This window comes from Cygnus atratus, chromosome 1 (genome assembly GCF_013377495.2).
Source record: "Cygnus atratus isolate AKBS03 ecotype Queensland, Australia chromosome 1, CAtr_DNAZoo_HiC_assembly, whole genome shotgun sequence".
Classification (NCBI taxonomy): Eukaryota; Metazoa; Chordata; class Aves; order Anseriformes; family Anatidae; genus Cygnus; species Cygnus atratus.
In genome coordinates, this window is record NC_066362.1 from 192,307,541 (window position 1) to 192,595,898 (window position 288,358).

Sequence of the window (288,358 nt, forward strand, 5' to 3'; positions counted from 1 at the left end):
GCTGAGACCGAGTTGACCAATGGCACTTTAGATCTTGTAAGAGCAGTCCCAGCACTTAAGCTAATGGAGAATTTTTGTTATCTCTCTCTTAAATTACTGTGTTGAAGAGCAGTGGGAAAATGACTATTAATCATCTGTCAGCAGCAGCAGGAGGAATAATTTTTTTTGGTTTTCCTTTTTTTTTTTTTTTTCCTCCTTAGGTATTTAACAATAGGAGGACAAAAACACCAGTTTGGAAACTTCACCTGGACAGATTGCTCATCTTTTTCCTTTTATTTTTTTTTCTTATACAAATGTCTTGGGTGCTTATTGGTCTCAGAAAAGAGAATTTGCTTTGGAGATGCACTAGTGGTAAATGTGCCTGTGTGCAACGTGGGTTAGGAGAGAGCAATGTCGATGTTGGAGTAAGGAGAGTGCATGTTGAAGACGGGTCCTACCAGCAGGAAGATAGCAATGAATTTTGCCTCCAAGGGGAGGCGGGAGGTGACCAGTTGGGTGGCTTGAGGACAACAGGGATGAATTATCTGGAAGACCGCTGGCAATAAAAAGCCTAGCCAGAGGACTAAATCTCCTCCAAAGAAAAGAAGGGCAAAAAGAGGTAATTTGGATCCCAGAGGAGTCCAGAAAGGAAGGCTGATATTAGCATGGTAATTCTTAGTAAATATTAAAGAGGTATGGGGAGAAAAAAAAAAAGATCTGAGGAAAGTGGCCAATTATGTCCTACAACAATTACATCTCTGACTTGCACTTTGGAGGGCAGGCACCCCTACAGCCCCATGCAAATCCCTGGCTTCACTCCATCTCCCATGGCATAGCATAATCTCCCTCTTCACTCAGGAGAATCACTGAGTTCCTTGTGATTTGTTACCTCTCTGGTCTACCTGAGCTAGTGATATTTTTCAGTATATTTTCCAATATGGAGCCATCAGAAACATTCATAAATGACATATTTCTTTTGTGCCTTATTTTCATCAAACTTTGATCAAACCTGTACAGAGAAGATTGAGGTAGAGTTGCACTGAGTACAATCACATGTTCTATCCATACCACAGGATTAGTAAGAACAGAGATTTCTGCAGTCATAATTCACTGAGTTCATGAGAAGAAAATACGACCAAAGAGTTCAAATATGGTATTTTTGGCTGCTTAGGACATCAAGCTGAGATATTTCTTGAAAATGGCCCTTTTGTGCAGAAGTCATCATTTTCTACAGGCAAGGTAGCAACTCCTTTTAGTAGCAGACCTCACTGTTATTTAACATGGACGTTCCCTTGGGGGTCTGCAGAAGTGTAAGTATCTGTGTAGGATGTTTCTGAGTGGGATGGAACACATCTTGTGTTTCCTGAGCAGCAGCACTGTGATGCAGTCAAAAAAATACTGCTCTAAGGAAAGCTTAGACTATACAGTACTATCTGTGCCCAAATCCTGCCTGTCTGCTGGGTTTCCAACCTACCCTTAAAAATGTTGCCTAATGGAGATTCACCCTAGACAGCCTATTCCAGTCTTTAACTACAGGTAGACATTTCTTACCTTGCATCAATGTAGACCTGCTCTCAACTGGGGCCTGTTGAAATGCCTTCTCCAAGGCAGCAGTGGGGTGTAACCACCTTCCCACCTGCCCTAGGTATGGTGAGCAGCTCTTGGTGCTGACACCCATTGCCAGGTGCCTAGACATAACTCCCTGACCAACTGCAGCTTTGTGATATGTAAGGCTTTTAAAACGACACTTAAAAGAGTCCTATTCTATCCCTCTGAATAAATTAGTCCATGTGAGCCGCTCAGTTGTCATGAGCTCTGTCACATCACTCCAACACGTATGACTAAAGAAGAAAGGCAAAAATTTATACACATTAAAACATATTTTATGCCTAATGTAGACATGAGCTCATGGTGATTTCCAGCTTATGAGTAGCTGCTCATGTTAGGCCAAGGTGCCCTAGCACTATTTTTAACTGGGGTGCTTTGCTTTTTCTGCCCTTGCACGGGAATGATGTGCAGGTTTAATGACAGACCCCCCTCACTCCCATGGGCTGAGCTCACCTTGTTGTAAACATGACTGATGCAAGGCTTGTTGGTGACTGCAAGGCTTTACCTTGTTCCCTTTCTCAGCCACTCATTGTCTTTAAACTTGATCCTTACATGAAACCATTCACTTTCTATAAGTTACCAATAAATCAATTTATAGTCATATATAAATCACCTTTTACAATATTTTTAAGTGAAATATGATTAATTAAGTTTGGGTTCTTTTCTTTCCAAGTAGTTTAAATACTTATGAATTGAAATTTAAATAATTATAGCCTTCTCAGATTGTTTTTTAGAAAGATCTATCAAGTACAAAGTTGAATTTTCAATGCTTCATTTAGCATACTGCAAAGAAGGAAAAGAAAGATATTAAAATATTTGGTACTAGAGCTTTAGAATTAAAAAGAGAGACATAGAATTCTGATTACTAATTAAGTTCACATTTAACACAAATAAAGCACCTAGGGTTGTAGGAAATTTTGACAAGAAAAGGCCTACAGAGATTCATATATTTTGTGCTATAATTATACTGATATTTTAATATTATTAAAGCTATTAACTTGTGAATACTCATGAAAAACCATACTAAGTTGATATGGGTCATATATATATATATGTTTGTGTGTGTAAAAATGTGAAGAATTGTAAAAATATTGAACCAGATTCTGATTGTACACGATCCCATATCCTCCAACCACTTAATGGTAGCTACTACAGCATGAATTTTACCCTGTGTGTGTGAGCAATTCAACAGAGGTCAACTTGGGGAGAACCTCACTCATGGCTACTTACCCTTCAGCTCCCAGGACTTCCACTAAAATCACCTGCTACAAGCAGGCATGCCAATTATTGATTACAAGCCTGGAGGCTGATATGGGTGTTGAACACTGTAATACTGTAGGGACATTGGTTTGACTTACAGATCTCCACCCACCAACTGTGAGCACAGTGTCTCCTGAGAGATTCTTCACCGTTGCTCTTGGCTTCAGGAAATGTACAAGAGAGAACGAAGCTGACAGAGCAAAGTCTGGTGTTGCTTACCATTCCTTGCTTGAAAATGTGTGCAACCATGGACAAGTGAAGCTTGGGGACTGCAGAAACAGCCTAGTCATTGTGGTGGTTTTACCGTGCTAGGCAGCTGAACACCACAACTGCTCTCTCACTCCCCCTCCTTAGATGAGGAGGGGAAGAAATAAAGGAAAGAACAACTCATGGGTTGAGATAAGGATGATTTAATTAAAGGAAAAAAGAAATAATTATTAAGGAAAGATTACTATTAATTAAACAATTTAACTAAACAATTTAACTAAACAATTAACAATTTAACTAAAGGGAAAAAAAAAAAGGAAAGGGGAAAAGGGAGGGGGAAAGGGAAAACTAAACAAAACAAGGAAAGGCTATGTGGAAGTGCAGAGGAAAGAAATTACTCTCTACTTCCCACAAATGAGTGATGCTTGACCACATGCTTGAAGCAGGGCCTCAACGCATGTAGCCAGTGTTCGGGAGGAGGACAGACGTTTTCACAATGAGAGCCTACCCCTCCCCTCTTCTTCCTTTTTCCAACTTTTATTGCTGAGTGTGACATCATATGGTATGGAATATCCCTTTGGTTGGTTTAGGTCAGCTGCCCTGGTGATGTTTCCTTTCTCACGTGTTTTTGCCCACCCCCTAGGAGGGTTAGAGAGAGTCCTGATGCTGTGCCAGCACTGCTCAGCAGCAGACACAACACTGGTGTGATACCTCTCCTGTTTTAGCTACAAGTGCAGAGCACAGCACTGTATGGGCTGCTGCAGGGAAAGTTAACATCCCAGCCAGACCCAGTACAGTCATAACCAAGCTGGCTCCAGCAGTGCTGTGCCAAGATTACCCTGATTCAGCAGAGGTGAGAATTGATCCCACTGTGTCTAACATGTTGCTATTCAACAGTCTTCATCATTCTTGCCACTGCTGGTTTTTGTCAGTGCAGAATTTTATATATTTATTTATTTTGTTGAAGAGGACAAAATTGATTCTCAGGCAAGGCAAGCCCCCATTTTTCAGAATGGACCAACAATGATTTTTAATACATACACTTGGATTTTCCTAGAAAGGCTTTATTTCTATTCTTGTTTGGATTGCGGTATTAAAGTTCTCACTGAGACTATCATCATGCATTTACAAAGGTGCAATGACATGAATGAAGGATGAGGAACACTTTAACTGCATTAGTTGGATAGTGCTGATCAATTACTTGAACTGCAGTTAAAGGCTAACTGGCATCTGGAGATTAATTTGGAAATGGTCTATGCATTCTATTTTCAGACACATCGATGCATTTAAAGAGTGAATAAACACAAACCAATCAAGAAAGAAAGCAGAGGATTGGGGAAGACAACTCTACAATATTATAATATTAGCATTACACTTTCAATATGAGGCTCCCATAGGGTATATGCAAACCTAGTGGGATTTAATTGAAGAGTTTGTGCATTCAAGTCAAACCAGGTCTCATTTACCCAGCTACAGAAGATGTTCCACAGTATGAGGCTTCATTTACCAAAATTGCAGGAGAGACTCCCTGTCTGCAAACCTGCTCTATCAGCTTCTGATGAAGAAGCTGGCCAAGCTCTACTGGGTATTGGCCTTTCTGCACATCAGGAGAGCAGGGAAGGCCTGTAGTGAGGAGCTGATCAGAGTTAAAGAAAGACACTACTCAATAGCTGCTGTTGCTTTAAAAAATCATAGTTTCTTGGTATCTGGGACTCTAGGTAATTTGCAAAATAAGTGAGAATATGCTAATGAATAGTAATATTCCAGTTCTTTCAACAGTGGGAGTTGTCTGTTACAGCCTGCACTTACTTTTATCCCTGTTTTCAAACAAAAGGGAGAAAGTTAAGAAAGATCTAAGCAAGCAATGGGAGAAGCAGGGCCTACAGCAGAACATGTGCTTGGTCTGCTTTTCACTGTTGGCCCAGAAATAGCAGATCAGATTATATCAGATTATTGTCTTTTTATAGATTACAGGAAAAGAGAATCACAGCATCAGAGAAAGGCTGAGGTTGGCAGGGCCCTCTGGAGGCACCTGGTGCCACCCCCGCTCAAGCAGGGACACCCAGAGCAGGCTGCCCAGGACCACGTCCAGGGAGCTTTTAGAGATCCCCAAGGAGGAGACCCCACAGCTTCTCTGGGCAGCCTGTGCCGGGGCTTCGTCACCCGCCCAGCACAGAAGTGCTGCCTGGTGCTCAGAAGGAGCCTCCTGGGTGCTCGGCTGTGCCCATTGCCTCCTGTCTTGGCACTGGGCACCGCTGAGCAGAGCCTGGCTCCGTCCTCTCTGCAACCTCCCTTCAGGGATTTATACACATTAAGATCCTCCCTGAGCGTCCTCTTCTCCAGGCTGACCAGAAATTTTATAAAATCTCAGCTCCTGCTTGCCTATGGCTTCCTGTAAGTCTTCTATCAACCACACTGAGGCCCTTCCCTGCTTGACTCTGGTGGGATGAGGATGTGCCTAGAAGACACTGGCTGGGTAAGCTGCAGCTTCAGTGATGTGGGAGCCACATGTATGTTTGCCTGAGCTGTGTTTGCCAGCAAAATGAATTGGGTTGGCTTTTAGGAGGGCACTGTGGACATACATGGGTCCTGGTGAGTATGGAGGGCGCAATCTAGGCCATAGCTGCAAGGTTGCAGACACAAAATGGTTTTGTTTCCAGATAAAAGCATATAAATACATCTTAACCAGCACTATGTACAACTGGATCACTGAATTGACCTAGAGTGATTTATGGTGTGATTCACTTCAGTAAACAAAGGTAATTGACGTAACTGAAGGTATCAGAGACAGCCACGTGAAGTTGACAGCTTCATCATTATATCCTTGTAGCAGTGGGTTGTGAAGTGGCGACTTTTTCTCTAGACAAAAAAGTCTTGTCTGGTTCTTGGGACAGCCTATATCCCCAGCTCTGTCCCTACTTCTGATATAGTTATGGGCATGGGACATGTCAGCCTGCCCAAGAATTCCTTTCTTCCTTTCTTCCTTTACCCCTCCTATCATTTAGCTCTATCACAGAGCAGGAGATCCAGGGGCTCCAAATTTGGGGTATGTGGAGCCCCCAAAAGACATATTTCTGGTCATTTTCACATGAACTATGAGCTCCTGCATAATGTGCAAAGGTTACTCTACCCTTGCTGGCTTTGTGCATGTCACTTATAAGTCTCCATGTACCCCCCTGCTCATGGCCACTCCTGGCCCTTTTACAAGAACCACAAGTAACTTTATGACCATAAGGGACATCATCTAAGCCTACTGATCAGATATAATACATGAAAAGTATCCGTGCAGCTTGACCAGAAGATAGACTAATGCCTTATGGGGGTGATCACAGTAGATAGCATTTTGGCATAGACCATATATCACAGTCATCCACATCTTAAAAACAAGAAACAGTGCAAGCAGAAGAATGAAGGACGACTGACTTTGCACAGTTCTGTGGTGGCTAGTAATGTATGAGACCTCAGTGCTCCCATCACCTTAGGGCAACCAAAAAATTCTCCCTCTTCTAACAAACTTCCTTTTTCGTCAAGCCTTTGTGTGCATTACACTTCATATTTGTTTAAAATTGGCCAATGGGTTCAGAAGTCACTGAGGAGACCTAGGGAGGTTCACACAGACAGTGTAATAGCATATGCCACACCTTCCTTAAAAAACAGGCTAATAAAAATGAGATTACTGTAACATGCAAAGCTCTTAGATGGGATTTCAGAGTTAAAACTCTAGTTTAAGACTTTTTCTTCCTTGTGGCTTCCTTGTTCTTGCAGTAGTAGTAGACAGAAAATAAGGTGTAAGTCTTCTTATATCATATGTGGCTAGCATTGGTAGCTATCTCCACTATGAAATTCTCAGGGTCTGCCTTCTAGTCCAACTTTGTGAACCTTCTCAAACTTACAGTTCCTGTCAGCCTGTATGGTCAGGTAAACATGTAGTGTGCCACCACTGTGGTCCATAGAATCATACAATCATAGAGTATCCCGAGTTGGAAGGGACCCATAAGGATCATCAAGTCCAACTCCTGGCACCGCACAGGTCTGCCCAAAAGTTTAGACCATGTGACTAAGTGCACAGTCCAATCGCTTCTTAAATTCAGACAGGCTTGGTGCAGTGACTGCTTCACTGGGGAGCCTGTTCCAGTGTGCGACCGCCCTCTCGGTGAACAACCTCTTCCTGATGTCCAGCCTAAACTTCCCCTGCCTCAGCTTCACACCGTTCCCACGGGTCCTGCCACTGGTGATAACAGAGAACAGGTCACCTGCCTCTCCACTCCCCCTCGCGAGGAAGTTGTAGACCACACAGATTTCTAGGTTGGAAGAGACCTCAAGATCATCGAGTCCAACCTCCGACCTAACACTAAGTACTCCACTAAACTACGATGAGGTCCCCCCTCAGCCTCCTCTTCTCCAGGCTGAACAGGCCCAGTAACCTCAGCTGCTCCTCATACGTCTTCCCCTCTAGGCCCTTCACCATCTTTGTCGCCCTCCTCTGGACACTCTCCAACAGTTTAATGTCCTTTTTGTACTGTGGTGCCCAGAACTGCACACAGTACTCGAGGTGAGGCCGCACCAGCGCAGAGTAGAGCGGGACAATCACTTCCCTCGACCGACTAGCAATACCGTGCTTGATGCACCCCAGGATACGGTTGGCCCTCCTGGCTGCCAGGGCACACTGCTGGCTCATATTCAACTTGCTGTCAACCACAACCCTCAGATCCCTCTCTGAGGGGCTGCTCTCCAGCGTCTCATCGCCCAGTCTGTACGTATAGCCAGGGTTGCCCCGTCCCAGGTGCAGGACCCGGCACTTGCTTTTGTTAAACTTCATGTGGTTGGTGATCGCCCAGCTCTCCAATCTGTCCAGATCTCTCTGCAAGGCCTTTCCACCCTCATCTGAGTCCACAACTCCTCCAAGTTTAGTGTCGTTGGCAAATTTGCTCAGAACACCTTCTAGTCCTACATCCAAATCATTTATAAAAACATTGAAGAGGACTGGCCCTAAAATGGAGCCTTGAGGGACCCCATTAGTGACCATCCGCCAGCCAGATGTGGCCCCATTTACCACAACCCTTTGAGCCCTGCCCGTCAGCCAATTGCTCACCCATTATATGATGTTTTTGTTTAGCTGTCTGCTGGACATTTTGTCCAGTAGGATCCTATGGGAAACCGTGTCAAAAGCTTTGCTGAAGTCCAAAAAGATCACATCAGCTGGTTTCCCTTGATCGACTAGATGGGTGATCTTATCATAAAAGGAAATCAAATTTGTTAGGCAGGACCTACCCCTCATGAACCCATGTTGGCTGGGACCAATGACTGCATTGTCCCCCAGGTGCGCTTCAATAACTTCAAGGATCATCCTCTCCATAATTTTACCAGGCACTGACTTGAGACTGACAGGCCTGTAATTGCTAGGGCCTTCTTTCTTACCCTTTTTGAAAATTGGCACAACATTTGCCAGCTTCCAGTCCAATGGGACCTCACCAGATTCCCAAGATCTTTGAAAAATAATCGAGAGAGGTCCCGTGATGACGTCTGCCAGCTCTTTAAGCACCCTGGGATGAATCCCATCCGGACCCATGGACTTGTATGGATCCAGGTGGAGCAGCAAATCCCGCACACATTCAGGGTCGGTTGGGAGTTTGTCATTCCCACTGTCATGGTCCTCCAGCTCAGGGTACCCTGGGTCCCGAAGCCCATCATCAGCATTGAAGACAGAGGCGAAGAAGGCATTAAATGTCTCTGCTTTGCCTATGTCATTGTCTGTGAGGAGACCCTCCCCATCTAGTAGCGGACCTATGTTTTCTTTGGTGCTCCTATGCTTTTTGGTTCTCCACACTTTCTTTGATCCCCTCTCAAAGCCCCAACCTCCTGCCCCAAGACTTTGTAAGAAGTTGCAGGGTGAATTAGAAGAAAAACATTTTTCCCAGTGATACCAGAGCCTGTCAGCCTCGGTTTCGAGACATCATTTGAGGCTTCTCCTCCATCAGAGGAATTATGTTCCCCATACTCTTATCCATGTTTTGCTGATGTGTCAGCACAAAAGTCTAATAAGCAACAGATGCTTAGGCACTCAAAACACTCTCAGACAAGAGAAAGGTGCCATTCTGGAGACCATTTATAGTGTTTTTACCCTTCTGGGCAGCTGAACTCCACCACAACTGCTGTCTCACTCCTCAAAGGAAAAAGGGGGAAAATATGATGGAAAGGGCTCAAGGGTTGAGATAAGGACAGGGAGATCACTCAACAGTTATTGTAACAGGCAAAACAGACTCAGCATAGGGAGAGTAATGTAATTTATTGCCTAGAAAAGTGAGAATTTGAAAACAAACTAAAAACATCTTTCTCCCACCTACCCTCTTCTATCTTCTCCCCTTGAGAGCCACAGCATGGAGATCTGCTCCATGTGGGACCCATGGGCTGCAGGGGGACAGCCTGCTCCACCAGGGGCCTCTCCACGGGCCACAGGGGAACTTGTGCTGCGTGCCTGGAGCACCTCCTGCCCTCCTGCTGCACTCACCTTGGGGGCTGCAGGGCTGCTTCTCTCTCAGCTCTCACCCCTCTCTCCCAGTTGCTGTAGCACAGCAGATTTCCCCTTCCTTCAATCTACTTTTCAAGAGGCCCAACCAGCATCACTCATGGCTCATCTCTGGCCAGCGGCAGGTCCCTTTTGGAGCCGTCCGGAGCTGGCTCTGGTCTAACACAGGGCAGCTGCTGGGCTCTGCTCACAGAAGTGGGACAGAAAATTAGCACAGAGGAGTTTGTGGAGATCTGGATGTGAACAGGAACTGCACAGGAGGAGGAAAAATGATCAGTTGGAAGTGAAAACCATGCTGGAGAGACCATTTAATTGATTTTTGTCCAGGGAAGAAGAATTCCCCCAGCACAGAGAGAAACTGGAACAAATGTAATGGGAGCAGCTCGTGCCACAGTGGCTAACAGGACTGACCCCTGCCTTCAGCAAGCAAATGCCTGCTGGCTGCCCTTGATTTGTTCTTATGCTCTGTCAAATGGTATTTTACATATTTAGAGCAAGACAGTGAATTGTTAAAAGTTACCCTAGGGGTTTGTCACACTGGACTATGCACCACAAGGGGCAGAGCTCTGCTTTCACCTGACATCCTCTTTCTCAAAAGCATGACATCAGCCTAACACATGGTTGTGAGTGGCAGGATGATGGCAATGCCTCCCTCATTGTTAATGCATTTGCTTTTCTTAACTCATTGCCAGTATAGTTTGCTGACTGCTGCTGGTAGCTGGTTGGCTTTATTTTTATTAATTCCATGTCAAAACCAGGTAGGAGTGAAAAGTGCTTTGCAGAAAACAGCCAAGCACAAAGGTGAGAAAATAGCATCTCTTGCCAGTTGCAGGGAGTTTTGCTGTGATTCATTGTGCTGCTGCTGGACTTGCAGCTCTCTGCTGATTTTTTAGCTGCTGCAGGCAAAAGCCAGATCAATCTGTTTTAGGTGTTTGTTTCATTGTTGGTATTCTGCACTCTGTCAGTCACAAAGGCAGAGGACACTCACCCAGAGACAAACAGATGATGGTAATTCATGGCATGCCAGACAGGGGTGTATGATTTGACAGTGAGCAAAACTGCTAACTAGAAAGGCTATCAAACAGCAAAATATCTACATTTGCCATATGATTACTTTCTTTTAAATCTCTGCCAGACAAAAAGATCCACGAGCATGACATCATTTGCATTTTGGAGCATTCCTCTGCCCAACAAGGTACCATTTTTTTATGTGAGCCTTTCTTGGAGGCTGGTACATGTCTTATCTGCCTGATTGAGACTTGGGTGAAAACCCAGCAAGATTTTGGCACATGTGAACAATACCTCCTGATAACATGCTTTCTTTCAGGAAATCTCATCTGACTAAGGAAAATTAAATCTCTGCTTTTGTTGCAAGAATTTATGAAGGCTAAACATACCCTTTAGCTTTGAAACACCAAACTTTGGCAAAAAAAAAATTTAATCCTACTGTGTAGAACTTAATCTTTCTTCCTTCTGATGTAGATATAATGGATTCAGTTTGCTTTTCACACTTTTGTATAAGAGCAAGTCCACTATTACAGAGAGATTGTTTCCAGGTGACACTTGAGGAACTATGCCCAAGGGGATGGAGTCAAAGGGCTGTCATCATCTGAATCCTGCAGACACCGATCCTGTTGCTATGCCCAGACACTAAAGACCGGTACGGACCAGTTCTCGAGTTCTTTCACCATTATGGCTGCATGGCCATGACTTTCTGCACCCTCACTGGATCTTACTCCAGCAGGTCTCCAGCCCAGGGAGATGACAGGAGCATGTGGTGACCGGCACAGTTATGGAAGCCTGTCTGTCCCTAGCATGAGTTTGAGTTGTAGCTGGAATTTCCATCAAGAAATACTTTCAGATCTGGTAATATGGATACAGTGCCAATTGTCATGGTTGTCTGTGAAGTTACTTGCACTGTGTCCTATGGTGCTGGATGACAGCCTGACCAATGCCTGACTGCCTTTCTCATGGCAGAAGTCCCTTTTGTGTGATGGTCATTATAATCTGTTACGTTGATAAGGTTTGAGGCTTAGGCCTGTTGTTTTTTAATTAGCCACGATACTCACAGCTCCATGTGAAACTCTGAGGTTGCTCTTGGAGTCCACAGCTGGCTTTCCACACTACATGTACCGCAGTGGGATTCTGCCCATGTGCAATTCCTGGTGACTACCTGTCCTCCTGTGCACCTCCCAGGGCTGCTGTGAGGGACAGCGGCATGGGATGTGGCGGTTTCAGGTTCCCCAAGGGCTCCTTTTCTCCACAGGAAGCAACTTGAACTGTGTCCTTCCAGAGCACACAAAAACAGGAGAACGGAGCAGAAAAGTTTCACCTGGTGGCTCGGAGTGACACCCCACCATTCCAAACCAACCTGTGTCAACCTCAGGCTGTTGAGGCTGAATGGGGATGAAGCAGAGGAGATGAATTTTGCTCCAGCGATACTGCTTCCCACCAGTTTTTGTTTAATTGTTAGAATTAGGGAACAGTAGAGCTGCTGCAGTTTGAACATCTGCAAGTTCAGTAAGCATAAGCCATGGCACAGTGCAGAAGCCCTCTGGCAGCTTTCCTTTCCATACTTGTCATCAGTGTCTGTATGCAAGTGTTGATGTCAAAATGTAACATCTACAAATGGTCAAAATATTGTTCAATATTTGGCATTCTTCCAAAATGTCCTTGTTTTCACTTACATAGAAATTTTAAAAATGATTGTGTCTCAGACCTTATCCTCTCTCAATATTGACCACAATAATACTGTGTGTTCGTACTGCTTCTATTAAACTCATTACAGGTTATGCAGGCTTGGGTAGTTATATCTACATTGATCTATAATGCCTCCTGAGGCATTATTGTAATTTTTTTCTTCAGTTTCTATTTTAGTATCTGACTGCAGTAAATTTAACTTTCTATTACCTAAGAAACATACATAATACAATATGTTAGGTGCAGAGAATCAAAATCTAGTCTGTGAGCTGGAATAAGAATCCACAGAGGAGCTGTCACTATCTTCATGGGGGATGCATACAAAGATGAAGAGAGGAATCTCATCTTTGCATAGTGGTTGGGAAAGGATCACCTCACTTAATTACAGCTATCTATGGTATAAACATTTACAATGAAACAAGTAACCCTAGGTTCCTTTCAGAGTTGATCAAGAGAAGTAGGTATTTTCAAGAAATGATTCACTTGACCTATTTGTAGCCATCTATTTTGGGATGAAATAATTCCCCCCTTCCTGCAGAAGTGCCTATTTCTGTGCATTGGCTATAAAGAGCAGTGAAGGTGAAAGGCAAATGCCTACATTCCAAGCTTTTGCTTTTGGCCAAATGAATCAGTGGAGGTTTAGCTTCTACCGTTACTTATTTTTGACTTGTACCCTCACACTATAGTATTCGGGGTTTTGGGGCAATATACTCATGCCAAGGACTGCTCTGTTGCTGCCCATCTCATCACTGTTCTCTGTGTCTTCATTTTCTGTTTCTCTTTTCCCTGTCTTTCTTTGTCTCTTTTCTCTGCATCTATTTTCAGTCCTTTCTTATTTTATTTCCTGAAAATGTTTTCAATGAAATAATTAATATAAGCCATTCAAATATTAAGATTTTGAATTTATTTGAATTGTAACAATGTCATATACCTTTTGCTGTGCCCTCAGCAAGTCTCTGACTTCCAAGTGGATAGAAAAATATTGAGGATTTGACACATGCTTGGTAACTGGTCACGTTTATTTTCTTTTTACATAATGGGCTCTCAAAGAAGACTGATCTTCCACATTGCTGCATGCTGCATGGTCATTCTTGCTTCCTAACCTCCTATAATGAATAATAGAATTTTGCAACAGAAACCTTTATGTTTCTGTGCATTTCTTTTTAGAAGAGAGTTCTTGGAAAGTTTTTGCTGCTGTACATATCAATCACTTTCTTCTCCCAGAAGGTGAGGCCTGAAAAGGAGGTCTCCTTGGCTGTTGGGATGAGTAATGCTACCACCATGGGATGCCATACAGTGTGTCTCACACCAGTGGGCAGCCCTCGTGGGAGAGGCATGTGATGTAAGGTTTGTGGAGTTCATTTGACAGCTGCACAGGTGCAGAAAAGCTGCTGAGCAGGGATGGGCAGAAGTCCTGGTGTTCTCCCTACCTCTCCTAGAGCTGAAGTGATAGCCCCCCAGTTTACTCCACTGCACCAAGCCTGGCAGTGTGAACCAGGCTGCAGGGCAGCTGGGAACTGCAGTGCCTGTGAGGGTGCTGGGTGGGTGGCTGGAAGGTGCTGGGTGCTGGGACAGGCAGGGGACAGGCATGGCCATGGCAGGGCAGGCTTGCACCCCACGAGCCCCATTAAAGCATGAGCAGCCCTGCTGAGACCTAGCTCTAACACAGAATCAGAGAATCATAGAATATCCTAAGCTGGAAGGAACCTACAAGGATCATCGAGTCCAACTCAACGTGTATCTTCAGCCCTGGACTGTGATGTTGAGGTGAGCAGTGATGCTCCCTGATACCTTGGGAGCTCTTCTCCCCACCATCTCTACTCTCTCCTTCAGGTTTGAAGGTAAATATTGCTGCTTCTGACATTTTTCCTGCAAGTATAATGGCTTGTTGGTCTTCTCATTCTCACCAAGATTATGCAAACTCTCCACGGGTCTCCCCAGCAGTAAGATATTTATAACCTCACCTTTTAAAATTCTCTTGCTCTCATGTTTATGATTCTGCTGTTCCCAGTAGAGCTTGATTTTCCTTCTGTTAGTCATATTTGTTTTCTTACCTGGAACAAAAAGCACTCAAAACCAATAAATCCCCTTCCTCTGAAATAATAAAACTCTATTATTAGTGTTGTCTTCAATATAGAGTCTTATGTATGCATTATGCACATTGGTCTCTCAACAGTGAAATAAACCAAAAGATTTCAGTAGAAGAAGTGAAGAACACAAATCTTGTGGTCCTCTCTTAGTCAAATTCCCGTTTTAAGTCAAAGAAAGCTAAGGAAGAGTGTAAGACTTATAATGTTGATTGAAGTTTCCTTTGCCAGAATTTGCTAGCAAAGTGAAGTTTTATACTGTTAAATTTCTTAATGTGGAATTGCATACAGCTACTCAGCTGTATGTAATGATGGGCAGTTTGCAAGAAGCAAAAATTTCCTTGGAGTGACTTCTCATTTCATGTAAAACCAGAATCTTTCTGGATCTTTCAGTAATATCCAAAGAAGACATGAAAAGTGAGCTTGAAGTGGGCAAGTTTTAACTGGCAGGACTTTCTGCTCTGGTAAGTCATATATCTATATTTGAATCCTTTACCTGTCCATTTCTAATTTGCCTCTTGTGACATTAAATCTGTCTCTGTGCCGGTCTCTACCACCTACATTTCTGTTTCACCAAGGCTGAAACTTCTCTAAGCAGTCTCCTCACAAGACCTTTCACACTATTTAAAACCCAATTACCCTGAAAATTCTTCTCCTCCCAGATATGTCTCAAGTGTTCAGATTATGATGAAACTGCTTTGCTCCATAATAACAGGAACACTTGCCTTACCAACAGGAGAATAAAAAGCACTTTGCTGCTGTTTTATATGCCTGTATCCTTATATGAATCAAGATTTTAATGTTTTTAATATTTAATGACCTGTATGTTTACTTTTTTTTTGGTAAGTAAGGGTGAACAGAGCAGGGAAGGAAAGGATGCGAAGAAGAAGGAAAAATTTTGGCATTTGAAATGTTTAAGAATAACTGGCAGCAGCAGACAGGGGCTACCACAGACAGTAGCACAGTGCTTCCATGAATTATTTCCCAGCTTTAAAAAGTTGTTTATTTAGGAACTTTTTGGTTATGCTAATGTTAGCTCAACTTTATTTATTTCTGAAGTTTCTTTATTTTCATACAAATGGCAATGGCAGTGTTTCTTATTTCAGAGTTACGGTTATCTTTCTTCGTAGAGGCTTGTATGATTAACTCTAACCCAGCCAGAACCACAACATCTATTCATGTCTCTATATTTTCATTTAATGTGATTTCACATTTTCTCTTCCATTTTCAAATCTTATCCACATTAAGCCATTTCAATTCATTTGGGGCAAGTAAAAAGTAATTTCTGCTACATAATGAACTGCATAGTTTAATACCACAATGCCACAAACATTTTCCTACTTTTCATCCCCAAGTTCAGGGTGCTTCTCAACATCCAGGGAAATGCTCACCGTTTGAGGTAGTGTGGATGTTTTCAGTGTTAACCTGTTTCCTTCTGCTGCAATGAATTTTAATTGTGTTGTGTTCGTATTCAACTAACACAGAAATTGCTTTTTTAACATTTTTGACACCTTATTCATGTTGAATCATATAAAGTGTTAAACTATTGTCAATAGATGGAAAATTTGACACTATCTGAAGAAAAACCTCATGCACGAAGACAAAACAGTGTAGTGAATTTGAGATGTTGCAGCAGGCATACATTTCAGTTCATGGTAAAAACGGCATGATATTTTACAGGTGCTTCGTATTGTGCACAGATTGGTACTAAAAATAGTTCAAGCCAACTATATTAGTACTTTCTTTCATTTTTTTCTTTTGAATCAAATTCTCACTGCTTTGCAAAAGATATTTTTCACTTTTGTGGTTTGACTTTAGCCAAAATAATTGTGAAAAACTGATTTTACGGCAAACTTTAATAGACAGGTGACCAGAACTGTCTTGTTCACTCAGTTTGCAAACCAGGCACTTGGGTGCACCACCACAGTGAAAGGTTAGAGCTACTTTGTCTTTTTAAGAGAAGTATTCCATAAATCTAGCTTACCCATTGGCTTTAACAGCAAAATGTTAAAGATATTCTCTTAAGCCTCAGTTCCATTGTTTCAGGCCCTTAACGGCACTTTGCAGTAAAAATACTTTGCTCATCTGTTCTATTAATTTAAAGAGAACATTTTTTTTAAAATATTATTCCTTTAGCAGTAAGTGTTGTTTGCAGTTAGACTTTATTTTTGCATTACTACAAGCAGTTAAATTCCTATTATAGCTATATTCACCTTGCCTGTGGATTTATTTATTTTTTTCCCATAAAAATGTTGAGTCTGACTCACCCAAGGACTGATTCAGAGAAGTCCTAAGGTCCTCCGGCAAGGTGCTGAGTGCCTCAGACCATATTGGTAGCGATGAAAACTGCTTGCTGCCTATTGGATTGGGCCCACAATGCTTTTAAATCCACCATGAAATCTCAGATGTTTGCTCAAGCTTATTCACATTACAGACATTTGCTTTGTAATTGCTTGCAAATCGCATTGAGAAGTTTGTAATGAAGCATGCTACGAAAGTGAAATAGTGATGTTATGGCAAACACATTGCAGCTCCCCCAGATGTGTGATTCCCTCATAGTAACCTACCTTTGTCAGATCTTTTTGCACAAAATAACTTGAGAATCAAATAAGAGTATTTTGTAGAGAAAAGATTTGTGCTTTTTTTCCCCATATTTTTCTTTTCTTTTGGTCTCCCCCCACCGCCTCCACCGCTCCGAACATTTTAGTCAGTTCAAACCAAATTTTGAAGCTAAAATTATATATATCATGAAAAAGCTTGGGTTGGAAGGGACCTTAAAGAACATCCAGTTCCAACCCCCCTGCCATGGGCAGGGATCCCACCCACTAGACCAGTTTGCCCAGGGCCTTGTCCAATCTGTTCTTGAACACCTCCAGGGATGGGGCATCCACAGGTTCTCTGGGCAACTTGTTCCAGGGCCTCACTACCCTCTGAGTAGGTAGTGTAGGTAAGTTCTTCCTAACCTCTAATCTAAATCTCCCCTCTTTTTGTTTGAAGCCATTCCCCCTTGTCCTGTCATTGTCTGCCCGAGAAAAAAGCTGTTCTCCACCATTTTTATAAGCCCCTTTTAAGTATTCAAAAGCTGCAACAAGATCACCCCTGAGCCTTCTCTTCTCCAGGCTGAACAGCCCCAACTCTCTCAGCCTTTCTTCACAGGAGAGGTGCTCCAGCTCTCTGATCATCTTCATGGCCCTCCTCTGGACGCGCTCTAACAGCCCCACATCCCTCTTGTGCTGGGGGCCCCAGAACTGTATGCAGGACTCCAGGTGAGGCCTCATGAGGGCAGAGCAGAGGGGGACAATCACTTCCCTCCACCTGCTGGCCACTCACCTGTTAATGCAGCCCAGAATGCAATTGGCCTTCTGGGCTGCAAGTGTGCACTGCTTACATATATATATATGTATATATATATTTGGTTCCACTTGTGTTAACATTGAAGATATATTATTTAAACCCTCTCAGTGTATAGCTTTCCCATTAGTATTCATGCTACTCTCTGCAGAGAAATATTCCTCAGGGACATGATGATATGTTTTGCAAAGAACACAAGAAACCTTGAAATATGAAATTGTGGTGCCCTGATGCTAAGTAACATCAGCCAGAGTGACAGTGTTCTGAGTAACACAAGTATTCATATTTGAAGGTTGCATTCCACAACTAGAAGAAAGTGACAGGAACCAAATGACAGGAAAAGCATTTACCTTAGTATTTACCTGTAGCCATGTTATAAGGAGTCAAGTGACAGAGAAGAATGAGGAAGAAGTTCAACTAAATTTTCAAGAACTAAAAATGCAAGAAAACAGAAGAAATAGACAGATGGATTCCTGGACAGATGCTACAACTTCAGTCACCAGATTTTGCAGCTACTGTAAAAATTTCTCTAGAATATTAGGATTCTTTCTCTACAAGTAGCCATGACATTAACAGGTTAGACAGATGAACATCTGGGAAGTTCCTGAACACCACTAAGTGCTTAAAACCATGATGCAGTGCTAGGTTAGCTTGGCAGTTACAACCTTAGTTGTAAGAATTTCAACCTTAGTTAAATAGGCTGGGACAGTTCTACCAGCATTGTAAGGAGCAATGTTCATTTGGAAACCTGCTTGCAGAAATTACTTTTCCATTCATTTGCCATCTCTGGGTGAAACAGAATAAATTTTATTTCAATAGACTTTATCTGGAAGCTCAACAAGATTTTTTTTTAATTTGGACAACATTTTGGCTACCTTTTTCAGGGAATAATACCACATTGATAGATACTGCATATATTTTTTATTTGTCATGTACTGTTCAAATTGTTTCTTATTATCTAAATCTATAGGTATGAGCACGTTCTCCCTCTCTCTCTCCTGTTGCTGAAGCTATATATAAATAAACCTCTTTATTCCTTTTTGTGCTTCATGGGAGCAAGTCATTGTATACCATTTATTAATCACTTTATCCATTATAGGATACAAAGAAGCTTCCAAGAGATATTGTTCCCACTTGTTATACATTACGAGGTCTCACTTTTAAACAAGTCTGGGTAAAATATTCTGAGATTTCCTGTCATTAGGATAAGAAAGAAAAAGATAATCTAATCAGACAAGATGCCAGTGTGTGTTAATCTTAGACCAGTTGGTTAGAGAACATTAATGACAAGGATACACATTTTGTCATTTTTAAATTTGAAAACATCTAGTAGAAAGTATCAAATTGTTAATAGTGAAATGATGAAGTGTAAAAACAAACAAAAAGGTAACATTTGTGGAAATGACTAGCTTGCTCAGATGACACTACGGAAGATGCAGTACAACACTGTACTATATACACTGGTTTGACCTCCTTTGGAAGGCTTTGTCGGACTCCCAGCCAGGTCCTGGATGAGCTAGTCAAGAAAACCCTCCTCATACAAGCTCTCCTACTGGCTCATCCTCTCCCAGATACTGTGCAGCACTGCTTGCCCTGGCAAACTACTCCAACGTCATTCCCCCTGTAATCAGCTCTGGTGAGGCCGCACCTCAAGTCCTGTGTTCAGTTTTGGGCCCCTCGCTACAAAAAGGACATGGAGGTGCTCGAGTGAGTCCAGAGAAGGGCGACGAAGCTGGTGAGGGGTCTGGAGAACAAGTCTTACGAGGAGCGGCTGAGGGAGCTGGGATTGTTCAGCCTGGAGAAGAGGAGGCTCAGGGGCGACCTTATTGCACTCCACAGGTACCTTAAAGGAGGCTGTAGAGAGGTGGGGGTTGGTCTATTCTCCCACGTGCCTGGTGACAGGACGAGGGGGAATGGGCTAAAGTTGCGCCAGGGGAGGTTTAGGTTGGATATTAGGAAGAACTTCTTTACTGAAAGGGTTGTTAGGCATTGGAATGGGCTGCCCAGGGAAGTGGTTGAGTCACCATCCCTGGAGGTCTTTAAGAGACGTTTAGATGTTGAACTTAGTGATATGGTTTAGTGGAGGACTTGTTAGTGTTAGGTCAGAGGTTGGACTAGGTGATCTTGGAGGTCTCTTCCAACCTAGATGATTCTGTGATTCTGTGATTCTGTGATCAGCTAAGGTTCAAGCCCAGTAAAACCTGTTCAGTACTTTGTGACTGCCCTAATTTTCCCAGGACCTATGTGCTGACTCCTTGTCTCTACTTCCAGGGCTGGCTGATGCTTTTGTGTCCTATCCTCAGCCCAGTGAACACCACAGTGCTACCTGGAAGGTATTATGTGCTGTGTGAAAGACCACCAAAGGGAATTTCTACAAATAAGTTAGAGCCCTGGGACATGAGGGGCAACCTGTCTCATGGGCATCAACTCTGCCTTCCCACAAGAGATGAGCCAGCCCAAACAGACATTTCAGAAAACGTGGACATCTTGGACATTCAGCCTCTGCCTACGACACAAGAAATTCTCAAAATCCTTGTGGACTTGGATTCTTGTGGTCTGTGAAGAGTGCAGGGAGCTGCTCCAGAAGTCTAGAAAAAATGTCTGAACTCCCAGTACAATACAGCTTTAATCTCACATGGAGCTACTATTATATTTTCATTGGTCTAGTCTGATTGATGACATCAATATCCTCAATAAAAACTGTTTGTAGCAGGCAATCTATCTGGAATAAATGTGGTTGCAAGGGTGAAAACAAGTGACTTCTGTAGGAAGCTGTTCTATAAATAGTGGCTTGACTAAGCTACAGAGTGCTGGGCTGAGGTGGCTGTAGACCATGTAGTAGCCCATTACCATCTTCTTGTTTTGCAGCTTTAAACAAATATTGGTGAGGTTCATAGGTAACTCTGAGACAGAAACCACTGTTACCTGCTGTTCTCAGGGTAAAAAACTCAAAATACACAAGAGCTGCTAATCAAGGAAAGGTTCAATTTACCTCACCCCGTGTTGAATTCAGTAAATCTAGCTCTCTCTGCAAGTCAAATGGAAATAAGAGGTTGTGAGTGCCACGCTATATTTTTTCTTTTACAATTTATAAATTTTTAAGTCTGAATATTTAGTCATCTCTGTGTTCCTTCTAGACAATTAGTTGAAGCTGTATGCCCTCAGAAATTCTCCCTGAGATTTGCAGTCTCAGTTTGATTTAATCATTTGAGTCAAAGCACTGTTATTTGTGCACTCTTTTTTCTTTTTTTTTCATTTGCCCCCCCCGCTCACTCAGCTGTTTTCTCTGCCATTTTTAATGAAATAAGAGAGCAAATGAAATTGATTCTGAGTAACTTTGTCTTGAAGTTAGATTAGGCAACAAAATTTTCCCAATTCTGCTCTTGATCTACTATGTAGTTTGAGAGTCATGGAATCACTCACCTGTACTTTCTTTTCTCATTCATGAGATTTTAGAGAGTGCTAAGACTAGGGTGTTTTATGACCATTAAGGTCCAGATTCTGCTGCCTTCATTATGTAGGATCTCATCCCACAGTACAAGATTAATTATATACTCCTTCAGTAAGACACTGCAACATGATGGACTCAAATATACCTGATTACTAGAACACCAGCTTTCATCAATGTGAATCCACTCTGTCTTGCAGATGAACTTTATTTCTGAGTAGCTGAAACATAAAATTGATCTGTTCTTTAAGCCAATCGTAATTCAAGAGATCATTAATGACAAACGGCAGAATGCCCCAGCCGTCCTTCCAGGCAATACTCCAGATGGAAGTCATTGGATAGAGAACAGAAAGATTTGGCAGAATGTGAAAAAAGAATAAATTTGCTACACATCACTCATTTTGCCTGACTGTAATAAAGTAATTGTAATAGAATGTTGTCACAGGATAATGGTCTCCTGCTGCTTTAGAAATGCTTTGCAAAACAGATGTTTACTTTCTCAGTGGGAGACATTGATCCCGGGACAAAAATCTTTTCTATTAAAGGAAAATTAAGTACTTATATGTTCAGCAGTATTATAAAAAGATTATTATAAAAAGACATATAATATGCTAGATGAAATGATATGACATATTTAAGTGATGTATGTGATATATGCAACTAATCCCTAGGTGGGCTTCATTGAAATAGTTTCTTCCACCAGCTCTGCAACTAGCATGTCCTTAAAAAATTCAGGTAGGACAATGAAACATGCTATGATGAAGTTGCTTTTATCATTTTAGTTGTCCAAGGCTTTTTGAACAGCAGAAAAACAGCATTTGAAAATAAAAATGAAATCAAAACTCCAGCATGTGATGCTGGAGAGAAACTTCTGGTGAGAAATGTTGACTTAATAACAAATAGGTAAAAATCACAAATAAATAATGACAAAGAAACATGTTGGAAGTTAAAGATGATGTGTTTTATGTCAGGTCTGAACACAGTCTTGTGAGTTTTGCTTACTAGAACCAAGACAAAAATTTGAAAATAGATAAAAATTTAGAAAAGATTTGTGCGTTAAAAAAATATCTTAGAAGCTATCATATGGTAGAGATTTTACAAGAATTAAAAATATTCATATTTTTCTCTGAGCTGTCTGCAAGACATGTGGGACACATAAATTGCATTCTGTTGTGATATGATAGAAAAGTTTTATAGGCACTACTTCGGTGAACCTTATCCATTTTACAGACACATCTGCTATTCATCCAATAATATGCCAACTGCAAATTTAGGCTGGTAAGACATGTATAAAAGAAGAACATTTGTTCTCTTACGTGCTGTAGCTCTCTATGTGCTGTCAAAGGCATTTGACTATCTGACGAAGCAGCCCTCTGTGGTATTTAGCTTTTGCCAAGGTTGTATCTTGATCAGAAGGAATAAAACGAGAAAAACTATCTAGGGTCTCAGTGACTTGTTGGCCTCACCAGGCTGACCTCCAGGACCTGGATCCATCATCTTGGATCTTCTGCTGTCCATTCCTCTTTAGCTCAAGACATCTCGTGATGGTGTTTGGTACTTTTCCAGCTGGTGTCTCTAACAGATCTCGTATTTTAAAATCAGGAATCCCAAACAGAGTTGCAGTAGGCAGATTGCTGACATATCTGACTGCAGCAGCTAGGTCTTCCAGGAGTGCTAGAGGCTAAGGCTGAGCAAAATAGACAATGAACAGCGACACTGAGTCCAGGCTTAACCAAAGTGCTGCTTCAGCTGGAGCAATCGAAGCCTTGGAGCCCTAATTGCATCTTTTACTCTGAATGGTCAACTCCAGTGTCTAGATGCTGAAGGGAAATGTCTTTTATATTCTTGAAATGAATTGCTTTGGTACATGAGTGCATTCATTTATAATAATCCTGACCTCAGGAACATTCACTGAAGCAAAACATTTCCCTTCCCATTTCAGGGTCGCCACATTACAGACACCAAAGGAATATGGCCATGAGCGGCATGAAGAAAGTCATTTTTAATGCTGCAAGGGCAACTCAGAGTGCTGTCAAACACCAATGATAAGTTGCACTGGGAAGTGCTACATTAAACTTTGCTCCAAGAAAAAGTGGAAACGGAAGGCTTAAAAAATGTCAGTTTCGTCTTCTTGCAAGCGTATTTCCCCAGGGCTGAATAAAATGCAAATATGCCCACGAGCAAGTTGCTTACCCTAGTCCTACAGTTGAAGTACTGCACATGGAACCAGTTGACACTTTGGTATTTTAGCAGTTTAGGCTTATAAATATGCATTTGCATTTTCAACACCAAACCATGTGGCTCTTGCCCAGTTTTCCCTGTCACTGCAGCCGCCAGGAAACCAGTGGAAGCTTGCTTTGCTGAGGACTGTATGATATGGTCTACCAGAAGGAAATATGTTTCATGGAATTTGAAGCATGAGAGGGAAGTTATCACCTCAACACAGAGCATCCCGTGCTTGTTTGAGTGGTTAGCACCAAAAAGACACCTCCCAGCCTCTAAAAAATGCTGAATCCTAAATGGCCAAATTCTCTCCATGGCAGGAGCTTGGATGGAGGGCTGGCAGGGCTAGTGCATCCAGGCCTCATAGAATCTGGCAGAGAGAGCATTTCTTTAGAGGGAAGATGGAAAAGACAGAAAAACTTGTCTTCTATGGGCTAAGGTACCGATGAATATTGTTACTCACTAGAGAGGAGGAAAGACAGAAGAGGACAACAGATCAGAAGGTTCATGTGGGGATTAACTTTCAAGTGGAGACATCTCTGATTCCTGTCCTAATGCTGCCCAGGGGATCACCAGGACTGCAAAAGAGAGCCTGTCTGCATCCCAAGTGTAATATTTATAAGAGACCAGAAGGCAGCACGGACCACCCTGGCTTTATTATACATGCTTTCAAGCTGCAGGCTTCAAGCTGCAGAGATTTAAAAACTGTGCCATGGCAAAAGGAGACCCATTGTTTCTCTCACTCCATATATATTCCTACAGAAAGAAGAAAGTTGAAATAGAAACTGGGTGAGCCAAGAGAACCAGGGATGATGACACTGAAACACCCCAGAGAGGGCTGCCTTGTCCTAGTTAAAAGCAGCTTGCTCAGCCACAGCCCTGCATCCCTTCTGGATGCAGACACAGGGTTTGTGCTGCCTCGGGCCATGCTCAAGGCTGCTCCATGCCTGTGGAGATCTTCCCAGTCTCTCAGTGGGTTTTTGTTTAGGCTATGCTCAGACATTTAACAGGATGAGGTGGTAAAATGTATGCCCTAATGTAATGGAAAGGTAGAATAAAAACCATCCTAGAAAGATTGCCTTTTAAAACAAGATTTGTTTAACTGAAGAGAAATCAGTGATGGTCTGGATGGCAGGATGAACCACTGAGATCACATTTCCTTGCAGCCTTTTGCCAAGAACTACAGTCATGGGACAATCACGGCTGCTACAAAACTCTCCAGGTTCCTTCAACCTGCCTGCTTGGGTAGGGAAGGAGACCCCTTGTATTGTCTTTAAGGGTATCATCCTACATCCAAGCTCCCCTGCTTAGTTTCCTCCACCCCTCTCATTTTCCCTCTCGTAGCACAGAGCTGCGGAAGGAACACAGTCCCTTCTTTTTCGGACACGACCCCAGCGTTAGCAGGGATAGGCGGCAGGAACTTTTGCCACTGAAACCTGACGAGCGCGCTGCAGCCTCCCCTCTTTCCCAAGCCGTGATTTTCCCACGAAAAGCCGCTCGGAAAAGTTGTCGGGCGCGGAGGGCCGGCATCCCTCGCCCTCGGAGGCGCCGCCAGCCGGGGCTCGGGGAGCTTTGCAGGGAGCTGTCCAGCACCGCCGGGCCGGCAGGCGGCGGGGCCGGGCTTGGGGTCGGGGCCGGGTTTGGGGTCGGGTTTGGGGTCGGGTTTGGGGTCGGGATGCCCGCAGCAGGAGGGTCCCGGGTGTCCGCCAGCCCCTGCGGGGGGACATCGGCAGCGAGAGGCGGGGAGGGGGGAGGCGGGCGGAGGAGGAGGAGGAGATGGAGGAGGAGGAGGAGGAGGAGGAGGAAAGGGCTCCAAACAACACGTGATCCCTGCGGAGCAGCGAGGGAGCCGGGGGAGGGGAGAGCGAGGGAGGGCGGCGAGGCAGAGGAGGGCAGCGGCCGCCGCTTTAAAGCCTCCCGGCGCCGCACCCGCGCTGCCCCCGGCCGAGCGCGGAGCTGGGAGCGGGGCTGAGCCGGCCCCGGCCCCGACCCCGGCCCCGGAGCCCCCCCAACCGGGGCCACCCCGCGGCCATGCGAGGCGGCCGCCCCCGGCGCCCCGCGGCTCGGCGCTGCTGCCCGCCGCGGCTGCCCGCCGCGCTGCGCTGAGCCCCGGCGCCCCGCGGCACCATGTCCCGCCGCAAGATCTCCTCCGAGTCCTTCAGCTCACTGGGCTCCGACTGCCCGGAGACCAGCCCCGAGGAGGAGGGCGAGTGTCCCCTGTCCCGCCTCTGCTGGAACGGCAGCCGCAGCCCCCCCGGCCCCTCCGATCCGTCCCTGGCAGCCGCATCCATCTCCATCACCGCCGCCGGCTCCGCCGCCTCCGCGGCCAGTGCCGGTGCTCGCCGCGCTCCTCGCCGCCGCCGGGTCAACCTGGACTCGCTGGGCGAGAGCATCCGCCGCCTGACCGCCCCCGCGGTGAGTGCTCCGCGACCCCCCGGCCCTGCCACGCAACCCCCCGGTGGCTGCGGGGCTCCGCTCGGCTTGTCCCGGGCTGCCGGAGCATCCGCTGCCCACGGTCGGGCCCGCGCTGGGCTGTGGGACCGTTGGAGGATAAAGGTTTTTTTGGGGGGAGAGGGGAATGAGGCACGTCCTGGCAGCCTCTTGATGCATTGAGGAGGGTCGCGAGAACCTCTTGTCGCGACATGGTGCGAGCGACAATTCGGGGTGAAAAGTTGCGTGCGTTTACACAGTGCGTGGCACGCTCGTTCTTCCTGCACCATACAGGAGACGTGAACTTAGTGCGTTTACAGGGCTTTTCCACACCGAGCGAGGTAAAAAGAAAGTTTTGACGTGCCGGTCAGAAATATTTCAGCAACAGATTGCCCTGCGCCTCACGGATGCACAGGCATTCCTGAGGTATCGGTTTCTTGTAAGTGTGCTTTGAAATCCATGACTCGTGGTTATCTCGATAGGTACACCTGTAACCGAGAGTCAGTGAAGCATTGTGCAAGCTAAAATAAAGAGTGAATTTGAGTTGAACCCGTCAAGTACGTCGGCATTGCTTTGGGAGACTGAAAGCAATGGCTCAGGAAGTCATGGTAGTTTCATGGAGAACAAACAGAAGGTTGTTCTCCAGCCCTACCATCACGGTTGTGCTACACTCCTATCTGTACCTCTGTGACCATCGCTACATTTCCCTAATAAAGTTTCAGCTGCAACTGAATGCTTGCTGCTTTCTGAGATAACATGTTAAGCCATAAAACGTTAATTGCAACAAGTAGCTTAATCTGTTAGACATCTGCATCTGCTAAATTTTGTGGCATTGAAATATCTTTTGGCATGTTCTTATTCAGCTTCAGAAATTACTTACAAGTCGAATCACCATCTGCTATCGGTTTGCTTTGGTTATAATGTACACTTTTCTGTTCAGCCTTGCTTGAACCAGCTAGATCAGGGTAGACAAGCAGGGTAGACAAGGGGAGAAGTTAGCAGTGCATTACATAGCTAATAGTTGTCCGGTTTCAGTAAAGACTTTTCTTTCCCATTGATTTTTTTTCTCCCTCTACTGGGAATCTGGGCTTGTAGTGCTGAAATTAATAGACGGTATCTCAGGTGGCTTGTCTTGTTTTAGTACAAAAAAAAATGAAGCTATTTAATTTGATAATAATACAACGGTATAATTAGAGCATGTGTTACCCAAAATATTTGAAGTATTCTGAAGTAGCTCAGTGCAGTATTTTTAGATAACCTTAGTATTTGTATTTTCCCAGCTTTGACTGTTACCTCCTGTAGGGAAATGCTATAAAAGACAACTACAGCTTTACAGCTTTGATGCATTATTGAATTTGTCTGAAAAATAAACACATTCTGTGACTTGCGAGATGGGAACAACTTCGATAGGTCTTACAGTCCTCTTTCCTTTGTGCTCTCAGAGAAATTTCTTTTAAGAACGCAAAAATTTCTTCCAACCTCGCCTTGATGTCCCAATCAACAGTTTCCATTGGCTTCCCTGAGAGATAATTATAACAGCCCATATTGCTGAAATCTGCATATTTTATTTTATTTTAATGTGTGATTCATGTGATACACATTGTTCAAAACCTTCTTTTTTGTCTTGGCATTGTAACTACTGCTTCATTCCCATCTTCCACATTTTGGCATAAATTAATGTGATTCAAGTCAGAAAAGTCATGTTGGCACAGTGATGGTGTAAGAAAAGAATTGGTCCCCCATCTTTTTGTTCTTGACCCTGAGAAATCACTTTTCAGGTGCTTTGCTATTTTGGTGCATTTTTTTCCTTGTTGAGAATCTTTTCTGTGCTGCTGAATATCTGCCTTCTTGCAACAAGTCAAATTACCATCTGTCTAACACTTCAAATCTGATTATTTTGTCGCATCTGCTAATATAAATCAGGAATAACTTCAATTAGAAGTTAAAAAAAATACTTTTCCTATAAAATTAGTGTCAAATGAGAGTCACTCATTATTTTTAAAATTAAAAGGCAAGTCTGAAGGGTGCAGTCACATATGTTCCTTCTGAACGAACAGCTTTAATTCTTTTCTATAGGTGTAGATATGTTTTTATTCCATAATTCTACAAAAATAGATTTCTGTTAAGTATATAAGCATGTACTGATGCACATATGAGTGTGTGTGTATATATGCTATATATATTGCCTGCAATGGCTTGATGTGTTCACTTCCAGCATTAATGCTGCAGTAATCTGTCCCCATCCCAGTGCTGAGCACTTTCAAAGTTGAAGGATGCTACAGGTTCCTGATGTTTGTACTTAGCCTTAATTTTGTGTATTCCTTTGCTGATGGCTGGGACTGAGGTACTGACTAAAATTACCATTTGTGTGTTTTCACCGATAGAAAATTCCCTGTGTGTTTAATACTGCAGAGGTGACGTTGTTTCAGTCTCGGTAGCAGGGGCTACTGAGAGCTGCTTGGGGATGCTCAGAGCCTTGATCTGGACAGGAGGAGCATCCAGGGGGTGAAGGAGTTGTACTGTAAGGGATGTCCATGGGACAGTGTGGCAAGAGGGCTGTGCAAGAGCGCTAGGTCTTATGAGGAGCGGTAGTGCAAAAGAGTGTATGAAAATATTATCTTCTGTGCAATGCATTCATGAGCATGAGTACAAACACACTGTCAGTGGAAAGGCAGATTCTGTAGAGTAAAATGCCGTAACGAAGTATTTGAGATATTTTATACCCAAATACAGTGAAAAGAAGTTACTACATTCTGTATCACTTGCAATCTTGCTCTCAAATTTAGGTGAGCGTGACTGCACAACTATTACTTCTGGTGGAACAATGGGAAAAAAATTAAAAAGTGAAACCTTAGGTTTGCAGGTTTTAATCCAGCCTCTTCTGCTTGCTCCTGGAGGACAGCTTCTAGCACTTTCCAGCACATGTGATTTTCCAACTTTTCTCTTAAATGCATTTTTAGAGATTTCCCTGCCGTGGTTATTCTAGAGGATGTAGGGGCCTGACCCTCAATCACCACAGGTTTGGTTTACATTCCCGTAGATTCTTAAAGGTTTTCTGACATGCCTGGATGGCTGAAGGATGGACGCTGTTCATTTGGAACTTGCTTACCCCAAACCCTCTCTTTTTTAATAGCCAGAAATAGGAGGATAGTAAGGTTCACCTCCCACCAAAGCAGCTGCATAATTTGGAGAAGCGTATTTGGTGGTGAGGAGGATGAGCAGAGCTCCATACGCATCCTACCGCGGGTGTTCACGAGTAGGGCGTGCAGGGGAAGGGCAGGCAGAGCAGTGTGGATGTGAGGAGGGAGGCAGCTTTTGTCCACAGCCTCACCAAGCAGGCAAGCTGTACACATACCAAACAGTGCTTGGAGCTGCTGCATGCATCCCACCTGAAGGCCAACTTCACTGGGCGAGCCGTGGCACTCAGCAGGAGGGCTGAGGCTCGCTGTGCAGCTGGGAGCCGCAGCCCAAAGACTCAGGACAAGCAGCCGTGTCTAGCATGGGCTGTGCTCGGCACCTGGCTGGGAAGGTGATGTTTTGTGGGACCAAATGTGGCCGCTCAGCATGAGAAACCCCAAGTCCGGGTATTACACACACTCTGCTCTTGTGACTCCTTTATCTCACGAGATCATGGCCAATGCATATTGCTCAACGTCTGGCTCTGCCCTCTAACAGCTTTTCATCCCTGTGATGTTCCCACAAAGCGGACCCTGTAATTGTGTAGGCAGCTCCTACCCACCCTAACGGCAGTCAAGCACCTAAATCATGTTCCTGGCTGGGCAGACATCCCTGCTGTCCTCTGTCCTCTGAACCACCACCACCGAAGGATCTTAGCTTTTATACCCTGTCAGAGAAATATGAGGCTAGATCCAGCAGCCGTCAAGACAAGTAGGTGCCCTTCTTACGGGGCTACGTTCGCATTTTTGGAGATAAATAATAAAATGCTAGGAACTCGGTAGGTACACTGATTTATGCCTTTGTTTTTAAGAAATCGTCTGCCATAAATAAATGTACATCACAAGAGAATTTAATGATATAGTTTTCTTTTAATTCCAGCTTTATTGTTGTGTTCCATTTTAAAGGATGAATTTTACACCCACAGTGACATAAATTTTGATTAATTATAACTAGAGATGATGATACTTTCTCCTGTTTATTCTCACCCTCAGTTTTTCTGCCTTTAAGGGCTCCACTATATGGGAATGGTATCCTGGCACCAGTGGACGCAGTTTTATTCTTTATAAATGCCATTTATTATCTTACTAAATTCTAGTTCCTTGCAGCAATTTTCACATTTGCTCCAGTTCTATCTTGACTTGTATCCAATACCAGGCTGAAAATAGAATCAAATTCAGAAAAAAAAAACACAATTTGTCACTGAGTTGAAAAGTCAAATACTCTGCTCCCATCTGAGGGGCATGGACTACCCTGAAGGAGTGGAGAGTGATTGGGCATGCATTCAGAGGAGACTGTGTACCCCGAAGCGCTGTGCTGATCTTTCTGGAAAGAGAGTTACAGCATGACACAGCATTAGACAGACTTACATTTCTGGTTGATTTTATTTTCTGAATGGCCTAGGTAACATCTCTCTTGAACTGTAAACATTATTAAGTGGAAATCACTTCTGGTATACTTTTCTGTTCATGCAGAATTATTCCTGATATCCTTTAAAGGCTCAGTTGAAGACACATTAAATTAAGAACATTTTTTTTCCTGTTTAAATTAGGAAGCTGCTACTGGCTTCTGCCAAATAGATTGAATTTAAGAATTGTCTTTTTGCTTTTTCCTGATAATGGGAGAAAAAAAGAACATAAAGACTATCATTTAGGTTCGTGTGCATGCTATTAATTCTGTCACTGCTGAAACTTCAAATTGTTTAATTGCAAATGAAACCTTCAGTGAGTGGAGGTGCGGTTTTGGTGGAGAAGTGCAAATGTAGCAGCTCAAATCAAGCCCGGTTTCATCATAAGCCTCTACCACTTAAGGAATAACTACTCTTGTTAGTATCAATAACAAGTTGTTGCCACTAGTACAAGACGTAGTGTTGATTTTTACATGAAAGTTTGTAAAAAGATTGCACACGTCTTCTGAGCTCATCATGATTCACATTAAGTCATCAGGTATACCCAAGCTTTACTGTTGTAAGAATAACTTCTGCCTAACTTTGTGAATGAAGTAGGATAATGCTAATGATATCCATATCAGCAGTGTGACTGGCTTATTCACTTAATAGCCCATGTTGGATGAGCTTTACGTGAGTAACATCCTTCTCAGGAAGATGGGTGTGAAGGAAAAAAAGCCTTGAAAATGGTGGCGAAAGACACATCCAATGAGAAACTCCTAGTTTCTAATTTCAACAAGCAAATAGGATTAAGTTTTCAAAATAAAATAAAGTCAGACTTTTGCCCAGTAGCTTTGAACTTACCAGAGGGAAAAAACATTCATACATGAGGTCACATGTGCAGCCTGTAGCCAGTCAATTTGCTATTTCATAGCGTGGAACAGAGCCGGGGAACATTCTGGGAAATGTTATTAATATTAGAATCATGATGGGTTTTGTTTGTTTGTCTTGTTTGGTGGCTAAACATCTCATGCATCTCATCTCAGCCTTAGCAAATAACATATTTTTTTAAAAATTAATTTAGCTGTACCCAGAGGACTGCAGCCTTGTATTGACCTTGGTGAAATTTTGTTTAGGGTGAACTTGAATATTTCACATCTAGTACTTAGCCTGTCCATAGTGATAGCTGCTTTCTTAATGTTTGTATAGTCCCAGGCTGAAATCTTGACTTTGCAGAGCATGGAAAAAAACGCTTCTCTGAAAACATTCATACTTTGCAGGCATCTCTCCTGCCTGAAGCAGATACCATATCAATATATGCCCCTAAATTGCAGCGTACAGCCATAGCTACATCAAAACAAGGGTGAATATCCGTCATCCACAACTACTTGAGCAGAGAGGTACCGCTTCACAGCAGCTCAGTGTAGTCCTGGTGAAACTTGGAAAGCCAACACAGAGACAAGCCCTCCTTTCCTCTTGTGCTAATGTTAAGGGCTGTTATATTATGCTATGAGGAAAAGAAATAGTTCTCATATCCAAGTTCTTTCTAGACGTGTCTGCTTGCAAACTTTTAAAAAAATAAAAAAATAAAAATGTGGTTCTTCCATACAGCTCAAAGCACCTTTGCAGCTGAGCATATGAAATTAGGCCCGGTTATGCTGAGGACAGTCGGTTTGTGCAGCAGAAGAAATTCCTTTAGAAGCACTGACATGTAAAGCCTTCCATTTCCTACCTGTCTCCTAGCATAGCACCAATGATTTTATGTAGTAGATGTGAGTTGCTTTAAAAATCAAACAGGTGGCATTGGAGGTAGATTATCTATTATGCTCTCACCTAGTGAATGTATTCTTTCTGCAACACAGAACAGATCTTCTATTCATCCCAGACATGGCTGAACTTCAAAAGATGAACAAAGTGATCCCAGACGGTATTATAATGGATAGCACCCTGAGATATTTATCCTTCACTGTCGAGGAGTTAGACTAGATGAACTAATGGGCAATTTCCATCCATAATGTCTGTGGTGCTTCTAGTTGAAAGGCAGCTGGGGATGCAGGAGTTATAATTTCTAATTATTAGTTATTTCTGTTTTATTTCTTTGGAGTGTTTGCATTGTTATTGCAATGAAATAGTATGAGGTAAAATTATTGGTCTCAGTGTTTATTTATTAAATTAATGTGTTTTCTCTGATGTGAACAAGTATTTCACTGTGAGACTACCCCGGTTTGTACAAACTGAGGAGCAGAATGGTCTCAGGTTTCGATACCAAGTGACCCTGAGCTCCAATGCTGTACCTTTACCTCGCCCCATCTGGATCACTGTGTGCTGCTGTAGTCATGCTGGTCTACAAGCAATTGGTATTTTTATATAAATCACAAAATTCTGGAGTCAGAAAGCTGGTTTTCATGAAGAAAAAATAAACTTCTAGCTTGCATAGTTACAGAGAAGAAAAGCGAGTGCATCCTAATGGTTCAGAAGCTAGAGAGCAAAAATAATATATTTTTCCTGATTATTTAAAGCACTATTAAACCCCCAAAGATGATTCTTTTAAAATTTTCAAATGGTTCCTTATGTTGGGTCTCAGCTTCTCCATTTCTGATTTTTGTCTGGACCCTTTCATTCCATTCTGCAGCTATTGGGAAGATGATGGGGAGGGATCCTGCCTGTACAGGATCTGTGAGGACCTGCTAGGGAGCCTGCCTCCATTCTGCATCATCAGTAAAAATTGTCAGATACCAAAGGAACTTTCCTTTCATTTTTCAGTTCTGTTTTTCCCTAGTAGCAGCAATTTCAATACTTATCTCTGCATGCCTGGCATTTGGGAAATGTTGATAAATGTTTGTCTTTAACTGGAGCCTTGATTCTTTGTTTACTGCCTCTTTAACGTCAATATTTGGGTGACCAGAAGAACAGTGAAAGAACAGCTTTCCACTGCTTTCATGATCCTGGGGTAAATATTAAAAAAAAAAAAACACAACCAACCAAACATACAAACAAACAAAAAACCCTACAGATATAAAACTGGCTATTTTTCCATTTATTTCCTTCCAGATGGGCCAGGTGCATACCAAATCATATGTGCTTAGAGCTCTGTAATCACCTATGCACAGAAACTTCACTAGAGCTGGTTTTGAAATATGAGAAGTGTTTTTCATTAATGAGAGATGCCCAGCAGTGAAGCTGACAATTAAAATCTTACACATCTGCTGAGTTAGTGATTGAACATTACAAATTTGAAACACTTAAAGCTTTCAGCATCCAAGTGCTGATTTGGCTGAGGTCTGTGGTAGCTTGTCTCTCCTGTATGTGATGCCTCTAGAAAGGACATTGCAACTCCCCAGGGCAGAGGAGTCTAGAGGAGCCCCCTGACTTTACAGACTTCCTTGAAGAAATTCTGATAGAAGTGAAGTGGTTTCTAGCTGAGACTATTACACTCTTCAGTGCAACTTTCATGTTTAAAATTTGTAGAAAATTTGTAGCACTCAAGTTCTTAAGAGCATGACTGTTAAACCACTTCTGAGGTTCAGCTAGGAGCCACTTAGTTTTTATCAAGGAAAATCTTTGAGGCCATGTTAGGATTAAGGAGAAACTGTGTGTTTGGCTGTTCTCTCAGCTCAGACCTCCCCATTCCATACAGTTCCTTTCTTATCTGGTGCTACCTGGTCATCATAAGATGCAAAAAGAATGGGATGGAGAATACGAAACTGCATTTATGTAAATTTAAACTGAGTCATCTGGAATACTCTGTGCAGTACTGTCACCGCATGGTGGGGTTTGTCTGTCCTCACATAAGCATTTAAAAGATGTGTCAGTCTACAGCAATCACTCAACATCCTACGTAGACAAAAGAAACAGGTATTTCCAAAGACTAAGTCTTGTATTAGATACCAACAGTAAAGTGAAATGAGTCACTTTGGGTACCTACAGTTGGACAGCACTTTGGGTACCTAGAGTTGGCCATTTATTTCCAAAGGCGTTGCAATCAAGTGAGAGACATTTCAGAGGCAACAGGCTATGGTTAGGGAATAGGCCAAAGTCTCTGTCCTCAGAGAAGAGATTGGAAAGCTTAAATTTGATTGCCTTGGGAAAGACATTTATAGCAAGGGATGCAATTAAAGTGGAAGCCTTTTCTCCTTTGTCTCCAAAACGTGAGGCAATGAAGTTGAAAGAAGGGAAAATTAATCAAAAAAAAAAAGTTTTTTTTTTTTCAGACAATGTCCATTTAAACTAGAATTCTTTTTCAAAGGAAGTTGCCTGAGTAAGAAAAATCAAATTGAATACTTCAAGATCATTTAGACAAATATCTTCATAAACATTTTCAAGATCATTTAGACAAATATCTTCATAAACATTTTCTTCAGCTAGTCTTAAAAACACCTCTGAAGCTATACCCCTAGTTTCAGGTCTTGGACCAGTTTCGCACTACTGTAGAACAGGGTGAGGTCAAGCGAGAAGGGCAGGTTTTCCTCCAAAGGCATCCTGCAAGGCGGGCACTGCGAACAGAGGGGACTGGTGGAGTCACAGTGGCTGTTGCAGTGTCGTGGCCAGAATCCCTGCCTGCTGCTGTGCAACAGCATCCTGCTCTGGTTTAATTGCCGAGTTGCCAGACAGAAGAGCTGTAGGAGGTGGTGAGGGGGCTTTGTAGAGGTCCTGCAGAGCCAAGAGCCTGAGCCCCATGTTGCAAGGAAAGAGAAACAACTAGAGACAATCCTTGAGGGTCAGGAGTGGAAACTCCTGAGATGGGGGAGGCTGGAGGCTTATTACTTCTGGCCATGCATCTGGGCACCCTTTTCCACCTGTGGTTCAGCAGTTATGGAGCAAATGCAGTGCCCTGGGAAGAGGTGGGAGAGATGACCTACCTTGCCATGAGGCATCAGAGCCAATTGAGCCTCAACTGCTAGAGGCTCCAACAAAAAGGAGAGTAGCAGTTATCAGAAACTGTCTCCCGAGGAGACAGAGGCATTCATCTGCCAGCCTGCCCTGCTGCCTCAGGAGGTCTGCTGCTTGCCAGGAGCTCAGACATGATGTTGCAAACAGGCTGCCAAGACTTGTCTGGCCTTCGACTATGAACCCTGCTGCTCGTCCATGTGGGCACCAACTATGCAGCCAGGGGAGACCTTGAGAATATCAGAAGTGACTACATGGTTTTGAGGGCAAGGACAAAGGGCCTGGGGGTCCAGTTGGGGTCTCTTTAATCCTGCTGATGAGGGGGAAAGGCTCAGGTTGGAGTGGACACATTTAGTGAGGCAGCCCCTGTGGCTGGTGTTGCTGGCAGGGCTTTGATCTCTGTGGATGTAGGGCACTCACTCTCTGAGGAGTAAAGACTACTGAGCAAGAAGGGATTTATCTGACAAAGTGGGGTGAGGATGTCTTTGACAACAGGCTTCCTGATCTTGATGAGGGCTTCAAACTATGTTTGTTTGCAAAGGGTCTACATTGTCTGAAGAGAAGGTGGTGGTGGTAGGGTAGGTAGGGTGGGTAGGGTGGAAGGTAGGGTGGTAGGTGGTAGGCAGTGAAAAATATCTGGGGGACAACATGGTGGAAGAGGTTCTTGTGCTTACTTTGTGAAAGCAAGATGACCAGGGGCCCATTTTAAGGAACAAATAGGTGACACTGAGCTTGGACCTCATGCATTAGCACACACATCTTGTGTGGGATGGCTTTCAGGACAGGAGTGCTGCAGGGAATGGACACAGGATGTTCATGATGGACAGGCTGGGAAGGTGAGGAGCATGAGCAGCGCTCTGTGCAAAGGAGTGACCAAAATGTGCAGACAGTTGTCTTTTGATGGGGCAAGTTGGCCCAGAGCTTGTGGTCAGGAGCAGAGGATGGTTTAGCAGAGGTGGTGTGTTGGTACATGTCTGCTACACATTGGCTGATCAAGAAGTGAAAGTAGAGAAAAACTTCAGACAGCTGAGACAGCTGGAGGGAGCCTCAAAATTGCAGGCCTTAATACTCACAGGGGAATTCAGCCAATCCAATATCAACTGGAAGGGCAATAGAGATGCAGGAGATCTTTGGAGCTGATGGGGCGGGGGGGCGGGGGGGCGGGGGGGGAAATACTCTGCTGGAGCTATTGCTCAAAAGCAATGAAGAATGGTTGAAGATATAATGGTTGATGGGAGCCTTGGCTACAGTGATTATGAGATGCTGGAGTTCAAAACACAGAGAGAAGTGGGAAAGATGAGTAAGTGGAATCACAGCCTCATACTTCAGGAGAGCAGATTTTGGCTTGTTCATAGATCTTGGCAGGATCCAACAGGCAACTAGCATGGAGGGTAGAGGGACACAGGAAGTTGTTTGATCTTTGGGGACCCTTTTACACCCTCCTCAAAGCTCCAGAATGGTTGATTATGGTATGCAGAATGTCAAAAAAGCATGGAAGAAGGCCAGCATGTGTCAAGAGGTACCTCAGGACAGAGCTCAAATGCAAAAAAAAGATGTCTACAGAAGTTGGAAGCAGGGGTGTGCTGTCCTGGAAGAGTACAGAGGCGTTGCCTGAGCATGCGGGGATGGAGATAGGAAAGCCTCCCAGTCATGGCAATCAGGGGAGGTACCTGATGACTGGAAAAAAGCTAACATCACACAAGGCACTAAGAAAGATGAGGATCCAGGGAACTATGGACAAATCAGCCTAACTCTAGTCCGTGGGACAGTGAAGGAGCAAATCATTTTGCAAACCTTTTATGAGAAAAAAAAAAGAAAAGAAAAGAAAAGAAAAAAGGACAAGGTGGTGACTGGGAACAGCCAGACCAAATTTTACCCCTTTACACCCTTTAATACCCTTTGTATGCTTTTATGCCCTTTTACAAGGATGAATTGTACCTGACCAACCTGATTGACTTCTGTAATGAGATGACTGGCTCAATGGATGAAGGGATGTTGTTCACCTTGCCTTTAGAAAGGTCTTTGGCATGGTCTCCTATAGTGTCCTTAGAGCCAAACTGGTGAGATATGGACTGCATAAGTGGATGATAAGGTGGGTGGAAAATTGACTAGACCTTTGGGCTCAAAAGGTGGCAATCAGTAGCAAAAAGTCAAATTATCAACCAACTACCTCTGCGTTTTCTTCAGGGATTGATAAGGGGGCCAGCAAAGGACTACCAGGATGGTTAGACTATGGAGCTGGTGACATCTGAGGAGTGGCTGGGGAAGCTGCATCTGTTCAGCTTTTAAGAAGAAACAGTTTTGAGCTGTATTGCAGTCTACAGTTACTTGATCATGGGAAGTAGGGAAGATAGAACTGGACTTTTCTCAGGGGTGCACAGTGCAAGAATGAGAGGCAGGAAAGTTGGAAAATGGAAGTTCCAAATCAATATTAAAAAAAAAAATATGAGGGTGATCAAACACTGGCACAGGTTTGGATCTCCATTGTTGGAGGCACTCAAAACTCATCTGGAGAAGGATCTGAGCAACCAGTTCTAACAGGTATGACTCTGAGCAGGACATTGAACTATGAAACTTTCAAAGGTTCCTTCAAATGTATATAAACCTGTGATTCTGTGATTTTTTTTACAGTTTCCTTTGACACATTAGGGTTAGCCATGGCTTGCTATCTGGATTCAGAGTTAATTCAGGGAAGTCCTATAGCCTCTGCTATGCAAAAGATCAGTCAGATTATTTTCAGTGGTTCCTTCTGCCGTATATTTTATCATTCCAGATGGAGCTTGGACATGATCTGGTATGGCAATTTTTGGATTAATTTACATGTAACAATAGCAGTACTGTCATGTCTAAATTTGGATTGCCCTTAGAAACCTGAACTGATGTAACTGTTTCACAATGCAGACAAAAGAGCAGTAAATCATTATAATCAAAATAAATCATTAAAATTTACTGTTTTAGGTGATAAATGCTATTTTACATTTATATATATATATATATTTAATTTTAAGTGGTCTTGAAGTTTTAAAACCGCTTCAGTAAACAACGGCCACTGGGTACCTGCATGGCATAGACTTACATTGCAGCAGAGGAAGTGCATTATTATAAACTGTCTTTTATCTTCCCTAACAGCAGAAGCTATGCTTCTTTGAGAGATGATGTGTATTATGCTACTAGAAGAAGGTTTAGTTATTTTGTCTTCATCAAGTCTTGCTGTTGGATGCTGAAAAGAGATGGAAATGTTTTCCTACCCACTCTCTCTCTCATAGGCAATGCAGAGTCAGTAGCGGAAGAAGTAGAACACCAAACTGCTTGTGTAGGCAGCTGTAGGCAGGTGTCATTTTTCTTCTCTCCCTTTTATTTAGTCATGGCAAGATGGTCATAGTGACAAAATTACAGCTATAGCAAAGGTACATTCACCACTGATTACAATAAACTGAGAAGGTGAGCACAGTGGCTTTCTAACCATGCACAGTGACATGCCATTCTTGTCAGAAATGGAGAAAGACTTTGTGACTCAGGTTGGTTTTCATATTAACTATGGGCACAATGCACAGAGCTCTGTTTATGACCAGTGTTTTAATCTGAAATCCTACTTTTTGCTTTAATATTTTACTAATATTTGTACTTACTTTTTAATTATTTTCTAATATTTGGAAGGATATGCCAGTAAAAAGGTGTATGAGTGTATGGGATTGTATAAAGTTCTCTGACAATACTTAGGCAGATGATTTAGCTTACAGAGGAGAGTTAGTAGTACGTGAGCTATTCTTATTTCATTCAGCACTGTGGGAGAAGGGAGGTGATTGATGAAATAAGCTCAGGACTTGGAGGTTGCTTATATGGTCAAATCTTGAGGTATTCAAACGGGTTTTTCCATGGGTAAGAAGTGCAACATCTGTGCATCAAGAATGAGAAGGGGAAAGACAATCCCCAGAGGACTGCTTAAGTGTCATGAAGCTGCGAAAGTTCTTGAGAACAGAAAAGTGCTATTTTTCTTCCTCTCCACTATGGAACCAAGCATTGCTGCCTTCCATACGCTCGCTGTAAAAGTACTTTGGGGGATCCAGAAATGAGATCTAATTCAACAATCAAAATTTTCCAGTGTTCTATGTTTCATGTCAGAGGAGGTCCTGGTGGAGTACTTAAGTTCTGTGTGTAGGAGTGGGGCTGAGGGAAATGCAGTATGGAAATAGGAGATGGCAGCTGTCTAGACCTCTTTATTTAAAGCCATTTTACTTTGCCTGGTTGGTAGAGTGGGAATTTTCTATATGTGAAGAATGGATTTTTGTGCCTACTGAGCACAGGAAAGCTTTTGAGTTTCTGAGAGAACATGCCGTGAAATACGTTTGTAGCCCATCAGGCCTAAGGACCTCAACACCTCCCATACAACCAAGGAGGGATGAATTTTTGGTATGTGGTGGTTTCATTCATATGACACTTCCACTGTGTTTTGCAAAAGAACACATAACTTTTAATGCCCTTTAGCACAGGAAACCTAGCTCCTGCAGAGATGTGAAGTAATTATCTGATAAAGTATTATCAAAAAATAATAATAATAAAAAACAAATACTTAAATCCAAGTTGGGTACCTTTGTCTGATCTCTGTCACCAGGACAGAATGTACAGGTGAAAAACTTCAGATTTGGTACAAGCCAGCCATTCTGAAAGAAGGATGTTTTGTCATAATGTCTTGAAGCTGCAACAGGGGTGGTTCAGGCTAGATATCAGGAAAGGGTTCTTCACTGAGAGGGTGGTCGGGCACTGGGATAGGCTCCCCAGGGCAGTGGTCATGGCACCGAGCCTGCTGGAGTTCAAGAAGCGTTTGGACAATGCTCTCAGACACACGGTCTGATTTTTTGGGTGGTTCTTTGGGGACCCAGGAGTTGGACTTGATGATCCTTGTGCGTCCCTTCCAACTCTGGATAGTCTATGATTCCATGATTCTGTAAGTGACTTGGAACATTCCAAAGAGAATAACTTGGATTTTACATTTGCTTGATTTACCTGAAGATCGCTCATGTATTTATTCAAAAAAATAGGAACAGCAGCACTGGCAGTAGCAGCAGTATTAGTAGCAGTAGCAGTAGTAGTTGTAAGGAAAACAGACGCATATATGAACATATGTATTTTGGTGAATACTGTAGTGGTATTAATAATGAAAATAAACACAGATATGCACATACATTGCTTGGTGAACACCTGTTAAAATGGAACAGCATATAAATGCTTGAAGCATGTCATGATTTTCTTTTGATGAACTTGAGCTTCCTGATGATTTAAAAGATAACTTGGGAGTTACAACTTGTCAGGAAAGCAAGCCAAAATAAAATATGTCTTTATAATCTTCTTTAATGCAAAATGCTCTAGTGAGCATACAAAGTTTAAAAACCCAAATGGCTTTTCCTGGATATACTTTCAGCACAAAATAATAGCATTTTCTTGCAGACTATTTAAAATTAATTATTTTAAAGTAATGAGATAATTGGTAGGTGATAGTTTGGGAAAGCTATTAGTGAAGTGGCTTCTTTGTTATGCACAAATAGTCTTGTTAGCAGTATAAATTATATGTCTTATTGTAAAGTTCATTCTTATTTAAATGGTGAAGTAAGATACAAGGAATGAGTAATATTTCCTATCCATTGCCATTGGCACCTGACAGGTAGATAATCTGAGGAGTAAAACTGGGGCAAAATATTGTATTGGAAGATTTGTTAATTAAACTGTGCTATACTTCCATAATCTTACTTTTTCTTTTTTTTTTTTTTTTTTTTATTCTTCCATAGCCTCAGACTATTCGGCAAACTCTTCAAAGGACACTGCAGTATTTTGAGCATCAAGTTATTGGGTAAGTGTTAATGTGAGGTAGTGAAAGATGCACGGAGTGTTTTCCTTTATGCTTTCAAAGCTACGGCCTTGACTGACAAGCTTTTTAATTTTTCTCACAAATTCTGAGGGAAGCTCTGGAGTAGCAGTACACATTAGAGATGTTAGTGATAAACTGCTGTTCAGTCCTGCTTTCATTCAATCCCATCACAGCATGACTGCTCCTCTAACAGTGACATTTCCTATATAAGGAGAATTAAGGAATCTTTTTGTAAAAGTATAGGATCTACTCCAATTTGCTTTTTGTAGAACCACATGAGATTTCTGGAAAATGTATTTATGCTATGACCTGAGGCCCCAGTCTTGCAAAGCCCTACATCATTTCTTGTTATATACATGCGTAAGATTGCATACCATACTTGCAGATTTTTTGCAGAAGCAGGGCAGAAAACCACCTCCTAAGAGTTCAATAAGAAAATTAAGAGATGACTGAGGAGTAAAAGGAAAGTGATAGCAATTATCATCATGAAAACCCGAGCCATTCTCCGAGTGATTGAAATAATCTCCTCTCAAGCTTTTTCTTACCTGCACAAGTATTTTATTGTCAAAGACAGCCCACGTTTCTAACAGAGTCAGAATACAATGGCTGCATGTCTATAGCCCTTAAATGGTGGTGCCATGTGACAAATGAAGAATGCTGTCCTCTGAATTTAATTACACAGATGTAAGGGAATTTTTTTTTCAGGCAGCTCTCAGGGTCTTTTCAGAATTTATGACATTGTTTGAAGCTCAGTGCACTGGAGGAAATTGTCCTTGCATGTTTCTCAATGTTTGGTTAAAATTCAAAGGGTGCCCTAGCTTGGTAGATGACATTTGCAATGTTAGCGCATTTGGCTGGCACCTGAAGGCAGTGAGGGAGCCAATCTTGGCAGATAATTATGATGTCCACCACAGGACAGGCAAAGGGAGAAGCCTTTTGGCTGCCACTTTGATCCTAAAAAAATTGCTTGAAGTCTCATGTTAGGAGACTTCAGTGGGTGAAACAGTGCCTTGCAAAAAGCATATGTGCAAAAACAATGCAGCTTCTAATTTATGGCCACATGTGGTTTACATATCCTTATTTTAATGGACGAAGTTTAATAATGGGACACTCCGGAAACCTGTAATTCCCGTAACTTATGGCACGCTTTGACTCAAGTTTTTGAATGCCAATGTAAATTTAAGTACAACTCAGTCAGTGAAAGTCAAAATTGTCTCTTGATGTCGTATATTTGTCCTGTCTGGAGATCCATACTGCATATACATACTGTGGTGGGCTGACTTTCGTCAGCTGCAGGCCTCACCCTGCTTCTCTCTAACTCTCTCTCCTCAACAGGGCAGTGGGGGGAAATAAGATGAAAAAAGCTTCTGGGTTAAGATAAAGACAGCAAAATTCTTTCCCAGTTACCGTCATGGGCCAAACAGACTCATCTTGGGGCAAATTAATTTAATTTATTGCGAGTGGAAATAGAGTAGGATGGTGAGAAACAAAGCCAAAACTAAATCACCTTTCCCCCAGCCCCTCCTTCACAGGCTCAACTTCACTCCTTCATCCCCAGCTCCTTTTCCTCCTCCCTCCATGTGGTGAAGGGGAATGGGGGTTGCTGTCAGGCCCCAATAGCACCTCTCAGCTGCTCCTTTTTCCACACACTTTTGCTCTGCTCCACCATGAGCTGCCCATGGCTGCAGTTTGTTCAGGGCATACCCATCTGTGCCAGCATGGGGTCCTCCCCTGGCTGCAGGGTGTGCAGCTACACACTGGTGCTGGTGCCTGGAGCACCTCCTTCCTCTCTTTCTTCACTGCCCATGCTGTTCATGCAGTTGTTTCTCACACTTTTTTGCCTCATCCCTCACACCTCCATGTGTTTTTTTGCCCTTTATTAAACACGTATTCTCAGAGGCACCACCAGCATTGCTGCTGCACCCAGCCGTGCCCTGCGGCAGGGCCACTGAGGCTGGCTGGAACTGGGTGGAGCGGCTGGAGCCAGCTGGGGCTGGCTGGAGCCAGCTGGAATCACCTGGAACCATCTGAGACTGAGATCAGGGTGGTGAAGCCCTGGAACAAGTTGCCCAGAGAAGCTGTGGATGCCCCATCCCTGGAAGTGTTCAAGGCCAGGCTGGATGGGGCTTTGAGCAACCTGGGCTAGTGGGAGGTATCCCAGCCAATGGCAGGGGGTTTGGAATGAGATGATCTTTAAGGCTCCTTCCAACCCAAGCCATTCTATGATTCTATGAAATGTTCATTAAATCTCCTGTCCCAGTCAAGAGCAGAGGTGTGGTATGGCCGTGGTACCATTCCAGGAAGCCTGTGGTATTTATTGGCTGTGGAGGCCTGGCCACCTGGCTTGGTTGTGGCTTTGGGCTCTGGCTTTGAGCTCAGGCAGTGGGTCAGGATGTGGTGTCCCTCTGAAGCAGGATAAAGTGTTTTTTTTTTCCTGCAACATGGCTTGGTGTCACCAGGGGCCACTGAGTGGTGAGTAGTCACTGCAGTGTGAACCAGCAACCTTTAACCTTGCTCCACATGGAAAACCAGTTTGTTGTTGGAGTAACCAGATGTGCAGTCTGAATCCTTTCTAGCCTTTTCCATGGGTGCTGGCAAAACAGGCACTTGTTTTTTTCAGAAGTTAGTCAGATGAGGAGTCCAGTCCTTAAAACTGCTATTCATGATTTATGAAGTATAAACAAAGTATGAAAGCATAACAAAACTGTTAATAAAATACTCATTAAAAATCTTTGTGCATTGAGCAAAATCAATTATACATTTTTCCAAGTGCATTATCACTCTGTTGTAACACTTTCTTCACTTGTGTTTCCTCCTCCATCCTCGTTATCACCTGCATAAAGCTTTGTATTAAACATAGTCTGAGCTTCCGTTCTGTTTCTGTTGAATTAAGGAAAACCAATGCGGCAAGGCTAAATCAAATAGAATAATTTAGATGTCAGCTGCTTCCTTGTCAGTCTGAGCACAACTCTGTACCTTTCAGCAATTGTGGGATTTTTTTATTTTTTCTTTTACAAGCTATAACACAAACTTCATCTCTTCAGAAGATAATCCACAGAGAAAGCTAGGTTTTATACTTGCAGTGCTAACATAATGTGGCATGGAAGATTTCTTCTTATTAGATACTCTCCATTGCCTCATAAACATCCTACTTGGAGCTTACTGTAAAACTCTGTTACAGCATCCAAATGGGAATGAAGTATGACAGATATGCCTGATACCCTTCCCTCATGCCTGAATCCTTTGGTACTTTTTTTTTTTTAATTCATTTATTCTCATTGCAGATAATGTTCCAGATTCTAGTATAATGTTACTAGTACGCAGGTTACTAATGTGTCATCTGTGTGGGAATATGTATGAAGGGGGTGATGGAGAGAGAAAGCGGGAAGAGACAAGGGAGGCTAGAGGCATTATTTACTACCATTTCTGAAAGGTATTTGTCTATCTTGCGTTTGTATAAGGAGATGCCATAACTTCTTTATTTTTTACTGTAGTTACAGGGATGCAGAGAAGAATTTTCACAATATATCAAACAGATGCTCCTATACAGACTGCTCTGGCAATGAAGAAGCTGAAGATGTCTCAGGAATTCTCCAGTGTACAGCTAATGTACTTGGTATGTATTTTTTCAAGGGAATTTGTTACCTTCAGCTGAAAGGTATACTGACCATCTTATTACCAGCAATGAACCAAGGCATTTTAGTTCTAACAAAGGAAATTTAGGATGTAGGCAGCTACATATCATTGCACTGATATCATGTGTCTCCTTTTTAACACATATTTTCTACCTTTGAGACAACACAGACTGATTTTTCAGTGGAGGTGCATTCAGTGAAGATGCATCAACTCGGGTTGATGTCAGTGATTGGGGAGGTTTCACAGGGTTTGAGCTGAAGTGAATTTGCATCTGTCCAGGCCTGGGTCTTGGAATTATTTCAAAAAGTGTTTTAAGATCCAGTGATTTAAGAACAACAGATGCTCTTAGGGTCTATGGACCTGATGTGTAGAGGTCCTGAGAAACACAGAGCAGGATGACATGAAACATTTTGGAAACTGACATTCACACTGAAGAATGCTTGCTGCAAGAAACTTTTAGAAATGTTGCATGTCAAGATGGTGTCATCCATCACTGAAATGCAACTGTCTTACTAGGGTGCACCAACAATACACAGCAAACTCCTGAAAATTACCTGGGGAGCCTTAGCTTCTCTCTGTAGTGTCACAGGAAGCCACCTGTTTTGTGCTGATAGCTCCAGTCAGGTGTCAAGGCTTCATTTAGCAGTGCTGGTGAGTTGTATACAGGAGCTAATGAAACAAGTACTTGTGCTTTCAAATTGTGGTGTCAAAACTAAATGGCTGGCTATTTGCATTCACACTTATTATATACCCAAATAACTCTTCTTCCCTAGTTGTTACTAAGTTTTACTGGTTTTCAGTCAGACCTGTGTTGCTGATACAAATCTACCAAGAAAGACAAAAAAAAAATAAAAAAAATGCAGAGCTCAACACTGAGAACTTAAATTTTGATTGGGGTTGTTTTAACTGTTTTAGTTCTATGAAACTGATCATCTTCCTTGTTTTAGAGTAAACTTTACAGCTCAAGCTTTAACCATTAGGCATTTATCTATATTTTACAGGGATCTGTAAGGAGGAAAAGTAGTAACTGCTTTTAAAGTTAATTGTTTGAAAGCAGAAATTCCTGATTTATTTGTGATAGTCATTTGCAAAGTAGAAAAGCCAATGTTACACAGCGCTACTTCCAGGACTGCAGCAATCGACAATAAAATTTTCATTATGTTTTAAGACATGAAGTGGTCTTATATATGAATTATATACAATCATGCCATCTACTACCAAGAAAGTAATACCAATCTTGGTCATGTTGTTGGTTGATGTGAGTTTATCAGCATTATGTGTGTTTGGGCTCAGTCCGGAGGTCAAGTAACTCACCCATTTGCAACACAGTGGCTGAGCTGTTGTAGCTGTCTGTGCCCACTGCTGTCTAGTGTCATTTGTCATCCACTGCTTTCATGGGAGTCTGAAATGGAGAGTTGTTGATGATCCTTCTCTGCAAACAAAGCCCTGGGGGTCCTGATGGGCAGCAAGTGAGTCCTGATAGTAAGTCCAGCAGTGAGTCCTGGCAACAATGATGGCCAATGGCAGCCTAGGCTGTGTGAACAGGGGCAGAGATACAGATTGAGATGAGTGCTTGCCCCCCTCTACTCAGAACATGTTAGACCACATCTGCATTACAAAATCTGGGAGCCCATAAACATGGGTAAGTTAATAAACTGAGGGAGTTCAGTTGAGGCCCTTGAGATGGTGAAGCATGGAGCACCTACCTTGTGAGGCTGGGGGAGCTGGGCTTGTTCAGCCTGGAGCAGAGATGGTGTTTGAAACCTCTGTAGCCTACAAGGTTGTAGGGGAAACAGCCAGGGTCTTCACAGTGGTGCAGAGTGAGAGACAATGGCCTAGATTAAAACTGGAGATGGACAGACTGACTCTTCTTCCCCATGAAGACCGTCAGGGAGTGGCACAGGTTGCCCAGAGAGGTTGTGCAGCCTCTGCCCTTGGAGATTTTTAACCACAACTGGGTGAAGCCCTGAGCAACCTGGTCTGAATGACCTGGTAACTTCTGGGATCTCTCCCAGCTTGAAAACTTTTCTGATTCTGGCCCAACACACAGGTAATAGGAAGCAGCTGCTGATACCATGATGACATTTTTGCTAGCTGAGTACTGAGCTTTTTTTCTGAACTTTTATATAGCACTCAGAACACTTGGGACAGTACTTATAATGTCTAAACTCTATTTGCTTTTTCATTGGAGGCCTCAGTAAGCTGCTGAAATTAGGGTGGAAGGTGCAAAAGATGACATTTTGGTTCATTGTAGGTTTCCTCTGACCTGGTAATATACAGGATAAACCTGCAGAATTTTTATGGTATTGTGCAACTGGAGAGTCTTTCTTCAGTGATGCACAGGACTGAAGTCTGAGCTTGTATGATAATTAAAGATGTGATATACCTTCATTGTCAGGTGAATACTCTAGGTCATATTCTGCCCACAGAAAGTCTGGACCACCATGTACTACTGACAGAAAAAGTCCTTCTGGATTTTGTATTTGTATATGATTTGCATGTCTATCTTTTCTATCTCAAACTGTTAATCAGACTTGGTACACTCTGTGAAACACCTAATATATTCTAGTTTAGAGATGACTCTGCTTTCCTGTTGGTCAAAGTGCTTTTTCCTTTGTCAAGTGCCTTATCCTGCAAGATGCTAAGGACTGTCAGGGAGGTTCTGAGTGCCTTTTGCTGCTGATCAAAGCCATGGGAAGAGGCTGTGCTTGGCACTTTCCACTTTTGGGTCACTGAGAGAATTAAGAACACATTAAATTGTAAATATATCCAGTATTAGTTGCAGAATATTTTGTTTGCATTTTTTAATAACTCAAAGCTAACTCAGAAACAAGCGCTGTGAGTGATAAGGCAGGACTAATACAAAATAATGACTTTTCGTAACACCATTTATATATTAATGCTATTGATAAAACCTGACAAATTAGATATTCAGTACTCACAGCACCATGAAGCACAACAGTGTTCTAAAAATAGTTATGAATATGTTTTTGTCTTTAGAATGCTTTTAAATCAATATGTTAGTTGTGGTCCCTTAGCATCACTGAGTGATGTTCAGCCTGGTTTTTCAGTGGTTTTCTCACAGTCTATGCATGTCAGGGACAGAACAGGCTGTTTGAATAACAGTGTAGGAGTAGCAACTAGGCATTACTGTCTTGGGGAATTATTAAAATTGATTTTGTTGAAAATAAGTTCATAGAGATTTACTCTTGGAAAACCTCACATTTTAAAGACCAAATTTGAGTTCAAATTAAAAAAAAAAAACACCAAAAAAAAACCCTCTGTGAGCAAAGCACTAACATAATTTAAAAGCAATACTTTCCTTCTCCCTTATATGGGACAAGAACATAAGGAAATGAGCAGTAAAACCAGCTTCCTCATTTTAATTGTTAGCTCCTATCACAACAGTAAATAGTTAATGGAGGCTGCATAATTAATTCTCACGTGCACAGTTATTCTTCTGGTTGAATAAGGATTAGTAAGAGATTTTTCTGTGTAAGAAGAACATAACCACGTAGATGTGAAATTAGAGCAACTGGCATTCCTGAGACTGGAGACAAGAATGAATCTGACTGTGACAGCAGCTAGTGAATCTGTTGAACCAAATCTGGCTTTCGATTTATTTATATGAGTGGTAACAGGGATTTGCTGTCTAGGGCAGCAAGGAAGTGTTTTCTTAAAGGTGCTTGGCAGCAACCTCATGATCTCTTGCCTTAGATAATTTCAACATGAATCACCTCTCCTGACCCTCTAACTGCCTCTAAAATAGTCATTTAGCATTCCTTATTCATCAGAAGACAGTGAAGGCTGAAGTCATTAGTAAGCCTGGAAGACTGTGAGCAGATGCTTCGCACCATGGTCCTGGTGCTTACACTGCTCTCAGCACAGTACTGACTGCATGCTGTACACTCAGTGTGACGTGTGTGGTTTATAATGCATGAATACTGGAATTTTTCTCCTGTCAAGTCGTCACTAAAGTGTGACACTATCTTCCTGCAGTGGATGAGCCTGATTCTTGTCTCCTTGTTAAGTTATTCCTGCTACAAGTCCATAGACATCAATAGAAGTCTTTCTGCTTTAATCCACTGTAATTAAGGGAGCCAAGTCCATCATGCTCAAAAACCGTAAACCATGTTTGATATCAGATCAATGACACAGCTTTCCTTTGTGGTGACAGCTTCCGTGGCTGGAATATTTAATTCTGTATCCTTTTCAAAATAGTCCGGACAGCTTTATGACAAGCTCTGCTTTAATTAATTGGTGCATGTGTAGTTTTTTCAGTGTCCTCCATAAGCATATCATCCAAAGGAAAAACAAATATCAATATATTGGAAGCTGGGCAAAAAGAGAAGAGAAATCCTAGTCTTTAAAGGGGGCCATTATAAAGTTTCTAGTTTGAAATAGTATATTTCAAAGAATAAATGCTGGTATGTTTTATCCTGTTGACTCAGATAATGCCTTTAGGAGGCTAGCTGTACGCTGTTCTGAGCAGATTTGTGCTGTTAGTCTGAACTTACTTCAGAAATAATGATAAGAAAAAGATTCCTATGATGAAGTATATTATCTGAATGACTACTGCATTTCTATATTAAGTGACTATAAATTTACACTGAGGTACGTTAGAGAGAAAGAGTGTATCCAAAGAGATTTCTTGTTTGACCTTAGGCAAGTTTTTATTCTTTCTGTGCCTCAATTTCCCATCTGTATAGTGGAGATAACAATTTCTTTTTAATCCTTTAAACCATATGTCAGTGCTGGTTAGATTTTAACATTCTCAAAGCAAAGATGTTTTCATACCATTTGTACATTCAGCATTTTGAGCAATGATGGCCAAATCTTGTTGGGACTGTTTTTATCCCCATAATTTAAAATAATTTTATTTCAAGTGAGAGTGCAGCATGCATTTGGACTTATTGCAGCTAGTCAGAGAACAGCAGAGGACTTTCATGGAGCTGCAGATTGAAACTTTGGACACAGGAAAATAAGGATGAAAATGTTCTTAGTAGTTAGTCTGTACAATTCCTACTTAAGAATTTATGTAGGGAATTTTTGTTGTGATAGAAATCCTTCCTGACCTGTCTTCTGCTTATCTGTTCGACAGATATTCTAAGCAGGTATGTGTTACAGAGCTTTGTGAAGCAAGAGAAAAATGCCCATTTTTTTCATTTTTCATCCCCATTATGTAGTTCTGGTATATCACAATATTATTGAACATCCCAATTGCACAAACTAGATACAACAGCCTTCACCTCATATCCCTGAAGCACTCTTTGCAAACACTGCACGCAATTAATGCAGTCTTTGTGGACATGAACTACACTCTTATTTCAAGCCTTCACAAAGCGAAGGGGAGTTTCATGGAGGGACTTACCTGTTTTCCTTTAAATACCACCAGTATTTCCTTTGGAGCCTCTTTGCAGGAACTGAATAATCTGTCATAACTTTTGATATTAAAGCTAATAGAAAGTAACCTAAATGCATAAATATCTATAAAAATTTGCCATCTTGTGCAAAGTTTACAAAGTGGAAGTAGACGTTCATACCCAGTCCTTAATGACACAGAAGAAATGTTGTCTTTAAAGTCTATTTGCGTATTAGAGTACAGTATCTACATTGTATGTACTGCAGCACTGTGCTATATATACTGCATAATTAACACTTTTGCAACACCTTGGGCACACAGCCTGAAGTTAAAAATGCACTAGTATCAGATAGTTGCTTCAACAAGGAGGCCTGGAGAAATAATTGCACCTATCCACCTTTTAATTGGTTAAGATACAGAAAAACATTGTCTTCCTTTTCTTTTATTCAATATATTAATTTATGCAAAACAATTCTTTTTCATCTATTATAAAAATTTAGCTTCTAAACTCTTAGAACAATAACCTAATTTTACTTAAAAAATGCACAGCGTAAATCAATGACAGCTATGTCAGCTCCACGCATAGACTTAAATGTATAGCAAAATTTTTTCGTGTTAGACATTTTTAACTTATAGGTTAATTATAGTGCTCTCCCTCTTGGTTTTGCTCCTGAGAGTGGTGTGAAGACCTGACTCCTCTGTCATTTCTAAGTGAATATCTTTTTGGGCATCTTCCATTTGGAGTATGACATGCCATGGAGGCAAGGATTCACAGATGTCCCAGTGATGTATGTGAAATCCTACCCCAGAGCCCTGTCCCATCAGGTAGATAAATCATTCAGCCCCAAGACACTGATGAAGAGGTGGAATCTGTTGTTGGTGCAGGGGTTTAGAGAGCTCTTTCTCTGGGTGAAATTTGCATGTCACCACCAAAGAAGATAGGTGCTGTAGGCAGCTTTATAATGAGTGAATCACTTCATCCCTAAATACATCTGGCAGCTCTGTTCCTTAGTGCAAAGGACATAATTCTATAAAAGTCTTTTGTTCTTCTGTTCAATTTGTCAAAATTGAAGATCTTTGTATCTGAAACTAAGAAAGTTTCAGCTTTTACCCATATTTTCTTGTTACAAAGAAATAAATTCTAGATATTCCTGGTAACTATTTAATAATAAAGGTTTGTCATTGCTGAGAAATGATACATTTGAGGAGAAAAGAAATACATTGAAAAGGAGATGCCAGGGCAGATCTCAGCCTACAGTGAGATTAGACCAGATGATGTAACTGGAAACGATAATAGAATCATAGAATCACAGAATGGTTTGGGTTGGAAGAGACCTTAAAAATCATCTCACTCCAACCCCCCTGCCATTGGCAGGGACACCCCCCACCAAACCAGGTTGCTCAAAGCCCCTTCCAATGTGGCCTTGAACACTTCCAGGAATGGGACATCCACAACCTCTCTGGGCAACCTGTGCCAGTGCCTCACCACCCTCACAGTGAAGAATTTCTTTCTTTCTAATCTAAATCTCCCCCTTTTCAGTTTTAAACCATTCCTGTCTTTAGTCTGCCCAAGCAAAGAATTGCTCTCCATCTTTTTTATAATCCCCCTTTAAGTAATGAAAGTCCGCAACGAGGTCTCCCCTGAGCCTTCTCTTCTCCAGGCTGAACAGCCCCAGCTCTCTCAGCCTTTCTTCACAGGAGAGGTGCTCCAGCCCTCTGATCATCTTCATGGCCCTCCTCTAGACTCGCTCTAACAGCCCCACATCCTTCTTGTGCTGGGGGCCCCAGACCTGGATGCAGCACTCCAGGTGGGGCCTCACAAGGGCGGAGCAGAGGGGGACAATCCCCTCTCTCCACCTGCTGGCCACTCCTCTGTTAATGCAGCCCAGGATGGTGTTGGCCTTCTGGGCTGCAAGTGCATACTGCTGGCTCATGTAGAGCCTTTCGTCCACCAGAACCCCCAAGTCCTTCTCTGCGGGGCTGCTCTCAGTTAGTTCTTCTCCTAGTCTGTGCTCCTTTCTGGGATTGCAAGATGGAGAAGAGTTTGGCACAGTGACTGCTCAGCAGGTGCCTGAAAACTGTAAATGCTTATATATTTAAGGTACATAAATTAGTATCAGTTTCCTTTTGCTTTCAACTAAGAAGTGCAGATAGTCATTAGAATGCAACTAATTTAGGATACACAGCCTTATTTATAATTAAAGTGGTTGGTTTACAAATGGTGTAAAAGGAAACGTTACATGGCCCAGAGGACTGGCAACACTAATGGATTCTAATAATACTTGGAACTCCATCCTTTGGGGGGGTCTAAGCTATACACACAGGGCTCCTATTATTTAGCAGATGTCACACTACACTGTCAGCGGAAAAGTAGTCTAAACAAAAATCACATAATTTATGTGATTTTAAAACTGAGATGAATACAGCTAAATTAGGAAAGAACAAATATTTATATCAAATGGCCTTAGACTTCCCACTCTCAAACCAGAACTATTTATTGTTACAAAGCAGATGAACTAGCAGTAGATAGTGAGCAGTTTCAAGATATGATGTACATTAATATCTTGTAGAAGTCTATTTATAAAGTAGAGGACATTTTGGGCATGACTCATTGACTAACTGTAGGAGTTTGCTGTTATTTTAGCTGCTGTGGGGTATCTGGTGTGGCCTCTGTCAAGCCCTCAAAAATGTGCAGGTCTTATTTAAGTCCTATATCCTGGCAGAAGTAACTATCTATCAGTCCTTTTGTAGATGTCTTGGATGCCTTATGAAGTCTCAAGTAGCACTGGATTTATATATTTAATCAGCTGAATTGATCCCTTTATATATGTGAATAACTATGAAAAACAATTTTGCATTTCACAGGAAATGTTTTTAGATTTCATGGCAATTTTATTCTTTCCAAGAAATGAAGTTCTGCTCCCTGTGTAGATTCAATTACATATATATTTAATGCAAAAGCAAATTTAAAACTCATTTTTTTATTGCTATTTGATCTCTAGAGTTAACATGAAACAAAATGGTTCTACCTTACTTTTAGGAATCATCAACATACTGACTACAATTTTCTTTAGATATACTGTGTGCAAATCGAAGTAGTGAAGTTTCCAGTTCGAGATGGGGGGTATCAAATGATGATTGTCTTGCTTCAGACAGCTTGCTTTTGCCTGCAGAATTAGCTGCTACTGAAAGTGCTGGATGGTGGAAAAAAACCCACAAAACAACATTGCCTGTTCTTTTTAGCTCAGCTGAGCTTCTTGTGTCAGTAGTTTGGAGCAGAATCTTTTACACATAGCCTGAGTACAGGTGATTAGAATGTCACCGAGAGGTGGTAATTATAATGATATTTCTAAGCATAATTTATTAGAGAAGAACCTGACTTTAACAAAGAAAGAAAATGCCTCATTAAAAATTGGATTAAGCAAGTATTATAAGTGTGAAGAATATTTTTTCACAATAATTCTCATTTTTATTTTATGAAATGTAAGGTGTGGGCTCTGTATGGTGTTGTAAGAGAAGTGTAGTACAAATTTTACAATTGTGTCAAAGGCATACGTAAAGGCATAAGATGATGTTATTGTGTTTATATAAAAGCACTAAAACGGTAGTATGAAAAATACTGTCTGGCTTCCTAGAATGATATAAATTCATCATGATAATCAAGTAAGATCAAAGCCCTTTCTACAGTAATTACATACTGGTACTAGGCTCACTTACAAGCCAAATGATCCATCTAATGTACCTTCAGCATTAGCCTGTACACATCAAAGCCTTTTTTATTGAGAAAATAAATGCTGCTTTTCCTACTGTCTTTAAATTATGCCTTGGAATCCCAAACTGCCACCTGGCTTTCTGTCCAAAAGACTGTTTAAAGAAAAGATTATATTCATGCCAAAAATCTGCTAATCCAAAAACATTAAAGTTTTTTTTTTTTCTATAATTAAAGGTGGCAGATTCTGCTTTTGTCCACAGTATGAGTTCTGGACTTGCACTTTGAATTGTTCTATCCCCTTAATATTTGACATTTACATATTCTTAATGGGTATCCCAGGAAAAGGGTATTACTCTATGCCAAAGCTTTCAGATGCTGTCCACTTCACAACCATTGTCTTCATGATTTACCTTAAGGAATAGTTGGATGTCTTGTAATTGCTTCTGTGTGGACTGCAATGGAATTGATTACTTTGACATTTTTATCACATCATTCATCTTCTATTTGTTTCTGAAGAGACTATGATTTGTGATTTCCTTTATGGGAACAGATTTCTATCTAATTTCTCCAGACAGTAATGTACAAATTGCTTAGATATACTACATTAGTTCCTTGGCATTAGTTCCTTGTTGTGACTTCACAGTTTACAGGAACTACTGAAAAAAAAATGAAGAAGGACCTTTTACTAGCATGGTACTCTGGGATGAAGTCACCTATTTTTGCTCCAGTTCAGTGGAATACTTAATTTCTGCTTTGATCCTATGCTTAAAGACTTTGGTCATTTTTGATCTGGCTCACAACTATAAGATCTTTTCTCTAAGTGTCATAGAGCCATAGAATCATAGAATGGTTTGGATTGGAAGGGACCTTAAAGATCATCTAATAAACCATCTTTGAGACACATTTTCAAAGGATAACAACAGACTTTTAGAACTTTTATCATGGGTCTAAAAATAGTTTGTAATAGGGGACCATAGCTGTGCCTTCATTCTAAAGTTGCTTTGCCTTTTAATTTCCTTCTAAAAAGTGTATATTTAATTTCTCTCCACTACGGGCTAGAGTAAAAAATGGCATTTTAAGAGAAAGCAACAAAAAAGAAACTGCTATGGAAAAAAAAAAGTATTAAAGTTCAGAATATGATTTGTCCTCTTGTAGAAGTGGTTTAAGTGGTAGGAACACAGTAGATCACTTTCAAAGAGGAAAGTAAATTAGACTGAAGAATTCTTAGAATTTCATTGAGTATACCAGTAGAAGGCTGGTAAATAGCAGAAGCTCAACATAAGACCAAATGGCTTCAGCTGGGAAACAGAAGAGAGTAATGGGATGAATTTTGGTTTATTTTGTATCACTACTATTAAGTGTCTTGGTGAAAATAAAAGAGACTTTTATTTTATTTTATTTTATTTTATTTTGTTTTATTTATTTTAATTTAATTTAATTTTTATTTTATTTTATTTTATTTTATTTTATTTTATTTTATTTTATTTTATTATTTTTTTGCTTACTTAATGATTGCAGGCTTGCACCCATTAGGAAGCCCTATCTGTGTCGATGGGGGCCACCCACAAGGCAATATAGAAGTGCAGTGGCCTCTGTAATTGGAAGTGCTGGGCACACACACAAATCTCAAACAAATATATTTTTTTCTGGGTAGCTGAATATATATATATTTAATTAGAATGCCAGAGTGAAAAAGAAAGAATGAAAATACTATCTTTTCAGAAAGGGATAGTAAATCATACTGAAAAATACTTTCCATTTTGATGAATGGAAAGTTGACTCACATTTACAGGGCCATCTTCAATGTGAATTACCCACCTGCAAACTTTAAATGAAAACAAAATGAAGATGCACAGAAAGAATATCATGTGAGAAGGGTAAAAAGATTAGACTGTTTATGCAGATGGATAACTTGAAGGTTATAAAGAAGATTATTTTGAAAATTTTATTTGTCTTTTCTTAAAATAAAAGAAAAAAAATCAGAAAATACTGAATATGTTGGAAATGGAAATCATACTGAATGTGTGATTCATTTTTTAATGATTTAATTTTTAAAGATCACAATTAGCTTACGGAAGTCTCCAAACATAGTAAAGCATGCACTGTAGAGACAATGAATTCTGTGGATTTTTCTTAAAAAGCGGGATCTTCTATAACAGATAAAATTATCTCTTGACCTAGTAGCTCCCTCCTTTTCACTAAGACAAATATTTACTGTAACAGGAAGGGAGAAGCTTCCTCAAAAACATGTTTGTTCATGATCTTTCAGCAGGTTTCACTTTTTTTTTTTTTTTTTTTTTTCTGTAGCGTCTGATACCAGGCACTGCTGGACAATATTTTTGAGCAGCTGCACAGCAGCCTGGTGTACTCTGACGTTTTCTCTCTTCGTAATGATGATCATTTCTATCGTTTCTTGTAGCTAAGCCTATCCAGTCAGTACAGAGAAAGGGGTGAGGGGGAAAATACACAGAAGACACTCAAAAGATTGGGATCATTTTTATTGTACCAAATAAAAAGTTATGATGAAAGATATCTAGAGTTAATGTTTTGTGTAAGGTATGTCTGTGCTTCTATTCATCATTTTTTCCAATAGAAGAGTCAGGATTGCTTCACTGAAAATACAGATAAAGTATTTAGTGCAACTTCATACAAGCACAACACTGAAACCAAGAGCAAACAGAAAAAAATAGTTTGTGTTTTCTTGTATAATAGGAATTTAAATAAAGGTTTTGATTTTAAAAAAAATCATCATCCTTCAGGCAAAAATTTACCTCCAATTGGAGAGGCTTAGGGAGAAACTTCCCCAATTGGTAGGTTATACTTGCTTGTTTTAGAAGGTGGTTTGACTTTGTTTAATCTTCTCAGTGTTTCATAGTGTCTATTATTAGAGATAAAATTCCTGGCTAAGACAGACCAGCAGTTTCGTCTGGCTTGGGCATATCCATTTTTCTATTCTGAGCTAATCTAATTTTCTGCTGGTACTGTGTGTAACTGAATTCAGAGCTAAAATGTTTTTAAAAGTAGTGGCACGTCCTCGAGCCAGGTCATTGACATAGGATAATTCATGTTGCTTGGAGTCAGTATGTTACGTCCAGATTGAACAGCCAGTCCTCCAGGGCAGACAACAAGACCAGTCTAAGACAATCAACAAAATCTTAGGCTAAATACTAAGATACAACTCCATTCAATGATAGTAAGACAAGGTTTACATGCGTAGCAGTGAACTGCAGGGTATCAAGTGATCAGTTCTGCATACCCTATTTTCAGTCAGTGGTGCCAGGGCAAGTTACGATTTTATTGTAATGTTATACTTGAAAGACAGCTCCACCTACACTATTGATCTGGCATGTTACATAGGTATGTTCCCATACTTTTGGGGCCTCAGCAGTCTTAAAGCCTTGGGTGCCCCTGCTAAAGTCTTGTGACTGTTCACGTTTACACACATACTTCTAAAGCTATTCAGTTCACTCTACAGAACAGTAAGATTTAACAGCATGTATATGTGTTTGTGTATATGTATGAACATAACTTTTTTATTCCTTGTTATTAATATTCAGTGATGACAATGTTATTGGTATGGGTTAGAATTTAATTCCTTTTGGGTTATAGTGAGCATTTTTAAGGAAGATGTTACACTACTGTTATGCAGACGTAGTGATAATGAATCAGAAGTTGGCACGCTGTCCTCTGAGTCAGGATATTAGGGGGGCATTGTGTACCAGAGGTACTTTCTTTTGGCTTAGCTGCAGATTTGACCATCTGTGGTCATAAAAGATCCTGGGAATATTATTGTAATAACTTAGTTTAGTGACCAAATTTGATTATGAGTAATGGCATTCAGATGATCTTTCCCAAATTATTGCTATTACTTCTTTTATAAAATATGCTTTGTCATGCTGTCATGTTGTCCTATTTATATATGTAATTTTATGAATTTTAGTCTGCTATCAATCATGTTGAAGGTCCAAACAAAACTGTAATTGCAGATTGTTTGCAAAGCCATGGAATGCTCAAATCCCTCGCAAATATTGTTATAACTATGCCTATGCGTATAGGCAGTTCAGACACTGCCTTGAGATGATCAAAGGTTATTGTCTGCAAACAACAGATGAATGACTTCTTCTGTCCCCCTGTTATACCTCTTGGGCATGAAAGTCACTCATTACACTGTTCTTCCAAATTGCAAAGTCTACAAGCAATCTAAAAAGTGATAAGTTTGGTGATCCACTGGGATCTTATTGATGTTATAAAGCATGCTGAATACATATTAAAATAAAGGTCCTACTGTGCCCTTTGGAGATAAATAATTACTCTTCATTTCTGTTAGAATTCAGGATTGATTTTAAGGTGTTTGACTTGTTCACTACATTGAAAATTAGATTTCAATACACTGGAGGAACTGTATTATTTATCTCTTGTTGAATATTTGTAATTCACATGCAGTTGATTCATATTTCTTTTTCTTCTATCACAGCTTAGTACAACACAAACATACCTGATGAATTTTGTAACTCTGTTATTTGATATAGGGATTGTATCAGATGAGACTTAACATAGCATATCCTTTCTAAAATAAGACTGAGGAAAATGTTTAATAACCATCTCGAAATTATTTTTTTTTCTAGTTTATCTTTAAAAATGTAGATAACAAACTGGAGTAGCATTTGATACACATTTAGATCCAGAGACTTCAATTACAGATATTTCCCCCCTCCTTGTGCAACACCAGCCTTATCACCACTGTAAATCAAACCCTTTTGAATTTCTCTGATGGAGACTTGAAGTGACATTTAGAGCTATCACAGGTCTGTCCCATCTAATAGCAATTTAGAAAGCTCCAAGGGGCAGGGATTTTTCGGAAGGTTGGTGAATGTAGATGCCTAAAATAGAAAGGCTTTGCTCTCATTTTTAGGCAACAAAAAAGAAGTAATTATTCTTTTGTATCTTCTGCCAGCGCCCAGTACCTATAATGAGAAAAGTATTCTGTCTGCAGAAAACAACAACAAAACCAACAAAAAACAGCTACTAAAGTGTGAATGAATTGTACAGCTTTACGGTACTTATTGAAAGCCAAAGGCCTGACTTTGCACTTTTGATTGAAAACCAAAGGCCTGAGTTCCAGCAGCTTCTTTTTCAAGCTGGTAAGAGCTAGATGTCTTTCAGAGGCAGTGATGAAAGAGGCTGTAAAAGCAGAAGCCTCATCCATATCTAAGTCAGCCATGGCAGCTATTCACCCTTGGCTGGGTACATTCAGACAATACACTGCTTGTGACATGCAAAAATTAGGGAAATTATACTACATTCTGGTTTTCATCAGGGAAGAGGAGACAGGTAAAAGTATAAACCTCACATATAGCTGGCTGGGACAGGGAGCTGAAACCACAAGGAATTAAAATGGCAAGAAAATACGGCTGCTAGAATGAAGCAGTGTGTTTCAGGCACCCAAGGGTTATTCTTAGCCACTGCAGAAAACAGAGTAGGCAAATATCCAGTGGAAAAGCCATTTTCAATGACTTGGAAAAATACTGGGCAAAATGACAGCAAAGGGAAGATGTGACATGGTAGCAATATTATGCTGTTGACGTGAGTATCTCATTTTCCTATAGGTTTGAAGTTTGAGGAAATGCAAGAAAAATTTGGGGAGGAATTCTTCAATGTCTGCTTTGATGAGAATGAGAGAGTTCTTCGAGCAGTAGGTGGGACCCTTCAAGACTTCTTCAATGGCTTTGATGCTTTGCTGGAGCACATTAGAACTTCATTTGGAAGACAGGCCACCCTGGAATCCCCTTCTTTCCTATGCAAAGAGCTCCCTGATGGCAATCTCATGCTTCATTACTTTCACCCACATCAAATTGTGGGGTTTGCAATGATGGGAATGATAAAGGCAGCAGCAAAAAAGATTTACCGCTTGGAAGTGGAAGTAGAACAGGTCACTAATGACAAGCTATGTTCAGAGGGGACAAACCCAGGTAATTGCAGCTGTTTGACTTTCCTTATCAAAGAACGTGAAAATGCAAATATCACAAAAGCACTTCCACCAGGAACTTCCCAGTCCCCCTTAGACCTGAGGATTAGTATCAGCACCTTCTGCAGAGCATTCCCCTTTCACCTGATGTTTGATCCAAACATGCTTGTTCTTCAGCTTGGAGAAGGTCTAAGGAAGCAGCTCAGATGTGACACTCATAAAACCCTGAAATTCCAGGACTGCTTCGACATAGTTTCTCCTAAGATCAGTGCCACATTTGAACGAGTCCTCCTCAGATTATCTACTCCCTTCGTCATTCGGACCAAACTTGAGGATTCTGGCTCTGAAAGTAAAGACAAGGTAAGAACATTAATTTGGAAGGGCATGTGTATATGTGTGTGAAGGGAGAGGTTATTTGTTCAGAGAGAAGCAGCTCAAGTACTGTGTACTCTGGAAAGCTCACTTATGCTTTCCAAACAGGGCTAAGTGGTATTCCCCAGCAGAGTGAATATTTTCCTAAATTATTTATAAGCTTTGCCTATGAAGTTGTATCAAATCATGACATTGCCATTCAGAAAACTCTGTTTTGTGGACTTACATAGTACAGTTTAAATCAAAAGGGTGAGGAATTTTACAAAATGCCCATATCTAATCCACTCCAGCTATATTATGATAACAATAATAGTTATTAAGCCATTTGCTGGGGAATAGCTTTCACTATGTTTTCTGAAAGACTCTAGCTGCAGGGTTCACACTGCTACTTTATTACATCCTGCTTCCCTGTTTGGAAATGCTGCTTTCCTTTCTGTTTCTTCTTATCTCTCACCCTGCTCTCAAGGGAACCAGAGCTGTAAATGGTACCAAGTATCACTTATGCCACTTTTAATGCTTTCCAGTCATTTAAATAAGTATTTGTCCTCCTACTCTGCCTCTTCCCTCAATGCTTTAAAAGAGAGTTACCTAACTAGTGGGCCTTGTGTTGATTTCAATGCATCCCAGGTGAGTTAGATGAGGTCTTCTAGATCTGACCTCCACAAAGACTTGAATGGCATTTGCCTTATTGTGTATCCTTGAATTATGGGAAAACTTTTTGGTGCAAAGCCAGATTCCAGCTTTACCACCAATGCACTTTTACTTTGTTCTTACATTGAAAGCCGATGCTTGGGTGCCCTGGAAATATTGCTGTCCACGTGAAAAAATTATTGATTTTCAAGGTTTTAAAGACTAAGTGCCCAAGAACAGTCAATTTTAATCACACTGGACACTGAGACACCTAAGTTCTGCCTACGGGTGGCTCATAGGCAATTCAGAAGAAGTGGATATGGCTAGAGAGGTTCCACCTTTGTTTTGTGGCCTACATTGGGACAGAGCCAGAATGGCTCCTGTGGTAACTGCATGTTCACTTCTGGTCTCTCTTCAAAATAGAGCACTTCGATCAGCAGTATTTTTTCCATCTTCTCTTTGGCACTGCTCTTTGGCACCAATAAACAAGTTTCTGCTGCATTTTTCCCTGGAAACATGTTCCCCCAAGCGAAGCAAACTAGTGCTTCTCATTTTGTATGAACTGATGTGATTCAACCTGCTTAAAACCGAGGAGTTTATTTTTTATTATCACCCTAACTTGTAATTACAAAAAGGAAACATTGTTTGAAAAGTGCAAAGGTGTTGGTTCTGAGCTACCTTTTGGCATGGTAACGTCTTTTGAAAGAAGCTTGTGCCATGCTCCTTCCTCCCCTGAGCCATCCCTCTCAGGTGTCTTCTCCTGCCCGTCCCAGCTCTTTGTCAACCTTCTGGTCTCCCATAGTCTGCTGTAGATCACTTTGAAGAGGAAGGAGAAGGTTTCTGGCAGGATGCATGTCTGTGCTAACTCATAGCTTTCCTAATTGCGAGTAAACAAACAGTTTTATACACCTGTGGCTTGCTCCCAGGAGAGGTGGCAGGGAGTGGAGCTCGCTGGAGGTGGGTTTTAGCAGCAGGCTTAGGAAGCAACTCAGATTTCAAAAGCTTCTGTACCATTGAGCTGTGCTGACTTGAGTTCATCCTTGCATTATTTGCATGTTTTGTACCATGTGTATTTACAGGCGAGTCATGCATTGAATCAGCAGTGCCACTCAGGAGAGTGACCCTCTCTATCTTAAAGTCATGTGTAGAGACAATTAAAAGGCAATATCAGTAAAGGAAATCCTTTGTCTGCCAGTAGTTATGAGAAAAATTGTGTATTGAATAGTAAGGTGTAAATAAAAATGTTGATAGCAAGGTGTAGAGGACCTGGGGTAAATGTTGGGCTGCAGGCATGGGAATTAATTTGAGAACATCAGTTTAGAGATATTTTCTTCTGAGTCACTCATTTTATAAGTACTTTCCAAAAGTTTCTGGGAGTAGTTATGCAATTAAACAAAGCTCAGTATGTGATGCATTTTGCTAGATACCTTTTTTTTTCTTTTCATTTTTTTCCCCAAAATGAGAGGTTGCACAGATTCAGAATGGTCATAATTGCCTTGCTTTCATAGATTTTGAGCGGAATGACATGGCAATACCTCGTGCTCAAGTCCTTAATTTTCTCTTGGATAAAAAAAATAAAATAGACTGAGCTTTGGAAACTTCATCCTGTGCTGTTTTCCCAGAGCTCAGGGCACTCAAGAAGCTCATTTTAGAACTTTTCAATACTTGTTTGGAAGCTGAGTGTTGGACCAGTAGGCCAGTGCTGTAAGCCAGGTCACCATAAAAATCGGCAGTAACTGGTTTAGGTATTTCCCTATTTTTCTGTCACACATTTATTCAGTTCTTACTGGAGTTGCATCCCACTTACAGCTATTTATCTTTTTTAGAAAGTTCTGACTCTCCTCTGACCTCAACAAATCTCAGACTTGGTTACTTTAAATACCAGTTGAAGGGATGCAGCCCAGATGACTGCTCCAGTTTTTAAGCTGCTCAGATACGTCAGTAGTTCCTCAAGAAGAAAAAAAAAATATTTCAAAAGACTTTGTGATGAACACAAGACCTTTCAGCCTCTCTTCAAAGCACTTTTATCTTCACTTCAGTACATAATTTAGATTTTTTTTTTCAGGTTTGTAGGGAGAAAAACAGAATAACAAAATAGTTTTCATTTAGTTCTGACTCCAGCTCTGCGTTCAGATGAAAGTAAGTCACAGATCGTGATCTTTCCTTAACTCAGCACCTGGAAGACAAATTAAAAAAACCACACCTGTCCTGACTTTCAGGGTGCTTAGTGCTTGTCTCATGTATACAAAGTGTACTTTGATTCACTGTTATTACACAGAATCGCAGAATGGTTAGGTTGGAAGGGAGGTCATGTGTTACAACCCCCAAGGTTTGAACTCCTGAAATAAATGGCTTGGATTGCTAAACCTCTGAGCTATGGCTTGTGAGCTTTTGGGGTGATGGGTTGTGCTTGCTGCTGAGTTGCAAATGCACCTTTGCAGAAGCACAGCCTAAGTTAGTCATTGCAACAAAGAAAGCAACAACAAGAAGGAAGGCTAGGATTTCATCTGATTCCTAGAGGGTTTTGTAAGCAGTGATTTATAAATCATGAATAAAGAGGACAAAGTAAAGATGGCAAATGTTTTCAGGCTTAAAACAGTGACTCCTGCATCTCTTTGTTGTATTCAAAATTTACCCATACATCTTGTTATCAACATTAGTTCACTAAAAAAATATATTTTTTTAGAAACACATTTTATTAAATTTCTGACCAATCAGTACTATTTTCTTTGCTGTCTTCTAGCAGCTGGTTCTGGAGAAAATGCAAACTTCTTCCAGCTTAAAAAAAAAAACTTAAAAAAAAACTTGCAGAATTATGCATGAGAGTTGGGTTTAGCTCCTCAGGGTATTTGATTAATTGTATTGTTTCACTTGTGTAGATGCAATGTTACTCATGGCAAAAAAGTGTTTCTAGTCTTTTAAAGCATCCAACAGCGTTTGTCTGACTTTCCACAACATGTTATATTTGGTAAGTGCTCCATTAAGAGACTTTTTTTTTTTCTGTTGTAAATTTACTGATGTTTTGTTTCATTGTTCACTGTATTCTAATATTATGAGATAAGAATTTTTAACGCAGTGTCTAAACTCTACTCAGGATTTCACAGAGATATTAAAATGCATCAATATCTCAGCAAAGTTTTATTAATTTTATGTGTCACCAGCTGTTCCTTGGAGCTCTGAGCATTTAAAAGATCCCATTGTTGAAGGGACCAAACAGAAAAATGAACTATCCACCTGAAACACTGTGGACACTGTAGCTTTAATCCCAGTTTTCAACACAGTCCATACTTCTGGGTGATAATTCTAATATTTTGATGTTTCTTGGCTGATAATTCAGCCTCCATTATACAATGGACACATTTAAAGGACATGTGAATAGTGAAAATGTTTATTCTGTAAAATAGTAAGCAATTGTATAAATGTATTAGGTCAGCAGTCTCACTGACTTTACCTGAATTTATTGTAAGTTTGCAAGTAAACACCCTTGTAAGTATGTGGAGAGTAACAGAATAAGAACTGAATCATACCAATTAATCCAGAATAAGACAGAATGTGATGGTTTACTTCCTTCTTCCCTTCTTCTCTCCTTTTATTTTGTTGTCTGCAGTGCTCAGGTTACTCACACTGATGCTTTGTTTTTCTTCTAGATCTTATTTTGCTCAAAATTTGCTGTATGAGCACTTGTGACTGTCTTTAGATCGGATTTCCTGGTATACATACAGCTCTTTAGATGTATAAGAACTTATGTGATTGGCCTCTGAGGTTTCCATTTTTCTCATGAAACAAAATTCTTATTGTTGTTTGGTATTTCTGATATGGTACTTCTCAGGTGCCGAAGGGAGTATTAGGGCCCTGTTGCTCTACTTGCACTAACATTCTGTTATTTTTCACATTTCACACTAATTTTTACTCACTATCTTTTTGTTTTAAACTGGAGAGCTTCACTTGCATGCAGTCACATTTTCCATGTTATTGTCCCTAAACAACAAGATCACAAATATTGCAGTTTCACCTCTCTAAGGAAACTCGTTCTACACCTCTCTTTCTGTGAGCTATCATTTATTGCAACAATTCAAAATACATTTTTGAATTTTTGCCACCTTCCTGCCTAGCCCTCCTTGGGGCCCTCCTGCCGAGCTGCTGGCTGGTACTCACACAAAGCACAGGGGGTGTCTGCACCCAGGTCTCAGACTAACAGCCCTTTTCTGTCTTTCATATAAGGATACCCATTGGCCTTTGATTTACTGTTAGGGCTGCATACTCTTTAATTCAGAGAACTTGTATAAGAATAAAGCTGGCTCATAAAGCTGTGTTACATAAAATGGCCAGAATTTTTCTGGCAGAATGTTTTCTATTTGAATATGCCATTTTACTAAAATGACAACTTCCCCAGGAATTCAGAAAAATGTTGTTCTGGAAAATAACATTTTTTTTTTTGGTGTGTGCATTAGAATATTTTGTTTAATTATTTTAGACTTAAAATAATTTTTATTAGGAAATGTATTTTTTCATTATAAATTATAACACAACAACGTTTAAAAAATGAAACATTGTTTTTGACAAAAACCATCCTCTGAAAATTATGTATCAGAAGAAGTTCCACATACAACATATTATTCAGATTTTCAAGAAACACCAACTCTGTAATGATAAAATGTCCAGCAAAATGGAAGCATCAGCTTTTTATAGCTCTACCCATCACGCAGGCTGTCCAAGCAAGCACCTCACCTGTTGTCAGTGGGGAGGAGATGGCAGTGGTAGATGAGCTAGACTGCACCAGCAGGAATCTGTCCCAGTGTACTGTTTTAAATAAATTCATAAATAGATAAAAATAAATCAGTCCAGAGCCAAGATTGTAAATATATATATATATCCCGAAAGTTAGATTCTAAAATGCATAGATAGACATGCAGTAAATGGCCAAAATTTTTAAAATGTTGATTAACAAAAAACTGTTAATTTTAAAATTTAGGCTGATTCAGTAGAGGTCAGCGGGAATTTCTCCCATTCATTTCCATTGTCCTGTTCAACTATGGAGTAGTTCTAGTCCTTCCACAGTATGAGCAATTACTGTCTTTAGGTCAAGTATTTCCTTTCAGTCACTCAGCTCTATATTTGCTACGTGTGATCAGATCAAAAGTCCATCCAGTCCAGCAACCTGACTCTCAGAGTGACTGTCGGATGATGCTTAATGAAAAAAAATAAGAAAAAGTTCAAGCATGCAGTGTTCTTTTCTTTAATACACCTTTCCAGCTTTTAGCTCTCCAGGGATGAAAGCACATCCTACTGCAGTGGCATCCAGACAGTGGTGCCTGATAGCTCTCGCAGGACTACTCCTCCATAATTTTCTTTAGCCCCGTTTGAACCAGGGGAAGTTTATAGTGTTGGCTCCCATGGCATCCTGTGGGAGTAAGGTTTGATTTACCAGAAACTGTATGAGGATGAGACCTCTCTGGCTGGTGGCACCAGCCACCTTCAGCCAGGTCAGTGGGGACACTGCGTGCTGGAAGTCTACTTGCCCATTGCTTCAGCACAGCACTTTCCTTTTGTGTTTGTTGACCATTAGAAAATGTCTGTAAAAAGTAATACTTTTAAAAATCAGGAAGTACTTTGTCCCCTTTTTTTGTATTAAGTGTCTATTCTTTATCTGCTACTGTTTATTTATATTCTGGACCAAGTGGATGAAATGAGCAGTCCTGACATTGGGAGACTAATTTAAACGCCACCCCTGCCCCCCCAATCTTGAACTGTTTTGCTTTTGCTCTATAACAGTGTTTTTCCTCCTCTCCTAATGAAATTCAAATGAAGTCGCCTGAAAGTCATTCTAGCATGAGGGACATCTGTCACTTATGATCTAGAAATTCTAATTTTTCACAGAGCTGATTTCTTCACAGCCAGTCAGCCTTTGACACTTAGCTCCCATTGCTTTGCAGGCTCCTGGAGCTCTCAGAATCAAATTGCATCTTCACTCTCTTCTGAGGCTAATATCCCACCCGTTTACTTGTCAAAATGTGTTTAGACTTTGATGGTTTCCAAGATGAATTGGATTGGCTGTCTTGACAGCTACTAGGGACCATGATGGGTTATGAGAAACAATAGATGACATGACTTTCTTATCTAACTAGTGGCTCTGCATTGGAGAACTTTAATAACACTGTGAAAGTGGCCCAGAGTTTTTAATATTTCTTCTTGAATACAGGCCAATGAAAATGTCATTTTAAAAATGTTTTCAGTGATAGGACTGAAGAAGTATAACTATCTAAAGATAAAATTCTCCCTTCTCCTTTCCATTAGCTGAAAACTAAAGAAGCTGGTTGGAAATTATTTCTTGGAGTCAAGAGGCTATTAAACCAATTTGACTCCATAGCGAACTCTTCTCTCTTATGATTTGCATTATTTTTCGTGATAAGGAAACTACTTTTACATGAAAATGACCATCTTTCTCTAATTGATAGAAAGCTTTTGAATGGGTTTCTAAATTACACAGTGTCATAACTGAAAAAAAAAAAATTTCATTAATTTTTACATTATATAATCAAAATACTCAGGCACAACTTCATTTGATTTTCAGGAATGCATTTTTTCTACCTGTTTCTTCTAGTGACTAAAATGAATTATTGGTGATTTACAATGTATTGTTATCCTTTCTCTCATTTTCTCATATGAGTTCTAGAGTGACTGTGTTTTTCACGGCATCACAGTCCTCTAATCTGGGTAGGTGTGATGTTAAAAAAAGCAATTTTCCTTGGCATAGTTGAATCAACGATGTTCAATCACTCCTTACGTTCCTCCATTCTGCCCTGCCTGTTGTAACTGGACAATGTGTGTTGTCAAGCAAAGGCTCCTTTTCCAAGTCTCTTTGCAAAGGCTGAAGTGGCCTTAAAAAGAAAGGGGAAAGCTTGATGTCACCTCAGATGAGGACAATGGGATTCCCTTCCTATCTGATCTTCAGTGTGGCTTAATAATTTTGGACCTGTTTTGCACCATTTGGCTTGGATCCTCAAATCTTATTTTACAAATAGTTGACTCAATGGTCATTTGAGTCCATTGAGTCGGACTTGATGATCCTTGTGGGTCCCTTCCAACTCAGATATTCTGTTATTCTAAATACTTAGTCTTCTGAGTTTGTGTTGTAGTAGACAGCACAAAGTGATTCTAAATACATTAATTTTCTCATGCTCACAGTTCATACATCTTGTCCTGGACTGAGCATGCTTTATTTCCAATAAGGCAAAGGTCTGAAGTGTGGGGACTCCCCACAGAACAGGAACTTCGTGGCTATTTTGCCAGGCCATGGACCCAAGCAGATTAGGTATCTGGCAGCAAATTACTTTGCATGTGATTTGCACCTCTTTTTGATTCCTTTTCCATTCTGGGAATGTAATTGAATGAGACATCATACATTTTGAGGTGGTAAGATTCAGACTGAAAGGAATGCTACCACGATGTAACACCTAGGTTAGTTTGCATGTTGCCCTACTAAGTACAATTAGCAGTTGTATAAAAGAGTAAGACAATAGTGATTTGCAAAAGTCAAGACTTACAAATGTGACCTGCAGAAGCCAGGTGCTGATTTGCTAATACTTAGATGCAGTGTTGCTCTTATCTTTGAGCAGCGATGGTAACTGTAGTGGATGCAGAGTGGAAGGTAGTGATGTGAATGAATTTAACTGGGTCAGGTGTGCTGCCTTTCAGTATTACCAAAAATGTGTGATATTTACCCTGCTCTGTTCTCCTCAGTCTTATAAGGGCAGTGGCTGATGGTCTCAGTAACAGAAGATCACCTGTTGCCAGGCAAGCACTCCCTGCCAGCAGTTCTAATCACCATTTTAGCACACCTTTCGCAATGATGAGATGACGTGTTGAGGAGCCAGGAGTACTCTCTCAGGAAGGGTAAGCCCTTTACACTGCTGAGGATGGAGTCATCATCCAAATGTGCAGCCCAGCCAGGCAGACCAGTGCTAGGATGCCTGTGGATTTGCTGCTGTGGGAAAGTCCATGCATCACATGTGGGTTTCTAGGATGTGGTAAGACAGAAAAGACAGAAGTTATCTCAGTAACCAATGTATTAGATGTAGGAGTTGTATAAACCACAAAAGTACTGCTTAGAGGGAATACAGGGTTGTGCTGAGGTTTTTCTGCCTGTGCTAGGCTGTCATAGGCAAAAAAAGAATAAAAATAATCCAGAATTCTGTCTTGAGGTTTACTTGATTTTTTGTAGTTTGTCTCAATCATGTGTTTGTGTTTTTTTTTTAGTCTGCTTTTTATAAGTATGCATATTCATCTTCTCTTCAGCCAGAAATATCTGATATGGTTTCTTCTAAAACGTGTATAACAAAAAAAAAATCAGTGTCATTTTGGTTAAAGAAAGTGAAATCAGTTAACCTATAAAATAATATGTATCTTGTTTCTGAAATCAAATTTTGGCTTTTATGAGTGAGGATTTAGAATGAGTATCTGAAAAGAAAATCAAATGTCCTTTTTCCACAGACCCAGGACAAGCATGTGAGATATTCCTAAGACATATTTTTCCCCCTATATTGTTTCAAAACAGAATGAACTTGTTCCTCTTTGTGAGTACAAGCAAATAATAAACATTTATTACTTTCACACCTTGGACAGAGGTAAGCATTTTAAAATTCAATTTCAGGTGAAGAAGCTTTTAAATGTTATGTTGAACACTTTGACCAATACAGTTCCTATCTCCCTTGTGAGAATAATTTATTTTATACTTGACACTGTTTCAAAGAGCTGGAATTGATCTGCTTGTTCACGCTGTACAGCAGCTTTTTGGTAAATATTCTCAGCTGTGGGATCACTAGCAGAACAGGGTCTATGCAGCTCTAACAAGAATATACATGTTATTTCATTTTCATTTTTTACATCACCTTTCTTATTCTTTGAAAATTTAAGGATTGAATCCTTTTTGCCTTAGTCATATGTCCAAAGACATTGTACTTATAATGGACTTTTGTAAGCATATACTTTGATCTTCATAAAAAAGGATTTTAACAAGTAATTGCTATGTCTTTCCCACAGTATTTTCTTATGAATATGCCAGTGGTTTTAGTAGATCGTTTTTGTGACTGGAGTTGGTAGGATCTGATCATGTCTCAGTATTTCAGTCTAGTACTTCCCTCAAATTTTGAGCTGGTAGCTTTAAAATGTCTGTTCTGATGAAAATATAGCTCTAGTGGATCCTCCTTAAGACTGCATAGGTATTGTTATCAAAGTGTTTAAAAAAGATGGGTTATGTTGACAGGTTACAGAGATAACTGCTCCTGAAAATTCATAAAATAAAAGCTTAAAGTATAAAAATGTTTGGCTTTTGCTGTGTTTGAGAGAATTTGGAGAATGATCCTAAATTTGCAAGGAGTCTATTAATAAATCTGTTCCTTAAGCAGGTATTTTACTGGGCGAAGAATTCAAGTGGCGATAACTTCAGAGACCTATAATAGTGTCTGTTGAAGGGCCAATATGTCAGTCGCTTTTTGAGTGTGACCATCCAGACAATTCCTTACCCACAAAGTGGGTCCATCTGTCAAATCCATGTCTCTGCAATTTAGAGACAAGGATATCATGGGGGGCATTGACAAACGCTTTGCACAAGTCCAGGTAGTCAATGTCAGTTGCTCTTCCCCTATCTACCAATGCTGTAACCCACTGCAGAAGGCCACCAGATCTGTCAGGTATGATCTGCCCTTAGTGAAGCCATGTTGGCTGTCACCAGTCACCTCCTTGTTTTCCATGCGTCTTAACAGAGTTTCCAGAAGGATCTGCTCCATGATCTTGCTGGGCACAGGGGTGAGGGTGACTGGCCTGTAGTTTCCCAAGTCTTCCTTTTTTCCCTTTTTAAAAATGGGAGTTATATTTCTTCTCTTCCAGTCAGTAGGAACTTCACCAGACTGCCACGACTTCTCAGATATGATGGACAGTGGTTTTGTGACTTCCTCTGTCAGTTCCCTCAGGACCACGGATGTATCTCTTCGGGTCCCATGGGCCTGTGCACCTTCAGGTTCCTTAGCTGTCTCAAACCTGATCTTCGCCTACATCATTCTTCAAGTCCCTGCCTTTGCCTTCTGGGGCCCAGGCCATGTGGCTGGAGCTCTTGCTGGTGAAGACTGAGACAAAAAAGTCATTGAGGACCTCAGCCTTCTCCACATCACAGGTGACTAGGTCTCTTGTTTCCTTCCAGAGAGGGCCCACAATTTTTCTAGTCTTCCTTTCATCACCAGTGTACCTATAGAAGCCTTTTTTGTTGCCTTTGATGTCCCTGGCCAAATTTAATTCTAGAAGGGCTTTGGCTTTCCCAGCCTGATTCCTGCATGCTCATTGTCTCTGTATCCCTCCCAGGCTGTCTGTCCTTGCTTCCACTCTCTGTAGGCCTCCTTTTCTGTTTGAGTTTGCCCAGGAGCTCCTTGTTCATCCATGCAAGCCTTCTCTATATATTTACTTATGTATAAAAGAGCTTATGCTTTTTTTTTCTTTTTTTTTTTTTTTTTCCAAAACCCTCAGTGCTTTCTGCTTTGTTGCCTAAAAGCTTCCAGCAGAGGGAATGTTTGAATGGATTACGCCTGGGGATAATTCTCGGCTGCGCTTGCTGTGGCTCTGAGTCATTTGCAGTGCAGGCTTTTGGATGACTCCCTGTTGAAAGTACTTTCTGCCTTCATGGACATTTCACCTGGAAAAAGTCAGGCAAAAGGAGTGGAGAGATCCCCTATTCCCTGAGTTTTATTATGCCAATTAAAGGAGAGCTACCAAAAAAAAAGAATGGGAGAGTCTGTGCTTATTTCAGCTCCACTGAAACCTAAGGGGAAAAATACTAGTGCCTGGCAAATATTAAAGGAGATACTTGGTATTGAAAGAACTTTTTTTTCAATGAATTGCATTTGTTTTTTCATTCTAAAGTAAAAAGGTGCTGTAAAATACTGACTATGGCAATGATGTGAGTGCTGTACAGTATTGTTCAATTTTCACTTGGAAGAAGCATAAAGCATATCATTAAAAGGGCATCAAATTTTCTCGTTCATCTCAATAGACTGCAGATTCAGTCTGTTTCCTCTTTGCTCATGAAGGCTTCAGATTCAGTTATTGGATAACTTCTGTTCCGTGTCTTGAACATTGAGTTTCTGGCATTTGTTCCTGGGAATATGGGGATAAAATAGTCGAGAATATTTTCTGTCAGCCAAAAATGCAGAACCATCTGAGAGGTTTCGTAGCTGTGTTCAGCAGCATCAGAGGGTCCTGAAAGGCTTTCAGAGCCATTTTGGGTGATGGGGAACTCCTCAGAGAATTCTGGGGACATGGGAATAACACTGACAAATCCATAAACAGTATTTAAAAATAGCTGACTTATTTGCTCTGATTGTTTTTTCCCATGGTGTCATATAATCATATATGGGCTCACTGACGGTGGTCAACACACAGGGGTATCATATCGGACTAGCAGGACTGGCAGGATCATCCTGTCAGCCTGCCAGTTGTGCTGTCCGGAAATTCAAATTTGTTTTTAGTAGAATATTCTGTGGAACTACTGTAACGACCACAACAAAATAAACCCTACAAATCATTTAGTGCGTGTTGGTGTAGTGAGGTTTGCCTAAGAGTAAAAAGCAAAGAGAAGTGCCAGCAGATGTGGTCAGGATCTCCTGACTCCTAACTGTTAAAATAAATCAAGTTAAAATTCTGATCTAAGTATATTATACTGATACTGTTAGACCAAAATCTGATAGCTTTGTGTGGGATAAGTAAATTTTTACTTCCTGATTTGTCTTACTGGTTTTCATAAGCCTGGTTTCAATACGATTCCTTTGGGAGAAATATTATTTTGAGTAAGGAGACCAAAATACAGTCTTTAATTTGATGTTAAATTGCAGAAAATAAATTTGGTGACTGATCCTACAAATGTATTGAGCATGGAACTCTTTTGGTAACAGAAGCTGTCCATATGGTGTGTTCAGGGAATTAGATTTTTATTTCTAAATAGGAGGCTTTAACTTTGTTAATATTGTATTATTTTTTGTTTGTTTGTTTGTTTTTGTTTTTTAGTTTAAAAGAGGTTATTGTAAATAATTTAAAAATTAAAAAACTTCTTTTTCTCTACAAAATTCATTTACCACTTAACAAACTGTGACTTAAACAAACCTATAAGCTTTCTTTTTGCGTGTGTTAATTTGATTGACATTTTAAGATTCATTTCTATAGTCACTGCGGAAGTAGAGTTTGTAGTGTTCATTTTGGGAAATGTCCACAAAATACCAATGAATTGACAATAAGAAATGACTAACACATTGTTTTCTACCTATGACAAAGTACAGCTCTTCAAAATTATGAGGTAAATGATTTTTCATCAAATGTTTATTTCTGGATGTGTTTTCAGCTTCAAATTGCTATTTGTAGGGCAGCCAAATCCTAGTCTCCTTTCACTGGCAGGATTTACAGTGAAATCATCAAATGCTGTTCTGAGTAACCACTGGGTCAGAATAAAAATTTTGTGTGGAGTCAATGAGAATTTGACCAAGAAATGACTAAGAAAATGAGACAGATCCAAGATATTTTAATCAAAGTAGTTATTTTTTGTTTGCTTGTTAATATTATCTTAATGCAAATATTAATATCTCATTTTACAAAATAATTTTTAAAGTGCTTGTTTACCTTTGAAAATATACACAGAATTAACCTGCAATCTGTCAAGGGAAGCAGACATTGAGCGAGGAGCCTGAGTTCATGAAATGACAATATCTTGCAGAACGTTTGATCTGTTGCCACAGATAAAAATGTCCTTTACAAAATCTTCAGTGACCAAAGCTCTTGATATTAAATCTTCATTCAAAGAAGGTATTGATATGGGGATAGTCTTGCTGGGTGAAACTTTAATGCCCTTTCCTCTTGTGTATTGAACTTTGTGTTGTAAGTATTGTCCAGAAAGGGCATAAGTAACTCCAAAATACCCTGCAGGGTGTTTTCTGGAAAATGTGGATGAGCTCGACCTCTAGCCTGATCCGGCCTGGCCAGCGGTGAACAAGGAGCCAAGTCACTGCTGCTAGTGCTACTCGATGCCCAAGCCTTGCTGGTGCCAAGGGCTATTTGTGGCTGAGCAGTGCTGCAGCTTTCCCCTGCAGTGGGACAACAAGCCTGTGCAGTGTCAGCAGGAAAGCAACCTCCCAAGGGTCCCTGGGGCATGTAAATTATCCAAAATTCTCCCACAGCATGATCTGCTGGTTTAGAGTTAATGCCATTACAAAAGTTTTGCTGCCTCCACACTGATTACAGAGAAAGGGATGTTGTAGATCTGGATGAACTCTTTTTTCTCATCAGACAGCTCTGTTTCAGAGCTCAGCCTTCTTTGGTATCTCAGCTGAGTGAGGACCACTGCTGCCTGCCTAAATCTTGCAGCAGCATTGTTGCTTTCTCCAATTATTACACAAATGCTTCTGTTCAGCTCTGCCAGTCCCGGCCTTGTTGCAGCTGAGCATTGCTGAAGGAAATCAGTCATCTTCTGTATGAGCAAATAGCTAACTCTACTTCCCTTTAAAAGACAGAGCCGTGATGGAGAATAACTATATGTTGTAGAGTACTCTTATAAATGACTGTATTAATTAGTAAATGATCTGGCTATATGTAAAACAAACGGCACATCTGTCTTGTGCCCTGATGGGACCATGCGCCCTCCTTCTCACCCCTTCTTGTGCTCTCCTCACCTGCACGACCACCTCTGCAGACCAGGATACTGACTTTATTCTTCTTTTGCCATCTGCTCTCCAAATCTAGTCCACCACAACCCCATTTCTAGGTCCGCAGGTGGACCGTGGAGGTCAGACCACATAATCACTGACTGTGTGTTGGCTAGAGAGCTGGGCACTGACAGGAAATGTTCAGAGGCTCTGTGAAGCAATTGTTCGTAGTCTTAATTGTGAGATGCTCCTCGGCATGATTTTGGCTACTGCCAATTAATAATCTCCCAAACTTTTCCTGGGTGAGGGTCAAGAGTTAGCGTGGGCAGGGGACATTTCCCAGGAGGACTCTGCATGTGACCAGTCTGTTTGGAAAGGTGAAGGAGTTCAGTCGTGTGGATCCATGAGTTCCTGCAGAAACACCTGGAAAGACTGGGACCAGCAGCCCACACTCAGCTCCTGCAGATGCAAGAGGCAACCTGCTGTTCTGCAGGCAGGTTTGTGCAGGCAGGGATGTCTTTTCCATATACCTGCCTCTCTGCAGGTGTGCTGCTCTGTGCCCCTGCACTGCACCCACTGAAGGCAGCTGACACAATCTGTTACCGTCTATCCTAGATATCACTTTTAGCTACTGCACTGTCATTGCTTGATGCTCACACTCAGGAGTGTCAGCTCTTCAGTCATGTTAGTGTGGTATCGGAAAATGACTGTTCTGTGGAAGCGAGTCATCTGAATTAATGAACACACCGCTGTAAATTTGTACCTCCTTGTGAAATCTTCACAGTAACAGATACCGAGGAGGCTTCTTTAAGCATGGGCACTTTCCTGCTTTGGGTCCTTTTCTGAAAGGTGACTGCAGTGTGATACTTTTCCTGGCTGGGCAATATTCAGACAAGTGTCAGAAATAGCTACCTGCCACATTAGAGACAGCCTCCTGCTTCCCTCTGTTAATTGCTTTCTATGGTGTATTACTACAGCAAACGTTGGTGGTTGCTGTTGAAACAGAGCTTTTGCACGTGACTGGGGAAGCAGAAGGATTACACGCAGAGGAAAAGCAGATTTCATTTTTTAAGAAGCTGAAATGTTATTAACATTTTTAGGGTGTCTTCATGTGTTTGTGTATTGCAGATGCTGAACTGAAAATTGTACAGATGATCAGTATTCAATAATTTGCTGTAGAGTTAAAAAAAAAAAAAAGTTAGTTTATGATCCCTGCATATATTAAAAAGTATATGAGATTTACTTCTTTAAAAGAAGTGCTGTACGATTCATAAAAAAAAAAATGCCTTGGGAGTTCAAAGCTTAACACATCTTTTCCCATGTACTTCTACAAGCGTTTGTATTTGTAGGGAGTAATCCACCTAAAGGCTTCCTGGTGCTTTCCCATTCGAGTGAGAGAAAATGAACAGAAATAAGTCATTCTGCTGAGCAGTGGGTTATAAAGGACTTCCAGTAAACCTATCTTCCCTTTAGCAGAAGTAAGAATGAGAAATGAGTTTAATTTTTATGTTTATTTGCTTTAAAGAAATGTATCAATAAAGATATTTGCCAATCTTCTACTGTGGATCTGTGAGGAGAGCCTAATAAGATAACTCTCTGCTCTTGTTCATGAAAATGATCTAGATTTAAAATAACCTCTCCCAGAGGAATGGACGGAGGAGGATTGTTTTAAACTGGGATCAGAAACAGCCTGAAAAGTTTATCTGAGTGCCCTAGTTACTGGGACCTATTTACTGTGAATAGGTTTGCTACAGAAATATTTTTTTAAAACAACGGGATTTGGGTAGAGCTAAAATGCTGTAGGAAACAAATGAGCTCTGACATAGACAAACAAGAGGCTCAGATAGCCAAACAGAATCTGGTACTTGACATGGCACTTGAAGAAAAAATTGATGCAAGCTATCATCAATTGTAATCGATGCAAGTGATCTTTGTAGGTAGCAAAGTCCTGTCTCCACTAATTGAGCAGGATTTGTGCAAATGACTTCAAAGGAAGCAGCATTGTTTCTAAGGTATTCAGTAAGATGATTACAGACAAAAATGCATTGCTTCAAGTAGCCTGCTGCTGGAACGAAAGAAACACTGATCTATAATGCAGAAAGTCAAACTGTAATTCAGAAAGTCTGAGTTTCTGTTACCTTGCATTTTGTTTCAGAGATAAAGGACAGTTATTTAGTAGCCTTTCTTATCTGCTCTGCACGGAAGTCTGAAAAGAAAAGGTGGAGAAACATAAATATATTTTTGCTCACACAGTGTAATGCTGTTGATGCCCTGTCAATGTACTTATCTTTAAGAGTACCAGAGCGCTTGATTTTCTTTATAATTTATCATTGAAGGGTTTGCATTTTCTACTTTCAAAATGTCTGCTAAGTAAATAGGAACACATCACCAAAGTCATACAGCACACATTGTGATTATACCACCATTTATATTTGGAAATTCAGATTTTTTAAACTTTTTTTCTTTTTCTGATTGAAGAATTTATAAATCATATTAATATAATATTTGAAAATTGTAGTTTGGTTGATGTAAAATATGGCATATGGCCATGTTTACTTTTAGAAAAAAACATAATATCTGCAATCAGTGTTTATACTATACCCTTTAGGTAATCGTAACATGTGTACACCACAACACCATGCACCTTCTGCAGATATTCTGATAATGCATGAACAAACTGTACACTGGACTCTGAGACCACAAACATAATTATTAAACATGCTTATATTAAGAAATGCACTGATGGAGATGTTGTGAGTTCACATTGCAGGGATGTGTAGTGTAGCTGTGTCCTGTTTAGACATTTGCAAACAATTATTTTTGAAGTGTTTCCCTGTCAGTGTTAAATGAAAAAATTCCTGTGCTATCTTGCTAAATAGAATTCTATTTATTTCCTATATATTTAGAACATCAAAAGCCATTTGAGATGTACTTCATTGTAAGTATTCTTTAGATAAAATAGAATATTACATATCAGTAATTTAGATTTTTGTTCAGGATGGTAGGCCTTGAAGGAAGCACTCTTGAAATCTAGAATTGCACTTGAAGTTTCATCATTAGCTGGCATACAAGGCTGGTTTGTACTGATATTGGTATTCACTGGCAAATTTCCCTAATGCTTTTACAAGGTGGGTTTAATTAGAAACATAAAATGTTTTCTTCTCTGTTATTTTTTAAAATATGAATCTCTTGACTCGTATATGCCATTTAGCATACAATTTTCTTGTAGAATGAAGTTCTTGATAGAATTAGGTGTATGTCACTAACTGGCTGTTTATATTAGACACTGCACCACACTAAATAGAGTGGAGCTTTTGTAAGTTTATTTTCAAATCTAAATCATGATATAAACAAATATTACTTATGTGAAAAACAAAAACAAAAACAAAAAGCCAAAAAAACCTATCCTGAGCCTTTTTATATCAATCCTGACATCTTTTGAGCAAGGACTGGTGAGAGAAGAGCTCTAGCCCTTTGGGGCAGCCCATGGTCTGTAAGGCATCAGGTGTGAGGATTTGTTGAGACTTCAACAACACTTCAGTCCTCATGGCTGCAGGCACCTGCTAGTGCATCACAAATTAGAAAGCTGAGCCTTGTGAAAGAGAAATTTTTTTTTTTTTTTTTACTTTCTTATGTCCATACTACAGGTCTGACATAAGTTGCCTTGTTGTGCTGTGTATCTTAGAAGTTTCACTGACCCCTTAGGTAAAAATTCATTGATGCAGTTTTGCTCATATAACTTAGGACTGGAGTGAAGTTATAACATTTAATATTTTATGTGTTTGGTCAGTTAGGATGTGGCAGTCCAAGTGCTATTTGTATATTAAAGGACTCTTTCACAAAGAAGATAAGCTATAGTAATAAATATGTTACTGGGATGATGTGTTTGGCCATTTCAGAAATCCAATAAGAACAAAATGTTTGCTTTGTTTTGGTATGACATTGTTGGCTAAATACAACATCACGTGATAAGCCATGCTATGTGTTGACATAAGGCCAAGCCAGCAGTCCTGATATCATTTTCACAGTCCAAACCATTTATAGTTTGTTCTCAGATCCAGTCAACAAAGACCTTGAACTGAATCAATTTGCTGGGACAATAGAAAACCCTCCCAATAAAAACTCTTTAACAATATCTATTAACACATTAAACATGGTAAGGTCTGTTTATATATATATATATATATATATATATATGTAAAAATAACCTTTAAGACTCAAAGGACAAACAACAATTGGAAAAAAAAAAAACAACAAAAAAAAACCAACCAAACCAAGCCCCCCCAAAACAACAACAAACAAACAAACGAACAAACAAACAACCCAGAGATGTTGTAAGGCACTGATAGACCTAAGAAGCACAAGTGTAAAGCAGTACCACATAAAGAAGCACTTCAGCCAAAGACAGACATGGCAGTGGCTGAATGCATTTTATAAAAGTGGCTGCTGTTCAGAGTCATTCTTTAGAATTTAATCTGTCAAAAGAAAAGACAATAGAAAACTAAATAAAAATGCATAATAAAATTGTATCTAAAGTTTTCAAAATCCAAAGCAGAAATAGTCTCTGTATATTGCATTTGCAGGTTTGTCTGCAAGGGCAAGCCTTTAAAAGCTGAAACACCATCTGAAATCATGATCAGCATAGCAATATCCTATTCTGTGTTCTTGCATGAATATTTGGTCTAGTGTGAGGAACTAATGATGTGGAGTGGCACAGACATATGTGCATCCTTTTTTTGTCCCCTTAACAATTTAGTTCTTAATCCTCTGTCTAGATTTATCCAGTCTAGATTTATCATTTATGTAGATAAACTAGTATCTTAACCCATGCTTATCTCATCTTGCATTTTTCTCACAATATCATTGATTTTGAAAGGGATGAAGAAAGTGAGGAAACATAACTTTTTTTGTTCATGGATTAAAGTAGCTCAGCTTTCAATTTGCACTGAAATGCGAAGGGCGTGGGCTAATCCCAGCTGTTTGCAGGCTTTATGGGCAGGGACCTGCTGAGACAGCCTCTAACAGCTCCTTCTTAGGGGGGTCTGTTTTGTTCTCACAGTGAGGTTGAGTCTTAGAAGTATGAAACAAAATTCTGCTTGTAGATATTACCAGGGTAAGTCTGAAGTGCTGGAACTGAAGGCACTCCTTTAATTCTTTGTTCAAGTCGAATTGATTTAATGAAATACAGAATATTTTTGAATCATAATTAATGACTGCATGGAGCATGATCCATTTCAGACAGAGTGCAAAGGAACAAATAAAATTTAGCATAAAATTATGAACTTCATATTCAACAGAGAAAAAAACATAATATGGATTTTTTATTGTTTGAGGCAGCATCATCTTTCTTCTCTGTGTTTATATAACACAACAAACACCAGTCTAAAGCACCACTGTTTCTTAGGCACACTGAAGAGTTAAAAAAAAAAAAAAAAAAAAAAAAAGAAAAGAAACTTAATGAATTAAACCACATATTTACTAGAATCAAGGAAGGTATCATCCATAGATTTTGTTCAGAATTTCCATCCTCATACCAAAATTTACCAATGCTAGCAGTGTAAGCTGGTTCTTGACTGCTGGTGTCAGCAAGTGACATTCTGGGGTGCTAAGTGAAACCGTTTTCATGGGGAATGCCCATCAGGATGGTGGTACTCTGCTGACATGCCTACTCATTTGGATTTCATTTTATCACATTTGTGACTGCATTTGAATCTGTCTTCAAAAGAGTATTTATGACTCTGTCATACCCCCGTTTCAGGAGCTATATGGCCTGGCCACATTTTTTTTAAAAAAAAAAATGTCTCACTTTTCCTGGCTTTGAATTTTAGGATACTACATTGCTCTTCGTAATGTCAGATGATGTAGAAGAGTTTTCCCTTTCTTCTTTCCAGGTGATAAAACACTCACCACCCTTTCCATGGAAATCTTTATGATTTAAATTGCATTTATGGTTTTAGTAAAGTCACTGCGTTTCCCCTTTTAAGAGATTTTTTTTTTCATAATTAGAAGTAATAATACTTCCTTTTAAAATCTGGAGTTTTGGTTTAAATTTTCTCTGTAGCAGATAGGAGACTGATGGGACACCTTGGAGACATTAGCTGCTTTTCAGATCAGCTCTGTCTAGTAAAATGGGTATTAGTCCCACTTGTACTTAACAAAGCCGTAATTTGGAGAGAGTAAATTAGTTGCTCGGAGCTATGAGGTGAGTAAGTAACATATCTAAGAGACTGTAGTATTATGTTCAGCTCATTTCTTTATCCTTTGGCTATATTCAGCTATTTTAGTACCTTTATTTAGTCTTCCTATTATACCAATCTGTAATTTACTCCTTCTCCAATGTTCCAGGTGTTTTAGTTTTCTATTTGATCCTCTATAAAAATTCTGTTTCTTCAGTACTTCTGACTTTGATGAAATGATTTTTTTTTCATTTTATGTTTACTGTTTTTCATTATAATTTCAGTAACAGTGCATATTTTTAGGAGCTCAAAGGGTCCAATTTCCTGTGACTGCAGACAGCTTTTTCATAAAATGATCAAGTGGCATTTTAAATCAGTTAGATTTTATTTTACCAGCCATTTTCCTATTTGCAAGACTTTTCCAATACTTTATGCCCCTGACAGTCGGAGATGTTTTTTAATTTCCTGTTTACGTGTATTTGTTGTTAGCTTGCATGCATTTATTGTTGTGCAGAGAGAGTTGAAGGTACTCCTAACCCACAGTAATCTAGATCCTGATGGCTAGGGAACTCTCTTAGGAGATATGAAATATGAATGGCCATGCTGTAGGCAAAGGAAGATTTCATTAATGTAAAACATTGTCAGATGATAAATGAGACCAATGGGGATGTTTTCTTTTTTTTGTTTTATGTTTAATTGTAGCTTATTCTTTACTGTTTTTATATCACAACTCATTAAGCCTCTGGAAAGCTCAAAGCTTTGAGAATGACATACACAGAAATTGAGTATCACTGTGTGAGTTTGCCATTCTAGATGGTTTGCTTTAAGCATGTGACTGATTGTGTTGTTTCTTTGGCTGCTACTGCAATGTTTTTCAAAAGCCACATTCCATACATAGATTTTTTTTTTTTTTTTTTTTACTAGGAATTAGCTTAAAAATTTTTACCCTGACGTTTAAGTTGGTGATATTCAGGGTAGCTCAAAAGCAAAGAAATTTGATTTGACGTGCTCTATATACAGGCTGAAAATCTCGGTTTGGATTTGAGGTGTAATTATCTACAAAATTTAAGGCTTGGAATAGACCCATTTTAGAAAACAAAGAATAATTAAAATGAGTCTTTGTGATTAAAACTAATTCCATATTTACAGTCTGAAGAACACATCTTTGATTTTGTATTGATTTTATAACAGTATGACTGCTCATTTCAGAGTAATTACTCTGTTTTGCATAAAATGTACATAATACAAAGATCAAGCCTTTAATGTAGGTCTTACTACTGTGTCAGAAAATATTGCTGACTGAAAGTCACATAACTTTTGTTTTGATGTTTCCAAGGAAACACAGCTTGCTTCCACTGCCAGTTGGTTTCACCATGTGTGGAAGATCTGTATTTTTCTCATTGTGTACTCCTCTGGATTGCTTTAAAATTTCCTTCTGTGATGACTGCATATTTCACTCTGCATCTGCAACGTCTTTGCATTGAATTGAACCACGCTTTCATTCTAATCTTGATTTGCCTGTGTATTGGGCACCCTGTGGTGCTGTCTTCCAGTCATAGTACATTGTAGCTGATTTCACATTTCAGGGCTTTTTATTTTATTTATTTATTTTCCCCACTAAATGCTTCCATCACTCAGGCTCTTTTGCTCCTACTTGCTTCTGCAAAATGGTTCCTATGGTGATACTGCTAATTATCTTTCTGCGTGCCTTGCATTGCCCTCTGTCATCTTTGCCTTCAGAAGATAAGGTGGTATCACAACATCCCATCCACAATTCTTTCGTAATAAGGCTAAACTAACTTTTTTTTGGTGTATATATATTTTTTTATGGAGCATTATTTGTGCATTTCATTTTTTATGTAAGAAAGGTCTTAATTAAATGGCAGTATGCATGAATTTTCAGTTCCTGTTCAGTTTCTGTTTCTCTGCCCATATTTCTTCACCTCTTTGGTTACTGCTCTCTGCCTGCAGCGCCTGACACTTCTGGCACAAGAGGCACACTCTACAAGCCATGCTCTTAACTCTAAAATGTTTTCGAGGCTTTATTACAATTTGAGTAAATGCTTCATGTTTGTGAATACTGTACTCATACACATTTATATTACTTTAGGGGCCATAGTAAAAAGGTACAAGAATCAGTTGCATGATGCCATAAATCAGCTTCATGAAAATATTTCCACAAGGCAGCTAGTATTGATTTGTAGGGCATACACTATGCTAACTTGACAGTTCACCTGAATACTGCTACTGTTTGGGAAATGTCAAGTAACTTGGACAACTTGCGCTGGGAATGATACCTTAGAATCACTGAAAGGTAAAACATGGCCTCCAGTGTAGGTTACGTTATGTCAGCTTGCTTTCTTCGTGGTAAATTTTTATGATAATCATTCTTACACCTGACTTGGCTCCAAATGTAATGCTTCCATTAGTTTGTAATGCATTTTAAAAGAGAGAATTCTTAATAAGAGAGAATTCTAATGCATTTAAAAGGGAGAATATTCCTCCAACAGCATAATAGCATGACAGTTTTATTTATCTATACATTTTCTTTTCATTCATTCTCTTCAAAGAATTCACTCATTCATTCTGTTTTTCAACTTTATTTAGCCATCTTTCGTACGTGATTTCTATTTAAGATGTATTGTGGTGCTGATAGCATTGCACATGTAAATCATTATTCCTACTGATGCTTGCATAAGAACTTTGGAATAGTTTAAGTGCAGCACAGTTAACTTTTCAGTGAAAGTTCTGTCTTTTTTGAGAGGGATTTCCTTTTTTTTTTTTTTTTTGGTATTTGTTGAAACTCTTAATATAGCAGGTAACTATATATAGTCATATGTATATAGTCATGTATAGTCATTTATATTATATATAAGACTGCTTCTGGAGTTTGAACTGGTAGTGGCTTTTGTCAATCAGTTGGAAAAAGTGGCTTTCTGTCTCACAACATAGTTGGTACTTTTGCAATCAATGTAAGGCTAATAATTTCTTTCATTTCTGTATTTCAGGACTGAGAATTTACTACAAAGGGGCATAGCGTCTATCTAACATAGGGAAAATCTTGAAAAGAACAATGTTTTTGTCAAATTTCTCAAATATTGTTATGATTTAGTGTTTTCAGACGGATCATTGCTGTAATTAACTCTATTAACCCAATTTCCTTGAAAATTAGAGTTAAAAGCTTGGAATTAATGTAGGTCCTTAATGTGCCTTTGCAAATACTCTTAAAAGTTCTTCATTTTTGCTATTCTTGCTAATACATCTTGCATATTTTTGCCTGTAAAGATTTTCAATAAATGACTTCAGTCTGGAATGCTTTTGCCTGTAAAGTGATAGAAATTTGAAAGCTAGAGCACTGCCTGGTTAACTACCAAATATATAAATAATATTTGCATATGTTAAGAACAGATGCTTGCTGCTGAGCATACCCAAGATAACTGGGGTCCCTAAATGAGTTAGAAATATGCCTTACAAATACCTGCCTTGGGAAAGAGAGATTTTATCTCCTCTGTATACTAATAAAAGAGATTGTCTTTATTTTGCCTCTTTTTTTTTTTTTTTTTTTTTTTTTTTTTTGTCCAGAAGGGTAGGTAGTGACAGCACAAAGTAAGCAATCTCCCAGCAATGCCTGTAGCATCCCAGAGCTGGAATTGCAGGTAAATATCTGTTCAACCCTTCACTACAGGAGCCACAGAGCATACATTTGCTAAAAGTTGCTACCAGCTGTCTGATAAACACATTCTTAAAGGGTCTTTGCTTTTGTTAATTTGGATGAGTTGACACAGAATGGCAAGACCACGTGCCCAATACAGATACTTATGCTCTTATGCACAGAAGTACTAGAAATTACCAGTGTAAGATTTTTGTTTGTTTGTTTGTTTGTTTTCTCTACTTCATTAGGATTGGTTTGCTTTAACGTTGGTCACTTTTTGTTTGTTTGTTTGTTTGTTTTTTTACTGCCCCAAACCATTTTGGTCCAAATTCTCTAATGCCGTGATGGCCTGAGGGAGACATTAGAAAAGGAAAATTTCAGCCTGAATTATTCAAATATGACAAAGTTTTCATGGAAATGGGAAACGTTTGTAATATTTAGTAGTAAAAGAGGCTTGTAATATTGCTTATGATGCAGACAGAACAGCTTCTAGACACTGACTTTTAACTTTCTCAAAATGTGAAGGGTAATGCAATTGAAATGAGATGACATTGGCTCATGACAGCAAACAGTTCTTTACAGGTATAATTAAGCAGATTATGGCCTTTGCCATCTGCTTAGGTTACATTTATGAGAAAAAACACTTTCCCCGTGGTGCAGGGAAACAGATAATTAGGTGTTGATAGCTCAGTTGCATGTTAACGTTTATACTTGGAATTCCTCACTTAAAAAAAAAAGTCACCAGCAAGATAGCATGTGCATCTATATGTAATATATTCACTGCAGTGCCTTAATTCTCTGAAGATATTCAATGATCTCCATACCTGAACCTGTGATGGCTTTGTCACTGCTTCTGACATTAGCTTAAAATGTCTGCCTGAGATGGGAAACCTGGCTTAGAAGGTGATACTGAGGAGAAAAACAGATGAAAATCTCCCTGAGGCCAAAGATGATGACTCCATCCATATTGCTCTCTTCCTGTGGCATTATTTGTAGGAAAGACCCAAAAACCAGAGGCTATGAAGTCTAATGCTAAGCAGTATTATGTGGTGCCTAGTGTCAGGTGGGATGCATGTTCTCTGGGCCTCTCTGAATTGTGTGCCTGTCACAGAAGTCTCTGCAGTTGCGAGGTCTGAATTCGTGACAGTCCTTTTCAGTCCAAGGTTCCCAGGATTTCTCACCTCCCAATGAGGGTAATGCCAATATTACTGTAAATCTGTCTTATGAATACCAAGAGGACACCTGGAAGTATCTGACTTGTTGGAGCATCCTTAGGAAAGATTACCGGGCATTTGTATTTTCATTTTGCATTACTCTTTTTTCAGGGGAAAATACCATTATGAAAAACAGCAACAAGTACACTTCTGAATCATTTGACTCTGCTATGTAAATGGTCAATTTCATCCAGGATCTTGTCTCTCTCAATGACAGACAGCATATAAGTGGAGACAGTTAAAAGGTGGAATGTACATTAACATATTCACTGGGGAATTTTTTTTTGATTTTCCATCTAGTGCAAAGTGTCAAGACTATCTAGTATGAATTAACTGGGGATGTTTTCATTATCCATATAAAGGACTAAATGTTTTCTCACTTACTAAAACCTTTGCCTGGATGATTCTTTATGAGAGTTGAACGAGGTTATTGTTCACTGTTAAATAAAAAGAATATCCCTCTTCTGATTTTAATTCTCTTTCTTCTAATGCTGAATATTGCCTTCCTCCTTCATTATGAGATAGGAGCATTAAACTTACAAGCTCAATACCTTTAATGTCTATATTACAGATCCCCTCCAGCTTTTCTGGCTGCTTTACTTTATAGTGGTTAACTATAAGTTTTGACACCTCAACATCATTGCGTTTTTTGTTGTTGTTGTTTGTTTGTTTTTTAGATTATTAAGAAACAAATTCCTTCCCTTACACTACTTGTGAACTATGACAGAATAGTACCCTATCCAGCAGTTACACATCCTTATTATGTTCTTATGAAAAACTGCCAAGGGCTTTCTAAATATTACATATGCTTTCTCCTTTTGCTGCATGTTTATTTCAAAAAGGTTATGTTTTCTTTGGGAAACATTGTCCAATTTACTTTGTTATACCTCTCAAGTTGTACAGTAGTTCTATTTTACTCACTTCATTATGAATGAACTGGTCTAGGACAGAAAAAAAGCTTCACTCACCTACAATTCTTATAGTCAAACACGAAGCTTTATAGCTGATTGAGCTGCTGCAAAAAGGAAAAAAAATAAATCAATTTCTTCTTGAAATCAGCTGAAAGTTGGTATCTTAACAGCTTACAGAACCCCTGACTGGGAACCTTCCCAGCCTGCTGACTGTTGCTATTTAATCATCCATTTTTTTCCAGTACCAACTCCTCTGACATCTCTCTCTCAGTCTGTGCTTCTTTCATCAGGATGTTCTTAGCACCCTTTGTGTGAAAGAAATTACTACAAAGACATCATCTTACTTCCCTGAAAATGTCCTTACTGTCTTTGGTGAAGAGTTTTATATGCTTTATACCACATGCTGGTGTGGTAGACCTACAAATTCATTGCTCCTTCCACAAATAGAAGTGTGAGAGAATGAAGAAACTCACCTGGGTGATTTGGAAAGCTGCCTACCATCTGGTGTGGGCATACCTGGCTGTGGGAGCTATGATGGCAAGAAACCTTAACATGTCTGAGCTCGCCTGGGTCTCCTGTAGGTCTGCAGCAGGTGGAGCTGACGTGCAGCATGTGTTCAAAAATCTAACTGCTTCAAAAATGGCACTTCATGCATTTAGGAAAATGAACTATATCATGTGATTGTCTCCAGCAGCAGGGAACTGGGCAAAATTAAGTGACAGATCCTTAATGACCTGTAAAGTAAACTAATGAAAAGGACTACAAAGTGCACACAAAATGCCACAAGCATTTTATATCCACTCCGCCTTAGTGAAATGCACTGTGAGAAGTAGACTGTCTGGTTTTAAGTCTGAGTCTTCATAAGGAAGCATAAAAGCATATGAGACATAATGAATTATAATTTCTGTTCTAGAAATCATTTTTTTGAAACTTATATAGATTACTATTACTGAAAAATAAACCTGTATGTGATGTGGAAAAAATATTCTGCCATGTCTCAACTTAATGCCTTGCCAAAGGGCTGAAATATTAAATACTGAATGCCACAGGTTTATAATGGGCTTCATTATAGTTCAGGAATTGCAGAGCTTTCTGGCTTTCAGGAGATAATACCAACTACTTTTATTATTTGCAACCACAGAACATGGTGTGACAAATTGATACTTGAAGGTAAGGACCAAAATCTATATGCTGTGTGGCAATGCAACAGCATTTTCAGAAGCTGCTAAGTTAAGAACAGAGATCAAACTGATGCATAATAGGAGTTTTACTCCTAAATATTTTTTTTGAAAATTCTACCTGTAGTTTGTGTTGTGAAACTAATAGAAAGCAGTGATCTCGGATGGTTTTCTGAAGCAGTTATGTATTAGTGATAGGTAAGCAGTACTAGCTAATGGCAGCTGACAATGTGATTATTTGACAGCCAGAAATGATGCAGGGCCTGATTCTCAGTGCTGCAGATCACTCATGGCCATTCAAACCTGGGCAAAGTGACATTCAGTCTGTCAGGAGTGTGCTGCATTCAGTTAGCATTTGAATGAGATGATTTTTTGAATTTTTAGCCAGGAAAGAATTGGGGTCATGACAATTACATAGCTGGTTTCCAAGTTTAGCTTTAGGTACATATGCTAGCAAGTTGGCCTAAATATAGGCTGGCATAACTCAGGAGGTGTAAGTAGCATGCCAAAAAGGGCATGTACAGTTTGGTATACATGAAATTACCTTCCAAGATTATTCATGAATTTTACTCTAAGTGGCTTTTACTCTGGTGGCTTTCTATGATGGAGTGACTGCATCAGTTGACAAAGGAAGACCGACCAGTGTCATCTATCTGGACTTCTGTAAGGCTTTTGACACAGTCCCACATGACAACCTGGTCTCCAAATTGGAGAGAGAGGGATTTGATGTGTGGGCCATTCAGTAGATAAGGAGTTGGCTTGAAGGTCACACCCAGAGAGTGGTGGTCAATGGCTCTATGTCCAAGTGGAGGCCGGTGACAAGTGATGTCCCTCAAGGGTCTGTCCTGGGACCAGTGCTGTTTAATATCTTTATCAGTGACATAGATGGTGGGATCGAGTGCACCCTCAGCAAGTTTGCAGATGATACCTAGCTGAGTGGTGCAGTTAATACAACACAAAGGGATGGCATCCAAAGGGACCTGAACAAGCTTGAGAAGTGGGCCCACGTGAACCTAACGAGGTTCAACAAGTCCAAATGCAAGGTGCTGCACCTGGGCCAGGGCAATCCCAGACATGAAGACAGACTAGGAGAAGAACTTATTGAGAGCAGCCCTGCAGAGAAGGACTTGGGGGTTCTGGTGAATGAAAGGCTCGACATAAGCCAGCAGTGTGTGCTTGCAGCCCAGAAGGCCAACTGTGTCCTGGGCTGCATCAACAGAGGGTGGCCAGCAGGTGGAGAGAGGTGATTGTCCCCCTCTGCTCTGCCCTCCTGAGGCCCCACCTGGAGTGCTGCGTCCAGGTCTGGGGCCCCCAGCACAAAAAGGATGTGGGGTTGTTAGAGAGGGTCCAGAGGAGGGCCACGAAGACTATCAAGGGGCTGGAGCACCTCTCATATGAAGAAAGGCTGAGAGAGCTGGGGTTGCTCAGCCTAAAGAAGAGAAGGCTCCAGGGAGACCTCACTGCAGCCTTTCAGTCCTTAAAGAGGGCTTACAAAAAAGATGGAGAGCAACTCTTTGCTCAATCAGATAATGACAGAACAAGGGGAGATGGTTTTAAACTAAAAGAGAGGAGATTTAGATTAGAGGTTATGAGGAAATTCTTTACTCAGAGAGTGGTGAGGCACTGGAACAGGTTGCCCAGAGAGGTTGTGGATGTCCCATTCCTGGAGGTGTTCAAGACCAGGTTGGATGAGGCCCTGAGCAACCTGCTCTAGTGGGTGGCATCCCTGCCAATGGGAGGGGTGTTGGAACTGGATGATCTTTACGGTCCCTTCTAACCCGAGCCATTATATGACATTCTACGATATAAGCATTGGATCAGTAACAGAACCAGTCATGAGAGATGACTATGTACACTAGCAATTGCTGCTGAGCACTAGAAACAGGCCTAGAGAGTGAAATGATTAGTGTTGTGGTCTCAACACCTACATTATTTGTATTTCTGTGGGTTTTACTGTGGACAGGCTTTAGCCCAGTCCCATGGACTGGTTGCCCCTTGGAGGCTGGAGTTTAGCAGCGTACCTTCTGGAGAGCACTCTGCTCTCCAAGGCTGTTCTTTCAGGGTTTGCTTCTGAAGTGCAGTCCTGATTGAAATTAAAACACTATTATAGACCCGTCTCATCTGATTCTAACATTTTACTTAAACAATTAAATGATGCATTCATTTTGCTATTACTTATTGAACTATGAACTTTTCATTCTTTTCTGTGCGGGGTTCCAATTTCAATGTGAAAGTTGCAGAAAGTTAGTTCAATCAAACACTGATCTTTCAAGAAAATCTGTGAATGCTTATTCCTGAATCCCGAAACACCTTGCTAGAGTGTCTGCAAACAGGAGAAGTCTTAAATTTCAGATATACCACTGCTCCTAGCAGTCTAGCTGTATGTTTAATATGCAGGCTTTTCAATTGTCTTCTCCAGACGTGCATCTTGCCAGCTCCTATACAGATAGATGGGCACCCAGGGCTTGATTCAGTTGTCTATGCTGTGTCATCTGGTATGACTGTGGTACTCTAAAGCACACCAGAAGTCCTCACAGGGCTGGCAGGAAGTGTGGGAGACCTGTGCTCTTTTGGAGCAGCAGTAGGAAGCCAAGAGTGATACCACAGAGCACCTCAAATGTTGTTAATACCAATGCGTCATCCAGTGAATTAAACCTTCTCATCAGGTTCTGAATGCCTACATTTTATGCTTTGTGGCACCATGACTATTAGATATGTAAGTCCTTGCTTATACATCACCCTGAAACTCATACAATTAGCAATGCTGAAAACAGTAGTGTATGACTGTGAAATACGACTGCGTGCTACTGCAACATAAAATAACACCTTATGGTGATGAAAGTCCATGCAATCAAATGAGTGGTTAGTAGGGATTTGTCATATTCACGACTGCCAAAGTGTCTTTTTTACTTATGCCTTTTTTTTGTGTATCCTCTGTTGGTAGCCATTAGCTGTTATTATTACTTTTTTGTTTGTTTTTTTTCTTAATAAAGGAAATTTCTTCTCCCTCAGTTTGATAACCCTTCAGTAACCTATACATTCATACAGTCTTATTTACAGTAGCATAGTTCTACTGTTGGATTCTGAGTCTTGCCTACCTCTTTTTTATTTTTTTTTATTTTTTTTCTGGTTAGCAGCAGTTTACTGTTTTAAGAAATGTATTTATTCTATTAAAAATGTTTTTTTAATATAATGTTATTAGTATTCTGTTAAAATTAGAGTACATTTGTTCCCTTGCTAGGACATTTGCTTCATCAATCAACTACTGAGATACTGAGTAATAGCTTTTTAGTGTTTGTAACAATCTAAAATAAAAGTATGAATATCATGAAGACTGAAGACTTCTGTGATGCTCTTTGGACATCCTTTAGTGATATAAGAAGTCTGTACAAAGATTTTTTGAACGTTTGATCTTTAAAATGTGTTTTCTAAGAGCAGAACATCCATTCATTTGCTTCAGTTTGGCTTTTCCTCAGTCTAGTATTGATTTTAGTGAAGTACTGCTACCCATCAGTAGATCTATTAGATTTAAGTACCTCCTTGAAGCTTGGCATATGCTTACATGTTTCTCTGAGAAGGGATGAATTGTCCTGAATACACCAAAACTTAAGGATTTGACCACTGATAATATTATTTCCTCTCCAAAAATATATTCATTACAGAAAGGCGGTGTGTTGACTCTTCCATCAACTGGACAGATCAGAACATGTTTAAATTATTTCCTACAGAAAAGATAATAGAATTTTTGTTATGACTAGCAAGTGATAGGCTCAAATCACTACTCAATCTTTGTTATTAATGACAGAATCAAACAGAACAGCATGTTTGGAAAGTGTCAGGCTAGCATATTTCATTTTCTATGAAGAGTAAATGGAGTGAGACACTTATTTGCGACATATTTCACTTCCACAGCAAATCCAAATAATGGTGACATTTAAAAAATATATTTTTGCAATAATACCATTACAAAATCATCTAGGATTGATATGAGTAGCAGAGGCTATAATAAATCCTTATTGTTATCTATGGGAATATCGGATTTGTTTTAGAGGAGATAAACTGCAATACATTTGTTAAATGTACCATAAAAGCACTGTTAACCAAGGTTTTTATTTTTCCTTTGTAGCAGCCTGGTTTGATGAATTTTCTTGATTAGCTCAGGAGAACTTTATATTAAAATTAGGTGAGTCTTGCAAGCAAAGCTAGTAACGTGCTCAGAGTCATTACAGATTGGTTAATATGGGGAATTAGCAGATCTATCAGCTAGGAAGATGTATCATTTGCTTATTTAATTTTATTTACCTCATACCCAAGATCATGGTAACTGGCTCATTAGTGAGCTTAGGAAGAATTTATCATTGCCAAAAATATGTACTTTGTTTTGTTGCTCGTCCCATGCTTGCTATACGTTTCCTCTGCTGTACGTGCACATGAGAGCAGAGCCACCACGCAGAGTCACTCCCTCACACCCTGAAGTGCCCACATGGGAGTGGGCTGCCTGCTCCACTAGGGGAATGGCAAAGTGGGTTCTGCCAGCCCTGACCTGCTCTGACAGGTTGGCAGAGGGATGACCTGGGAGAACTGCCTGGGCTCCCAGGGAGAGGAGGCAGAGAGGAGTCCAAAATGAGCCCTTTGTTGCAAGGCTGAGAAGCAATAGGAAATGCAGACTGCAAGGGCATCATTGGAAATGTCTCATCTTTCTGGAAGGGAGGGCATAAATCAGGGCAAGAAGAGAAAAGACAGAGACAATTTGGGACCTAGAAACCAGAATTCCCTTGGAAAGACAGATGTGAATTTAATCCCTATGGACCGATGACAGCTAGAACTCACATCTGTTCAGGCAAGCGTACAGCAAGAGTGCTGTGTAAAACACTGCATAACAACCACCCCTGCCATATATTTCAAATAGGGATGTCTGAGAGTGAGAAATCAGTGCTGTCCATGCCAGCAGGTGTACTCGAAGGGCACCTGTCCTGTGAGGCTCTGTAGGGTTGGAGGCTGGGCTTTACTGCTTTTCTGCTTCCCAGTGTGTCTTAGGTTGGCCACTATGGGTCCCGGCCGGAGCACCTCTGGGATGTGTACACAGGCACCTGCAATGTGTTTAGGACCAACAGGGAGATGTGCAGGGAGCTTATAGGCTCCTGCCTACTGTGTGACCCCCGACCTCCTAGCTTGCAGAGTAGGACTTGTGCTGAAGGGATGATGAAGTCCACTTTTAGGTATCTAAATCCTTTCTTTGAAGCTGGATCTTGATTCTGTCTGGCAAATCAGAATAATAATCAAAGAATCACAGATATAATGACTTTGTGTAGATCACTTCTCAAAAGCTGCACTCTTTGTGGAATGGAGAGAAAACGTATGCTGACAAAAACCAACTTGGTTCAGTTCTCTAAATCAGTGACAGCAGGACAACGAGGGATGTTATAATAAAATCAGTGTGTACTTTGTAATACAGTTCCCATCATGCAGCCCATACTATAAATGGCAGGCTACTGAATGACATTCTCCATGTTGTCATGCATTTTAACTCCCTAATTAGGCTATTCAATTTGAACTACAGAACCAGCAGTCTCTGGATTTTTAAACCCCTTGGCTAATGGAATAGATGGCTTCAGCACTGTCCTAGGAGACAAAAGACATGCTACAGGCTGTGCCAAATTAACTCCATTTCTTTAATTTAAGGGGCACACACTTGCTGCTGTATGAAACCTAGTATGAACTTGGACATGGTTGGCTAACAGTAATGATATAATTTCTCATTTTTGCTTTATTATGGCTGCTAAGTACAAATTTACCTTCAGAGTTCAGTCAAGAGGAAAAATATCGACAACATTAGCATCTGAGGGAAAGTATACTTATTCTTTTAGCAATTCTTTTTCTTCATTAGTTACGTTTTGAAGAGACTTAGTTTAAAGAAAATTAATTGTTCCTCTTCTATGGCTGCAGAGATTATATTTTATAATTTTTCTTTGAAGATTTATAATCTTTTAATGGCTGTTTTTTTCCAGACAATGTGACAATAATTGCTAGATTAAAAAAAGAACAGTTTGATCAAGCTTGAATGCTGGTTTAATCCTATTTCCATTGAAGTCAGAGAGACATCTTCAATAAGAAAAGAGCTAGAGTTGGAATTTGCTCTATGATTGTTTTCTCCTGCCAAATCCTCTTTCACTCACCCAAAACAAAGACGAATTCCACATTCAATCACAGTGCTGTAAATCTGGCATAACTGCATTGACTGAGTGGGTTTATATTTTTTATAGATCTGTATAAATGAGAGAAGTATTTGTCCTAGTTCGATTAATGCTTCTTGTTAGGGAGGCAATGTACTATATAATTGGCTCTATCAATAAGACTTTCCCAGTATTAACTTCTTTTTTAGTCTATGTATGGAAACAGATGGAATATATCATATTCTCTAACACACATGAAAGGTACAGTATCCCAGAAAAAAATGTTTTGCTTTGGCTGGAGCTTTTCATCTTTCATCCTGAAATTAAACAATAGTAACAAAGTGCTAATGGATATTGCTATCCATTGCTCATTTTCTGTTGCTTAACTGTCCTAGGTGTTGTGACCGCTGACAGAATCGTAACTGTTTGAAGGGTTGAATGCTAAAATAAGAAGCATACACAAGGTATTGTCTATTTTTTATAGCGCCCACAAGGTGCTATAGATAGAAGGCCTAGAAACACAGCATTTGCATGTTAGACAACTCACAGTTGTCTAATAAAATGGAAAATGAAAAATAAGATGATAACAGATCAAAGAACAGCAAAATCAGTAAAAAATTCCATGCTCATAGTTACATTGAAGGTGGGATTTTTGCTTGAAAAAAAAGGTATAGTTTAGATAACAAATGTTCTGTTCTATAGTCCAAAAAAAAAAAAACAGAATAGGAGAGGGTCTTTTCTGGACAGAGGAGAGTGTCAATATAAAATCTTCAAAAGAACCTTTATATTGTTTAACTTTGTGGAAAATCAGTTTTGAGTGGGTGCTGTGATAATCTGGGAGCTCACAGGCAATCTTATTTACTACATTCTAGAGCCAAGAACTTACTTGGCATGGATTTTTCATATGACCCTTGACGTATTTATTTTTACTGCAGTATCTCCAAACAAGAAGGGATCATGCTTAGACCATGCTTAGAAATCTAGAATATATTTCAACAATAAAAAAGGGACAAGGATAATTTTGTTCCGGTAAGTTCTGATATGCTAAATAACTAAGGGTGACACTGATTTTTCTTCTTCACTCCTCTTTCATGTTTAGGCAGATTTCTCTATACTTTATATTTTATCTCTTTTGTTCTTTTTCACATATATGCATGTGTTCCAAGAATTTGTGCAACATTAATTAAGTTTGTATGTCCTTCCTGATGTTATCTGTGAGGGAAGAGCCATTACTGCTTATTATTTAGATATTATAACACTTTCAGGAAGTTTAAACTATTCATCTTTACAAAAGGAATACAAAATTTAATTCTGATTTGAGCATACCATTTCAAACCACCTTGGTTCTCATTAGGGTTTTGATAATCTAATGTTAGATTCATTACCATCTAAAATTATTGCAATCTGCTGCCTTTTGTTTTGATTCAAAGTCCATAATTGTGCCACATGATGTCAGTAATTACTGAGGCTGCTTTGGGAAGATATGCAAAGATATGGGAAGAAAAGATGATCAAGACAAGTTTAGATTTGTTACATGGCTGTACAAGTGCGTGAGAAACTACATTTTATTAGTATATCTGTTTACACTTGATATTGCGTAGGTTCCAGAAAAGGAGGAATTATGCTGGAAGATTAGGAAAACAAATTAAATATATTCTTGAATCATCCAAGATAGAAAGGAAAGGACTCCTAGACACATAAGCTGAAGCTTCTATTGTGTTGAATCCTTCTTTATTCCACTTTCTTTTAAAGACAATATGTGCACTTCCCTGTATGGAACATGATCTTCTGTGGAAAACAGAATAAAACAAACACTCATACCTGCTGAAAATGAAAAAAAAATATGTTACTGACTCCAAAGCATGTTACAGATTATATAATTTAAAACACACAAAAATGTTTACTGTTCCTAAATAGAAATCCAATTTGTTAACTTTGTCTCTTCTTAAATGAATAAGGCAGTCTTTCTGCCCAAAGAGGAAAATAAAGAAAATAAAGTAAATTTCATTTCTACTCTTTGCTTTCATATTCCTTATCATGACCATGTCACTCTTGATATGAGATTCTGCAAAGAATATAAAGGTGAAATACAAATCCAGAATAATTTGCTAGAATAATGTAACATTACATCACAATGTGATCCATCATTAAAAATATATATATGGCATTTAGGCAGCCTGAGTCCTCTAATCAGACACAACATTGTGGGCAAAGTTGTGTATTTGTTACTTTTTGTAAGGTTAAATAAAACAGTGGATATGACGACCAAGCTATGCAGGTGTGATGGCGAGTGCTGAGCATGAAGTATTTGAAAGGCCTTAATTTTCATCCCATGAAATTTTATTTCTATTTAAAAGCTCTGGTATTGATGGCCAGAAACAGTCACTTTTGAGAATTTTGGTCATTTGCTGATTTTAGAGATTTTTTATTTTTTTTTTCCATTCCAGTACTTATGACCATCTTCCTTTCAGAGGCATGTGTTCTCTTGGAGTCAAATGAGACTTGTTCTTAGAGTAACTGGAAACAGTCTCTGGCTAGAGAAGCAATAGAGAAGATCTTGTTCCTTTTAGTTGCAGATCCACTAAAAGGACTTTCTATGCTCTGCAATTGGAAGTACAAAGAAGTAGGAGAATTCTGTAAAATGTCAGAATTCTGAAGAACATTCATACTTCTCAGAGCACTTAAAATTAAGGATTAAAGAAAATCAAGCTGAAACTTGGTAAGAAATGTTTTTCCTTTTGTCTTTTGCTTGAAGAAAGGAAAAAGCTTCAAGTCTGATGGCAGTTCACAGTCAATTTGTGGAAGGGGCTATAAATCAAGTGCTGCTTTATTACACCACTGTACATTTGGAATAAGTTGGATTTCTGCAGTGGGCAGTATTTTAAATTCATACTGCTGAAAATGAGGTCATGACTTTTCCTGAAATCACTAGCCTAAGAGGAAAGATAGAATTTAATAATATGAAGGAAAAAAAAAAAGGAAAAAAAAAACATTTAAATCAAATGTCAAGAGATTACAATAAATAAACTAGGATTACTAGTCTTCTTTAGTCCTGGTTTAAGCACTGCCAGTTATTGTCAATGATATGAAAAAAAAAAAGGAAAAAAAGAATCAAGGCAGGCTCTGGAGAGAAGTATGAAAACTGAATAGTGTTAGAAAAGCAAGTTCCCTTTCCAGATTAAAGAGTTTTTTTGCCAAACAATACAGAGAGCAGATTGTTGTTGATTACCAGTATGTGAGAAAAGATATTTGGAAATTGGCCTCGGATCACATGGAGAAGTCAGTAACCGAAGACATGAAACTAGGTTTTCTGAAGGCATTAGGAAACCCTGAAATGCTATGAGCCAGAGTAAAAACTCTTCACTTCCACTGTTGAACAAAGACTAACAACAGTAATCTCACTGAAGAGTTCACCATCTGCTTTTATAATAAAGGGGAAGCAATTAGTGGCTAAATCAGAACCAGATTACAGAAAATCAGAAAAAATTACTGCTTTGAAGCAAAGTTGAGAACCTCTCACTGCAAAGTTTAGCATGGGGAAAAGACCTGGGTGTTGCTGTGCCAGAGCTCCCCCTGTAACTTTGTTGTTAGCATCCCATGGCTGATTATTTTGTTTTCTACCTATGTCACTTTGAATTCCTGATCTCTTCCTCCCAATCTCAAGCAGCAGCTTTTAAGACTTCTTCAGGATAGCCCTCAGAAGAAAACAAACAAACAAAAAAAATCCAACAAACTCACAGAAACAAGCACTTTCCCTCAGCAACAAAATACATCAGCAGCCGTAGGGACTTAGTCTGGACTATCTGGTATTGATTGGTCAATAGCAGATAGAGGGCACAGGAGTAGGAGGACCACAGGCTAATCTAATACGGCAAATTTCGTACAGTAATTGCTGTGTTATCACAGTATCAGCACAAAAGAACCTTATCAGTCTCTTTTTAAAAAGAATACATAGTATTCTAAAGATGATGTATAAATAAGCACAGGAAAATCATTACTTTTGTGTTAGGATATTGGCCTGGCTTGTCAAAAAGCGTGTAAAGCTAATACAGCTTGCCAGAGACAGGCTGTTCCTGGCACTGACTGTTTAACCAGAATAACAGCATGGTGGCAGCAGCATGAGAAAGCGTCACATAATGTTTCTGGTTTGACTAAGAAAAGTATAGTCTGATAGGTGTAGGTGTGGAGGTGAACAGCGGCCAAGATGGAGCGGAGGAGGGGGAGGTCACTTTGGTGTTGCATTGTGTAGCTGAAGAAACCAAGTCAGGTCCTGTTAGCAGTATGGCAGTAAGGTTTGCTAAAGAATATCCAGTGAAAAGGAGTGTCCAGACTTAGATGAATTTTTGTAAGCATGCTGTGCTCTATCAGGAAAGAAAAATTTCTGTTCTTCCTGGCCCAGATACCACAAAACAAGATTTAATTAAAACATTTACAACCCAAACTTAATTTCAACCTGATAATATCAAACTATCGGTTATTTCAATTTTCTTAGCCTTTATTTATTAGGAAATATGCATTCAGGTAATACAACATTTCCACTTTTTTTTTTTTTTTCACTATAACTACTGAATAGGAAACTATTTCTATTAATCACAGCTCAGAGTATAGTGCCTCATGGACAGTGTGACTTTTTAACGACCCATCTTTATCAAAAATAATCCAAACTTCAAGTTCCTTAACCAGAGTGAGTTCTGCCATTTTGTATTTTTTTTCTTCAAAAGCTAATATTACAACTTTTTTTTTCAAAATTTTGAGACAAACAAAAATTACTGCATACAGTGTTTTCCTCTCAATAAGATTGAAAGTGTTTGTTTCAATAAGGATAAAGCTATTTGTTTTAATTTTTATCACTTTATTTATACTCATGATGGAATTAAAGAGCTTTGAATTTGAGTCCGTGTGGATACATATTTTATTTCAGCATTTGGTTTAATTAATGTATACCCATGAAATACTTTGCTTTCCTTGAATGTCCTGACAGAAAAAGATATAATGCCAGGATATTTATGACCACCTTCTGTCACTGTGAGCATTAAGGATACACCTACCAGCGTTATCTCAGGGATGGACTGTATTTGAAGGTGACTGAAGAGTTAGTTAAAGTCAGCATTGTTGGATCTGTGTAGCTGTAACAGCTTTGAATATGAAAATATCACCAAATGTGACAAAAAGTGAAGTTAAAAATATATTTCTCAGATATATTGCTGATTACAATTCTCACTCCAGAAGGATTAGTTTGCAGGTTGATTACTAATGAACTTCAATGTTAGGGTTATTTCTAGAAGATTTAGTCTATTGCAAACTAAAATATTTATAACAATCTTGTAGCTCTAAAACTTATCCTTTCTTCTGTGGTCTGGTTTTAGTACAAGATTAGGAACTTTACTTTGTCTAACAAGTATGTCTTGATAATAACAGGGTAAATGTTTAGGCACTGTGAGCCAGCTATGTTGTCCTTTCTTCTTGTGTGAAGCCCAGACAATTCTCCTGACTGTGGTGATTTACGCATGTGAAACTGAGATTCAGTGTTGCTCTGCAACAGAATTTAGCTTTCTGGTGATCTGAAGTTAGCAATACAGCTCTGGGAATATGAAAGCTCTTCTCTGGCAAGCTTTCACAGAACAGACTAATTTTTCTGTTGATTTCACTTGTTAGCTGCATGTATGAAATACAAGCATTAGGACGTTGTAAACCTTTGTGATAAGCAGAGATGGTGTATTTTATGCATGGTCATCAATGTTCAAATAGTATATAATCTTGTAGCACAGAGAAGAGCCTGTGGTAGACTTTTCTCTATTAAATTTGTCTGTTTAGCAATTTATGTCAATAGGTCAGGATTTTTTTACTGTGAGAACCTAGCTATAATTGAAGTACCTTGGTGACCTGTGGTCATTTAAAATATTTCAGATGTGTTTTGTGTGAAAAATAAGGGTATTTCAGGTTGATTGAGGGGCCATCAATCAAAGCAGAAGGGAGAAAAAGAGATTTTATTCTTTCGTCTTTTCACAAATCACTAATCCATCAGAATGAGTTTTGGTAAACAATAACTTATTTTTTTTCTCATTGAGCAAATGGTGTTATTTCCTTTGTGTGGGAAGAATTGGGGGAAAATGGCTAGTTACACTGTTTAGCTATCACAAATGTTATCAGAGAGTTGTTTATGCCAGACTATTTCAATTTATTATAATAAACTTGCACAATGTATTCATATTGCATATATCGGTCGATATAACCCAGAATCTTGTTTCCTCCAATAAAATGAATGAAATACAAAATACATGAATGTATTTTGATCATTTGAGAAAGGAGGGATTTTCCACTTATTTACAACTACCTGTCCTAGAATGTGCTGCCATCAGTAACAGCCTCCCCATTAGCTTCATCCAACTCAGATTAGGTCTTTTCATTGCTACGGATCAGGAGCACCTCTCCCAGAGAGCCAGGCATTTTTAAAGCTGTTGGAAACCTTCTTTAAACAAAAGGTAACATTCTATCTTGTGGGAGCATTTGTGTCTTAACAAAGAAATAGACTGTAGTTGGCCTGCTTTTCTGTTCCATTTCTTCTTACCTGAAACTGGGAAATTGTCTTCATTTCCTCTCTTCTCCTCAGTGAATGTGAACTGTCTAATTTACAAGACATGTTAATACAGGAACAGTTTCTCCTTTTTTAAAAAAAGTCAGATGATCTCTGAATAATCCCATTGATTTAAATCAAAAGACTGCTGCAGTGTGATTAAGAACTACTAAATTTTGCTGTCACTTATTTTGGTGATTATTCTTTCGATGGAATACTGTGCATGAATAGATTATTTGGGAGAATTAGCTTATTTTTAAATGACTTTATAAATAAACCATATGATCACACACAAGAAGCTGAGGTCCTATCTTTTGTATTCTCAGTGCATCAACCAGTTTTATTTTATTTAATAGAATCATCACCTTCAGAATGCAATAACATTTAATATTGCTTAAAGTGATGTACATACTCTTAATGCTTTAGTAAGAGATCATGCAAAATAATAAAATGACTAAAATTTAACATTCTGAAGGACATCATGTCTAACCAAATATTGTAAGTTACATTTGAAAACTAGGGAAAGATTTCTATTTTTTGTGTTTGTGTTATTTTGAGTACCATAAAATATAAATGGTCAATGCTCAGAAGAGACTATGGATTGGGATTTCCATCATAAATGTAGGAAAAATCTACATATTACAGTTTAGTACACCACTACAGTGTCAGTGCAAATTAATTGAAGACAAAACTGTGTATTACTAGGCCTTGTTGCTTGTTGAATCCAAGTAGATCATGACTTCTGCTCAAGGAGTTGAGTGTTTATGAACGTGTCTGTGTGTGTAAATGAAATAAGCCTACACTATGTAATTTTATGTGAGTCAGTGTCAGGCTGTGTAAAGCAAAACACAAATAAAGAATGAAAATGCAGTGCAACTAGTGAAAACACATGTGCCAGAAGTAGGTACCATAGAGAGTTACAAAACAGTCTTATGGTGAATCATCACCACAGAAGGCTGCAGACTTGCAGGTAAAAACTAAGGTAAATAAATTTCCAATAACAGTATCCGTTTTCTTTCAGACTCTTCTCATGGGGTCTTTTTCATGAGAGATTCTGGGACAAGATCCTTTGATTTTTCTTCCAAGAGCTATTAAAGGAGGAGCTGCAAAGAGCCCCTGCTCCTGTGACCAGGATTCAGTCCGGGTCTTTAATAACCTCAGCAAGGAGTGGGGAGAGGCCCTGGGGGAGCTTGCTGGTGACACTGCAAAGCACACGCTGCTGGGTTACAGCTAAGGATGTTGTTAGAAACCTCTTTTCTGCAACAACATCCCAGGACATAGTGCTGGTTTTAAACAGCATGATCAGGAGGATCATCAGCCCTCTCCATTTGCATCAACAACATTACATCTAGCCTGGGTATATCTGGAAAACTTTTGTCAGTCACTCTTCCTGAGTAGCCCATGCCATGTAACTATTTGTGATGTTGTAAACACAGCTTTCTATCTCCATCAGACAGCATGGAGGACTGTTTGTTGAGTTTGATTGTCTTTGTTGAGATGAGGTATGTAATGAGCCTGCTGAATGTGGAGCAGTAATAAAATCAGCGCCCTGCTCTCAGCAGTGGCAGAATGACTTCAGCTCCTAGAGGAATTCCCTTTTTTCATGCACTTAGACTTCAGAAGGATCTCCTTACAATGTTTTTTATTTATATTTTATTTTATTTTATTTTATTTATTTTATTTTATTTATTTTATTATTTATATACATCTATATAAATGTATTTACAACACGATACAGTGGGACCTGTTTAAAAACTTTCTAACCAATAGTATGGGGGACTTGGCAGTTATGAATGAGAAGGGAAGTGCTCCTGACTCTTCTGAAGGGAACAGAAATACAGTGAGTGAGTTTTTGAAAGGCACCTTGATCCTGTTCTTAAAACTGACTTTTGACATCAGGATTTTATGCTTAAAGGCTTTAATACTCAAAGAATCATAGAAGTAAAAATGCTGATTGGAGTGCTCAAAATTAGCTCCAAATTAGGTGCAGGTCAGGTTTTGCATACATTGCATGAAGTTGGTCCTGTCAGTTTGTACAGACAGCTTCAAAATAGCTTCACTTAGTCTTTCAGCCTGTGAATGGTAAGCTGGCCCCGATCCAGAATCCAGGTAGCTGTATTAGCATCATGCTGTGCTTGAGCAAATATTTTCTGCTTCTCAGCAGGGCTCTTCAGCTGGGGCAGAGCGCTGTGCTAAGGCAGTCCTGTGGCCGCTGGGGCTGGGCTGGCTGTGGTCTGCCCACTCACAGCAAGTACTGACCAAATGTGCAAACCTCCCCTGAGGTACCCCTGAGGTCATAGAAACTCGCTTTAACTGCTTTCTTCATCTTGCACTAGAATAGTAAGGCAACTGAGACTGTGTCTTGATTTTAAAATACCACCTTTCACATAATTAATTTAATTTCCTTTGTTACTATTTCAAGGAAAAATGAATTAATTGCATTGAACAAAATGGAAGCTAAGCAAATATTTTAACACATAGAGATGTGCATATTCACTACATCCTGGTTGTTCCTTCTTGCATTCCATATTCTATTTATAATTAAGTTAAAGGCATTTGCTTTTTATTTCTTGATGGGTTATAAAATAAGTGCATTGTGGAATTTTGGAACTATTAATGCATTCTTCCCAAATTCAGATCTTTTACATGGCCTAAAAGAGACTCCAAAGGAAGATTATGTTTTACTGGTTCAGGTCAAATATAGTAACTAAAGAAAATTGTGGATGAAAGGTCGGCTCATGGTACAATGCATTGTGTTGAACATGCTGAAAGAAATTTAATCATTTTAAGAAAAATACAGAAAATTTAATTTTAAAGGTCTGGTACAATTCCTACTAAAATCAGCTAGATGTGTTTACAGTGACCTCAATGAAAGCTGGAATGGCTCTTTCTAATTATATCTAACATCAGAATGATTGGACTGGGAAAAGCAGAAATTTCTTGTCATGGTGTTCTGAAAATTCATACTGCAACAAAAGATCAGAATTGATTCATCTCAGTATCAGATTTTAATGATAAAGTCTTTTATCAAAGCTGCAAAAGTACTTGATATATGGAGTAATAAAGAGAAAAACAAAGTAAAAATAACATTAGATAACTCCACCTCTAATCAGTTTCTTTGGTGTGGTGCTGGCAGGAATTTGGAGCAGATTTATATATTTAAGATGAAATAGAACAGGGAAGGAGTTGGAACATACAAATCCTAAAGGAGAAAAATGTCTGCAAGCTAGATATTGAATGGTCTAAAAGATCTTTTAATCACAGGATTTTAAAGATACCTAGGCTGGTGATGAAACTTCACATCTCCTAATAGTTGCTATATATACCTGTTCTGCACAGATCAAAGGGGAAAGCTACTTCTACCGCTCATTGTCTGCTGTTCTCATGAACACACGGATATTCTCATTTAACCATTTCCCTACATTTTGATAGAAAACAATTTCTACAAAGAAAAAAATTAACCTGGAAAGGGAAGATATTTAGCAAAGGATACCACAGAATGAGCAGGAGCACTTTCTGACAGCAGGTCAGCTTAGATAGCTGGGATGGGTCATGTTCAAATGAGAAGCTTTTGCTAGGAGCTGCAGACCACTAATGGAACGATTAGGTGAAGGACTGATTTGTGCACCCGTGTGGTGGTTTTACCCTGCTGGGCAGTTGAACACCACCACAACCACTCTCTCAATCCCGCTACTCAAAGGTAAAGGGGAAGAAAATACAATGGAAAGAGCTTAAGGGTTGAAATAAGGACAAAGAGATCACTCGACAATTGTTGTCATGGCCAAAACAGACTCAGCATAGGGAGATTCATGTAATTTATTGTCAAATGATAACAGACTAGAGCAGTGAGAACTAAAAGCAAACCAAAAACACCTTCCCCCCCCCCCCCCTTCCAACTCCTCCCCCCGAGCTGCACAGGAGAACGGGGAATGGGGGCTGCGGTCAGTCCCTGATGCTTCATCTCCACTGCTCCTTCACGGTCACTCTCTGCCCCTGCTCCACGTGGGGTCCCTCCCACGGGATGCCGTCCTTCCTGAACTGAGCCTGGGGGGCTGCCCACAGGCTGCAGCTCTTCAAGAACTTCTCCCACATGGCTCCGTACCACGGGGTCCATCCCCCAGGAGCAAACTGCTCCAGCACAGGTCCCCCACGGCTGACAGCTCCCCCCAGACCCCCTGCTCCTGTGTGATCCTCTCCACGGGCTGCAGCTCCGGCCCGGGGCCTGCTCCTGAGGGGCTCTCCATGGGCCGCAGCCTCCTCCAGGCCACATCCACCTGCTCCACCGGGGGCTCCTCCACGGGGGGGCTGCAGCGTGGAGATCTGCTCCATGTGGGACCCGTGGGCTGCAGGGGGACAGCCTGCTCCACCAGGGGCCTCTCCACGGGCCGCAGGGGAACTCGTGCTGCGTGCCTGGAGCACCTCCTGCCCTCCTACTGCGCTCACCTTGGGGGCTGCAGGGCTGCTTCTCTCTCAGCTCTCACCCCTCTCTCCCAGCTGCTGTAGCACAACAGATTTACCCTTTCTTCAATCTGCCCTCCCAGAGGCCCAACCAACGTCACTTATGGCGCGGCTCTGGCCAGCAGTGGATCCCTTTTGGAGCTGTCTGGAGCTGGGTCTGATCTGACCTGGGGCAGCTGCTGGGCTCTGCTCACAGAGGCCACCCGCACATACCACCTGCCACCAAAACCTTGCCACGTAAACCAAATATACAAACTGCTCTAATCTTGTGGTGAAAACTGTGGGAACTAATCCCAGAAGTAACAATTCTTTGGCAAATGGGAGCCTTTCTATTGCCTTCAGAGTGCACTGGCACGTTCCTCTGTAATTGTGCTTGGTTGACATTGATAGGTATCAGTAAAAATCTGTCTTTAACAAACTTACAACTAACAGTTGTCAGTTATAAAGGCCTTTGCAGGCATAAATTAATTAAAGTTTTGATCACATGAATGCATGAAACTTTTCTGGTTTCAACCAGGTAGATAGTCTTGGTGGTGTTACTTTTATCATCCTGAGTGTAAAGTCGAGAATTTTATACTGTAAATTCAGTGGAAAAGGAATGGTGCGATTTGGCATGTCTGCGCAACATTTAGAAAGAAAAGGCGCAGTTCAGAGTGGGGTCTCCAGCATACTTTCATCTCCTTAATTTTTTTCCACTGGCATGACTGTACACTGCTGTATGGCAACTGTACCAGTAAAAAAAAAATAAAAATGAAGGCCTAGATGTATGGAACAGGATGAATTTTAAGCTGTAGGAAGGACTGAGCCCCTCCTTAAGTGTCTTTCAGTCAGCTACAACTGTTGTTGCGTAGTTCAAATATTCTTAACTTTTTGTTAAATAGTTCAAAATGAATTGAAAGGTCTTTGACGCTGGATTTGAGTGATGCAAACGAAAGATAAAAATAAAATGACGTTTGTTTCAAAACCCCTTTGAAATGCAATCAAATTATTCTTATTAATTTATATTCGACATATATCAAAAAGATTTCTCTGTGAGCGCTTTTACCTTTTGTAAAATTGCGTCAAGTGGAATGTACTGGGTATTTACTTTGCTCTGGGTGCTGGTCACTACACTATTCTGTGTGATAATTTCCAAAAAAAAAAAAAAAAAAGAAGAGAGATGGGGTTTTAAAGAAATAGTTGAGAAGACAATGGTACTTAATGATGATATCTATTCTGAAGTGGAATTTTTTGCTCTTAATTCAGCACATCCAGAGCTGTCTGTTTAAAGGTAGATGTGCTAAGGAGCTGCTGAACACAATCAAAGCCAGAGGTGAGCCACAGCCTTGCCATTATGTGTGTAAAGTTTACCCCCATGGACACCCACCCAGGTGCTGGCCGGGCTGTGGTACAGCTCTTGGATTTGCTCCTGGGGCAGGAGCTGTGGAGTTTTCACATCCTCTCCAGGAGTCAGAAAGTGAAACCATGGTTCCTGGCCAAGCAAAATATATTAATATGTTGCTATGAGGCTTATAACTTTACGACAAGATTTACCAGATTTTCTTTTGACTAAGTACAGTTTAGGAGTTACTCACAGAAGAAATCTTTGGAAGTCAGGGAATGACTATTATAAATGATAATCCATAAAGTTCTGTTAATGTTCTTCAAATAGAAGTAGGAGAAGAAAAAAAGACAAGAAAAGCATTGTATTAGATACCATACCTATTAAATTGGCATAATTATTTCAGGTAAACTAATTGCAACAAGTATGATTTTTACCTCTGTGAATTTGGCAAACTGAACGTGCATTTATATGTTATCCTCCACCTCACTGCCTTACCAGACTAACGGAGATGTTTGAACTGAAGAACCAACTTTCCAGAAAGCTTTAATGACTTTCTCAAATGCTATGTTCTTGTTTTCTCATTCTCCATCCCTTTTTAAAAATGGAAAGAAAAATGCAACAAAAATAACCCATTTTTCCCTCAGGAAAGACTTATTATACCAAGTAGTTTAACATACATTCATTGGAAACAGTTTAATTCTATTCCATTTATGTTACTTAAACACAGAATATTAAACATGAGAATTTTCCCTTACAATTTTGTTGGTTTGGCCATGTTGTAACCAAACTGTGTTAGGGTCATTAGTACAAAAACCTGCATTTTGCTTTGGTTGAAATGCAAAATTAATACAAATGTGTGGTTTTGAGGGTCTCCTGTTTGGAACATGTTTATAGCTACCACAGTTCTGAGAGTTCCTGTTGAGAAGTAGGGCTTCTGGTTTTCTGGAGTCTTCTTAAAAGGCTTTTGGCTGACTTAGAGTTAAATGAAAAAATTGTGAAATAACCCATAAATTGGAGCCTCCTCAGAATCTACAGCTGCTCACAGCAGTTAATCCTCCTGTCTATAAACTTTATGTCAAGAATATAAATCTCACTGAGAAGTTGCATGGGGCTTCTCAAGTCCATAACTTCAGGAGCAGTGTGCTGGTCTAAGAGCAGAATCCTTACAGTTTCTAAAACCATGATCCATGTAAAAGCCAGGCGAGCTCCACTGGGTTGCTAAGTGCCAAAAAAAATCTGATCAGAGGATTTGGAGAAGAATCTCATGCTAAACAAATGGGCATTTCCCAGAAAATTGTTTTCATTGCTTGCTCTTGACCAATACAAAGAGATGATGATGATGATGATGATGATTATTATTATTATTATTATTATTATTTAACCCTGATGCTGTAAGTTTGTAACCCTATCTTGTTGGAATAAGGTGGATAGCACTACATCTGCATTGCATATCCTGGCTTTTAATGAAGTAGCTGAGAGATGTGTTATTGATACCTGAAAACCTACTATGCTAATCCAAGTGTGTGTGACCTAACAGCGGTTTTAAGGGATTAAGTCATGTTTCATACTTTACAATTAAGTAAAGTTTCATACAAAGTACAACATTCATGCTGCCATTCTATATTTATGAAGTATCTAACACACATAAAATGTTAAATTTACTCCCTTTGGTTTGAGGACTGTTGCACATTATGTAACACCCCAGGGACTTCTATAAATAACAAAAATTTTTAACAGTCACTTTGCTGCTGTGTGGAATCATGTTCTTTTGACAATGCATTGAGCTGGAAATCCAAGCTCATAAGCAAATGCTCAGGGTTCTGCTTCAAAAAGAACCTGAGAACCTCCTGGGTTGTGCTGAGCAAACTCTGCCTCATTTATGCAGTTGCATTAAGGCTCAACTGAAAACATTTTTTTTTCATTTCTGTGGAGATGATATATATTTCGCTTTGCTTTTTTCAGCAAAAGATATGTGTATTGGAAGCTGGTATTTTGTTGTGATTCATTTATTGAATTTAGATGCTTTGTGCCTACAGATAAGATCCGGTTTTCATTTGAATCTGATTTTTTTTTAAATTCCCATGAGTCTTTCTCCACAGTTAGTTCTACTGTCTGTTACTTTGACTTACCCTGCTCTACAAGCAGAGCTAGAGTATTGGGGAGGTTGTAATGACTTTTCCTTGTTCAGATGGCTTTTGAATATTTCCAAGGAGGGAAACTCCACAACCTCCCTGGACAACCTGTTCCACTGCTCCATCACCCACAAAGGAAAGAAGTGTCTCCTGATGTTCAGAGGGAACCTCCTGTTTGCCAGTTTGTGCCCCTTGCTTCTTATTTTGTGACTGGGCACTGCTGAAAAGAGCCTGGCTCCATCCTGTTTGCACACTTTTTTCAGGTATTTATAGACATTGATAAGATCATGCCCTACCCAAAGCTTCTCTTCTCCAGGCTGAAGCATCCCAGTTCTCTTGGCCAAACATAGAATCATAGAGTATCCTGAGATGGAAGGGACCCACAAAGAAGGGTCATAGGAGAGGTGCCACAATGTCTTCATCATCTTCGTGGTCCTCTGCTGGACACTGTCTGGTTTGTCCATGTTTCTCTTGTACCAGGGAGCCCAGAACTGAACACAGTACTCCAGGTGTGGCCTCACCAGTGCTGAGTAGAGGGGAAGGATCATCTCTCTCAACCTTTTGGCAGCGCTCCTCTTAATGCAGACCAGGGTACAATTAGCCTTCCTTGCCACAAGGGTACATTGCTAGATCATGTTGACCGTGGAGTCCACCATGAACACCAAGTACTTCTCTGTAAAGTTTTTCCCATTGGATGTGTAGGACAGTCTGTCTTCTTTGCATTAGCTCTTACTATGTTTGCAGAATTTCATATCCCAATGCCGAGACTTTTTTTCTTTAGGGTAAACCATCCTATTTTTTTTGTATGTCATATTTTCTAGACATTTCATCAAATTCACCAGACTATCTCCAACTGATCCATCTCTTTCTTTCTTTCTTTATGTGTTGTACCAAATATGAACAGATTCATCCATCTGGGACCTGAACACTGATGGTCAGCGGAGAATTACTTCCTATGTTTTGCAAGCTATATAATTGTTTATAGAGCCTTGTAAAATGTTTTCATTCTTAATGACAGCATGACTTGTTGGCTTACATTCTTCTCTTCTACTCTGTAGACTCTGAGCCATCTTCTTAGGAACTGTTATTCTGCATTTATTTTTGTATTTGATTATTTCTGTCTTAGTTTATTCATTGCCCTTGTTTGGAATTCTGTTCTTAGCCCATTTCTCCAATTTAAGGGATTTTTTGAATTTAGTTGTCTTCATTGTAGTTGCAGCCATTCTTCTAGATGCGTCACCTGGAAACATGCCAACCAGAGTCATTATTTTACTTTTGAGAAGTTACTGTTTGCCTTGTCCAGTGCTCACAAAATCCTCATAGCCCCTAACTGCTTAAATACTTTGGAATATCTTGCTGTAAATGTTCACAAGACACTGTCATGTATCCAAGAGGGCATTCAAAGAAGTGAACACGGCTGGTTTAGATTTTAGGTTAGCAGCTAATTCACCTTTCTAGAAGTTACCCTATACTTTCATCCTCAATATGAAGTAATGCTTTCTTTTTTTATGAGCTTATGTTATTTTCTTTGTACCTTGAAATGTGTGATGGTGTCCAGGCTTCTTTGTCATAAGCTGATTTTCCCCCCAGTTCCCCCAATCCTCTAATTAATAATATGCCTTTTAAACAAGAAGGTCTGTTTATTGTCATTGATTTTATTCATTGAATGAAGTCAAGCATGTGAGTGCAACTGTTTACAAAAGTGTGACACAGCACTCTGAGTTTCCTAACCCACTCCTAATAAAAAAGAACCCTAAAAACAGAAAGCTTTTATAACAATTCAGGAAGGATTATGTACTGATCAAAGTCAGAGAAGAAGCTCCACTGAAATTTGTGGGAAGATTGCAGAGGTTGCAGAATACATGGGCCAGGCTTAAGAGGAAAGAAAATTAACTCTTAAACCCTCAAATCTTTCTCAAAAATACTGCCTCATGCTCCCATTAGTATTTTGCAGAAGATCCATACTTAATCCTAGTGTGGTGTGAACCAAGAGCTTGCAGAGCTGGGATGATGTGTACCTGTTGAAGTAGCTGGTGGTATACAGCACAGTAGGAGACAGTCTCATGTTGTCAAACAGCAGCTTTAGTCTGTCAGTGTTCCCTGGGTGGGTCTTTTGGGAGAGGAAGGCAGGAAGAGTCCTGGGGCATCAGGGACTTTTCTGTGTGCTCCCTTTTCTTTGCAGTGGGTTTGCAGTGAGAGTAAAACAGCAACTTTTTTATTATTATTATTTTATTATTATTATTATTATTTAATTTCCTGGAGCTACTTAGGATTTCACGGCAACATAATCCTGTAAAACATAAGATGCAAATGCTCGTTTCAAAATGTTCCCAATTCCATTACACCACTGTATATCAGAAAATGACCTCTGAAAACAGTGGAATTATTCTCATTTTATTCTGTGAGAAGATAATTAAAGAGACAGAAATGCAATAAAATGTAGCAGTAATGAAATATAACAGATGACAGAAGTGTTTCAATCTTTCCCTGCTTACAAGAAAGATAGATGATGTAATCCTGATTGCCTGTAGGTTTATGGTCTTGGTGTAGAGCTGGACAGCTCTGGGGAGCTGCACAGAAGTGCAACTTGCTATGGCTAGCTCCAAGAAAACCCCATGTTACATCTTGTACAGGTATACTTCAGGATACAGAGAAGAGGCGAGACACTCCAAAGGGAAGAAAAGGAGATTCTGCTGAATCATAGCTCCAGTTCAAAGCTCACTAGAATAGGTCTGAATCATCTCTGAAACTTCTTTGGAAGGGAGAGGACTTTGTAAAGGCTGAGCAGAAGGATGTAGTCTTTGCTATTCTCTGTTGCTGTCTGTCTTGTAAGCGTGTTTCCCCAGGTAAGCAGGGACAACTTTTTTTCTGCTTGTCCTCTTGAAGAGGTTAGCAGGTTAGTTTGGAAAAAAAAAAAAAAGGAAAAAAAAAAAAGAAACAACCAACATCAAGAATCACTAAAATCAGTAATATGACATGCAAAGAATGATAGAAAGTATCAACAATTCCTGTTAAGCAAATGTTAAAAATCTTCAGAGGGTAAAGTCTAAATAGCATTGAACATTTGACACTGTCCTGTTTCAGCTGAGATGGAGTTAATTTTCTCCATGGAGGCTGGTATGGTGCTGTGTTCTGGATTTAGGAGAAAAATAACATTGGTAACACACCGATGTTTAGCTGTTGCAGAGCAACGCTCACACAGAGCCAAGGACTGTTCAGCTCCTGGTGCTGCCCTGCCAGCGAGGTACCTGGGGGTGCACAACGAGCTGGGAGGGGACACAGCCAGGAGGGGACACAGCCAGGAGCTGGCCAAAGGGATGTCCCATGCAATGGAACAATAAAACTGGGGGGACTGGCTGGGGGGCAACCACTGCTCTGGGACTAGCTCGGGATCACTCAGCAGATAGTGAGCAATCGCGTTATGCATTACTTGCTTTGTATATTATTTGTTATTATTATTATTGTTATTGTTATTACTATCATCATCAGCATTATTATTATCATCATTATTATTATTATCATCACCATCCCTTCTTTTTCTGTCCTATTAAACTATCTTTATCTCAACCCATGAGTTTTACCTTTTTCTTTTCCAGTTCCCCATCCAACTGCGGCTGTGTGGTGCTTAGCTTTCTGCTGGGTTAAACTGCAACAGACACTTTTAGGAAACTGAGCAGTTCCTTTGCAGATGTTTCTCAACATGCTGTAGAAACCCTCAACCCTGTTTAAGCAGGGGCTCAGCTCACTTGGGCAGAGGAACAGGCTATTATTAGTTAGGCATTTTACAGAATTGCCCTTGTCTTTCACTGCTTCTCACACAGAAGTCTTGAAATGTGTTATAGGGAGGTCGATATCATTGTTCCTGCTGTGATGAAAGCACAAATAAGCACTTAGAGTTGATAATTTGCCTGGGGTTACCCAGAGGCAGAGCAGAGGACTCCGGAGTGCTTGCTTACTGCGTTAGTCACTCGATCAGTGTTCCCAGGGAAGAATCCACTCGGGGATGGTTGGCACAATATATTCACACAGATAGAGATCACATCAAAGAGTTTAACACCTAAAATTGACAAAAGAGAAGCAGGAGCACAGAGGGGTGCATTAATTTTCTTCTAGTCTCACAGCAGGTTGTCAGGAGAAGCACGGCTCCAAGCCAGGTGGCTTGCCTGCTGACGGGCCAGGCAAGCCAGGGGCCGTGGTCACACTCTCACCTCCCGAGCTGACAGCCTCTTTTCTCCTGGAGATGGAAGAGAGAAGTGATAATATGAGGTACATTTATTTTGTACACCAGTGATGTTCTGGACATAGGAAAAAAGAAAAACTCTCTGGAAAGGGTGAAAAAGTAAGAAGAGAATATAGAAATGCTATATTATGTATTTCACATTTAGCAATTTGCACTTCAGAGTTAAAACAATTTCACGTGTCCTTTGACAGCATGAGGCTGCATGCATGAAGAAAGCATCTATTTCCCTTATGTGTTAAGCAGGGAGTCATATGTTTTAAAAATTAAAAAGAACAATTAGTCTTGGAGTAGTAAATCTGCCCAGCTAGATAGCTGATCAGCTTTCTCCCAGAGATTGCTCTCCCAGATCAGAGTTGAGGAAACAAGGTTTAGAAATGTAGATATTAGTAGGTATGTGGGAATATAAATTTGGAAAATTGACAATCATAATTTCTTTTATTTTCTTGCATTTGCTGAGTTCCCAGGCTGGCATCAGAAGCTGCACGTGCTGTGTTGCTGGCAGGATGGGGTATGCTTCAGTGGATGGGACATGGGGACAGGATAGGCTTGTCCTCATATTGGCAGTAGGATCTGCAATAACAGCACATTACTTGATGTAGAAAATTCCTAATAGAAACAGGAACTTCTCTACATCTCCCCCAAACATGGAAGGTCCCATGCAGGAGTAGCTGTCAGCACAGCAGGAGCTTCCAGACCTCTGGATGCTTAAATCACATTGCTATTACAGACACCTCTGGGTTCTCTGCCTGAGGTTTTCCTATTTTGCTTGGGAGGATTATGGATGGAAGGAGGATTAAATGATATGTTGAATCATGTGAGGATGAGAAAATGTCTGCATGAAGCATGAAATTGTGACTGGAGGAGACCTTTTTGTTTCAGGAGGAATTTTGTGGAATATAAAAATACAGAATTAAGACATTATGGTTCCTAACACTTATGAGAATTCTTTGCTTAGATGCAAAAGGTTTGTTTGTTGCATCTGTTTTGACTCTGAGATCCTTGATCTGAGATCTCTTGGGTTAAAGACTGTGGGTTTTTTTAGGTCACCTAGTGCAGTATTGCCCTGCTCTTTGTGTACTCCTGGAATGAAAACATTAACAGTTAATGTGGTTCATGGCAGAGTCTATGAGAGGCTGTGTTTACAAAGATGGCTACTTTATCCTATTTAATTCTTTTCTGCTTAAGCAAAACATGTTCATCTTAGGTTTTTTGTTTGTTTGTTTGTTTTTTATACTATAATCAGGTGAAAAATAGTGCTTTAACTGACAATTTTTCTTGTGTGACCTGAGTAAGTTAATAAAAATCAGAATGTATGTAGCCCCAAACTTGAAATATATCACTACAGTTGAGTTTCAATGTGCATTTCAATCTGGTATTTTTGTGCTGAACTGCCGTCCTGGTGCAAGAGTTAATAAGCCAGGATCTCATTCATTATCAGCCACTGGACATCATTCAGAAGTTGGAACACCTAGCCATTTAACAGGCAAATGTAAAATTGGTAAAACAGTGCAATGGAGCCCTTGATCTTTTCTGATGCTCCTTTCCTACTGTTCTTCCTTCTGTTCTGCAAATACAAATTATACAGATCTGTATCAGCAAGAAATCTGCAAACTCTAACAGAATGTCACCCTTCAAGTACTCTGCATATACGAGAAGGCAGATGGAAATAGGAGCACTGATGCACTTTTTCCGTGCCGTTCATTATTTTATAGAATTCTTTCTCATGTCTGTTCTTATTTGACTACTCAATGGCATGGCCACATTTGAATTAGTAGCTGTTTGCTGAAAAAGAACTACTTCACTATTTAACTGGTCTGCTTTCAGATATTTGTAGCTTCCTTTTCATTTTATGGTTTTAGAATTTGTATCTAATTAACAGAGAAGAAGCTAATTTGGAATTTGGATTTAAGACCAGGTACATTCTAGGAGCAAAACTTAGAAACAGTATTTATACCGATTCTGAGAAATACATGTAATTGTGATTGCTTTTGTATTTAATCGGGCTGGAATGGAGTCCAACATCTGATTTGGGAATATTTTTGTGTGAGTATAGGATATTTTATGACTCACCTTGGTGGGTAGACTATTGAGTCTCATTACTTGAATAGGTGGTATAAAAGGCTATCATTCTATCTGAAGAGTAAATAGGGGGAAGGTAGAATGGAGATCCACCTATAAACTGATTTTTACTTTTTTAAACTATTCTTATTTTTATTTTTTAGGTGATGGAAATTAAAGGACAAATGATTCATGTGCCAGAATCAAATTCAATTTTGTTTCTGGGGTCCCCCTGTGTGGACAAGCTGGATGAACTGATGGGCCGAGGCCTCCACCTTTCGGACATTCCTATCCATGATGCTACTCGCGATGTCATATTGGTTGGGGAGCAAGCAAAGGCCCAGGATGGCTTGAAAAAACGAATGGATAAGCTGAAGGCAACGCTAGAATGCACACACCAAGCCCTGGAAGAGGAGAAAAAGAAAACAGTAGATCTCCTTATTTCTATTTTCCCTGAAGAAGTGGCTCAGCAGTTGTGGCAGGGGCAGCAGGTTCAGGCCAGGAAATTTGATGATGTCACCATGCTCTTTTCGGACATTGTTGGCTTCACTGCCATCTGCGCACAGTGCACACCCATGCAGGTCATCAGCATGCTGAACGAACTCTACACACGGTTTGACCATCAGTGTGGATTCCTGGACATCTACAAGGTAACAGCTCAAGCCCTAAGTTAGCAAAATCTAATTGAAATTGAGATATGAAATCTTACCAGTAGCCACCTTCTTAAATTACAGACTTTGCCTATAAAAATGGGAAAGGCAGTTATTTGTTTCACAGGAAAAAAATTAAATTTGAAATATGTCCAAGATCAAATGCTTTGATGCTGAGATGTCATTGTGTTTCCCCCATGGGAATATATGCCATATTCCTGTTTTCTTACAGGGACATACACCTCCTGTGTTACAGTCTGGTTATATAGTCTGGTTTCCTTTAAGTGACACATTGATCATAGTGTACTAAGGGTGCTGAAGTCCATAATGATTATCCTAGGCTAAAACACATCTCCTGGAAGGCACTCAAATAATTTCTGTTTCAGCGGAATCCTGAATGTTTTCAGGTTTAGACACTTATATTTTCAATAAATTAATTTTTTTAGTTTATTTTTATTAATTTATTATTAATTTAATATTTTTTCATAAATTAAAAATTTCCATAAAGAACAAGGCATTCACTTAAAAAGAGGGTAATAAAGGATTTAACCTTCCACTGAAAACAAGGAAGAAGACAGCTGTTGTCCATTTTATTGGTTTTACCATGCAGGGCAGTTGAACACCACCACACTCTCTCATTCCCTGTCCTAAAAGGAAGACGAGGAGAATATATAAGGGAAAGGCCTCAAGAGCTGAGATAAGGACAGGGAGATCACTCAACAGTTACCATCACAGGCAAACACACCCAACATAGGGAGATTAATATAATTTATTGCCTTTGACCGGCAGACTAGAGCAGTGAGAAACAGAAAACTAAAAACACCTTCACCCCTGCTCAGAAGCCAAATGCCATGCTAGAAGAGGGCTACAACGGAAGGTAGTGACCATCATTTGAAAATGTTTGTGGTGTTATAGCTGGAAAAGATTGGAAGTTTGATCTTGGTTTGTATTAATCTGTTAAAGCACTGGTTCTCAAGTCAACTCTGAGAATGTGACTTGAGAGACTTCTGACCCACAGCTGAGAGCCATATCTAGTGACCCTGTTTCACATGCTGTGTCTGGTACATGGGTGTAGTTAGTGTTTTCCCAGATGATTTATTTTAGTTAACTGTTTTGAGGCATTCAGGACATTTTTTGTTAAAAACTGCAGTTGCGTAGCAATAGGAAGTAAAGTATCTCATACTCTCTGACCTGTTTGGAAGTAAGGTTGGCTGAGTCCTGTGAGAACACTATGAAAGAATATTTTTACATAACTCACAAATATTATGCCATTTAGACCATGTATTACTGCTCTTCACCTAGCTTTCTTTGCGCCACTTTGGATGAAAGATGTTACTGCACAGCAATATTGTCCTGACCAGTGAAATAATATGGTGGCTGCTCAGATAGGCAAAGTAAGATTTATGCATCCCAAAAAGGTACAAGTACTCCAAAAAAAATTAGACCCCCATGTAATTCTATGAGAATAGGAATAAACAAACCCTATTTTTCTATGGAAGGGTATCTAACAGCCTTTCTCCACTGCTACTGCCTTAATACATCTAGTTCTTCCTCAGATCACTTCATCCTAGGTTTTCATTCATCACCCTACTCCCCCATGTCCCTTGAGCATCCCTACAGCCCCGCCACCACTGAATTTGCTCCACAGCCCCCCTCCCAGTGAGCAGGGTGGTGTGTGCTGTCGTTATTTTGGAGCTGTGTGCACCTGCCCTGCTTGCTGATCGCTGAGCCCGGGATGCCAACGAGATCGTGTTGCTGCCAGGCTCACATGACAGTCAGTTCCACCGCTGGGGACACTGTTCTGAACCTCCCACATCCATCCAGTCATGGATCTTCTCCCAGCCTGTGGGAACTTGGTCTTTGAAATCTTTATTTTTTTTTCTTCCTTTTTTTCCTTTTTCCTTTTAACTAGGAGTCTAAAAAAGTTACTGTGGGGCTAGGTAAAAGTGACTCAGTTAAGCATTACAGAAAGACGGAAAACCCGGGCATTGAACCCTCTTTCATTTCCTTAGAGAAACAAGCTTAAAATAAAATGACAATTCCTTTTGAAAAAGCATTTGCATTTTTAAATAAAAATAGCTCATGTGTTTATATTTTTCATTTGTTTCAGATGATATTCTGGAAGCTAATTTTATTAATAAGTATGATCAACACCACAACTATAATTTTAGAAGTTATTGTCAAGCAATGAATTTGAGATATGTAATCACCAGTGTTTGTACCTGCAGCCTGCCTCTAAGATATAGTCCTGTAACTAGGCTACAGAAATTCATCATGTGACCTATATTATATATACATCAAAACACAACAATTTTCAAATTTGCTTCTGTTGAAGGAACATGGAAAGAATTATTTGCAAAGATTATTTGGAGAGTACTTCTGAATACCAAATTCATCATTTTGTAAACAGAATATTAAGCAAAATTCATTAAATAGATTCCATGCTGTAAATTATTCACCCAGCTTTACTGTTACAGCATTTTAAATTCAGAACCTCAGTGCTTCTAATTTTGGAGTCAGACAATGAACATAATGAACATAATACTTTTCAATTGTCTCATACTATTCATTCAGGAATATGTACAGAGAAGTATGACATGGAAAGAAGAACAAAGATGCCTGTATTTAACAAAGATGCCTGTATTTAACATAGAACATGGAGGGCAAGCATAATGATGTGTTGGTTGAAGAATAAGAAATGTTTGTTGAGGGCTGAAGGGGGATGAATCAGACTTTGAAATACCTTGGAAATGAAAGTAAGTAGCTATAACTGATGAGACAGGGAAAGGGTATCCAGTGGAATGATGCGCAGGTATGAATGACACAGGCAAATGATGGGCTCTGAAAATAAACTTCACAGCAGAATTTTAAATGGATATGAGGGATGACAGATTACATTCCTACAGGCTGAAGGAGAACATCACAGTAATTGAGATGCATCGTGATACGAGCCTGGGTGACAGTTCTAGAAATTTGTGTTTTAGAGAGTGAAACTTTAGAAAGAATCTGCTTACATATAGCTTTGATAAAAAGATGAATAGGGACAGTCTTGGGGTAATCACAAAGGAGAGAGGATGCGAGAGAACTGAGACCTGGCAATGCCTTTGGGAACTGGTGCTGCTGACTATCTGAGCTAATCATGTTTGGCTTGGTACTGAGGAGTGGGAGAAAAGGATGCTGTCAAGCAGGGAGTGCAAATTATAGCAATGTAGTTGCAGATTTGAAGACCTGAGCTGCTTGGTAAGTCAGTGTCTGTGGACATGCAGATAGAAACATGGGCTCCAGGAGAAAAAGCACTGAGAAAGATAAGATCTCAATAAATTTTGAAAACAATTGCTTTGGGTAAAGTATATACTGGTTGACTTGACTGTATCTTTGTTTTGACCTGTTTTTCTCTGTATCTGAATTCCTGTCATTTGTGAGCCAAGAGCTGGGAAACGATGCTTCAGCTAAGCCACCTATTTATTAAAAAAACTATTTAGATATGCCACAGCCGTGGCTAGCATTTAAAACTTATCCCTGCAGGCTGAAATCTTCTATGTTCAAGCTTCCTGCAGCCTCTGTTTCTCTCTCTAAATAATGTCTTTGATATAGGCTCATTTTAAATACTTTTGTTGTTGAGTCTTTTTGCCTGGGTAGGCCTGTTTTCTTAACTCTTTTCTTTCTGAAACAACCCCGTTTCTCTTCTTTGTCCTTTAACTGCTGCATACAGTAAAGACAGCACGTGCTGTGGCTGTTTTTTTGGTCACGCATTCATTGGCTGGGTGGCTGTGTATGTTGGCTGGGTTTCTTTGTCCTTTCTCTGGACAGTGCAATATTCATTGCTGAAGACATTTCTTCAAGGTGGATTTTCTCCTAACCCTGAACTTCACTTTCTGTTAAGTGATGAGTCCCACTTTTCATAACTGAGCACAGAGTACTAAATGTTTTGGGCAATGAATTATTGTCAGCTGGCAAAATTTCTTTGCTGTACATCTTCTGCTATATAACTGATTCTGCTGCATTTTCAACCAGCAGAAATCAGTATTCATTTTTAGTTAAAGCAAACAAACAGAAACAAAAAAGCAATTTAAGTACTTTCCTACTTCCTTAACTATCCTCCTTGGTGTAAGATATTTGTACACAATCACATATAAGTCATTAAGTTTATTGTTGGTGCTACAATGACTAAAGGATACTGCAATGACAAGGATTCATGAGCTTCAGACTGTTCTGAAGTTTTGCAAGCTTAATGTTCCATAAGTTAAAAAGCATAATTTGCAAGTTTTCACGTAAAACTTATGGCCACTACTTTTGTCTTCTTTCCATCACTTCCTTGGTTTTAACCTTGTGTGTTCAATGCAACTACTTGACTATGTTGGGAAGGATTCAAATTCTTTTAGCTTCAGCTGAGGCATCTACAGAGTGAAGATTGTATGAAATGCAATTAAAATATGTAAACTATACCAACACTCCCCTATGAGCAATAGTATATACAGAAAATATTATAGTATCCTATTTAAAGATAAATTGATGCGAATTTGGGGATTACCGATGGAACAAGTGTTGCTTCTTCTTGTTAATTTAAAGTCAGGTTAGAGTGGATAATAGAATAAAATCCCCATCACGCAGAAACTCTTCTCTCCATGGTGCCACACAGCTGTGTAGAGCTGCTCTTTAGCAGGCTGCTCTGTTCAGGTCCCACCACAGAGGGCTTCTGAATCTTCTTGCTTTTCTTGCTCTGAGCAGGCTATAGCACTGACTTTCTCCAGCCTGTGCATGGACTTTGCTGTCACACAGAGTGTCTCACTCCATTATGGAGACAGGGCAAAGCTGGGGCGCCAATATTTTTTGGGGAAATCAGAAGTGTTTTGGGGTTATATTTAAAAAACAAAACAAAACACAGAAGGTTCCTTTCTGTCTGAAATCACCCTGCACATCTGCGTTATTATCACCAGAGAGCTCCAGTATATTTCAAGACTTCCCATTACTTTAAGCCTGTATTTGTTTTGCAGCCTTGTGGTGGATTTACACTTCTTGTCTTTAGGGAGATGTACAAATGAGGTAAACAGATATGCAGGCTCCAGAAGAGTCATTCTTTACTTTATAAACATACAGACCTGCACAAAGCGCCAAAACATCTGTGCATGTTCCCCTGCTCTAGGCAATTAATCACCCAAGAATCCTCTTAAGAGTCCAGGACTTCTGCTTCCGTGTATGATTTCTTCAGGAATATCGTGCTAGTATATATTTCCTTCTCTCTCTCTTTAGTCCGTCCTTCCACTTTTCTCTTACCTGAGAAGCCCTCATTTGTTTATGTGTCCCGTTACATTTCTCTCAGACTGCCGGGGAGCCTTAGAGCTTAAGTCCAGCTTGCTGGTTGTGGGAGTGCTTCCCATGTTCACAGTTTCTGTGTGAACACTGGCTACATCCTGACATTTTGTTTGGGCAGCACACAGAAGTTTATCCTCCTTTGGGGCTCCCTGCTCCATATTGAGAAGAAAGCCCAGTTACAGTGGCTAGAAAAGAACCATGGCCAGGAGTGTGCCCTTTTACAGCATGCAGGTCTTCATCATGCTATGTTTTTTAAAACCCACCATTAATACTTAAGTCCTTTGTTTCCTTGTGTCAGGTTTTTCAGCTGTCTAAATTTTAGTTCTTCTGAAGGACTGGAGAATATTAATTTCACATTCCATCAGCCTAAGCTATTTCTGTGTCAACAGTCCAGTATTGTCCCAGGCCTAGAGGATACTTAGCACAATCCTGACAACTTAAGGCTGGCCTTTCATATACTTCAGCCCTCCGTGATGCAGTGTTTTCATTCTTTCAAATAGTATTCATAAGTTGTACTCTAATTTCTGAAATGAACGTGGAGGATACTTAGGGAAGTTAGGAGAATATAGAAATTTCAAGACAGATAAATGAAAGCTCATATAATCTTGATGAGGTTGCTGTTCAGTGGTAGTTTTAATACTAGGGGTAGCTACAGCAATCTAAGACCCTTCTTACTGCTGGAAAACTCCTATCACATTAAACTGAAATGTGTGTCTTAAATTATACATGATTATTTTAATGGTTGCTTGTTTCGTTAGACAGTTCTTTACTTTGACATTGCAACTACCTCACATAAGGCAGAATGCCAACCAGAGCGTTTTTTATTCGTCGTAAACATTCAGTATGATTTTTGCAGTTTCATACTTGCCTACAAAAGAGAGAAATCATTTATGCACTATGACTTATGTGTTCCATGACTGTTGTGTGCAAACCTGATGTTGGCATTATGTAAACTGTAATTCTTCTTGCATGTCTGTATTTTAACTAGTGAAAAAAAAAGAACAAAAACCCACACCCAAATTTTAGAATACTAGATGTTGTCTACACAGCAAGAACCATTTGTCTATTTTCCTTTCATAAAGAAAACAGCACTCTGTGAAATCAATGTGTAGATAAAAGAATTCCTCCATATGCTGGATACTGTAAGATTTATGCTTAAGACTGCTAAGTAGGTGCTATAGAAAGAAGTTTGAATAAAACTCTTCTTGTAAAATGCTCATGAACTTGCCAGCATGTGGCATCATTAAACTCACTAAAAATAAAATGCCCTCAGGCCTGGTAAGAGCAATTGATTCATAATTAGACTCTTGGGAAAGGAGCTGGGATTTGTAGTAAGATACTGTTAAAAATGAGCTTTACCAGATGAACTGAACTTCATAGACAGACACTTGTAATCCACTTCTCCTGACATGGGCGGGGGGGGTTGCAAAAAGCAGAATTCAACATCACAAAAGCATTTCAGAGTTACCTTGAAATTGAGGCATAAGTTTTCATTGCTTAGGAGTTAATTTTGAAAAGTTGAAAGGCAGAAGCTAAGAGAGCCAAACACTAAGATAGAAACTAAAGAAGATTCCTGAATGCTATTTTGAAAACTTTTGCCGCCTTTAAAAAATGGGATTTTTCTTAAAGTATCCCAAAGATTTTGGGAACTCTATAAATGATAGTGTATCCAACATGTAGAATTCATTTCTGGAAAAACAAACAAACAAACATACAAACAAAAAAACAGCCCAAAGTACTTTAATCTAACAGATGTTTTCAAGGTTCACAATGTCATACAATTTAACTGTATTTCAAAGCTTTTCTGTGCAGTGGAAAATCATATAGAAAACTTGAAAATGCAAACAGACCTAAGCTTTGGTTTCTATTCACACATCAAGAAAACACATGCATTTTGGTTAATTTGGAAAAGGTCAGTATTCTATCTTTGTTATATATACAGATAGAAATGTAGGCCTAGAAGCTACCTCAGGATCAGAGAATGGCTGAGATTGGAAGGGACCCCTGGAGGTCTGGTCCAACTCCTGCCCAAGCAGGGACACCCAGAGCAGGCTGCCCAGGACCACGTCCAGGAGGCGTTTGGAGATCCCCAAGGAGGAGACCCCACAGCCTCTCTGGGCAGCCTGTGCCAGGGCTCCGTCACCCGCCCAGCACAGAAGTGCTGCCTGGTGCTCAGGGGGAGCCTCCTGGGTGCCCAGCTGTGCCCATTGCCTCCTGTCCTGGCACTGGGCACCGCTGAGCAGAGCCTGGCTCCGGCCTCTCTGCAGCCTCCCTTCAGGGATTTATGGACACGGATGAGATCCCCCTGAGCCTCCTCTTCTCCAGGCTGAGCAGTCCCAGCTCTCCCAGCCTCTCCTCACAGCAGAGATGCTCCAGTGCCTTCATCATCTTGGCTGTCCTGTGTTGGGCTCTCTCCAGTATGCCCAGGTCTCTCTGGTACTGGGGACCCAGAACTGGACACAATACTTCAGGTATGGGATCCTGTGGGATCCTCCAGGACCAAGCATATTTAGACCATTCTCAGTAGCAGCCTTTCTGAACTGCATTCCAAAGAAAGAGCACACATGCATTACCTCTCCATGAAATAACCTATCCAGTTTCTCTCCAGTCTCCAACGTCACTTTAACATTTATTCATGAGATTTGTATTTTAGATTGACTTGTTCATATCTTTCTACCATAGACAGCCCAAAATACTTCACCTCTTTCCTCCTTGCGTGACTGATTTAATAACATCCTTGACCTGCATGCCAAAATATGCATGCCAAAATACAGGATTTATTTATTTATTTATTTTAGCTAATTGGGATCTTGCTGTTGCTGCTGACAGACAGTATCTCAGCACTAGCAGCCAACACACTTGTGCAATCTCTTTCCTGTTACAGAGTACTTTCTGGGGGCAGGAACATTCTGTAGTGCACTTTGGAAGGCACATGGTGCATGAGAAGATAACAGCTCACCCAGGGTCTTCTGAGAGTTTCACAAACTAAGTCATCCAAGTCTTTGGCCATCCTGGCTCAGGAAAAAAAAAAAAAAAAAAAAAAAAATGATAACATGGGAGCAGTTTTTTATATTACACTGCAGGCTGGGCATGGAAGCAATTAAGTGAAGACATGAATTTTTGTGTCCTGCTGTAGTAAATGGGTAAAATGATGTTTCTAGACTTCAAGATGGAATGAATCATGCCATGGAAGTTCATTTTTCTCATCACTGACAATAGAAAGATTATGATTGAATAGTTAAAATTAGAGGCTTGACTTTAGTGTGACCAAAGCTAGGTAGTACAAGTCCCACACTGAATGACAATATTGTAAGTTCATTGCTGATTTACAGGGATGTATTTGGGAGAAGGATATGGGTAGAAGGACATATGGGGAGAAGTCAATGACATAGAATACGGATATTAAATAAATTGCTGTCTGTGGTGAGTGCTGAGACTGTTGCCTTAATATAAAACTGGAATGGTGAAGATCTCCCTTTTCTTCGGTCTTTGTCCCATACCAGTTAAAAAGGTATTCCATTTGCAACAGAACTAGAAGTCACAGACAGGAATAATGAAATCCGAATGAAAAGTGTGGAACACCACATTGCCATATACCATAGCCTTTCCCTAAGTTTCCAGATCTACAACTTAGGGCAGAAAACAGATGAAAGAAAAGCCCACTGGGAGATACTGATGACTTCAAAAGTTTCTTATAGAGTCAAATGCAAGAATTTCATCTTAAGGATGAATTTTGCAGTATTCCTTTAAATGGAATACATTTCAGCTTTCATAAAAGAAATATGTCGTTTCAAGGTACTGTGTAGTTTAGTCTTGCAGTTGGAATGAAATATGAGTAAAGAGGATAATGAAAAATGTGGGAAGGCAGAGGTCTGTACTGCAGTAGCTGAGAACACTTCCCAGATTCCCATTCCAGGTGCATTCCCATCCTGAATCCTGGTCCCATGGGATGGGAAATAAGAAGCAACCTCCTTAGATATTTGTACATTCCCTCAGGAATGCAAACTAGTTGTGCAGGAAGCAAAGACGTGCTCCAGTAAGCCCAGATTGAGGAGTATGCATGGAACTTAAGTCTGATGAAGAGACAGCCGGGGAAATACCTTGACTGTGCTCATTGAGAAATTATTTCCAGGTCTTCAAAACAAATTAAAAAGCTTGAAGTTACTGATATTTTGTTTGTTTGTTTGTTTTGTTAGTGTAATCATAGGAATCACTTAAACTTCATATTCTCCAATAAGTGTTGTTTTGAGCTTAGATTTATCTTTGAGTGGAAAGGAGCCTGACATATGGAGCATATGCAGGTTTTGCACTTGTTCATCTATATTTCTAGAGATCAGCTTTTTTCACTTGTTTATCTGTATTTCTAGGGATCAGCTTTACTAAAGGACTGTTTGGTTTCCCAGCACTTGCCCTGTCCTGCTTCTAAAACTCTGTGACCTTCCATGTTCAGCCTGCCCTTCTGCCTCTTCTTCCCATGGTCTTGTTAGAACCTTCTCTTACACTGTTCTGAGACAGAGAAGGTGAAACTATGCTATTTACAATAAAGAACTAGTCATCTAGACTATCCTCACAGTCAGCAGAGGAAAGTATGATTTTATAGGGTAAGCATTAATCTTTTTTAGGGTGAGATTCATCTTTTTAGTGTGAGATTCATCTTTTCCCAAAGGAGATGCTTAGCACAGGTCAGATGACTGTTAGAATCCCCACTTCTGTCCATGGGTTGCACGCTGAACAGAGAGAGAATAACTGTCATTACATTATAGATCTCTCTGGTTAGGTGAGCCAAATCTCACCCACTTAGTGCTCACCTTATCAACTTATCTGCAGCCTATGTGCTTGAAATGTTGCTTCTTCCCTGTTAGTGTCATCTACTTTTCATGTGATTTATTGTTATGTTTTTTTAATCATGTTATCTTCCTTAATGTAGTGTCATATTCTTTAATGCAAGGAGTGTATTTTGATTGAGTAAAATGTAGTTTCACTGCATTTTAATTTCTCTTATGCAATCATCATCAACCCAAATTTATGTTTTTCCAAATTTCATTGCTTTATGTTATATTGACACTGGAGTAACTCCCTTCACCACTGAGCATTGTTCTGTCTCTCAGTAGGGTCCCTTAGAATACTTGACAGATTAGTTCAAAGCTTGACTTTCCATGACTTTTACAAATGGAAATGATGATCTTCGTGCAAAGAGGTAAGTGCTGCATACTCCTGTAGGAACAATCAGTAATGTCTGGGATTGACTGTAAGAGGCAATGGAGTATTCAAGGGTCCTTAATGTTAATGCTGATTCTGTTCACTTTTAGCTAAGAAGAGAAATATAAATTGTATTTCATCAACCAAGGAAACTGAGGTGGTAATTTCACTGACAGTCATTAGAGAAAGATAAAGGCTGACATTCTGGCAGATGCTAATATGCTGGTTGATCACTAGGGAAACCAGTGTGTTGCAGCTCCAAACAATGCAACTCTGTGGCTCAGCTGAGCAGTAAAGTTATCTGTAATAAAATATGCAGATTTTTTTTCTTTTCTGACAAAAGTCCTCTCCTCTCCCCTCCTCTCCCCTCCTCTCCCCTCCTCTCCCCTCCTCTCCCCTCCTCTCCCCTCCTCTCCTCTCCTCTCCTCTCCTCTCCTCTCCTCTCCTCTCCTCTCCTCTCCTCTCCTCTCCTCTCCTCTCCTCTCCTCTCCTCTCCTCTCCTCTCCTCTCCTCTCCTCTCCTCTCCTCTCCTCTCCTCTCCTCTCCTCTCCTCTCCCCTCCCCTCCCCTCCCCTCCCCTCCCTTTCCCTCCCTCGTAATGTGAAGTTACAAATCAGAAACAAACAAACAAACAAACAAACAAAAACATCACCACCTCCAAACAACAACAACAACAAACAGATTTCATTATTCCCAGTGAGGGAAAAATAAAAATATTTTCTGTTACTTTAAAGTTTCTTTGGGCAATTTAAACATTACATCATGAAAAGTAATTTATATAGCAGATTTTTCTTTCTGAAATTAGTAACAAAGGGAAAAATCAGTGGCTACACTATAACCTCAATTATCTAATTGTCAGGGGAACACTATAATGGTCCATCTTTGACAGTAGTGAATGTTGAAACTTGAAGAAGTACAAGAAGCCATAATAGCTACTTATGAAATATGGCAGACTTTTTAGCCTTTCATTTTGAAATTTATGCCATGAAATGCAAGGTTATGTTCTTTATGGATGCACCTAGATCAGTGTGTCTGTATATGGGGACAGAGAGGAAACATGAACAGGCAATGGGTGAAATGAGAGCCAAGTCTTTTAAGATGAAGAATAACACTTTTGTGTGGGGAAAAAAATTACACCCAAGCAGAGTTAGTTTTCTCAGTGAGAAGAGTCAAGGGAGAAAAGGGAGGAACATTAAATTACAATTATCTAAGTCATTACGCCTTTCCCTGCTGCTTATTTCTTTATTTTCATTTCTCAAGCTCTTTAAGAGGAAACTGATATTGCAACTGCTGTTCGTTATTATTTCAATCTTATAAAATGAAACTTTATAGAATATCTTCCAGCAATAGGAGACTTTCTAGCTATTGGCAGACTGCTCATAAGTGATAAGAAACAGTTTAGTAATAAGCTTCCCTTCAGCTAAATATAGCATATACAGTTTAAATGCTGTGCCTGTAAACAGGGTGTGCAGTGTAGAGAAACTGTTTAATATTCCAAGTTTACTGCCAACTTAAAATTATAAAATACATACTTAAGCAGAAATAAATATTTCTGGTGATTAAAATAACAGAAACACATGAGACCATAAGCAGGATTTGATGCATTTAGAAACATAACTGAATTTGAAAAAGTATCTGTTACTCTAAGGAAGGAGGATAAGAAATCAAAGACCTGGAAAAGGCTGAAGAATACCTATGTCTAGTTACTCCATTAGGACCTTGTTAAAAGTGGCACGGGGTCTAAGAACAGAGAAAAAAAAAAAAAAGCTGTTTGAGGACCTCTTACACCAGTCTTTTTTGTCATTCCCAGTAAAAAAGTAAGAATAAGTAGGTGGAAGAAAATGGGCTTGCCCTTGCCTCCATTCCTCTTGGTGGACATTTTCTGTGAGTTTTTTTCATGAGTTACTGTGCTTTGACTTGAGTGGATTAGCTCTGCTCAAACAAGTAAAAGAATTAAATGAATGTAAAAATGAAACTTAGATTGTCTTTTTGCATCATCTGGTGAGTTATAGGCAGTGTTACCCACCAGAATTAAACAATTTGCTGTAAGTAGGCCTAAAGTATTAAAGTCTACAGGTGTGATACAGTAATAAAAATTATATACATAAGTTATTTACTTTTAATTTATATTAATTTACTTTTAATTTATAATAATTTATAATTTATTACATATATATAGTTTATTACATAAATTATATACATAAGAATAAGCCAAATAAACTTTGAACAGCAATATATTTTTCCTCATACATGTGACACGTAAAGGTTTCTTTTGCTCAAGAAAGAGTATCCTTGAGCAAAAGATGCTTATGAAATATTTACGTATACACTATCCAAAGTAATCTTGTACACATTTGTTCACCTGTGTATAACATGAAGATATCCAGGAGTATTCTGTAGTTCTTCATCCTGAATTGCACAGTAAATTTTAGCAGTCAGTTTTGTCTCAAACGGACAGCCAGCTTTAACTAAAATCAGTAGTGCAACTTGCATTGAGGGCTTTTATTTCTGGATGATACTTTGAGGTAAAGACAGTACTTCAACTGTGTTTACCTCTAAAGTGAAGGCAAGATGACTATTTGTTTCCAATTAATTTATTTATTTGGAAAAAGAGAGTGTAACAGTCTGTACAGACACTGGCATGGATTATTTTAGGGTGATTATTTTTATTTTAGATATTCACTGTGGAGTGATATAATAAATATGTACACACACTTGTGTGTATGTAGGAGATAGAAACAATAGTACACAAGTACCCTTCAGAGGAAGATAAAGGATCTACAAGGGGCAAGCTACTAAAGGTAGATGTTCTTCATGAAATAAAACAGCAATTTTTGAACTTTCATTCCCATTCTTTTATGCACAGTTAATTTTTCAGTAATCTGTAGTAATTTTTACTAATCATAGTTAATCTTTTAATCGTGTAATGCATAGGAACACCTGCCCCAAACACACACGTTACTTTCAGCTCTTAAATAAAATCAAGGTGATGAACACTCCACTGTAACAGTTATAATCCAAATTATCTATTAAGCTTTTACAGTAAACCTGCTGAGAGAGACAGGTCTACAACTAAAGCCAGTTCTCCCTCCACCTGCTTCTTTCAGTGCATTTAATTTTTGTGATTGCTGTAGGAATTTGCAATCAGAATTGGCACAAGAATGACCACCAAGATTGCATTTTTGATGCTTATTTTCAAGCTGTGCTTTGAAAAATGTGCTAGTAAGATTACTTTGAGTGTTGGGATTCCTGAGTATTTTAGATGAAAATCTTACACTTGCCATTACAGGTTTTGCTTTCAAAATGATCTTTTGCCCCACCTCCACTGTGTGTGTAAGACTGAAATAATGTGTGACACTTCAGAGCCTTCACTGCTTTGAGAAGTTCATATATGTAATTCCTGGTGCATCTTCATTTATTCACGAGGAAAAGTACCACACTTTCCCTTCTGAGCTGTCATTGAATCAACACCCTGACTATATACCAGGGGGACATCATTTAGCTACAACTTCCAGTTTTTCAGTTAACGTAACAGAAGGTTTAGCTCCTGGTAGTTAGAAAAGACCCACTGGAGTTGCCCCAGGGACAGTCTATTAACCTCTGTTCTCTGCTAACATTATTGGAGAAGTTATATTCTGCCTGCTGGGCTCCTAGGTTCATCTGCAAATCATATTCCATCTAAAATCCATATGAATTAAGGATAAGTAAGTGACTGTAAGATAATTACTGTAGAGCTCAATCTCTATAAAATGTACTGTTCATATCTGTAACAGGCAAACTGTATCTGCAGTGAGTCTTACGCATTCTCACTATACAGTGTTCAGCAGTCTGAGCATATCTATCAAGAAGCAGTTTCTTAACTGTAGAGTGCACACAATTACTTCAATTACTTATGAATCTTAATCTTTGATGTGTTGTGGGGCCTGACTGAAAATCCTTTGGCCATCGTCAACGATTTGGCAAGGAGTTACAGAAGGCTTGAGAGGAGACCTTTGTATAGCAGTGTAAGTAGCTGCAATGATTACTGGCTTCTTTCATAGTTAATTAAATATAAAAATGATATCCCATATTTTTTATAGATTGGTCTAATTTTGACATCTAAGTTCAACCTCCCTTCTCTTCTGTGGTATAATATATATTATACCCCAATTATGAAAAATCCAGTGAAGCTGACAGAAGTGAGTGTAAATTAGTCATAAGGGATGAAAAATGATTAACAGTAGGCCAGGCTGTCAATGAATGGCTAGAAATATTAAGACTATTAAGAAAAAATATTTAAATAGAACTAAAATGTACTCAATCTTAATAAAGGTAAAGCTGTCAATCATATGCAAAAAATGGCTGAAATATTCAACGAGGACATTTTGTTTTTTAAAAGAAACAACATATTGCATGGTTGCAGTAGCAAAATACCCTTGCCTGTGTACCTGTCTAGAAGGATATGACAATCAAATATATTAATGCATTATAATATTCATATTACAAAGCCAAAAACTCAGAAGTTAGTTTAGCATCAGGTAGAGATTTCCTTTGAAGTTTGATTACTGTGCTTAGTTTGATTAGCATGATATTGGACTGAGAGCAGCCCTGAGAAGAAGGACCTGGGGGTGCTGGTTGATGAGAAGCTTGACATGAGCCAGCAATGTGCACTTGCAGCCCAGAAAGCCACCCATATCCTGGGCTGCATCAAAAGCAGCGAGGCCAGCCAGGTGAGGGAGGGGATTCTCCCCCTGAGCTCTGCTCTTGTGAGACCCCCCCTGGAGCCCTGCATTTAGCTCTGGGGCCCCCAGCACAAGGAGGACATGGAAGTATTCAAACGAGTTCAGAGGAGGGCCACGAGGATGACCAGAGGGCTGGAGTACCTCTCCTATGAAGACAGGCTGAGAGAGCTGGGGTTGTTCAGCCTGGAGAAGAGAAGGGAGACCTTACAGTGGCCTTCCAGTACCTAAAGGGGGCCTATGGGAAAGCTGGGGAGAGACTCTTTGTCAGGGGATGGAATGATAGGACAAGGGGGGATGGTTTTAAACTAAAAGAGGGTAGACTTAGATTAGATATAAGGAGGAAATTCTTCACTCAGAGGGTGATGAGGCCCTCGCACAGGTTGCCCAGAGAAGCTGTGGATGCCCCATCCCTGGAGGTGTTCAAGGCCAGGTTGGATGGGGTTTTGGGCAGCCTGGTCTGGTGGGAGGTGTCCTGGCACATGGAATTAGATGATCTTTAAGGTCCCTTCCAAATCAAACCATTCTATGATTCTATGATTCTACAGTTGTCTTGAAGAGCATCAAACAGAGCTGAATGCTGCTATTTTTAGCTGCATTGAGTAGTACCTTCCTTTTCTTCTAATGCTATTGACATTTACTCTGATCAGGGAATTATAAGAAGTCATGATGCTTTTTGAGAAGGGATTGGGAAAAAAATAACCGCTGAGAATCGGAAAATTTGCCAAACCTGATTTTGGAGGAGGACTGAACCAAGGTTAAAGTTTGGTTAAGATTCAGCATGGAAATTCCAGTTTAAATACTTAGTCGGGGAAAATCTTAGTAGAGACTGAAACCAGTCACAGAATGGTAAAGCATTGGACAATCTTACCAGTAATCATCACATCTGGCCTTAACTAGCAGGTCAGTCTCAGAAGTCCTAATCATTCCCCTGGTACTCCAGTATTTTCATCAGAGGAGTTTCATAGGGACATACACTTTAAAAGGTATCCTTCAATGGTACTACTATAATTTTTAATAATTTTTTTCAGAGTAAAGTTAAAATGAGGCAGCTGGATTCTCTTTTTCCTGGTAGTACTCTGATATATATGATGCAATTCTGATGATGCTACTCATTCTGTGAGTGCAATTTAGCTGTTAAATTGGCTTACATGGTTATGGAAATTTCTGAAGGGGAAGATGCTAACAAAATAAGTAGGTCTGCCTGAATATTGCAGGAACAGTATGTGGTCTCAAATCTATATTTACTTAAAGTGGTGTAATGCAACAAACTTTAGTAGAAAAGTCATTCTGAAATTAAGTCATTCAACAAAGAGTAAAATTTGTATTTCATTTTTTGTATCTGTCATCATAGATTCAGTTCTGTGTAATGCATTAGTAGTAATGCATTAATTTCTGATCAAATTGGTTATGTTCATCCACAATTTTAAGGTTGACAATGTCCATCTATTTGTATTTCTGTTAATTCTTCCTTCTGTAGTTGAAAAATTTTGACCATCCATTTTTTATCCATCTAGAGTTTCTTTTTTATCTTGATACTTTTTTCTCATTGTGATCATGTGTTTTGTTCTCCAGTTTGTACATTTTCCACCCAGCTATTGCAATGTGCTTGCCCATCCATCCATCTTTGAAAAGATGACCTAAACTGCAGGGATTTGTCAGTCGCTGCTTCTCATGGACAGAGATCCTGACATATAGACTGGGTAAAATGGGCAGGCAGACAGGGGTATTGATTGCTCCCACATGTTTCTCTACATGCAAGTACTATTAGGAGCTTCTAAAAGTGAAGATGGCTAGCAGATGCCTCAGCTCTCAGTTCATGAGAAATCCTGAGCTGCTGCTGTATATCCTCCTGTATGATCACCAGGAAAGACTAAGGAGTCAAACTTGGCAACGGGCTTGTAACAGCTTCTGACTTGCTCATACTGCTGTTCTAGATTCCTGCTCTGGATACATTTACATATAAATGCTTACTTTTCAAGATATTACCTTTAATTCTACTTCTCAACACTGGAAATTAATCTGCAAAGGTCCAGGTCTACTACTATTAGTAGAGTCCCCGCAAAAAGAAGAATCAACTGTATTTGTTGAGTATCTCCTTGCTTAATGCATGCTTCTTTCTCACCCTAATCTTCGCTGAAGCCTTTTCTGCCATTCCTATAGTGTTGTGGGCAGGGTGAAAGCCAAATTAGTGATGTAGCAAAAACCAGACTAAACCTTGAGGGCTGAGTCTGACTGGGCATGTGCTCACAGACTTTGTGTGGAGCATGCTGCAGATGTGAGGGCAGGCAGACTACAGAACACAATGCTGTCAATAAAGCTGCAGAACTCAAGGGCATCAGTGTTTCTCAAGCTTCCTTCATCCAAAGCCAGAGGGCTTCTGTAATTTCCTTTGTTCCTGCTTCCTCCTGAGGGACAGCTTTCTTTAAAGAAAATCTAGGATGAGTGATAGGTAAGGCCTGTCTGAAGAGACCAGAGGGAACAGTCTGCTGAACTTGATGCCTGAAGGTAGGGAATTCAGAGTCAGGTAGCCCTCACAGTAGAGAGAGGCAGCATTTCTTATTTGAAAATAACAGAGACAGATGCAGTCAAAAGTCTGTAGCAATAACATCTATTTTTAAATTGTTCCCTATACCAGAAAGAGCTCCCTCCTAATGAGAAGTCATAGACTCTCGACTGTTTTTTATGGTGACATTTTGCTTCTTCTAATTCTCTTCCTAATGTACTTTTCTAGCAGAGCAAATAATAATTATGAGTTATAATCATGTGGTACTATTCTTACCAAACAACAAACTCAACCGGAATAGTGCCAACCAAAGCTGCAAGCAATTTCTCATTTAGGAAAATAGAGTTTTCTGCATTACTGCTATGGAAAAATGTCATATTTCAGCTGATGGCATACATTGTTCTAGACGTAATGATCCCCTTTGTTTATAATGTTGATGAACCACTATGCAACCGCTTGTCAGGTTTTGACTGCACCTGTTTGCAAACTCAGGTAATTATGCTCCGTTGTCTAATTGCTTATTTTATGGATGTTTTGCTCACATGTTTTTAAGCAATGCTACTTGATTGCAGATAACTAATGGTAGCGATCTCTTCTCATTATCGTACTTTAACATTTGATTTGTCTGATTGCTGCAGGTGGAAACAATAGGTGATGCATACTGCGTTGCGGCAGGGCTCCATAAGAAAAGCCTTAGTCATGCTAAAGCCATTGCCCTGATGGCACTGAAGATGATGGAGCTTTCAGAAGAGGTCCTCACTCCAGATGGGAGCCCTATTAAGGTAACCCCTTTGCTCTTTATTCTCAGCTAGTCAGTGGTACATTGGCCTGATTAATTCCATTGTTTTCTGTTGGTAGAAATCTACTGCTAGGAAAATTTGAACTTGCATTAAGATTTCACAATCTTTTTTGTGAGCATATATTTCACTGGTGCCCGTCGACAATCACAGCTACTTTAGCAAACACAGCAGATGACACAAAATCAGTAGAGACCTAAAATGCACATTATGCACATTTTGGTGAATGTAGCGATCTACTTTGGACTAGCTGTCACTTTGTCATATGCATTGAATGCTTATCTGTAGCATTATGCACAATTCGGTGCACTCCTGGAGCCTTTCTTCTAGTTCAATTTAGTGTGAGAAGACAGTTCACATACTTCCGGACTGTCCCATGCTACAAGCCAAAATGTGTGATGGCATTTGGAAAAACATTTCAGAAGTAGGCTCCTGATCTGAACTTCAGCACTATTGTGAAGGCACTCAGTTCTGCATCTCTGAGGGGCACATGTCTCTTTTAAAAATAGTTGATCTGAATAAAAGAGTGTGTGGACTGCCTGCTCTTTCTTGGTGGTAATGTACTTGCTTCCCACACAACTCCAGTTCTTTCTACTAGATTGATATGGGAGGCAGCAGGAGGTGGAAAAACATGTCCATTTTGTACCATTTTAAAGTTCCACTCTGCTCTTCTGCTGCTTTTGATCTTGCACTGACCTTGTAGCTGCTAGCATTTGGAATGAGTAATATTGAAGTAAAAGATGGAAACTCAGTGGGGAAAAAAAATCCATGCATTTCTTTTACAAGGTTTGGATTACATATTGTCTTCATTATGTGTACTCACTCCTGTTTCTGGTTAAATTGTTCTTCCCTTAACGCACACTTTTTGTTTTCAGAGGAAATGGAGGGATTATTTAGAACAATAATTCAACACTGTCTAAAGCCTATAACAAAAGCCATATGTAGCTGGATAAGAAGGCAGGACAGAGTTCCCATGGGATAATTTATATCATTGTTGAGTTGCACTTTGCAAACTGCAATTTCTCTTATCTATTAAAAATGAGGGTTGCAAACATGGATTTTTTTTTCCAAGAATTCAAAGACATTTTAAGGTTTTAAAACTTGACAGAAAATAGATAAAACTCAAAAAAATATTCAGTGCTGCTGAGATGCTTCTTGAGCAATGAGATTATATATTACTAAGTTCCAACCTTTCTCTATTAATTCTCTATTAAATCAAGTCTTGAACTATACTACTTGAACTCTTTGTATGTGGTGAATCAAGAGAGCTTTAATCCAAATGAATTGTTATGCCCTGAAAGGAGAAAGGAGAGTGTGGACACAACTCATCCAAGCTAGAAATTCTATGAAATATGGCAACACAACATTAAAATGAAAATATATTAAGTTCTGGATTAAATATTTCCATTTTTTAGTAATGATGGTTTGGTTGATTTTTTTTTTTTTAATTCCAGAAGAAAATATTTATTTGATTACTGCAAAATGTCCACATATCCAAAAGCATAACTTTTTGTAAAAATTCCTTGGACTATGGATGTGGAAGAAAATTTCTGGAAAAGCTTACATGGGCATTTATCAAACACAGAATAAGCATTAAAAGACAAATGTTTTCTAAAGACTGAAGAAGAAATAGCATTTTAAGTTTTGATGTAGCTAATCATTTACCAATTCATGAAACTGGTATTCATTTACCCCAATCAAAATAGATTTTCTAGATTGTTTAATGATTTCTCTATTTTTCCAATGAGTATAGCTGATTAATACATTCTATCTAAACTATCATACACTGCCTTCCAGATCCTCTCCAACTTCTTACTTTCTTATGAATGATTCCTGCAATCATAGGGAAATTTTGAAGGTGTATGTTTTACTCTTAGAGTCACAGTTTGTGGCTGTTTTCATTACTACTGTAACTTTTCTTTCGGAAAATTCTTTATGGTTTCAGTGACTGCATAAGAAAACCTATAAAAGAAAGACTATGAAGGCAATGCATAGCAAATATGCTTGCATAAAGAAGAAAATGCTAAGAATAACTGCATATGTTCAAAAAGTCCTAATGAACTTCCTTTTGAATTCAGAACTATCAGTTCATCATAACTTATGCTGAAAGTAGAGGTACTGAGAAGGTCCTCAGTGGACATTAGTTATCCTGTTTTCAGTTTTAAGTGTGAGTGATTTCAAAGCTGGAGGGCTGGTGATACCAACTCCAGGGTGACAAAAGCTTAGGAAGTTATTGTTGCCTTTCTAGTGAGCCTGTTAATTCATGTTTAAAAAAATGTATCATTTAGAAAGGCATCTTGATTAGATTTTAAATATATCAGGGTTAGGATTCCTCTCACCTGGATTTCTACTCTGTAAAACTATAGAAATAAGGACTTTTGGAGAAGTCTACTCTAATTTGTCCTAGTTTAGGTATCTACTCTTGTATGAGATGAATCACACCCTAAAAATGTGTATTTTCTCAGTTGTCTGTAAGGGAAGTCTGTAGACCTAGCCTAAATGTGGCTGTCTACACTGTAAGCTTCTACACTCTGTCAGATGAATCCTCCTACAAATGGCAAAGAATGCATAGTTTTCTTGCTGATTATGTCAATGATCGTCACAGTTAAAAGCGTATGTACTACTTCTAAATTGAATTGGCATGACTAACTTCCAGCCAATGCTGAGTTGCATAGAGTGGTCCCTGTATTCATTAGTTTTTCACAAAACTGTGAAGGTGTCCATTGTGCCACAGACTCCTCTTAATGAATACACCGTGTGGATAATCCACCTGAAGTTTAAGGAACCCCTAAGTGTAAAAGTTACAATGGTCTCAGCTCAGGACCATTAATAGGAAACTTATTGCTTCACACACCTTGCAATTAGGCCTCACCATTAAGAGTTGAAATTTTAACTATTATATATAACATTAACTGTAAATGTGAAGTATACTCTATGAACTGTGAAATGGCCTCACTTCTAAACAGTGAACTACAATGTATTGTAATGTGGCTACTTTGAACTGGTCCTGTTGATATGGATGTCAAAACAAGTGCAGTATTTTGACTATATTTTGACCTTAATTCATATCTGTGATTCATGTTACTGAGATCAATTCACATCCCCTGAGTCCTTGCCAAGAGTTTCAAATATAGAATACTGATTCAGGTTTTGTTTTCTTGTATTGAAAAACCTGTATCAGTGTTTGGATATTTGAAAACTTGAAATCAGATGGCACTTTTCCTCATGCTGAACTTTCTTTTTGATATTTTTGACAGTTTTCGTGAACAACTGTGACCTTCATTCTTCGTGATGGTTTACTAGCTATTTTGAAAAAAATAAAACAATTACTTCACCAACTCTGAGACAAATTTTCAAAACATAATTCCTAAAAATAAGGGACCTTCTGATCTCAGGAGTAAGCAACAGTGTTCTCAAGTTCTCCCCCCAAAAACTGGCTGATAAACCTTAACTGAATAGGAGGAAGTTATTCTCAGCCATTTTATATAATATGTGACACCACAGTAACTTGAAGTTTGATTTCTGTTAATAGTCAGATTATTATAGAACAGTTATTCTGTTCTGACTGCATCTTCTAATAAGTAAACATGCTATAGTCTTGTTGGTGTTTGCACTGGATTTCTTTTCCAGAGGCATACCTCTTGTTTAAGTTCTCTGAGATCAGCAATGGAAAATGAGTTCAGAAGTTATCCCTCAGCTTAGTGGGGTGTGACTGATCACCATGCACATTTAAGATGGCTAATTTATTACATATGCAATGTTTTTTTTTTTTAGGCAGACTCAAGTTATGAATCTCTTTGGGTTGTCCTGCTTGCAGAGATTTCAGCTCTAGGGAAGCCTAACACTGCAATTATGAAATGTAGTGCTTTTTATTTGATGATTACTCAATTAGATACATCTGACTTTATGATTATGGTTTACAGAATATATATATTTTCTAAATTACTTTGATGAATATATTTTGTTGTCATCTCAGGACTGAATTTGCCATAATGTAAATATTTACTTTTTGTACTGCTTGAAATGATCATCCCCTGTGATAACAGCTTATTGACATCTTACTGAATTACACTTACAGAGCCCCAGAGAGGGACTCGGGAAGTTAGGGAGAAAAAGTAAATGAATGAATGAAAAATACTATAGCACATAAGTGGGAATTTAGGATAAGATTTTCACCTGGAACGTGCATTAGGAGACAATCAAATTAGATTTGTTATCTGGGTACACAGTTACCATCTGAAAGTATTCATTATACACTTTATGAAAAATCTGCCCCTTAGAGCAATACCTGTGTGACTAGCAAATGCTGATGGGCCTCAGGATGGTGCCAAGGTGTATGAAGCAGGTCTGGTTTATATCCAGCCCCTGGTCTCACCCTGTGAGTCAGAGCTCCTAGCATGCTGATGAGGGCACCGTGGTGTGCAGCTGACATATACTCCAGCATTTATCACTTCCAGCATAGCCAAGGGCAGTGGAAATGCACAGGCAAGAATGAAGACCCCAAGCCTGCACTCCTTATACCAGCGTGAATAGCCTGTGATTTGCACAGTAATGAAAAAATTTTTGCAGAGAGAGAGTGGGCTATATTATAGCAGCCTCCACAAGTCCTATCATCAGTGTTGTAACACAGTCTGCTCTTTTTGAAAGAAATATTTGTAACAGAAAATGGGCTGACAGTTCTCCTGTGCGTGATGGAGGATACAATATTTTTTACTCAGTTCTATTTGAGGCAAAATCCCATTACTATAACATGAGCTAAGGCCTTAGTACAAAAGAAGGACTTCTGGCTCAGAAAATGATTGTAGAATTGGATGTATGTTTTTATCCTTTCGGCAAAATCCATTTTAGTCTCGCAGCTCTCATCTGATTTAGTGTCTGCACCACTAATTATATGTAGTGCCCTATGACTGTAGTTTGAAAATATTGATTTAAAATTCCCTTCTACATTTAAATGAGCATTACTTGAATTTAGGATATTCTTCATATTTTACTGGATTTCTTCAGATAAAGTGGAAGCATGTTAATTTTAATAGCTAGAGATAATGCTGTAAGAAGAATTCTCCAGAGCATAGACCTTTAGAGATAAAGGTCACAAAGCGTATCTCATTTAATGTGTTTAAACCCATCAGATATTATCAATGGCATCACTTTTTATCATGCTTCAAATCCTGCCCAATTATTTAATAAGCAGTGTGTACCCCAAAGACACGGAAAGGCCTCCTCTGCAGTTTGTTGTTAAAAGGACTGGTCTGGCAGAACATACCTAGTTTTGACTAATGAGATTTTCCTGAGAGGTTATTCTGTCAGATTGCCAGCTTTTTTTTTTTTTTCCTTTTTTTTTCCTTTTTTTTTTTTCCTTTTTTTTTTCCACTGTGTGAAGGTGGTCCTAGTAGGGCAATGAAGAGATACAGAACAGGGAACACACTGAGGAAAAGTGAATGATTTAACATGAAGCTGGAGAAATTAACTGCAATTATGTAGATTTGTTGTATACAGGTGATCCTAACTAAAACATACAGTTTGGACCATACCACAGTAACTCAAAACATGTTTTAAAAGATGTTCTACGACAGCAGAAAATTGTCATGTATATTTCAGATTCTCGTGTTAATAATAACATGAGAATTAGGCCTGTAAATGCTTTAATCAGAAACTGAAGCAAACATATACCCTCAGTTTTCTCTCTGCTTACCTGCTAAAAACTAGTTCATGAAATAATCTAAAGTGGAGGAGGTTTTCTAGCTGATGCTGGCTTCAGTTGGATTAATTAATTCTCAGGTGAAGTAGATGGGACCTTGTATTCACTGGGATTGCAAGGCACGTGGTCTAGTCCTTGGCTCAATTGTTTCCTTGTTATCAAGATACGCTGCATTTGCAGCTTTTAACTTTCAGATGTGCTTTGCCAAACCTGTTTTCCTATTGGATTTATAAACTACACTCAGACAATTAGTCTGGTACTAACACTATCAACACAAGAGCCTGTCTTTGTCTTTAGCAAGACAAAGCAAAAGAAAAACAGCATGGCAGAGGGAGATTTTCATATTGAGGGTGGGATTAACCTCATCTAATTTCAAACACTGACAGTGTAGGAAAATGCATCAAAATAGCTCCCTCTGTAAAAGGAGAGAATATAGGTATTTTAGTATTCATCTGACATGCTTTCAGTGTCTACTTCATAATGAAATATTTGAATAAATATTTATATAATAAATATATATTTATATAATAAATAAATATATATATATAATATATATAATAAATAATATAAATTAATATTTATCAGGTAAGTCCTACCTCTATGGTGAGCAGGCTAATGAGCTCTCAGATATATGGATGATCCCAATGGAGGGAGCTGGACTGAAACACAGGTTCAAATCTTTGTTCAGTCACAGCCTTCCCATTTGAATTTTAGATGTTTTCCAGGCATTTCATAGTTCAACTTCCTAAACATACACTGTAGGTGAGAACTAATGCTTTGCAAGTAAAACCATTTCTGCAGCACGCCTAAGTTGTCTGACTTTACAGCCATGCCACCGCATTAGTTTGGGTTTGTGGTGTCTGTTTATATGCCTGTGTTTGTGATGACTGGAACAATGAAAGCCTGATTTTGATAAACCTCTGATCTCTGCTTCTGAAGTGGTAACTATTAATGAGCATGAACTCTGGCTCCCGAGTAAAGGTGTGAAGAGACAAAAGGGCTCTCTGTGCTGGAATGGTTCATGGCCACAGTGAGAAGGACACATGGCAATGGGCAATGAGTTTTAATGTGTGTAGCATCTTCTGCCTGCCCATTAAGTGTTCCCTTTTGCATTATGGTAATATGGCAGTTGGGCCCAGAACACAAGTAGAGTGAAAGCACTGACATTTGCTTGAATATATGCTTTTTATGAGTTTCTAAATGAAGCAGCCATTCCCAAACGTACAATGAAGGAGTGTACTTCAGTGAGCGTTATCTGTGTAATCCTTTTCAGTGCGTCTTGCCTTTTTTAAATTTAGATTGTGGCGTGCTAGTTAGTGGTCCTCACCAAATGTGCATCTTTACGTAAGCAGTAACAGGTTGTCTGCTTTGTTTTAAGTTGTTGAAAGGATGACTGCTGATGCAGGCATTCTCATCAGCCATGTGTGAAGAGCTGCGGCGTTACTGCAATGCTCCTTGCTCCATCTGTGGTCTCCTAGCAACTTCGCCTTGTACCTAATGTCTAAATCAGCCTCTATAATATCCTACTTCAGGCTGGATAGCCTCAAATAACTAATTTCATAGTGTTAAAAGAAAAAAAATCAGAAACAGTTCCACAAAAGAAAGACTTTCATTAAGAAATATTTTGACTAAAAATGGATGAAGAAGCCAGTGCAATGGTGTTTAGTTTTACAGGCTTACCAACATTTGGGCAGCATTACTCCTTTGGGGAGCCTTCAGAGCTGCATGTTTCAGGGCAAAGCTCAGTGCTTTTTCCCAAGAGTGTGCATTGGAAATGGTGACCCTAAGCCAGCTCTGGAGACAGTTCCCTGGACTTGAGTAGAGTTTCAGTTCCTGCTCCATACCTGCCTTTGGAAATGCAAAGTGAGAGAAGCTGGTCTCCATGGCTCTCTAGACTTCTGGGAAATTGCAGAAATTGCAGGTTTTATTAGGCTATCCTAGGGGAAAAATTAAACCTTCCTCAGTCCTCCAATCATTTTCACTCAAGTGTTTCCTTTTGCCTGATTTTAATAATAATCTTTATTATTTCAAAAACCACACCCATTATTTTCAACTTCCATTCTTTGGAAGGGACTTTATCATACCCAGTTATATATTACACCCACTGTATGACAATGTTACTGAATATGTATTGCAATGACAAGGGTAAGTGGGGTTTAATATAACTACTAGTTGCACAACAGCAGCTTTGTGGAAGAGGTTGGTCTGAAAAATCAGACGGATATTTATTCTGCTGAAGAAGGATGTTGCCCAAAGGGTTGGTTGTTCTTTCAGATGGCATGCATTTCTTGCTTTAATCAGGTAGCAGAGTAAAATCTGTGGTAGATGATAAAGGTAGACTTTTAAAGCTACCAGGGCTTGATCCTCCACAGCACGAGTGTCAGCCTGCTGTGGTTGAAATTGCGGGGCACAGAACATGATATCAGGATTGGCAACACAATGTAAGCCCAAGTTGAATGAATTAATTACAAGGCTATGAAGATATTCTTTTCCTGACTGCTGGGAGGAAGAGACCTGAAAGATGAGCAGAGAGCTAATTAATAACATGTGGATCACTGGGAAGAGAATTTGCCTTTGGACCTGGGCATTCTCCTCTCATGCATTGCTTTCTTTGACATTGCTCTCCTAAGAGCAGGAATCACAGAATCATTAAGGTTGGAAAAGACCTCCAAGATTATCTGGTCCAAGTGCCCCCCTACCACTAATATTATTCACTAAACCATGGCCCTAACTACCACATCCAACTTTTCCTTAAACCCCCAGTGATGGTGACACAAAGCCCCATTCTGTCTACTCTTGTCTCCATGGCAAAAATGAAACATACTTGTAAAAAACAGGGTACTTACCCAGGGCACCTTGTGGACTTTTCTATTATTAGTTCACAGTGACTACTCCACATTCACAGCAGTTTGTGATTCACAGGATTTGGGTTTAACTGACTACAGAAATGCATCTGTAATTCGGTCATATGTCCTGTTCACTAAGGCAGGCAAAACCTTGCTGTGATTGATGTACCTAGTTCACAAGTTTGTCCATGTACCTCACAGTGAGCATTCATTACCTCCTCCACTTGACATAACTAAATGCAGAAAGAAGACCAGAGATGGTTTAAAGATTTAGTTCCTGCATGGGATTTGTGGCCACAGGATGTGCAGCTGGATTGTGGGGTTAGGTTTAAGGTCACTGGTCTGATTCTCACGGTTCAGCGGTTGTTCCAGACACAAACGCCTCCAAGTAATGTACCATATGTCTGGCTAGTAGTAGAGCTGGTTGGGAATTTTCCATGGAAAGCAGTTTTTGGCTGCAAACACTAAATTATCAAAACCAAAAACCTCCATAGAAATGCCTGGCCACATTGTCATAAGTCAAGAATATAGAATTTTTATGAGATTTTTTTCTTTTGCTACAGAACAGCAAATAGATTAGTGACTAGAACAATCAACTGAAAAAGAAAAAAAAAAAAAGGAATTAAGACAGAGTAAAGGATTGAAGTAGTGTCCTTTGAAAAAAAAAATAAAAATGTTTTCTTGGCTATCGAGGATGGAAGATACCCCACGAAAAACATTTTGTGTTGGGGCAGTTTGCACAGCTATGAAATTGCACATTTTGGTTTAGACTTGCTCCACTCAGTGGTGTACTTCCATGCTGAAGCTGAAATTTTCAACTCTTACTATTGTCATCAACTCTTAAACTTTTTATTCAGGCAAAAGAAACCAAGCAAACAAACGAAAAAGCAGGAATCAATACAACCCACTAGGTTAATAAATAATCAAATCTGAGATGTACACTGGAACTTTAGGATGTTGACATTGTTCTGTCTTCAAAAAAAACAACAATAAATGTTTACAAAGTGAGAATCACCACGTGTATACTGATATTATGGATTTGTAAAAAAAAAAAAAAAAAAAAGGTCAAAACATTATATAATTTAAAGTTATCCATGAAAATTTAAAGAATTGGGCTAGGGAACCCAGGATGGCTGAACGCTGAGCTTTTATTTCTGCTAAGTCAGGAGTCTACGTCCCTGAATATCTGATCTCTTCTTCCCTCAAGTGTGTCTTTCTGTCATATAAGACCTAAAAGTCAGGTTTCCGCTATCAGCTACGAGAGTATTTTTCCTGTCTCCTGAGATGGAGAAGAGATGGAAAACACTACACAAAAAATAAATCAAAGTATTGATAAGACAAAATGCACAAGCGTATGAAAGGTCACAGAAAGTAACTAGTAGTACACTGAGAAGCAAGCACAGATTTTTGCATACAAATAGTGCTGTATTGGCTTTTGTGGAGTCCAGCCACATACTCATGAACAGAAAATGCTGCTAGTTTTGAATTGCTTCCTCACTGAATTAAAAGGCACAGGTGCTCTGACAAAGACCTCTGAGTGGGAATTAGAGGGGAAAAGACTTTGCCCTTTACAGCTGTAGAGGTGGTCTCTACCTGGATGTCTGTGTTTCCAGCTGCTGAGATACTGCCAAGCAGCTGCTGCCCTGTGCTGTATTGCTACAGCATCTGCCTCTCCTTGTGCTTCAGTGTCCAAGCTGTCTGCACCTGATTTTTGGTCTGCTTCTCTTAAGGAAGCCTCTTCTGGCCCATGCTAGTGATAGGAATGAGGAACCTCCTTTACTGTCCTCTATCAGGTACGTTGTCTTTTCCAGGCTGTGTAGTATTTTATTTTCAGAACCACCAGTACTTCACCAATGTTCCTTCATTTTCTTTCTTTCTTCCAATGGTCCAAACAGTGGAGTTGCCTAATCCAATTGTTTTTAACTGGGGTCATACAGTGCCATTAAATTGTGTGTTTTAGCAGGCAAATCAGCCTCCTTCTTTTATCTGACCCTACTCTGTAAGCAAAAGATGGTATGTACCCAGGAGCCCTCCGGTGTGGAGAAATAACACATCCTCCTGGATAATGCAACTTGGGCATTCATTGTGCTAGGTGACAGTGCTAGCATATCTCCCTCCTCTTTCACCCTCATGCAGATAGGAGAAAAAGACCCAAGAAATGTCCTTTTTTTTCCATTTTCTTCTCCCCTCTCCTTTGTTTCCTACTGCATGGATACTTTTGAATGAGGTTCACTAGAAGTAAATAGAAAACAACAAAAAACGGAGCTGAGCTGCTCCATGCCTACTTTTTTTATACTGCATATGTTCTGTTATGCATTTAAAAGGTGTAGCTCTTGTCTATTCTCCATGACTGACTAGTTACCTTGTCCCTTTGTCAGGTTTCTCCATCTGTTAATATAATTTTGCTGGGAGGACTATGCTCGCTGCAGAAAAGGGCCCCCACCAGCCCCCCCAACAGAAAGATTTTCCGTCTTGCAAGGAAGAGCACCTCGGTAACCCCTGTCTTTTCTGGCCCTGAATTGACAGCAGAGCCTTGCAGAGATTCCCAGAAGAGCTGCCTTTGGGTTGTGTCTTTCTCAGCCCCACTGGGTAATCCTGTAGATATGTTAACCTTTATACAACTCTGGCTCCATACTTTGTTGTCCACAGTTAGGGGATTTTTAGAGGCAGCTGCTAGCATCCCTTTGCAAGACCCAGGCAAAGCAGTTGTATTTTTTAATGAGAATTCACTACTTTTCTTCCTCCATTCCCTCCAACACACATACTTCTGAGAGTAAAAGTCAAAGTCTGCTGTTTTAAGCACCATGTAGAAACCTCTATCACATAACTGTTGTCATTATGCTGTGCTAAACAGTGAGTCATGATGCTGTGCTATATTTGAGCGAACAGTTCAGATGGGGGGTGGATGCCAAAGGATAATACTTGGCCTTCTGTTTGAAGCTGACAAGTTCAGAAACATTGTTCAACTGTTTTAGAATAGTTTCGTTCCCTGAGGAAGAATGTATTTCCTGTCATAAATAAATCCACAAACTAAACGTTTAATGGTATTTCAGCTTCCTTTCATATGAGACATAGAGCATTTTGGAAAAAATGTCAGTACTTCAGAGGAACTTGCGACAGCTTCTTCTGTTCAAATGTCGTCCTTAAATTTAAACTAGAGTAAAAGTCATTCAATGTAAATAAAGTGCTTCAGAGACTTCATATTGAATAACCTGAACTTTTCGGTAGACAAAATGACCTGTATGTTCTGGTATATCTCATGTCTAACTTTGGGTTTTGCATTTATATTTGGGAGAGGAGAGAGGAGAGGAGAGGAGAGGAGAGGAGAGGAGAGGAGAGGAGAGGAGAGGAGAGGAGAGGAGAGGAGAGGAGAGGAGAGGAGAGGAGAGGAGAGGAGAGGAGAGGAGAGGAGAGGAGAGACATTAGTTTTTAATGGAAAAGAAGAAGAAACAAGACAAAATACTTTAAGGATGCTCAGTTAATATAGGGGCTTTTTAGCTTCTTCCTAGCATGTGAGCTATTTGATTAAGGGAATAAAAAGAAAGATGATGGGTTAGGTTGTACTGGAATTTCTCCCAGCTGGCAGAACTTGGAAGCATCCAAGAGATTATTATCCAGCAGGAAGACATGATTCTTATGTGGGTTTGAAGCTTTCTTACAGGAAAAAGAATTAGCCCTGAGGCGGAAGATGAGAAGTGGTAGATTTCTGAGATCTCATTTTTCATTCAGGGAAAGTAAATATCCATACCAGCAAACACAAGGCACTGGATAATTTCATTCCTATTCTTACTGAGATGTAGTTTTCCTAGAGTGAACAAGATAATCTTGACATTCAGATAAAGATTATAACACTACTTAAAGTTTCCACCATTATCTTAAAATTTAAAGAGAAAGAAACTGATTAAAACAAAGCTTATCTAAAGTGATGATATATTTCTTTTCTTGAAATTTGGTGTTCTGGGAAACATAAGATACTCTTTATAAATGAGTATACTTCCAGTCTTCTGTGGAAGTAGAGACATCTCTTACATCAATTGGAATGGAAAGTGAGTAATTAAATCCCTAAATGCCTTATTAAAATAGTGTCTTTTATGAAATATTGTTTTTCTTTCCATGACAGCTTACTTGGTAGTAGGTGATGCATTTAGAAAATGGGTGAAAACAAATAATAGCTACCTTTACCAGAAAAAAAAAAGTCTAAAAAATAGGTATATTTTTGACTGTGCAGTTTCTAGAATTCTTTTGGTGAGGAGCTAACTGCTGTTGTTACTACTTTACTACTGTTATTTCTACAGGCTGGTCTTTTAGAAATCACACTGTGACCACAAACAACTCCTTACAGAATTAGGTTTGTATCTGTTGTGAGCGTCAGTCTGATTTACTTAAAAGACACAGATTGAACCTTACCTTCAAGAAGTCTTTTCTGTTTTTGTGGTCTGAAAATCAGGCCTCTGCAGGGCATCTGAAGTAGGACAATTAAAATCCCTACCCACTCCAAACTGTGTATAGTCAATTGTAAAAGGTGTTTTTATGATGCGTGGTTATAGGATTGTAGTCTGTTATTTGTGATTTTTTTTTTTAGCTTGTGGTTGACTTTTTATCTTTTCCAGTTTACAGAGCTTTTTATACACCAACTTCAGTAACTAGTTATTGTACTTTCTTCTCAATATTATTTAAAAGTCATCATCTCACAAAACACTGCTTGCCTAAACTTAGAAAATAGCATTGCTGATCAGTTCTGGGTTTGATCACAATTCCTACTGATTTTATCAAAAATAGTCCACGGGTTATAAGTATTGGAAACATTTTAAACTTGGTTAGCTACCTATACATTTGTGCATCTTAGTGGTTTGGGACCTGAGCTCAAGTCCTTTGACTTGAGTAGAAAATCTTTTACACTTATCTACCTTTGTTTAGCCTTTGATTTTTTGAGGTGAAGCTGTTTCTGAATATCAGTTTGCAGATACTGGAAGACATATATATAGAAAGACTTAAAATTTTTGTATCTGTATAACAAGTATGTATGTGTTCAAGAATTTACACAGTGTTAGAACTGTATCATCTTTTAAAACCAAAAACGTGTGGAATGTCTCTTAGGCATTAAAATTGGCATGTGCCATAATTGCTCTGCAAGTCTCTGCATTTCTCTTTTTTCTCTCTTTTACTTTTATGGGAGTAAATAGATGACTCTGAAGGTTTAATCCAATCTGTGAGAGCTTTTGCTTATAGGATACTTGACTATCTGAAGTGTTGAGTATGTTTTAAAAATAAATTTTATTTCAGTTGCGGATTTTTATTCAACTATGAATACATTTAAGGAATTTGTATTTTGTAAGAACTACCATAGTCATGCTGAATTAAAAAATGATGGACTTGCATCTACCAAATCACTGCAGACTTTCAAACTTGTATGCATTTTGCTGATACTTGTCTGCTCTAAACTGGTCTATTTTTGATTCTCTTGAAAACATCTATCTTTCTGGACTTACTGAAGTGAATACTAGGAGATATTCACCTAAGAAAATTAGTTAATAGCCAAGTCCATGTCCCACACATAATTATATTTAGGTTTAGGTAATAACAACAAAAACTCTGAATCATCATAACAAACTGAAGTCGTTCCTTAAATATATGTAAGTATTCCATATCTATATAACATATAGGTATTTAATGAAAGGCCAGATTCAGAAATCCTATGTGTGACTGATCTGCACCCACATGAGCAGTTTATAGCCTTACAGACTAGTGTTATGGTTAATAGTAAGAATGATCGTTGAATGTCTAATTTTGCCACTTTTCAATAGCTCATGTGTTTTATGGTTAAAAGAGTATGCTTATATCAAAGGGAAGTACAAATCCCATAACATTAAAATCTAGTAGGGAAAATGTGTTTCAGTAATCCCTTGAATCTGTATGAACTGACAAGGACTATAATCAAAGTTTATTGGATGAGTTTGCTTCAAGACACCTACTGTACGGAACTTGCCCTTAACATATCATGCTGGGAAATCTCTGAGTAGCTTTACTGCTCAGACACATAGCAGTAGGATAATTATATTTTAAAAAAAAATAAATAAAAGTGTTAACTTCAAAATACATTAGAGGAGCTACATTTTATAAAAGAGAAGCCAATAACTTGTGTTCAAGAGAATGGGAGTCCAGACAGTTCAGACAGTGTTTTCAATTTTGATGTAGCTTTTGGGATAATCGCAATGTCAACTGTAAAGCCTATGGAAGCCTGAGAAACCCATACAGCTTCAAAAAATACAGTGATGGATATTTTCTGTAGATGTCACTACTTTGTTAGCTTCTGTGCACTGAGGCAACATGAAAATGTCTCCAAAATTAATAACTGAGTCTTTTCCTATATAAACTTTCGACACATACTAATTTTAATATGGACAAGATATCTTACACACTGAAATATTGTTGTGGGATGAAGGCAGTTCCATTATTTTTAACTCCAAAACACCAGCTTCCATTTCAGTGGGCTACCTGTGCATAAGAACTTTCTCAAAGGTGAAAATTAAATATGTTGTGGAGTTTAAACTCAGGGATTTTTGTTGTTGTTGCATTTTGTTTGCTTGCTTATTTGTTTTTTATATTTCTCTATGTGTTTACCACAAAACCTCACATCTCTTAGGAAAGTATTTGATATTCAAATTTACAGTCTCGCTTTTCTTAAATTTTGGGGGAGAACAAAGCATGATTATATTATGTTTGGCACTGTATAAAACATTTTCTCTGCCAAAATTAAAAGAAAATTTTCACAGGCTCCAGTGAGACTTTCATTTAACCCCATTTGTCTCCAGGGTACTGTCCCTGCATACTGGGCTCATTCTTCAAGTGTTGCATCTACTTTCATGGCCACAGTATTGGACAAGATGGTCTTTTGGTTTGATACAGTACAGTTGTTTTTATATTCTTATCTAATGTATTGCCTACTCCTAGTCACAGACCTCTGCAGCTAAATGTCAACTTGTTTTTCTGAAGAAATGACACACTTTATAGCTAGGATATCTTAGATAATAAAAATAAAATAAAATAAAAAATAAATAAAAAAAAATGTGTGTGCTGTGACTGAGGTCATGGCATCTGTTTCAGTCTGGTTACCCTACAACATTTTATGGTTGCTTATGCACTGCCATTTCCTCCCTGATGGCTTAGTAGAAAGCTTGTGAAATTGCTAATTATAAATATATTGAGGAGACTATGACATCCTTCTTCAGTTCACAGAGCTTTCATTATTTCTGAGCATATGCCAAAGAATTTTTACCCTTTTTGTTTTTCATGAGATCTTCCTTGATTTTTTCCATTTGTTGCATTGTGTGAACATTGTGAGTATTGGTTACCTAAATTATGTGACATCTTTTCTCCCTGGACAGAGCAAAACCTTCTAGTGCATGAGAATGAATGATAAAAAAGCTAAATAAAGACTATTCTTGTTCACACACAAACACTATTGTTTACAGGAGATGAGATTAATTTTGTAAATATCTGTTCACCAGTAAAGTGTTTAGTTGTGAGTGTTCATCACTAGAAAGAAATGAACTGTCATTCAAAATCAAAATGATTGTTTGTAAAAATGTATTTTTTTGCAGAGTGAAGAAAGGATATTCTCATAGTAGAACTGTCTCTCTAGTTATGGCTACACAAATTTATAAAGCCACACTCTATAATCTACAAACTGTAATATACTTAAGAGTTTCCAATCTAGTTTTCAGTGAGGCTTACCGTGGTATTCTGCATAGTCATCCTACAGAGCTCAACATACCTTGATGTAGAAGCATGAGTCAGGCACCTCATCCTTTTTCTGTTTTTTTGACTTTTCTGTAAGTAGAGCCAGCTGAAGCTGAATCCAGCAAAGAGCCACCAAGATGATGGAGGGCCTGGAGCACCTCTCCTATAAGGAGAGGCTGAAAGAGCTGGGACTGTTCACCCTGGAGAAGAAAAAGCTCAGGGAGGATCATAGCAATGTCTATAAATACCTGAAGGGAGGCTGCAAAGAGGATGGATCTGGTCTCTTTTCAGTGGTGCCCACTGCCAGGACAAGAGGCCAAGGGCACAAATGGAAAGACAAGAGCTTCCCTCCGAACATCAGAAAATACTTTTTTTTTTTTAATTTTATTGTTTTGTTTTTTTACTTTGAGAGTGACCGAGCACTGGCACAGTTTGCCCAGAGGTGTTGTGGAGTCTCCCTTCCTGGAGATCTAGTTAGAAATAAGTGTATATTTGAGAACGTTCTCTATGTGTAGGGGACATCTTAAACCCAAAAAGCTCTCTGCAAATGCCTTTGTTTGGAACTAGGACCAGATAGCAACAGACTGCTTTTAATTTGGTCTTCTGAAGACAGAAAAGTAACATGGAACCCTGACAACTTCCTAAAAATTATTCTCTGTACCCTCCCCCCACTCCTCTCCAAAAAAGCAAAAACAGAAAGAAGCCAATAGGAAAAATTTGGTTAGTGGTTGTATACCTCTGGAAGTGATTTCAATCCGTGTGCATAAGAATCATGCAACATCAGTAGAAAGCACTGAAATTCATGGAAAGGGGTTTGTGCTACCAGTTTTGCTGCTGCTTCCTTTCCAAGAACACAAGATCAAATCTTTAACTAGTGTTTTCCTCGGCAGGAAGTGGGGGTGATGCAGATGTGAGTATAGTTTATTTTGCCATGGAGATAAAGCACTCATTTTAATTCATTTTGTTTGCAGACATTTCTAAAAGTCCATCTCTTCATGTGTCTTGCACAGTAATGGCAATATTATGAATAATGCCCTCACATCCTGATGCAACTACTTTCTGAATATACTTCCAATTTAGTGGGACAAGGTTCCAAATTGAGGAAGTGACTGATAGGTTCTCCCATTACTTTGGGCTAGCAGAAGATGTAGCCTTTATAGCCCGATGTCATTATAGCCACTATACTTTTCCTGCATTTGCTGTGACACATCTGGAGGTCTGGTGTGTAAACGAGTTGTGCATCTTTGTAGTTGCTCACAAGTTGCACTATGGACTTAGACTGTTAAAATTTAACTTAACATTGGTCCTCTCTCTCTACACTCCTCCTCTCCCAAACTTTTATTTTGTTATGTATTGGAATTTTATTTTTGAGGTGTTTTCTGTAAGCAAAATTCTTGTTTACATCATGTGATTAAGCCCAGGCACATAGGTTGTAGTATTTAGGTCTTGGAAATTCCAGCATTTAAAATCTCCATAGATTAATATGGATTAACAGGCTTTGTCATCCTTTCTATGAATGCTGTGAAAGAGGCCTGTGTTTTATTTTCTGTCTTGTGCCCTTAACTGCTACAACCTCTCCTCCCTTCCCTATAGCTGTTCTCCATAAACTCAGGCATCGTAACCAGCCCCCAGCATACTGCCCACTCACCAGCTTGCATTCCTCTCTGCTATCCTACCTTTTCATTGACCCAAATAATTTCTCAGACAAACTTTGTGTCAGTGAAAGCTAATTAAAATGGTTCAGACACTGTTTTTATGCAATTCAGGAGACCTGCTGCAGTGTGCTGTCAGCTATTGGTGTCAGCATGGGGCTAACTGGGTGGAAATGCAGTCAGCCAATTCATGCGATGTGATGGTACCTTCCATTTTAAACTTTGTTGAACTGGACTGAGGTGATGTCAGAAGTAACATTTGTGACCTCCACAGAAACAGTGTGTTATCAAAACTGCTTCTTTTAGAAAGAATTTTGGGGAGGCTTTCCAGGAGTCTCCAGGTTAAGCAGAAAAGGTTCTGTTCCTATAAAAAGTATCTAAAAATCCATTGTATGCCATCTTTCTAGTGAATCAGTTTGTTTAAATAATTTCAAGGACATGTAGAGGGGAGGAGGAACTCTTGCTGCTGAGTCACATTTTAAGGACAGTTTTATTATCACCTTGTCCTTACAGGTAGGATGGCAGACTAAGGAAAATGGAGCTGCAGTGAAGTAGGCTGGGAGATGAGTGGTTGGAAAGCTGCCTGGCAGAGAAGGACCTGGGAGTATTGGTTGATAGTCGGCTGAATATGAGCCAGCAGTGTGCTCAGGTGGCCAAGAAGGCCAACAGGATCCTGGCCTGTATAAGAAACAGTGTGGCCAGCAGGACTAGGGAAGTGATTGTCCCCCTGTACTCGGCTCTGGTGAGGCCCCACCTCGAGTACTGTGTTCAGTTTTGGGCCCCTCGCTACAAGAAGGACATGGAGGTGCTCGAGCGAGTCCAGAGAAGGGCAACAAAGCTAGTGAGGGGTCTGGAGAACAAGTCTTAGGAGGAGCGGCTGAGGGAGCTGGGATTGTTCAGCCTGGAGAAGAGGAGACTCAGGGGCGACCTTATTGCTCTCTATAGGTACCTTAAAGGAGGCTGTAGAGAGGTGGGGGTTGGTCTATTCTCCCATGTGCCTGGTGACAGGACGAGGGGGAATGGGCTAAAGTTGCGCCAGGGGAGGTTTAGGTTGGATATTAGGAAGAACTTCTTTACTGAAAGGGTTGTTAAGCATTGGAATGGGCTGCCCAGGGAAGTGGTTGAGTCACCATCCCTGGAGGTCTTTAAAAGACGTTTAGATGTTGAACTTAGTGATATGGTTTAGTGGAGGACTTGTTAGTGTTAGGTCAGAGGTTGGACTAGGTGATCTTGGAGGTCTCTTCCAACCTAGATGATTCTGTGATTCTGTGATATGCTGCCATTAATTAGTGCCTGTGGTCTACAACAAATTGAATCCAATGAACTATTGAGGAACCCACCCTCTGCATAGCTTTGAAAAAAACTAGCAAAGACAGAAGACCAGAAATACACTGGCAATTAAGGGAGAGACAGATATCAAAAGTTGTGTGTTCCAGGTTTACACCAGTTAGCTCAAGTGTCCATAAGAGTCTAGTGAAAGCACCACAGGATATGCACTCAGCAGAGTTGATTTGTCTTTCACCTCAGAAGACCCCATGTCACAACAGGTTAAAAGCAAAGAAACCTGAGAGGCATCCCTTTGTGCTTGCCTTTTTCTGGTATTTTTTCATAGGTGTTGATGACTGCCATGGTTTAAGCCAGGACGGTAGTCTTTAAGGCCATTTGGGCTGACCCAGTTGCAATGCCATGCTTTTATGGTTATATTGAGGCAAGCACATCTTAAGAACGTTTGCAGTCTCTATGACTCACTGAAAACTTAGAGTGCGGGCTTAGCTTTAAAGATATTCCTAATAGAAGAATAGCTTTTCTTGGTTTGGAAAAAATAAAAAAGAGTTACAAAGTTCTCAAGTTTGCTTGAATATATTTCTTTTGGTCAACAGGTTCTTCACACTGTTGTAATTTTAAAAAAATCTGCATGCTTTTTGAAGTGCTATGTTCTATAATTTAAAGGGACATTAATTAAATGTACACTTTAAAGGAGATTTACTTCTTTTTGCTTACATTCACTTATTAAGTTCAGCTACATTATTATTATTTTTTTATTATTATTTTTTTTTACTTTATTCACACCACAGTTGCTGGTGTGAATAAAGCCCCTGTTTACTTTTATAGAAAATAATTAATTGACTTCAGAGAAGAGAAAAGAAGTTTTGATTACTCTTCCCACATTTCTACTATAGGGAATGGTGTCTGTGGAACACGTAGTCTGAACATTATTCATCTTTCCCATGGGGATTATTAGAAGTGCATTAGGATTTTCTGAATTTGCTTACAGACCAAGATCAATTTCTAAGTAAGACTAAATGAAGAAAAACTGGTGAGTTATCAGACACAGTCCACTGTAGTAGCTGCGTTATAATGAGCTTTGAGACACACCATAATGCAGTCTATTGTTGCAAGTATCTTTTGTACTCACACTGCCTACCTTTTATAAAGTAATTAGAATTTAACATGCAACAGCTTTGAAATGTATGAAGCCAAACCCTTAATGTGGGAAGCTTCTGGGATTAAACAATTTTGCAGAGAGAAATCTTAAATGTGTTTTGACTAATTTCATTGAAGGTTCATCTACAGCATTTTGTATAAGTGAATCTATTAATTTTATGGGCCTTACAACTCTAATTAAAGATGTCATTGTTTTCATTTTACATTTCAGTCCTGAACATTTCTAATACAGCCATAACATTTTTACTTAGTAATGAAGTAATTGTTATAAAATGTCAGTCGCTGATTTGAATTTTAGAAAGTACATTTTTAAATGCATGATCACAGGCTTGGCTGACTAATATTAGGTAGTTAGTTTTGGTCTCTTGCCCCTGTCATTGATGATCCAATAGGTTTGCCTGCTCATCAAGTAGCTCAGTGCAACAGAAAAGGATTAGTGTATGAAGCCCTTACATTTACACTCAGTGTATATTTTGGGGGTTTCACTTAGACTAATTTTTTTTCTTTGACTGAATGCCTCCACTGTACGTGATCTGAAAGTCCAAATGCGGATTTGGACCCTGATATGCCCATAAAAGGTTTTCTTGCCTTTGGTGTACACCTTGAGCACAGCTCCTACTTTAATTTCATCTGACAAGGATCTGGTTCACAAGCACATAAACTGCTTGTTAAACTGAAGCAATGTAGAGTAAGAAGGGACAATGGGGACACTTCCTTCAAAATTGCACTGTTTTGTTGAATGAAGCCGCCTGTAGGATGTAGTTGAATTTTACTTTGGAAGTTGCTACCCTTCATTGAGGTGATCCTTTCTCTCATCCTCATGGAGGATAAACGTACAACTCCCTAAATATTTCCCCTGAAAAGGTTTATTTTAATGCTTTTCCACATGAAGCAGAATATTAACCATTAAAGTACAGTTAAACTGTGACTGTCTGTGATGAGGAACAGAACAACACCAAAATAACATGACTAGTTCAATGTAAAATTGCAGTCTTTTAGCAGAAATGACTGTCTAATTCCTAAAGGATGACTGTCCAAAAATGTTATTAATTTTCCTGCCTGACAAGATTGCACTCATTTATTATACATGGTGTACTCAATACTGAAAAATATGTTGTTAAACATTGATCATCATATTATTATTTTAAAGAAATGTTAAAAATCAGAGTAAATTTTCTAAATAAAATCTGATCAATGTAATCACTATATTCTCCATTTTCATCTCTAGTCACTAAGTTAATCTTATAGCCTAATCTGATCAGAAGTTTTTTGCCAAAACAAGTTTTTGATTCAATGACACCAAAGATGTCTTTCAGTATGAGTTTCAGTGAACATACTGACAGCTTTCTTGATGACCAGTGTAGACTATAGCTTTCCAGGGATTGAAAGCCTCCTATCATTCCCATTTCACCTACCAGAACAGTTGTCTACAAACACCCAGTTCATATCAAAAAGTTTTAGGCTTCAAGTCTCCCTGCTGTGCTCCCATGCTCTAAGACCCAGCTTAGATGCTCCCCAGTGTCTCTGAAGACACCCCTTTGCCACTGAGGACCCGAGAAGGTACAAATCTTGTGAGAACTGGTTCTGCTGAAGGTTCTGAGTTTGGGATCCATCTGTTTTCCAAAATGCTTATTTATTTTTTTAATATTTCCCAACCTGGCATCTGCTAAAAGTCATAAATTTATTTTCTCAGAAAAATAAAAATAAATGTGTTCCTCTTAATATTTTCACACCTTCCTATTACCATAGAAATAGATGTTCCAATATTGGGCACAACTCGGTATCTCAGTGACTGTTTTCCATTACTTCTGAGTGTTCTTTGTACTAAGTTCAGAGCACTAACTTCATTTTACATAGATTTGTTCAAAGAGATAAAGCAGATTCTCAAAGTTCTTTTGGAAGTATTTTCAAAATGCTAAACCCTAGTTCAGCCCAAGTGTTTAGACTAAATTAATATGAAATTCAAAGGAGAATGTGAACAGAGTTACACTTAATTTCAAACTGATGTTCAAAATTCTGCTGTCTCTTTAAGCGGTTTCAAGGTATTTAAAAAATCACCTAGCCCATCTGTTATTAAGGATGACAGAAACACAGACTTTTCGGCAATCATTTGAAACCCTCAAAAGTATCACCACTTTTTAATTGGTTGTTCTTAAATGCAGTATGATGCTGGACATCATAGTTAGGAAAGACATCTATTAATGCATCCTGTCCATCTTACTGTCAACATTGTTATGATGTTTTTTGTTGTTGTTGCCTGTTCGTATGTTTTACTATGTTTTACTAGTGTCTTAAAGAAAAGACCTGTATGATATAGCTTGACACACTTGCCTCGGGAGTCTGCTGACATTCATACAGTCTCTGTAGAGCTAAGAAAGCTTCTCTGGATATTTATCTGTGTCTTCATTTCCATTTTATTATTCTAGTTATGTCCTCATTTGCCATATCTCTCTCTTTGACAATAACACCTTGTAGGTATTTGTAGATGATTATCTTGATCTCCCTACTGAATAATAGTTAGTCAGACTGTGAATATTTAGTGGGTTTTGTTTTGGTTTGGTTTTTAGTTTTCCTCCTTAAACAAATCCTTTCAAGGATTTGAACAGATTGTTGATCTTTTCTGAAACCACTCCTGTTGACAGTACCTAGGTTTTAACTTAATATACTCGGCATAGTTGAACTGGAATTCTGAAGGAAGGAACTATTCAGTGTGTAATATGATGCTTATAGCTGCATTTATTTTTTTTATGTGACCAAATTGGATGTTAACTCAAGTTCATTTTGGTCTTCACTCAAGAGACCTTTCAGAGGTTTTTTCAATTTTCTCTCTTGAATTGTGTATTTTTAGTTTGGAATATATTCTTAGATGCATTCAGTTTGCGTGATCAGTAACCTTAAAATGTATATTATTTATTGCAGGTCATTAATGAACACATTAAATAAAAAATCTGCATGATTTATTTTTATTTACTAGGTACAAGTACAAGCAAGATAAACTTCAGGCATATTTCATGTACTTTATTTATCCACTTAATTTCAACTCAAGTTAAATACAAATAAAAATGATTAAATTGGCATGGTTTAATCTTCATAAAACCACAGCTACAGTCTCTGAAAAGTCTAATGATTTCTTTCTCTCCAACTGTTTTCCCTTAATTTATTAAGGCTAAAAGAAGCAATAACATCAAGTCTAATTTTCTTGTTTTTCCTTTCTAGAAAATCATAACTATATTTAGCTTTCCAGTGTCATTTCTGTTGTTTATTAATTTTAAAAGTACTATTACTTTATTAGTAAGATTGGTAGCTAATTTATTTATTTGTTTAGGCCTCACGTTCTCTTCAGATGAACTACTTAATAAACATTATCATACAAAAATGTCCATATTAATCTCAGAAATTTCCATTTGGTTTAACAAACCTATTAACGTAAAGATTACTTGCCACTCATTCTTTTTTCCTCTGTTTTTCTACTGTGGGGATAACACTTTATTTCAGGTGATCGAATGGTCGCTTTGTTTCTGCTTCTTTTCTCAGATTCATTTGATTATATATCATCTGATAAAGGCTGAATTCATTTTTAAAGACAAATATATTATGTTGTTGTTGTTTTTTAGCAATTGAAGGGAGAAGGATTGTTGAGTTTGTTGCTCTTTTTCCTTGTGGGAGAAGAATTTGTATATTTTACTCCTCTTTTTCAATTATACTAATTACGTACATGATGTGTATGTGCGGTATGACAAATTCAGTGCACCATAGAATAAATGGATTCTTTCTGAGAGAACATATGTGCATCTGGGAGGAAAGGAGTGAAGAATAGGATGAAAAGATAAAAGGAGTTAACAAAGGTTGACCCAAGAGAGATGGCTTTGGTGGAAAAAGTTGACTGAAAAAGTTCCAAATAAAGCACAATCAGACATGCAACAGCAGGAAAGAATCAAGTTATGATACTGCTGGTAAAGCAAAATCCAGGGCTAGGCATCTGTGTCCTTCTGCTGCCAAATTCACCCAATTAGCAGCATTAAAGGTTGGCTGGGCAGCAGTGACAACAATGAGGTTATAGATATGCCACACTATCATCTGCTTCTGCATTCAAAACTAAATCAGTGTTTAATTTGTCTAGCATTTTTCAAAAGAACATGCAAGGATAATTGAGGCTTAAACTCTCTTCGTCTTTCTGTTTTGGTCTTTTGCACACATACAAATATGCTTTTATTTGTGTGTGTGTGAATGCTTGTGTATTATAGAAAAATTAATTTGTTGATAAAAGCTTGTGCAGATGGTCAGAGGTCATCTTGACTAAGCATATTAACATTTGAGTTTTTGTACTTACAAAATTCATAACATCTAAACAGAAATTTATAGTTCTTATATATGTATTATAATTGCTTTTTTTTTTTTTTCATAGAACACACATGCTAAAACCAGAATTATGTTCCCATGCTTTGTTCTTTTCTCCAAGGGAGAAATTTTCTCCAAGGGAGAAAATGTTTCATTTCTCCAAGGAGGGATGAGTGTGAGACAGAGAGGGGAAGGGCACTGAATGAAGGGAAGGAAAGTGGTTAGATTGCATGTTGAAGTCTTTCCTTCCCTTAAGTGATTCACCTTCATCTCAGAGCAATTTTTTTCCATATGTTTAGATTTTGTCATATTCTTTACATCATCAGGTCTTCTTTGCTAATTGCTTTGAAAAAATAGGTTGAAAATAAGATTGAAATCTTTTCTAGCCATGAAAAGACTGAAACATTCAAAATTATACTAAATATTCATCTAAAATTGCAGTGCAGTTGAGTATTTTATCTGAAGCAGTTGAAATAAACAGTAAACTGCTAGTTCATTTCCATTCATGGCACATCTGAGATACAATCATCATCACACATTGCTTGTAGATTTGCAACTTAAACGTAGGAGTAGAACCTGTTACACTTTATATTACTTGCACAGTGATATTTCATTGATTTCACTAACCATTTTAATTACAAATTTCTTCTCTAACCTAGGTTTTCAATGAAGGTAATATAGCTGTACAGAATACTATGTGAGTTCTGATGCTAGTTGTTATTATATTTGTTTTGTAGTGTCAAGAAAGTTTGACTTGCAGAAGTACTGGCTATACATGAATCAAGAGTTTGTGAATGCTGGACTAAAGTCCTCTGTTCAGTGTAAAAGAGCACCATTTGGCTTCATACTCCTTCCCTTCGCTCTGTTGAAGTAGTTTGTCTCAACTCAGTGGCTTTGCCTGTCTGAAAGACTTCAAAAAAAAAAATCATCATATAAGAATATGTGTTTCGATTTCACTGAGGACGAAATTCACTTCCCGTACATAAAGCTGAAGCTCTGTGGAGGTGAAGCACAAAGGCCAATAAAGACTTCTAATAAACTCCTTCCCAAATACAGTCAAGGTGAAGGCTTGAACTCTTGTTTGTAGAATACATACGATCAGAGAGCCTCTTTTCTCTTTGTATGCAATAGCAGTTGCCTTCTAGGCTAATCGTTAGCTGCCAGCTGTGGAGAGTTGCTCCAAGCTTAAGACGAGAGTAAATTCTACTAAAATCCTCATTGTCATCTAGCTCTTATATTGTCTTGTGTTAAGTTTATAGACATTGAAGTTCAAAACAAACAAAGGAACACAGAATTGTTATTGTTTTAGAGATGGGTGATGTGTATAAGGGTAGTCTAATATTGTGAGATGTTCTAACACTGGAACGTGCCCAGCATAAAGTAACTGTAGGCCCCAGTTGTCATATGGAAACTTCCTGTACTTCAAAAGCTAATTTATCTTTCTTTTAATTTATCTTTGGGAAGAAACTTAATGCAGACTCATCATTATTGTACATAGGCTGATAAGGTTTCTTGTCATAATAAAACTACAAGATTCTTACATGTCAATGGTTTATGTAGATTTAAAACCTATTGTGCAGGAGATCCTTGCTGATAGGTTCCAAGCTCCTTGCTGATAGGTTCAAAGCAGATCGACATGAATGTCATCCATGCAGAAAAGCACATGCTACAATCAAAACACAGAGTAGGTCTTTTCCATTGAAAAAATAACAAAAAAGAAAGATTGCAGGCTAGATTCAAAGACCATTGTGATTAAACATTTGAAGAAATTTCTGCTGTGCTATATACGGAGTGATCTTCTGACAGTGTCCTATCCATCAAAATCTGTTTCTTTGATCATTTATGAAAAGAAGTGTCACTCATTTTAAGCAAGCAAGATGTGTCAACTTCATCAGTCTGAGAGCTGGATTCACCCCACTTATCTTTAGCTATGTGTCAGGTGTTAAGGCTAAACTCCCTGTTGAGTGCCCCTCTCTATTCCACCAAAAGAGTTAGGCACCTCCAGGAGTGATTGATCCAGACCTTCCTAGGTGCCAGTTTTGGAATGTAAAGATCTGCATCCTAGAGATCATTTACCATATTCGTTTAGAAGGAGTCTAGAAATCTAATTTAAATGAGCTTCATAACTTCAAGGTTGTTGAAATTGGATGAAATCTACCTTAAGTGACAAAATTAGCAAAAGTAAGGAAGACTGTTTCTTAAGGTTCAAGACCTTATGTCCAACTTTTCTTTTAGTATAGATTTTTTTTTTGTTCCCTTAAATATTTTGAGCATGTGTCATTTATCTTCATTAAAATATCACCCAATCCATTCAGTGTATGTCATATGATGGCACTGTGGGACAAAGATGTCCTCCTACACTAGGAATCAAACAGAACTTTCTGATGATTTTTTTTCCTTTTTTGGATGTCAGTGGAGAGGAGGCTGGGAAAAAATCCTCCACTGCTATGTGGGTTTACTTGAATGATTAGCTCTTTTTAAGCGCCTGAATACACAGATTCACATAGTAATTAAATTCCTGCTGTGAAAAATACTATTAAAAACAAAACAATCAAAAATGGTTTTGATTAAATCCTGTGTCAACAATGAAACGCAACATTTTATTGGTGAGGGAGAAGTAGCTTATGAAGCACATTAACACTAATGTCTCTTCTTTGTTATCTTAGGGGATGGATATAGGTCGTACTCCTCTGTTCAGAATGCGAGAAATTCTCATCTACACACTTTATCTTCCCTGTGCCACCGTGACCACCTTGTAGTAAATCATTTCAGGTCAGATGTCTTCTTAACAATGACCCAACTTCTCTTCTAACGGAGAACCTGAGAAATCCCATAGTGAATTCAGGTAGTCCCTCAGGACAGGATTTGGCTCCAGAACATTTTCCCCAACATAATCTTGGTGCTAGAATTAATGAGCCCCTGAAAGTCTAAGCCTTTGGTTTTGAATTTTGCTTCATGTAATTATACACCATGCTGATGATGAGCACTCATAATGATATAAATTTTCATTATAGGGTGTGAAATATAAAAAAAAGAAGTTGTTGTTGGGAACCTCTAGAGGTCACCTAATCCAACCACTACTCAAAGCAAGGCTCACGTAGATTGTAGCAGAAGAACATAAGGGAATGAGAAAAGAAATTTCATCCTTCAGATCGGAGGCATCCTTACAAAGCCATGCTTCACAGCTCCTTGTTCCACATTCAGTAGAGATGGCTGTAAGTAAAGATCATAGGCCAGGGATGTACATATATGGTGTGTAGCATGCTAGTTATAAAGAAATTGTGTCCTTCACACAAATCACACTTGGTTTACCCATAACTATTTAAAATAGGTTTATTGATCCCAAGGAATTCAATATTTGTTAATTATTATATTTTCATTTCCCATGTATAATTTTCTGTGTCTTTTACTTCAGACAGGCTGAATAATTATAAGTCTATGAATAAGAAATCTAGGAAATTCTCGTTAGAAAAAAGCTGTGTTCATTTCTCCTAATGCTATTCAAATACAGGGGATATATATCCTGTAGTTTAGTTCAATAGAACACCTTGTGAAATTAAAAAGGATCTAAATTTTCCTCTGAGCAGGTCTGTTCCTTGGCAACAATTCTGTGGTGAGCTGTGCTGTCATATGTCCCTTTCCAGAAAGACACTGTGATATTTATAATTCTATCTAAGAATACGGATAACCCACACACTAAAGCATATGTCACGGCATAGCTGTCAGTCCTTGTCAACTTGCAGTTCTTTGAAGGAGCGGAAAGACACATCGACTCACCAGTGCATGGCCCTGATTTTAGAGCTCTGAGCTTTGTAGAGTCTATTTTGCATTAATACATTTTACAAATAAATGTCCCTGTGTAAGGCATTTGTTGAGGTTCAGAGTTAGAAGTGTTGTTAGAAGTTGCTACAAATATTAGAGAAGATAAGGGCTTACAGAATTTGCCATTTTCTGTTTGAAAGGATCTGGCAGTGGGTCACGGACTAATACCTAAAACACTGTGAAAGGTGACTTTCTCCTTTCTGAAGGGGACTACAAGGACAGAAGGGAGAAAGTTCCTGCTTAAACACTGAGTATCACTCAGTGTGTTAGGGCAGAAAGTGAGGAGTGCTTTATTTGTCTGAGAAATGGTAGCATAAAGATACTGAAATTGACGTTGAAAATTGTGATCCAGCAGAACACTTACAATTGTGTTTAAAAGTTTGCTGGCCTGGGACATCCATATGCCTAGACATATTTTCATGCAGGTCATGCCTCTTATTGGCCCTGAGCTCTGCTTCCAGCTCAGCACAAAGTCTTGAGTAGCTGCCAGTCGGTCACATTGTTGGGGCCTGAAGTCCTCTGGGCTGGCTGAGTGGGGGATTGCTCCTACCCATGGCTGCTTCTGAAACTGTGTTACCTACTTCCCAGCCTGCCCGCTCTTCATCAGGATCTGTGTAAGGCAAGCGGTTCTTTGAAAATGTATTTTCAGTCGTCCTGGATGCAGTTAACCTGACAGGGAACCTGACACTATTCTTTCTAGCCCAGGAGTATATTTTCAGAGTGTGAGAAATGTGCATTAAGGTCCTTTTCTGTCTGTGTGTGGTGGGAAGTATGTGTACATGTACTGTTTATTGTAACAACTACCACTCCCAGTAAATATTATCATGGTTCCTATTTGAGGATGAACTGTGAAAAACAAACACCTTTCTTTTGAAAAAAAAAATATCTTTTGGCTCAGTAAATAAAGATTACTGGTTACAGAGATAGTATTATTATTATTATTATTATTATTGTTATTATTATGTTTTATTATTTTATTTTTAAAATCATCATATATTTTTGCCCTGTGCTTATCAGGAGACAGATTACATGTACCATGAATGAAAAAGTTTGAATGAGAAAGTCTGCTTGCATGTTACAACATCAAGTATTCTTTACTGGTAGGCAAAAAGGAAGATACCCACAGACTTGTCTTTTTCCTGCTCTGCCTTTCAATACACTCCAAAAGGAGCCTTTATTTTCAGCTCAATATTTGTTCTTCCCTTTCGTGTCCTCAAGCAATTCTTCATGCTGTCACCTACCAGGGAAGATATCTGGTGTTCTCTGATGTCTCCTTTCTCTTCTTCTGAATTAAGTGTAGGTCTTCTTGAAATAGATTAGTGAGCCCTTAACCAAGGTCTGCAAATACTTTTGCACAGCATCATGTACTTAAGAGGCTTAACAAATAATTTAAAAAATAGTTAATTTTCCTTTCAGAAATCCTTACAGTTTGAGACATTGTTTTGTCCTCTAAATAATAAAGGAAGAATTTTTAAGTCTTGTAATGAAATGTCTCAGTTTTGACCGAAGGGAAAAGATTTTAATGTGTTCTCTTACTTGTCAGTGTGCAGACATGTTAGACAAAATCTTAGATTTGAGGAGGTTTTATAAAATGTTCTGGAGGAGAAAAGTAGTATTTCTTGAACTTGCTTTTAAATATCAACATTTTTTCCCCCGTTATTTATGTGGGGAAATGAGGAAATGGAAAGGAGAATGTGTTTTTCAACAATTTGAAGAGAAAAAAACTCAAGAGCTTCGAACATTAATCAAATGGTTGGATTTGCTTATTGTGAACAAACTGATTACCAGAGAAAGCTATTTAGGAATTAATTAGCAATGGTAAAATTCAGTTCAGGCATGCCACTGCATTTCTTTACTCTTTGTAAATACTTGTGCCTCTTTACCATAAAATGACCACATACGGGTTGTGAGTTTTCAAGGTTGCATTTATTTCGATCTAAGCTGCAAGATGCTGTATTATGATGGAAAAGTGCAGGTTTTGCTATGGTACTTAAGAAGGCACTGGGACTTTTGGAAGTGATGGAAACTGCACAGCAGTTAAAAAAATAAAATAAAAATTAGCACTTTTATCTTTAAGAAAGAAAAATCATGTTCTGAGAATGAGTTGTAAAGGTGTAACACAGCTTCTTAGATGTAGTATGTCAGAAAAACACATTAACAGAAATGTCTACTTTCTCAATTCAGAAAATAAACAAACAAAAAGAGATGTTGGTCATCCCTGTTCCTGTTTGTTCTTGACTTTTCTCTCAATCCAGTCTGGTCCGTCAGGTCTCATTGATACCACTTCTGGCATGTTTCCCCATCAAACTGTCAGAGAATGACCATGGCTCTAGCGCTCCTTGTCTTTCCATATGAACCTTTATATATTAGTCACTATTATACAAAACCACTATACTTCCTGCCACTCAGGTATTATCCTCTTCTGGTCCCTCTGTCGTATCTTGTAGGCAATATCCAAATAGTGCTACATTTTCTTTAAAAATTTTGGAAGCTTGTTTTCTTTTCCACATAGCTATGATTTTATTCTTGTCCTGCATCAATCAGCACAGGCTGCTTTTCTTCTACACCTCTGACACTCATCATCAGCTTATCCCCACTTCACTATTACCACAGCTGCTGCAAAGATGGAATTAATTAATCTTTCTTCTCCTTGTCATTCTCCACTCTAAATCTTTACATTGCAGCCAGTTCAAGTTGATTCTTTTTATCTAAAAGGCCTCTCACGAGTCTCTTGCTCTTTTTCACACCTGTTCATGTTTCATTTTTCATTGTGCTTCCAAGTGTTCTGCTGTAGAAATGTCTTTTGCCTTTGTCCATCTCTTCACTGCTCCTTAACTATGGGGTTTGGGGTCTGTTTTTTTTTTTTATCTTTTTTTTTTTTATCTTTTTTTTTTTTCTCATGGCTGTCATCTCTTTGTGATAGTTTCCAAAGAGCTTTCTTTCCATTTCTATGTGGAATGCCTTTAAACTTTCAGCCTCAGTTATATGCTGCCAGTTTATCATTAGCCAAATAATCAAGGACACATAATGGAGCAGTCAGCACAGATGAAGAGCATATATTTTATTAAAACCATTCAACTTAGGTATAATATAGCTAATCAACGTATAATGTATATCACACAAACATAATGTACATAAATGAATAAATATAGCTATGATGAACAAATAAAGCATCCTAATGTTGCCACCTAATTTCCATTTCATATGTTGTTAATAACCTTAATGGTAACTGTTATGGAAAAGTACTGATAAGGGCTGGATATATGATGTAGCCTGGGAACTATAACTGTATATACATATAACCACAATTATTGTTCTAAGTCAAGTTATTTTGCAGATGTTATTTTGCTGCAAAGTTAATGTGAGAGGCTGATGTGCCTCAATAGGTGCCTTGTTGCTAATAATTTGATCACACATTTTCTTCCTTTGTAGAAAAAAATCCTTAAATTGTTAACACAACAGTTTTCAGCTCAGTGAGGGAAAAGCCAGAATAACTTATTCACAGATGAAATAAAATCCTGAAAAGGCATTGCTACAAAAAACGTTGTTCACTAAAAATAAAATATGACCAATAGAAGTGCTAGTCTTGATACACTAAGGGTTGCCTCATGGCAATAGCATCAGTGTTGCAGGCTTTTTCTTGTAAAAATCCAAATAATGAAGCATAAAAGGAGTTTTATTTCAAGAGATCCTTTTGTCTTGTATCAGACATTTATTGGTATGGTTTAATGAGAAAATATACATTAACTTCCTTGCACCTGATAAAAACTTCAGATTTGGTAGCTGTGGTAGCTCTGTGTAGTTTAACCTGTGTTTGTGAAAACATCTATATTTTTTACTGTAGGAACATGTTTTTATTTAAAAAAACGAAGATACTACAGGATGGTATTTTTCTTCATTGAGACTAAGTACCCCATTCCTTACAGCTAACAGCATTTTAAATGGTCACCAGAAGTTAGGCAGACAAATTCCTGTACAGGCCTCTAAAAAGATTGAATACAGAATGTTATTTATTCAGCCAAACAGACAAGCTAAGTTGTTGTTATTGTTATTGTTATTGTTATTGTTATTGTTAATAATAATAATAATAATAATAATAATAATAATAATTTATGCATAATCTCTTTAGGTACTTACTATATTAAATACAAAGCCCTTTCCTTTCTTCTCCTGTCCCATTCCTTCTGAAAGTCAAGCACTTCACAGAACATTTAGCTTTTTTTTTTTTTTCCCAGTGGCAGCTGGCATGGCTTTAAATTCATTCACCTAATATTGCAAAGGAAAATATTTGATATTAAGAGTTGTATACCACATTAAATTCACCAAGCCTTACACTAAGGTCTGCAACTCGTTTCCTTGGCACATGCAGAAAAGTCATTTCCCCAGTGTCTTTTTCAGTGAAACAATCATAAGAAAGGAAGTAAAGATCTTCAGATAACTTACTGTGTGAATGGAGTTTTGGTTCTTCAGGACACTTTTGCAACTGAGAATTTTGAAATCTCAACTAAAGTCGGTTGTTACTTAAGCACTGAATGATTAAAAAAAAAAATATGTGGACATATAAAAGGAAGCACTTGAAGAGTGAAAGTGGAAAACTAACCACCAACAACTTTATCTTTCACTGCATATATTGCAAAAGCTAATTTTATTGTATTAGTACATTTTCTACTAACAAGGTTTCCTTCCGGTCTAACGTATAATCTCATCTCAACTTTCCAGCAACAAGAAAAACAAACAAACAAACAAAACTATAACCAAAATAATGTAGATGGGTTTGCACAGATGTTGTTCACAGCCAAAGCAAGTCTGTTGGCGCTTCCCAGCTCAATAACACAGAATAGTTGAAGGATTTCAGTAGTTGCCTTCCAAACTATAGTAAAGGTTTGAAAGCTCAGTGAAATTCAAGTGCTATTTGTTCACTTTTTTTTTTTTTTTTTTTTTTTTTACATGCTAGTCATTAATTAACAGCATTATTGTGAAGTGCCTGTGGGAATGCTGAAAGTTGTATCACACAATGCAGAACAATGTGTTACTAGGTTAGGCATGGCTTTAGTGTATGGTAGATATAAAGCCATACCCATTGTCAGTTATTTGTAAGAGAGGAATGGAATTAAAAGTATATTTAGCTGCATGGTAAAAGTCTTGGACATACAGGAAGAGCTATAGTCCATGAAATAATGTGGGACCTACATGTTCATAGAACTTTAAGAACATCAAGGTTATAATGCTAACAATGATTTTTTAACAGCATATTCTGGTATGTAAGCAAATTAGATAGTAATTTTATTTTTAACTTTGTATTTGGGCAAACATTTACTATTATTAAGAAAAATAGGGATAGATAGACTGTTAATTGAGTAAGTCAAAGGACCTGAGAGTTGTATTAATAGGTCTGCTTGAGTAGGTATTTATTTTTCTGCATGTTATCTCAGTACAGTTGCTGTGAGTAAAAGTATCCTCACAGGCTATAAGTATAAATATCTTCTTTTTTTGAAATGTAATAAAGTTAACAAGAAAAAAAGAGTTTCCTATTTATAAAATGATCTTCTTGGCAAACATAATTGGTTGCTAAAATTTATGAATAAATCCTCTATGTTTGTTTGTTCACTCTGAAGGAAACTGGGAGGGTGACCCCAAGCTTTCCAGATCAATGTAATCTCCACACCTCAGACAGTTTCAGAGGAATAGACTTTTTTTTTTTTTTTTTTAAACATTTGCTGGGGATTTATTCCTTCTTATTGGGGGAGGGGGGGGAGGTTGTAAAACAATTTTTAGAAGCACTGATGCCTTGATCGTCAGCATCTTCACCATTGCAATATCTCTCAGACTGGCAAAGAGAGAAAAGCAGCCATAAACTTTGAGGAGAAGAATAAATAATAAGAAAAAAGTACCATATTCATTCACTCTACTTTACTGCTCTTCATGACAGTTTAAGAAAATGTGGGTCTTGGTTTAAAGCCTGTATTAGAAGTAGCGGCAAAATTAACACTCTGTATTGTGTCTGTGTGAAATTAGGTAACTGATATTGCAGTAACACCTGGTCATCCTGCGCTGTTCTGTTTGCGATTCCTGTTTTGACTGTGGTAGTCTCCAGCAAACATGCACAGAAGCAGCAGACAAAAATGGTTTTAGTGAAAAGATACCATGTTTTTCTTCTTCCTTTTTATAACTGCATCTGATTTAAGCTAAAGGAATGGCAGAGCTTGTTTTTTTTTTTCCACCCTTCCTTCTTTGGTTTATTATTTCTTTGAAAGGGGAGCTGTGACTGGCTTGTACGTAAGTGCTAATGACATTAACACAGGCAGCACAAGAGAGACAACTGACATGGATCTCATGTTTTTCCAGATGAGGATAGGCATTCACTCAGGATCAGTGCTGGCCGGCGTTGTTGGTGTAAGAATGCCACGTTATTGTCTCTTTGGAAACAATGTCACCCTTGCAAGCAAGTTCGAGTCAGGAAGTCACCCACGCCGCATCAATGTCAGTCCAACCACGTACCAGTAAGTGTTGCTAGCCTTTTCATACTGTTTTTTATTTCAGTTCGTTTTCAGCACGATCTTATAGCAGGCACTGCCTTCACTCAGCACATGAGCTACAGCAGAAAGTCAGCAGGGTGCCAGGATAACTGGAAAGAGGGACTGCATGGGGTTCTCAGGCTTTTGTTTGCAGGCTTGCAACAAAATGTTAAAGGAAGTCAGGCAGTGGAGGCAAGGGAACACAACAGGATGGGCAGCCATGGCTGCCTATAAAAAAATGTGTAATGGAAGTGGGCAGATGACACTAAATTAGGAGGAGCTGTTGACTCCCTTAAGGGTACAGAGGTCTTGCAGAGAGATCTTGAGAAATTAGAGGGCTGGGCTACCACCAACTGCATGAAGTTTAACAAGAGGAAACGCAGGATTCTGCACTTGGGAAGGAGCAACCCTGTCTGCATGTAAAGACTGCGGTCAAGAAGCTGCAGAGCAGCCCCACAGAAAGGGATCTGGGAGTTCTGGTTAACAGCAAGTTGAACATGAGCCAGCAGTGTGCTCTGGCAGTCAAAAGGGCCAACCATACCCTGGGTGCATCAGGTCAAGGCTAGCTGGTCAAGGGATGGGATTGTCCTGCTCTGCTTTGTGCTGCTGTGGCCTCACCTCAAGTATTGTGTGCAGTTTTGGGTGCCACAATAAAAGAAGGACATAAAACTAATAGAGAGTGTCCAAAGGAGGGCTACGAAGATGATGAAGGGTCCAGAGGGAAGATGTATGAGGAACGGCTGATGTTCCTTGGTTTGTTCAGCCCAGAGCAGAGCAGGCTGAGGGGAGGCCTCATGGTGGCCTGCAGCTTCCTCATGGGAGGAGAGGGGCAGGTGCTGAGCTCTGCTCTCTGGGGACAGCGACAGGACCCGAGGAAACGGCATGGAGCTGGGACAGGGGAGGGTCAGGCTGGGTGTGAGAGAAAGGTTCTTCACTGAGGGAGTGGTCGGGCACTGGGACAGGCTCCCCAGGGCAGTGGTCATGGCACCAAGCCTGCAGGCGTTCAAGAAACGTTTGGACAGTGCTCTGAGACACATGGTCTGATTTTTGGGTGGTCCTGTGTAGAGCCAGGAGTTGGGCTTAGTGATCCTTGCGGGTCCAACTTGGGATGTTCTCTGTTTCTATGATTCTGTGATTCTGTCTCCCACAGCGCCATCATTTTATGCAGTTCATGAAGAGAAGCATGGTTCCATTAGCTCAGGAAAGAGTTAATTTTGTGAGTGCAGCCAAGCTTTCAAAGACTTTTTGTGCTTTCTTGGAAACAAAATTTCTTATTTAGCACTGTGAAGAGACACTTAATAGAAGTTTTTTCTTAATATAAGAAAAAAGATTGAAAACGGCAAAGCATTATCACCACCTCTTTGAAGAAATTATGCAAATAGAGAGAGGGCTTGATTAAATTGGGTCATGAGGAACATCTAAAGTAAAAAAAGGTGTTCCTTATTGTTCAAATTTGACAGCTTGATAATAAGAGTTTCTTCTGTTTGGATTGTGACTGATGTATTCGCTTTTTTGGCAGGAGATCTAGATCTTACTCTTTTTTTCTACATTCTGTATCTCAAGTAATTTTCTGAAGTACAGTTTTGCTCAGCTTTTTGGACTCTGTTCCTCTACAATAAATCTGTAAGCAATCATTCAAACAATATTCTTTTTCTTTTTCCTTTTTTTTTCTTTCTTCCTTTTTTTTTAATACAGAACTGTGAATCTCCATATTTACTTTTTCCCATAACTGTAAATTAAAGTTTCAAATGGAATTTCTTCATCCAAGAATCGAAGCTTCTGATATGCTAAAATACAAAGCAGTCAGAAATGAAAGTTAAAAAGTAATTAAAACTAGTGTATAAAATTACATTCATCTGAAGAGCTCATTCACTTGAAGTCAAATTTACAGAATAGTGCAAAGTGGAGTTAATTGAACAAGAGGCAGAAAAACTGAACAGACTTTGCAGTGTGTACAGAAGCAGGTTCATATAGTTTTCTGGTAACGTGCAAGAGAAACACAGACCCAAGCTACCATCAGGCATAGAAAATCTGTTCATTTAAATAAAAATATTTTCTATAAATATATAGGATATATATATTAATTATATTGACCTAAAGCATTCTCCACTGCCCATGGGGAGGTCATCAAGTAGATGGAGCCAGGCTCTCCATAGTAAGGCTGGGTGGGAGGACAAGGACAGCAGCATAAACTGAAACAGAAGAGGCTTCCTGTCAGGAAGCACTTTTTCCCCATGAGGACAATCAGGCAGCGGCACAGGCTGCCCACAGAGGTTTTGCAGTCTCCATCCTTGGAGGTTTTCAAGACCTGACTGGATGAAGGCCTGAGCAGCCTGGTCTGAATTCAGTGTTGTTCTTTTTTTTGAGCAACAGTTTGGACTAGAGAGCTCCTTAGGTGCTCTCCAGTGTGAATTATTTTATAAGTCTCTAATGTGTCCATTTATACATTCATCCTGAATGCCAATTAATTGAAATTCTAGACCTAAATGAAGAAATTAATAATTTGTGACATTGACCTACACATTCTACTGAAAAGGAAAAAATGTCCTGCTTGTTGCTGCAGCATCAACCTGTGAATCTAGAGTAGTTTCATATATTGGGTATACTTCTGACAGTTTTTGAAGCTGGGTAAATAATAGTGATTTTAATTGAGTAGAACCATTCTTTTTTGCAACAGTCATAGTCGGAAAAGTAAAAAGCAAAAAGACAAGACCATGCTTTAGTTCTTCATACAAAGTTTGCTTTTGAATAGTCTTGGGTTTTAATTTTCTGGTTCATCCCTAGAAAACATATACTGATTTCACAGTTCAGGCTTGTGTTATTGGTGGACTCCTTGAGTGTGAAGGACTCCCATGGCCACTTACAGGCAAACAAAAATTTATAGAGCAGTCAGGGAGGAGCCATGCATCAGGTGACATTTTGGTATATGTGGGAATGTCTTGAATCCACTGGGTCATTGATGAAGGGTCCTTTTTTTTCAGCATAGCAAAACTGCTTATTTTCTACAAAGCTACAGATTTTGACAGATGCTTTCAGAAAAGGAAAGGTAGTAGAAAAGTTACTGATGATGCAGTAATATTATTACATGAGACTGCAATACAAAACACAATAAAACACAAAATTTTTGCTATGTGTTATCTGCATTATTGTACTATGTAGAAAATCTGCTAAGTGCTGAGCAAATTCAACAACAAGTTCAGGGCTCAACTCAAAAAGCTTTAAGTGCAAGTAACAGGCTAAATGCATGATTACAAGTAAAGGAAGTAGAAATAATAAGAAAATGTTCAAATGTGGACAGTTATTCAAGATGAATGGCTGAAAGTAACGATTGAACTAGTTTCTTCGACATGCTTTTTACAGAAAGCATTTGAGAAAATAAAATGAATGTGCAGGGGGCTACTTAGAAAGGCTGTTCCAAACCATACTTTCTGGCATGGTTGAAAGCATGAGAACTTGTAAGGGAGAAGTCAGGAAATGGCACGGCTGACAGTGGCCAGAAGAGACTGCAATTGCGAAATATTCAATAAAGCAGAATTATTCATGGCTCCTGAAAGCGATCTAGAGGGTTTGAACATAATATAGCAGTACTATCCAAGTAAACAAGTAATAATCTGATGCACCTGTATACAACTTTTCTTACACAGAATTTGCATTAATATATAATTTGCTGTGTACAAATGAAGTGATTCATTGCAAACTGAAATGTCTTTATGGCTGACCTTATCTGCCATTTCTATTTGATCATGCCATGCTGCTGTGTACTCACTTAATATTTTTCTGATCCAAGAAGCAATGTTTTCCAAAGTAGATAATTCTGCAATCAGTATGAAAATAATAGAATTTTGATTACTTGAAACTCCTGGCATTTATCATTATGTGTTTGTGTCTACCATGCTCCATGATGAAAATTCTGATAACATGTTTTGTGCATACAAAGTATGTAGACACTGGAAACGTGTCTAATACTTATCAGCTTTCATTTTACAGTACAAACTATGCGTTACAAAATGTCATCAGTGTTCAAAGTGATAATCACACTTCAGAATGCCTATTATTGGTTTCAGACACTTCCCCATGAGCCCATAATATGCCTGTGTAAGAAGCAGAGTCTAAAATATAAATATAAATATAACATGTGGTGTTGCTTAGCAGCAGCCCTGAACCTGGGGCAGCCTTGCTCCCAGTTACACCTGCCAGGGAAGAGCTGTGCAGTGTAAAACAGTGCCTTTTACGAAAGTGTACTTTGAATGTACTGGGGATAAAAGCTCACTTCTGTTCAGAATACCTTTTTCTCCTGACTCAGACAGGTCTATTGACAGAAGGACTACAGAGCCCTGGTTGCTTTGAATCATGGAGTATTGTAAGATGAAAGTGCTGAAAAGCACTGGTAAAACTTTCAGCAAAACACATGGAAACTGCAGAGGGAGGAGAGGATTCCATACTGGTCCCTGTTAAACATGTGGCCAGGAAGGAATAGGAGAAGAATTACACATTCCTTTAGTAAACTGGCATATCCAGCTATAGGTTTATTTAATTCATCTATATTATCCTGAATTGAATAAAATTACTGTTTTCTGTACTCAGGACGGAAACACAGTCAGATTTTTGAGCTTCTTCTTCAGCACAGAAGAAAGATTAAATATTTTTAAATTATTTGTTTCAGCCTCGAATAATGATGTCTATCTGATATTAATATAATATACCTACATTCATCCTGTTTTCCTAATAGTATTGAAATACAATGCCCTGGGATCTCTAAGCAGTTTTCAAAAGCATGTATATATAGTTGTTGCTATTTGTCAAGTAACTATATTTAAAAAATATTTTTTGCCTCTTCTTTCCACCGCTGGTCTTTTCTAGTACATATTTAACTTATAGAGAAGGTACTTCAGGCATCAGTTATGGGGTATAGATAATTTCCTTTATCGCATGTGAAGCAATACATTTGGGACCTGAGCTTAGGCAAAGATGAACAGCCTGTACCCCGCCTCCTTATTTGATTAAGACAGAGAGAAAGCAGGGATGCTTCTGCATGGAGCTGGGTGAAGTCCCTCCTGGTTCACCTGCCTGAATTGCCCCTCGGCCTTTAGAATTGATTAAAAAGTGCATAATTTGAATATTTATGTCATTGTATGGAACAAGTTGTACTTTTAGGTAATTAAGAAGTACATACATCTCACTTTATCTGTTTTTTATTAATAATATTTTTATTTTTAATTAAATCTGTATACATTTCTTTAAACTTTTAATTTCAAGTTATTTTTCCTACTAGCTATATGTCTGTATTTTTCTACATCACATGGACAAACACATGGATTTGTTCTCCAAGAGCTTTTTCAGATTATTTTAAATTTTATTTCTGACAATCCTTTAAAAAGCTATTTCTTTTTACATTGCTCAGTTCACCATGTGTGCTTCCATGAGACATATTATTGGACAGACAATTTAGTTGTGTGGACAAAAAGGGAACACAGCTTGTATGTGGACACACAAAAAAATCAGTCTAATTAAAACATTAAAAGTCACATCCATACACATCAGTTTATTCCTGTTTTTCTGTTTCCTTTTATTCCTAAAACCTGTGTCATCTGCCTCCACGAAGCTGCACTCCCGTAGTCACTCTGATTTATGATTAAGGTCCTGGGCCTCTGTTCCCCGCCTGTGCCTGTGCTGCATTGGGCTACATTTTCATCTGAGGATTATAGGTAGTTCGCACTACACAGAAGGACTTGTTAGATCACTGTCAGGTAGGTAACAGTAGATGTTACACCATGTAATTCCACACAGCTAACAAGTTATTTTTGCAATATGACTGATAGACAACTGGTAAAACTAAAATAAGTTCAAGGCTAGGCAAATACAGGCAAATCCTGAGGCCAGCGCTATTAGGTCAAGGCAAAGGCTGTGGCCTTTCACTTGTGATGCCACGATCCTATTCACTGAGCCTAACTCTCTAATGTAAAGTATTAAAGGTCAGTGATAGGCACTTGCCACGCAGAGCTGCATGTGATATACAACATATTGCATTAAAAAAAACAGGATGAGTCTTTTCATAATCTTATTAAAATTGGTCTGCGTGAAGGAAAAACACTGATACATGAACTTCCATAAATTCAAAAACAGTAAAATACAGCGTGAAATGAATTAGAACCAGACATAGTCAGTTTTTTCTCAGTCTCATTTTCTGTTTGCTGCTATGTGGCAATCTGTGCCAACCATGTCCAGCAAGCACTACTCAACATTTTATAGGTTTTCAGGCACCATATGGGCAGTGTGTCCTCACAGTGAAAAGCATTTGAGCATGCTGAAGCCTAGTCACACGCTTCCTCAGCACTGTTGCTTCTCAAAGCACCTAGAGTTGAATTAGCAGATATGGTCATCATTTCTTTTGTTTGCTTTGGAAATAAAGTTCTCAAGGAAGATAATCATTTATATTTCCAAAGGACTTGCTCTTTCATATTTCCAGAGGAATTGCTATTCCAGTCTGCTAAGCAGCTGCTCCTCTTACCATCTTATTCCTCCCTTTGGGCAGAGGCTTCAGCTTGTGGAAGTGTCTTGTTTGGGAGGGAATGGCGCAGCTTAGTTTTTCACAATAAATAAATAAATAAATCATAAAATATTTGCAAGATGGTTGTCCTTGGGCTCTCCTTTCTGCTGAGCCTGAGAGCAAGCATAGGTACTTTTTCAGCTTATTAGTTAATCTTCATGGCATCCAGTGATAAGGTCTGGCATCTCTCACAGATGGAGACATAAAGAGGTGAAACTGCTTCCCAATGTGCACAGAGAGAGAAAGAATCATGGTGGAAAGCTTGCCCTCAATGTAGAGGGCCTTGCAACAGATAAATCCATACATAGCTCATTTTCTGAGTATAGGCTCTTGCTGATGAAGATGTAACTATTTCCTCCCATAATAGTCTGAAATATAATTCCCCTATCATATCATCTATGAAAAAAAAAAAAAGAAGAGCTACATTTCAGTTTCAACAAAATTCCCATTAACTGTGATCCCAATTTTAATTCACACAGACCTCCTTCAAATGCTTCCTGTTTCTACTAGAAAAAAATGTTTCCAATACTGACACCTTTTTCATTTTTCCCCTTTCCTTTCCCATCAGGGAAGGGATAGAACAAGAAGTTATACTGTTCTGGAAGATTTCTGGTTAGGAGGGGAAGCTGTCATATTAATCAACTACAAATCAGTGTTTAAGAAATTCTTCCTCCTCTGAAACATCAACAAAAAAGACAAGCTGAGAGCAGACCTGGTTCCAGGCAATTTATAGGCATGCTTGAGTAGCCTGACCCTCACAATATAAGCACTGAATTGTAAATTGTTTATCCAACTACTTGAGTGGAAACCAGAGTTCTGACCATGTGAATAACTTACTATAGGAACGTCCCTTGCAATAGTGCTCTCAAGGGAAACACACAGAAGTGATGCAGGAAAGACAGCTGAGACAAATGCTTTGGAATAGTTTCAGACTAGTTGTTATATGCATATTCCTGAACTGCTGGGGCTGTGCTACTTCAAATCTAGCTGTGGGATGCTGTGGGGATTTGAAATGCCTTATGTAGAGTTTAAGCCATCATATAATTTCCTGAAGCTGAAGGATACATTCTGCTCTCAGGATCAGGATAGGCTGTGCTCTCAGACTTTCAGAGCAGGCAGTCTGACTTGGTCACAACAAAATGCTCTGAGAATGATCTGCAAGGTAAGACTAACAACCAGACCCAGGTGTCACCACCCAGTTTGCCGTCCAGATGAGGAGGTTTTACGCTGGTTCTTCCCCAGAGTCAGAGGGGAAATGCAAAAATTGACTCAGTCTTGCCCTCGATGGGGATCTACACTATTCATTCAGCTCTTGGCAGAAGCATCTTCTGGGGCTCCTTGTACCCTTGAAGAGGAAGATAAGAAATTTAGCAAGGGCTGTAGATCTGGGCTGTGGCCATCAACTGGTACTCTTTTCTTTTCAACATCATCAGTACCCTAAATATAGGAGGAAAGATTACTGGAGACAGATGTCCTCACTGCTAAGCACTGAGGACAAGTAGATAACTCCTTCTTTAGTGTATACAGAAAGCTATAAGAAATCTGAGGCAATTTCTGAAACCTGATTTCATTAACAGTCTGAGAAACCAAGCGCCAGGACCAGTATGTTTAGGGAATCCAAAGAACCTGTTCTTTAGGAGAGGACTGAAAAGAGACAATGTTTGTCCTGTTTAAAGTCTTTCTAATAAAAGCCAGCAAATATATATATGTATATATATTTCTTGAGTGTAAAAAGTAAAGTAAGGAGCATAGAATATGATTGCAAGTATCTTCCGTTAGTATTTGTTAAAGAGGAAGATTTCCTGCTGTGCTTGCTTGGGGGCTGAAATCTTATCACAGTAAAGGTCAGTTAGACAATTTCTGAGGGTGAGAGGCTAATACAAATAGTGCACCTAATATAATGATGTGGACTCTATCATGAGCCATAGCAGTGGACAAATTTCCAAATAGCTGTACAAGGACTAGTGGGTTAGTTACCCATCACTCCTGGCACCTTTGGTACTGTCAGAGCATTTCATTGTGACCAAGTTACAATTCACAAAACAGGTGAAAATAAGGCCTTTAATTAATTTATTGCACTTTGGTCCAATGAGGAAAATAGTGTGAAAATATCAATTAAACTCAGTGCCAGCCCTGAACTAAATCTATTAATCTTTCTATCTATCTATCTATCTATTACAGTTTCAGACTTGTGTAACTGTCATTACAATTAGATAAAGTTGGGCTCTGGGAGGGAACCATTGATTTTTAGGAAGGTTAGATGCTCTGTAGTGAATAGTCAGTTTGGGGGAAGAAAGACTGCAGTGAAAGCTTATGGATTTAGCTCTGAAACCTCAAAGACTTCAACTGTTGCTTGCAAAAATCTACTTTTGGAAGCAGAGAACAGTTGCTTCAGTGTGTTAAACCAGTAGTTTTAAAATACAGGATATTTACTGCAAGCATTGAAGAGATGAAAGAAGAGAAGCTTCTCTGCAGAGGCCTCTGGAAACTCTCACCCAATTTAGAAAAGATTATAGTATTTCCTCATAAAATTGACAGCCTGGAAAATAGGTTATGACACTCAAACCACATGGTAAACAAAGACCACCGTGAAAGTTCAAAGGCAAAAACATTGTTGGACTTAAAAAACATCTGATTATTTAAAAGCTGGGAAGAAAATGCTTTTACATTTCAGTGAGTTGTATGGAGTTCACATGGATTCCCTCAGCCAAAAAAAAAAAAAAAAGCCAAGAAAAAAAATCAGCAAAGGAAGTTCCATTAAACATGCTGAGAATCTAGCAACGGGATTCATTCATTCATTTACTTCTCAGAAATCAGTTTTAGAGATACTAAATAAACAACCTGTTATAAAATCTGCTGAAGGTAATAAGGTTCTTCCCCCTGATGTTTTTGAGTTTAAAATAGTACTGATTGAGAGAAAGAATAAATATCCTGGGAGGGGAAAAGACTAAGACTACTTTCATATATCCAGCTGTGCTCAGAATTTATTATTACCTCAAAACTTCTCTTTTCAGTTCTGCAAGAGAATGAAAACCCCTAACTTCATTTACTGGAAACAAAAAGAAAATTGTGTAGACTTATTTTCTTTATTTAACAGCTCCAGATGGTTTCAGGGAAGATAATTGGTGAAGAGGCCCCAAACTATCAGATCTAGCCAGACAGAGATTTTTCACTGTGGAGAAAGGCTATAAATGGCAGTAGGCAGTATAGTCAGGCTGTGACGTTGTACCACTTGCGTAGCATGGCTGGAAGAGAGTGGGGATGGCTTCATGCCTCCTATGCGCCTGGATCCCTTTCTGACCCCAACCAGATGTCCCAGGTTAATATTACTCGTATTACTCATTTTTGCTGCGACGAGGAAAATGAGTAATATTAAACCCACAGGTACTTTTGGTGGATAGTAGAAGATTTCAAATGTATCTCATTGAAGCTGGATTTTCTGGTTTTGGATCTATTTTATGAATACAATACTATTAAGTATGAGAAGGGGTCAAACTGATCACCCTGCATGTGAGAGCTCCCAGACACTGTCACCTTCGTTCCTCCGTTCCACAAGGAGACCTGGTGGTAGTCATCAGTATGTTCATTTCTGCACAACTGGCCAGACCAGAGTGTTTTAAGTGAGGCAGTTGATATGTTATGGATAACGGCTGTTATGAATTTGCTTCCACTTCTGGCACATGGCTTGCTGAATGCTGACACTGATTTTTGGAGATTGGGTTTATTTGGGCCATCTCTTCAGCTGATCTCAGTCAACAGAGGTCCTCGAAGTTGATGATGTTAAGTTAATATGTATTGTCTGGGGATCCTGGCATAGGGTTATTTAGATGTTACATAATACTTTTAACTCAGTTTTTTATTTGGGATCACATAGGACCAATTTCTTTCAAAGAGGTGTGTCTGTACTGTGTTTTACATTTTTTTTTATATCCCTCTGTTTCCTTTTTTTTTTCTAGGCTTTTGAAAAAGGAAGAAAATTTTGTTTTTATCCCTCGTTCCCGTGAAGAGCTTCCAGAAAACTTTCCAAAGGAAATTCCTGGGATCTGTTACTTCCTCGAGGTCAGAAGTGGTCAGAAGCAGCCAAAACCCTCCATCACATCTGCCAGAGTGAGAAAAGTTTCTTACAACATTGGCACCATGTTCCTCCGGGAGACTAGCCTATGAGGCCTGCTGCAGATCAAAGACTCATCAAAAAAGCACAAGCCCAGAACTGGGTCACGACAGGGGAGTTGGAGGTTCTTCTATTTCACTGCCTTGTCCTGAACAAGCAGTAAAAGCTTCATGTAATGTCAGGCAATAATCATTTTAAAAGGTGGGTGACTGCTGTCAGTAAACAGAGTGGAGACAGGGAAAAAAAAAAAAGGAAAAAAAAAAAACACATTTAAAAAACATACTTCCACATCCAGAGGAATTTCATTCATAAACTTGAGTCTGGCCCCTTTATGACAAACAAAATCAAACAAAACAAAACCCCCAACTCACATTAGAGGTTGGTTTTGTTTTGTGCAGAAAGGGTGATGGTTCTCTGTAGATTTGCACCAGCTAAGCAGAATTGGGAGTCAGTTCTGATTATGCATTCCTACATTTAATGTGTTCTTCAGTAAAGTAATGATGTTTTTTAACTTTATGAACAAACATTTCATACATATACTGTAGAGCTGTTGTAACCTTCCTGGCAGGAGGAATTATAATTCAGTATAAATGTTGTAGGGATTTTACCTATTTTTATACATATTTCACTTTCTGGATAATTACATTCCACATACTGTAAGCTGAGTGAGCTTAGATAGCTTTTCAGAAGAAGCTACTGTATATTTCATATATTCTACCTATCAGATCTTATTGTTATACGAATAAGAAGAAGTCATTTTTTGACTTTTTGGCAGCAAAATATCAATATTTTAAAGAAGAAAAAAAAACACTTTGGTAAACCTATTTACCTGATGTTTATGCTAAAGCTTTAGATGAGCATTGTCTTGCTTATACAAAGTAATGTTTGGTATTTGTCTACAGTCCTGTGTGTCCAGTCTTTCCAGGACAAAGCAAACAAAATGTAAAAGATCAATTCGTTAACAAACAGAAAAGTTCTGTTATACACAGTGGAGCTTGTTTCCCACAGAATTAGCAGCCAAACTGATATTTGGTAGAAGTCCTGGACCTTTATTAAAAAATTGATCTGGTAAAACCTTACTCTGAGAGCGTTCAGCAAACACTGGAAGCTCTCTGGGTACTGGTTTTCCATTTTTTAATAGGACTTGTGCTCCTATTCCACTTAGATTATAAAAATTCTATCTGTTATTAAAATGCTATTTTGGAAATTGCCTCTGTTGGTGAGGATGAAAGGTCCCCTGGTTTATCTACTGTAGACCAAAAATCACTGAAAATGGTGAGGAAATAATTCCCTAGGTTTAATGCAAATGGCAGTTCAAGATTTAGATGCATCAATATCAGTTAAAAAATTAAAATCAAACTACAGCCCAATTCTTTCCTGGTGAAAATTAATATAGCTTTATTTTCTTCAGTGAAACAAACAGAAACAAGAAACAGAATGTAGATCTGTTCCCCAGTAGACACATTTTCAGGCAGTGTTTATTTCTTTGGCTTTCCTTTTCAAAAATAATGGTAATAAGTTTTCTTCTGCAGGTGTACTTCCCTTTGGGTCCTACTGAAATGAGCCAATATTTTTCTGTTCTACCGTAGTAGACAAACAGAGCAGTGATTTGAAAGTGGCTTAGCTTTACATGGGCCTGCTCAAAGCTCAAAGAAATCAAAGTCAAGACTCTCAACAGCACCAGAAGGCATGAGAAACTCAGCATTTCTGTAATCCAGACCAGAAATTAGGATCTTACTTATGGATTTAGTAATCAAAACTTAAAGCACCTTTTGAAAATGAGTAAATACCATTCTCCATGGTTCCAAATTATCCTTTTAGATCTTTCTGTGGAGGCAATGACAGTGCTATATTTCTCCCCTTTAACCCAGCTTGGGATGGGAACAGATCAGTATGGCACCACTAGCCTGTTGCTGAACAAATTTCAGGCTTCCTTTCCATGAGGACTGTCTGGATGAGAAAGGACTATCTTGAACCTATGCAGACTTCAGCATGTAGAGGAAACCTGAACTTATTATGCAGTATTTTTTCTTGATGAAGAGGGTAGCTGCATGGGCATGGCAGGGGGGCTGGAACTAGATGGTCTTTAAGGTCTCTTCCAACCCAAACCATTCTGTGAATATTACTTAAATGGAAATTCCCTTGCTTTCTAGAGGAACTGATGTGAAAGATTTCTTCCATAGTTATTACAGCATCTTTGTGATTGGAGGAGTTTTTCTTCTATCTACCTTGATAAACAGCATCTGCAGCTTTGCTATCTGGAAAAATGACTTGATGAAAACTGTTCAAGCTTGAGGTTGCAGAATTTCCATCCAAACTACAGATTCAAGAAGTTTCTACATCGGATGACAAGTTTTTAGCCTATAACCGTTAGTTTTTGTATACACAGGATGTACATGCATTTTTTTCAGTGAACACCAGTGAGACCTGAAGAATTATAAATGGAGCAAAGTTGCAGTTTGACCATGGGAACTGGAACACTACTTCCTAGCTAATAAAGCTGTGGTTTTGATGTCATTAACTAATTCCCTAGAGTGATTTTTTATTTTATTTTTTCTAACAGCTATCAATACAATGAGATTTCATTCTTACTTTACTGGCACATCCTCATTGTTCAGTAGGTGTTGATGTCAGATTACTAATCTCTCTGGCCAAACTCTTGTTTCTCTTCTCACCACCTACAGTCCTCTGTGAAGAGAACAAACACAGAGAGTCATACCAAAAGCATATTTATTGCTCAATATCCCTTCTCTCACAGTTGCCAACAGGAAATGCCTAGGTTAATCCTGTGAGTGATCTTGGTAGATCCATGGAAACATTTTAATGAAAAATGGAGGTTAAAAGGTAATTCAACTAGTAAATTGGAGAAGCAATCCAAAAGTCTGTAGCACCATCCTCATCCTCTCAAGTGACTGTTTATTCTGTAAGGGAATATATAATCACAGAGATCACTGAAAAAAATAAAAATTGGTATCAGCATCATCATGGAGACAAAGACAATGTTTGCCAATAAATCAACTGGCTCCCCAGATTAGAGTAGATTTATTGTATGAAAGTATATAGTCTCTGCCTTTTATAAGCTTGTGTAAAGGTAACACATCCAAAACTTCAGCACTGATGCCATGTATTGTGTTATTTGCTTCTGTGTTATGACAAGTGAAGTTAATGGAAAAGTGTAGGCTCTCTAGAGGCATTTTTCTATCTCAGTGTGAGAAAAGTGTGAAAGATTCTCAGCATTGTTTAACAGTGGTTGTATCTGCTGCCTGTAATATTAGGTTACAAATTTGTTTTGTTGGACACCTTTATGAAGTAAAATGAAGTTCATTAGCAAGATTGATGCTGTGAAGTCAGTCAGATCATAGTCAAATTAAACATTTCTCCAACACTACTTCTTTTTAGTCATAGAGAAAACTGTCTTGTTTGCCTGGCATTGCCTTTATAAATAAAAGGGCTTTCAGGGTTTTTACCTTGGGATGATGAGGTGGAGAGGACAGAGGTGCTGAAGTGGATGTAGAAATCACATACTGTAGTTGGAATTTCCTTATGATATTTTCTTTCCTATAAAATAGATTTTTTTTCCTCTGATTAAGAAGTTACACACCTATGTTTTTTCACTTAGCTGCAAGTAGCAACACCTGCTGGCTCGAGGTTTTGTAAGAACCAAAACCACCCTCTCTGAAGATTGAGGGAAGAGATCTACTGCAAAGTGCCTGTATGGGGAGGAGGTTGACAAGGACCCTAGCTGGGGTCATTGGTCCCTGTGCCACAGACTTGTTCTGTGCACCTTCCCTCTGCTCCAGGCTCAGGCTGCAGACCAGGGACTGACCACAGAGGCAGACGTGGTGGCCAATTTCTAGTGCAAAAGTTGTGAGGCCGAAGTAAACAGAGGCAGCGGTTACTCCCTCAGAGCATTTTTTAGAGATTTTCTGTCAGATTTCTCAATCTTCTTGAAGCTCCCCTTCACACAGCCTTTTCTGTGATGCACTGCATAGAGGTCAGGAAGTCAGAGTAAGAGGGAAGCAGTGATGGAAATGGTAGAGGGGTGGATTAAATTTTGTTCAGTATTACTCTGGTAATATCAGCCGTACAGAGACAAAAGCCACTGCATGGGAGAATTGCTGGTAAGCTAGGATTCTAAAAGTGTGGTTGTCTTGCAGAATCCCACAGGATTTTGCTGTTTTAATTCCAAACAGCCCATAGTCATTGACTGTGTTTGTGGGTTTGGCTTTATTGCTCATTCCCACATCCAGTTTCAGATGCGAGTTTGTTCGGAAGGCTGTTCTGGAGCCTGGAAACAAGCCTCTGCAAACAGAAAACCAAAACTTTTGAAACTTTAGAAATATTCTGTGGGAATTGCCTCTTCAGAAGAAGAAATCCTTGCAGTTGAGTTCCAACAGGCCCTGCTGCAGTTCCTATGTGTGCATGTGCCTCTTCACATTGCTGTCTCCTCCTGTGCTCATGGTGGTCCCTACCGTGCTCAGCGCAGGCATCAGGTGTATAGCCACCTTTTCTCTGTTTTCCACTAACATTCCTCTTTTTTTTTTTTTCTGTATAAAGCAAACAGTGCAGAACCATGACGCATTGCATACATTTAAATGTATCACAGCACTGCCCTGAGACTTATATCGTGCTAACTGATTTCACGTTATCTACTTCTTGCTCTGAACAGACTCTTCTCCCTGCAGACTTTAAAATGAAGGGAAAAGAAAAAAAAAAAAGAAAAAAAAAAACACCACAAAACTACTATGTTGAATTGCAAATGAGTATGAAACCTGTGTCAGTCGTTGGGGCAAGTGTAAGAGGTTTCAGGTTCTTCACCTTCCACAAACTGTCAAACGTGCTTACCTCATGCAGTTTGTCCTACCAACATGTCTAATCCAACAGCAGCATCACAAATTTCTGGCATTTTCTGGGTTCTCTTCCAGTCGGAGGCTACTACCTCACCTCTGCTGAGTGCTGAGAGCTCACTGAGGAGAGTTAATTTCCTGTCCTAAGTCTCAGGGCTTCTGACTGTTTTTGGATTCTGGTGGTCTTTTGCAAAATTATACATTTGTAATATTGGAAACAGCAACATGCTTAAATTAGCAACAAAAACAGAAACATAAGAAAGCTTGTCAAACCCAGAAACAGTTGGTTCCCTTCCTTCAAGAACTGGGTTTAAGGATGCCAGTGACAGGCTTGCAGGAACTGATGCTGACTGTGCAGGAGACTCGAGAGGCAGGAGCTGATCTGCTGCTGCTCTTGTTCATACTTCCATCACCTTGCATGCTCTTTTCTGCTCTGTTCTTCAAAAGACCTCCACTCTCCTTTGGTTTGCAGCCTGTATGTGGCATAGATAGTGAGTAATTCTTATTATTGTTCTTATTAGCATCTGTTGACATGGCTGCTTATATCTAAAGAATAAGTGGGATTAAAGGGCTGATCTTAGTCGTCTTTGCAGCAAAGACAGAACTGCTACAAATATATCAACGCAAAACGGAGGACTAAGGAGAATCTCCATCCTTTACTGGATGCGAGGGGAAACCTAGTTACTAAGGATGAGGAAAAGGCTGAGGTGCTTAACGCCGCCTTTGCCTCAGTCTTTAGCGGCAATACCGGTTGTTCTCTGGATACCCAGTGCCCTGAGCTGGCGGAAGGGGATGGGGAGCAGGATGTGGCCTTCGCTATTCATGAGGTAATGATTGGCGACCTGCTACGGAGCTTGGATGTGCGCAAGTCGATGGGGCCAGATGGGATGCACCCGAGGGTACTGAAAGAACTGGCGGAGGAGCTGGCCGAGCCGCTTTCCATCATTTATCGGCAGTCCTGGCTATCGGGGGAGGTCCCAGTTGACTGGCGGCTAGCCAATGTGACGCCCATCTATAAGAAGGGCCGGAGGGCAGACCCGGGGAACTATAGGCCTGTCAGTTTGACCTCAGTGCCAGGAAAGCTCATGGAGCAGATTATCTTGAGGGTCATCACGCGGCACCTGCAGGGCAAGCAGGCGATCAGGCCCAGTCAGCATGGGTTTATGAAAGGCAGGTCCTGCTTGACGAACCTGATCTCCTTCTATGACAAAGTGATGCGCTTGGTGGATGAGGGAAGGGCTGTGGATGTGGTTTACCTTGACCTCAGTAAGGCTTTTGACACCGTTCCCCACAACATTCTCCTCAAGAAACTGGCTGCTCGGGGCTTGGACTGGCGTACGCTTCGCTGGGTTAGAAACTGGCTGGATAGCCGGGCCCAGAGAGTTGTGGTGAATGGAGTCAAATCTGGTTGGAGGCTGGTCACTAGTGGAGTCCCCCAGGGCTCGGTACTGGGGCCGGTCCTCTTTAATATCTTTATCGATGATCTGGATGAGGGCGTCCAGTGCACCCTCAGTAAGTTTGCAGATGACACCAAGCTAAGTGCGTGTGTCGATCTGCTCGAGGGCAGGAAGGCTCTGCAGGAAGATCTGGATAGGCTGGAGCGATGGGCTGAGGTCAACTGTATGAAGTTCAACAAGGCCAAGTGCCGGGTCCTGCACCTGGGGCACAACAACCCCAAGCAGAGCTACAGGCTGGGAGATGAGTGGCTGGAAAGCTGCCTGGCCGAGAAGGACCTGGGAGTATTGGTTGATAGTCGGCTGAATATGAGCCAGCAGTGTGCTCAGGTGGCCAAGAAGGCCAACAGCATCCTGGCCTGTATAAGAAGCAGTGTGGCCAGCAGGTCTAGGGAGGTGATTGTCCCCCTGTACTCGGCTCTGGTGAGGCCCCACCTCGAGTACTGTGTTCAGTTTTGGGCCCCTCGCTACAGGAAGGACATGGACGTGCTCGAGCGAGTCCAGAGAAGGGCGACCAAGCTGGTGAGGGGTCTGGAGAACAAGTCTTACGAGGAGCGGCTGAGGGAGCTGGGCTTGTTCAGCCTGGAGAAGAGGAGGCTCAGGGGCAACCTTATCGCTCTCTACAGTTACCTTAAAGGAAGCTGTAGTGAGGTGGGGGTTGGTCTGTTCTCCCACGTGCCTGGTGACAGGACGAGGGGGAATGGGCGAAAGTTGCGACAGGGGAGTTTTAGGTTGGATGTTAGGAAGTACTTCTTCACCGAAAGGGTTATTAAGCATCGGAACGGGCTGCCCAGGGAGGTGGTGGAGTCACCATCCCTGGAGGTCTTTAAAAGACGTTTAGATGCAGAGCTTAGCGATATGGTTTAGTGGAGTACTTAGTGTTAGGTCGGAGGTTGGACTCGATGATCTTGAGGTCTCTTCCAACCTAGAAATCTGTGTGTGTGTGTGTCTGTGTGTGCTACAGTGACAGAGCAGGCACACATGTCTGTAGAGAGTGGGAGGACCACAGTGCAAGTTTTCACTGGGGGATTCAGGTGAAGTCAGTGCAGTAACAGTCTGCTGCATGTCTGTCTTTAACTTTCATAAACACTAAGTTTATCCATGCAGCTAGAAGTTATTCCTCAACAATGTTATTAATTCGCAGTGCATGAGCAACCTTACAACAAAAATCTATAAACTGTTTAACCTCGTATATATGTTTGATCTTTTGTGACTTGGCTATTAATCATGCATGAAAGCAAGCAAAACAGTGAAGCTGGGGAATGTAGCAATTCAGTCATAGGCCACAAATTATTCACCTTGGCACATGCTTACGTGTTCCTGTGGTTTAGGAAGATTAACCTCCAGCTCTCTGTGGTCCAGGTTAGTATCCCAGCACGAGTGCTTCCCTGGGGGCTGAGGTTCGCATTAGAGAGGCTGATACAGTAAATGGTGCAAAGTGGCAGCTTTGTTGGCAACCTTAGCAAAAAGATCAGTGCAGGCAGATGTTAAACTGTCCATCTGCTCCTGGGGTTTTAGTTTCCAAAGACAAAGTGAGGCTGAATGTGTTTCATCTGGGGACAAAGAGAGAAGACACTGGGTGTCAGAGAAAAAAGTGTCATACCTGCTTTATGGTTAGAAGGGACGGAGCGGAGTGGAGCACTGGGATGCAGCAAGGCTTGCTTCTGCCTTCAGCTCCTTGACACTCTTCTGCTTTAGCATTCCAAAAATCAAGTTTCCTCTGAAGACTGGGGGACAGGTAAGTGCTTCAGGTACTTGCCCCCTCTCTTCTAGTCACAGCATGAGGCTGCCTAAATCCCCGAGTGTGCTTGCTTTCCACTGACCACAGATAGCTGATTTAGACTAGAGATCTATTTTTTAAGATATCCAAGAGAAGTGAGATTGATCCCACTGGATTAATCTCTCTTGAGCCCAAATGCTGTGTCTCAAACCTTTTGGTCTGTGCTGCTTTTCAGAGTTCTGCATTGGCCAAAATAAACTGAAACATAGTAAGTGGCAGAGGGATAGATAAGTGTATTCCAGGACAAATAGAGGTTTGATACGGTAGTCATGGTGACTATCAAGAACAGGGGCTACTGCGGTGCTGGAAATCTCTTCCTTCCGATGCCTGAACCATTTACATATGATACGAGTGCTGCCAGTTGCAACTTCTGGATGCCACTGTGAATGTTATTTAGAAAAGCTCTTGAGCTTTGAGCTCGTAGCCAAATTATGCAAAACATCTGTGCCATCTTTACGTGAAATATATGCCAGAATGCCTATATAAGCCTTGTTAGTTATCCTGTTGTAAAGATGACAATACTGTATATAAATTCTAAGGGACAGAGGGATAGCTGCCAGGTTATCATTAATGTACATTTTTCTTGCTTTTGCGAATTTGTAGGCCCAAAGTTAACTTTCTATTAGCAGAAGGTCATGCATTGAGCTACCTGTTTTCTAGACAATAGTCTTATTCCCCAGCAATACTTTCTCATGACTACTCTTGAAGCAATAAGTTAAGCCACGCTAATCTGTTCTGTGTAGGTTCCTGTACAACACCTATGGCTTTAACAAAGCACCTTTTAGCAGAACATGGAATGACACACTAACAACCTGTCATGTATTGTTTGTCTTTTCATCCTCATCCCCAAGGGAGAAGAGTATGTAGTGCAATAATTTGATTTTGTGAGGTATCGTCTCTTTGCTAGTTTTCTAAAAATATTTGTTGCTACTTAAGCAAGGGCAAAATCAGAACTAAGGACCGGACTTAGAAAACACTTTCAGTTGTAAACAGAGTACCTTAAAGACTGCGTATTGAGTAAGACAGGTCTCCCATCCTACAAAAAACAAACAAAACAAACAAACAAACAAAAAAAAAAACAGTACCATATGTAAGATAAGCCCAAGAATGATAAATATCAGCAATAAAATAGGTATAAGTAATGGATAAGTTCTGCTTTACACAGCAGTAAATCGATGTTAAGACTGAATAATATCTAGAGAAGAAGAATGCTGCTTAATCCATTTTAGCATTTGTTTATTATCAGCATACCTCTAAGGTGTTTTTTTTTTCCTTCCCTAATGAGGCTGGAACACACTATTGCATGAATATCAGAGTTTCTGAGCTTATTGCAGAGGCACATGCTTAGAAATGAATAACTATTAAGGAGAGATTTTTTTTTTAAAGTGAGATCATATGGGAAAGAGAGAAGAGTACAGATGTATATTTGTTGTAAAGGTTTATGTGGCATTTCTGATTGATTAAAATCATTCTGAAACTGTATAATTAAAGCACAGCTGCCTGGTTTAGGTTTTTTGCATTTGTAATACGAAGGTAAGATTTACAAAAGCTCGAGGGACTTACTCCTCAATCCCATTTTCTTTGTTTAAACACAACCTCTTTCTGAACCTAACTTCGCTCAGTATCCCCAGGTTCTGAATGCCTAAATAAGTGTAGGAATTGTGGATTATAAATCTGTATCATTTATGTTCCTTTGAAATACTATTCATAATGATGTATGGAAGCAAATTCTAAATATCCAACCATCTACAAAAATGCATTTTCCTAGTGCTAACCTCTGCTGGATGATGAAATCTGGAGTTCTTGCTAATCTATGCAGTATTTTACACCTTTCTGCAAGATGATGCTCCAAGATGTGTTGCTGTGAGCATATAAATGCTCTGGTCTTTGGTGGAGATGAGGCTTTTTACCCACCTTTATAATATTCTGATGAACCCTAAGGGAGAGAGCTCTGCCCTGCCAGCTCCATCCAGCTTAGCTCATCTACTGAGGCAGTCTGGAGTAAGCTGAGTCTGAGATTTACTTTCCCATTACATCTCAAAAAAAAAGTGCCAAGTGCTTGCTAGTGTTTAAGCGTGTAAGCATTCCTCTCCAGAATCTTCTCACAGGTCCTGAGAGTGTGGGGGTAAGAAGCCAGCAGGGAGAAAGCATCTGAGGAAAGTGAAGGGAAGTATGTGTGTAGGAGAGAGCTGCGGTGTGCTGCTGATTCTCAGCTTTTGTGCATTTGGAAGTTGGATGACCCAGAGCATATTCTGGGTATGTGGCAAAATGCAAGAACGTGTTATACATAATGTCATGAACTCTCATGGCATTAGGATGAGTTTTAGAGTTGATTATTCTTAGAGTTTTAGTGAAGTTGCATGAGAAATGTGTTATTTTAGGAAGAAAGAAAGTTGCTTTATATTTAAATTAGAGTTCAGTCACTAGCTGCAGAGAGAGGTTGTGGGGAAAAAGGAGTCTAAAAATACTAAATGCAAAAATTAATGATGAATGCCCCTCTTTTTTATATCATTTGACTTTTCTAAAGGTAGGACTCCGAATTCCTCTCTAAGTTTAGACGGTGAACGCAAAACCTGTCAGTAGGTGTAAAATATTGCAAGTGAGGTACTTTGCCAAGTGGTATAAATTTGGAGATGATAGTAGGAATGCCTTTAAAATGTGTGTAAGGGTATGGTACTTAAATGTTAAAACTTAAAAAAAATGAAGCTTTTATGCTCTGCTAGTAAATATTGTTTAGAAATGTCTAAACTGCAAGTTTAGAAGTGTTGTATCAAAACAAAAATATGTAAAGCCTATGACATAATCTAGAGTTCACACTCTTTCTTCAGAAACAGTCCTGTATATGGAGTTTTCAAAAGCACTTGCAGCCAAAAGTCATTTATAGCTAATTTCAAAGAGAGAAGTACTTCACCAAGTACCTTCTGTAAAAATGCCAAGTACCTTCTGTAAAAATCATGTTAGGTAAGGCCAAGGTTGAAGATTTAACTCAGTTTTTTTAGGGTGTATAAAGGAGAGATGCCATCCCAATGCCAGCCTTTAAACACACTCCTAACCTGTCAGCATTGTGCCTTTTACTGAAGCCTAAACAAAGCCCAGTCCAGTCACAATTCCCATCCCAAGACATGGCATTTATATAGCCTCATGCAACAATTAGCAGTTCACTAAGTTGCAGCCATTAACACCTTTGATGCTGGAATATTGCTTATTATCCTTGTACCTCACTCTGCCCACTTTACACTGGGACCCAATAGGCTTTAGAGCACCAAGAATTTGGGAACTGCTGTGAGATTGAGTGAGGTTCTTCTAACCTAAATTTAGGTATTTAAAACTTATGTCCGGTCTGAGCTAGTCCAGCTGGCTCCCTCTACAGTCAGTGCAGACATCCTGGTGGCTCGGAGGTGATAGTTTCCAGATAAGATGTTTGCAGTGAGATAAGCTGCTGCCTTTCGTGTGCTTGCCTCTCTCTCACCAGTGATTGCAGTGTGGAGGTGGAGGATTAGTTCAGACTAGGAGGACTGGTGGGGGACTACTTCAGACCAGTTGTCACACTGCAGGTGAGATGCAATCCCCTGCTGATAAGAATGGGAGGATGTAATAGGATAGAAAAGCAGATATACACACAGAGAGAAACACGCCAGGGACAAGGGCCAGGCTGCAGCCAGAGGTACAAAGGGTCTTGGGCTGAGCGCTGAATCAGAGGTGAGTGGGAAAGATCAGAGCTGCTGTGCTGCCGTACAAGTCCCATACTTCTCTTTTCTGTTTGCTATCACTGTGCTGATCCTTAGACATCTGTGGCGATTTCCATTGCAGTCTTGGTTTGGGAGGCCGTGGGAAAGTTCTTCTTGGGAAGAAGCAGTCCTCTGCACTGTGAACTGTCACTCTCTCCAGAGAAAAGGAATTACAAATAGTATTGTCCTCAAGAGCTGAGAAAACTTGCAGATTTTTCATGTACAGTAAACAGTTTCTATAATTACCAGGAAAACAAAACAGAGAGGCAAAGCTGTGCAGCAGGGGCATCCCATCTCGTACATGCTGCTGCGATAATGAAATCCAAACCCCACAGAACTGCAGGCACATTATTCTCACTTACTTTAAAGGTCAGCTAAGAAGCTAATTTCTCAAATGGGCTCATAGCTCTGAGACAACGTAACACTAGTCATTTCTTCCAACAAATTGCAGTTGTCAGAGAAACTGGATTAGTAGCTCACGGAGCTAAAAATAGACACTATATGCTTGCCAGAGAGGCATGAATTCAGTAACAGAGGTGAGGTTAAAATCAAAATGTCATAATGTGGAGAAAAAGCAACAACAAAATGCTCAACACAAAGCAAGTTAGCCATAATAATCTCAAAATAATCTGAGTTGCCAATGGGAAGAATCGACAGGGCTTAGTACTGTTTCTGTTTTATTCACCTTCCTGATCCAGCTCGTAGTGGCTGCTTTATCAGCTCAATCAGTGTGGACACAGCGTTTTCAAAGTCAGGTACCTCACGTTAGGCCACAAAAGTCATTATGTTAAAGGCATTTTTTGAATACTGAGAAAGAAGATTCTTTGATGTAACATTTTTATCTTCTGAGGAGAGAAGGGGAGAGGGGGGGATAAGGGGTTAGTTTATCACTAAACTTATTCCACTGAAAAATAAAAATTAAACTCCCAAATCCCAAATCTAATAAGAGAGCTACAATGAAAGCAACTTTCCAAAGCTCAGCCTATCTTTATTAAAAAGTGGATAATTATTTTTCATTACATCAAACATTTGCATTTTAAATAAGTCTCTTTTATGCCATGATTTTGCAAATTAGTATTACTACCTGCTTGGATTAAAAAAACGGAAGGGGGAGGGAGGAAGGAAGGAAGGAAGGAAGGAAGGGAGGAAGGGAGGGAGGGAGGAAGGGAGGGAGGAAGGGAGGGAGGGACGGAGGGAGGGAGGGAGGAATTCTTTATTCTTAATTCTTCAGTTATTTAATTTCTGCAGGAGAGCAATTCCACTGTACTGCGTGTGACTCTGAAAGCTGCATCCACTGCCGAAAGGGAGCCTCAGCCCGTATAGCCAAGGTGAAAAGTTTTGCAAGGTATAGGCTGGGTCTCAGCTGAAGACAGAGCTGGCAGTGGCTGCATGCAGTCTGTACTATGACTTAAGCAATTCTTTTTACTTTTATATTCAGAAGCAGATCTACTTATAGTTCAGGAATAATTTTCACCACTTTCTTTAGAACTTTTTTTTTTTTCTGTAGTATATGTGTTTTCTGCACACATTCTATAAAATCTCTGCATTTCAGATCTCATTATAGGGTATAAATAACTAATGTCAGTGAATGAAATCACTGTGAAAAATACTAGTAAAGTATTTATGCTCAGTGTCTTTTAGATATAAGCAAACACAGTTCTTTTGTAAATTCTGTGCTTGCAGCAGTCTTTGGTCATCATTCTAAAAGGGGCCAAGATTAATTCTGATTTTAGGATTTAGTTAGCGTCAATGCCATTTGCCTGAAATTCACTGTGTACCAGAATTACTGCAGTGTGAAGGATCGATTGTGAAATAGAAATGTCAGGACAAGCAGCACCAGCAGTTACCTACATTGCACGTCCTACACATTTTGCACACATTTCATGGCATTTTTTATATTATAGAACAGAATATGACAAAATAGACAGAGAAATAGCTAGTAATAAAAAAGATACACAATATGTGGACACTGCAGTGTCTGATAGCTATCTTGAGATACTAGATGGTTTTATCTCCTACTTTTGGGATTGCTCTGAACTGTCATGCACCCTTGGCATCCATCCTTGCTTCAGTGGGAGATATGGTCATCACTAGCCCTAAAGCTGATAAAATTCAGGTGTAGTCAGAGATTAATAACACAGACAGGATGTTTTCAGCCAGCTAAGAGAACTGATGCTATTTTATTTTATTTTATTTTATTTTATTTTATTTTATTTTATTTTATTATTTTCTTTCTGAGTACAGTGGGTTCTACTTCTAAGGTTGACATTCATCTCTTCTTGATTTGATTTTAACCTTTCTCAGGTTACTATGATTCTGCAGTTCCTCTTTGCAGGGTTCCACAGAGTGTTTAAGAGACTGTGTACATCTGGTTGCGTGATCCACTGGTGCAACACACAGAAGTTAAACTGTCTTACACCACTGGAGTCCTGGAGCAGAGGACACCCAATGTGTGGAGTGCAGCCAGTGTTTCACAGCCACAAATGATCTCCTTATTCTCTTTGCCACTTTGCTCACCCCCTACAGGCAACTTTAGAGAAGTAACTGGATGCTACTGATAATCTTCTTGTGGTTTATATTTCTTTCCATGGGATAAATTCATGATTGTGAGACTTTTGCAAAACAAACCAGTGTTATAGGCACGAACTTCACAGCCTGAGCCCATCAAGTCATAGGTCAGACTTCTCCCAAAGCCTCTGAGAACAAATTGAGCTCTGCATGCAGTATCTCACCCAGAAGAACTGATAACAATTTGACAGTTGTCTGCCCCTGTGATCCTGGCTCCCCCATCTAATGGAAAGCCATGAATTTTATGAATCCATGAATGGAAAACCTCATGCTTCTGCTACTTGTTTAAATCTTTCACTTTCCTCCAGGAGCCTGATGCTATTCTGAAATTGGAGATTTAAATGGCAATCCATTCAGGCTCGTCTTAGTTTCCCCTGCAGGTAATTCTAGAATGATTAATCTTCGATGCCTTAGAGCTGTATCATATGGCTTTTCCCTTTGATTTCAGAGTTACCAAGGTAAAACCTGAGGGTAATTGTCTGAGATGCTCACAAACATCTCCAATAAAAGGACCAGACATGTGGAGGTAAGGTGTAGTGATGAGTAAGAAACCTGGATTCTTGTAGGAAGGGGGACGTTCACCTGAGTCCATGATGCTCAGTTTTAGTAGGATTTTTTAAGATTAGGATTTATCAGCCCCATACTGGTTGTCTGTTGTTTAGCAAAGGGAAGAAACAGTTGAGCAAAGGAAAAGAGCAGTTCAGTTTTACCCTCAGCTTTCTGAATGCTGAGAATTACTTCTTGTCTTGTTTCTAACTTCTCTGTTTTGCAAGCTGGATAAAAATATTTGTTCTGCTAAAATGTGAAGACTTGACCAGATCAAAGTCTGCTCTCCTGTGGAATGGGCCAATCTTCCCTGGGTGCAAATGTTTTTTGTGTAATTCTGTAATTTTTGTGTGTCCTATAAAGTTTCTCTACAGAAACTTGTACTGCAATTCTACAAGAATTCTGCACTAAATAATGAGATTACAACCTTGCACTGCCAACAAAGGATGCTTACCATAAAAATAATAATGGATATCACTAAATAATACTAGCACTCTGTCAGGGTTTGGAGCACTGTGATGTCTGTGAACTGAAGCAGTTTGTATGGAATTTCTTATAGAGATGAGGATAACCTAATTAACAGCAGTATTTCCATTTCAGTAATATGCAGAGGAAGTAGGGTTGTGGATCTGGATGTTTCTGCCAATGTAACGGTTAAGAGATCAATTTTAGTACTACATGAATCCGGATATTATTTTAAAACTTCACCCTGCAATCTACTGGGAAAGGATGTGGCAGGTTATACTTCTACTGTGAGCTCACATGGACAGAAAAGCTCAGCAAATCCAAGATCTTCCCATGCTGAAGCCATCAAAGTAACAGCAAAATCCTGTCTGGTTACTTTTCCTAGTTTTCAGCAAATGAATCCACCTGCCAAAAGAAGCAGAATCCACACAAACCATCTCATGCTGCATTTCAGTTTCCTTATTGCGATTCATTTGGCAGTCTTAGTGGTCTGGAAGTTACAGTAAGTACCTCTGGTTGAAAATTAGTGTTTCAGTTATGATTGCTTCCCCAAAACAACTGACTTTATTACTAACCAAAGACTTATCTACTTGAAAACAAAACAGTAAAGTTTGGTTTTGTCATTTATGTCTTTGACTGGGAACAGTTGAAGTGCATAAGGTATGTACTAACCAAACCTGTGTTGTGTCATTGAGCAAGAACTATTCAAGGCTGCAGCACCAGTGTAACACAGCAGAATTCAGTATTAATCCCTCTGCGGGAACATAAGTCTATGTAATAAATTGATGTGCCATATGTGTAGGCCATGGGAAAATTGTGTGTGCTGTGAATTACATACGGTCTTAAAAGCTTTAACATTTGTACTGCTCTTCCTATAACGGAATGTATATCTTGGTAGCTGTGACCCTTCAGGCTTCTGAAAAATATGTAATCTAAAGTTTATTCTTCTTGTTTTAAAACTGCCATTTTGTGAGTTATTGTTTACACAGGCCTCCAGAGAGCAAGGGGTCTTTCTCCATGTGTTGCTGGGAAACAGAAAAGCAGATGCTATCTGTAAATCTTGCAGGCTGGAGAGATCAGCGAATGTGTCCTGAATCTCTTCCTGATGAGTTGCTTCTTTTTTCTAGCAAATGCAAACAGTGCCAAAAGCCTCGGCCTTCTTTAGAAGAAACAAATCATTGGTTAAATGGCCTTCTTCTATTCAGCTTCTGTTGATACTTAATTTTCTCTTTCTGCTTCCTCTCACTTAGGTAATACGAACCTTGCCAATTGTAAGTAACTGAGGGCAGTTTGCCTTCTTTACTCTTCCTTTATCCAGAGCCACTAAAGGCCTCAAACAAGAAGAAGAAACTTTACAAAACTCATGCAGACATGTTGTTAACAGAGAGTAGAAGGCTAAAATACCCTTCTAAGAGCACTCCAAATTATCTTTTAATGACATGCCTGCACTGTGTTGTGACTTCACATCTTGCTTTCATAATGTGACCTGCTATAATGTTGTTTGTTACAATAAGGTCCTTTTAGGTTGTCCTAAAAAAATTTACTGTTTGTCACCATATTAGAAACATAAGGTACACTCTATAAGAAAAGCAATATATAATATACTATATACATCTTCTATTTCAATGACTCTAGTTTTAGGCTAGTATTCATATAAATGTTTATAAACAAAATACAGGTTTTATTGTTCTTCACAGGACCAAGCAAAGAAGTTTTGCCTTGTCTTAATACTAACAGTTGTCTAAACACTAACAACATTTCTATTCAACAACTACTCTTTTCTCATGCTTCTAGTTAACTTGTGGTGGGCTCCATCCTACTCTGAATCCCCATAAATGCATTTGAAGGGGAAAAGTAATGAGCTATTTTAGTGCATGACCTTTGCACAGTACCTGATTCATAAATAGATCTAAAATCTCATTTATGAGTTAATAGTGACCAGCAAAACAACAAAAGTCCCCTTGAAGTTCAGCTGATTAAGTTCTGAAGATCCTTGCATTACTTAGTTTCTCAAAATTTCCTGAGTCATTATAGCAGACAAATTTTCTGAAGCTTTTGCCATGGATACTGGCACCAGCCTTCATCAAAAATTATTCACATTTCTGCTTCCCGCTTTATCTGGAAGTCTAATGTAATGGAGAAATTATCTGGATTTAAAAATAAATAAATCACATGAGTTTCCTTCAGGACAGTTTTTGCTTTATTTGACTGAGTCTTCTGGTATATAGCTCACACTAATTACTTTTTGCCATATCAGTAATATAGTATTCAGTTAAAAAAAATATGTTTTTCCAGAGAAACTACACTAAAGAACATTTTGTTCCTGGTTGTGACCAGGATAACTCTATTTTATATATCAGAGATAAGTCATTGAAGTGATGATCAAATAAAACAATAAATAAATCCAGAAATTTTAAACGCACACAAATACAATAGGGAAGTTATTAAGTTCTTCTTTTCTTTTTTTGTTAAACTGTGCTGAATCATATAGCAGTCCCCCATAAAACATTTGTTTCTTCTCTCACATTCTCACATTTGAAGCCAATAGAGCCTCAAGAAACAACCCCCCCTCCCCACACACACAGAAATCCCAAACTTACCTGGTTGCTTTATCCAATCATTTAGTAAATGCAATTCAGCTGCCAGGTCCATCCAAACTGACTTTTAAAATGTAGCTTATTCTATGGAAGTCATTGACAGTGCTTAGTTTTCTAAGCACTGCAATAACATGATCTGAAAAGTAACACTTCAGTTACACTGCCAGGTGCTCAAGATACTATCCAGACTGTATTTATTATTATTCTCCCATCATTTAAAAAGCAAATAGTTACTGTAAGTCTATGTCTTTGCATTACAGGTGGAGAGTGTCTGGTAGTTTGTTGCAAACTTGCCTTCCCATGCTACCAAATGAATGAGTGGCTGCTTTATTACTTTTGTGATACCTTTTTTTTGTCTGTTTGTCCGGATTTTTTTGACATTTCTTCAACCATATCAATACCTCTGACTGGGCTGCCAAATATCTGGAAATCCTGGATAAATGCCACACTATAAATGTGCAGAAAAATTCTGTATCCCAGGTGAGAAGAGTTTTGTATGGGTACGCTGGGTTTCCTGCTAGTAGCAGACCAACTTTGCAAATGCACTCAACTCATCTCACACAGTGCACAACACTGAGCACACAGTGCACACACAGTGAGCACAACACATGCTGACATATTGCTCACCTAGTGCAGACACATGGCCATGCATTTCAGTTGACAAATCCTGGGCGTGAAAAGAAAAAAAGAAGTTGCATCATTTAGAATTTCAAATGTTGGCAGGAGTACATGATTTCTACCATGTACTTTCTGCTGTTTTGTGAAAACTGCCTGGAACAATAAGATAAGTAGAAAAAAAAAGAAGTTGAGGGTGATTGTGAGGTAGAGCTCATTTGTCAAAATTTATGTTCTCTTAAATCTCGTTTGCTATCTCCACATGTGGAACTAACACCATTAAGATGCAGTGGTCAACTCTGATCATCCATCTCATAGAAGTTGTATCTGTGAGGTAAATATTTACTGAGTAGCTATAATACTGCCATGGGGCAGGAGATGACTGTCCTTTTTAATAAACGTTGTTCGAAGATTCATTGTTGAAATGATCAATACCCAAATACCCTGTTGGGATTCATCAAGCAACATTCTCCAGCAACATTTTGTGGTAGGTATTCTGAATGTTATTGTGCGTCAAGAGTGATTTGCAGTGGTCCCAATCCTCTGCTAATAAATTAGATTATTACAGCACAGTCAAAACCATCCTCAGTACTGCCATGCCTGAAACCTGGTGTTCTGAACAATTGCAGACTTCCACCTCCGTGCTTGCAAAGAAAAACCATGTGGCTCATATTATAGTCAATAGGAGTCTTTGGGCTAAAAGTCTGCCAAAAGCTTTGAAACCACATCCCACACTCCTTGCTGTGCAAAACATCAGTGGTCTGATTCTGCAGATGTTATATTTGCTGGGTAATGCTTAGTCTGCAAACAGAACAATAGTCCGGCACATTGATGTGTTAAGCACTCCGTGTAGGAGCAAGACAGCTCCTTCCCCTGAACTGCACCTGGATTTAAAGCTTAGTCACATGGGCCACTTAGGCTGCGGTCCTGCATGTGCTAAAGCAAACAGGTAACATAAAGGATGCTGAAGGCCACAAAGTGTGTTTTGGCCAGGCCTTCTGCAAATGTTGTGAACAAGGGTGGTGGGACTGTGGCCATACCTCATCGGATGGTTGTGGATGGGAGTTGCACACCCAGTACCTAATGCAGCATTTCAGATATCTAAGGACTTATTTTTCCATACGTTCTACACACATTCATACACATTTTATGAATCAGGTCTGTGATCAATGTTTTGACCAATTTGTTTGCTGCGGTTTCATGGGGTTACTATTTCTTTGGTTTGCAATGTAAATAATATTGTACATCTGCTATTTTATGATACAAATGCCATGTGAATTGCTTATTTTTAAAATGTTAAAGCTTTGTTATGGTTTATTTACAATGCCATCTTACAGTATTGGTTTAATATACAATGTACCTGTATGGCATGATTAAATTGCTTATGTTTTACAACATCAAATATTTTATTTTTGTTTTCTAAAATTACTACATTTCATCCTATGCAGTTTCATAAATGTTTCATAAGTGGCTCATTATGTCTGGAAATATTGCTTCCATTCCAGTAGTGCAGGCATAAGAACCAGTATTCCTGATCAAAATCATCAGATATATCATCTAGCAATTTTGGATTAGAAATATATGTACAAATATGTAAGCATTTATAGGTAATCTGAACATCTACTGTATCTTCCTTGCTTTTCATGCAACAATGTATTTTAATCATTTTGTATACATTTTATTTGTAATTATTTGTGTGTCACGCACAGTGTAAATAACATGTTTCATTACGCAAGATTTCTAGGTATTCAAGATTACAAAAAAGGTGAATTTGTATATGAAAAGAATTTGACTGTAGATTGGAATGACATAAAATAAAGTGGTGATTATTATGTTCTATTTATACTGTTCAATTCCAAACTGTCTGTTAAAGAAAAAACATTTCATTTGCTCTTTAATGTCCAACCAGTTATTTGCAGCATATTTACATCAATAAATCATGCAAAAGTCTATTAAAAGTCGTGATGAATCATTGAAATTTTCGCTTTGTCTGTTGACAGCTTACCCATGAAAAGCAGAATTAAAATATAGTAAAACCCAATTCAGTGGAAAGAGTCCCAGAAGTCAATGAAGATATTTGCAGAAAAAGAACCTGTTTTCACCCCTATCTCTAAAACCTCACTTTTGACCACAAATCCAAATGTATTGTTAAACAACAACAAAAAAAAAAGGAAAATATAACAAAATACTTAAATACACATCGTATATATCTCTTGATATGAAAGCTTCCGTTTTCATGATCATTGCCACATAAAAACCTTACCAACGCCTTTGTTGACTGAATTTTTAGAGTTTGAGACGTAGCTGCTTAAGAAATCTAACAGATTGCTGGAAAGGAAGTGTCTGGTTTGGGTGATACTATAACAGCTGATTTCTTCCCATGACTGTTCAGTTCTCGGTTCGGTAGAAAAATGGAAAAGAACCAGATTTAAGTCCTGAAGAACAGAGTTTGAAATCAGGTGACATTACAATGAAATATCGACATTAGCTCATTGGTACCCACGCAAGAGCAAAGGAAGCTGGCATACTGTAACGTCATCAGCCTTACAAATGCTACTCGTGTTGCCCATTTTTTCATTCCTTCTTCAGCTTTTCTATACCCCCAACTGAGAATATGACTCATTCAGCTCTGTTATTTTTATTTATTTATTTTTTTATTACTGAAGACCATTAACTAGAATTAGTTGCAATGTTTTTCTGTGGAATGTGTTCCTGGGAGAAGATGGAATTTCAGATAATTCAAAATGTTGGCAGGGGAGTTTGATTTTGATATTTCAGTACTGAATGTTTGGCTTTAAGTAGCTAAGCTAAACCTGAGAAAGGTCTAACCCATCCTCGTATTTCAGAGTTCTTTGCACTTTGCCACAGCTAGCTTTAAGGCTGGGGAACACTTTCCAAGAAAGAAACTGATGATTTCCTATTCTTGTCTTTAAAGTTATTCCTTAAAATTATTCCAAAATATGTTAGAATATTTAGTTGAGAATGATATGTGGCAGTCAGTTCTGGATCACCATAGCTTAGGGAATACTGCGTCCCAACCAAGAAATTATGAGAAAGACAATTCTCAGATTCTTCCTGGCTAGGGAAGTTACTCTTCTAGTCTCATAATGTTGCCTTTTGAGATCTCACTTTATGGAATGAAATACATTTATGACACTGTATGAATGTAAAGTTTGCCTTCAGCTTAAAGCTGCAGTCCAGACAATTCCAGCAGAGAAGGATATGATAGGAATAAAAAAAGGTGCAGACAAAGACAACAACAGCTATGAAAGCTGTTGCATATCTTCCAGAAATTAAATAGACAGGAATTGCTCAGGTTAGAAAAGACATGGCTAAGATAAAGGTCTCTGAGCACTATGGTGAAAATGGATAGAAGATGATTATTGTGTTTCTTACAATGCCACAATTAGAGGGCATTTAATGAGGTTACAGGTAGCAGATTAAAAACAAGTAATGTAAGAGAAAGTACTTTTTTCACAGACTGTGTAATCAAATTGTGACTTTCAGTGCCAACAGAATATTTCAGAGACTAAAATAGAAGCAATTAGAAAAGTTGATGGAGGGTAGATTCATCAGCTGATTTTAAACACGTTGAACTGAATGCTATTGCCAGCTCAGTAAGCCACTAATGCTTGAGTGCAGGAGTCTCAGAGAGTGTACCAGCCAGAGGTCTCGTGATTCTTGTTATGCTATCCCTAGAGTAGCATTCACCACTGGATGTTGTTGCAGACAGGTTGCTGGGCAGGTGAACCTTTCAAGAGATCTGAAAGGGCTGTTTTCATACTGTATATAAGAGTATATACTCTTATATGGGGTACACTGGGAGAAGAGAGGCCAGGATGAGCTGTTGGCTGGGGGAAGAATAGTAGGAAGAGAATTTGAAAGTCATACCAGCACCAGGATGCAATGCCATAATGTACTGGAAACTTATTGTTAAGAACAATACACAGACTGGACATCAGCATTGGTCAGGGGGAAAAAGAAGTGGGCTGTCTTCTGGGAGCATGCACAGAATATTGGCTGGAGAAGGAAAGACTGCCTGATGAGTTCATACGAAGACAAATCAAAACAGCAGATTTCTGCTGAAACTTCTCAATGCAAACAAGTTTCATGCAATCTTTGACAGACTTTTCCCTGTTCCTGGGAAAGAAAAAAATACACGGACTAAGAAGATAAAGACAATAGGGCAAGACTGGTGTTACAAGAAGGACTTGGGGCTGTTTCAACATTTTCTTGTGGGAAACACTTTTTGGTGTGTTGGTTCTACCGGAGTTCCTGGAGCACAAGCCTCACAGGATTAAGTCTGAGATGTGTTTAATAACAGCTCTAAGCAAAAATGATTATTTAAGTTTTCTTACATCCTCCATTATTTCAGTACACAGGCAAGGAAAATTAAAAAATAGTTCTGAGTAAAAGACCTACTCCTGTAGGTCTACACAAGCAAATACTTTTCTTCACTCTGTATATACCAGCATATCACATACTTTAATTTTGTTTTACTAGCCTCCTAATTTATAGGCATGTGTGAGATGCACAGGCTAAGTGGAATGGAAACTGAAATTGAGGACCAGTTTTATTCAATATCTTCATTAAAGATCTTAGTGCAGAGGAGGAGTGATTATATCTGTTGATGGCACAAAAATGGGAGTTCTTATCAACACAGTAATAGCCAAATGAAATAAGGGAAGAATGGAACAGCCTTCAGACATAAAATAGAAGTAGGATGAAAGGATAAGTAATGTGTGCCAGGATTAATTGCAGGTATTCCTGTAATAACTGGAAACTCATAATTTAGAAATGACAGAAGAAGAAAGAGATAGAAGGGTACTGACTGAGAAGTGTATGATTATAGCCACTAATGTCATATGAGAAAATCAAATGCAACCACAAGAGAGATGTTTTTGATAGATATAAGGAAATATCAGTGCCATTGCATGAGGTACTTGTGGGATCATATCTGGAATGCTGTGTATAATTCTGATTATTTGCATTCAGGAAAGTAGTATATTCCTGTGACTCATGGCAAGGTAAAGCCTAAGGGAAATATAATTCATTCATTGACCTGTTTCTGTTCCAGTGGACCATGCATCTTTTAAAGAACGTATATAAAACATTTTAAGTGTATCTGTTGAAATGGTATGTCTTTGAGCATAGAATACAGTACCATCAAAATGTTTTAAGGGCTTGCATTGCTTGCTGCTTTGCTAGACTAAGGAGGCAGAAGGTAATGCATCTTAAGAATATAGCCAAAAAATTAGAAATGACTGAGTTGCCATCTAGTGTATCTCCCAGTAGATCAGGGTTGTAATTCTCTGTACCTTTCCTTGTTTTATGTGGTGCTAGAACTAACAAGTAAGGGACCTTCAGCCATCACTTGTATACTGACTTTTCTTAAAAATGTGAGAAAGAAAGTTAATTATCAATAATTGTGCATGGGATACTGCTTTGGCTTCCTAAACACAGACCTTTTCTGCTTTTGAGATGCCCTGGTTCATCTTGCTTGGCCTCTAGATTCTAAGTAGGGAAAGGTCTCCTGTAGATCCTGGGCCACATTTACCAATGCCACATCAATCTCTTAGATACTATAAAAGGATACTGTATTTGGGCAGCTGAATTAGTTATTTCATGCTGAGGTTAGCATTGACTTCCCAGAAAAAAAAAAATCACACTGTTTGAAGGGGAAACTAACTAATCATACTAAGATCGGAGGGCTTGTGTTTTGTCAGTGTACAAGATGACTTGTACCAGAGTGCATTCACAAATGATAAAACTTTACATATGGTCCAGAAAAATACTAAAAGAAACTTGAATAACAAGCTGCTAATATATCTAACTTTGTAATACAATGATTTGAGTATTTATATTAGCAAGTGAGAAGAACTGTGATCAGATTTATTTCATTTGAACCTGAAAATGTCTCTTCAAGTCCATGGAAATAGACAGAATATTATATTATTTGCATTTTTTTCCTCCTATCTCTGTTACTTCTGGTAACAGTAGCCACTTGCTTTTTTTTCTCATATATCATGCTGTATTGTAATTACTTTCAGAAAATCAATATAATCCTACAGTGCACAGATCCAGATAGACTGCTTGTCCTATGGTGACAGTGAAAGAACAAATAGTGCTTTTATTTCAGTTGTTTGTCTGGAGCTGTCAGAGTTTATTATGCTGCACATAAAATCGGTGGTGATCAGAAACCCTTGGAGCAGTCTGGTAAGCTGAATGCAATGCTCTTCAGCCAGAAAAAGACTGGCTGCTTTCTTCTTTTCGTTGTGTTATTGCAATCTTCAATTCTGTGTCACAAAATCCTATGACTGACAGCATGTGACTGCTCAGGTCTGAGTCCTGTGAACCTTAGATGGTCCCTCAACTGTGCCGGCAGCCTGGCCATGAGTCAGATGAGAAATAGACCTGTTGTCACACACTTGAGTCATTATAGGGCAGGTTCTGCATGCTGTTAATGGGATTATTTACCTGTTCCAGTACACCTATTCATATTTCTTCTCATTTTTAGGACTATAAATTACTTTTTTTTTTTTTTCTTTCCAATATTTTCCTTGGAATAGCTTAGCTGGATAATGGGTTATGACAAAGTGTTTAGCTTCATTTCTCACCTCCCCTTCTTGTGTGCAGGACAGATTTATGGTTTTTGACCCATAGGTTCTTTCAGGTCTGAAGACATGAGTATGTGAGAGAAGTGAAAGATTTGCTTTCCCATTTACATTACTAAGTATTACATTATCAGAATACCAAAAAGCATCCCTGTAAAAGACTAAGACATCTTGTGCTAGATATCACAGACTCTAATAGTTTCTTCCTCAAAATGGGCTCAAAGCTTCTCCAGCTCTTTCATGAACACAGAGGCATACAAAAATGCTCAGTGCAGTGGCAAAATGCTCTGAAATTTCACTATGCTCCTTCCCCAACAGTATAGACTTCACCATCTGAGGTGAGACAGCCCAATCTGTAGTCAGAAATGATTCCTCTCATGCGAATATCTGTATAAATTGCGAGCTGATCCTCTTCCACACCATTCGTTCTTTCTGAGTTGCCTCATTCATTACAAATCTGTAATTAGCTGAGATTTTTTGTAAAAGGACATTTCACAAAAATTTCATGTGTTGCATCTGGCTATTATGATGGACAAGGGTTTTCCCATTAAGATCTTTGACTATGTTTTCAGAAGTGGGAATAACATGTTTTGAACGATGTGGGCACTTGTGTTTTTGCAAGTTATGCTAAGCCTTGTTTTTGTAAGCATGTTATGAAACTAAGCTGTATGTTGTTCTTATTCTGCATTTTTTCAATAGCATTATTTCTAAATAAGGCAAATTTTGCAGGTTGTACATACGCAGTAAGTTCTGCATGGCAGATTTTTAGGTCCTCATTTATAAAACCTTTAGTAGAGGGAAGCATAGGCAAAACTAATACTGAATACCTCTGTTTCTGAGGACTCTAGAAAGCACTGGGATAACTGAATTCTTTGAGAAGGCTACAAAGGAAATCCTGGCTATGCAATGTGAAACAAATATATGTTTTATTTTTGTAGTCTGTCAAATTTAAATATTTATTTTTGTGTGTACTTGTATTACTTCTAAGCTTTGCTTTACAATTCTTCATATAGTAATGGTGTATTTCAAGAATGGTGCACGAAAACAGTCTTAAGCTAGAATCTGGAACAGATCTCAAACTGAAATGAGCACAAATCCATCTAAAATAGTGTTCTAGAAAAAAAAAAGGAAAATGGAAGGAGATGCTAGGCTAGGTAGGACTTCCTAAGGGGATAAGAAGAAGACAGATGCTGCTATTACCTGCAGAAAACCATTCAGAAATCTATTGTCACGAGATAATGAGCTTCTGTTTAAATCACAAAAGCATAATATTGTAGCCCATTATATAAATACTCTGCTGAACAACCACTGATAGCAGTAGTAATAATCTTGAATTCTAGGATAAGTGGGGTTTTAAAATTAGCTTGAGCGTTGGAGACTGTAGTTTATAAGGAGAAAATTATTTCTTGGTGTCCCTTCCTGGCATTCAAAGAATTAATTTTTTTCTGCCACCAAAGAGGATATTATTAGTAGAAAAAGAAAGGATTATTCTTCAGTTTAGGGTGATTCATTTTACATTGGAATCAAGAAAAATTCTTCTCTAACTCAGAAAAATCTATGAATTTCTCAGATACTTTAGAAAATCAAAATGGACCTCATCAATTGTAATTGTATATAGTAGGTCACTACATTGATGCATCCCAACAAAGAGGAAGTTGGGCAAAAACACCAGGAGGCCTGCATGGATGAATAGGGAGCTCCTGGGAAAACTCAAACAGAAAATGGAGGCCTGCAGAGAGTGGAAGCAAGGACAGACAGCCTGGGAGGGATACAGAGACATTGTCTGAGCAGCCAGGAAAGCCAAAGCCCTGTTAGAATTAAATTTGGCCAGGGACATCAAAGGCAACAAGAAAGGCTTTTATAGGTACATTGGTGACAAAAGGAAGACTAGAAAAATTGCAGGCCCTCTCTGGAAGGAAACAGAAGACCTAGTCACCTAGGATATGGAGAAGGCTGAGGTACTCAATGACTTTTTTGCCTCAGTCTTCACCAGCAAGAGCTTCAGCCACATGGCCTCTGTCTCAGAAGGTAAATGCAGGGACTGGAAGAATGAAGAACCACCCAGTGTAGGAGCAGATCAGATCTGAGTCCAGCTAAGGAATCTGAAGGTGCAGAAGTCCATTGGACCTGATGAGATACATCCATGGGTCCTGAGGGAACTGGCAGAGGAAATTGCTAAGCCACTGTCCGTCATATCTGAGAAGTCATGGCAGTCTGCTGAAGTTCCCACTGACTAGAAGAGGAGAAACATAACTCCGCTTTTTAAAAAGGGAAAAAAGGAAGACTTGGGGAACTACAGGCCAGTCAGTCTCACCTCTGTGCCCAGCAAGATTATACAGCAGATCCTCCTGGAAACTCTGCTAATGCACATGGAAAATAAGGAGGTGACTGGTGACAGCAAACATGGCTTCACTAAGGGCAGATCATACCTGACAAATCTGGTGGCCTTCTACAATGGGGTTACAGCATTGGTGGACAGGGGAAAAGCAATTGACATCATCTACCTGGATTTGTGCGAAGGCTCCGGGGAGACCTCAAAGTGGCCTTCCAGTACCTAAAGGGGGCCTACAGGAAAGCTGGGGAGGGACTCTTTGTCAGGGAGTGGAATGACAGGGCAAGGAGTAACGGCTTTAAACTAAAAGGGGGTAGGTTTAGATTAGACATAAGGAGGAAATTCTTTACTGTGAGGGTGTTGAGGCCCTGGCACATGCTACCCAGATAAGCTGTGGATGCCCCATCCCTGGAGGTGTTCAAGGCCAGGCTGGATGGGGCTTTGAGCAACCTGGTCTGGTGGGAAGTGTCCCTGCCCATGGCAGGGGGGTTGGAACGAGGTAGTCTTTCAGGTCCTTTCCAATCCAAACTGTTCTGTGATTCTATTTTCTATGATCCCACAGCCACAACCAGTGATATGGTTTCACAGCATGATTTTGAGGCCAAGAAAGCAAATTTTTACACCACATGAAGTATTTTGGTGACCACTAGTAAGGTGTCGACTGTGGGGCAGATTGTGCTTCTATAGTATCCACAGTACCCTGAGCCAGTGGGTGCTGAGGCAGCACCATTAACAGAAGGTGAGTGAGCCCATCTCAAAACAAACGTGCCTGAAGCAATGCAACAGATGCAGTGTGATCACAGGAAGGTTTCAGCAATGCTGCTCATCCCAGGTGTTGGTGTCAAGGCAGACAGTTGCAAAGCAGTTCCAGTGACTGCCTTATGCCAAGTCTGTGGGGGTATTAGCAACATGAATAGTGTCATGTTGCCTTTTCTAAAACATGCCATGCCAAGTCTCTTCTGGCTTTGTAGCACCTGGCAACATTATTTGATCAATATCTCCATCCCTGGGGACATCATAATTTCCTTGCAGAACAAAGTCTGTAAGAGCAAATGCTTGTTGAATCTTAAAAATGGCCAACTAATTGCTGACAGGAACACCACAGGGAGTTCATGTGCTTGTGGAAGGCCTCACTGCAGGTTGCTGTGCCTTCACATACAAGGACAGGATGCCCAGTGAAGCATGGGGAACTGGGAAGTGATGAGTAGTATGAAAGGGTGAAAACGTGATGGGTGTCAAGGAAGATAAACCCCTAATGTCTGTTAAAGCCAACAGTGTGGCTATAACTGCCCCAGAAGAAGGCAGGCAGAGGCCACAAGGGCTGGGCTGGAGTGGTTCCACTCCTGCTCTCTTACCCTTGCAGCAGCAGCGGGTTGAAGCTAGTGTTTCTGTCTTCATCGGGGGAACTAGGGCCTGATTTATTTATTTTTATTTTTTAAATATAAATTTATCAGCTTTAGGGCTTTTATTTATTTATTTATTTGTTTGTTTGTTTATTTGTTTGTTTTTGGATTTGTGGAGAAGACCCAAAGGACAGAACTTGTGATTCTTAAACCAGGAGAACAATAATGCCCAATTCACTTTAAAACTCAGTTTGATACTTCTGTTAAGGGAGCTTTAATTGTCACAGCTGTTATTATTTCTGATGCATTTTTAAAATCTAGATGAAGTGTGCTGACACTGGTTAGTGGTTCATTTTGCCTTTCCACAGAGTATCAGCACTCCACCACCATTTTTATACCTGTTCCTGGGCCTTGAAGGGAAGGTCATGTATCTTGGAAATAAGACAGGACAAGCATGTACCTGGAGAAATCACTGATTTTTCTCACTCAAACCCTATTCTGCTGCACATACAGCATGTCCCCAGACAGGGTACCAGTCTGCATGAACCCTCATGCTTACCCAGCAAAGCTGTTCATAGGTGTGTGCCCAGGAGGACCCCAGAGATGTTTCATCAGACATCAACAAGACAGATGAGAAAAGCAAGAGGAGCAGTAGCACCATGATGCACCCAGGCAGAGCTCAGCCATGCTGCTCCTGGGTACAAAAGCTGTCATTTAGAATAAACACCGAGCTAAAGACAACTTTTTTTTTTTTTTTCTGAAAGACACTTCTCACTCCACTGTCTCTCCTCTCCAAAAAATTGTTAGAGCCACGACATTTGTTTGATTAAAGAGGATTCAAGCAGCTACTATTCAGAGATCACCACAAAATATAATGGTGGATTCACTACTGCCCACACATGAATAGTGCAACATACTCCTTACAACCTTTGTTGTTAATGAAATGCAAGCAGGTAAATTCATTGCCTGTCTCACTGTCCAGTGGGAACTTCTCTGCATTAATTGTAGCAGTACTCCCACTCATTTTCTCCCCTTATGCAAATTATTAATGTCATGAGAGTGCAGTCCTTCTTTAATCTGTGTGATGCAATTTTCAATGTCACTGCATAGTTTTTTTTCTGCTGTTCATGGTCCTGACTGAGCTGAGACTACTTAAATTTTTCTGTAGCAACTTCCACCAAATATATACATTACTTTTATTATTATTTAAAAGGTGACTTCTTGACTGTTCACAAAACATTCAGACCAAGACAGTCCCTGATGTTTTTTGAAATGCTCATGACTGCACAGTTTTTCAACTGGTAGCACAGGAACACAGTTTGACTCATTTGGTGACCTTTTCTGGTACAAAATAAGTCTGCCGGAGACAGTTCATTTTTCACAATGGGGAAAAACGGAAAGCTTCTTCTCTTGGCATACTCAGAGAATGAAAAAAGGTATACAGAGGAAGTCCTGGGATGAAGAGAAAAAAAGAACTCAAGAATGAGGTCCAAAGAGATGTAGCTTTAGCCAGTGAAAAATAGGGTAATATAGCCCAGGGGAGCCCAGGGAATAAGAAAGCAATGAGGAGCAGAGCACATCTTTGTTTTTTTTAGTTTGTGAAAAGTAAACAGGAACAAGAGAACTCCCATCATGACTGGTGGCTTTCACAATGCTACAAGTTAGGAGGTGCCAAAGAGGCAATTGGTTTAAACGTGTTGCATGAGATTCTAGAGTTTGATGCAACATTTCATGAAACCTTGCCAAAAGAGCTGACTTGCATGAAGACAAAATAACTTAAGAAAAGTTCCAGAGCACAAATTCACCTTTTAATGTACAGTAAAAGGTGTTGGAAGTTTTGGTGCCTTGGGAGCAGACCCATTTTTCCCTCTGGCTTTGCCAGCAGACCAGCAGGGAAGTTATCTGCCTAGGGGACCATATATGGGACCTTTTCAGTTCCTTGCCTTGTTTCTGTACTGTCTGCTCATTTCCAGAAGGCAGACAAACAACACTGGGCTGCTGGGTAGATGCAGCAGTGCGAGATGTCAGCAAAACCCAAAGATATCACATGCTTTGACATCCTCACTGATTTTTACAACAGGAAAATCCATTATTATCACTTAGTCTGATCATCACAACTCTCGATGCAAATCCCCCTCTAGTAATTTTTGCATCAAGACCATATTTCCCTTCTCAGAAGAAAATGACTTACAGAAAGAAATCCAGGCTTGATTTAAAGCTCTAGCATGGAGCTCTGCATGTTTAATTTCCTTTTTCTAGAAGCTCTCTGGGAACACAGCGGCTTTTAGGGGATTCCTTTCATCCTGCTGCCTGGTATTACATTCTTGCTCAGACCCATCCTCCCCTAGTCACACCAGCAATATCATTTTCCAGAGCTGAGATGGAGATGCACCCCTATATTAAATCTGGGGTTAAGCCTATTTCTTGCAGCTTAATGCTTGTTTCTGATAAAGGGCACATCTGACTCTTTATATATTAAATCTCTGGTTGATGGCAGTGCTCTTGCCTTGCTCTTTATCAGTGAGGGGCTGATCCATCTCCTCTGTTCGATCTCTAGCCTGACCATCATCCATTTCACAGCAGCGTCACTGGGTGTACACCAGGCCTTACCTGATAGTGGTATGAAATATGGGGAAAAACAGGTTGGGCCAGATGACCTCCAGAGGTACCCTCCAACTCAAATCATAGAATTGTTAAGGTTGGAAAAGACTTCCAAGATCATCTGGTCCAACATCCCCCTACCACCAATATCATCCACTAAACCACATCCCTAAGCACCACGTCCAACCTCTCCTTAAACACCCCCAGGGACGGCGACTCCACCACCTCCCCGGGCAACCCGTCCCAATGCCTGACTGCTCTTTCTGAGAAGAAATGTCTCCTCACTTCCAACCTGAACCTCCCCTGGTGCAATTTGAGGCCATTCCCTCTAGTCCTATCACTAGTTATCTGTGAGAAGAGGCTGATGCTGCGATTCTGTGAAATCTCATCTTCCGTGCCAGTATGTTGACTACCTTCCTGAAGTGCTGCTACAAGGTGAGATTAGACTAGGAAGGTTTGCACATAATTTGTGCTATGCTTCACCAGACACCAACCTGGTGTATATGGACTTGTCTGTGGAAAACAGACATCATGCTTGCCCTTGAAGGACTTCTTAGAAAAGTCCTTTTCTTCAAACTACCTAGTATTCATCACAGGACACATTCTCAGTTTGTGCTTCTCTACTGCATTAAATTCTTTGAACTCTTCCTCTTATCTCTTGTGGGACTTTTTACACTTGATTTTTGCTTTGTGAGTCTTTTAACATTATTAAGAGTACAACAGTTCTCAGACAGCTGCAAAAAGGAAATCTCTGTTGACATAAACAGCCCAGGACCATTCAGTTCAGCCTGTGAAATGGCTGTCTGTGTGTTTCTTTCAGTGGTCTGTCTTTATTGTTTAAATTGATAAACCAAATCCTAGTTCTTCAGAAATTATGCAGGTGTGAAATTATGCATGAGCTATAGAACAAGGGAAACAAGGCAAATAAAAACATAGTGGGAAGAAGTAGTGGCTTACTATGCAGGGAAATAAATAGCACTTTAAATTGCAAGAAGAGCTGTGAGATATTTATTTGATTTTCCTTTGCACTGGCATAAGCAAATGCATATTCTCTTCAGATCTGTTCACCAGCAATGGGCTTGTGTTGGGGTTGCATCTTTTCTGCATTTCATAATGACAAGAAAATTCAAAAATAAACCTGAGGACAATCTCAGAAATCAAAGCATCCTGAGGGAGACTGAATGTCATTATAATACTGAAATATGAAATTTGTGCTACAGTAATTTAGTAGATTGAGTCTGACAAAAGACCTATTGATCTCTGTCCCTCCTTTGAAGGTCTGTTAACCAAATATACCTACTGGCACAAGAGTTACAGAATTTAGCTTATAAGTCTGATAGGAAAATGAAATTGAAGTTTGCTGTGTTGTTATAATTGGGATAGCAGGGACCCACCTGCGTACATTGCCAGTGCCCTTAGTCACTCATTCCCTGGCATGTCCAGGAACTCCCCAGCCTCTCTCTGTGTAGATGAGACACGGGACTGATTTGGTTCAATGGACTGATGTGCAACAAAGTGCTTGGCCAAACTGCTGCTGGCTTTACTGTGAAGCAATTGACCAAATTTGACAGCTGGTCTTCAGAGGGAGATTTTGAGCAGCCCTCCAGAGTACCCTTGAGCAGCTGCTGCTGCATAGACCAACCAATAGGCACCACTGGCCTGCCTGGGTCTGCTGAGTGACATCCCAGGTGGAGACTCAAGGCTTCCCAGAGACTCCCTGAGGCCATTCCTGAGGCAGAACTGACCAAACTGTACGTAAACAGGGTACCTATGTGGTCAGTCAAAACTGTTCCTGCAGAAGAAGAAATGGTCACATAGGAGAGGCTTTGGTACATATTTAAGACAGAAAAGGTTTTTGCATAGTTTAGTAGCAACTGATCTTGCTGGTGTGGGAGTGATCATGTAGGATCATAACCCATCTGGATAGAAAAAATCCCCACGACAACAGTTTGGGGTGTCTCACCTGATCCAGCTGTTGCAGTGCCCCTTGCAGGCCCCCAATGCCAACAAGACAGCAGCTGACTACCCTGTGTGAGAGATTCAATTTCCCTTGTGAGTATTATGCTGTGTAAAGGTCTCAATAAATTAGTTTATATAACAAATGTTCTGTCTGTGAGTGTGTGTGCATCACTATGGCAGAAGTCTTATTTTCACATGTAGAAAACTAATAAGGTCTTTACGGTGGAGCACTAAAAATAACTAGTGTCTTTCAGAGATGCAATAATCATCTTAAAATAATTCATTTCAAAAGCCTTAGTAAATAACAGTGGATGCTTTCTTTCCTCACAGGTTGTTAAGTGATTCTCTAGTTTTACAGCAGAGAAACTGTTCCCTAGTAAGTCTAATTATTATTTCGATAATTTCTTCCACATTAAGCTTCATAATATTCATATAGTAATGACAAATACCCTGTTATAAGAAACATCTTAGTTTTTGCCTTGCTGTTAAAAAGCATAGACCCAGTTTACAGTTTACTTGAGTTGAAATGTGTTCTCCCTCTTCACACAGAAATCTTGAAGTGTCTATCACAACAAGAAGTAGGCTTCAATAAATTTTACCCTGGAAAGAGGCAGTGCTTGGAAAATACACAGCCAGTGAGCTTTTCAATGGTTTATGTTACGAGGTTTTACTTGTATTGTAAAGTCTATGAAAAGCCTTTGCTTGACAAAATGGTATGGTCATGCCATTAAAAACAAATAAACAAACCCTCCTGTTGATGATGGAATAAAATGTGAATCACTTAGTTGCTTGGGGTCATTCAGTTTGCAGATTTGGTTCAAGCTATGCATGCTGGGAGTGTCCTAAAATATATATATATATATATATATATATATATATTCAGTTATGATGAGGTTTAAGTCTCTAAGCTGTAACAGCCACAAAATCTTCACAGAGAAGTTACCATCCCAGATGAAGCTAAATACTTGGCTGTTGTCAGCTGGGATGGGATAAAAGAAATGGTGGGATAGCTGCCAGAGAGGCTAGGATGACTGTCACTGTTTAATAAGAAACTTCCTAGCAAATGGTTCCTGAAAACTCCTGATGAGGGAGATGAACTGACCACAAGAGACACCCAGCAGCTGGAGTGGGAGGCAGGGCTATGGAGGTTGTCTGGTGAATAACGAGATCTCATAACTAATTTCTATTCCCTCACCCTTTCATGGCCTGTAGAGCCATCTTTCAGCTGTAAGATGGAGGAAGGTAATGTTGTCAGGCTCAGTGAGCAGATTACCAAGCAGGACTGAAAGCCTATATAAACTGGATTGGAGAGAAGGAATTTCAGAGGCTGCTGCAAGGAATCATTCCCCCATTATATCTCTAGTCTACCTTACTGATTATATATCCACAGGTCCTCTCCTTGCTCTATGTTATCTCCTACCCTTCTTTCCAGGCACCATTCCCAAAGGGCACTTGAAAGTTCACTACCTCTCTAGCTGAAGATAGGCTAGAGGTCTGATCATAAAATCACTTCCAACTGGTTGGTCCTACTGTAGAACCTAGGGTGGTGTTCTGGGGGAGAAGGGTGAAGGGCAGAAGTTTTCGCTATGCTTTGGGGCAGTCCAGTGAGACAGGCAATCATAACCATTCAATTCAAATCATAACCATTCAACTGGCAATCATTGCCAGTGAGACTGGCAATAGGGCCAGTGGTTTCACCAGATAGGCAGGCATGGGTAGAAAAGGTAGAGATGACAACAATATGAATCACAACTAGCTTGGATAACTATCTCTGTCACAATATCTGCTGGCTCTGGGACCAGAATAGAATCTTTTTTTTTTTTTTTTCCTGCTAAGAGAATATGTAGTATATCTGGAGATCCAAAGTGCAGGTGGAAAAAAATGGTGTGAGCTATGGGCAATTAAAGTCAGCACTGGAAATAGTACTGACATGTGGAATTCATCTCCATGAGTCCAAACACTAACGTGTGTGACTTCCATAGCTAATATTGATATCACCAGAAAGGATGAAAAACTTCTCATCTTTTATCTGATCTGGTTCTTCTAAGAGGGTTTGATGGTGTAGTCTGATTTCACCTGCACCAAGAAATCCTGTAAGTGCAGACAAAAACCTGGCTTAGCATTTGGAAGACCTCTGAGAATGTATCTAATCTTGTTCCTAAGGATTCCTACTGATGCAGTATATTTTTCAATCTACAAAGAACCCAATATCCTTTAAAAAGCATTGTTTTCTCTTTGAAAGAACAGCAGTGACGTAAAACCTATGAAAATCCTTCCCAGCTAGGATACAGCTCTCAGAAATTTGTGTTTTATTGTTATCCTTGGTAGTCAATTCTTAGGTTATTTCTCAAGTGATGACTAACAGTAGTCACACAGTTGAGCCTGAAAAGGACAAATTGGCAGATGCAGTGTTCATACATAATAGATAAAATGAGTTTGTGTGAAAATACTACAGTCGATATTAGCAGTTGTGCTACAAATATGAATTGTTTTAGATTATTTCTGTTTCAGTAGCAATAAACATTGACATTCTGTGCTAATGTCTTAGAATATCACCAGATGGAACAATGCTAAAGGAAGAGGTATATTGATTTTAAAAATACACAATATTAGAGGCCTAAATTTGGAAATAGAATGGGGGGAAAAAAAAAAGAAAAAAAAAAGAGAGAACTAGCACAGAACTAACTGTGACAATTTTCCTATAAGTTTGCATGATTTTAATGTAGAGACAGTCTTAATAGACAAAAAAAAAAGCTTTGCAGACTTTTCTGGGAAAAAAGTCCCATAGCTGTGTTGCCATTTCCTCTTCTGAGGAAGCAAAGTGAAGACTCATCTTTGTGTTAGTCCAGTGTATCTGCAGTTTTGGTGGAGAATCTATGAGGAATTTCAGTGTATTTTAATGTCTTCAGGAAAGGGTTTGCAGAAGCATTCAAAGTTTTTTTATTTTATTTTTTTTCTCAAAAGTTAGGAGTTTGCTCTCAACCTTCTGCTGTTTTTCCCACAGCTTCTTGTGGCTTGGAATTTCAGTTGTGTCAAAGGCCTTTTCGCTAGAGACCAACCAAATAGCTGGTTTCTGTAATATTGTGTAAAAATGAAATGTTATTGTTATCCAAAGAGCATACACCACTTTACCCAGCTCCCTAAATCCTCTTCCTAACTTAATCTGATGAGCTCAAATACTGTGGCTGATCAGTGTGTCCTGGCATCATCTTCAACTAAGAGCTTTCAGTAGTGGGCACCAGTTTTGCTATGTGTGAGTGAGTTATGATGGTTTTTCAGGTGACGGGAGAACATCTGCATTCCTAGAAACATCTGGGACCCACATTTCGAAGGTGGTTCACCCTTCTTTTGCATACACACAGGCTTTCTGGTAATTGCTCCCTGCCAGGCCTGCCCTGCCCAGCTGTCTTGGTACTGCACTCCTGGTGTGACACTTGAGGTCACATCCTCTGGTGCTTCATGCACTACCCAGCGAGAGCCTGCATGTATCCCAGTTGCAATAGCAGTGAGGTGCGTGGAGGGATGCCAGGAACACCTTGTGGTGCACTTCACCCGTTCCTTCTTGCTGTTTGTGTAATACATGCCACCTCCACCATATTCCCTCAAAACACTATGATGCAGCTTGCCTTGCCCATGTCCTCATGCCATGCCCTGAAACTCCATACAATATATATATTAAAAATAAATTCCACATAGAAGTAGCAGATAGAGCCCTTTCACCCTGTGCAACCTGCAACGGATGGTAGAAGACACAGTTTGCTGGTACATTTTGAAGTGGGAATAAAGTCTGTTTGTCCTTGTGAGCAAAATGTGCACAGGAACACAGGATTGGAAAAGACACCCACAAAGGATATAATTATGGGCAGTCACTGACCAGATTAACCGGCAGAGCCAGAGCTGAAAGGGTGAGGAAAGGACTCAGTGGCACCACAGGTTTCTGGCAGCTGAAGGAAGAGAACAGGATATACCTTTTTCTACTGTATGTTTTTCTGGGGCTAGCAGAGCAGGACTGCACCAGAATTAGAAGGAAATGCAAAAGGAAAGTATGGGGTTTAGCTACATTAATGGCTAACCAGGCCACAGAGAGGTACTTTTTTGGCTCAGGAGACTGCTCTCTTCTGTCTCATGCTTGACGGCCACTCTTACAACCTAAAGTTTGGACATGTTCAGTAAAGACCTAGCCCAGTGCATCCTAGGATTTGCAACTAAAAGACAAATCCAAATTCCTGCATAAAATTAGACAGAAGTGATATGAATTAGGTCTCTGATACGTTTACCCAGTACACAGCTTCTCCATTGTTAGACTGCCTTTAGCCTCTGAATTTCTCTACAAGTGGGGATTTAAGTCCTCAGTGTTAATTCAGGGTCTTTCATGTTTCGTTGCCAGTCTTGGCTGTAGAAGCCATGAAAGTGTGGAGCTGGGGAGAGCCCCTGATAGCTGGAGCAAGTCAGAACATCTCCTGTCTTCCAAAAAGGCAGTTCAGAGGACTATGGGCTGGTCTGCCTCACTTCAGTCCCTGGGAAAACCATTGAGCAACTCCCACTGGAGTACATTTCTGGGAAAACAGAAGACAAGAAGGTGGCTGGGAGCAGTAAGCATGGCTGTCGAGGGTAAATCAAGCCTAACCAACATGTTTTCCATGATAATATAACTGGATTTTTGGACAAAAGAAAAGCAGTGGATAGCATTTATTTATCTTGACTCTAGCAAGATAGTTTTTCACAGCATCTTCTATCCCTGTTAGGATGTTATGGTATGAATGGATGGACAAGGAGATGGGTAAAGAATTGGCTGGATGGCTTAGATGAAGACAATGGTTGATGAGATGCCTCTGCTTGGAGACTGCTAACGAGGGGAGTGCCACAGTGTTTGTCCTGGGACCTGTCCAATTTAATTAATCTGTATCAATAGCCTGGAAGACTACAGGGATTGCATAAGGCAATCCCATTCAATATGTACAAGGGCAGGCCTTCTATCCAGAGGGACACAGATAAGCTGGAGGAATAGGACAATGGGAATCTCTCATGGGATTCATCAAGAACAAACACCAGCCACTGCTTCAGGGAGGAAAGAGCTCCCTGTACTTTACAGGCTGCCAAGTGACTGCCTGGGGAGCAGCTCTACAGAAAATGCCCTGGGTGTCCTGGTGAGGAGCGAGCGAGATGTGAGCCAGCAGCGAGTCCTGGCAGCAACGATGGCCAATGGCAACCTGGGCTGTATGAACAGGGGCAAAGCCACGGATTGAGTGGGATGGTCATCCCCCTCAACTCAGTACTTGTTGGATCACATCTGGATTAATGAATACACTGTTGGGTCCCCCAACACAAGAGTGTCTGTTAAACTGAACTGAGCTCAGGGAAGGCCACTGAGATGGTGGAGGCTTGAGCACAGGACCTGTAAGGAGGGGCTGGGGGGTTATTCTTGGTCAGCATGGAGCAGAGATGGCTTCAGGGGGACCTAACAGCAACCTCCAGTGCCCATGGGGAGGTCATTGAGGAGACGGAGACAGGCTCTCCAAAGTAGGGCTGGGTGGGAGGACAAGGACAGCAGCATAAACTGATATAGAAGAGGCTCAGCCTGCATGTAAGGAAGCACTTTTCCCCCATGAGGACAGTCAGGCAGTGGCAAAAGCTGCCCACAAAGGTTGTGCAGTCTCCATTCTTGTGGGTTTTCAAGACCTGACTGGATGAAGGCCTGAGCAGCCTGGTCTGAATTCAGTGTTGCTCTCTTTTTGAGGAAGAGTTTGGACTAGAGAGCTTCTGAGGTGCCCTCCTGCCTGAGTTATCCTGTGGCCCTATGAGAACAAGGTTAACCTCTGCATGGCTGCAGTCTGTCTCCAACGAACCCTTTTCTCACTACTTCACTTACCAACCTTCTTTTCGTATATGCTTTGCAATAAACTTGCCTTGCACTGTTGTGCGCATTTGGGTACTCAGAATTATAACACTTGCAGAGCACTTGCAGAATAGGAGAGTGGTTAAGGTTGGAGTGGAACCTGAGTTTTATCAATACAGAGAAGGACTCTGCTGCTATTATTGTTATTACTATTATCACTTCACCGAGAGGATGTACATAGAATGTTATAGAGCTTGATGTTCATACAAATGCATTTACCTGTGGGAGGGAAATGACTCATCTCTGAATTTTGAAAATGGAAGTGATGACTGGTTTGTTTTTTGGAGATAGGCATTTACACCATCTGCAATGCTGTCATGTTACTGTGAACAGATCCAAAATGCAGTCAGAACAACACTGCAAAATAGACTTATGTGAGAAATTCCATTGACCATACTGTGGGAATCTTACCAATAGCAGCAAAAAATGCAGTTTATATGAAAAGTAAAGCCTGATACTGAGAGCCTTCTACCTGTTCCCAGCAGTCAGAGACTTGGTTTAGACCTGAAAACAGAGGTTTTGTTTTCTCTGACATTCTTCCTGGCATTAATGCATGTAACTCTTCAAACTTCATTCAGCCTTGCAAAATCCTTGACCTCAGTTACACTTCCATCAATGTATTTGTTCCACAGTCCAATTACATACTGTAGAGAATGGATTTTACCAGTTTCCATTTTGACGACTTTAGGGTCTCTCTCTCTCTCTCTTTTTTTTTTTTTTTCCATATCCCCTTGTTCTTTCACTACAAGGGAGGAAACAGAAATTCTCCATCTGCATTTTCTATCAAATTCCTTTATTTGGTATGGTTATTTCTCATCTCCTCTTATTAATTTCCTTTCTAAAGGAAACAATTCCACTCGTTTCAATCTCCCTTTAAATGTTTTTCTGTGTTCCTAATAATTATGCCCTTCTCTTGAGCCCTCTATAATTCTATGCATTTTTTTTTTCTCAAAAAATGGTGACTGGTATTGTAAAACTAGCAAAATAATTGCATTATTTTCATTGTATTATTCCCTAGCCCATTTTTTTATGCAGTCTGACATCTCATTTGTTTTTTTTTTTCATCACTGTAATGCATTAAATAGAGGTTCCAGTGATCTATCTGTAATGATAAGCAGCTCCTTTTCCCCAGGTGATAAACCCGACAGACTTCTAATTCATCTGTTGAAGCAAAAGTACTTGTGTGGGTTTTTTTGTACTTATCAACTTTACATTTCACGTCAGTATATTTTAAAGTTCTTTCCCCTATTTTCGTGTTCTGAATAGCCTAAATAACTTTATCAGCTTTTGAATTTCATGGACAGATTCTGTAGGTAGAATTTTCCTCATTCTTTTGTGTCATTCTTGTTCTGTGATAATGCGTTTTTTCTCATGCATAGCGAGACTTTAATTTTGGTTTTCTTGTGCTGGGAATGTTATCTTCCTCCTAAAGTGAGTAGACCTACCAATTTCCTCTAGTTCCTATTTTCCACAGATTCACACACAAATAATACAACTTGCAGAGAGAGAATGGAACAAAGAAAGGGAACTAAATGTATTTCCAGCTAAGTCCCCTGCATTTTCAAATTACTATGTACTAGACATTAATTCAAGCATTGTCTATAAAAGCATCTGTTCTCCATACCTTCTTCCCAGAAAGACCAAATTTGAAGTTTGTAAAGATTTTCTAAATTTGGAATTTTGCTTCTATTGCAAATAAAAACTCTGAAAAACACTAAGATAAAGAGCAGCCCTGTTTAAAGGCATTGCTAATTGCTATCACACTGGAACACTAATAATGCCAAAGCACAGCTTTAAAAGTGAGATTTTTATTATTATTATTAATATTTATTTTAAGTGCTATCTGTATTTCACTAGAAAAAGAAACAAGAACTCACCTGCAAGTTGTGGAGGGTTCCTGCTTCATACACTTGATAATATGGGAGAGGATTTACTAAGAAACTTATTTTTCTACCTTCTCCCATGCACATAGATCAAAATACACCAGAAATGTATGGCAAAGAGTCGTGGTGAATGGAGTTAAATGCAGTTGGAGGCCAGTCACAAGTGGTGTCCCCTAGGGCTCAGTATTGGGGCCATTTCTCTTCACTGTCTTTATCAATGATCTGGATGAAGGGATCGAGCGCACCCTCAGTAAGTTTGCAGGTGACACCAAGCACGAGTGTTGATCTGCTCGAGGGTAGGAAGGCTCTGCAGAGGGATGTGGATAGGCTGGACCCATGAGCTGAGGCCAACTGCATGAAGTTCAACCAGGCTAAGTGCCAGGTCCAGCAAGTGTTGGGGCACAACAACCTCATGCAATGCTACAGGCTGGGAGAAGAGTGGCTGGAAAGCTGCCTGGCAGAAAGGAACCTGGGGTATTGGTTGATAGCTGGCTGAATATGAGCCAGCAGTGTGCTCAGGTGGCCAACAAGGACAAGAGCATCCTGGCTTGTATCAGAAATAGAGTGGCCAGCAGGACTAGAGAAATGGTCTGTACTCAGCTCTGGTGAGGCTGCACCTCAAAATACTGTGTTCAGTTTTGGGACCCTCACTACAAGAAGGACATGGAGGTGCTGGACCATGTCCAAAGAAGGGCAACAAAGCTGGTGAGGGGTCTAGAAAGCAAGTCTTATGAGGAGCGGCTGAGGGAATTGGAGTTGTTTAGCCTAGAGAAAAGGACACTCTGGGGAGACTTTATCGCTGTACAATTACCTTAAAGGAGGCTATAGAGAGGTGGGGATCAGGCTTTTCTCCCAAACACCAAGTGACAAGATGAGGGGAAATGGCCTCAATTTGCACCGGGGTGGTTTAGGTTAGATATTAGGAGAATTTTTTTTACTTAAAGAGTTGTGCGGCATTGGAATGGGCTGGCCAGGGAAGTGGTTGAATCACTACCCATGGAGGTCTTCAAGAAATGTGTAGCTTTAGAACTTTGTAGCATGGTACAGTGGTAGACTTTAGTACTAGGTTAAAGGTTGGACTAAATGATCTTAGAGGTCTTTTCCAACCTGAACGATTCTATGATGCTGTGTCTCACACACACAAAGACCTTTAGAGGACTGCGGTGCTTTGATTTCAACTGGCTGCTTGAAAGATGTGTACTGGCAAACTATATAGATGACACTTACTTGCTGCTACTAGGAGAACTTGCAGTAAGGACAAAGGTTTACACCTCTCAGGTGCCATTGACCTTCACTGTCTTCCCACAGTTTCCCTCACTTGTCCATAACAATTGGATATTTTTACCAGTATTTATTAGGGAAAATGTATTTACATATACTGCTCCTTCAAGAAGCATGAGATTGCCCATGAGATTTCAGTGGAACTCTTGGGCAAATAAAATGATAAAGTGTACTAATTCAAAAGAATGAATTCAAATACAGGACATAGATTCATTTTATTATAAAGATCATATTGTAAATCAGCGAGAAGTCACAGCTTTAGCAATTTAAGAACATTTCTAGGTGCTTGACAGGCCTGTCTGGCATTTCTAGGAATGAGGTTGAATGACACAAGCCATCCAAAACCACCTTTCTACAGCTCCTTAAAACCTCTATAGTTCTTAAGACCTCTATTGGGCTTACATGGCAAGGTCTTTTTTTTTGGGGGGGGGGGGGGGGGCGGGGGGGGGGGTGTGCAGCTGCAGGTGTGGCCTCTGTGAGCAGAGCCCAGCAGATGCCCCAGGTCAGATCAGAGCCAGCTCCAGACAGCTCCAAAAGGGACCCACTGCTGGCCAGAGCCGAGCCATGAGCAACGCTGGGTGGGCCTCTGGGAGAGCAGATTGAAGGAAGGGAAAATCTGCTGTGCTACAGCAGCTGGGAGAGAGGGGTGAGAGCTGAGAGAGAAGCAGCCCTGCAGCCCCCAAAGTGAGTGCAGCAGGAGGGCAGGAGGTGCTCCAGGCACGCAGCACAAGTTCCCCTGCGGCCCGTGGAGAGGCCCCTGGTGGAGCAGGCTGTCCCCCTGCAGCCCACGGGTCCCACATGGAGCAGATCTCCACGCTGCAGCCCGTGGAGGAGCCCCCAGTGGAGCAGGTGGATGTGGCCTGGAGGAGGCTGCGGCCCATGGAGAGCCCCCGCAGGAGCAGGCCCCGGGCCGGAGCTGCAGCCTGTGGAGAGGAGCCCACGCAGGAGCAGGGGGTCTGGGGGGAGCTGTCAGCCCGTGGGGGACCCGTGCTGGAACAGTTTGCTCCTGGGGGATGGACCCCGTGGTACGGAGCCGTGTGGGAGCAGTTCTGGAAGAGCTGCAGCCTGTGGGTAGCCCCCCAGGCTCAGTTCGGGAAGGATGGCATCCCGTGGGAGGAACCCACAGGGAGCAGGGGCAGAGAGTGACCGTGAAGGAGCAGCAGAGACAAAGCATCAGGGACTGACCGCAGCCCCCATTCCCTGTTCCCCTGCACTGCTTAGGGGGAGGAAGGTGAGGAATCAGGGATGAAGGAGTGAAACTGAGCCTGGGAATAAGGAGGGATGAGGGGTATTTGGTTTTCATTATGTCTCTGTTTTTCACTTTGTTACTCTATTTCAATGTGACAGTAAATCAAATTAGTCTTCCCCAAGCTGGGTCTGTTTTGCCCGTGACAGCAACTAGTAAGTGATCTCCCTTTCTTTATTTTTTCATCTCCTCTTCTCCCCGTGCCCTGTTGAGGAGGGGAGTGAGAGAGCCCCTGGGTGGGACCTGGCGGCTGGCTAAGGTCAAACCCACCACTGACCCCCCCTCTGTAACCTCAACAAGCTTGACGTCTACCAAACATATACTTTCCAATAAGAGAATAATTTTCACAGCGTGCATGGTCTCCAGTTCACTCAGTACAATGATTTTATTCAAATGCAAAACCACCATGCATAGCCTCTTCCACAAAGGGGATAATCCTCCATATATTGTCCTCTGCATGTGAGCACCCTGGTGTTACCTATCACAGGCCTTTGTGCAGAGACATTATAAAAAGTTTCTAGCCATGAATATCCTGCAGGAGGTTGGAGGGCTTTATCTTTTGATATGACTGGTGCCATACACAGCTGTGCAATCATTTTTATTTCAAAGTTGTGCCTGTCCCTGAAGCTGCCAACCCACAACAGTGGCATAAGCAGACGGACTGGATGGCCCTGAACGTCCACAAAAAGGTCTGAAAGAAGCATAACTTTTAAGGCTCCTGGATATGAGTCTCTTAATGAAAAATGATGGGCAGACTTTTCTTTTGCTTCTCAGGTGGATGAATTCCTGATGAAATTGGCTGCTACTAGACTGACCTGCTGATACTCAGTTTAAGATTTTTAACACCTTCTAGATGTACCTTTATTTATTTATTTTACCTTGGGCATGCTGTTCAGAAGCTCCAGATGTTGAACATGTCAGGGAATGAGGAAAACTAACTGAAGAAGTGAAAATGAAGTAGAGAAGTGAAAGTGCCTGCTCTTTCCCCTCTTTTTGTAGACTAGCTGACAGAGTTGACAAGTGTATCTTCAATACCAGATACTAAAATCTGAGCACAGAGATTTGACCTACCTAGAAAGAGCAGAAGCTCAATTTCTTCTGCCTTACAATGGTATGAAACAGCAACGCAGGATCTAAATATTTAGAAGTCCTGACTTCCTCCATTGCCCTTTTTACTCATACTCATTTGTTCAGAACCCCTTGAAATACACCAAGCAGCCTGGAAGGATCAATTTTCTGCCAAGAGAACCTGACATTAGATTAGACTGGCTACACAGAAGAGTGGTAAAGCAGAGAAAATCAAATCACAGAGATGCATCTGAGAAAGAGGCTATGTGTGGTGTGAAGTGTAGACAGCTAGCAGAACAGAAAGGGCACTCAGTCTGAAAACACAACCTGTAAGGCACATAGAACCTGTGACTGCTGATGAAGCAGCTATACACTATACATGTGTACATATACATATACATATGAAGCAGCTATACACCAGCTTACACTGGTACTGAAATAAGGAGATAGAAAAGCAATAAAACAGACAAGGCTGATGGCAGTAAGCAGTGAACAGGAAAATCATTTTCTGTTCTATAAGCTGACGAGGAAAAACTGAAAGCAAGACCAGGGAAAGAAGGAAAGGGTTCAGATTAATTTCCTATAAAATATTTCTTTCTAAAAAAAATATTAACTGTGGAGAAGGTATATGAACTATCCTGCAATGGCTGTTCATGCTGAAAAAAAATGGTCTGTAGATTTTACTGTGTTGTCACTGGAAAATATTTTTTTTTCTTTTGCATGCATTGCATGAATTAGATTCAGCTTCTGAGCCATGAAAAGTAAAAATCTTTTTAATATCATAGATGATCTGGGAGGAACATATCTTCTGCTATGCTGAATAGCAAGCAGTAGACTAGAAGAATGTATGATTGCAACAGGGATAAAATCTTGAGATAACTGACAAGGTTTCCATATAAGACTGAATTTGCCTTTTCTTCCACACTATCACAGAATCACACAGAATCACAGAATTGTCTAGGTTGGAAGAGACCTCCAAGATCACCTAGTCCAACCTCTGACCTAACACTAACAAGTCCTCCACTAAACCATATCACTAAGTTCAACATCTAAACGTCTCTTAAAGACCTCCAGGGATGGTGACTCAACCACTTCCCTGGGCAGCCCATTCCAATGCCTAACAACCCTTTCAGTAAAGAAGTTCTTCCTAATATCCAACCTAAACCTCCCCTGGCACAACTTTAGCCCGTTACCCCTCGTCCTGTCACCAGGCACATGGGAGGATAGACCAACCCCCACCTCACTACAGCCTCCTTTAAGGTACCTGTAGAGAGCGATAAGGTCACCCCTGAGCCTCCTCTTCTCCAGGCTGAACAAGCCCAGCTCCCTCAGCTGCTCCTTGTAAGACTTGTTCTCCAGACCCCTCACCAGCTTCATTGCCCTTCTCTGGACTCTCTCGAGCACCTCCATGTCCTTCTTGTAGCGAGGGGCCCAAAACTGAACACAGTACTCAAGGTGGGGCCTCACCAGAGCCGAGTACAGGGGGACAATCATTTCCCTAGACCTGCTGGCCACACTGCTTCTTATACAGGCCAGGATGCTGTTGGCCTTCTTGGCCACCTGAGCACACTGCTGGCTCATATTCAGCCGGCTATCAACCAGTACTCCCAGGTCCTTCTCTGCCAGGCAGCTTTCCAGCCACTCATCTCCCAGCCTGTAGCTCTGCTTGGGGTTGTTGCGCCCCAGGTGCAGGACTGGTCACTTGGTACACTACGTATACACTATGTATACACTATGTATACACTATGTATACTTATCCTCTGGAGGAACTTTATAGCAAAGTTCAATTATTTTTCACCTAACATCACATATTTTATAGAGATATATTTTGCTACTTAGAGACATCTCTCCATACCTCAGAATAATTTATCCTTCTATACTAGAGCTCAAAAGTCACTCTGACTGGAAGGTATTTGGGGATATTTAAAGCAGAGATGACTTTAGCTAAAGAATAATGTAGAATCTCTGCACAATTTTCCTATTTGGAGGAGAAATCTGGCTGTAGATCTGTACCTACTAGGTTTCCAGCATGCCTACACTTATGACCATCTGTTGGGTGGCATGGTGCCCATTCTCAGACACATAATACAAGTTTCAAGGAGGAACAGGCACCAGTCAAAGTGGAGCTGACAAGGATAGCCTTCACACCTGAAGACAGCCCTTACAGCAAGCTGCGTCAATTAGCATCATAAACCTCTGCAAGATGTTACTTCTGTGATCAGTCAAGACTTTTCCATGTGTCAGAGGTAGAGGCTGACAAAAGTTACTGGGAGCAGTAGTGGACACTTCCTTCTGCTGCCTTTTGATGATGCATTCTGAGCTAGTTTCTCTCTGGCACCCTACTATGTCTGTTTTTTCCCTTAACTAATAATTTCCTTTTACCTAATTATTTCCTAATACCCTGTAAACAGCAGGGAAATCAGTGAAAACCTGTTTCAATGGAAATAAGAAAGTTGCAGCTCATTTTGTTGTAACTCTGTTCCTGAGCTTCTTCTGAGTTCCTCTTAAGACTCTCTACCAAACAAGCAACCTTTGAAAATGCTTCCAGCATGGTTGAGAAGATACTGTTTCCTGCATATGGAAAAACAACCCGATTCCCTAAAACTTGGAAAGAAGACCTAATGAGTCATGCTTTAGGAATCTTTTGAGTTGGCTACCAGGGACAGAGCTACCTCCTACATACCTCACACACAGGAGACATGAGTTGCACACTTGGGAGGTTTCCAGGCTGAGGATTCACTGGGAAGGAAATGCCAGCTGACCAGACCCCGAGGCTACTCCAGATTAAAGTATGTGGATTGTTTTGAAAATGGCAAACTTCAAGCTGTAGAATGGACATTGTAAGTCAGAGGTCCAGCTGATGCAAATTACGTTAGCTGAGAATCAAGTTTTTCTCTAATAATTTAGCATTATTGATTTGATTATTATTTTTTTTGCTCTGAAGGGTTACTTTACATTAACTGTATCTGGGTTGGGGCAATCCCAGACATGAGTACAGACTGGGAGAAGAACTCATTGAGAGCAGCCCTGCAGAGAATGACTTGGGGGTTCTGGTGGGCAAAAAGCTCAACATGAGCCAGGAGTGTGTGCCTGCAGCCCAGAAGGCCAACTGCATCCTGGGCTGCATCAAAAGAGGGGTGGGCAGCAGGTGGAGGGAGGGGATTGTCCCCCTCTGCTCTGCCCTTGTGAAGTCCCACTTGGAGTGCTGTGTCCAGGTCTGGGGCCCCCAGCAGAAGAAGGACGTGGGGTTGTTAGAGTGGTTCCAGAGGGGGGCTACAAAGATGGTCAAAGGGCTGGAGCACCTCTCCTGTGAAGAAAGGCTGAGAGAGCTGGGGCTTTTCAGCCTGGAGAAGAGAAGGCTCCAAGGAGACATCATTGTTGCCTTTCAATACTTAAAAGAGTCTTATAAAAAAGATGGAGAAGGCCACTTTACTCAGGTAGATAATGATAGGGCAAGAGAGAATGGTCTTAAACTAAAAGAAGATAGATTTAGACTAGACATTAGGAGGAAATTCTTCACTGTGAGGGTGGTGAGGCCCTGGCACAGGTTGCCCAGAGAAGCTGTGGATGCCCTATCCCTGGAGGTGTTCAAGGCCAGGCTGGATGGGGCCTTGGCCAACCTGATCTGGTGGGTGGCATCCCTGCCTATGGCAGAAGGGTTGGAGTTTGATGATCTTTAAGGTCCCTTCCAACTCAAGCCATTTTATGATTCTTAATTTGGGTGATGACATGGCCTTGCCTAGACTTGAAAAGCTGTGGCCAAATAAATAGTAAACTGCATATAGTAACAAGAGTTAACTTTTTTGTCTGCATGGAATTTTAATGATAAGAACACTAAGGACTCAATAAAAAAAATTGAAATGACGGCACTAAAAGGCTTGTCTTTCTGAAGATGAGATAAAGAAACCATACCAATAGTTCACTGAAGAGACTCTTATGCACCTTATGAATTTGGATTTGGATGTCGATGTCTTCTGTGTTCTTATCCCAGTGGTTTGAAATCTGTGGATCTGCTGAACTGTGAGAATGTTTTTCCTTTGAGTCCTACGATTTTCTTGTTCTAGCTTGACAGGCAATTGTGTGAAAATAGTTTCCTAAATTACATGAGTTCTTCCACTGTTGGGAGGAAAGACATCCAAATTATGACACAGTAAAATGCCTTTAGAACCGAGGTCTTATGGTAACATGGTAACTCTTTTAGTATTCAATCTGACATTTTTCCAGTTATACCAGAGCAGTGGTGTACCATGTTCATTACTGTCTGCCATCCTATCACCTGATCTTCGTTCAGACACCTGGTAAAGTATTTCAGTGACAAAAGTCTGGTGAAGCTGGGCTTGACTCAAATAGCACCCAGCTAGTGACAGGTCAGGGGAAAGACTGTTATTTAAAGACTTGTGATTTCACATCAGTCATAAACACTTAGACCCCAACACATTCATATATGGTACATTTTGACAAATTAATATTCTCAGTTGCTCACAACTGATTAACATGCAGTGCCTGCTGGCTTCTGGGAGCATCAACCCTTTTAGGAAGTAAGAAGGAAAAAAATAATCATGAGCTGCCAGAACTAACAATGCGTTTGTGAATTTGTAATTGAAATGATGAAAAGAGTCAAAAAGGAATTTTTAATTATTTACTAATTGTTTCAGCCAGCAAAATAATTACAGCAAATTATTGGAGGTTGCTTTAAAGTAGAGATACTTCAGAAGTTTTCCATTTGACTCAGAGTAACTTGAAAGAAATTCACAGCAGTCTTTGCATTACAATGAAAGGAGACACTTAGCAAAACTGGACTGCTCTGAATTGCCTCAGTAGCTTTTAAGAAGTGTTCTGCAGCTGGACTGGCACTGTGTGCATTTTTTTCTGTCTGGTTTACATGTATGCTGTCCATCAGACCTGTGGCTAATCAGCAAGATTATGCCACATGCTAGTGCCTTGTGTAATTGACAGCTTTGTATCATGTCCTGGTTAGAAGACACATCTGAAAGTGAATAAAACTAGAGAATTTGAAAATAAAAAACACCAACAAACACACTGAAAGATGATTTTGCCTTAGCAAGTGTGATAGTAGCCTTGGATCTAGAAAGTTTTTTGTTATTGTTGTTTTCACAGTCATAGAATCATATCATAGAATCAGAAAACAGCTTGGGTTCTTAAAGAGACCTTAAAGACCACCTAATCCCCACTCCGCTGCCATGGGCAGGGATGCCACCCACTAAACCAGGTTGCCCAAAACCCCATCCAGCCTGGCCATGAACACTTCCAGGGATGGGGCATCCACAGCTTCTCTGGGCAACCTGTGCCAGGGCCTCACCACCTTCTGAGTGAAGAATTTCCTCCTAACATCTAATCTAAATCTCCCCTCCTTTAGTTTAAAACCATTCCCCCTTATCCTGTCATAGTCTGCCCAAGTAAAAAGTTGCTCTCCTGTAAGTCCCCTTTAAAAGCTGCAGTGAGATCATCCCAGTGCCTTCTCTTCTCCAGGCTGAACAACCCCATCTCTCTCAGCCTTTCTTCACAGGAGTGGTGCTCCAGCCCTCTGGTCATCTTTGTAGCCCTCCTCTGGTCCTGCTCTAACAGCCCCACATCCTTCTTGTGCTGGGTGCCCCAGACCAGGATACGGGACTCCCAAATGAGGCTTTATGAAGGCAGAGCAGAGGGGCACAATCACCTCCCTCCACCTCCTGGCCAATCCTGTGCTTATGCAGTTGGATGCAGTTGGCCTTCTGGGCTGCAAGCACACACTGTTGTCTTCTGTCAAGTTTTTCACCAGATGAAAACAACCTTCCCATTATTCTTTGCATCCCTTGCCAATCTCAGTTCCATCTGTGCCTTGGCTTTCCTGATCCTGTCCCTGCACATCCGAACACCATCCCTGTGCTCTGCCAGGGCCACATGTTCCTGCTTCCACTGCCTGTGCATTTCCTTCTTGCGCCTGTCTGACCAGCAGGTCTTTGCTCAGCCATCCCAGTTTTCTGCCCTCCCTGCCTGCTTTCTTACACAGAGGGATGGAGAGCTCTACGAAAAACACCGTTAAGGAGCTGCCAACTCTGTTTAGCTCCTTTGTCCCTAAGGACAATGTTCCAGGGGATCCAGTCAGTTTTCTCAGTCCCCTTCTCATTCACTACAGGTCCTTACTGTCAATCACAACCATAATGAACTGGACATGTGGTTTTTGGTTTTGAAATTGAAATTCTTAGGTAATAGAATTATTATTGTTGTTATTATTATTATTACTATATGAGGAATTGTTGAAGATACTCATTCACTTGTGGATTTAAGGGCAGTATTCAGATCAAGGTTCGGGCACCTACAGTTATGTGACACAGTGCTGGTCCAGCTGGAGGCCATTTTAGAAAAGTCATTAAAGCAACTTGGGGTACTCTAGTTCTGTGATGTACTATGGCTGCTCTCTCTCTAATTATAGTGCAAAGACTGCTATTAACACCTTTAACCTCTGAGCCAGACATCTAAACTCCCATTATAAACAAGGGAGATCTAATCAAGTCAGCCAGTGGAGTCTAGAGAGCTATTTACCTGACCAAAAGTAAGCATTTGCTTCTAAAGGAGATAAACTGCTCTCCAGAACCTCTGTCTGTACTGGCCAGACCTCTATTGGCCATCATCAAAGCTTAAATTTCTGGCTTGCATGCAGATACCTAAATTTAGGTGTCTAAATCTTCAGCTAATTTGCATTCCAACCCCTCAATATGGTAACCAGTGATATGTTTGATTTTTATTTACATCAAATAAACATTTTGACATATAATATTTGAAAAAAGGAACACTTTTCTCTGCAGCATACACTATTTTTTTCAGAGCATATGGAAAAAGGTTTCTTCAGTAACATTGGAGAGTCCCAGGCCAAGACCAGGAGGTGTTGTGCTCAGCAGCATTTGTAGACATTACAAATAAGAGTGCACTGTACGTAGATCTACATATAAATAATGCAAACCTGAAGATGCATTAAAAAAAAAAAAAAAGAACAAATCTTGAATGTTCCTTTCCTACTTGCTAACCTTTATTGAATCTTTGCATGTACATTTATTTGAACAGTCTTATGATTTTTAAGATGGCAAGAGGTACTTTTGTTTGTTTTTGTTTTTGTTTTTGTTTTTTTTTTTTTTTTTTTTTTTTTGGCCATCTACCCATAGGGCTACTCACAGGCTCAGATCACTTTGTTTCTCCCAGAAGCACAATTGTACCAATTTGAATGTCAACAGCTATTTCCTGTTGGTGAGCTTTGCTCACAGATTTGAGTTACCCTCTCAGATCTGTGATGCATTTAATTATTATTACTTTTTTTTTTTTTTTAGAAGGCTAAATATTCCCACTGTGATTTTAAAAACAATGTATGCACTTGCTGTAGAAAAGCAATGCCTTTTTTTTTTTTTTCTAGGCTGTCACCTTGTGTTTTCAACTACCTATTGTAGTAGTTCTTTTTTATTGGATTGCAGTGTAATTGCTCCTCATTGGTACAGTGAAATGTGAAAGTATAATCATCCTGCTGACATTTCTTTTTTGGTTGTTTATTAAATAATAATGAGAAATGTTGGTAATATGATGCAACATGTCTGTTACAGTTAAGGATACTTAAATATGTGACAACAGAAAGAAAGAGAATAAGTGCAACCTTGTAAAAACCTGAAGAACACTGTAATATATATTGTTGCTCAAATGCCTGAAAAAGCGCATTGTACTTTTTGGTACAATGCAGTTTTCAGTACCCTGCATTGTACATTGCAGGGTACTGAAAGAACTGGCGGAGGAGCTGGCCGAGCCGCTTTCCATCATTTATCGGCAGTCCTGGCTATCGGGGGAGGTCCCAGTTGACTGGCGGCTAGCCAATGTGACGCCCATCTATAAGAAGGGCCGGAGGGCAGACCCGGGGAACTATAGGCCTGTCAGTTTGACCTCAGTGCCAGGAAAGCTCATGGAGCAGATTATCTTGAGGGTCATCACGCGGCACTTGCAGGGCAAGCAGGCGATCAGGCCCAGTCAGCATGGGTTTATGAAAGGCAGGTCCTGCTTGACGAACCTGATCTCCTTCTATGACAAAGTGACGCGCTTGGTGGATGAGGGAAGGGCTGTGGATGTGGTTTACCTTGACCTCAGTAAGGCTTTTGACACCGTTCCCCACAACATTCTCCTCAAGAAACTGGCTGCTCGGGGCTTGGACTGGCGTACGCTTCGCTGGGTTAGAAACTGGCTGGATAGCCGGGCCCAGAGAGTTGTGGTGAATGGAGTCAAATCTGGTTGGAGGCTGGTCACAAGTGGTGTCCCCCAGGGCTCGGTACTGGGGCCGGTCCTCTTTAATATCTTTATCGATGATCTGGATGAGGGCGTCCAGTGCACCCTCAGTAAGTTTGCAGATGACACCAAGCTAAGTGCGTGTGTCGATCTGCTCGAGGGCAGGAAGGCTCTGCAGGAGGATCTAGATAGGCTGGAGCGATGGGCTGAGGTCAACTGTATGAAGTTCAACAAGGCCAAGTGCCGGGTCCTGCACCTGGGGCGCAACAACCCCAAGCAGAGCTACAGGCTGGGAGATGAGTGGCTGGAAAGCTGCCTGGCCGAGAAGGACCTGGGAGTATTGGTTGATAGTCGGCTGAATATGAGCCAGCAGTGTGCTCAGGTGGCCAAGAAGGCCAACAGCATCCTGGCCTGTATAAGAAGCAGTGTGGCCAGCAGGTCTAGGGAAGTGATTGTCCCCCTGTACTCGGCTCTGGTGAGGCCCCACCTTGAGTACTGTGTTCAGTTTTGGGCCCCTCACTACAAGAAGGATATGGATGTGCTCGAGCGAGTCCGGAGAAGGGTGACCAAGCTGGTGAGGGGTCTGGAGAACAAGTCTTATGAGGAGCGGCTGAGGGAGCTGGGCTTGTTCAGCCTGGAGAAGAGGAGGCTCAGGGGCGACCTTATCGCTCTCTACAGTTACCTTAAAGGAAGCTGTAGTGAGGTGGGGGTTGGTCTGTTCTCCCACGTGCCTGGTGACAGGACGAGGGGGAATGGGCGAAAGTTGCGACAGGGGAGTTTTAGGTTGGATGTTAGGAAGTACTTCTTTACCGAAAGGGTTATTAAGCATCGGAACGGGCTGCCCAGGGAGGTGGTGGAGTCACCATCCCTGGAGGTCTTTAAAGGACGTTTAGATGTAGAGCTTAGTGATATGGTTTAGTGGAGTACTTAGTGTTAGGTCGGAGGTTGGACTCGATGATCTTGAGGTCTCTTCCAACCTAGTAATCTGTGTCTGTGTCTGTGTCTGTATTACACAACTACAGAAATGACAGTGTCAGATAAACTACTGGAGTTATGCTGATTCCTGAAATTCTGGAACATTTTGCTAGGTATTATTTAAATACTCGATCAGATTTATGTATTGGTTTTACAAAGAGCTCAGTAAACCTGGCCAGACATGACTGAATTGCTAAGTCCCTAGGAAATTATGACTCTCTGAGTTCAGGTTTTCGCACAATTGCATGTGAGTATTGGGAATAATAGCTGCAGCCCTGTAGCTTTTTCTAGCAGGAGGAATAGAGGCTGCTATTTCACTGGCCATCATGCTAGGAAGGTCTAGCTCCTCTTTAGCCAGCCTAGCTGCAGTGTCTCCAAGATGAAAGTAAGTGGAAGATCCAAATGAAATGAATATTAGAAAATAAAAGAAACAATGAGAAAAGCGTATTCCAGGTAGCAAAATTTGTAAAACATCATAAATTTACATATTTCAGAACATATTTCTGAAAACAGAGATATGCTCCCTTTTTAAAGGGAAAATCTGTTTTTCTGAACCTTTGCTCATGCAAGGAACCTTCTTCATTTGCATTTTCCCAGTGAAGTCACTGCAGCTTTTATCAATAGTGTGCAGAGCTGTTTTTAGATTTGACAGCTGCAAGCAGAGTTGGCAGTGAAGAAAACAGAAGGTAGAAAATTTATTGTGGTCTTGGTCTGGCAGTAGTCTTCAGTGTGTGATGAACTTAATATTTACACACACACCTGAGAGAAGATTCAGGCCTCACTATATCCTTATGGCCAATTTATGCCCTGTAGAACCTCATTACACTCCCTTAGTTATCTTGGTGATGTTTTCAGCTTTAATCATAGAATCATAGAACCATTAAGGTTGGAAGAGACCTTCAAGATCATCTGGTCCAACCATCCCCCTACCACCAATATCACCCACTAAACCATGTCCCTAAGCACCACATCCAACCTTTCCTTGAACACCCCCAGGGACGGTGACTCCACCACCTCCCTGGGAAACCCGTTCCAATGCCTGACTGCTCTTCCTGAGAAGAAATGTGTCCTCATTTCCAACCTAAACCTCCCCTGGTGCAATTTGAGGCCATTCCCTCTAGTCCTATCACTAATTATCTGCGAGAAGAGGCTGACCCCCAGCTCCCCACAGCTTCCTTTCAGGTAGTTGTAGAGAGCAATAAGGTCTCCCCTGAGCCTCCTCTTCCTCAGACTAAGCAACCCCAGTTCCCTCAGCCACTCCTCACAGGACTTGTGTTCCAGACCCTTCACCAGCTCCGTAGCCCTTCTCTGGACACGTTCCAGGGCCTCAATGTCCTTCTTGTACTGAGGGGCCCAAAGCTGAACACAGTAAAGCAGCTAAATTCTTTCTCACAAAATACTTCTGATGTAGCCTTTCCTGATTATGTCACAATCATCTCTTTCAGTAAATGATGGGAAAAATTCTTAGTTCTTTTCACAGGGAAATGAGATAAATAACCAATAGACCATGCTTTATAAGATCTCTTTGGAAGCTTTTGTTAGCTAAAGTATTTACTACTCTGGAGAGCAGCTATAGTCTGCTTGCTTTACATGTACGAGGCTAAAGGGAGCTTGTTTCATTCTGCAAGAAGGTGTTATCTGCGAGTTAATATTTTAGACATCAAGCTATAGGGAGGCCATATACCTCATTTTCTCCAGGCTTGGTTAGGGTCCATCCCAATGTGTACAATGATAAGCGAAATCATTGGGAGGTCTGCAGAGATAAGTAGGGATCTCATGACAAACTCTAAAAAGAAAAAGAAAACGTACAAGAGGCTGAAGCAGGAAGAGGTGAGACAGAAGGGATACAGAGACTCTCCAACAGTGCAGGTACAAGGAGAGGTTGGAAGGGACCTCTGGAAGTCATCTGGTCCAACCCTCTTGCTCACTCAAGGCCATCTAGCACCACTTGCCCAGGATACCATCCAGACAGCATATCCTGGTGCCTGGGATTGTTTCTCCCCAGTTATAGGACTTTGTACTTTTCTCGTTGAACTTCATGAGGATCCTGTCAGCCCCTTTTTCCAGACTGTTGAGGTCCCCCCGTAGGCAACAAGACCATCTGGCATATGAGCCGCTCCTCCGTTGTGTGTCACCTGCCAACTTGATGAAGGTATGCTCTGCCCCATTGTTCAAATCATTATTTAAAATGTTAAACAGGACTGGACCCAGTACTGACCCCTGGAGTACGCTGCCTTCAGGAATCCCAGACACTTGAAAACAATGGGAGCAAAAGAGACTTACCATGGCAGAAGAAGATTAGGTCTGGGTGCATTTAAACAAAACTGTACATACACAAGTCCCTGTGACCCAATGGGGTGCAGCCATAAGTGTTGAAGGAGCTAGCTGATGTCACTGCAAAGACATTCTGAATTATTTTGAAAGATCATAGTGAACAGGGGAGGTTCTTGGGGACTGGCAGAAAGCAAATGCCACTTGTATCTTCAAGAAGGATGAGAAGAATGATCCAGGGAACTACAGGCTGGTAAACCTCAACTCAGTCCTGGAAGAATCCTGGAAGACATTTCCAAAGATATGAAAGACAAGAATGTTATTGAGAGTAGTCAGCACGGAGGCACAGAAGAAATCAGTCCTTACCAATATGATAAAGTCCTATGACTAAATGACTAGCTTGGTGGATGAGGGGAAGGCAGTGGATGCTGTTTGTCTTGACTCTAGCAAGGCTTCTGACTTTTTCCTATAACATCCTTACTGACAACTGATTCTGTGATACACATGGAATAGACAGTTTTTGACCTTTAATAAATGGAATTTGTTTTATGTGTTTCTTACTGGATGTGTTCCCATGTAGTAGCTCACAGGGTAGGAAAAGTTGTAACACTCTTCTTTCATGTCCAATGAAAAGCAAAGGGATTGCACCAGGTCTCCATGTGCCAGCACCCACCAAATTAACTTAAGAAAATATTGTGATCCAAAGTCAGATTGCTCTCATTACTATAAATTTGCAGATGTGAAGGTCTGAAGTAGCCTGGATTCACCAGCTCTTTTGAAAACTGGTTCATTTGAGAAAATAATCAGTTCCAGATTTCAGAACCTGAATGTAGGCACACATCTTTTGAAAGTCTTGGCCATGGATTAGGCTTCTACTTATGCTTAATTCTCCCTTCTCTCTTAGAGTATTTTAAAACATATGGCTGAAGTTATTCTGCATCTTGCTAAATGTGTCATCCAAGCAACTCTGACACTTAAAATGTTAATCAGATGGTAGTCTTCTATTTGACAAGTAGGAATATGACATTGTGAAACTCATGGTTTCTTAGATGCTACTAAGTATATGAAATATATTGTGACTTGATAGGAATTTCAATTTGCAATAACCATATATTGCGTGAGAAAATATAAACAGATGGGTCACCTTGTGATAACTAGGAATAAAATAACAAATGGGGGAGTTATTCTGCTTTTATAGCACTATAACAGAGCAGAAACTGACTATTAGGGCATTTGCTGTCAGGCTGAAGCCTGGCCAATTGCACTTCAGTTGCTGACTGCATGATGTACTGTGTGGGACAGCATGTTGCTCTAAGCAGTGGAGCTACTGAAACTCACTTCTCATGGATTGTGTCTTACATCCATTCCCACCTGCTCCCTTGGCAGTATCCTCAGGTTTTCTGTGTATTCCCCAAATTCCCATGATTCCATTTAGTTTGTCACATGCCCGATATCTCTTTTACTCCCCTTACCTATATACTTTACTGCTGTGTTCCATGTGTGTTTTCTGTTTTCAAGGCAAGAAACAACCATGTCCTGTAGCTAGGTTGGAATGATGAGTACACTGACCGGCCATCTGGTACTCATGGCATGTTGGTCAGTTGTCTATTACCTCAAAATGGATAAACAATGAATTCTGCTCTCCTCTCCCTCATTATCAACCATCTGTTGATTTTCACAAAACTTGTTTGTGCTTGGTTGTCATGTGATGCATCCCCCAATCTGACTGTATTTAAATTTAACCAATAGGTTTAGAGGTTACAAGTGGAGTGGGACCTCAGTGGAATAAGAGATTGTGTTCACATAGCTCCAGGGATCCCTTAAAAATGGTTTCCATGAGAGGAGACTGAAATCAAAGCGTAGCAAAGAAAAATGTCTGCATATTTTAAACTGTAGCTACTGGCAAATGTGCTTTTCAACCCAGAGAGTTAAGAAGGATATTTTTTTTGTTTGGGTCTTTCTTATTTCTTCTTTTCTTTTTCTTAACATGAGCCAGCAGTGCACACGCATCCCAGAAGGCCAACTGTGTCCTGGGCTACATCAACAGATGAGCGGCCAGCAGGTGGAGGGAGGTCATTGTCCCCCTCTTTTCTGCCCTCAAGAGCCCCCCACAAAGTACTGAGTCCACGTCGGGAGCCCCCAGCATAGAAAGATGTGGGTCTGTTAGAGTAGGTCCATAGGACGGCCACGAAAATGATCAGAGGGCTGGAGCACTTCTCCTGTGAAGAAAGGCTGAGAGAGCTGGGGCTGTTCAGCCTGGAGAAGAGAAGGCTCCAGGGAGACCACATTGCAACCTTTCAGTACTTAAAGGGGGCTTATGAAAAAGATGGAGAGCAACTTTTTTCTCAAGCAGACAATGACAGTACAACTTCAACTGTTCTGTGGTTCTGATTTATTTTGCTACAAAATGTATCGTCAAAGAAAATAGATATTGACTGATGTATCTGCACATCGTAATGCTTCTTTCAAAGTCATTATCCATTCTCCTGCCAGACATAGTGCTCGGGCAGTGAAAAATCTCTACAAATTTATATGCAAGAACTAAGATAATGCAAAGTTGATTATCTTGAAAATACAATGTTTACTGCTGATTTCCTAAGTGTTTTCACAACCAACAGGAATGTGTAGGGGAGCACGCAACCACCTTGCAGTAGATGTTTAAACAACTTTTAAAAGTTGAATTACTTGACGCCTTCTTTGCCTCAGCTTCTTCAAAGCTCCCCTGAAGGGCTTCAGGTAGGAGGAGGATGACCAGCAGCAGACGAAGACTAAGTCAGGGAATGTTTGCAAGAACTTTACCAATGTGTATTCATTAGACTTGACAGGCTGCATCCAAGGGTTATGAAATTGCTGACACAGTTCTTGCAAGGCTGCTCTCCGTCATCTCTGAAAGATCCTGGAGATGGGAGGAAGCTCCCCAATGACCAGAGGAAGGCAGATGTTGCACTCACATTCAGAAAAGGCTAGCAAATTGTGGTGGTTTCATGCAGATGGCTAGCTAAACTCCACCACACAGCTCTCTTACTCCCCCTCATGAAAGGAAAAGGGGGAGAAAACACAATGGGAAAAAAAAATCTCAAGGGTTGAGAAATGAATAGAGAGAGAATGATAATTACTGTCATGGGCAAACTAGATTCAGTGTAGGGAGATTAACATAATGTATTGCTTATTACTGAAAAAGTAGAGCAGTGAGAACTAAAAGTAAACTAAAAACACCTTCCCCCCATCCATCTAATTCCACCTCCTCCCCCTAAGCAGTGCAGAGGAACAGGGAATGGGGGCTGTGGTCAGTCCCTGATGCTTCATCTCCGCCGCTCCTTCACGGTCACTCTCTGCCCCCGCTCCACGTGGGGTCCCTCCCACGGGATGCCGTCCTTCCTGAACTGAGCCTGCGGGGACTGCTCACAGGCTGCAGCTCTTCAAGAACTGCTCCCACATGGCTCTGTACCACGGGGTCCATCACCCAGGAGCAAACTGTTCCAGCACGGGTCCCCCACGGCTGACAGCTCCCCCCAGACCCCCTGCTCCTGCGTGGGCTCCTCTCCACGGGCTGCAGCTCCGGCCCGGGGCCTGCTCCTGCGGGGGCTCTCCATGGGCCGCAGCCTCCTCCAGGCCACATCCACCTGCTCCACCGGGGGCTCCTCCACGGGCTGCCGCGTGGAGATCTGCTCCGTGTGGGACCCGTGGGCTGCAGGGGGACAGCCTGCTCCACCAGGGGCCTCTCCACGGGCCGCAGGGGAACTTGTGCTGCGTGCCTGGAGCACCTCCTGCCCTCCTGCTGCACTCACCTTGGGGGCTGCAGGGCTGCTTCTCTCTCAGCTCTCACCCCTCTCTCCCAGCTGCTGTAGCACAGCAGATTTTCCCTTCCTTCAATCTGCTCTCCCAGAGGCCCACCCAGCGTTGCTCATGGCTCAGCTCTGGCCAGCAGTGGGTCCCTTTTGGAGCCGTCTTGAGCTCTGATCTGACCTGGGGCAGCTGCTGGGCTCTGCTCACAGATGCCACCCCTGCAGCCCTCCCTGCCACAAAACCCTTGCTACTTAAACCCAATACACAAATCAATCTCAAGAGCTATGGGATGGTCTGCGTTAGTTTAGTCAACAGGAAAATATTAGCTGAGCACATGGATGACAAGAGGATAGCTGGGAAGAGTTAGCATTGATTTGCCAAGGATAAATCATGCCTAACCAATCTGATTGCTTTCCACAATAAAATGATTCTATGATCACTGGATTTCTATGAAAACACAAGATCACAGTCTACTCTGCCAGCAGTAAAAACTTGAGGTTTTAAAGGTTTATTTGGGCAAATGTCAACTCAGATAAGGATGAGGCTGCTGAACAACTTGTAGTTTATTAGGAGATACTTTTTGGAGCAGATCCATATTTCCTTATGTAATCTATGTCTTCATGTAACAATGACCTGAGGCAGTGTGCCAAAGACTTGTGTTACCTCTTTTTTTTTCTTTTTTTTTTTTTTAATAGCAACTGATGCATTTTGCGTGCTGAATTTTAAACATTCTGATATAGCTTGAATACCAGCATTTTTTCTTACAGTTAATAGAAACCTGAAACCTGAGGTGAATATCATGCACAGCTAGGAACAACAGATGAGGAACAAATTACCTTAATCTAAACCCAGCAGATCTGCTGCTTCTCTTCCTATCTCCCCCTAACATGTCCACAAGGAGTGGGGTGTCACCCTTACAGGTTAAAGCAGAGAAAAAGACTCTCCTTTATTCATCATCTCCCCTCTTCCTCCGTATGTGAATAAATACATCTAGCCACCTAAACCCAAAGAAATTGCTTATCTGTGTTTTCCATTCTCTGCTTAAGTCTTGTGTTTAAGACTTACATACACATCAAAAATTCTCAATATCCATTGCTTCAGGGAAACATACAGAATGGGATAACATTATTTTTGTTCTTTCATAAGCAGATTGGATTGACTTGCATGTAATATAGCTTGAAGCCTTTCTCTGGTTCTCAGATGAGAACACTGAAGCTTCTGATCTTTGCTCGTCACATTAAGTCCATGTGTTCATTGAAACTGGACCAACTAATTTGTCCTTAATTCAATTTTATTTTCCACTTAGATCTTTCTACAAGATCCATTACTTCATTTTCATTTTAATATTATTTCTCATGGGATTTAACAGGAAAGAAATTCTTCTAAAATTAAAACCTCTTGCTGCAAAGTTATTTCCCAGTATAACTCTTTTATTGAAAATGGATTCATTTGATTCCTGTTTAGAAACTGTCCTGCTACTCAGATATTTATTTTATATCTATACATATCTAAAATACCAGAAAAAAATACATAAAAAAAAAAAACAGTTGAAGCATTAACAGCTGAAGTAGAGATTGGTGCAGCTATATGAAATGACAAATGAAGCTCAGAGGCCCATCATGAAATAACGTTATGGTTGTTTCATTTGTAGCACTGTAGCAATACTGTCATTGCTAGTAATGGGCCGCCGGGTTTACAGAGAATTGACAGGGTTTTGTCGGCCTTTGTTTCTTCCAGGTTTCTTTGTCGGGCCCAGAGAGTTGTGGTGAATGGAGTCAAATCTGGTTGGAGGCTGGTCACCAGTGGAGTCCCCCAGGGCTCGGTACTGGGGCCGGTCCTCTTTAATATCTTTATCGATGATCTGGATGAGGGCGTCCAGTGCACCCTCAGTAAGTTTGCAGATGACACCAAGCTAAGTGTGTGTGTCGATCTGCTCGAGGGCAGGAAGGCTCTGCAGGAGGATCTGGATAGGCTGGAGCGATGGGCTGAGGTCAACTGTATGAAGTTCAACAAGGCCAAGTGCCGGGTCCTGCACCTGGGGCGCAACAACCCCAAGCAGAGCTACAGGCTGGGAGATGAGTGGCTGGAAAGCTGCCTGGCCGAGAAGGACCTGGGAGTATTGGTTGATAGTCGGCTGAATATGAGCCAGCAGTGTGCTCAGGTGGCCAAGAAGGCCAACAGCATCCTGGCCTGTATAAGAAGCAGTGTGGCCAGCAGGTCTAGGGAAGTGATTGTCCCCCTGTACTCGGCTCTGGTGAGGCCCCACCTTGAGTACTGTGTTCAGTTTTGGGCCCCTCACTACAAGAAGGATATGGACGTGCTCGAGCAAGTCCGGAGAAGGGTGACCAAGCTGGTGAGGGGTCTGGAGAACAAGTCTTATGAGGAGCGGCTGAGGGAGCTGGGCTTGTTCAGCCTGGAGAAGAGGAGGCTCAGGGGCGACCTTATCGCTCTCTACAGTTACCTTAAAGGAGGCTGTAGAGAGGTGGGGGTTGGTCTGTTCTCCCACGTGCCTGGTGACAGGACGAGGGGGAATGGGCGAAAGTTGCGACAGGGGAGTTTTAGGTTGGATATTAGGAAGTACTTCTTTACCGAAAGGGTTATTAAGCATTGGAATGGGCTGCCCAGGGAGGTGGTGGAGTCACCATCCCTGGAGGTCTTTAAAGGACGTTTAGATGTAGAGCTTAGCGATATGGTTTAGTGGAGTACTTAGTGTTAGGTCGGAGGTTGGACTCGATGATCTTGAGGTCTCTTCCAACCTAGAAATCTGTGTCTGTGTCTGTGTCTGTGTCTGTCTGAACTTTTCTTGACCTGCCTAGAGCTTTGTTTCCATTTGATTGCAACATCAGTTTTTTTAATGATCAGTTGGTCAAGTCCAACTTTACTGTTGCTTACTTATATATAGTACAGCTATAATATTTATATAGGTAGTAGTAGCAGTTTGTCATTCTGTGTAGAATGAAATATTTATCATTGTGTCAATCATGTAGTGTGGTGAAATTCTAATCTGTAAGATAGCAGAGGTTCTGAAAAGCGAAGTTGCAAGATACACTTGCGAGGATTGCAGGCATGAGATGTTAAAAGATGGGATACGGTCTGTAGATACCATGGCTATATACAACTCTCCAATATCTACTAAAGAAATGCAGATCCAACACTGGACAAAACTGGTTTTAGGGTAACAAAGAACAACCACCTAACCTATATAAAATGCACCATATACAGTAAAGTCACATGTTACAAGGCATTGCAGAATGATGAAGAAGAAACAAGTGTATGGGTGACTTAACATTCATATAAAAATGACCCCAAGTCGATCCTAAAGTGAATAAACAGAAACCATCACCACTTCTCCTGGTGAAGGACTCTGGATGCTGACAACTTGCTGAACCCCCTCTGCCCTCACAAGAATGAAGCCGTCAACTTAGTAGTCAGACGTGCAGTGGTAACCTGAACATAGTACCAGGAAAAGGAGTGCTGAAATAAAACAAGGAAATGTGTATAAAAATTTAATTGTCTTATTACTATTACTGACAATTTTTTCGTATAATAATATTCTTCTCACTATATTTTTCTCTCTTTTATATAATATTTAGGTATGGACTAATAATGTGTTTTGGTTTGTTTTTTCATTAAACAGTATTGATGTCAATTACACTGATAATAAATACTTGACTTTACATATTATATACTTTTTTTCTCTTTTTTTTTACATATTACATACATATTTTTTGACACCATCCTCCATGTTATATTTGCCTTTGACCCCCATGATATCCTTGTCTCTAAATTGGAGAGACATGGATTTGACAGATGGACCACTCAGTGGGTAAGGAATTAGGTGGATGATCGCACCCAAAGAGTTGCAGTCAATGGCTCAGTGTCCAAGTGGAGATCAGAAGTGAGTGTTGTTCCTCAGGGGTCAGTACTGGGACCAGCACTGTTTAACATCTTTGTCAGTGACATGGACAGTGGGATCAAGTGCACCCTCAGCAAGTTTGTCGACACCAAGCTGTGTGCTGCAGTCAACATGCTGGAGGGAAGGGATGCCATCCAGAGGGACCTGGACAGGCTTGAGAGGTGGGTCTGTGTGAACCTCATGGGGTTCAACAAGACCAAGTGCAAGGTTCTGCATCTGGGCAATCCCAAGCACAAATACTGGCTGGGTGGAGAATGGATTGAGAGCAACCATGAGGAGAAGGCCCTGGAGGTGCTGGTTGTTGAGAAGTTTGACATGAGCCAGCAATGTGCGCTTGCAGCCCAGAAAACCAGCCATATCCTGGGCTGCATCAAAAGCAGCGAGGCCAGCAGGGTGGGGAAGGGGATTGTCCCCCTCTGCTCTGCTCTTGTGAGACCCCACCTGGAGCCTGCGTTCAGCTCTGGGGCCCCCAGCACAAGAAGGACATGGACCTCTTAGAGACAGTCCAGAGGAGGGCCGTGGGGATCATCAAAAGGAGCACTTCTCCTAGGAAGACAAGCTGAGGGAGTTGGGGTTGTTCAGTCTTGGAGAAGAGAAGGCTCTGGGGAGACCTTACAGCAGCCTTACAGTACCTGAAGAGGGCCCACAGGAAAGCTGGGGAGGGACTCTTTGTCAGGGGGTGTAGTGACAGGACAAGGAGTAATAGTTTTAAACTAAAAGAGGGTAGATTTAGATTAGATATTTGGAAGACATTCTTTACTCAAAGGGTGGTAACTGGAGGTACTGGAACAGTGTTTAAGTCCAGGTTGGATGGGGCTTTGAGCATTCTGATTTAGGGTAAGTTCTTCCTGCCGATGGCAGGGGGTTGTAATTAGATGATTTTTAAGGTCTTTTCTAACACAAACCATTCTATGATATGATTCTATATAAGCACTGTTTCCTTTTTGGCCATAATGGGATTTGGTGCATAACATGTATCACAACAAATATTGCAGCAGAAATACTTGGAGCAAAACCTGAATGAGATCTGATGTATGAGCATCTTGAGTTCAGAATTTTGCAACAAGCCTTTGCATTAATTTCCAAATGGAAAGCAAGCATGTGCATCCCTCCCTGCCGAAAGACAAGGGTCCCAGATTGCAAGGAAGGTAAGAAGGGAGAGCAGAATTTCTGAGGGTTTTCTTTTTCTGGGAACTTGTAGTTGATGTCTTCACTCGTGTGTATTAAGACAGTACAGCTCATCTAAACTCTCACCTGCAAAATAGGAGATTAGATTCAGTGGTCTCTAAAGTCTCATCCATGTCTTTGTTCTCCTTTGTTTAATTTAATATAGTGTTATGAAAGGAGCTCCTAGCTGGTGATGATTCATGTCACTCAAAGCCTTTTGTTTAGAAGATGAGCTATACTCAAAATCATTTGAAAAAATCGGTATCATGGTGCCACAGGCTCTGAGATAAACTGCAGGAAACAGAAAAGGAGGCCTCCCTCAGCCTTCATAACTGCATTTGGTTATGAATGCTTAATTATAGCTTTAATGCTGTGTTTAACCATCACAGTTCCGGGACAAGTATATAAGTATAAATAAACTAATCTGAATTAGGAATAAACTCAGCTTCAGGACTACTGCTGCACTGCCATTGGGAAAACGGTCCAGACAGAGCTTAGCCCAAATCTTAGTGTGCTCCCAAATACAGATCCACGAAACCTTCTTGGTACCTGAACCACCAATTCCTTCCTTACCATGATGTGTAAAGACAGCTCAAGGTCCAACTGCCTACAAATCCTAGGTACCTCTGTGGCATGCAGAGTTTGGACCATGTGAGAAATATTTTACCCCTTATTTGCCTGGCAGCTATTTAATGATGTGATGGAGGAAGGGGGGGATATCCAGTGGACAGACTGAGCATGGTTGTTGCAGACAAACTCCAGCAAAATTATTGCTTGTGCCCATGTTAATGGGTAGAGCAGACTAAAAGTTTCTCTTCTATTGTTTCTCAGAGGTCCTCTGTGTGCCTGAGCAAAGCTTCTGTCCCCAGTGCAGCTAAACAGCAACTCCATACTTCAGTGTAACCTGTGTATAGTGTAAGTGTGCCTGAATCACTGATTTTTTCATGTAGCTGGACACTAGTAATTCAGGCCAGGACATTTGGTGTGGATTTCAGGAATAGCCTTCACCTTCAGCAAAGCTTCTCTGCTTTGATTTTAGGAAAGATGGGAAGTCTTGGCAGATACTTGCTCATTTGCATTTCTTTGTTGCTTGTGTCAGTTTAGCAGCAAAAAAGACCTTAGGAAAATGCATCTTTGTTTAGATGGAGTCAACTTCATACTTTTAATTTGCAGAAATGAGGATCATTTTGTCTTTGAGAGTAGGGTAGAAGGAGGAATGAGAGTAAGCATGTTTATAATGAAGACACATAACTGACAGAATTAAAACCACTGTGAAATAGTACAGAAATTGCATCTAGCATTTCCTCAAGTCAGCATACAAAATCTGTATCAGTGAAACATGGGCTTCAGCAATGTGAAGCATGATTTCCTAGAGTGAATGAGCTAATGCAGAACATGACATCTGCATCCTGTGTTACAACTGATTTACGCAAATTTACCCATCTCTGATTACATCATCTTCCCACCTTCCAACCAACGCTTATCTATTTATTCATCTGTCTGACATTGCCATGGGCCGAGCAGTGTCTACACTCTAGATGACAGGACTGTCGGTGGGGCTCTTTCCTCTGGTGTGTACTATAGTAGCTCTTGTTTGCCTAGTACAGTAGTGCTTGTTCAGCATTCTTGAATGCCACTGAAAATAGAAATAGTCACATAGTGTCTTTAACAGCAGTTAGGAATCTTGAATAGCAGCATTTAGTTTTGGCCAGCCACTGAACAGAACACTTTATGCCCTGACTAGTTACCATGTGGTGGTGCAGAGATTCAAGTGGGGGAATAAAAGGCACAGAGGCTGTGAACACCTGTTAGATCAGTATGTAAGCAACAAAGACTGGTGCTTTTTCACTGCTGTTGAACACTGGTTGAGAGATAGAGTTGTGTTTTTCATAGAACAAATTCATCATATGGTTCATTCTCCCCTCTTGGATCACACTTTCATGAGTGTGCCAGGCAGCTCTGTGGTAAGAAATAAATCATTATTTCCTTACTATGACCAAGGCTGAAGGATCTGTCTGTGATACTTAGGAAGCTGGCATTGCAGGACCTATATTTTTGTGAGAGCGCATTATTATTAACTGCCTGCTTCATTTCAGGTAAAAGGTGAGATTTCCTCCTGTCATTTGTGGATCATGATAATATTTACCCATTCATTGGTGTCAAGAACAAAGTTCCAGAAGAAAGTTTTTTGTTTGTTTGTTTGTTGTGTTTTTTTTTTTTTAAATACGGATAGCCCACCAGCTCTTGATTTTGTGTGTTTTGCTAGTCCCATCTGAAAACAAATCTGACTTCTCCACTCCACAATTTTTTTTTGATGAATTCCTAAGAGGTTACTTTGGTTTTGCTCCATGTAGGTACTTTAAAAATGATCCAGTTCTTCAGCCAGAATAAGCTTCCAGCTTATTAAAAGAGGTTGAGATGACTTTTTAAATCTCCTTTCCTTCTCTCCGCACTTCTCTTGGAATGAAGCTGAAGGGGCTGTAGAAGCTTACCCACAGGAGAAGAACTCACAGCATTTCAGGAGGCCCCTTGGGTAGTGTGCAAAGCAAATATCTGACACCATAACTATCTGCAGTTGCCAAAATTTAGGTAGAATTTCCGAGAAGTAGAACACAAAAGCAATGAAAGCTCACTGTGTTTTGAAACAGCAATCTCTTTGCTGGTCAGGAAAGAAGAAAAAAAAAATCTTCCAGTCTTCCTGTTCACAATAATTTTGTGGTGAACTGGAGCTAAAAGCATGGGTCAAATGATAGGTGTCTGATCCAAGGATACAGCTCCGTGACTCACACAACCAATTAGACTTTGAACTCACCCAGAAAAAAAATAAAATTAGTAATCTGGTAGTAAGTAAATGTTTTTTCCCTTCTCTTCAGTTCTTCCCTTGACACTGAAAAGCCCTTCTTATAGACATCTGGCAGATAAATCGAGTTACAAAGCTACGCTGAACCTATATGATAGGAGGCAGATGGTTTCCTTAGCAACTTTGAAGCAAATTTTAGAGCAATTTCTCCCCACTCTGGTTTATTCCAGTATAACATTCAGCACCTGCTGGCAGGAAAACAGTATTAGTGGCCATTTGAATTAGCTAGTCATAATCAGAAGATAAAACACAGGAGTCCTGAACTGACTTCTTTAGGGAATGAGCTCATGCATGGAGGTACCCCAGACATAATCCTGAAACTTCCCTAATCTCCAGTTCTCTGATATTCTCTGATGAAGTGGTGCCAGGACTGAAGGTCTGCCAAACCCCTCTGTTGTGTCCCCAGTTGTGTCTGTAGTGGAAGTTGCTTTTAGACAGAATTTTGTGGGTTTGGTCACCTACTTCCTAAAAGTCAGATTTTAAACATAGCAAAAAGTTCATCACTTTCTGTTCAAATTAAAGTAAGCCTATTTAATAGCATTTCAGTGAAGACATGAAGTCAAATGAGACAATCAAATCTTTTTCTGAAACATTTAGAGGTAAACTGGAAGAATCACTTGGACTTCAAAGAGCTTTTAGGGAAGCCTGGGATTTCAAAATTGGCTATGCAACCTGGATATAAAACTAGCTATGTCTTTTTTTGTTGTTGTTCAGAGGAAAAATTTGGAAGTATAGCTACTACATGACTATTATATTAACCTGCCTTTAGGCATATTATTGAAACCACCTTCTCAGACATGAATTTGTACAATAGCAGAAAATGATTCTTGTCATGATGCTTGATAAGGTCAGAGAACAATGCAATATAAATACTGTATACGTAAAAGGCATGAGGTACACTTATGCTTGTCAATATAAATGAGATGAGCAAGGAACTCTTCCTATTGAAATTCCCTGCACACTGCTGCATTTATTATTATTAAAATTATTTCTGAAGCCAGAAAATCCTTACGAAAGACACTTATAAAACATTAACAACTTTCTTTCTTGAAAAAAAGACAAATAAACATGATCATGCACATCCATTTTAGTTAAAATTTTCAATTAACAATAATTAAGTATGCATAATAGAATTTATGTAAGAAACGTAATAACATTCAAACAAGATTTATACCTTCCATTTTTACTTGATTAAAGAGTGTAAACCTGTGTAGTGTCAAGCTCTCCTGTTTACATTCAAGGGAGAAATAAAGTCTTCATGATCAAGCATGGGAAATTATACCAATAGACAAAGCTCTGCCCTGTACATAAAGTAACTTCATAAAGAACTCCCACTGCAGAAAATCTTTTATAAATTCTGTAAAATATTCATTCAGATTTTTGGTGGTTTTCCCCAGGATTTCACTCTGTCTGCTAACCAGAATTTGACAGAAGTGCATTGGAAAAAAAAATATATATATATGTATATAATGCTGCCAGTTCTGGGTACTGAACTAAACTAAAAATGTGTTATGAGGTGCTAAAGATAGGACTTTTTCTTCCTTTGAAAGCACAAGCAAAGATCACTGAAAATCCTGGGTGCCATATGCTAACAGCTGGGTTTCTAAGTGACATATCCAAACATATGCGCACATGTGGCTCTGAAATTTTAATTACTCTGGTCCAGAGAACACTCTCACTTGGAAGATTTAGGGAACAAAGGCAAAGCTGCGATGCATGCTTGGATCTGACTGTTTAGTCTAATGTGACATTCAGAGCTCCCTCTGCTTTTCTTACCTGCATATTTTGGTTTATCTACACAGTGAGAAAGATATGTGCAAATAGCTCTCACATCTCGGTTAGTTTAATGCTACTGAGGAAGTAGGGTGAGAAACCAGCTCTAGTACAAACTCTTCAGTGAAAACCTACCTGTATTAGCTACTCCTGTTTTGATACACTTTGTAGAAAACTTAATTTAATTATTCTCTTTTATGTAGGAAAATGCTATATCAGAATGCATGTATAAGGCAGTACGTATTTTCTAATATAAGAAAATTTGCTGTTGAATACAGAGGAGCCAGCAATGGAGGTACAGAAGGAAATTATTAATAAGGAGTTTAATAGGTAGTTAGATATTTTCCCTTAAGGGAGAATATCAAAAAAAGTTGGACGGGGAAAAGGTACAAATTCCTAATGACCACCTATTTCTTTATTAATAATCGAGTTGCAGAGGAGACATAAAATTCTCTGGCTACATATCTGGGTCTTTTTTAAAGGGTCAATACTGTGTCCTTCTCTGGGATAACAGTCCCCTTATCTTATTTGTTTCCTTTTCTTCAGCCCTGCCATTTTACTTCTCTAACATGCAATTTCTATTAAAACACATCTTCTAACACTCACTTGGACTAATTTACAGTGGTATAATTTACACCACTTCTGAACGTTGACCCTACAGTTGACAGTATAAAAACCATTGTTTTTTGCTGCCCTCAAAGGCTGAAACTAGTGTCCAGAGCAGAGCACAAACCTCTGCAGAGGAAAGGATAATTCCCCGGGCTACATCTGCAGAAGGCCAGTCCTGTCTGTGGAGGAGTCGAACATCTCACTGGGCAACCATGCTATGAAAAGCCTCAGAGACTACTTAGAGGTATTATTTATTCAGAGGGTTGTTTCCTATTCTCACTGACATCTGAGCAGCACCAGTAATATTAGCAGTATTTGAATCCCTGCAGCAGACTGATGTGGAGCTGCTGCTGGCATTTAACAGCATGCCAAGTACCTACATGTGAAACATAGTTAATCGCTACTGACAGCACATTCACACTTGGGTACCCCATCAAGTTAGCCGTGGTGAAATATTAATATGCTGGTGTCACTGGGAAATGTATACATGTCCTCAAAGGCTGTGTCTGAACTGTGAGTACCCTGCAGTGGTGGTGCTACCACTCATGCAACACGGGTGACATACAAGTGCCCCACCAGTATCTCTGCCTGATAGGGCATATCTAGGTATCACAGTGACATGAAAGCAGAACGTCATCAAAGCACACAACCATAGCTGGAGCTGGGAAATGCTCCAGGTCAACTCTTAGGTTAGTTAGCCACTGTTGAACCATGCCTTAAGGCACCTAAAAGGCAAAACTAGGATGAATTTTTGGGAGCAAGTTTGTCCCTGGGTTTAAAAGTTTTCTTCCCCTCCCCACTGAAAAGAGCATTCCTTAAAGCTTATAAAGATTTTGGAAGTTGTCAAGAGCTAAGTTTAGGCTAGGAAGTAGTGTAGCTTACTGGGAACCATTCAGAGAAGCAAACAGATTTGAGAACCCAAAGTCTGCACTATGTGCAGGAAGTTTTGCTTGGTCTAACGAGCTGTGATCCTGCTCTATGGGTTCATGGCCCTCTGGTGGATGGAGCACCGAGGTGAGTTCCTCTTCTGGTTCAGCTTCATCAGGAGGAGCTCTTTGCTCTGAGGCCATTCCACAAGGCAAACCAAAACACGTTAATTGGGAACAAGAGGGTATTTGCTTTCAGAGTGCAATCCTGGTACAAAATGCAATGCTACTGTAGGCATATTCAAAGGTAGATGGTGTTTCAGAGCAGCCCTTTCTTGGTGTCCTACTTTGGGTAACTTAGAGGTGACTAATTTTCAGCAGGTGAATTAACAAACATTCTGGGACTATCAGATCTCTTTAAAACATTTCTGGTGAGACAGTTAAATGTGTATTGTATTTAAAATGATCAGTCACACATGACAACCATGACTGCAAGCTAAGATAAATGTAGATATAGGTGAGAAAACAGTCATTCCTCTTTTGTTCTTTTCCAAGGTAGTACTGCTCACCAGCAGTAGTCTGTGCAGCTTTCTAGTCAGAATAATATTCTTCAGGACAGTAGAGAGTATATTTTCAATGTTATAAGCCAATGCAAACCTGAGACTTAAAGAAGTTTGAAAATAAGCTCAAAAGCTATATTAAATCAGAGGCAAGAAGGCTGAATATTAACAAGCTGCCCAAGCATAAAGTAAACAGAAAAAAAAAATCTGCAGCTGCTTGTAGTGAGGAAAAATTAATAAGACGGTCAATCCCTACAGGGCAGTATTTGCTAGGTAAAAAGGAAGTTTTGCACATTTCATCTGGCTGGTAGGCTGCTACTAAGCTGGGAACCATCAGAAGTTCTTGAGAGGAATGTCCCTTATATTCATATGGCTCTTGGGGTGCCATAACTGCTGCCACTTCTGTGGACATACCTGTTACGCTCCTGAACTCTGGGGTCAGAAGAGGTGGCTGTTTGATGGTGAAGAAGAAAGGGAACCAGGGACAGGCTGGTGAATTTGGAGGAGTTTTCCCTGCTCTGTTGTATTGATATTTTTTTCTATATACATGTACAGCAGGACTGATCAGTGTCTAGGTTTTCTGAGATTAGCATCGGTCATATGCTTTTTTTTGCTTTCTAGTCCTTTTACCCATACTTGGGTCTCATCTGTTGTTAATGTAAAATTTCCATCAAATGGATTCTCTTCCCTATGATCTTATTTACTTCTTGGGTCCTGTCGCTGTCCCCAGAGAGCAGAGATCAGCGCTTGCCCCTCTGCTCCCCTCGTGAGGGAGATGCAGGCTGCCATGAGGCCTCCCCTCAGCCTGCTCTGCTCTGGGCTGAACAAACAGAGGGACCTCAGCTGCTCCTCATACATCTTCCTCTCTAGACCTTTCACCATATTCATAGATCTCCTTTCAATACTCTTTAGTAGTTTCATGTCCTTCTTTTATTGTGGCATGCAAAACTTCACACAGTATTTCAGGTGAGGCTGTCTTCAAGAATGGCAAGAAGGCCAGTCAGCCTTACCTCAGATCCTGGGAGGGTGATGGAACAAATCCTCCTGGAAGCTGCTTCCAAACATAAGGACTAGAATTTTTTTTTCAGAGTAGTCATCATGGATTTAAAAAAGGAAAATATTGCCTGACTATCCTGACAGGCTTCTGTGATGAGACAACTGGCATGGAGGTTGAAGAGACAGCAATGGATGCTGTATATCTTGACTTTAGCAAAGCTTTTGACACTTGCATAACATCTTCATAGACAAACTTCACGGACTACAAAGCTGGGAGGAGTGAATGATACACCAGATCGGTGTGCTGCCTTTCAGACAGACTTGGACAGGATGGAGAAATGGGCTGACAGAAGCCTCATGTAGCTCAATAAAGGGAAATACTAACTCCTGCCTCTGTGGAGGAATAACCCTATGCACCAGGACAGGCGGGTACTGACTGGCTCAAAAGGAGCTTTGTAGAGAATGACCTGTGGGTCTGGGTGAATACCAAGTTGACCGTGAGCCAAGAGAAGGATGATCTTTCCCTTCTGCTCAGCCCTGGTGAGGCCACACCTGCAGTGCTGGGTCCAGTGCTGTGCTCCCTAGTGCAAGAGAGACACAGACATACTGGAGTTACTTTGATGGGCTACTAAGATGTCTGGGGTCTTGGAGCATCTGTCCTGTGAGGAGAAGCTGAGGGAGCTGGGACTGTTCAGCCTGGGGAAGGGACAGCTCAGGGGAATACTGTCAGTGTGACCTGATGACATCTAGATTTTTCTTCCAACTGTTCTGTGTTTCTGTGTGACTATGTTTACATATAGGATAGACTACACACAGTTATTTTTGCATGTGATGTATGTTTCTACTTGGCATAGTATACTTATCACTGAAAATACTGTGTCCAGTTTGGGTGTTCTTATTTTAAAGGATATTGTAGAAGGATACCCAGAATGCATGTGAGCCACAAGGACAGACATGTTGTTTTCTAATGATTTCTCTGTGACAAGGTGTTTGTGACTACAGGTCTTTGCTATTCCATATTCTATCAAAGTACACTAGATAAAAGAGAGATGCCACATGTCCTCAACACAAGAGTTATAAGTGGACGCTAGACATATATAGATTTACAACACACAGATGGCTTCGGTGTCTGGATGTCCTAGTGTTTGTCTGGCAAGCTGTCAGTGGAAGGGAGCCCAGCCAAATTCTGTCATCCTTCTTCCTTCTCCCCACTAACCCAAAGAGATGTTTCACTGTCAGGAACAGGCTGAAGGATCGTAAACTCTGGCCTTGCCTGCTGATGCAGATTTTTTCAAAAAGACATGCTGTAGAGATGTCCCATCATTTCCAAATATCTATCTCCAAAGTGTTCCTTAGAGTTCAAATCTGCCCAGTTTGTGTTGCCTGAGCAGTAAAATGAAATTTACATGCAGAAGTAATTCTTCCTGCCTGCAGTTTCCAAGTGAAGTCTTGGACAATGTCAGAGATTAAAGAAACTTTAATGTCTTCTTGAACTGAGGAACCAGCCTTCCTGGTTGAGAGCTCTAACAGACTTTCTGGGTCAGGCAGAGGGACATAAATACTCCATTTATAATACGCTATGCCTGTGCCTTTGTGATGGGTGTTCTGGTGGTCATTCAAATGAAGTCTATCAACCAATTTCGAGTTTACCCTTAGAACTAATGATAAAAGCATTTTGATGATTATTTCCCACTAGAACTTTTAAGCCAAATGGATACCTGGATATTGAGACAGACTAAATAGGCTTTGGCAGTACTTTGGCAGACTTCAGTGCCATATAATATGTTAGATTGTAAAGGGACATGGTCATTCCTTGCCCTTCTATTTTTCCAGTCATGATTCATACACCAAGCAGAAAAGGTGGTAGGGTGGTGTAAGAACTGTTCTGTTGTTTGTACATTGCCCATGGGAGATCAGGGGGAGTCCTTGGAAAGAAAGAGGAGAAATGTTCTTTTTTTGTTATTGTTTTTTGTTTGTTTGTTTTGTTTTGTTGTGTTTTATTATTATTAGTTTTATTTTAGAATTGCACTGAGGTTTATAACAACTCTGTTGCAATACTTCTGGGGAAAAAAGTATGTACCTACATTGATATTTCTAAACACAAGTGACAATTTTAATACTTTCGTGTCATCTATACAAGACTGGTTCTATATGAATTCAGATAGAGCAAAACCAACTTCTTAATCATAAGGAACACTTCAAACCACAGTTAAATCAGTGCTGTAAATTTGTAGATGCAGATGTTCCATCTGAATACTGGAAATATCAGTCTTGATTAGGTGTATTTTACATGGCTGATGTAATCTTAGCCAAGGAGATATAGATGTGTGCCCTCAAGGCCTGAATTCAAGCCCTTGTCTAGAGGAAATAGCCCTGCCCTCCTGATGTGAGGGAGATCCTCAAATTAAGTCTTACACGAGCACGCTAGACTAGCAGTGTGCAAGAATAGTAGTGAGCTAAGCATATCTCACTGATGTGCTAGATCAGAGTGGGATATCTGTGATCAGTGCATCACCGGCATGGTGCCTGTCTTTCCTGCTTGTACACAATACAAAGACAGACTGCAGCTTTTGCATTTATCCTGGCAGTTGCTCATTAGTGGCTGAGTCTTTCCATTATTCAATTTCTTGACACCTGAGCTTAGAAAAGAGTTACTCTCTCATTACATAGCATTTATTCAGAATTAATCTGGTACAGGAAGGTCAAAGGTTTTTATACCCCCTTGTAGATTCCTGAATACACTGGCAACACAGGGCATGGATTATTTTCCAAAATTATTCTGTTAAAATTAATAACTTAAATTTTGCCTGTATGTCATTTTGATGCTTGAAGAAATTACTACATGTCTGTAATCAAGAAAAAAGGTATTCTTAAAAGGAGCAGCTTGTCTCCAAGGAATTGAGAACCCACAGAACTACCTGCAGCTTTTTTTTTGTGGAGAAGTAAACAAAAAGGTCTGCAGGCATGGCTGAACTGTAAAAGTACAAAGAATGCATTTTGAACTGTTGTATGTAGTTTTTGTCAGATTAAGAATTCTTTTGAAAGTTTGAAATAACTTTTTTAGTGATTAAGCTAGTTCCAGACATGACATAATGCTTTTGTTAGCTTCAGCAATCCATTTCTTAATTTTTAATTAAGTTGTCACTCTAAATTAGTGACAATCTAAGAATCACTAAAAGGATGGAGGTGTCTTCATATGTTTCTGAAGACGACATGTCTTTCAGTTTGAGATACATTTTTCTACATCTCAGTGGACAGGGACAGATGGGACTTTTTGTAGAAATTCAGCCCTTCACCAGGTCACCAAATGGAAAGCAGAACACAATATTTTATGAAGCACAAAGGCAAGTCTTAAAATCACTTTTTCAAGGACTGGAAAGGTCTGTTGGACAGCTGGGAACTGACAAGGTGTGAGGTCTTTGTCTTCCTCTGACAAATATGAAATAAGTTGCTGGATCAACAAAATTTACTATTCTTGCCCTGATTCTATGATCATTACTTATACCAAGTTGCATTTTAGTATTGACATATCCTGAACAGGATGAGTGCAGAGAAAGTTCCTACTCACTATAAATGCTGGGAGCTTTATCTAGTCCTTGGGTGTTGAACAATAAATTTATATCAATATCATCATGAAATGTTCTGTAGGATGTTTCCACAAAGAAGGTAAAATGTCTATGCCTTTCTTTCTTAGAATACAATAAAAATACAAAATCAGATACTATATATAGGTTTTTCTTAATTACTAAGTAAAGGTCCTTTAAACATTTTGATATCCAGTCTTAAAATACATTAAAAACAGGGCTGGACAAGGCTCTTAAATCTTACTGAGATGGAGACAAATCAGAATGACTTCTAAAAGAGAAGCTACTCCAAGAGACTGCTTTGTGACATTATTTTGCCAGAAGTCTAGGGTAGACCAATAAAAGTTGTTAAAAATCACACTTCATTTGAACACAGAAAAGAGAAACATCAAATCTCTTGAAAAAGATTCTAAAGGAAATTAAATAGTCATGGGGAACTAGAGCACAGTCACAGATCAGAATCTGTCTACAAAGAGAGAGAAAAAAAAAAACAGAAATGGGTGGCTAACTGCCAAGACTGGTGATTGACAGCATGATAGCAAACAAAATTCAGCCTTGGCACTTTGTTGGAGTGTGTAAACTGAAAAGATCATGCACATTGCAAAGTTCTAGATGAACTGATTTGTTGTAGCTATAAATATGCATATAGTTATATACTTGTACATATATATACACATGCTTCTATGTTTTAGCTTCCTATCTAACACAGTACTCTTGAATTTTCATGATGCTGTTGCCCTATCCAAAGACCAGACTTAATGCCGAATGGTGTTACTGCCTTGGTTTTGTTTCTCCTTACTACAGAGGTCGTCCTTCTAATAGAGAGAATTCTCATGCCCATCTATAATTATCTCTACCCTGAATGTCAAGGCATGAGGGGCAGGTGACAGTCATCCAAACCTGAACATATATATTTGTCTACCTTTTCTGCAGGTTAGTTAAATAGGTATGATAGAAACAGAATGTACTATTCTTTCACATTTCTGCACTTCTATTAGCTGTAAATAGAAAACTTACAAAATTCAGCTTCGTCGTTCACAGGCTTTTAGTGTCCATCATCATGAAAACAAAATGCACTGGGTATTACCCATCTTTTTTGATGTAACTGTCATGAACACACAGGGGCTACATGAAGAATCATTTCACCCTCCAGCATCACAAGAATTGTACGTGTGCACAAAACCACAGCTTCAATCAGTGCTTCTTATCAACACTCAGAAATATCAGTGCAAAACTAACTCTCTGTTGCATTCACAAATGGGAAAATGACCACATTTTGTACTGTGCAGGGAAATCTCAATGTGATTGTGAAAGATATTTGAAATATGACCACACCGAGATGCTGATGGAGTCTTTGTCTCTGACCAAAATTACTGATTTAGGAGGAAAAGCGTTCGGTGAATGATATAAAACAAGTACTGCTTAATCGCGCCTGGAAGAAAGGTGTAGCCCTAATATTGAGATGATTTCAGTAATCTGTTCAATTTTTTTTCCTGTTTGCTGAGGTCACTCACTAGCTGCTTGAACTAATTGGCTGTGTGGCTTTACAAGTCAGCTTGTTTCTCAGTTCAGGAGGAGAAAGTATCTTTTAAAGTTACCAGAGCAACCAACTCTGAATTGCGAAACATTGTCTAGGCAAGACAGATAGTCTTTATTTATATTCTTTCTATACGTATAAAACAACATATCTTCTAAAATGTGGAGCTATTTTCTCTCATTAATTATGTGTAATTCTGAATTTATTTTAACTAGCATAAAAAAGAGGATAAGTGAGACTGTTGGCAAAAACAGAAGCAGGGTCCAGAATATCCAAACATACACTCTGTGGAAGGGGTGGGACTGCAGTTTACATTAATTAAACACATATCTGTGTCTGCCTTGCCAGCCAGTCCTGATCTCCCCTCTCATGGCTCACCCTGTCTGAATACTGTTCTTTTCAGTCTTGAGATTCTTCCCAGCTCATCACTTTTGCTGTGCAGCCCCTCCACCTTGTCCACCTCCATCCTTGTCCTTTCCCACCACCCCAGATGTGTCCCAGTCCCGCAAACACCTCAGGGTTCTTATTCAGGTCCCATTTCCCTGTCCCATCCCCTTGCTCAGACAGCTCTGAATGCCCCCCTATCCCAGTATGTGAAATCTTTCTCCTGGTCCTTTTTCCTTCTCTTCTTCCTCCAGCAAAACAGCTCACTTTTCCCTTCTTCCCACCTCACTCATTCAGATGAGCCGTCCTTGCCACACAATGTCCCTGGGGCTGAGCTGAGAGTTAAAATCCATCTTTCAACTGATTTTTACCCATTCATTTTGTCCTTATCTCTCCTTTCATTATTCTACTCTTTTCCCTCCTCCCAGTCTAGCTTTTATTTCTCCTGCAAGCCTGTGGCCTAAAAAAGGACACATTCTTCCCATCCAAACTCCCCAGAGAGTTTCAGTGAGAAGGAGAATCTGAAGATGTGTGTCTGTTTAAATCTGGTGGTGAGAAGAAGAGATAAAGAAAACAAAATAAAAACATCAAAAAGATGGTCTTTTCTTTCTTTCTTTCTTTCTCTTTCTTTCTTTCTTCTTTTTTTTCTTTCTTTCTTTTTCTTTCTTTCTTTCTCTCTCTCTTTCTCTCTCTCTCTCTCTTTCTTTCTCTCTCTCTCTTTAATCAGCTTTGAATTATATTTCCATTGAAAGGGAAAATGTTTCAAAAAATGGAGCAAAGTTTATAACTTAACCTGTTTAAAGCTGTCACAAATTAACCACGTCCAAGTCTGGCTGGGGTGAATATTCATCTTCACTTAAAACAAAAATTTGCAGTCTCGTGGTACAGAAGTCATAGGCAGTAAATGGGAAAGGACGGTTTGTCTAATGAGTGTTTGCTTTGTCTATGTATGTGTATATATGTATATGTATGTGGCTTTATACTGTTCTTCATGCTAGATGTTCCCTGCCTTTTAGAGCAGAAGGCTGAAAAACAGAAGCGAGCTAATTGGTGGTGTTACACTAGAGCAGCAAGGAGAGAAGGTGTGATGGCAAGAGCAGAAAGGTCCAACAGTAATTGCTTCTTGAATAGAGCAGAAGTAAAGGACGGAGAAAGAAGCAGTGCACCAAGGTCTCCTGGGTGCCTTGGGAAAGCAGCCTGTACTCTACAAGCTCCTCACTTTATTCAGATGTCAAATGTGGGTACATCTATTCCAGGACATGTACCAGCTAAGCCCTACTGAGCTGTTCCTTCTCACAGCCCTGAAGCATTGCCATGACTGAAGTCTGTCTCCTGACACACTCTGGGTGTGAGGAACAAGAAACCAACATAAATTTATTAACATTTTCAATGACTGCAATAGTTTTTGCATTTGGTCCTGGTAGAGATCCTGGGTCAACATTTTGATGAAGTGATAAAACAAGAAGGTGAAGAACAGATTTCATTGAGTTCTCTTTCTGTGTCACCTAGTGCTCACACATGTCACAGGTCAAGGCATACAAGATGTTTCTCTCTGTCATGCTCATAGAAGCTCTGTTATCAGAACAAGAGAAATTTTTTTTCTTAACAGTGAGGGGCACACTTCAAAAGCAAAAGCAGGGGTGGTTCAGCAGAGAGGATTTATTAGCAAATGAGGTGGTTTGGGATCATAGGATAATTAGGCTAGAAAGGATCTCAGGAGGTCTCTGGTCCAATCTCCTGCTCACAGCAGCATCAGCTTCAGGTCAAATCTGCTCAAGGCTTCCTCCAGCCTGGGCTTGAAAACATCCAAGCATGGAGATGGCACAACCTCCTTGGGCAACCTGCTCCATTGCTTGACTGTGCATACAGGTTTATTTACTGGTGCCTTTGAAAAGAACCCCTTTTTGTGGGTGCAGTGGGGAGATCAGCCACCAAGTGATGCTACTCTCACATGAGAACATGCATAATGAGAATGATAACTCTTGTTTTGGATGTGATCAGCACTTCTGCCATCTGGCACCATGATGAACACCAGCATTTTTCATGCATCTAAATAATTCCCCACTCCAGGCGGCAAGCATATATTTCCGTCTTCAGCTAAACTAAAGAAGAATAGCATTAAATATTAAAAAGTATAAACTTCAACAGAAAACGTTCTCTGCTTCAGCCCCTTCCACATTCTTCTGCCATAACTCTGGGTCTGAGTTTCTAAGTGAGAGGTGTCTTCTGAGTTTTCACCTTACATCCCATCCGGACACAATAAAAGCTAATTAAGGCCAATATATTGTGTATGGTTTTAAGAGGCCTGGTGAAAGATCTTGGAGGGAAAAAAAAAAGAATCTCAAATTAGAGTGCAGTAAAAATGAAAACAATGCTGAGGGTTGCTAGAAAACATTGTTTTTGATAGGAGCATGGAAATATCCAGGGTGGAAAGGACTTCTGGCTGTTGCCTGGTCCAGCCCCCTGGTCAGAAGAGGACTGTCTTTACAGAGGTAGATAAGGTCGTTCAGGGCAACGTCATGAGGGTGTTGAAATCTCTGGAGCTTCAGCAGGGGTTTGACAGGGGTGATATCTGTATAGTACTTCAGTGGAGAGGGACAGTTGTTACTGCCTTTGATTGGAGTGGTGCTGTGGGGCAAGAAAATGAACATCCTAGTAAAATGTGAGGAGGAGGAAGAAGGAATTGAGATACAACCTCTGTGTCTGTACATCTGGAGAAGCTGAGAGTCGAAGGATGCCTTGTTATCTGCATGAGGGCATGTACAGACATAGAATTAGGACAGGACAGAAGGAGTTACGGGACCGAAAGGCTCTGTTACATGATGAAGCAACCAACAGAAGTTCCTAACAGACTTCTTCCTCTGGTTATCCGTATCACTGATGTTAAGGTGCTCACTGTGTTTAAAGAACATGAGTGATTGCTGCGAACTCAGTTTCTCCTCTTTACTGTGGAAAAGAGTAAGTGAGAACCAACTTGTTTCATCCAAAGTTTGGCAACCTGCAGATTGCACAGTTTGGCTGCAAAAAGCAGAGGAAAGGAGGAGCCCCAGCATCAGACTACTCAGAAGGGCACTGTTTGTCATCTGTCCTCACCCAAGAAATATCTTGCTCTGAAGGCCAGTGCTGAGTATCCTTTAGATCTCTGAATCCCTGTGGAAAAGACCACAGCCGGTGAATGAGCTTTCATGACCCCAGGTACCCTTCAACCTGTTGGTTAGAGGGGGCTCTGCAGTGAGGAGACAGCCTGGTCCCTGAGTGCACAACCCATGGAGTGGGCTATGTGAAATAAAAATAATATTTAAGCAACTCACTGCACAGAATAACTTGTCACAACAGCATCTGCTATAAACCCCTCAGGTGTAATTTTCATGAAGACAGCCAAAGAAATATCTGTAGTAGCCATCATCTGACATGGTGACCTGTAGCAAGACATGGGGATATGCTAGTAAGCATGAGACAATTTCTGCGTTAGTCAGCCCTGATCTCCCCGTACTGCCCTGCTCTAGCACTTGCTACCAGAACTAGCTGATATCTGAGTTGGTCCAGGACTACCACATGTGGACGGGTGTTTCTGTGTGCTCCAGCTTGGATCAGAACTGCCCTTAAAAAGTGGGGTTGCACCCCAGCGCTTTCTGCACCTGGAAACAGATTTTACACCCTTCCCTCCTGGGACAGTTTTCTCTGAGGGAGGATTTGGTTGTTCTTTCAGATTTAATTTGCTTATTTGCACACCTGTTTCCTCTAATTCCTTGCTTTCTCCTCTTAATTCCTGTCTTCAGATAATTTTGCTCTAATTAAACAAAATTATGCCCTCAGTAAAAGGATTATTTCTTCAAGCTGGTCCTTTTTGGTCCCACTTCAGATCTTACAGGAACTGCATTTTCACCCACTCATCCTCCATTAAATGAAATTCACCATGCTTTCAAACAAGTTAGTTGTAGCAAACAAAAAACTCCATAAATTAAATTAAATTAAAAGACATTAACACAAAGTACATCTGTTGGAAAACACTGTGGGTTTTTTTTGGACATTAGCAGTACCACATTTGGTTATTCACCTTTGCTGACATTTCATCAGCTCAAAATGCACTAACAGCAAGAAGAAAAAAAAAATCAAGTTAGGATATTTGCTAGAACTTTTATTGTTGTTGTAGCTGCTTTTTGTACTGAGAACAGGAAGTATTAGTTGGTAGCAGTTGCGAAAGCTAACTGCAATAAACAGTGTAATTGAATGATATAGTAATAGTAATAATACTGAATGATGCCAGAGTAATTCACAGATGTAGAACAGACACAAATTTAAAGCATGATATAAATAGCATTGGGAGAATTGGATACGTATAAGGGAGTAAATAATCAAATATAATACAGCAGGTGTCTGAAAACTTAATATGCGTAAAACAGAGAAGGTAAAATAGAGTGTGAGTGCTGTTCAAGAATTAATTCTTTTGACAAGCTCATGATCAGATTGATGACTGCCAAATGGCATCATCTCTTTCCAGACGAAGTGAGTGAAGACAGCAGGGAGAGAGAGCTCTGTACTTGGCTATAACTGACAGATCAACTCTTTCGGGATAAAAAAGGAAACCCATAATCAGATGATGTTATGCCAGTGAACCTGCAGTCTCTGCACAGATACACAAATACACTACACATATAATTCAGATTGGTTAGAAAAAGATTAAATGAAATAGCTATCATCCAATTACAGCTGACTAACCAATGATGTTAACATTTTCCTTCCATCTATTGTAAGGATTTGCTGTCTTTCTTTCCACATATTCACAATTAAGTGTTTTTTATGGCCATCTTTAACACTTCTGTTAAGAAGAGTATATCCAAATCCATATCCACGTCAATATCCATGTATATCTGACACAAGTACCCTTTCTTCAGCTTAAGTAGAAATATCCTTTTGAAATATGAGATTGTCATAAAGATTAAATTCATTTTAATGACAGAGCTGGAGTACTCATGTTTTATATGGTGCTGATTGAATAATTAACTAGAAAAAAAAAATACTTTTTGTGTGTGTGTGATGACATATTATTCACAAAATTCAGCCTATGGAAATCTTTTTTCTTTTTTACTAAGTCACTGTACCTACTTGCTGCCCCCTGATTGTGTTTTCTTCTTTGAATTGCATAGAATTTCTGTGTATGATTTGTGACTGGCATTTTTTAAGGATGAGACTAATGTATACAAAATAGTAAATGACTTCCAGTCCTCTCCCAGCACTTGTGGAAGTTGTGCTAGGCTTCATGAAATATTTGGTAAGAATTAATAAATAAATTGGTGGTCATCTAACTATTTGGAAACAGTGATTATCACACCATGAAATATCATACACAGAAATCAGTATGATCAGTTAAGAGAATATTAGAATAGTGTTTGTGTTGTCTGATTAGCTCCGAAACCAGAAAATGGAAATCTGCTTTTCCAAACTCATGTTTTCTATCATCATCTTTCTTTCCTATATGTCCAGTCAGTGAGTGGTCTCTAAATTTCAGTGTTCCATTTTGACAAGAAAATGCAAGGAAGGTATGTTTTTCAGGTGCTTTTTGCAAGCGAATGGTACAAAACAATATTTTATAAGTTTACCCAGTGTTAGAAATGTTTTGTCAAAATACTGCTTCAGTAAAATATAAGATTTTCCTTTGAGGCAGCACTGAAATATTTAAGCAAGTAAGTATGCTGCTATTCTAAGAAATGCAATTTCTGATTTGCAGAGCAGTGTGACAGAATGAGTATTTCTCATTATCTCTGATTTATTCATTGCAGTTAGTTATTAGCCAGCTCTATTGAATTTCCTAGCAGGCTGACATTCTCTTTTAAAGGCATATGTGTGTTATAGCAACCCCTAATTTATTGGTCTTTTACAATATAAAAGCCCTATTTGTTGTTGGTTAACAAAACTGTAATCATGCTAAACTATGTCATCTTATCCACTCTCTTTGAATGTCTAATGAGTGGCATCTTTGATGTAATGTTATCATTAATGTTATTAATGAATCAGACCTATAGCTTGGAATAGTCTTCTCAAATTTAAGAAGTCTCTTTCTTATTTAATTTATATGAACAAAGATGACTATAGCACCAGTGCTGGTTGTATTTTCGCATGTAAAAGTGCTCTGCTGAATACTGTGAATGGCTGGAGATTCAAAAGTTTAGAACACTTTTATGTTGTTTTGAGGAATTAAATCTATATCTGAGTTTTATCAGAATAACAGATTCTCTATCACATTTCTTTTAATAAGCTAAAGCTGAAAACAGCTTGTAGCGAATAATTTAGGAAAACATGGTTCTCACTTAATCTCATTTAAAATTTCCTTGGGATTTCCAATGGCCAGAAAAGCAGATTAAAAATTCTTTTACACATCATATGAGGTATTGCTTATTAAAGCATAGATTAATTACTTCTCTGCTGATAAATTACTTCTGACACATGTAATTAAAGCAGAAGATTCAATCATTAACTTCAATCAGTGTGAAAGTACACTTAAAAAGAGCAAACTGCAATGCACAAAGGGTAATAGCCTAATGGTACGCTGCATTTTTTATATTTTAAAATCTCTTTTACCTGGAAACTTTATTAAAAACAGGTCATTTTCTATGTCTGATTTTTCATACTTCTAAATCCATAAATCACTAAACCAACATGCAAGGGAAAAAAATGTGCTTGTAATATAGATAAAAGAGCTTTTGAGGGAGAAATGTATTGTGGTATAATACATATATGAAGCACACAGTATACAATGGTGTCTCATAGATGCAAACAGGCCATCATCTGATTTTGCTATTTATTGTACAAACATGAAGAAAAAGGCAGTGTCTGACTCAGAAAAAGGTTTGTGACATTAATAGCTGTATCTCTAGGTGATTGCATCACATAGCAAGGAGGAAAATGCTATACTTCAGAGAAAGGCCAATGCCTCTTAGCCTGGTTAAATGCTTCGCTGATGCAAAAAATGCAGTAATTTTCAGTGAAATAAGTGCTTTAGAGCACTCACTCACTGAAAAATCCTACTGAAGAGAAAGCAATAGGCTTCTACTTCAAAGTAGCTGGTAAGAAACAACTTTATTTTGCTTCCAACCCATTTATCCATTGTGTCACAACATTGACCAGATATAACAATGCCTTGTCTCCACTGAGGCTTGTACAGATGCACAAGGTTATTCTGCCTTGGGTGCAGAACTCTGCATTTCACCTGTTGAACTGCTTGATTTCCTGTTAACCCAGTCCTCACATTTTTTACATTCCATAGAGCTATGAGGGACACATTACCTTTTGACATATCAAAACCTTCCACAGGTTAGTATTTTCTGATCATTCTTAGCTAATTCTGTTTTACCAGATAGGTTCTTCATGATGGTATGAAATATTGTTTCTCCCAGCATCAGTCTCTTGGGTACTTTATTTTGCTTTTTAACAAATATCATCTGGATGTTGTGCCATTGACTAATGCCAAACTTACTACTATTCAGCCCAGTAGTCCAGCCATTTTTCAAAACACCCGAAATTCTGTTTGTCCTGTGCACACTCTCTCAGCTTCCAGTTTATAGTCAAAGTATGTCATATCCACAACCCTTCTCATCCATATATCTCTAGTCCTTAGTCACAGAAGGCAATCAGGTTGCTCAAGTTTTATTTTCCCTTGGTAAATCTGTGTTCAGGGCCATGCCCAGTCAAGCCCAGAATATCTCCAGGGATGGAAATACTAAAGCATCCCTAGGAAACCTGTGATAGTGCTTGACCATCTCCATTGCAAAGATTGTTTTTCCTCATATCTAACTGGAATTTCTCTTGTCACAACCTGTTTCTGTAATTTCTTCTCCTTCATGTTGAGAGACTTTCTCTGTACCCTCTCATCAAGTAGCTGAAGAGAACAATAAGCTTATTCTTGAGCCTTCTCTGCTTAAAACTGAATAAATCAATTTCTTTCAGCCTCTCCTCATGTGTCATGATCTCCTATGCCTTGATCAGCTTGATGGCCTCTGCTGGACTCATTCAACTAAGTCTGTGTCTTTCTGGCACCAAGGAGCCCAAGATAGAACACATCACCCCAGGTGTGGTCTCACAGGCACCAAACTGAGACGAAGATTCATTTGGTAGTAATCCTAATCTGTTAATCTGCTACTATTGGCTGTCCAGGTCCTTCCTGGGACCAGATTTTGCCTGTAATTTATGAAAAAAAAAAAAGTGTGAAATATCTTAGTTGTGTTAATATCATCCTTTTCTATGCTATTTTTGTAGCCTGTTATTTTTCTTTTTCTGATTTTCATAATCTTTTGGTTTGATTTGGTTTGGATTAGGTTGGGTTGTAGCTGTTGTTTTGTTTCTTTGCTTGTTTGCTTTTTCATTTTAGTTCAGGAGGAAACTTCATGCTTAGCCAAGGTCCTCTGCCAAATTTTTCTGATTTGCTCCTGATCTCTTTGTAAGATATTATCTATTTCATTGTTTAAAATCAACCATCTCTGCTAATCGCCCTTCCTCTGATGGCAGCTTCTCAAAGGATGCTAGCAAAGACATTAACAAGCCAAGGTTTGTTTTAAGGAAGCTGGAGTCCTAACTTTGCTGCTGATCTTCACAGCCTTCCTCCAAATCACATCATTGTGACTGTGGCCCAAAGTGCTGGCTGTGACCACTCTGGTCACCAGTTCACCCCCTTCTTTTTCACCTGGTCATCCCTTTCTCATGAGCAGTGTTCAAGTACAGCATTATCCCTGACTGGCTCCTCTAGCATTTGCATCAGGAAACTGTCACCAGCAAAGCATAGCAACATCCTGGTTTGCTTGTACGAAGCTGTGCTGTCCTCCCAGTAGATGCCTGGATTGTTGAAATCCACCCTGATATCCAGAGTCTGCAACTGGGAAACTTTCTCCAAGCATGTTGTTGAAAGCTTCATCTACTTCAGCCTTTAGATCAGGCACTCCGTCACAGCCCCCCAACAAATTGTCCCCAACATCCCTTTGCCTTTTGTTGTTGAGCCACAGACTCTTAGCTGGGAAGGGAAAACTTAAATTTGTGGCTCCTGTTGTTGATGCCTGTGTGGTGCAATTGCCTAAAGTAACTAGGAAAATAAAACTAATATTCACATTTTAAAGAAAATGTACAGCATTGAAGAGGCTTTCAGGGTAGGGCGTAGCTGCATTACCTGAGCGTTCCCTAGGCTTCCAACCTTAGATGCTATCGCACTGGGGGAACCTGGTGTGCTGGCTCTAAGGAACAGTACAGAGCATAGCATGACGTGGAGACACCATGGCTAAACTCTGTGACCAGGTAGGGACTCAATTGTTCTTGTGCACACCGAGACCGATAAGCCACACTTTTTGCTACCCTGAGCCAACAACCTGTCATGTTTTGATAAATGCTGTACTCTAGTGTGCTTTTGCTCATTATAATATCATTATAATACCAAAACACACCTCCATCCCAAAAGCTACCTGCCTCCAAGGTGCGACCACCCCGCACTGAGCACGTGCTCTGAATTTCTCGGAGCCTATACCTTTAAACAGAGACGGGAAAACTTTTCAGCAATCGTAACTAAGATATGCTTGACTAGAGTCACTCAAGCTCCACCTAAAAGATAGAAAATAATATAAATTGGCCTAGGAGAGAGGGGATGTTGGGGAAGATACCATTGTTAGGGAAGATACCACCGTCAGGGGAGATACCATCACGACGAATACACCATCCCAAGGACCTCCTGACTCCTGGGATCAGTCGATGGGCTGAGCCTCTCTTCCCCCCCCACTGGGACGCCTTTGGGTGAGATTTGAACATGTGGTTATACTGTGTGTCTCCGCGGAAACTTAGAAATCTCTACAGAGTCTTTGTGCCTTTTAACACGTTAATTTCCAGGCTGTGCACCTGTGTATTTCATGCATGCTAGCTTGCTTTTGCAAACAGTAACTATCACCAGCAGTCCAAAGAACCTGTGTACCTGTTGCTGTAATAAATTGCACTTAGCTGCAATGTTCCTAGCCGTGATAGTTCTCATTGAACGTGACTAGAGTAAGGGCGGTTATATGTTATTGGTGAATCCGTGACCGTGGTAGTTCAGTGCTAAGGGTGGTTATATGTTGTTGGTGAATCTGTGATTGTGATTGTGATTGTGATTGTGATAGTTCAGTGTCCTGAATCCAACTGGACCCGTAACGGTTAATCGGCTACACCCCTTAATGCGACAGCCTGATATAGAGAACAGGAGATATATCTGAAGGAACAGTGGTGAGACTTGATAGATTTTTATTTTGTGAGAGTTTTGTTGTGTTTGAGAGAGTTTTTTGTTAATTTTTCTCTATTAAAATGGGAATAGTGCTATAAAATGGAGAAAATGTCCTAACTGTAATGGTGTTTTAAAGTCTAAGTCCAACTATTTCTAAAATTGCCTGGTGTGAGATAATACTCTTGGAAAGGAAAAAATTGAGCCTGGGCATGAAGGGCAGGAGAATCCATTTGGTAAGACAATGAAAAAGCTGTGGAAAAGTCTCATGTGATCTGAAAGACAGAAGAAGCTGTAATCTGGTTTAATTGTCAGCACCACCAGCATTCTCACTCAGAACTGGAACATCAGTTTGGGGAGCAGCTTGCAGCAAGGCAAGGTCACCCTGGAACTGCTGGTGCAAGTGTCTGGTGGAAGGAGGTCAGACCAGAGGGTCTGGCGTGGCTTGCCTGAGTCCTTGTTGCTCCCCTAGGATTAACAATCACAGTGGGTGAGTTATGTCTTATTACAGGGGGAAAAAGCAATTGTTCAAGCTGTAATTTCAATTGTTTGTACAATGAGTGCAGTTTATGATATATGCCTAACTTTTAAAAAGACAAAATTAGATGAAATAGTTGCCACCCATAAAGGCAAAGTACTTGCCAAAGATTGTGGAGAAAGCTGGAAATAAAATGCAGCACGTTAGACAGGTGCAGCCTACAACACAGAGGGTGAGTGGGATACAGAGCTAAGTACAGCTCTGGCTTCATTTATGGAAATGAAGTTACATCCGCTCACATTAGAACTGATTATAGCTCCCACTGTCTAGATTAAACAGCCCCCAGATCTCATAAACCTAATGTATCCAAAGTTCAGATTCACTCAGCCTTTCCTGACATTTGAAATAGCAATTCGAGCTTTCAATTCTTTCTGTCCTTCTTCATTCACAGTTGCTAAATTCTAATTACATTTTTTATTCAAGCAGCAAACCAGTGACTCCTTTGAGCCTGAAGGATTTTTTATTGTTATTATTTTATTTCAAGGAGGGAGTGTAGAGAACTCAAAAAAGCTTATAATTTCTGGTGAAGGAGGTCAGAAGAAAAGCGTATTGTTTAAGTCTTCATCTCAGTCCATTATTGGTACCACAGTCATCAGATATGCTATTCAGGTAGACCTTTTCTATGTACCTGCTTGCTACTCACACAGTTTGGAAGAGATGCATATAATTATCAGAGAAATTAAAGATATTTATTAACATTCATATTAACACTATTTCCTAGGGTAAATTGTAATCACTACACAGGATGTACATGAAAACCACATGACAAGAATTCCCTTTTGTTTGGAAACTTCCTGACTATATGACAGAAAATACTCAAAACCAAAGCAAAACAAAACAAAAACTCATGTTTTTCTCCAGTTCTTAGGTTGAGTTTAGTATAATGCTAAGGAATAAAATACGTGGATTGGGGAACCAACAAGGAGAGGAAATGACTCTTGAAAAGCTACCTTCATGATTAATTGCTCATTACGTTATGTCATCATCTATTAGGGGAGAATAATTCAGTGATGGTGTTGGCTCAGACAAAAGGCCCTTTTGGCCTTGCATTCTGTCTCAAACAGTGGAGAGGATGACAGGGACAATGGCTTGCAGGATAATTCAGGCTGGGAGGGACCTCAATGGTCTCTGGTCCAACCTCCTGCTCAGTGCAGGCTCAGCTCCGAGGTCAGACCAGCCAGCACAGAGATTCATCCACATGAGACTTGAAAACCTCCAGGGACACAGACAGTACAAAACCTGTGCCTCTGCCTGACTGTCCTTGTGGGAAAAGTTTCTCCCTATATCAAGGCTGAACTCCTTTTGTTTCAGTTAATGGTAATTGTCCCTTGTTCTCCCACTCTGCATGGTTGTAATGAGCCCAGCTCTGTATCATCAAAAACCTACTCGTAGACACTAGGGGCTACTGTTAGGTTTCTCCCTCCAAACATTTCTTTTCTAGGCTACACAATCCCAGCTCCCACAGCCTGTCCTCACAAGGTCAGTGCTCCAGCTGCCATGACCTTGGTGGCCGGGAGAAAATGAAAAATAAGAAAGACCTGAGGGGAAAAAAAATATATATATATGTGTATATATATATATATATATATATATATATATATTTCTCTAGCTTCTGTTGCAGCATGAACTTTTTCTTCTGGTCAGCATACCTATCCAGTCTCTTACCAATGTGGTTACCAATTCAGCCTGACCACAGTGTCCAAATGTGGATACTAGAACATTGTGAGACGTTAACAAATGCCTTGCCAAAGTTGAGGCAAATGACATCCACTGCTTTCTTCCTGTTCATCAACCAAGTTATGTTTTTGCAGAAGACAAGGTTGGTTGAACATGTCTGGCCCTTGGCAAATCCATGCTTACGGTTCCCAGGCAATTTCCTCTCTTCCATATTCTCAGAAATGTGCTCCAAGGGAACAGGCAGCAGAGAAAAATGTAGAGTTGGGGAATACAAGAAGTTATACCTAACCTTTTATACTTTCCTAATTTCTGACATATTTCAGCTAAGAGGCTTCCTGAATCAAAATTTTTATCTTTGTATTAATGAACCTTGAGATATATTTTCTCCTATTAATGCCTCCAGTATTTTTTTCTAACCTGACCAAAGAGGTGACATCTCCAACAGTCTGTGACTGAGTGTCACACTTGAATTTTTTCATGTCATATGGAGATATAGATGACTCATTTTTAGGGTTGCCAAGCTTCTTCTGACTATCAGTCTTCTCTTTGTATTCAGTGGATAGACACAGGTCCTCTGTAGGAGGAACAGGAAGGTTTTGTTTGTTTGTTTGTTTTTCCCCAACAGACTCATTTCTTCTAAACTGCATGCCTGGAAAAGTAATTAAAAATTCATTTTCTGAGATGAACCTGGGATCAAGGACATACATAGAACGAAATGTCCAGTGACACTTGACTGGATTTATGAATTTACCCAGGAGGCATAATCATTATTATTCCCATTCAGTTTTTCTTCAGAGTAGAAACACTTTGTACTTATTTCACTTATACATATAGTTTGCCCAGTGAGAGGCCAAGAGGTTGGAAGTACAGACTGAACTTCTGGCTAAGCACAATAAAAGCAGTTACTATGCAGATTATACGAGATCACGCTGTTAGGTAATGCCTCTTCTTATGGTACCTCAGATGCCTTCTTTGCCCTAGGATACCTTCCTTTCAAGGACTTTACAAATGTCGAAGCTAAATGCAATTTGCTCTGCTCAGTTTCTGCTGTTCAAGGTGAGAGATATATTATGAGATCCGTAACTTGGTCATAACCACTTCAGAGTTACTAGCATAATCTGGGCTGCAGCTAACAGGCCAGATTTCACTTGAGAGAACAGCAGCATTAGTCACATACCTTTAAACTGTGCTTCAGAGCCTAAAACAGGGCCAGTTTCTGTGTGTGTATATACAATAACTACTTGAAATAACATTAATTTATACACAACTGTCATCTTCATTTTTCCCACTGTAGGAAGGTGTGACATACTGAAGACTGAGTCATTTTTAATATCATAAAGGGCAGACGCATGTTTTAATGTGTTCATTTTTTATACTTAGCTTTGATTTCACCCAGACCCAATGCTTTGAAATTTGCATGAAAGCTAATGGCATTGCTGTTGACCCTTGTCACTTCCATAAATGTTTCTGGGAATGGTTGAGCTCCTATAGCTGTTCAGTATTCATGGCTGAGGCTTTATTTGTGATTAAACATGCCCTCTTTCAAGTTAGATACTCAAAATGCTGTCTCTGAAGTCAGGAGGCATTTAGTATTTGTACTTCATGGAAAAAATAGGTATTGCTGTCAAAATAAAAATATTTATATAGGTATCTAATGATAACACGTGCAGGCAAGTGTGTGTGTCTGCAGTATGGATGGAATTCATACATATAAATGGATAGTTGAAGCAGTACTGCCTTATGTTTTAAAAATAATCCTTCTGCATATAGAAAGAAGGCATAGGCATACAAATAAATATTTTTAAATATTTGAATATAAAATATTCTGCCACTGCTCTATTAGAAAAATCAGCAGCTAATCTTGAAGAATCTCACCTGAAATACGTGGAGGGGGTGCACTTGCAAACACAAGGTTTCCATTTCTAATTATAGAGTGCAGCCAGGAATAACAAGATTTTAGGAAAATATTTCAGTTTAAATAGACATAACAGATACATTTTTTGTTAACAACAATTAGCTCCTATTACTATCTAATGTGCAGTTGCTTTATATAATACAAGAATACAAAAGGTAACATACTCAAGGGAAAGCGCATGAACATAAACCAGCTATCTCTTTGAGAAAAACATTCAAATGAGAAGAGAAATTTAATGACCTTGGTGATTGATGTACTAAATTAAGTGACACCTGAAAGAGGTCATTGTCTATAATTCAGTACCCTTCAAAATACTTTTGTACTGAAGTGGTGGTTTTTCTTATGAATTTTAAAATATCATTAACCTATGGGAGAATGCAAAACATTAATGACAGGGATGTTAAGTTTAACCAGACCTTGGAAAAAAAATACAACATCACAATATGATCGTTGCAGAAATTTCAAACTCTTAACTGAAGAGTAGTGGAAGAAGATTACCTTATAATTCATATTGAGTAGTGAGTTGAATGAAGTCTCTATCCTGCTTTTAGTGAAAGGAATAATAAAATTGCAGTTGACTTCCTTAAGACAGGATTGGGTCCTGTCAGGCTAAGGATGATAAACCAAAATAATATATCAGCAGCAGATGGTTGCAACAGATGATTGAATAAGCACTATGTTTAATTTTTATGAAATAACTTTTTTAAATATTCTTCTTGTCAAGAAATTAAATATCCGATGAATACTAAAATGTGCTATATTTTCATTACAGTAAGTAAGGGGCAATTTTACTTGCCAAATTGATCTCTAAAGCAATAATATTGTGCAACTGCAACATAATGTATATACTCATTCAAACTCAGGAAAAAAAATCTTTGTTTTGTGTAAGAAGAATTCAATAGAAATAAGGAAAGAAAGGACAAAGAGAATAGGAATAGTTCAAGAGAAAATAGACACCCTCTGGGATTCTACTCACTCTACAAAGGCATTTGGGTACCTATTTCCCTTGAAACTGGGGGAGTTAGTCTTCTAAAAGTGGCGAAGCACCTACATACCTCTGTGGATATGTCCCACACACACAAATGAGTAGGGTGTTATATATAAAACATTGCACTGAAATGTAGTGGATGTTTTGACTGATCCTGTCAACACACATTATAGACAGTAAAAATTGCATGCATTCCTATGGCTACTACACATGCAGTTGGGATTTTCCAGCTAGATACAAGTGTGAAGCACTCTGAGTGCACAAGCAGGGAGCCTGATCTGTCCTGCAGGCATAAAATAACTGCTCATTTATTATAAATGTAATCCATGCACGTACAGTTATCTACCGTACATCCAACAGCTCCCACCAAATGTTCCCCCAGCAGTTCTGGACAAGCTGCAGGGACTCACACACCATGGGAAAGGTATCAAAGGTCCTCACCGCCCTCTGAGCAAGAATAATAACATTATATTATGCTCCTGTAGTAGTGTGCCATAATGACCTCTTAGGCTTACATAAAAGATGTGTTTACACTATGTGAATAAAATAACAAGGCATTCTCTGCCCACTGTCTTGAGCATGGCTTGCACCCACACAGCAACTCTGTATGTCCAACTAGGGGGGCCTCACTGAGGGCTTCTCAGCGACTTTCAAAATAAATATGCATTGTGGACTTCTCCTCTCCCTCAGATTTCTGAAATTTTGCTCTCTGTTGGTCTGTTGTGAGGGGAAATCAGCTTGCTCATGACAAAACCATGCAAAACCGTGCTGAAATCTGACAGTATAGATGGTCATGTAAGTGTTCAAGCCCAAGGATGGACTCTCTTCTGATCCTGATACAGGCATGGCCAAAGATGCCATAAATCTCTTCAAATATGCCAGGAAAGGGAGGAACTTCATTCCTGGACAGAAGTTAATCTAAGAAATCATACTCATCATTAGCTAGAAAAGATCCTCTTTTTCAAAGTATTAAATTCATTTATCACTAGGACGCCAAGAACAGACAGGCTTACCAGCTTTCTAATCTCTCCTCTAGATAAAGCAAACCAGATGTCAAAAGTTTACTGCTGAAGCAGACTTGTGCAGATAAGGTCTGTGTCTGAAAACTGTGTATTCAGTGTGCTCATGGCTGAAAGAAGACATTAACCGAGTTTAGTGCAAGAGCAAGCTGTGCCTTCTTGAAGGCAACATAGTGAATTATTGGAACAACTCATCAGCTACTGAGGTGTTTTCATCACTGGAAGACTTGAAAGCAATACAGGACAGCTTTCTGAAAAACCATTACCTCATACAAGGATTCTGAAATGAGTTCAGAAGTTACTGAATAAAATTCTAAGTCACATGAGAAGGAAAGAGAATTCAAAGGTGGACAGGAGGATGCCCCAGCAAGGAGGGGAAGAGCCACCTGGGTGCATACTTCAGGATCTCTTTTTTTTAGAATGTTCCAGGTGAGCAGACGACCAGTGTTGATATGCCCACGGGCATTGACATGCCTCATTGCAGGTTTTTGATTCTTTTGTGATTTTCAGGCATTGATTTTCAGAACTTCTGTACCAGCCGAGTTCTCTGTTGTCTGAAATCCTGAAAAATGTACTGGAGAGAGCAGTGGAAATAGTGGTTTAAGAGGTAAAGATGCTGTAGTTTTCTCTACCCCTCCAAGTGCTAAGCAGTTACCATGTCTTAGCATGGTAACGACTGGATTTTAACAGCTTCAGCTCAAGGGATTTCTGCTCAACCACAGGTTTGCAATGTCCTTTGGGAACATCAGGGTGAAAAATGAAGTGTAATCATCAGCTCTTATAAACAGCAATGGACTTGAAGAGGCTCACAGACTCCAGACAGTATGTGCAGCATTTACAGAGGTCTGGCTTTGCTTTTGCTGGGTGAGCAGCAGGACAAGCCTAAGAGCAGACAGCTCACAGCTCTTGTATCAAGAGCTCAGGTGCCCTGAACAGTTGTGGAAATCCTTCCAATGACTTCACAAAAAGTTAGATAGGATCCAGGTAGTGGAGAAGATAACTCACTCAGATTTTCTTAGTGTTAGCCTGTGAAAGGTACATGCCAGGAAGGGATAAATCATCTGGGTCATTTTCCATAATAATTTCAAATAAACAGAGTTTACATGGTTACAGAGAAACCGTGAGTTTACAAAGGACAGCATTCCAGGAAAGAATGGTACATTAAAAAAAAAAAATTAAGAGAAAATTGTTTTCTGCACCAAAGAATGTTAGACCATATCTAATTTTGTGGTAATTCAAGAATCTTCTCTGAAACATACATCAGTTGGATGTAATCTTCCTGTGGCATATATGGAGATTGATTTTGTTTTAAAGGGCTTAGCACTGTGAACGGAAAAGCAAAAGCTTAAACTCCATCATCAGCACTAGCCAGTCACAACACGAACACTTAAATGTTGACTGGTGGTCCTGTGGGAGTTGTTATGACTCCTACGTTCCCTTGATAAATTCTGTTCTCTGAGATGTTCCCAGGGCTTGTGTACATTCTGCTTGTGGCTGCACTGATAGCAAAGTCACATTCTTCAACTCTGAAAAAGCAAGACATACACTGTGTTGTTTCATAAGATTTGTCTGGCTTTGCATTGGAGAGCCAAAGAAGAGGACATGACATGGCCTTTAGCTTACAGTCTTCTGCTTATGAGAACATCTTTTCATTTTTATGTGAAAGAAATACACAGCTCCTTTCAGGAAGCACATCTTTTGCACAACCAACATGACCAGCACAACCAACTTTCTTTGGTCACATGTGGGAAAGAGCCATCTGACTTATAGCATGCTCTGACCAGTGCTACTGGATCTTAAAACCGATATCAGGTGCAAAAACCTCATCTTAGTGAAAAACAGACACTTTATTTTAACTAAATGCTCTGTAAACATAGTGTTTAACCTGCTTGAATGCCTAAGATGTCTTTGTTGCCTTTTTGCTCTAAAATTCCTACACCCAGAGTCATGTTCCTCTGCCTGCTCAGAGACTTCGCTGTATTCAGTGAGCCAAAAATATAGGCTCTTGCTCTTTTCCTTACCTGATCTGGAATTCACAAACTAAGCAACCCTCTGTCATGTCTCCTGGTCTGTTACAATTAAATCGTACTTAGCACATTGATTAACCAACACTGACCTCATTCACCTACACATGTAAGAGCTACAGAACCCACCGATCTGGTAGGGAGTTCATAGCTTTGCTGAAGAGACAGTAATGCCATGCTGCTGGGAGGGAGCAGAGTCTTTTCAATAGCTTCATTTTTTGTCTATTTTCAATGCTACGACTTGCTAGATACAATTACGTGGAAGTACCTAAGTGTCTACGCACGTCCTTATGGCACCTACCCCACCATGGCTCAGTTATTCCAATTTTGTCATAGATTTGTGTCCATGTATTGCACTCTAGTTGCTCCTTGCTGTTTCCTATGCCTTACAGGGAAAGAGAAAATCCAAACCTGTTGTTTTTCAGTGCTTTCCTTTGGCATATTGAATCTTTTCTTGTTAGTGGCTTTTGAACCTTACTGTTTGACCTGGATTTCCTTCTTGCATTGTCTCTATAGCATAGGACACAGGCAATGGCATTGTCTCATGCGCTGCTAGCATGGAGCTGTATGCAACTCCTTTGGGTGGTGTTTATTTTGTTAGACACTGCCAGTTCAGCTGGGTCTAAAGCTATCCTGCAGAGATAAAGTGAGCAATAAACATGATGGAGTATCAGAGGGGAGGAATGCTTGCTTGTAGTTTGTGTGGTGTAACCAATAGTAAGGAAAATCATAGAATATTCTGTATCTGGCTCACTTCACCAAAGCACATAGTTCATATTCCTGCCCCAGGTGTAGTTAATAAATAAGTATTGCTGCATCCTTAACAGCTTTTTGAGCAAAAGATTCTGTAGGAAATTGCATCTTTGTCAAAGATGATATTCTCGGGGTTTCCTCTGGAAGTATCATCACTGCCCACATGAATGGTTGGGAAGGCTGAGGGCTGGATAAATTGTCAGTCTCATCACAGCATCCCAGATGTAGATCCCCAGAAAAAAACACACCTCCTGTGATAGCATATCTGGATGTCAGGTGAACATCTCAAAGGGGAATCTCTAACCAACCTCGCCTGCCACTTCCTTTAGTGTGGATGCTTGGTTCAAGTTTGATCAAATCTGAAGACTCCCATGATGGAGATTGTTTTCCCTGTCACCACCCACAGCACTGAACCTGTCCCTACCAGTCTGCAGTCCTCTGCTGCCAAGCCTCATGTTTCCAGCCTGACATACAGTCCTCAATCCAGTATGGCCTCTTGTTATTTTTGCAGGTTCAGTCTCTTGCCTCTGAAGATCTGGTGCAGATCCCAGCAATGCTCCAGGGGTAGTTGCTCCACTCTGCTATGGAACATACCCTGTGGTGTGTCCACTGTTGTTCAGTGGCCACTTGCTCTCCTAAGCTGTTTCTGGGACACTTCTACATTCTGCTCTGTACAGACTGTAGCATCTTCTAGCCAAAATGTAGCTGGGGAGAAAGAACCCCAGGTATGAGGGCAGGTTAGGGCACATTTTGCCTGAAGCTATTATTACATTAGTTGAAAGAATATTTGCTGTTTAAAGAAAACAACAGGCAAACTGAAAAATTCTAGAGAAATCAAAGTCAGTTGCAGCGCTGTTCATCACAGTAGACAGGATGGTCTGAGAAAAAATCAAATATCACATCAGCATTCCTGATGATATCAAACCCCAGAAAGATATTCTCATATTGTGCCATTGATAACAAACTGACTCAGAAACTTGAATTCTTTCCAGAAATGAATGAGGCAAGGCAGGAGAGTGTCTAAATCAAAAATTAAGACAAGGGTCATTTTCTCCCATGAGCTCATTAAATAAGATCTTTTGGCTGCAGTTTTATGACAGCAGTTTGATCACTGGGAAAGAGACAGTTTCAGTACATTTTTCCTCAGTATTGCCCTTGGTCTGGTACATTCCTGGAGGAAGTAAGACTGTGTCCCAGTTTTCTAACATTTTTTATCATTCAATTTAAACTCTTTAAAACATTTTGCATTTATTGCAGTATCTTGTTTTTCTTTCTTTTTCTTTTTCTTTCTTTTTTTTTCTTTTTCTTTTTCTTTTTCTTTTTCTTTTTCTTTTTCTTTTTCTTTTTCTTTTTCTTTTTCTTTTTCTTTTTCTTTTTCTTTTTCTTTTTCTTTTTCTTTTTCTTTTTCTTTTTCTTTTTCTTGTGCTTTCATATACCTGTAAACACTGCTGAATATGAGGTTGTCTCCTGGGGAACCCTCATGCAGGCTTCTCTGAATCTCAGTCTACCAACCCTTATGCTTTGCTTATAACCCATCATGCATGAATAGTTACCTAAATGTCCTATATTCTCTGCCAGCATCCAATTGACATGTTGCAGTTTGTTAAAGCAGTAACTTTTAAAAGTCCCAATTAATTTTATTTTTCACCTTCATTATTAACAAATATGTTTCATTATAATGAAGTCTAGAATAAAGAAATACAATTATACAAAATTTACCCATATTGCATGAATAAAAAGGGTAACAACAAATACAGTTACAAAGCACTGTGGGATTTCACCCTTGGTACCTATTTTATTGATCTTTTATTTGTAGCAGAAGTTGTCAATGTTCTTATCACCAAGCAGAATTTTTAGTTGAACAAAAACGACAGCAGTTGTGTACAATATTGCCTATTGACTAATACCAAATATTCAGTCTCTCTTTTTTTTTTCTCCTCACTGTATCTATCAAAAATAATTAATTGGCTTATAGTTTCTTGTATTTCCTTTCTTTTCACTTTTTGAAGAAACTGGTTACTCTGTTTGACCTTAAATCCTTTAGCACTTCATCAGCACTTCTCTTGTTCTTGGCCAATTGCAGCACTGATTGCAGTTTTTCAAAGGTCACAGTAAGAAAGTAGCATTCAGGAGCAGCAGGACTGGATGATCAGCTAACCAAATTTGGGCTAAAGCCTTCCAGAACATACCTTACAAATGTCATGTTAAATTAATAATATTTAAAACACTATCATACTCTTATATTTCAACACAACGATGCCCAAAGTACATAAAGTGACAGACAGCCTAGTCTTTGTGGACCGTTTTTTTTGTACATACTTGTACAGTGCCAAGTACAAACTATCCTTGATTCCCTATTAGATACTGTCTGCCTACCACAATAAAAGGACAATATCTTTTATGTTGATGATTTAATTTTACAGTAATGATAAAGAGAGTACAGTTCTTGCTCAGAAGCACCTGGAAGCTGGGTCATCTCTTCATTTTTAGCTTTTAGATTAAAGTAGTAATGCTAGGTGTTACAAGTCTGCTTTTCTCCTCTCCTTTTATTCCAGTTGTATATACCTGATGACTTCCAAGACTAGCAGCAAATGTTTCTGAGAATCCATTTTCAGGAAGACAGTGACAAATTACAAACACCATCTAATTTGACTTCATGGGCGGGAATGTCTCGGGTGCTAGAATTAGTGTCAAATTTAGACAGTTCCAGACTTCAAAGGCACCTTTAAACAGGGGTAACAAAACAAATCAGTGTAGCTTGGAGACAGCTGGCAACAAACACTGAGCTGCTGTGTTATCTTTTTATACACTACTTTACCAGAAGTAAAATTAATTTACAGTATCAGCAGAATGTAGCAAAGATCCTGACCCTGGCATAAGAGGAGCATTTCAGAGAAAACTATCTGGAGGCCTATTCACATCTAGTGACAGCAGAATCATAATTCAGTCATGCTGGCAATGAGCTCATTTAACTTTCAGTGCCTAGAATAGAGACTGTGGAACATGTGAGGTCATTATAAGCTTTTTGCACAGTTCATAGAGAGAAGCTTGCACTTTTGTGTCATACACTGTCTCCTGCACTTTTTTAGATATTTATATAAAGAAAAGATAAATTATGCTCTATCTTTCCCTGACCATGCTCACTGAGTTTCTGGTGGGTGACATTGCTACCTGGGTAACATAAATTGGCAGCCCTAGGAGCAGAGAGTAAGGCTTTTCATTTGAAGGAAGAAACTCTAATCAGAACTTGGGTCCAATTCTATTTTGAAATTATTTTTGAAAAATGACAGAGATGTGGCAGGCTGGTCACTAAACCACGTATAAGATCACAGGAAGCTACAAGTGATTTCTGAAATTTAAAAGCCAAAATAGGAAAAACATAAATTTTGTTTTCAGATTCTCTTCTAAGGACAACACTCCAATGCCTTATTATTGTATCTGAAGAAGTCCTAGCTTATCCCAGTCTTAACAATGCAAGATTTTCATGACCATGCTAATGACCATCTCACAGTAAGAAGAGCTAGGCACAGGATTTAAATGTAGCAAACTCATAGATGTCACCTAAGCTTTAAGTCACATTCACTGAAATCATGGATTGCCTTTTCCGTCAACTTTGAAAAGCTATGAATGAATCTGCAAATAGAATCTCCCAAATATTCAGTGTAAATATCTACAGATACTGAGAGAGAGATAATGTTTCCATTATCTCTTTTGATGTTGCTCCAATGCTAATATTATAGTTCATGGAGTTCAAAACAGTTCAAGACAGCAGTTCATCACATGCATATTAACTTCATCAACCATCCTCTTGTACTTCTTTCCTTTTTCTTAGGGTAGCCTTCTTTGACTAAGATGGCCAGCTTACAGACACTGAAGTTAAGGCAAATGAAAAGCAGTCTCACTGCCAGCTGCCTAACTTAAGCACAACTGTCAGAATTACTGGACAAATAACACCAGTAGGAGCTGTACTAGAGATAATTAACTACAAATACTCTTAAATTAGGGATATACAATATAAAAAGCATTCTTAAAAATAATTTTCAATGAGCTTTGGTTTTCCTAATTACCACAGGACATGATAGAATCATAGAATATCCCGAGTTGGAAGGGACCCATAAGGATCATCAAGTCCAACTCCTGGCACCGCACAGGTCTGCCCAAAAGTTTAGACCATGTGACTAAGTGCACAGTCCAATCTCTTCTTAAATTCAGGCAGGCTTGGTGCAGTGACTACTTCACTGGGGAGCCTGTTCCAGTGTGCAACCACCCTCTCAGTGAATGTTGTCTAAACTATGTTTAGACATAGTTTTATGTCTAAACATATTGCAGCACATCACTTGATGTTAAAGCCAGTCAGTAATACAGATGCAGATGGTATCCAGAACATTCTTTGCTGCACGTTGCCTTTTGCATTTCTGCATGTTCCTTTACTCATTTGCTCTTCAGGTTAGAAGACATTGTGATGAGCTGGAGCCTTCCGTCTGGAAAAAAGGGTGAATACATATTATGCAAAAAACTTTTGATGGGACTTCTCATACATACACTATGCCTGCACATCAAGTATGACAGATGTTAAGATCAGCAAACTCTTCATGACCAAATTGTTTCACCTTCTAACTCATATGCCGAGTAAAGACAAAGCCAGTAAGAGTAGCAGACCAGAAATTCCTAATAAGTTTCATAAGGTTTATAGCAATCAAATTCAGGAGGAAAGTATACCTTGGTTTTAGAATTTTCATTGCTCCACATCACGAATAAAATTTTAGTTAAGGACTTGTTAAAGCGTGTCCAAATGAGGACCACAAAAATGATCAGAGTGATGGAGCACCTCTCCTGTGAAGAAAGATTTGAGAGCATTAGGTTTCTTGAGCCAGGAGAAGAGAAGGCTCTGGGGAGACCACATTGCATACTTTCAATACGTAAAGGAGCTTATAAGAAAGATGGAGAAAGTTTTTTACAAGAACAGGATGGGGGTAATGATTTTAAACTGAAAGAGAATAGATGTAGATTGGATATAAGGAGGAAATGTTTTCACTCAGTGGGTGGTGAGGCACTAGAACAGGATGTCCAAAGAAGTTGCGGATTCCCTGTTATCAAAGTCAAGTTGGATGGGGCTTTGAGCAACCTTACTGAGCAAAAGATGTCCCTGCCCATGGCAGGGGCGGTTGGATGAGATGATCTTCAAAGGTCCTTTCCAACCCAAGATATTCTATAATTCTATGATAAGTTTGGGGATATCTATCAAACCCACAAAGAAACATTGCTGCTTTCAGCCTGTGCTATCAGAGACACATACTGCCAATATATGTATTGTAAATAATGTCAAACAACAGAAGAGCAATCAACATCCAACAAAGAAACATAACGGAGAATACGAGAAGATTTACAATATGCTGAAAGCAGATATAATATGGAAAAATCCAAGAATACCTCTTTCACTAACTATAAAACTTGTAGTCTGGGCAAATGTGATTCTAAAGCATGCCTGATTTAATGCCATTTATTATCATTGTGTTGAAAGAAGGTGCTTTCCCTACAAAACCTTCTGTGGGCTGTTCAGTGCATAGATGGATTCATCAACATTCATTTAATAAATTGGCTAATTACGATGAGGAGTGTTTGGTGACCCCAATAAGTACCCATTTCTCTCTCCTGCTTTTTAGGCAAGCAACTCAGAGTGCAGCAGCAGGAGTGTAGTTACAGATAATGGAAACAGACCGGAGTAACAAGGCAGAAGTATGGCTAAATAGCTTTTTAAATGAGATTGGAAGAGTGGGAAGGAGATGTGATAAAGGTCATCTCAGGGACAGTACATAGAGTGGAGTGCAGGAATGAACAGCTCTTGCAAGTTGAGAGAAAGAGTTGAAAAGATGATTCTCCTTCACAGAATGACTGGAAATTAACTCTGAGGGTGCTGGTGTAATTTGATTTCAGATTACCATCAATAATTATTCTTTCATTTTCATCTCACTTCCTAGTTTTTCTACCCTTTGTGAAGCCATATTCTGTTTACCTTCAGGACCAAGCAAAATCCATCATTCTTGTTTAATATTCTACCTAAAGGTCTTCATGGGCACAAAAACCAGCAGACCCTTTCACCAGCCAAGAAACAGTCAATCACAATGGGTTTAATTAGTTTTGCTTTGCCCTGTCACATAGTTGGTCTAAGAAAAATATTTCAAAAAGTGAAAGCCTGGGTCAGAAGGGGTAAAGCTTAGACTTTGGCTCCTTGTATTTCTGATAGTGTCTTGCAGAGGTGCAGAACTTCCTCTCCCTAGTTTTACAGTAGGATTTATCTCCCACTTAAAGTTTCACAGAATCATAGAATCACAGAAAGGTTTGTGTTGGAAGGGACCTCAAAAATCACCTAGTTCCAACTCACTTCCATGGGCAGGGACACCTCTCACCAGACCAGGTTGCTCAAAGCCCCATCCAACCTGGCCTTGAACACCTCCAGGGATGGGGCATGCTCCTCAGAGGGGCAACCTGTTCCCATTCCACCCTTGGAGTAAAGAACCTCCTTATATCTAATCTAAATCTACCATTTTTAGTTTAAAACCATTACTGCTTGTCCTATTACTATACTCACTGAGAAAGAGTCCCTCCCCAGAATTATAGAACCATGAAACAACTTGGGTTGGAAGGGACCTTAAAGATCATCCAACACCCCTGTCCATAGGCAGGGATGCCACCCACTAGATCAGGTTGCCCAGGGCCTTATTGAACCTGGTCTTGAACATCTCCGGGGATGGGACATCCACAAATTTTCTGGCTAACTGTGCCAGCGCCTCACAACCCACCACCAGCTTTCTGGACTGCAAACACACATTGCTGTCTCATGTTGAGCTTCTCATCAACCAACACGCCCAGGTCCTTCTCATCAGGGCTGAATCACAGAGAGAGTTTCATAATCACAGGTAGAATTCATCACTTCCCAGGGGTGAGTAACCTCCCTCCAAATGTCTTTCACATCTGGGAGGAATCTTGCTGTGGAAATTCCTGTCAGTTACCATGAATGAGGGAGGCAACTTTAGACTACCTCCTTGGAGATATTTGAAACCAAGCAGAGCATGCGCCTGAGCAACCTGCAATATGTGACCCTGCTTAAACAAGCTGAACTAGAAGATCTCCAGAGATTCCTTCCTACTTCAGCCATTCTGTGATACTATGAATCTTGAGCATCTACTCTGGGACAGATGGCTGTGTTTTAGGTGGCTGAAATTGCTAAACAAAAGTCAACAGCAAAACACACTGAGACCTCCTAAAAAAGAAAAAGAACAGCAATGGGACCAGGAACAAAAAACAAATACATAAATAAATGAAATAACTGGAGTAGTGATTAGACACATCACTGTTTCATGAAGAAATGGGGGAACTTCTGGAACAATGCTGCTGAAGTTTGGGCTTGTCAACAACAACACAATTTAGTGAGTAGTTCTTATAAAAGCAAAGTGTCACAATATTTTGTGAGAGCAGTTACTGTCACAGTTTCCACTATTATCAAATCTCATGAGATTTTTAGTTGCAATTGGACTTAGAGGTGGAAACTGTTTTAATCCTTTTCTTTTATTCAAAATTAGAAGAAAGTTGGGTTTTGCATTAAACCTTATGTTCTTCTCTGGTGCAATGCTTGCTGCTTTCCTGTTTTTAAGTTGTCACAGATCTTGACAGTAGTTCTCAGAATTCTAAAACCTGATAAAAGAAAGGAAAAAAAAAGTTGAACTTATTTGATTTATTTATTTTAAGCTTAATCTTAGCTTTTTAGTATCTTTCACTGTAGACCCTGTGAAAGACTGCTATGGATTTTTGTAGGACATAAGGTATAGGCAGGACATAAGGTATTTTGTCAGAAATGTAAGAACTGATGTCCAGAAAATGCATGTTTGACTTTGAACATTTGGACAGTAACCATGAAAGAACACTCCCATATTCAGTCCATGATCAGAACCTCATAAGAAAAAATAACATCTCCATGTCTGAAAGCACAGACAAATGCCATACTTCCAGTTGTACCTCTTGTTAATGTACAAATCTAGCCACATACTATATGTATTGCACAGTAATGGAGGATTGTAAATGCCGGAAGAAAAATGTCACTGTGCTGCATTCAAGGTAATTGCTAGGGAGCAAGGCTGATTTCCTTTAAATGTAGAGTCAGACCTTTTTCATGAAAAGATGGAAGAGTTCATTTTTATCTGCAGTATAGAAAAGCAGGATGTTTAGTCTCCATTCTCTGTGCCTCTTTTTTTTCTCCAAAGGAGTAACAACAAGAGAAAAAAATCCTCTTCTGTCCTCAGAACTGGAAAGGATAAGATGACTCTTTGGTAACTGAAATATTCCTACAAGTTTCTCATTTCTCTTAGCACTGTCATCTAGCACAAAACAAAATTATTTCTAGAAAAGTAGTTATTTCTCTTTTTTGTTTGTTTGTTTCAAAGCCAGAATTTCTACTAAAATCTGGACTGAAACCTGTACAAGGATGAAAGATTCCCATAAAATTATTTTTGTATGTGATGTAAATTGTGATACAACATTCACAGCTTCAGCACAGAGATGTTGGCATAGAGAAGTTCAGAGACTGAATAAAAATCTTGTAATCTTGTGGGAAAGCTGAAGCCCAACAATGCAAGCTTCCATTTTGACAAGCCCAAACAGTAAATAAGAAATTCAGTATATACACCTTATGGATACACTCATTTTAAGTTTTCCTCTGTTATTTAGAAAAGTTAAGACTTTTTTTTTTGTGCGTGTTTTGTTATTTTTTTTTATTATTTTTTTTTCTTTTAACAGAGAAGAGAGAAAGCTGAGACATTCACATAGCATGAGGATACCAGCAGCTAATACTTTTGCAAATATGCAATCAGTCTTGAAACAAAAATGAACCCCAAATTTTTTCCAGGTCATGTTATAGCTGGCGTTCAGATTATAACTCAGGGCCGAAGGAGTTTTCATTTTCTTGGCCAGTGTTTGTAAGTCCTGACATGATTTCAGTCCATGTATTCAGGGAGTCCTTGAGCATTACCAGCTTGGACAAATCAGGCCATTTTTGGTGTCCTGTCAGACCTTATCTGTACAGCCTCAACAAGCTCCAAAATTTACTAGTTTTTCAGTCCCATCAAGAAACTTTATTTACTTCTTGCATGTTTATGCATGCTTAGGATGATGACTCAAGGCTACCCAGGAGGCAGGCAGAGCTCCAGCTCCCACCTCTATGAGCTGCAGGCTTCTGCGTACCAGGGCAGGGAAGAGGTGATAACCAATGCTATTGCCACAGGAGAGCAGAAGGGAGCAAAATTAGAAAAGCAGTTAAGGGCAACTCTGCTATACATCCTCTGATCTTAAGATCATCATACTAGTCTGCTTACAACTGCAAAGAAACAGAGAAGATAAAATATGCTGCAGCTGTTGCCCTAGCCTTGATTTTGTTTTTTGTTAATGAAGCTTTCTGTGGGCTGAACTTTACTCATTATACATATCTGAAAGCTAGCATTATGTTGTCATGCATGGTGCTGTTGGGCAAAAGGTTGAAAGGGCAGAAAACATACAGACGTTAAATAGATTATATACATAAACATATATGATATGAACCATAGACATTTATGGGAACCAGTCAGTTGATTAAGACTCACAGACTCCCATGCTTTCTTGCAGAAAAAGATTTAACTCTCCCCCATACTGGCCTAAAGAGCTGGAGTGTCACAGATAAATGACTATGTGCCATATTTTGTAAAGAGGATTAGCAAAGGACATGTTCCCTTATTTTCCAGAGCATCTTGGAAGAAAATCTGTTTCCTGGAGCACTCCCTTGGGCATTGATTATCCCAGTTCAAGAATTTATTATGAAAATACGGCTGAGATCTAAGGGAAAACTCTGGGTTTTGCTCATTAAAAGAAGACTTTGCATGTCTGGGATGGCTTCAAATATGGTAATGTTTAGTGACCAGCCAGTATGAGCAATATACAAACCCCCATGTCCCTTTATTCATGCCAGTTTCCCCAAGTCTCTGCAGAGTTCTCCTTATTTAGCTTTGTGGAGAGTAGATAACGTGCCATTCTGGGGGTGAAGTTGCAGAATTTACTTATTCTCTTGCTATTGAAGTTGCTGACTTAGGCAAAGCAAAATTTTTTACAGGAAATAGTTATGTTAAATACCCCATTAAAAGCTCATAGAAAATTATTGAATTGGAATAAAGGTAATATTATCTAAAGAATTTAATACGAAGTGTAAAAAGCATGTCTGCTCTCTGTAGGGTTTTTTTTTTATCAGAGCATGAGCATAAGCAAAAAGAGGCATTATTAATGACAGGAAATCCTACTATCCCCTCAAGTGGAGCTCTGTTTCTCCACAGAGAGCATCGTGTACTCACAGTGCCACCCCCACCAGTACTACTGAGACTTAAAGCCAGGTTGTGCAGAGTAACAAAGCCTAATGTACTTGAGGGCATTCAACAACTTTCCAGTTAAGGTACCCATTGGTTTGGGTTTTGAAGACATTTCATATCAGCCTTCCATGGCAAAGAACTAATATGACTTTGCTACACAAAACAAAAGTACCTGGTGAAAAATGAGGCAGGGCTGTATCAAAATCTTTCTCTTCTCCTACTGCAGGTGTGACAGCTTGAGTTTTTGTTGTTGTTGTTGTTGTTTTGTTTGTTTGTTTGTTTGTTTTTTGTGCTCCTCACTGAGCACACAGGTTGGTAGTGGCAATAAACCAGGCATTTAGGATGACTGGTCAAATTAGACAAATTGTGAGATTGGTCTTTGGCAGTGTAGTTGTCCTTGGAAAATGGGAACAAAACTGACTGCAGGTAGAGGAATACAGACATGTCCTGCATTCTCTACCTCTCTGATTCTTCCTTAGGCATAATTACCTTAATAAAGCACAAACAGGGTTCTGCAGAGAATGTTTTCATCCAGGCAGAGTAATGGTAGAGTATCTGCATGTCTGGGCAGGTAAGTAAAAAGGAAGAAAGGAAGAAAGAAAGAAAGGAAGAAAAGGAAGAAAGGATATATTAGCTCAGTTTTGCACTTACAAGAAGTTTTCTGAAAAAAAGGTAAAATATATATGTATGTATAAAACATCTTTAAGCTCAAGTTTTGTTTGTTTTTTGTTGTTTCTGTGTGTCTGTGTGTTGTGTGTTTGTTGTTTTTCTTTTTCATACAGCCTGTATGCACTAGATCCTGAATTTTCCATGCTTCCTGCTCTAGTCATCCTGAATAGAAACTCAATATCATTAAGTAGGGAGATTAAAAACATAGAATTCATGGGTAGAAACGGAAATGTCCTTATATACTATGTATATACATATATATGTGTGTGTCTTCACACATCTCTAAACTGTATGTTCCAATATGCAGAGCAATAATTGGCTGACATTCCTCTTCAGTAG

General features: G+C 39.8%; 1 protein-coding gene across 1 annotated transcript; it reads left to right on the top strand.

Moving 5' to 3' along the window:
• Positions 1–25,325: 25,325 nt before the first annotated feature.
• On the top strand, positions 25,326–184,161 carry GUCY1A2 (guanylate cyclase 1 soluble subunit alpha 2). Its single transcript, XM_035542651.2, has 8 exons — positions 25,326–25,804; positions 41,051–41,112; positions 44,625–44,746; positions 59,447–60,165; positions 114,735–115,220; positions 133,594–133,737; positions 168,639–168,793; positions 179,312–184,161. The coding sequence occupies exons 1-8, from the start codon at positions 25,517–25,519 to the stop codon at positions 179,517–179,519; spliced, it is 2,184 nt and encodes a 727-aa protein (XP_035398544.1). The 5' UTR covers positions 25,326–25,516; the 3' UTR covers positions 179,520–184,161.
• The last annotated feature ends 104,197 nt before the right edge of the window (positions 184,162–288,358 follow it).

Coding starts and splice junctions, on each gene's coding strand:
- GUCY1A2 (XM_035542651.2), top strand. CDS start 25,517: ATGTCCCGCCGCAAGATCTCCTCCGAGTCCTTCAGCTCACTGGGCTCC. Junction 60,166..114,734: donor GCTCTGAAAGTAAAGACAAG/GTAAGAACATTA, acceptor TTTATTTTTTAG/GTGATGGAAATTAAAGGACA. Junction 168,794..179,311: donor GTCAGTCCAACCACGTACCA/GTAAGTGTTGCT, acceptor TTTTTTTTCTAG/GCTTTTGAAAAAGGAAGAAA.